General features: G+C 50.7%; 10 protein-coding genes, 2 long non-coding RNA genes, 1 other non-coding gene and 2 pseudogenes across 67 annotated transcripts; 8 read left to right on the top strand and 7 right to left on the bottom strand.

The window, feature by feature from the left end:
- The first annotated feature begins 6,737 nt into the window (after positions 1–6,737).
- LOC108350591 (glyceraldehyde-3-phosphate dehydrogenase pseudogene) lies at positions 6,738–7,780 on the top strand (annotated as a pseudogene).
- Positions 7,781–15,698: 7,918 nt separating this feature from the next.
- On the top strand, positions 15,699–42,846 carry Lrrc8a (leucine rich repeat containing 8 VRAC subunit A). Of its 7 annotated transcripts, none has more exons than XM_087652680.1 (5): positions 16,119–16,237; positions 19,063–19,171; positions 23,781–23,865; positions 34,240–36,404; positions 40,894–42,846. In XM_087652680.1, the coding sequence occupies exons 4-5, from the start codon at positions 34,248–34,250 to the stop codon at positions 41,167–41,169; spliced, it is 2,433 nt and encodes an 810-aa protein (XP_087508806.1). In that variant the 5' UTR covers positions 16,119–16,237; positions 19,063–19,171; positions 23,781–23,865; positions 34,240–34,247; the 3' UTR covers positions 41,170–42,846.
- On the bottom strand, positions 42,100–44,454 carry LOC120101891 (uncharacterized). The gene is made up of 2 exons (XR_015684224.1): positions 44,345–44,454; positions 42,100–43,306 (listed from the first exon to the last, which is right to left on the bottom strand). It is a non-coding gene; the product is annotated as an uncharacterized LOC120101891 (long non-coding RNA).
- A 1,326-nt stretch (positions 44,455–45,780) lies between these two features.
- On the top strand, positions 45,781–59,447 carry Phyhd1 (phytanoyl-CoA dioxygenase domain containing 1). 9 transcript variants are annotated; one of them, XM_087651310.1, is made up of 12 exons: positions 45,781–45,831; positions 46,073–46,151; positions 49,127–49,289; positions 52,486–52,561; positions 52,687–52,734; positions 54,620–54,675; positions 54,762–54,824; positions 55,211–55,232; positions 57,275–57,403; positions 57,499–57,615; positions 58,362–58,488; positions 59,057–59,446. In XM_087651310.1, exons 3-12 carry the CDS (start codon positions 49,266–49,268, stop codon positions 59,100–59,102), a joined length of 708 nt encoding a protein of 235 aa, XP_087507436.1. In that variant the 5' UTR covers positions 45,781–45,831; positions 46,073–46,151; positions 49,127–49,265; the 3' UTR covers positions 59,103–59,446.
- Positions 59,448–63,466: 4,019 nt separating this feature from the next.
- Dolk (dolichol kinase) lies at positions 63,467–65,505 on the bottom strand. Its single transcript, NM_001107826.1, has one exon. The coding sequence runs from the start codon at positions 65,243–65,245 to the stop codon at positions 63,635–63,637; it is 1,611 nt and encodes a 536-aa protein (NP_001101296.1). The 5' UTR covers positions 65,246–65,505; the 3' UTR covers positions 63,467–63,634.
- A 125-nt stretch (positions 65,506–65,630) lies between these two features.
- Positions 65,631–121,979, top strand: Nup188 (nucleoporin 188). 4 transcript variants are annotated; one of them, XM_087653536.1, is made up of 44 exons: positions 65,631–65,685; positions 75,919–75,973; positions 78,140–78,213; positions 80,948–81,032; positions 81,265–81,345; positions 81,914–81,958; positions 83,542–83,634; positions 83,761–83,880; positions 87,232–87,443; positions 88,874–88,988; positions 89,499–89,699; positions 91,951–92,040; positions 94,540–94,605; positions 95,925–96,044; positions 96,589–96,715; positions 100,713–100,865; positions 101,042–101,168; positions 101,356–101,443; positions 101,539–101,615; positions 102,393–102,507; positions 103,757–103,877; positions 103,983–104,049; positions 104,900–105,028; positions 105,854–105,993; positions 108,323–108,429; positions 109,459–109,665; positions 109,749–109,918; positions 110,975–111,044; positions 111,337–111,404; positions 111,850–112,045; positions 114,828–114,905; positions 115,139–115,224; positions 115,447–115,592; positions 115,829–116,010; positions 117,895–118,098; positions 118,224–118,316; positions 118,974–119,132; positions 119,378–119,515; positions 120,018–120,092; positions 120,175–120,414; positions 120,697–120,828; positions 121,023–121,096; positions 121,195–121,324; positions 121,437–121,977. In XM_087653536.1, the coding sequence occupies exons 1-44, from the start codon at positions 65,654–65,656 to the stop codon at positions 121,611–121,613; spliced, it is 5,265 nt and encodes a 1,754-aa protein (XP_087509662.1). In that variant the 5' UTR covers positions 65,631–65,653; the 3' UTR covers positions 121,614–121,977. The 4 variants fall into 4 exon arrangements, with proteins under 4 accessions (XP_087509662.1, NP_001414584.1, XP_087509663.1 ...); NM_001427655.1 differs by having other exon boundaries at positions 65,637–65,685; positions 117,898–118,098; positions 121,437–121,979; XM_087653537.1 differs by lacking the exon at positions 65,631–65,685 and adding an exon at positions 70,208–70,323.
- A 623-nt stretch (positions 121,980–122,602) lies between these two features.
- On the bottom strand, positions 122,603–137,456 carry Sh3glb2 (SH3 domain-containing GRB2-like endophilin B2). Of its 28 annotated transcripts, none has more exons than NR_172010.1 (13): positions 137,288–137,423; positions 133,355–133,496; positions 132,646–132,774; positions 128,324–128,503; positions 128,057–128,149; positions 126,960–126,971; positions 126,273–126,335; positions 124,823–124,846; positions 124,369–124,458; positions 124,111–124,211; positions 123,818–123,832; positions 123,458–123,698; positions 122,603–123,218 (listed from the first exon to the last, which is right to left on the bottom strand). NR_172010.1 is itself a non-coding variant. In XM_087652695.1 (13 exons), the coding sequence occupies exons 3-13, from the start codon at positions 132,686–132,688 to the stop codon at positions 123,111–123,113; spliced, it is 1,062 nt and encodes a 353-aa protein (XP_087508821.1). In that variant the 5' UTR covers positions 132,689–132,774; positions 133,377–133,496; positions 137,288–137,456; the 3' UTR covers positions 122,603–123,110. The 28 variants fall into 28 exon arrangements, 26 of the variants coding, with proteins under 26 accessions (XP_087508821.1, XP_087508811.1, XP_087508827.1 ...); XM_087652695.1 differs by lacking the exon at positions 126,960–126,971 and adding an exon at positions 125,220–125,369 and having other exon boundaries at positions 128,324–128,457; positions 133,377–133,496; positions 137,288–137,456; XM_087652685.1 differs by lacking the exon at positions 126,960–126,971 and adding an exon at positions 125,220–125,369 and having other exon boundaries at positions 128,324–128,457; positions 137,288–137,456.
- Positions 137,457–141,904: 4,448 nt separating this feature from the next.
- On the top strand, positions 141,905–164,555 carry Miga2 (mitoguardin 2). 5 transcript variants are annotated; one of them, XR_015682811.1, is made up of 17 exons: positions 141,905–142,086; positions 146,307–146,542; positions 148,233–148,443; positions 149,632–149,744; positions 150,361–150,478; positions 150,767–150,903; positions 155,587–155,704; positions 156,399–156,499; positions 157,169–157,284; positions 157,649–157,721; positions 157,851–157,937; positions 159,620–159,684; positions 160,534–160,632; positions 160,837–160,971; positions 161,996–162,049; positions 162,578–162,694; positions 162,910–164,554. XR_015682811.1 is itself a non-coding variant. In NM_001399326.1 (16 exons), exons 2-16 carry the CDS (start codon positions 146,447–146,449, stop codon positions 163,114–163,116), a joined length of 1,782 nt encoding a protein of 593 aa, NP_001386255.1. In that variant the 5' UTR covers positions 141,905–141,967; positions 146,307–146,446; the 3' UTR covers positions 163,117–164,555. The 5 variants fall into 5 exon arrangements, 3 of the variants coding, with proteins under 3 accessions (NP_001386255.1, XP_087507440.1, NP_001100036.1); XR_015682810.1 differs by having other exon boundaries at positions 141,905–141,967; NM_001399326.1 differs by lacking the exon at positions 159,620–159,684 and having other exon boundaries at positions 141,905–141,967; positions 162,910–164,555.
- Positions 164,556–168,611: 4,056 nt separating this feature from the next.
- Positions 168,612–168,905, bottom strand: Rpl38l5 (ribosomal protein L38 like 5; annotated as a pseudogene).
- A 2,768-nt stretch (positions 168,906–171,673) lies between these two features.
- Positions 171,674–179,986, top strand: Dolpp1 (dolichyldiphosphatase 1). 2 transcript variants are annotated; one of them, NM_001399346.2, is made up of 8 exons: positions 171,674–171,770; positions 174,829–174,929; positions 175,136–175,220; positions 175,315–175,414; positions 175,558–175,656; positions 176,286–176,414; positions 176,754–176,843; positions 178,589–179,986. In NM_001399346.2, the coding sequence occupies exons 1-8, from the start codon at positions 171,695–171,697 to the stop codon at positions 178,623–178,625; spliced, it is 717 nt and encodes a 238-aa protein (NP_001386275.1). In that variant the 5' UTR covers positions 171,674–171,694; the 3' UTR covers positions 178,626–179,986. The 2 variants fall into 2 exon arrangements, with proteins under 2 accessions (NP_001386275.1, NP_001100037.1); NM_001106567.3 differs by lacking the exon at positions 176,286–176,414 and having other exon boundaries at positions 178,589–179,985.
- LOC120102100 (U2 spliceosomal RNA) lies at positions 178,188–178,378 on the bottom strand. Its single transcript, XR_015685061.1, has one exon. It is a non-coding gene; the product is annotated as a U2 spliceosomal RNA (small nuclear RNA).
- Positions 179,987–181,356: 1,370 nt separating the features above from the next.
- Crat (carnitine O-acetyltransferase) lies at positions 181,357–194,952 on the bottom strand. 4 transcript variants are annotated; one of them, XM_087652708.1, is made up of 15 exons: positions 194,704–194,927; positions 193,122–193,258; positions 192,204–192,467; positions 189,371–189,489; positions 188,169–188,222; positions 187,527–187,692; positions 187,165–187,339; positions 186,411–186,589; positions 185,831–185,931; positions 184,629–184,748; positions 184,419–184,541; positions 184,188–184,323; positions 183,785–183,847; positions 182,864–183,001; positions 181,357–182,199 (listed from the first exon to the last, which is right to left on the bottom strand). In XM_087652708.1, the coding sequence occupies exons 2-15, from the start codon at positions 193,146–193,148 to the stop codon at positions 181,984–181,986; spliced, it is 1,881 nt and encodes a 626-aa protein (XP_087508834.1). In that variant the 5' UTR covers positions 193,149–193,258; positions 194,704–194,927; the 3' UTR covers positions 181,357–181,983. The 4 variants fall into 4 exon arrangements, with proteins under 4 accessions (XP_087508834.1, XP_087508836.1, XP_087508835.1 ...); XM_087652710.1 differs by having other exon boundaries at positions 192,892–193,258; XM_087652709.1 differs by having other exon boundaries at positions 194,575–194,720.
- A 477-nt stretch (positions 194,953–195,429) lies between these two features.
- Ptpa (protein phosphatase 2 phosphatase activator) lies at positions 195,430–225,951 on the top strand. 2 transcript variants are annotated; one of them, NM_001108577.2, is made up of 10 exons: positions 195,490–195,702; positions 204,323–204,420; positions 206,357–206,443; positions 211,014–211,139; positions 213,702–213,819; positions 215,245–215,344; positions 215,875–215,999; positions 217,346–217,446; positions 221,246–221,353; positions 224,577–225,951. In NM_001108577.2, the coding sequence occupies exons 1-10, from the start codon at positions 195,672–195,674 to the stop codon at positions 224,652–224,654; spliced, it is 972 nt and encodes a 323-aa protein (NP_001102047.1). In that variant the 5' UTR covers positions 195,490–195,671; the 3' UTR covers positions 224,655–225,951. The 2 variants fall into 2 exon arrangements, with proteins under 2 accessions (XP_087509093.1, NP_001102047.1); XM_087652967.1 differs by lacking the exon at positions 217,346–217,446 and having other exon boundaries at positions 195,430–195,702.
- A 23,769-nt stretch (positions 225,952–249,720) lies between these two features.
- Positions 249,721–251,312, bottom strand: Ier5l (immediate early response 5-like). The gene is given in 1 exon segment (NM_001025041.1): positions 249,721–251,312. A coding segment is annotated over 1 exon segment (1,230 nt). The 5' UTR covers positions 251,117–251,312; the 3' UTR covers positions 249,721–249,886.
- Positions 251,313–251,749: 437 nt separating this feature from the next.
- On the top strand, positions 251,750–259,808 carry LOC120101516 (uncharacterized). Of its 2 annotated transcripts, XR_015684225.1 has the most exons (4): positions 251,750–251,838; positions 253,275–253,533; positions 256,215–256,270; positions 259,603–259,808. It is a non-coding gene; the product is annotated as an uncharacterized LOC120101516 (long non-coding RNA). The 2 variants fall into 2 exon arrangements; XR_015684226.1 differs by lacking the exons at positions 251,750–251,838; positions 259,603–259,808 and adding an exon at positions 258,113–258,198 and having other exon boundaries at positions 253,446–253,533.
- The last annotated feature ends 18,688 nt before the right edge of the window (positions 259,809–278,496 follow it).

The following is a 278,496-nucleotide window of genomic DNA, read 5'->3' on the forward strand; positions in this document are numbered from 1 at the left end:
AGCACCGCAGTCTGAGAGGAGACAGACATCAGGAATAGAAAGAAGCTGAGGATTGAGCATTGTTAGGACAGAGAGAGCCTCGTGGTAGTCCAGAGAGGGTGCCCATGGATGCATGGACAGGGTTGCCAGAGGTACACTTCTGGAAGAGGGATACCAGAGGAGCGAGTGAGTCTGCAGCCTCATTTCCGGCTCTTCTCCCATCCCTCCCAAGTCTACAGTGGGATCTATACTCATCTCTGGGTGAGGTGCTGAACGGATTGTCTCCCGTGCAGTGTCTCACTAAGCATTTGCTCCCTCTGGAGAGTGTGCCCTTGATTTTAAGTGGAAGTCCTCGTATGGCCTGGTCCTCCCCTGATGCTCCTCCCTTGTCCCTTCTCTCCTCCCGGGATAGCATTCTCTGGATGGCACCTCTGCCTCCTGCCAGGAAACACACCCTCTGCTTCCTGCCTGAATCTCTCCCACCACTGTTCCTGCCCCAGGGACACTCACTCATGCCCACTTACTCCTCCAGAACCCTCCACTGGCCCCTTTCGGTCTGGGTGTAAGTTTGGATCCCTGGCAGGGTCTGGCTTCAAGACTGCAGAATTTGCCATAGGGGACTCCTCACGACAGCCAAGGTCTGTGGGGTAGGCATCATGCCCAGTAGTTTCTGTTGCCCTACAAAGGCTCAGACATCGTGTTCATTAGCACTGGTTGGATGCTGGTACCTCAGAGTCCCACACGGACCTGCTGAGAGCAGCTCTTGATGTCTTTCAGTGTCACAGCATCGATGGGGTTGAGGGAGATGTCAGGACTCTGGAGAGATGGCGGGGCAGCCTCAGCAGGGACAGCCAACATGCAGCTAGACAGCAGTCATCTAGGGGTAAGGGCTGCTCAGCCTCACTGAGGGAGCCAAGGCCCGTGCAGTGACAGATAATTCTCTGCTTGGAGACAGTTTTGTCTCCCTCCTCTCAGACCTAATTAGTCAGTGCGTGTTGCTGAAAGGGCAACTGTGGACACACTGTTAAACAGCCTCTGCTCCGGCTGGTCGGAAAGTTCTGGAAAGATAATTTTGTTGCTGTATTCTTTGTTCTTTCCCATTTTGTGAGACAGGCAGGGCCTCTCTGTGGAACTCGGGGTGGCCTGGATCCAGCCTCCCACTCAGCGTCTATGTGTGCTGCGATAGCAGGCACGGGCCATCTCACTGGCTTACGGTGTCTTCTTGTGCCGCAGGGCTTCTCGGAGCTTTGTATGCAGTAGCCTCAGTGTGGTGAGAGTGAGAAGAAGCTGGCGGGGCAGGAAGCCTCAAGAGCACTTGACGGTGTGCACATGTGGAGACTCGGGACCTTTGTTGCACTTGGAAAGGGGACCCAAGTCAGGAAGTGCACAATTTCAGCCTTGGTGTCTATTCAGACCTGGGTAGAGTCGCAGTGGCTACATTCTCAGTTACCAGCACCAGACTTCTCTGATATTCAGATTAAACATCTTTTTTTTTCCCAAAAAGATCTCTTAGGATGTCATATGTATTTGTTTATTTGTTTGTTTACTGAGCTGATCCTACCATGTAGCCCTGGCTGTCCTTGAACTCACAGAGATCCACTTGCTTCAGCCTCCCTGGGCTGGGATTAAAGCTTGTGCCAGCAAGCCTAGCACTTCCTCATCTTTCTAGAGCTTAAGCTCCCTTTAGTAGGTTTTGAGAATGCACTCCTTACAGTGCTTGCCTCAGTACCCAAACCCAAAGCTGACCTGTCCAGAGACCACCATGTAACCTTTACTACAAACCCATGACTCGATCTCGTGGCAATGGCCTTTGTCCCTGTTGACAAATGCACAAGGCTCAGAGAGTGCAACATGTGGCAAAGCCAGCTCCGACAGGTCAGACACACTGAGGAGGGGGATGGTGTTGGTGATTAATCCCTCAGCAGACTTTTCTCTGATGAAGCAAAACTTAATTCTCTGGGGCCATCGAAAAGGGGAGAAATGCACACTTTGTGAATGAATTAAGGCTCCAACACACTCCAACAACTTTATTTTTCCCCTTACAGCTTAGTATCCTAAATCCTTCAAGCAATATAAAAATTATAATGTGGTTACATTCTATTTTTTGTCAAGTTAATGATTACAGTAAGTATTCATAAAAAAGTACCCTGTTCCCAATACCCTTTCGTGAATACACGTTTTACATATTACAGGTGAAAAACAAATGATTCCCAAGAACCCACAAACATCAGCATCCAATCAGTGTCACAGAGTGGACGCAAGCCCTTTCTCAACCGCTTTCTCTTACTCGCAGGCTGCAATTTTTGGTTACAAAAGAAGGATTAATCGTTTTATTATTTATCTTAAAAAGTAATCCTATAGAAAAATCTTAAAAGTATCATAAATCTAAACTTTTATATATCTATAAAGTACAACCAGTCAGTTCGACTTTAAATACTCAGAGCACACACCTACCCATTAATGATTTTTTTTTTATTAAATCCTATCAGGAAACTGAGGGCAAAAATGAGTACAGGAAATTAATCATCACCTTGACCACCAGCCCCTCTTCAGCAAGAAAGCCATGTCAGCTAGTACTAGTCAGTCAAGCAGTCATTCTTCTTGTTCCTTGACCTCAAAAAATCTCTCCTTTAATTATCAAAATTGTGCCTTCCTGTCCCCAAGATTTTCCAGTCAAAGCCACTAGTAAAAACACCTTAACCTAACTTTACTAACAATCTACATCTCTGAGTTCTTCCTAAGGGTGGTTGGTGGCTGTTAGTAACAATTTACAGCTCTAGGTTCCTTCTGAGGGTAGTGGCTGAATCAATCTGCTCCAGAAGCAATACTTGTAAAAGACCAATCACTATTATGTCAATAACACTGCCCGGGGCTGGGGATTTAGCTCAGTGGTAGAGCGCTTACCTAGGAAGCACAAGGCCCTGGGTTCGGTCCCCAGCTCCGAAAAAAAAGAACCAAAAAACAAAACAAAACAAAAAACAAACAAACAAACAAACAAAAAAAAAAAACACTGCCCGGTGATGGGCTAGAGTGCCTTTAGAGGTTTCATACAACTCACAGATTGTGAGGGCCCTGGTGACGGAGGGCCAGAAGTTCTGTAAGAGCATGCGGTCCTCGGGCTGTACCTCTCCAAGGCACTCTGCTTCTGCTAACTGCTGGGCTCCATTCTGTGAGCTCTAAAGCTGGTTTGCTGTTCCTCTTGCAGGGCCCCCAATAACGTTGCAAACATCCCTACCTTCCCAGACTCCACCTCCCTCCTCAGTTTCCCACAACGGCAGGCAGGAGACTCTCCAGCCTGATCTCTGTGATCTTTGTACAGATTGTTATTTAGGGGCTTTTTCCTTTCCTTTCCTTTCCTTTCCTTTCCTTTCCTTTCCTTTCCTTTCCTTTCCTTTCCTTCTTTCTTTCTTTCTTTTGTTTTGTTTTGTTTTGTTTTGTTTTGTTTTGTTTGGGACAGGGTTTATTTGTGTAGCCCTGAGTGCCATAGAACTCAATTCATAGTCCAGATGCACCGGCATCCTGAGATTAAAGGTGTGCTCTAACACCACCCAAATACACAAGGAGGTGCATGCTTGTTACTGGCTTCTTTCTTTTTCTTTTTTTTTTCAAAGATTTACTTGTTTATTTTATGTTAGCACACTGTCGCTGTTTTCAGACTCACCAGAATAGGGCATTGGATCCCATTACAAATGGTTGTGAGCCACCATGTGGTTGCTGGGATTTGAACTCAGGACCTTTGGAAGAGCAGTCAGTGTTCTTAACAGCTGAGCCATCTCTCCAGCCTTCATATTGTTTAGATTCCTGGTATCAAAGGTAAAGACTTCTCTGACTTACTCTTCAGAGGTGGGATGGGGGAATAACCCTCTGTTGTGGGATGCTATCCTCCAAGGCACAACTTGGGGTGACATTCCTGAAATCAGAGCAGCTGTGGGCACCCACAGGAGTCCCTCACAAGATTAAATCTATATCCCAGGGCAGAAGTACGAAGGGTGATCAGACTTGCACCTAGGAGTTCGGGTACTCACTCCCATCTCTTCACCTACTTCATGTAGTCCTGCCTCAACTATTGTTATAGGGAAAATCTCTTCTGTACTGTATGGATGCAGCACCTGTCAATACAATGCTGATTGGCCAATAAGCTTAGGCAGGAAATAGAAGGTGGGACATCCAGTAGGCAGACTGAATTCTGGGATAGAGCAAGGCCAGTAGGATCCCAGGAACATGGTAGAGATCAGAAGCATGGGCGCTGAACAGAGGTAACCAGTCATGTGTTAGAACTTAGATAAGAATATATTGGATATTAAATTCTAATCTAATTGAAAAACAAAGTTCATGGTCTAGGTATGTGTAAATATTATTTGAGTCTCAATGTTGTTAGCCTAGGAGCCTGGGGCCAAGAAGGAAAACATGGCTTTTACAGGATGTGGAAAGTTAACTGAAGGGGCCAGCAGCCATCTTGTGCTGCAGGGGGTGGCTCATGATCCTGCTAGTGTCATGATCTGCCCTGCCCCCCCACTTTGTTCCAGGCCTGCCAGTCACTGACACAGAGAAGTGACTTGGCTGAAGGACATGCTGACCACACACCCTATTTTGTTCTGTCTGTTAGGAGTGTTCTCTATGAGGTTTGATAGTCTTAAGTGCTGGGGACAGCATACCATGACAGGGTATGCCAGGATGGAGACATCTCAGTAGCACATGGCAGCTCCTTGTAAAAAATAGTTATTCCCATTTTTTCCTAAACCTAGCCCTGGACAGCCCCTGTATAGATTTCATTTGTGCATGACTTTTTCAGTTGACCTTGGTTTGCATAATTACTCTATTATATCTGACTTTCCTACTTCTTTCTCCTTCTGCTCTGGTGATTCTATGAAACTAGATGTTCCTTGATGTAATGATTCTTAACAATTGGAAATTGAGGCATAGGGGCACAGCACAGCACAGCCCTAATGGCCCAGGTGCCTGCTGTGTGTTCTCGTCTTGGAAACAATGCAATAACTGCGCAATGGTAGCTCCAGTTTAAAGAAATTATTAGAAAATAAATTAGAGCCAATATTTGGACCCAAGAAAGGGAAAAGGTATTGAAGCTTTGAAATAAGTTTTGCACAACATTTGAGAGTGGTTCCTGGATCAGGAAGTAGAGAATGCATAACATTATATACTAGGAAAACTGTCAAAATACTCCAATTCTTAGAAGAGTCACTGTGTGCAATGCAAAGGAACAGAAGGCCAGCGGAACCACTGAGTTCAGGGTTAACCTGCTCTTTCTGGTCACTGCCTGGCAGCTTTGCCCATGTCATTTTTTTTCTTTTTTCTTTTTTTCGGAGCTGGGGACCGAACCCAGGGCCTTGTGCTTGCTAGGCAAGCACTCTACCACTGAGCTTAATCCCCAACCCCCATGTCATTTATCATTAGAGCTACACAGGAAAACGCAGGTAGCTGACCTCAGAGCTCTGAAATATAATAAGTCAAAAGTTAAAGTTTAATAATGGTAACTTTGCAATTAGTATTATTTTGGCCATAGGCCTGGGATGAGGGGAAGCTTGAAACTTTGGGGAACAACTGTAATTATTTTTTTTTAGATTTATTCATTTATTATATAAGTACACTGTAGCTGTCTTCAGACATACCAGAAGAGGGCATACGATCTCATGACAGATGGTTGTGAGCCACCGTGTGGTTGCTGGGAATTGAACTCAGGACCTCTGGAAGAACAGTCGGTGCTCTTAACCGCTGAGCCATCTCTCCAGCCCACAACTGTAATTCTTAATTCTTTGTGGGATGCAGTTATTCTTTTGAATTTGATTTGGCAGTGATTATACAATGTCTTTTACTTGCTTTTAGATTATTAATAAAAGACTGGGGCAAGAGAATGGCTAGGGAGCGAGTGGGAGAGCATTTGTGTGAGCATTGTGAGCACGTGTGAGCATGTGAGAGCATGTAAAGAGCAAGTGGAGAGTGAGTGGAGAGAGAATGTGAGGTGTGTATGAAGATTGTGTGTGTGAGTGAAAGTAGAGTGCGTGTGGTGTGTGTGAGATATGTGTGAGGTGTGTATGAAGAGTGAGAAGGAAAGGGGAATGAACAGAGATGTGTAGGAGTGTGGGAGTTCAAGAGAAGAAAAGCACAAAGGAGAAAAGCAGAGTGCACAATGCAGTGTGTGTGCAGCCTCAAGCTGTAGGCAAGCAAGTAAGAAAGAAAGAGAGGGAGAGCAGAGAGAGAACTTCTAGCCTTGAAATTGCCTGTCAGTTTGTACCCAAAGAGTGGTCTATGTATATTTATTATGTGCCTTCCAGATATTCTTGCTTCCAGTCGAGAGCTTCGATCCTGTGTTGACGCTGGACCCTGGCACTTAAGAAATTCCTCAAAGCTTTATGCAGGAGCCATCAAATCTAAGGTCAGTATGAAGTGTTATGTCTAAAATATCTTGAGTCAGAGCCGGCCACCAGGCAGCCCTTCCTGGACCTATGTATGAACTCACTGTGGTGTTTCTGGCTGACACTGAAGAATGTTACTAATAAGCCAAGAATATTGATATCGCAATGTTCTGAGACTCCTCCATTCATCCCCTTACCTTACAAAGGACCAATCCACTTAAAGCTTAGCTGATAATACTTTGCCTAGTAAGCCAACTGCTCCTCTCCTTGCCTTTTAAACTTTTGAACCTGATTCTACCCTGGGTCTAGAGAGATGGCTTAGTGGTTAAGAGCACTGACTGCAGCTCTCTGCTCCTCCCTCTTCCAGAGACAGCCGCATCTTCTCGTGCAGTGCTAGCCTGGTCTCATAGACAAGATGGTGAAGGTTGGTGTGAACGGATTTGGCCGTATTGGGCGCCTGGTTACCAGGGCTGCCTTCTGCTCTGCATCTGGCAAAGTGGAGATTGTTGCCATCAACGACCACTTCATTGACCTCAACTACATGGTCTACATTTTCCAGTATGACTCTACCCATGGCAAGTTCAACGGCACAGTCAAGGCTGAGAATGGGAAGCTCATTATCAACGGGAAGCCCATCACCATCTTCCAGGAGCGAGATCCTGCTAACATCAAATGGGGTGACGCTGGTGCTGAGTATGTCGTGGAGTCTGCTAGTGTCTTCACCACCATGGAGAAGGATGGGGCTCACCTGAAGGGTGGGGCCAAAAGGATCATCATCTCTGTCCCTTCAGCCGATGCCCCCATGTTTGTGATGGGTGTGAACCACGAGAAATATGACAACTCCCTCAAAATTGTCAGCAATGCATCCTGTACCACCAACTGCTTACCACCACCACCACCCCGGCCAAAGTCATCCATGACAACTTTGGCATCATGGAAGGGCTCATGACCACAGTCCATGCCATCACTGCCACTCAGAAGACTGTGGATGGCCCCTCTGGAAAGCTGTGGCGTGATGGCCCTGGGGCAGCCCAGAACATCATCCCTGCATCCACTGGTGCTGCCAAGGCTGTGGGCAAGGTCATCCCAGAGCTGAACGGGAAGCTCACTGGCATGGCCTTCCGTGTTCCTACCCCCAATGTATCCGTTGTGGATCTGACATGCCGCCTGGAGACACCCGCCAAGTATGATGACATCAAGAAGGTAGTGAAGCAGGCGTCTGAGGGCCCACCAAAGGGCATCCTGGGCTACACTGAGGACCAGGTTGTCTCCTGTGACTTCAACAGCAGCTCTCACTCTTCACCTTTGATGCTGGGGCTGGCATTGCTCTCAATGACAACTTTGTAAAATTCATTTCCTAGTATGACAATGAATACGGCTACAGCAACAGAGTGGTAAACCTCATGGCCTACATGGCCTCCAAGGAGTAAGAAACCCTGGACCACGCACCCCAGCCCAGCAAGGATACTGAGAGCAAGAGAGAGGCCCTCAGTTGCTGAGGAGTCCCCATCCCAACTCAGCCCCCAACACTGAGCATCTTCCTCACAATTCCATCCCAGACCCCATAATGACAGGAGGGGCCTAGGGAGCCCTCCCTTCTCTCTTGAATACCATCAATAAAGTTCACTGCACCCCCAAAAAAAAAAAAAAAAAAAAAGCACTGACTGCTCTCCCAGAGGTCCTGAGTTCAATTACCAGCAACCGCACGGTGGCTCACAACCATCTGTAATGAGATCTGATGCCCTCTTCTGGTGTGTCTGAAGACAGCTACAGTGTACTTATATATAATAAATAAATCTTAAAGAAAAAAAAAAGTCTACCCTGGGGGCTGGAGAGATGGCTCAGAGGTTAAGAGCAATGTCTGCTCTTCCAGAGTTCAATTCCCTGCAACCACATGGTGGCTCACAATAAGGTCTGGTGCCCTCTTCTGGCTTGCAGCAAACATGCAGGCAGAACACTGTATAATTAATAAATAAATAAATAAATAAATAAATAAATAAATCTTTTTTAAAAAGTCTACTCTGAGATCAGACCAGTACCACAATTAGGCTTCCGAGTCCCTTTTTCTGCCCTGAATGTTTAGTATTAAGGTGTGTGTTCAATAAAGTATTCTTGTGTAACTGAGATGCGTGCTTGCGTGGTTCCTGAACCCCAGCAGTTAGTCGTCTCAATAAAATCACGGGTTTACCACCATGCTAGAGTCGGGTGCAGCTTTCTTTGGTAGGTTGCTGCCCTTTTTTATTTGATGAAGAACCTTTCCCTAAGCGGGTGGGAAGGATGGCTCAGTGGTGAATAGCTTGCATTGCTCTTGTACTTGAGTTCAATTCCCAGCACCTATATCATGGCTCCTAACTCCGGCTCCTGTGCATCTGACACTGTTGGGCTCTACAGGCAACTATGCACACGTTACTCATGGATGCACAGACACAGGAACATAAATCGTAAGGTCTCCCAAGCTCTGAATTCCCAGCATTCAAGGGGCAGAGGCAGGCAGACACCTGAGTTCAGGGCCAGTCTGGTCTAGAGAGTGAGTTCCAGGACAGGAAGAGCTACCCAGAGAGACTGTCTCAAAAAAACAAAACAAAACAAAACAAACAAAAAAACCCAAAAGTCTTCCCATAAGAGTTACACATTACCTTCCACATCTACTCCCTCTGTGTACTGGCTTCACGAAAGTCAGGTGACCTTAGACCTGCCAACTCCTCCTCCCACGCTATGGCCAGAGCAGGCCCTGCCCAGGCCCTGAGCTGTCTGAAGCATTGACAGCCTAGAGGGAAGTGGGAAATGTCTGGCTGGTGGCACTGTCAGGCTCTCCTTTATAACAAGAGCAGCAGGGCAGCCCCGCCTGTGGGAATGTCCTGTTGATCTTGAGGAACTGTTCCCTGTTCTTGAGAGGGGAAGTCTGAGACAGCAAGCTGTCAGGAGATGAAGAGGAAGCAGTGAAAGCTGCCTGTGGGTAAAGGGAATTCTTCCTCCTTGGGACAGTTTCCAGTGTCACCATGTGCTGCCCTTAGGTTCCGCCTGGTGGTTGCCACAGGGACAGAAGCCAGTTGGGTGACAAGTGGGTGATTCCATGTACCTGAGTGTAACCCTTGGATTTTTTAATGTGTGGTGATGTGTTTTGCTGGCATGTGTGTCTATGTGAGAGTGTCAGATCCCCATCTGCCATCTCTCCAGTCCTTTGCCCCTGTTCTTTTGAAACGTTTCTGTCTTTAGTTTTGAGCCGAACTGGCAAGCATGGAGGTGTATCCTCCCCACCCTGGTGCACAGTGTTAGGTCACTCCACAGGCTCTACTAACTCATGTCTTTGCAGGTAGGCGGGGCTGCCTATAGGAATGGTCAGAACTGCACTGTGCACTCAGGTCCAGGGCCTGCCTTTGACTAGTAGGCAGTAAAGAATGCTTCTCCCTCTGAAGCTCTGCTGTCTGGAACCTTCCTCAGTGTACACCTCTAATCTACCCTTAGCCCAATCTTCAGGACCTGGGCAGAATATAGACAAAGTCTCTGTCAAAACAAGGCCAAGGTGGCCCCTCAGGTGCACTTGCCAGGGAAGTGGCAGTCAGTGGTTCTGGAAGCTTTCCGGTTTGTTGCGTTCCCCCTGCTTGTACACTAGGTGGCACTCACAACATCCCAGTGTGACACCAGCTCACATCTTCAAACTGGCTGCACCCCTTCCCTAGGCCAGTTCTAAAGACCCAAGGAGCATGTGGTCACTGTATCACAGCAACAGTCTGCAGACAGTAACACTTTCTATGTTGTTTTTGTGTTGTTGTGACTAAAATACCAAACAGAAACAATCTGAGGGAGGAAGTGTTTATTGTGGCTCAACATTTCAGTCCTTCCTACCAGGAAAAGCATAGTGGGATAGCAGGAACCTTGAGACAAGCATAGTTCACACTGTGACAGATGAGGAAGCAGAAGGGGTTGGTGGGGGGGTGTGATGACTAGATCCCAGAAATAAGAAATAATTTTCAAAGGTTCATCCCCAGGGACCTGATCTCCATGAGCTAGAACCCACCTCTTAAACTTACACAACAGTCAGCAGTAGTGGCATAGACTAATCCCAGCACTCAGAAGGGGAGGCAGAGACGGGAGGATCTGTGAGACCCTGTCTCAAAAATAAATAAACAAACAAAACAAACATCTTTTCGAACCCCCAAATGACCCCATCAATGGAGTCTGGGCCTGTGAGGAACATTTCAGACTCAAAGAGTAGCAGGCAGCAGGAATGCTGGCCTCCGCATAGGCCCTCTACCTGCTATCAGAATAGGAATGCCAGGGTATGCTATCATGCCAAGACCCGCCAGTGTGCAGAGAAACAGACAGGAGGAAATAGAGGGCAGGCCATGCAGGACAGAGCCAGAGAGAAACAAAGATGACAAGAGGTGACTTCATGGGCCAGCCCTTCATTGTATGCACAGGGAAGCCAGGCCTCAAGAAGGCTGGAATTGGAGCAGCCAGCATGACATCTGCAATCATGGCATCTGGTAGCAACTTAGAAATGGGCTCCTCCCACCCAAAACTCCAAACAAGAAACCGAACAGACTGCTCTGCAGTTTAAGGGCGCTGGTTCATTTCCCAGCACCTGAATGATGGCTCATCGTCTTCTGTAGCTTCAGTTCCAAGGGATCTGACACTCTCTGCTGGCTTCTAATGGGTATACATACATAAATTTGGGCAAACTATCCATATACACACAAAATAAATAAAATTAAAACAGTCAAGTTAACTGGAAGATAATTTACCACTAAATTGATGTAAGTTGATTTTTTGAGACAAGGTTTCTCTATGTAGTCCTGACTAGCCTGAACTCTTTACGTAGGCCATGCCTTGAACCCATAGCTATCCACCTGCATCACCTCCCAAGTGCTGGGATTATCCTACCAAGTGTTCAAGTGTGTAAGCCATTCACTAGTTTCACCTGTAGGAACTTACGGTCTAGGAATGTGTGTGTACAAAGGTGGCGTCATTTGTGAGAGGACACGAGGGAAGCTGGCTGGTAGTTGGTACTTCATTAGTAAGCTATGGCACATCTGGGAAACGGAATATGAACAGTCATTAAAGGAGGTGAGGGCTGCAGTGTGGCTCAGTGGTAGAACTTGGCGTGCCTGAGGACCTGGGCAGAATCCCCAGCGCCGAGAAGAGCGTACCCAGCACACACTGTTTAGCAAAATAATCAAGTCACACATTATGTGCAGCATGAATCCGTTCAGGATGGGTAACGATATATGTTGCAATGAATGTTAGCAAATTCCCTCAAGGCAACGCTTCTGTTTAGCAAGGTTTAAGAACCGAAGATCTAATCTACGGCTGGCAACTTTCTACTGTGTCTTTACCTAACGACTAGGCTCGGAGTCTAATGCAGTCTGCAGCCCACCTTTCAGGGTTTGCCCAAGGTGTCACCTCCTCCATGCAGCTTCCATAATTTACCCTTATCACTGGACTGTCCCCACAAAGGAATGACACGGACACTTTTTATTAATATGAAAGCTCAACCTTAGCTTGGACTTCCCAACCAGCTCATGACTTAAACTAATTTATACTAATCACGTTCTGCCGAGTGGCTCATTACCTCTCCTCAGTACAGGCACCTGCTGTTTCCTGTGTCCGGCTGGTGATGCTCCCTCACCTGATTCTTTCCCTGAGTTCCCACCTCTGCATCTCTCCCACTTTGCTCTTCAGCTCTTTTCCAAACCAATCAGAAGGTGATGGAGAAGAATGTTTACAAAACACTGAGACAGTTGGTGGTGCTTCATAAAAACACTACCAAAGTCTGCCAGTGCTCAACACCCTGCTGGCACAGAAATCAGCATTTGAATAACACGAAGACAACCTTTATACAGTGCACCAGAATTATCCCAATGGGAGGCTCTTCCTCTAACATCAATGTTCTATGTATAATAAGAACAATTATGAAAACTATCAGGTAAGAACTACATTCAGTGTGCAGTCCATCTGTATTTGGCAACCTTGGAGAAAGCATTCCTTTCTCTCTCCTATTTTGCTGACTCCAAAGTTCTGTGCATGATTTACTTTGTCATAACTTGCATTACCAACCTCAACATATCTTTTTAGACCCAAAAACATCTTTCAAAGTCCTAAATAACTTATACTCACATGTTGTCTTCAGCCATATTAGAGACCTGGGAAGGAGGATAAGTGTTACCTCAGTAAACAGGAAGTGCAGAGCAAGCGGCTTCCAAAACTATAGAAATGACAGAGACTGCTGGCCACCTGGATAGTCACCCATCACTTCTCTGTTCTGTCAGGGCATCCATCTTTAGCCTACAGGCTCAGAATATCTGACAGATGTTTCTGTGGAGCAGGAATTATGAAGGACTGGCCTACCTTGTCCTCGAAAAGCATGGCTGTCCATTTTCTGTTGCCTGATGGCCTATAGTTCGGACAGCATGCTGCCACGGTTAAGGCAAGAGCTTTGTCCTTTTGCCCAGTGGCTAGCTGTGCCACATTTGAAGCAAACTCCAATATGGGGGTTTCTCAATGCCCATCATCTTCTTTGAAGTAGAATGGGGGTGCTGCCAGGAGCAGACAAGTCTCTGTCATGAAAAGCCTTTTATTGCTATAAAAACATCTTAGATGCTATATTCTGTAGCTCTCTGAAGGTCGGAAGACCATCGGTCTACCTAAAGTATATCTGAGTAGGCAAATGTCGCTTGTGTCCAGCTATCTACTATCTGCCTAACTTTGAAAACATCTGTAGAAGGCTAAACCCAGCTTATTTTTGTAACTAACTAAACTAATACCTAGCAAGATGAAAGTTTGATTTACTAACAATTTGCATTGGTTAATTATCCTAAACAGATTGTAATAGTAGCTTTCAAAAGGACTAGCATGTCACATTATGTTTTTAAGTGAGCCCCATAGGTACAATACCTAAAACAAGAGTTGAAACATTATATACATATATGTATATGTTGTAGCAAAAATAACCCTAAGTTTGTATCAGTATACAAAACTCCATACCAATGTATAACATTTGAGACTCCCAGGCTGCTGTCCAGTCTAAAAGGAGATGCACTCACCCCCTTTCATCCCCTTATCTTCTTTCCCCTTTTCTTTTCATCTCTGTTCATTCCCTAACACTAGATACTGAGAAAGCAGGATAAATGGGAAAGAGAAAGAGATCCCTGAATGCCTTGACCATGAACAAAACCAACTTGTAAACCAACCTCTCTAAACAACAACATCCATAACCCACTGAATGACTGAAAAACCACCCACCCCACCTCTTGGGAATGAGGGTGTCACGTTTTCAAAATCGCTTCCTGCTGGCTGGGGGCAACAGCATCTTTTGGGACCCTAAGGAAGTTGGGATATTGGACAAGTCCTGGGAGAACTAGCTGTATCATGTTACCCAGTGTGGTGGTTTGTAAGTGCTTGGCCCAGGGAGTGGCACTATTAGGAGGTGTGGCCTTGTTGGAGGAAGTGTGTCACTATGGCTATGAGCTTTGAGAACCTTCTAGCTGCCTGGAAGCCAGTCTTCTCCTGTTTGCCTTTGGAACAAGATGTAGAACTCTCAGCTCCTCCAACACCATGCCTGCCTGGATGCTGCCATGCTCCTGCCTTGGTGATAATGGGCTGGGCCTCTGACCTATAAGCCAGCCTCAATTAGAGGTTGTTCTTCTAAGAATTGGTTGCCTTGGTCATGGTGTCTCCTCATAGCAATGGAAACCCTAACTAAGACAGCTAGTTTCTCTTGGATGGGAAAGTTCAGAGCTTAAATAAAGGCCCAGCTGAAACACTGTGTGAGGTGAGACTGAATTATCTTAGCTAGCTATTTTGAATTTGCTCTGTATGTAGATTTTTGGGGAAGCAACTAAAGGCAGTCTGAGGGTGCTTGTCTTGTCTTCATCCGTGTCTGGTCATTTTGCTCTGAAAACACACAAACTTTTAAAGGTATTATACACTTCTGCATTAATATGGATTGTGTAGTGTGCACAAATCAGTTAAAATGATTCTCCGCTTTTTGTTTGAGCAGGTACAAGGTATCAAACTTTCTAAGTCTGTTTGACTGTGTAACCCAGCTATAGTATAAATCTCCAACCATGCCATATGAAAGGACTCTGAAACCCTGTAGCCAACATACTGTTCAACTATGCATAAACATTCATGTCTCAGCCAGTCTCAGCTGTCCCTGTGTAGAGGAATTGGCATACAGGTCTCCTGTTTTTGCTCTTTTTCTTGGGATATCTTTTCTTGACAATCCATCATTTTTCTTTAGATGTTTCTCTTGCCCAGTAGTGTTTGGATTCCTCAGTTGGATGTTTTTCTTTTCCTGGGAAGATAAAAGCAAAAACCTGCCCTAACCTTAACTCTGGGTCCTTTCATTGACTAGCAGGATATATCTTTCCTAGGGCAAAATGCTTTTTGGCAACAGGAAAAAAAAACAAACCTGTATCTTTGAAAGCGAAATTATTATTACTAAAGTTTGAAACTAAATATACCTTAGTATGTGAATAAATATACTTATACCCCCTTTCTCTTTATAAATTTAAGATTAAGGGGCTGGAAAGACGGCTCAGTGGTTAAAAGCACTGACCGATTTGCCAGAGGTCCTGTCAGTGCAAAAGCGGGTGGAGGCAAGGATAATCTGTACAGCATGTGTATCTTATTAGTCAGGGGGTGCACACACCACTGATACCCAAATCCACAAAAACTCTGCTACTCATTGCTGTCCTCCCTGCCTTCCTTCTTTCGTTTAAGCTACTAGAAGTCGTCCCGTACTGGAGTACGTGGAACACTTTGTTTTAATGGCTGAACAATTTCCCAACCTAAGGATTACTGCAGTTAGCCTGGGAATTATGAGGACCCAAGAGGATCAACACAGATACAGAGCTAGCGGCTGAAGACCTGGAGGTGTGGTTCTGAAGATGTGGTTTTACTCTCAGCTCAGCTCAGAATTCACTGTTAATGTTAGGCTGGAGGTTTCGGGATAAAGAATCCCCCTCACTCACTCCGCTAACTCTCTTTCTCCAGCCAGAAGTCAGCGCTTGCAGAAGCCGGTGAACCCGACAAAGAGATTCCTGCGCTTACGAAAGCAGGTGCAAAACACTGGATAAAGAGGACACTTAGTTCCAAAGTGACCAGTGGACTCGGGCTCCCAAACTTAGGCAAAACTCCAAAATCTTATCAATCACAGCACTGCCTCTCTCCCTTCTGCTACAAAAAGTTCCTAACCCAGTCCAGTCGGTCGACTTCAAAGCCCTCCTAGTGTGAGACAGTAAACTCGCCCGGGAGCGACTAACCCCAAATAAACCTTTTAATTCAGTTCAACTGTATTTATTGCAGCGGCGGAGGAGGAGCCATTCAGTTAGCTCGGAATTATGCGGCTTTTCAGGGACAACCGTCGCAAGCCGGACATGTCGGAGCGCGAGTCCGCAGTCAGCAGAGCAGTTACGTTTGCGGGCACCTGTATCTTTGGGCAGCTAGTCAGCTAATGAGCAGCACTAAAGGTATGAGGACGCTGGCCCAATGGAGATCGAAACCCGGAGGTGAGCGCGTACTTGCGTCGGCTTGGGTCACTTCGCCGTTCTTCCCGGAGTACCGAGTGCCTTAGGTTGCAGGGATCCTCGTCCCTTTAAGAGGGCTGACCTCCGCTCCGTTACTTCCTTCCCGAAGTGTCTGGGCGCAGGCGCGAGGGAGGGAGTCGGGTGAAGCGGCCTCAAATTTTCCCCTTAACAGATATGGCGACGGCCAGGCTGCCGCGGTTGCGCCCAGCCGTGACGTCACTTCCGGGGCGGGGGAGGCAGAGTGGTGCAGTGAGGGACAAACAAAAGGAGGCGCCGGAGGAGCGCGGCGTCCCGCGGCCGGAGAGGGTGGTGGAGGGCCAGGGCTGCCTGCCCGGCGGCTGCGAGCGGCGAGCCCAGGTGAGTGGGTCGGGTGGGGGGTGAGACGCGCGCTGTCACCTCACGGAACCCACTCGGACGGGCGTTCCGCCCCCTCAAGTTCTAGGAGGCTCTCGCTGCCGGAGACGCCGGCCACCCTGGCCCTTCGCTCGGCTCCGCTCCGCCCTGCCTCCGGCGGGCGCCGGCCCCGGACTCCACCCTCTGGGCCGTGCAGCGGCGCGCGAGCCCCCTCCCGGGCACCCTGTTTTCCGCGCGCGCCTCTCACCCGAGTTTCCGCTGCTCTCCCCAGGCCGCTCTTGCCGCGCTGGTCCCGCAGATCCGCGCCCCTCTGCGCACGCGTCCCCTTCCCAGAGGTTCCACTCGGGGATTCTCTTGACAGCTCCCCCACCAGCTCTTTCTGTTCTTGACCCTGGGCTTCCCGGCGCCGGCTTCTTTCCTAGGACCACTCCCTCTTCCTGATCTTCCTGACTGTCCCCTGCTATGGGGACGGGAGCACAGGCTTTTGGGACCTCAGACTGGGCCTCCAGGAACGACCGACTCCTGATATGAAAGTCCGTTTGGTTCTGTCCCTGTTTTGTGCATCTCTTGGACAGGAGTGACAGATATAGAATGTTGTTGGTGAGCTGGAGGTCAGCATAGATGATCCCAAGCTGAAAGAACTGCAGAGAGCCTGGGATGACAGGGGGTGGGGGTTTGTTTTTTGAGACAGGGTCTCAACTATGCAGCCTTGACTGTCCTCGAACTCTCCATGTAAACCAGTCTGGCTGGCCTCGATCTCATGGAGATTCGCCTGTTTCCTGAGTGCTGGGTAAAGACGTGGACCTCTAACCTCTGTTTGAGACCTGAGTTCTTGAACCTGCCTTGGTAAGGTTTCCTCCCCTTCCTCTGGACTGGAATGAATCAAGATAGGCTGGTTCTGTTTGATGCAATTGCTGTCTTTTTTGGAAAGGACACATTGAGTTTATGTTAACCTTTTCCTGATGGGAACTGGGCTGAAATAGTGGTAGTTTTAGGACAGCAACACTTGTATGGCCTCCTGTTCCCCTGCCCCAACTAGGATAGCTTTAAGCATGAGGTGTGGAGGGGAGAGAGTGTGTGAGGACTGGGGACATTTGTGGGCTGAATTTTGGAGACAGAAATGAGTAGCCAGAGGCTACAAGGTCTTTTTCTACCTTGCAAGTGTGTCAGTGGTCCCTTTAAATCTGTCATCGGTGTTAGGCCCTCTGGAGCAGACACACTGGCAGACAGACAGTGCATGAAGAATAAGTAGGAGAGTGGGGGTGTATTCAGAGGCCCAGGGGTGGTGCCCGAGGGCTAGGCCACTCATACTGCTGTTTCCGTGATGAAGGTCAGTCTGTCCCTCAGCTGTCACAGGCAGCCAAGGACAGGTGAGCGGTGCTGGAGGTCAGCTTTCTGGAGCCTTCCTGGGGTCTGAAGCTCCACTTTGTTTTCGGGGTGGTGTACAGAAGTAGGGACTAGAGAAGCGTTTGGCCACACCTCCCACTCCCGGGACACTCGTTCTTCATGCTTAAGGCACATTTGCTAGGATGAAGTTTTCTAACAAATTTGAGTGGCCTCTGTGGAGGGCGTGGGCTTCTGAGGGTCATCCTAATGGGGCCAAACCCCAACTTGCTGCCTGAAACCAACCTGTTCGCAGCTCAGTGTCCTGAGACTGGATGAGTCCAGGTTTTTACACAGAGACATTGAGGCTCGGGCTAAGCAGCAGAGATGTCCCGATAGCTCAGGAGGAATGAATACAGACATTAAGTAAATACAGGCTGCAGGGTCCTGAAGCAGCCGAGCATCAAGGAGGGGGCTTGGGCTATTGAGCAGGCTATCCAGGGCACATGTCCTTCAAGAAGGGACTAGCAAGAGTCAGGGAGTCCAGAGTCCTACTTCAGCCATGGCTGTGAAGTGACAAGGGACTGTCCAGCCAGCATCAGCAGTGTTCCAGTCCTGTCTGAGACAGAGGGTGGGGCAGAGGTGGCCTCTGCACCCTCTTGACTCCAGGTACTTTGCTGCATGGTCACATAGAGCCTGCCTGTCTTGTCTTCCTGTGGCTTGGGGGACTGAGTTTGGCCTCCGTCTTTTACCAGAGCCTACATCTCCACAAGTATGACAGCTGCTTCCTAGTCCCTCAGAGACACCCCTACCCCAGGTCCTGTTTTCTGCTGCTTCCTTCCTAGTTAACTACTGTTATAATGCTCTAAGTCCCTCATAGCTGGGCCACACTCCCATCCAGGCTCCATATGATTGCTGTCTTCCAAGTCTGGAGTAGTGCTCACACTTCTCTCTCACTCAGCCCCTTGTCTTCGGTAAGCAGTGCAGAGCATGGTGCCTGTCGGTAGGTAGTGACCACTTGCTCTCTATGGAGAGTGTGTCTTTATTTTTCAATGAGAGCCCTTGTCTGGCCTGGCTCAGCCTTTGTCATTTCTCTCTGGCCATCTCCCACCTCCAGGACTATGACCAAGAGTAGCTTGCAACATCTTGCCCACCTCGTCTCCCCTGCTGGTGCTGTGCCTCCTGCCTGGAACCTCCTACTCACACCCAGCGGTCACCAGATACCTGTTCCTTTAAGAAACTGTACTAACACCTTTGGTCTGGCTCTAGGGCGGAGCCTGAGTCCCTAGCAGAGTCTTGCCTCCAGATTGAAAAGGCTGCCTTGGGGACTCTTAGAGAACCAGAATCTGTGGGGCAGGCACCCTTTTGGTAGCTCCTGTTGCTCCAGAGCCCCGTGGAGGCTCTGTTACTTATCTCCATGCTCTCTAAAAATATTCCATGAACGATATAAGTGTCTTTGAGAGCCACAAATGTGCCTGCTGACTGTAACTCTTGCTTTCTCATAGGGCAGCAGCAGCGTCCATGGAGCAAAAGGAATGTCAGGACCCTGTGCATCCAGACGGGGACCAGCCTCAGCACCAACAGCCAACACAAAGATAGCAGAGCCATCTCAGGGTAAGGCTCTCTCCAGACTTTCTGTACTGCCTCTCCCAGGCAGATGGCATGAGCACACCTCCATTTCCATGGTCCTTTGACCTGTTTAGGATCCAGGGCATCCGAGTGGTGCCTGCGCCCTCTGCTTTGGTGTTCTGGGTTCTGTTTCAGTAATGCAGGTTGAGCCCAGGGCCTCGTATGTGTTAGATAGACAAGCATTCTACCTTTAAGTTACTTCCCAAAACTAACTGTATATCTGAGGTTGGCCTTGGACTCCTGATCTTCCTGCTTCAGTCTCCCAGTCCTGGGATCATAGACACACACTACCATTCTCGGGTAATGCTGGGACCTCTTGCATTCCTTCAGGAAAAGCTGAGGCAGAGACAGAGGTTGGGGGACAGAGACAAGAACAGAGGACCAGACCCAGACAGTTATAGGAGCTAAGTTCAGTCCACAGCCCCGGCTTCCTTCCTGGGGCTTTAGCATGTTGCTTCAGCCTGGACATGGGCCAGCACTGGACAGAGACCACTGCTCAAGCTTTGGCAAATGATGCTGCGGTCCTTTCACAGCGTGTTCTGCAGCTCGCACAGCAGTGTCAGCAGGGCCAGCTCTAGGCAATACTTTCTGACACACTCTGCCTTCTTCACACAGTTCTCAAGACAGTTCTAAAGAGAGGGACATGTGACTGTCACCACCACCTCTCCTCCCTGCAGCTCTCATTGGTGTGGTTAGCTAGACATGCTGCCTGTGACACATTTCTCGAGGGGTGTTCCTTTGGTCACTGAAATTAGAGAACTCTGGCTGTCGTGGGACTCGTCAGAGCCTTGAGAATGTGCTCCTGAGCATGAGTGGAGCAGCCTTCACTCTTACTTGCTCACAGACGGATCTGTTGGAGATACGTTCCTATACTTTTATAATTTTCCTTTTCTTTGCTTTTTGAGGCAAGGTCTCTTATAGCTGGGGTGACGGCTATTCCTTTCAATATCTATGTAGCCCAGGCTGGCTACTCCTGGGATAGCCTCAAACAACAACAACGACAACAACAACAACAATTACTATGACAACTCCTACTACTTTTTCTATTCCTCCTCTTCATCCATCTTCTCTAGTTTTTTAGAAAGTCTTCATCTTTATCTTAATGTGGATTGGTGATTTGACTGCTTGTATATCTGTGTGAGGGTGTCAGATACCCTAGAACAGGAGTTATAGACAGACACTTGTGAACTGCTATGTGAGTCCTGGGAATTGAACTCAGGACCTCTGGAAGAGCAGACAGTGCTCTTAACCGCTGAGCCATCCCTCCAGCCGGTCTTCTTTAGTTTTATTTCTTTATGTGTATGAACAATGAGTGTTTTGCCTGCATGTGTGTCTGTGTACTATGGCTGTGCCTGGTATCCTTGAAGGTCAGAAGATAGCTTCAGATTCCCTTGAAGTGGAGTTAGAGACAGTTGTGAGCTGCTATGTGTGTGTTGAGACTTGAACCTGGGTCTTCTCCAAGAGCAATAAGTGTTTCTAACTCCTGAGCCATCTTTTCAGCCCTGGTGTCAAACCCTTGATCCTTTTACCTCAGCCTCTAGAGGGCTGGAAACATAATTGTACTTCTTCATATTGTTTAGATTTTAACATCAGAGACTGGGATAAATAGGAGATAGACAGGCGGACGGACGGACACACACACACACACACACACACACACACACACACACACACACCCTCCCTCTTTTCTCTGATGCCTGCTTCATAAAAGTCAGGTCCTTTTGGGGCCACTGGCTTCTAGCTCTCCTGCTTCTTGGAAGGGCAGCCAGGGTGCAGAGCTCTTTTCCAGGACAGATTCGGACAGACGCTGAGGCCGGCACACACAGGGTGCATTCCTGCTGCAGCTCCCCTGGAGGAGGTGGGAAATGCCGCGTGTGTGGTGTTCTCATACTTTTTTGTTTATGGGAACAAGGTCAGCAGTGACTGCCCTGCCCTGTGGGAGCTTCCTGTTGGTTGTTGAGGAACTCTGTCCCTGGGGAGAGGAGGCATGAGCTGCAGTCTGCCTTGCTGGTCAGTGGAGAGCAGGAAGCCAGAGGAAGTGCCTGTGTGAGATAGGTTCCTTCTCTGATTGTAAGCAGTCTAGGCCCATCATGCTGGCCTGAGGTGTGACCAGGGCCCAGATGCGGGTCAGGGAGAAGTGTAATATTTGAGTGGATTGCTATATGTGCCTGAGTCTGTCCTGTACAGACACTGGAGTCATAGGTTAGACCTGACTGTTGGTCCTTACAGTACCTCCAGGTCGGTTTTGTATTGGTGACAGAATTTCAGACAGAGATCGTATTGGTTGGAAGACAAGGAAAAGGGCTTTCCAGTTGTTTGAGTCTACAGAGCCACCGTCGGGCACAATTAAATATCAGCCGTTTTTAAAGATTTATTTATTTTATGTATGAGAGTACACTGTCACTATCTTCAGAGAAACCAGAAGAGAGGACATCGGATCCCATTACAGATGGTTGTGAGCCACCATGTGGTTGCTGGGAATTGAACTCAGGACCTCAGGAAGAGCAGCCAGTGAGTGCTCTTAACCATGGAGCCATCCCTTTAGCCCCATATCAGCATTTTTTACAAAATGGGTTCTCATACAGCCCAGGGTGGCCTTGAACTCCTTTTTTTTTTTTTTTTTGGTTCTTTTTTTCGGAGCTGGGGACCGAACCCAGGGCCTTGCGCTTCCTAGGCAAGCGCTCTACCACTGAGCTAAATCCCCAGCCCCGGCCTTGAACTCCTTTTGCTCCAGCTTCTACCCCCTAGTATTGGGCTTGCAGGTGTGTACGTCCATAGCCAGCATCGGCTGGGGTTTCGTAGTGAGGCACATCAAGCCTGGCAGCCAGAGTCAGCAGGGTGTTATCTGGCAGGGTGTGCGCCCTTTGCTCATCTCCTGGTGCCCACTTCACTGTGTGGCTCTCCTCAGCCCTCCCCACCGTCACTCCATTTCCTCCTCTGCCCTTCTTCGCGGTCTCCATGCTTCTTGGAGACGCAAGCTGGCCCCTGAGCAGCTGGCTCGAGCCCTCCTCCTCCCCCTCCTCCCAATGTCATGTCCTGTCCTCCATGAACATCCTTGGTGCTGAGAAGCCTGTTGTGTTACCGCATTTACTCCCACCCCAGCCGTGTACATGCTGTTCTTTTGCTGTCAGACAGACAGAGACCGAGGCTTAGAAGGTGTGGTCACTTGCCTCAGGTTGTAAGGAGCAGCACAACCCCAGGCCTGAGACTGGAGCAAGAGGCTTGGCAACCCATGCTCCATCCACTCTGCCCTCGTGGCTCTGTGCTAGCTCTTCCCTTTGAGGACACTTTCATAGAATGTGTAAAGTGGTTCCCACTGACCCTGGCCCCAGACTTGGAGTCAGTCCTGGAAGGCTGCACCTAGGAGTCTGCATGTGGCAGAAGCTCCCTATGTGGGCAGGGTAGTGGTCTACAGACCATCCTGGGGACACTGACCAGAAAGCCACTCTTAGCTCCAGCCAGCCTTTAGTGAATGAAGCCAGGAGGGAGTAGAGTGGAGCTTCTCCAGAACCAGGTTGGATTTTTTTGTTTGTCTATCTGTCTGTCTCTGTTTCTGTCTCTCTGTGTGTGACTGTTTGTCTATCTCTTTGTGGTGTGTGTGTGTGTGTGTGTGTGTGTGTGTGTGTGTGTGTGTATGGAGGGGGGGCTTTATCTTTTCCTGGAAGGCTGTGACCCCACTGCAGATGCTCTGGGCTCTCCTGGTAAGTTCTTTCTGTCTCTTGAGGGCTTGAAATCTCAAAATTAAATTGCTTGTAGCCTCACGCTCCCTCTAGAGTAAAAGTGACTGTAAAATTCCATGATTTTACATGCCACCCCACCTCAGAGGTGCATCTGCCAAACCTGTGCCCTCTCTGACAGTCAGCATAACCAATGTGTGCCCAGCAGCTCAGGTGGCATGGCAGAACCTGGCCCAGTGGTGGGCACCTTGCCTTCCCTAGCTGGCTCCTTGGGTTCAGATTTGGGGAATGGACAGACAGCTTGCTTATGGCTGGGTCCCCTTGCCTGTTTGTCCAGGCGAGCACCCAGTTCCTCTGGACCCACAGCCAGTGTGTCTGCAGCCTGTCCAGGGTGCTTACACCTGCATTTCTTAACCATGAGAAGACACAACATGTTCATAGCAGATCATGGCCAGTCTTCAAGACTGCTTTGTTCTCTGGGATGCAGACCCAAAGTTGGGCTCCAGTTTCCTTAACTCCTGAAATACTAGAGGCCCCTGAGTATGACTTGCTTACAAAGGCCCCATTTCTATTCATGCCTCGTCAAGAGGAGGCTCTACCTAAGAAGCTTCTCGAAAAAACTGTGGATTTAGCAAGACTGAGGAGTCTTGTTGTCTTAGGAACTGCTTGGCACAGTGGCAGGTCAGATCTAGGTCCATCTTGCCCCCAGGTCCTGTAACATCAAGTCACCTCACCGCTCTGGGCCTCAAGCTCTTCACATGAGAGAGGGATTTTCCGCACTGCTGTTCTGAGAGCAGCAGCAATGGTGCTGTGTGCTGCTTTGGAGTTGCAACAGGAGGAGTTTAGCAAGGCAGCCCAGGCAATATCTCAGACAACCCCTGATTAATAATGACTGTAACACATATTTTACTGCATAGAAATGACCCAAAAGCTGTTTGAGGACCACTTCATTCATCCCCTCTGCAACCTCCAGAAGAAACAAATGTTACAGTTACTTTACAGGTGAGATGGAATTCTCTTCCCAGTCACTTACTATTGAGGTTGGGAGCCGCTGAGCGGTTTGCCGTGATGTTGGAAGCTGAGGGACAAGAAGTGCTGTGCACATGGCAAGGGTAGTGGCAGGGTCTAAGCTTCAGCAGCTGAGCTGTATAGATTCCAGTGCCAGTGGGGTAGTCCAGGAGGTGGCCCGTGCTGTCACCTTTTACCAGAATGCAGCCACACCCCTATGGGTTTGTAGAGGACAGACCTGTTTGGGAAGCCCTGCCCTAGTGCCAAAGCGCTTCAGATACTTTAACCCTCCTGCCCCATCCGGCCTGCCATCTCCCCTAGGCTGTTTCCCAGGAGGTGAGGGAGTGCCCTCCTGGGCAGGGTAAGTCCCCAGCCCACAGTCTCCCACTCATTCCAGCTGGGTTTAGGGGTCTGGCCAGGATACGGGGCTGTGTACCACATGGTGATGAGACCTTCTCCCACCTCCTGGCCCAGTGTGTGAGGAAGCATCAGCCCTGGGGCAGATTCATAGGCCTGGGCCCTGGGGCACAGCCAGCTACTCAGGGTCTCACAGGGTCTCTAAGGACCAGCCCTTCCCCTCCCCAGGAGCATTTTAGAGGGACAGCCTCCTTCTGCCTACAGGGAAGTTGTCCCTTAGGTTCTGTTTGTGCTTGAACAAAGGGCTCTTTCGCTCTGTGTGTTTTGCAGCTCAGAGGACTGTAGCCCAGGTGTAGGAGCTGCCTGAGTCTCTGGGCGGGCTCTCTCTCTCTCTCTCTCTCTCTCTCTCTTTCTCTATCTGTCTCTCTCCCCCTCCCTCCCCCTGCCTGCCTCTCTCTCTCTCTCTCTTTCTCTATCTGTCTCTCTCCCCCTCCCTCCCCTTGCCCCCCCCCCCCCTCTCTCTCTCTCTCTCTCTCTCTCTCTCTCTCTCTCTCTCTCGCCTGCCCGCCCGCCCGCCCGCCCGCCCGCCCGCCTGCCTGCCTGCCTGTCTCTCTGTCTGTTTAGGAAGCATCAACAGGGGCTGGAGAGATGGCTCAGCGGTTAAGAGCACCGACTGCTCTTCCAGAGGTCCTGAGTTCAATTCCCAGCAACCACATGGTGGCTCACAACCATCTGTAATGGGATCCGATGCCCTCTTCTGGTGTATCTGAGGACAACTATAGTGTACTCATAAATATAATAAATAAATCTTTTTTAAAAAAGCATCAGCAGGAAATTAGGGGCAGCGCACACCGTGGTTCCAGCCGCTTGGGCAGCTCAGGCTGGAGGAGCATCCATCCCAGGGCTTTGGAGCCACCTGAGCAGCATAAACTCCTCTTGAGGAAAGGGAAGAGGTGTGAGGAGAGGGAGGAAAGGAGGAGGAGGGATGGGAAAGGGCGGTCCTAAAGATGGGACACAGTACCTGAGGACTGGCTCTGGTAGCCTTTCCTGAGTCCTGGAAGCAGGAAGGTACTCTACCCTCTGAGACAGAAGCAACAGAACTGTGGGAGGGTCTTTTAGGATGGCAGGTTCAGTTCTGGGACATGGTAGGTTTCAAACAGATATAGCACATCTTGTCCTCAGTTCTTACAGTGGCAGTCCCAACAGCCACGGTCCCACCTTACAGTTGAGATAGCAGAGGAGACATGACTGAATGGCATGTCCCTCTTCAAGCTCTTACTGCCTGGCTGTGTGTTGTCACTACAGGGTGGGGGAGCACAGGGCTGACCTTTCCTCACAGAGTAGCTTCTGGTCCTTGGTGGTTCAGTCAGACAAGGCTGAAGGCATCCTCTGACCTAATCTCGTGGAGTTTACGTGCTTTTCCATGCATGTAGTAATGAAGGGTTTTGTTTTGTTTTATTTTTTAAACTGATGGACTGTTTTCAAACAAGCACAGGTTTATGGTAGGTTGCCACAGCTCATGCGCTCAGTCTTAGGCTGTAGTGTGGTGGATCTCAGCCTTCCTACTGTTGTCGTCCTCTAACACAGCACCTCAGGTCGTGGTGACCCCAACCATAAAGTTACTTCGTTGCTGCTTCGTCACTGTGATTTTGCTACTGTTAGAATCGTAATGTAAATACCTGATATGTAGGACATCTGATATTTGACTCATGTGAAAAGGTCTTTCAATCTCAAAGGGGTCTGTGGAGCCTCGGGCTGAGGTCCCTGCTCTAGTGACATTTTTTCAGAAGGCAGGTGAGCAAGATGGGCCAGTGAAGGAAGGCACCACTGAGCCTGACACCTACATCCGTTCCTCAGTTGCTGCTCGGTGGAAGGAGAGAGCTGACTCCCTCCCTCAAGTTGTTCTCTGGCCCGCATTTGCACTGTGGTGTGTGTTCTTGCCTCTGCACAGGTGCACATGCACACATGAAGTAAAGGGAAGCCGTTCACTACGATAAGAAAGGTCGGGCAGCTCACTTCTGAGTCGTCTTCTAGCTGTAGAGAACTTTGCTTTTTTTTTTTTTTTTAAAACCTCTGTTCACTTGCCTTTCTCTCTCCCTCTTTTGTTTGTTTTTCAAGACAGGGTTTCTTTGTGTAGCCCTGACTATCCTGGAACTTAGTTTGTAGACCAGGCTGGCCTTAAACTCAGAGATCCACCTGACTCTGCCTCCCAAGTGCTAGGATCAAAGGCATGCTTCACCACACTTGCCTCTTGCCTTTCTCAAAAAAAAAATAAAATAAACATAAAAATTTAAAGGCTTAAAAAAAGTAGACTTGAAGGTGAGAAGGCAAAAACTCAAACAAGAGTGGGCTCAGACTCTGTCTTTCTTACCGTATGATCCACGTGTCACCTGGGATCCTCGTTCTCACTGTTTGGGCGCAGACTGGCACCTCAGGGCAGGGCAGCTGCACGGCACGGGTGGTGGTGGATGCCTTCCTCCTGGACAGTAGTCACCTCCTCTGTCTGAGAAAAGTTCATCTTGCTGGTGTCACCCTGCAGCAGTGGCCCTGTCCTGCTTTTGGGGATCATACCCCTCACCCTTGTCAGCAGCTTCCTATTTAGGCTGGGACATTATCTGGGTCACTGTATACAGATCTGTGAAGCGAGAGCATTCCTATTCAGAATTACAGCATCAGACGTGGGTTAAATGATGTGCTTGAGCCACTAGAATATTCCATGCTGGGGATGAACTTGAACTCATTGTCTCCTATTCTCCCTCTGCCACCTGTCTGCCTGCCACCTAGGAGGAGCAGTGGCTCTCTCTCTGGCTTGCTTATTTGACCCTTCTGTTCCCATGTGTGGCTTGTATAGAATGCAGTTCTGTGTGTCTGGGGGCGAGGCAGGATCTGGCAAGGATGGAGCTGTCCCGAGTTCACCAGTGGGATAGTGCTTTTGGGCAGAGAGTGCACAGGTTGGGAGGAGGGGGTGCTCACTCCATGGTAACCTGTACAGCAGCCACTGCTGCCTGCTGGACTGTCACAAGTGTGAGGACGGGAAAGAACCAGCCCCTGGGGGCGACTTTTGTACAGTGAAGTAGCTCAGGCACGTAGGAAAGTGTCAAGGTTGCATCAGCCCCACCCTCTCCTTCCACCATTTGAGTCCCAGTGATCCGACAGGACAGATGGCAGAGCCGACCAAAATCTGCAGACCTGGGAATGTCACATGTGACAGTGTTACCTCTGCAGCTCAAAACTGTGCTAGCCACATGTGTCACAAGTGTTATAGCAACAGATTCCAGGAAGTTAAAGAAGTTAAAGACCTGAAGCAAGAGGGGTGGAGAGATGGCTCAGCAGGTAAAAAGGCTGGCTGTTCTTGCAGAGAATTTAACTCCCAGCATGGTGGCTCAGAGTCATTTGTAGTGGGATCTGGTTCCCTCTCCTGAGCATGAAGGCGGAGCTCTCATACACAAGTAAAGAAATCTTAAAAACACTGAAGCAAAGCTTGGGAAGGCCCAGGCTGGGAGGTAGGTTGGTCAGCCAAGACACCCTCACCTAGGACACGTGAGGGTCAGTCTCAGTGCCAGAGAGAGAGACAAGCTTAACATGTCTGGCAGCGAGTCTCAGGGCAGAGGGTCATGGACTACACATACAAGAGCCTCTTCAAACATGGAGTTGCTGTCTTCCTCTCAAATTCCCCCAGCCTGCTGGATAAGAATGTCATCTCTGAAAGTCTTTCAAGAAAAGAGTCAACAGGAAAGAGGACTGCAGGGCCAGCAGCGAGGCGGCTCAGCAGGCACAGTTCTGTTGCCAAGGCTGGCCCGACTTCAGCAGCCACATCTACATGATAGGAGGGGAGACCAAAGCCTAGAGGTTGACCTCTGACCTCCACACATAACTCCTCTAAACAAGTGAGTGACTCAAGTAAGAATGAACTGTTCACTTGGAGTGAGAAGGAGTAGCGAGAGCAGGTGTCCTCTTGTTACCAGGGTCACACAGTTAGCAGACTTTGAATCTGTCCTTGTGTCAAGTGTTTTTGTTCACTGCACTTTTATTTGCTGTATAGTATTTCGTCCTCTGATCGTGTAACAAATATTTCATGTGTCTCCTGTCAGCAGGCACTTGGTTTTCTGATCCTTACGCCCACTGTGTGAACACTGCTGGGCTGTGTCTGTCCTGCAGTTTGAACAGGCACTGGCCTGCCTACCTTTGTTTTCTCAGCTCAGTCTGCTTGAGAAACTCATAGTCCACCTTTCCACACCCCAAACTACACAGGGCCCTGGGATGAGCCCCAAACAGTCTATTTTATACAGATTCATTCCCAGTCTTCCCTCTCCTCGGGCATCTCCTGTCCACTCATGAGCACCAGGAGAGATCTCCCACCATACTCCCTCCAGCTCTGGGACATAGTCTCTAGAGGACATCGATTCATCTTCACTGGAACAAATGGGCCCGGGGGACGTGGTACTTGCCTGGCACTCATGAGGCCCTGAGCTTGATCCCCAGTACTGGGTAAACTGAGTATAACGGTACCTGCCTGTTGTCCAGCACTGGAGAGGTGGAGGCAGGAGGATCAGGAGTTGAGGGTCATCCTCAGCTACATAGCAATTTGCAGGCCAACTTGGATTGTGTGAGACCCTTTCTTACAAAGAAAGGAAAAGCAGCGACTGCTGCGGCGTGGCAAGGCACAGCCTCTTCCGTCTTCCCTCAGCCTATTTCACACTCTCTCATACTTGCTCTCCATTTAGAGTCTCCAAAACCTTCCTGTCTTGGGACAGAGACCTGACCTGACCCATTTCCCTATTGCCTTCTGAACTTCAGTCTCAGGGACACCTAGTCTTGCACCTGGGTGCCAGCTGTCCCTCTCCTTTAAGGCTGTAATTTATTTTGCAACTCATACTCTATTTTTTTGGTGCTCAGAATGGAACCCAGGGGTTGGCCAAGTACTTGAGACATGACCATGGGCTCCATAAAAACTTGTATTTGGGGGCTGGGGATTTAGCTCAGTAGTAGAGCGCTTACCTAGGAAGCGCAAGGCCCTGGGTTTGGTCCCCAGCTCCGAAAAAAAGAACCAAAAAAAAACAAAAAAAACAAAAAAAAACTTGTATTTGTTTTTAAGATTGATTTATTTTTATTTTATGTGCATTGGTGTTTTGACTACATGTAGGTCTGTGTGAGGGTGTCATATCCCCTGGAACTGGAGTTACAGTCAGTTGTGAACTGTCCTGTGGGTGCTGGGAATTGAACCTGGCTCCTCTGGAAGAGCAGCCAGTGCTCTTAACCCTTGAGCCATCTCTCCAGTCCCTCCAACCAGTTTTCTAATCAAACGAAAGTGTATGTTGATTAGAAACCTAAGCTTCCACTTTAGGTCTCTGCTTCCTTCTCTCCTATGGGAACCTTGTTGTGGTGGGTATGGGGAGCACATCTCAGGGCCTCTGTTCTGGGCCAGCTTTCCTTGGCAGCACAGGAAGAACCTCTCCATTCCCAGTTTCCATTGCACTGGCCGTTTGTCCACCTACTGTTCGCTGGACCTGTCTATCTCTCAACCTTGTGTCTGGAGTCTCTCCTTCTGTTCACCTCCTCCATGACTGCGCCCACATACTTTCCTTTCAGTAGCAAGTCCTGGAAGGTTCACTACACCAGGTAGGGTGTCTGTTTTGTTCCCATCCCCTCTCCCATCTCCAGGCTCTGGCCTAGGACCTGGCACTATGTCAGGAAGGAGTCAGGGCTCTGAAAGGGAAAGCCACCTGCCTAGCTCACTCTCCTAGAGAGCAGCAGAGCTAGCCTGGCCCCAGTCTTTGCTCCTCTGCAGAGTTCAGGGCCTTGGTGCCACCATATTTTCAAGGTAGCCTGACTGTGTTAGGAAACTGAGGTAGTATCTCTCCCACTGCAGCAGCAAGAGGCATGATCAGGACAAGACCTGTCTGTGGTAATGAATGACAGTGGTCCCAGGGCCCAAGCCCTGTTGAATGATCCGGGGTGGGGTTCAAAGGAGGGGCAGAAGACTGGGGTCTGTCACTTGCCTTTCAGTCTGTGAACCATATTTTACACTACAGAGGCATAGGCACATTTGCTGCGGTCTCTGTTCCCTTCCAGACAGAAGCTAGACAGCCTGCAGGTCACTCCCTGAGAAAGACCCTACTCCCCTGTACCCTTCTCACCCTTCTGCTGCTCTTCCTTCACACTCGGGACGTCCAGGACACGGGCAGGTAGGTGTGCTCATTGGAATGGCTGGTGTGGATTGTGTGGGCTGCACTGTGCCTGGGTGTGCAGTCCGTCTTGAGCCTGTATGCCCATTTGTGAGATGGGCATGGGGGGTAGTACTGAGCCTTAGGGAAGAAGCACAGTGTATGCTTCACACTCTTAATCCCAGCTTTAGGAAACTAACGCAGGAGGATTGCTGAGTTGAGGCAAATCTGAATTGTATAGTGAAACCATGTCTCAAAAAAAAGTTTGTTTTCGTTTTGTTTTGTTTTTAACGAATAGACTCTGGAGAGGTGGCCTAGTGGTTAAGGCTCTTGCTCCTTTCCCAGACAATCAGAATTTAGTTCCCATATCAGGTGGCTTACAGGGCAGTGCTGTGTGATCCCAGAGAGACTTAGAATCATGAGGTCCATGGAGATGGGTAGACACTTCTGACTACAGATCAGAGTTTCTGTTGTGCAAGATGAAAAGGCTGTGCCGTAGATACAGGAGACACCTGAGCCACAGCTCTTCCTCACAGTGCTGGCCAGACACAGGAGTGGCACCATGGGTTCTTTTATGGTAGTTATCTCATATCTCAAAGTCAACCGAAGCCATGGGCAGCGCAGTAGATTCTGGACTGGGCCCCGTTCTCAGCCTCTTCTTGGAGAGCTGCTCCCTGTGTGGGTGCTCACTCCTCTTGTTCCCTGGGCTGTGGAGGGTACCGCACCTCACTACTCCCTGTAGCTCCAGTCCCTCCCTGAGGCAGGAAGTGGGAGGGGTCACCTGCTAGCTCTACCCAAGCCACATCCACCTGAAACCGCTGGCTTACCACACCCAGATCCACACCCATCCCTGCCCACTCCCACCCTGTCTCTTTCTGAGAACACCTGTGTTTATTACTCATGTGTGTCCTGGACTGCTGTGCTGAAGAAGCAGCTAGTCTCATGCCAGCTCTAACTGCAGAAGTAATATGCCTGCCAGGAGGTGTGGTCCTCTACACAAGTCACTCTCAGGCCCAGGTCTTCTCTGGGCTTCAGTCCTCTTCCCTCTCAGCTCTGGGATCAGCCCACACTCTGGTCCTAGGTGGGTACACTTTGGATGTGTTTATTACCCTCACAGAGGGTAATATAGCTCAGGGCTACATAGAACCCAGAATGTGCTTTGAGATGGGGGTGGGGCAGGTGGCTAGCATGAATGGATTGGAGTATCTCCTTCCTAAGGGAGCTAGTGGGTCTTGCTGCTTCACCGGCCTCAGAAATCAAAGGAAGTACTGTGAAATGGAAGTCACAGCCAGAGCTGATCCGTCTGTCTGTCTGTCCCAACCAGTCTCCTGGAGGAGTGGGACAGGATATCTCATTTCCTCAGGTCCTAAATCTTTACCCATCCCCTTCTCCAGCTTTCAGCTCCCTTGGATGGGGCCTTGGAGCAGGGAAAGATACCCTAAGCGGTTCCCTGCTGGAGGTCAGCTGTGTGATTCAGCCAGCCCTCCCCACCCCACCCCTGTGCCCCCTCTCAGGAGTGTGGGTGGTGTACAAAGCCAGCTGGTCATTAGGGGGCTGGGGCCTTCCTGTGGGATAGACACTCATCCTGGCCCAAGAATCCAGGCCTTGCCAGGAGAGCTGTCTTAGTGGCTCCTGGCCTGAGGTGACCTAAACAGTGGGAATCCAGGGATGGGGATCCTGAACACCTGAGATGGTCTCTTGAACACCACATGTATCAGGCACCTCCTGCGCATGGGACCCCAGGCAAGAGGAGGGCAAACCCCATAGAGCAAGCCCGAGCTTAGCCAGGAGGAGTGGGCCAATGTCTTACTTGGTAAGAGAGGACATTGGACAGGTGTTTTGCCTCCCTGCATCTCTGTTTTCCTGTCTGTGAAATAGGTTAAAGAAGACAGAGCAGAGAGAGTCCACTGGAGCCAGTGTGGGAGGAGCCTGCCCTGTGCTGTAGCTAGTGCCACTTGTGCTAAATCCGAAATGCCTCTAGCCTCACACAGGTGTGCTCAAGAGACTGTCTGGGAGCACTTGGCCTTTGTGGAGAGGATTACCATGAAGGACCTATTACTACTGCCATGATCAACATCAGTATGAAAATACAGTAGGCCCCTCCACAGGGTGTCCTGCTCCTCTGTGGAGAGAATGAGCCCTATCTGACACAATATTTAAAAATCGGTGTGAAGACTAGATTCTGATCAGGAACATGTGGTGCTAAGTAAAAACACAGTTTCACTTTTTAAAATGGGGTTGCTGATATAGCTTTTGTATAGCATGCAGGAAGTCTTAGGTTTGGTCCTTAGGGAGTAGACAGGATCAGAAGCTTAAGGTCATCACTGGCTATGTGTGGGGATGAGTCTGAGGCCAGCCTAACACTAGATAGGACCCTATGTCAGATGTTGAACCAGAAGTCATCGAGAACTCTGAGGGCAGCCAAGTTAGCGGGGCCATGGTTTTCCCTTTCATCTCATGCCTTTTCTAGTTTCCCAGATGCTCTCTAGCGAACTTCTGGTGCTAGACCCTTCCTATACCCCACTTGCTACAGTTTTGTAGAGCAGATTAAGCTTAGCCTCCTTGGCAGAATGTTCATGGATTCCAGGGACTGCCCTTAAACTCATGTTTGTGGCACAGGGCAAGTTCTTCCTAAAGCAGCTCCTGGTCCAGCATTTCTCACACTCAGCTGGCCACTGGAGCCACAGAAGCCACTGTTAGACCCAGATTCCCAGGCTCCCAGTGCAGCCAGATGAGCTCTCTGGGGAGGCTTACTGTTTACAGCTCCCTTCCCCACACCACAGATTATTCACAGGAAGTTACCCATAACCTCCTTCTTGTACCCCTAACCCCACGAGTCCCTCACTAGACCTGTCTGTCTTCATAGCCCTGTCTACACCTAAATGTGGAGATGGGGTTTAGTTTCTTTTGTTTTTGAGACAGGATCTCCCTATGTAGCCCTGGCTGGTCTAGAACTCTCTATGTAGGTCAGGCTGGCTTTAAGCACACAGAGATGTTCCTGCTTCTGCTGGGACTAAAGATGTGTGACACCACACCTGACTACATTTGTAGATTTTTAGACTTCACAATTTGTTTTATAAGAATGAGTTTTGGAGGACTGGAGGATAGATCAGCAGCTGAGAATGCTGGCTGGTCTTTCAGAGGACCTGGGTTCAGTTCCTAGCACTTACGTGGTGCTACAACCTTCTTTAACTCCAGTTCCATGGGAATCGGACTCCCTGCCTGGCCTCTGTGGGTAACAGATTTGTACGTGCATACAGCCGTACATGCTGGCCAAACACCCATATGTATAAAAAAGTAATTTAAAAAGTTGTTTTGCCATGCATGAGAGTGCATACCTCTAATCCCAGCACTTGGGAGCAGAGGCAGAAATGTCTTTGTAAATTCAAGGCCAGCCTGGTCTACAGAGTTCTGGGCCAGCCAGGGCTACATAGACTATCTCAAAAAAATGAACCAAACAAACAAAAAAGACTGAGTTCATGGTCTTCCTCACTGCAGAAATTCCTCCAGGTTACTGCTGTCGCTTCATGGAGCTGGTCCTTGGGCTATGGTTTGGGTAGGTTTCTGTTGTTGTTTGGTTTTGGTTTTGGTTTGTTTGTTTGTTTGTCAGATTCTCTGTGTAGTTCTGGCTGACCTTGAACTCACTCTGTATTCAGGCCAGGCTGGCCTAGAACTCAGAACCTGCCTCTGCCTCCCGAGTGCTGGGGTTAAAGGCATGTGCGTGTCACCACACCCGACTCGTAGGATGGAGTTTTGGATGGTGGTGGAATTTTTATATTCCCTCATCCTTGGGGTCCAGACTTGTGAAGCTGCCTTGTGGTAAACCCCTCTTCTGGGTCCCTTTCAGGTTAAACCATGATTCCGGTGACAGAGCTCCGCTACTTCGCGGACACGCAGCCAGCATACCGGATCCTGAAGCCGTGGTGGGATGTGTTCACTGACTACATCTCCATTGTCATGCTGATGATTGCTGTCTTTGGGGGGACACTGCAAGTCACCCAGGACAAGATGATCTGCCTACCTTGTAAGTGGGTCACCAAAGACTCCTGCAACGACTCCTTCCGGGGCTGGGGGGCCTCCAGCCCAGAGCCCACTTACCCCAACTCCACAGTCCTGCCTACTCCTGACACGGGCCCCACAGGTATCAAGTATGACCTAGATCGCCACCAGTACAACTACGTGGATGCCGTGTGTTACGAGAACCGCCTGCATTGGTTTGCCAAGTACTTCCCCTACCTCGTGCTCCTGCACACCCTCATCTTCCTGGCCTGCAGCAACTTCTGGTTCAAGTTCCCACGCACCAGCTCGAAGCTGGAGCACTTCGTGTCTATCCTGCTCAAGTGCTTTGATTCGCCATGGACCACACGGGCCCTGTCAGAGACAGTAGTGGAGGAGAGTGACCCCAAGCCAGCCTTCAGCAAGATGAATGGCTCCATGGACAAGAAGTCATCCACGGTCAGTGAGGATGTGGAGGCCACTGTGCCCATGCTGCAGCGGACCAAGTCACGGATTGAGCAGGGCATCGTGGACCGCTCCGAGACAGGTGTGCTGGACAAGAAGGAAGGGGAGCAGGCGAAGGCACTGTTTGAGAAGGTGAAGAAGTTCCGGACCCATGTGGAGGAGGGGGACATCGTGTACCGCCTCTACATGCGGCAGACCATCATCAAGGTGATCAAGTTCTTCCTCATCATCTGCTACACCGTGTACTATGTGCACAACATCAAGTTTGACGTGGACTGCACCGTGGACATCGAGAGCCTGACAGGCTACCGCACCTACCGCTGTGCCCACCCTCTGGCCACCCTCTTCAAGATCCTGGCGTCCTTCTACATCAGCCTGGTCATCTTCTACGGCCTCATCTGCATGTACACCCTGTGGTGGATGCTCCGGCGCTCCCTCAAGAAGTACTCGTTTGAGTCGATCCGAGAGGAGAGCAGCTACAGCGACATCCCAGACGTCAAGAATGACTTCGCCTTCATGTTGCACCTCATTGACCAGTATGACCCTCTCTACTCAAAGCGCTTCGCCGTCTTCCTGTCTGAGGTGAGTGAGAACAAGCTGCGTCAGCTGAACCTCAACAACGAGTGGACGCTGGACAAGCTGCGCCAGCGGCTCACCAAAAACGCCCAGGACAAGCTGGAGCTGCACCTCTTCATGCTGAGCGGCATCCCGGACACCGTGTTTGACCTGCTGGAGTTAGAGGTCCTGAAGCTGGAACTGATCCCCGACGTGACCATCCCGCCCAGCATCGCCCAGCTCACAGGCCTCAAGGAGCTCTGGCTGTACCACACGGCAGCCAAGATCGAGGCTCCCGCCCTGGCCTTCCTGCGAGAGAACCTGCGGGCGCTGCACATCAAGTTCACTGACATCAAGGAGATCCCACTGTGGATCTACAGCCTGAAGACACTGGAGGAGCTGCACTTGACAGGCAACCTGAGCGCAGAGAACAACCGCTACATCGTCATTGACGGACTGCGGGAGCTCAAACGCCTTAAGGTGCTGCGGCTCAAAAGCAACCTGAGCAAGCTGCCGCAGGTGGTCACGGACGTGGGCGTGCACCTGCAGAAGCTGTCCATCAACAATGAGGGCACCAAGCTCATCGTCCTCAACAGCCTCAAGAAGATGGTTAACCTGACAGAGCTGGAGCTGATCCGCTGCGACCTGGAGCGTATCCCTCACTCCATCTTTAGCCTCCACAACCTGCAGGAGATCGACCTGAAGGACAACAACCTCAAGACCATCGAGGAGATCATCAGCTTCCAGCATCTGCACCGCCTCACCTGCCTTAAGCTGTGGTACAACCACATCGCCTACATCCCCATCCAGATCGGCAACCTCACCAACCTTGAGCGCCTCTACCTGAACCGCAACAAAATCGAGAAAATTCCCACCCAGCTCTTCTACTGCCGCAAGCTGCGCTACCTGGACCTCAGCCACAACAACCTGACCTTGCTCCCCGCTGACATTGGCCTCTTGCAGAACCTCCAGAACCTGGCCGTCACAGCCAATAGGGTGAGTGGCTGCTCTGGTTGCTCAGAGGACTCATTTCTCAATACCATTGATGCTCTGGGTTCTAGAAGCTCCGTGTTCTAGAAACAACGAGGGTGCAGGAGTTAGACTCCTAGGCCTCATCGCAGGTTTGCTAAATCAGAATCTCAGGCTGAGAGTCTGTCCTTGTCAGAGAATATCAGTATTGTGCTGTAAAGGGATGGTGTGGCCTGTGTTTCAGGGATGTGCATAAGACAGGAATCCCAACACCAAGATTCTTTTGAAATGGGGTGGTGGGAGGTAGTTTTTACCTTGGAGTTTGTGGTATCTGTCTCCCAACAATATTTTTAGCCTAGAGACCAGCCTGTATGCCCCCAGCAGGAGAAACTCTGTGGGTGGCTTTGCTAGCTGAGGTGAAGCCAGATGGCCTCTGTAACTCCAACATTGCCCATGTCCCCGCTTCTCTGCATCAGAGTGGTGAAGAACAAAGTGTGGCTTAGGTAGGCTCACTCCACTGCTCTTCTGGAGAGGAAATTGAGGGCCAGAACTGAGAAAAGCAACGCCCTTGAAACTATAGGTGGCCCCTGTGCACCCAGCCGTGTGTGTGTGTGTGTGTGTGTGTGTGTGTGTGTGTGTGTGTGTGTGTGTGCGTGTGTGAGAGAGAGAGACAGACAGACAGACAGACAGACAGACAGACAGACACTGAGAGACAGAAATTGAGAGACTGACTGAGAGACTGGAGCCCCCACCAAGAGGTAATGGGCCAGTTAGACTGGATAAGGACAGAGCACTTGTGTGGCTTGTGGTCAGGGGAACCCAGGCTGCAGCAACTGAATGTCAGGCCCTGTCATCAAGGCCTACAGGATGTCTTCCAGTAAAAGGTGGGGAGCCTGAGGTTAGGGATCAGGAGACAGAGCTAGAGTGCCAATTCAGCCACCACCTCTGTGCCTCCATTAATCCAGTCCTTAAAGCAAGCTGGTGCTACTCACTCTTGAGTGGAGGTTGTGGTGGCCTTCAGCAGGTGGGACCTGCTACCGGCAGCTCTTTGTGCCAGCCTCAGGTGTGGAGGACAGTGTGTGTAGCTCAGGACTCACCTCTGTGTTCCACAGTAATGCTTTCTTTCTTTGTCCTGGGCGCCTTTAGTGTAGGCCAGCGTGGATCCTCCACGTCAGAGGGATGGGGGCAGTCTTTATTTGGCTTATTTGGCTTGGTTTATTGTACATATGAGAATGTCCAAGGACGATGGTCGACTCTGGTTGTTTCCACTAGAGTGGGGCCTCTGAGGAGGGGTCTTGGAGGTCCATGAAGAACAGTGTTTGGGAAGCACCGCCAGCCCAGTCCTGTCTTTAATGTGTGTGGGGGGAGTGTGCTAAGTAGTGCTGGAGGCTGGTTACCTCAGGGAGGTGGGATGAACTCTCTGTGCCACAGGTGCTAGGCTGGATTCAGGAAGCTGTGGGCTAGCTCTCAGCCTTGTCTTATCCTGTCCCTCACCCCCAGGTTCTCACACCAGACATGCCTGTTAGTGTCGTGCCTATTAGCTGAGGTCACCCGTTAGGGAAGGAGCTGGTGGAGGCATGTTGTCCTGTACTAGAGGAAGGGGACCCTCTGACACCCTGTTTAGCACATTGCTTAGTCACATCCTGTCTCCACCCCTACAAGCACCCAGATGTCTTTTATAGGGAAAAATATGCTTGGACCAATTACAGGCAGGCTGGGCCCTCGTGGGCTTGAGACTACAGTAGGGTGGGCAGTGAAGTGGGAGGCTTGAATTGGATAAGGCTGCTAGGGACAGAAATGACGATGAGTCTGCAGAGCCTGTGGGGAGAGTCATGGGTTAGTGGTTGGGGAGGAAGTGCGGGGCTCTCGGGTTTCTTACACCGTGAGCCAGGACCCAAGAGGAGGTGTAGGTCTTCAGAGGAATGAGCAGTTATGCATACTGTGTTAGGCTCTCAGTGAATTGGCCTGAAACTTTCAGTCAACATTACTGTGCTCCTGGATGAAGAGAGATCTTTGGTGTAACCATCCAGGAGAAGGGAGAGGGGGAGAGACAAGGATCTGTCATGAACTTGCAAGTGAAAAGTAAGGTTGGGTTGGAGTATATGACTCCTTGTGTGGAGGCTTCAGCGAAGGAACAGATGTGGATGGAGCTTGTGACTGGCCAGCAGCAAGGCTGGCGGAAGGGCAGATTGGGCTGTGTGAGCTCAGAGATGGCACTTCCCCAGATGGTTGGTCAGGAAGGTTGAGGAGGAGCCATGGAAGAGGTGCTTCCCAGAGCCTCCTAGAAGCGTTGTCCTTATTGAAGACCAGGTGGCCCTGAGGCCATTTCCATGATAATCATGGAGAGACAGCAGAGGTGAGTGAGGTTCAGGACGATGGGAAACAACTTTCATCCTTCAATGGACTAGGGACACTAGGGGCAAAGGATATATGTGGCCACATCAGGGAGCCAAATTACCAAACTACCTTCACTTTCTCCGAGGCCTAGGGAGTATTTGGTGGCAGAGTGATGGTGTGAGGTTCTGGGGAGAGGACTTTAAAGAAGGGACCTGTGGAGGTGTCGACTGACTGAGTGGACCTGACCCCACCAGTCACCGGCCAGAACCATTCCTACTACCCTTGACTTTATCATTATCATAGGATGGTGGCAGTGGGAGTGGGGCAGGGAGGCATTGTGGCTATTCTGGGAAGGCTGTGGTTCCTGGGTCCTGCAGGGCCCACTTCCCATGTACCCTTGCCTTTTACATCCCTGAACTGTAGACTCTGTAGCCACCTTGCCTACCTCTGACCCCTGGCCACAGCGGAGGAGACATCTCCGAGCAAGTGAGTTATACTCATGTTGAGGCAGGAGCCACACTCATTTCTCTGCTGAGAAAACTTAAGTTGCCCATTGGGAACCAGAACCTATGGAGTTCAGGTCCACCCTGAACAAAGGTTCTGACTTAGGAATGCTGGAGACGAGTATTTCTAGTCCAAGCTTTATGTTTCAAAAATGGGGAAACTGAGGCCCAGGAGGGCACGAGGCTTCCTTCCTGTTCGTGAACAGGGCATTGTATTCAATAGAATGAGAGTGCGGTTCCCATGTGAATAGCGGCAAGAAGCAAAGCTCGCATCCTCACCAAAATGGGCAGCAACGTCAGACGATGCGTGTCACCTCTCCATGGCAGGAGAATAGGGACAGTGGTGGGGTCCCGAGAGTGGGCATTGTGCAGCTCTATCCACTCCCTGTGATTTGCCCCTTCCTTATAGACACAGAGCATCACTACTGAACCAAGCTCAAATTGTGGCACCACCCCCTATCTGCTGAGCTTGAGTATGGGAAACACTCACAGAGCACTCACTGCTGGTTTTGAACACTGGATGGGTTAACAGTGTCTGTGCCGGGGCTAGACTCAGTGACTAGGAGGCTCTTCTAGAGGACGTGAGTTCAGTTCCCAACACCTATGTCAGGCAGCTCACAAGCACCTGTAACTGCAGTTCTAAGGAATCCCGCACCCTATTCTGACCTCCTCAGGCACCCTCACACAAGGGGCCAGGGCCAACGCACACACATGCACGCACACGCACACAGGGTCTGGAAAGCTGGCTTCAGTTCCCAGAGCTTGCTGTCCTGTTAAGGACTTGAGTTCAGTTCCAAGCCCTGACGGCAGCTCCCAGCCGTCTGTAGCGCCCTTTTTTGGCCGTTGTGGGTACTGGGCATTATTGTGGTGTGTAGACACAGGCAGGCACTCAGAACATAAGAGATAACTCTTCAGAGGCTGCATTGATGGCGGCGTGGTTGTGAGCACTTGTTGCAGAGAGCCTGAGCTTCCTTCCCAATATCCACATGACTACTTCAAACCATTCCTTAACTCCAGATCTGATGCCCTCTTCTGGCCTCCACTAGATATGCACATGGCTGCACATACATACTTGCGGGCAAGGACTCAGACACATAAAGTACATAAATCTGTTAAGACAGCAAAACAGGTCCCCAGCTCCAAAAAAAAAAAAAAGAAAAAAAAAAAAAGACAGCAAAACAAAAACTCCAAACAGTATCTGTGCTCAGCTGCACATGTATATGCAGCTTCCAAATTGGGGGGGCCCTGCACCCTAGCTAACCTTGTGACCTGATAATGAGGCAGGAGGAGTGCTCTAGCTGGGATTCTGGCTCCTAGCAGGGAACTCTCTCCAGTTTCCAGAAATTGCTGCCCCCCATTCAGAAGCTGCTGTTAAGCTAGACAGGAGGACCAAGAGCCTGGGCCTGGCCCTGGCCTCAGCGGTGGGTAGGGTAAGCATAGCCGCCAGGTCGATAGTCCTCTGAGGGCAGGTGCTAGGTAGAGTCCACAGCCCAGGACATGTTGTAGGACCATCCTGGAGGCGGTCATGGTGGCTTCCTGAAGAAAGTGATTGTGAGTGACTGTTGGACCTACAGGAAGGGTTGTCAGGATGCAGAGAACTGATGTGTGTGAGTGGGGAAGTCCAAAGGCCCTGTCCAGCCATGCACCTCATCCTAGCCCTTTGCTCCCTCCTGCAGATCGAGGCGCTCCCCCCGGAGCTCTTCCAGTGTCGGAAGCTGCGGGCTCTACACCTGGGCAACAATGTTCTGCAGTCACTGCCCTCGAGAGTGGGTGAGCTGACCAACCTGACGCAGATTGAGCTTCGGGGCAACCGGCTGGAGTGCCTGCCCGTGGAGCTGGGCGAGTGTCCCCTGCTCAAGCGCAGCGGCCTGGTGGTAGAGGAGGACTTGTTCAGCACACTGCCGCCTGAGGTGAAGGAACGGCTCTGGAGAGCTGACAAGGAGCAGGCCTGAGCACAGCCTGGAGGAGCAGCACAGAGCCGCAGCACACCCTCAGGCCAGCGGGCAGCCCAGCTCTCCCCAGACTGCTGGACAGCCAGCCGGGCCCAGCCAAACAGAGGCTGGGCCAGAGCAGAAAACGGGGACTGAGGGGCTGGCCCCTTTTCTCCTGCTGGGACATGTACACCCAGGGCAGGCACTTGCTGGAGACCAGCATCTCAGAATGCAGTGTTTGGACAATCAGGGTCTTCACGCTGGAGCCCTCTCTGCCTCAGTGCTGGGCTGAGCCAGCCCCCAAGCAAGGCCCAGGAACAGTAACCTAGATCTGGGTATTTATTTCCACTTCCCACCTTCTCCTTCCAGATAACTTACACATTCCCAAGAGGGTCGGGCTCTGTGGGCAGTGTTTAGCACCCTGGCAGTCACCTTTTTCTTTTTCGGGTGATACTGACAGAATCAAATCAAGTGCCCATCCGTCCAGACTTGGGCAGGGTTGGGTAGGGTGAGCCAGCCGCAGGACGGTTGCCGTATTGGCACTGGGCTAGGCTCTGGCAGCAAAGCGTGCGGGAGACCAGGCCTCCAGGTTGAAGGGTCAGGCCTGGGCTTGCCCCATCAGTTTTTGAAGCAATTTTAGATTTTTTTTTCTTTTTTTTAAGCAAGGGTTTTTTGGGGGGGAGGGAGTTGGTTGTTTTTTTAAGCTTTGAAATGATGGGTGAGGTATTTAAAAAAAAAAATTAAAAAAAAAAAGACACTAAAGGCCAGTGAGTTGAAGTCTCAGGTGGGTGGTATTTCCCCCTTGAGCAAAGCAGCAAGACATTGAACAAAATTTCCTCTCCCTGGGGTGTGGGCCAGGATGTCTTCCCAGTCTGTCCTGACCTTGGTCCAGAAGTGCTATTTGCTCTTCTCGTCTCCTGGGGCAGGCTTTTATTTTGTTTGCTTTTAAGGTTTTGTTTTTTTTTTCCTTTTTTTTTTTTTTTGGTGTCCTGTTATTTTTTTTCTCCTCCATGGGCCTTGGCAGGCACTCTTTTCATGGCTGTCAGCCAAAAGGAAGGCTCTGGAGCTGCCAAGAATGGGGGAGACTTGGGCTGGCTAATTCCCAGATGAACGGTGCTCCATCCCCCTCCCCACCCCCATAATGCCCCTCCACGCACAGTGTTAAGGAGCCCAGAGCAGCTGCTTCCCCCGTCCCCCCAACCCAGCCCCCAACTCTGTCCCCACATCAAGGATTTGCTCAATACCACCTCTCGCCTCTTCTGCTTACATTAGCTCTGTCACCATCTGGTCCATCGTGAAGAGCTGACATTTAGAGGTAGATTGGGCATGAGAGGTCACCACTGGGAGGGCAGGCTCCCCAGTTTTGGGGTTCCAGGACAGTTGTTACTGGGCGCCTGGTTTGCACACAGTACAGTTAGCATCTAGTGGTGGTAAGCCACTCTGCTTTAGATCAGTCACTAGGGTCCCCACCTAGAAGGGTCCTTGCCTTAGATCAATCCCACGGACACTAAGGCACGTTTAGCGTCTCTTGTCTTAATGATTGTGTCTGTCTCCGTCAATTTGTGTTTTCCGCGTCATGTCGTTGGATGTAACCCTTGGAAATACTGCACACTAGCCTCTGACAACCACGAAGCAATCCGTTACTCATGGGTCTGACTTGTAGACTCAGTTCAGATATCAAATAAATCTATAACACAATTGCCTTTGGAGGTCTCCATACCATACACAGAAGGGCTGTCCCTTCACTTCTCTGAGGTGTTTTGGTCCTGCTTGACTAGTTTGTTGAGGGACCACTGCTTGGGCTCTGCTCACTTCTCTGCCCGAGAACCTTGTACACCGTTGAGGCGGTTGCCTGAGGTGGTGAGCCAGACCAAGCACCTGTAAGTTCCAGGCAGGTTCCTGACCAGGGGTCTGTGGCCCACATATTCTGTTGTCCCAGGTGCCTGTTGTTTGAGCCCTCACAAGCTTTGACTGGTCAGTGCTAGAAGAGGAATCTGGAATGGGAGCCAGGAATTCTTGCTCCAGCCCAGTTGTCTTGTGCTTGAAGCTAGGCCCATCTCTTCCCTCTTGTGGCCTCTGTATCCCCATCTGTGCCTTGGGCGTCTCCACCCTGCTTTCAGAAGATGCTTGGGGTTCCTACACCCAAGGCTCCATGGTTCTGCAAAGGTAAGGCTGGCAGTCACCACAGGCAGGCCTCTATGGCTCCCAGCCCCTTCTAGGGTCAAGTGTAGAGGATCAGAGGGAGAACTGCCTTGTGACCTCAGCTCTACTGAGACTCTAGTTCCATTAATTTTTCGCTCCCCCCACCTCCCGTCTTTTTAATAATAATGGCACAGGCAGGCTTATTTAAAGGGGTTGTGGTTATGGAGTGTCTACTCTCCATCCCTGTAGTGTGTAGAATGCTGTATGGGTTGGGGAGGCCTTGCTAGGAATAGAGCCTGAGGCCTTGAACGTGTAGAACAAGCCGCCTGTCCTGCTGAGCTACACCCCCTAACTCCTGGGTGATCCTCAGGGGAGTGCTTCTTTAGGTTCACATGCACAGAAGCTGGGAGTTCAGGATCTAACAGCTGTACCCAGTGAGGATTCCATGCCACTTCTGAACATCACAGGAGTTGGGAACTTCAGGGCTACCCTGGCCTCAGGAAGGGTAATCCATTTGTTGGGGGTGGACCAAACACTTCCCACTATGCCCTACCTCCCTGAATTGTTGATTTCAATTAAGCTTCTAAACCAGGTGTACTCTTTTTTTTTTTTTTTTTTTTTTCCCCCGGAGCTGGGGACCGAACCCAGGGCCTTGCGCTTCCTAGGCAAGCGCTCTGCCACTGAGCTAAATCCCCAACCCCCCAGGTGTACTCTTGTCACGCCTGTAAGCTCCGAAGCCTGGAAGTTGAGTGGGGAAGATCGCCAGAGGCCAAAGCCAGTGTGGACTACACAGTTTCCCAGGCAGACCTACAGAGTAAGAGAGGGTCAGCAGGAGCCCCGTCAGTAGTCTCCCACTATCCTTCTGGACTACATGCCTATCAGGAGCCCTTCTATCAGAAGTATTTAGGTGAGGAAGAGGCCAAAATGTGACCAAAGAGGAGGCCTGAGCTCCACAGGCCCTGAGCCCTCAGACCTGAGTCATCTCTGCCCCTGTGGACTGCTTGCAGATAGGAGGCTGAACAGAAGGGCTTCAGTCAAGGAAAGACCCTCTTACCTCCAATCGGAGGAACTTCCAGTTCCGCTGCCCCTGCCCCACCCTGGAGTAGGAATGGAGTTGGGAGAGACTTTCAGGCTTCTGCCCCAGTCTGGAACTAGTTAGCTTCTGAGGAAAAAAAAAAAAAAAAGTGATGTGGAAACACCACCCACCCTCCCCCTGAGGCCAGCAGAATGAATAGAACAGAGGGCCCTTTGCCTCCCCACCCACCCAGGCCTTGCCACTCTACCTAAAACCACAGTGTGGGCCCAATCCCTACCTACAAAAGCAACTTAGAAAATTTGGAGAAATTGGAAAATAGTTTTAAAAACAAAATATTGGGGTTGGGGATTTAGCTCAGTGGTAGAGCGCTTGCCTAACAAGTGCAAGGCCCTGGGTTCGGTCCTCTGCTCCAGAAAAAAAAATATATTTCCACCCCCTCAGCCCCACCCTGCTAGCATTGGGTGACAGTTGAGAGGCACTTCCTAGATACTAGCCCCAGGCTGAGGTCCTTATCAGAGAATTACCTGCTGTTCACCCAGGCCTGTTAGCACCAGTTGCTGAGAAAGTAAGGGACCACCTGTCTGGCTGAGCCCCTCCCCCCACTTGTTGATGTCCCCAGGCCATCGCTGGCTCTGCAGTAGGGGCCCTGTATTCCTGGAAGTTGGTTGGGTGTCTGTTTTCGCTCAGTGGTTGCATCAGAAAGGACAAGTTCTGCATTCCCTTCCTTGTGACTTTCCGAGGTTCTGTCTCCAGGCCTTCTCCAGCCTGACCCGAGAGAATTTCCATCAGCCCTAGTGTCCAATGGGTACAGCCCTCACTGGCTTTCTTGAGGCCTGGACAGCCCAGACAAAGCAGTAACTCCCACTGTTGTGGCCCAGAAAACACTTGGTCAGGAGCCAAGGCTCTTGACAGGCAAGCAGTGTCCCCTCGCTTACTCCTGAGACACTCTGTCCCCTGGCTATTCAAAGCACCATTTCTGGGAAGGCCAGTGAACAGCTTTTCAGAGCTCATTGTCTATGTCCTCTGCAGAGCCAGCAGGTGGTTCTGACCACCCTGCCACCCCACTGTAGACACCGGTCATCGTGGGTCTAAGGCTAGAGAACAGGAACCATCTCTGTCTTCCCTCATTCTGAGGGCTTCTGTTCCCCAGGACCCCTCATCTACCTCCCCTTAGCACCTCTTTAGAGCCTTTCTCTCAGCATCTAGAGGGCTTCAGACCGAAAAATGAAGAAGCACTCAAAGTTCTCTTCCTCCGACCCTTTGGCCTTCGCCATCCAAAGCCACTCAGGGCCCAAGCCCTGCAATCCAACAGATTTCCCTCTTGGGTAAATTTAGATTCTGTGACTGGGGACTTTCTAGCCTTTTCCTTCCTCATACTATTGGTGACTCACACATTCTGGCAGCTTCCTGCCTGCCTCCCCACGCTAAACACATCCCTAGTACTGCTCAGGAGTGGATTTTAGAGAAAAACTTGAGGGATCAAGACAGCCTGTGAAGGGAAACAGGTAAAGGCTAATCCTGGATTAGCTGGAGGCTGGGCCAGGGCTGAGACTGGGCCCACCTCCAAGGTCAGAAATGAGGGAGGAGGAGCCAGGGGAGGGACGGGGCCCTGGGTGGAAGGCACAGACTGGATTTGTTTGGGAGGGTGGAGCAGCAGGGTTGATTATTTTCTAGGTGGGTAAGAGTTAAATCCTTTTGGACCTCAGTCACTGGTCTTTCTCCCCTCCTGAACTTTCTCCTCTCCAGCCCTGGAGCCATCGAGCTGAGACAGCAGAGTCCTGCAGCATTGCCCATGGCCTGCCTGAGTCCCTCACAACTCAAGAAGGTAGGGGCCTGTGTTTTGGAGGGTGCAGACCTCTAGTGACCCTTGAACTACCTCTGACATTTCACAGAGAGAAGGCTCCCTGGGTATAAACCCTAATTTCTGTAAACATAGCCTGAGAGGGCCAGGTCACAACGCTGCCCCCCACACCACCACCCCACGTCCTATACGGTGGGGATTGGGGGATAAGAGGTGGAGAAACCACAGTTCAGATTAACCAGTCCAGCCAGCCCCAGGGGCCTGTTGATGAAGGCCTGGATGGGGACAGGCCAAGAGATAGGTCAGTGCATTAGGAAAGTCTACCATATAGGGGTTGCACTACGCACACCTTGAAATAACCACCCACGATTTCATATGGCAGGACTGTTACTGTATTAGATCTAGCCTTAGGATCTTCCTTTCAAAGTCCCCCCTGGAGCTGTGGTTGTGGCTTAGCAGTTGAGTGCTTGCTGGAGGCTCTGAGAGTGATCCCAACATTCACGACACACACAAACACACTGCACATACACAAACACACACACTATACACCATACACACACAAACACATACTGTACATACACAAACATACACACTACACATCATACATACACACCAACACACATATTCACATACGTACACATACTACACAGCATATACACACACTATACAAACACACTGCACACACACTACTGTAATACACAAACACATATACACACTACATACCCCACACACACAACACATACACACAAACACACTGCACATATCACATTATACAAACATATACATACAAACAGACTACACACATACCAACATACATACACACACCACCAATATCACCACCATACACACATATATCATGCATATACACACACATACACAGAGACACTCACACCACACAAACGCCCCACGTCACACACACATCCTATACAAATGCACACACATGTACATACCACACAAATACATACCCGCTATACTCACATACAAACATGCATATGCACATACTACACACGCATATAAACACCATACACAGATACACATCACACAAACACACACATAGAGCCCCCACACACAAATGCACCCATGCACAGATACCACACAGACACACACCACCCAAACACACACACACACACACACACACGCACACACACACACTCTCACACAGACCTACTCTCTTCTGACACCTGCCACTCATGCCACAGTTCTCAAATCTGTCTGTGGCTAAATATGTCCTGGAAGTCAGTCTTTCTTTCTGTCTCACAGGCTATCCAGGGACAAAGCCCCAGCCAGTATTTTTCTGTATGGTTTTTGCTGAGCTTTTGTTCATTTTTGCAATTTTGGGAGTGGAGGGCCTCCCACGTGTTAACCCCGAGTGCTTGTTTGCTGCTGTTGGTTTGCTCTGTTTTGGATTTGTGAGAGATGGTCTTACTATGTATCCCTGTCTGGTCTAGAACTCAATCTAAAAAGCAGGCTGCCCTCCAACTCACAGAGCTCTGACCGCCTCTGCTTCCTACATGCTGAAGTTAAAGGTGTGGGTCGCCATGCCAGGCCACACTTAGAGCCTTGCTCTCTGCTCCCTGCTGTGGTGATTTTCTTTGACTTCAGTGCTGAGGACAGAAGCCAGGCCGTGTGTACATGCTAGGCAAGCAGTCTGCTTCTGAGAGCCGTCCTGGTGTGCTAGCCTTGGGATAAAAAGCTTTGGGGCGACATCAGAATAAGCCACCTGTGCTCACACCCCGTAGCCTCCCTCTCCCCGTCTAGCCAGGGGGATGCTGTGATGGGGACTTTCTAACCTTTCCTCCGCATGCTAGTGGTGACTCAGGCATCCTGCCTGCCCACACTAAATAACACAGTGGAAATAAATTTTCCAATGGATGGATTTAGGGTTTCAGGACGAGCATGAGCCCATCCAGCCTGCCTTCTGTCTGCTCCTCTGGCCCTCCCCTCACCCTGGGCTCCAGCCCTTCCCAATTTCTCACAGTCATCCAGCGCCTACAGGCTTTGTAAATCCTGTTCTGTCTTCAATGGCCTTCCCTATCTCTTTGCTTCCCAGTGTTCTGCACTTTCCTCTAAACCCACTTCCTCCAAGCTGCCCTTTGACCCTTCACTTCGTTAGATTCTTTGCTTTTCATTCTCAAAACCCTGCCCCTCTCTCCCTGTAAGTCAGCGTATTGTGGGACGGTATGTCTGCCTGATGATTAGTGACTTGTGGGTCTCCTTCACTGGGTTGTAAATTGTGTGAGGATGGCTTGCTTATAATTACACGTCCATCTATCTGCTAAAGCCATCTCATACTCTTCACACTTAGCCAGTGTCAGAATAGACAGGCATGGTGGCACGTGTCTCTAATGCCAGCATTCAGGAGGCTGAGGCAGGAAGATCTTGAGTTTGAGGCCTCCCTGTCTTCAAACAAATAAAAACAAAGCAAGGGGGTTAGACGGCTCGGTGGTTAAAAGCACTTTTTGTAAGCATGAAGGTCAGAGTTTGAGTCTCAGCACACACTTAACAAGCTGCCTACACCTCCAACCCCAGCTTCAGGATGGAGACAGGATGGCCAGGGCTCTCAGGCTACCAGTCTAGTGAAGAAAACCGTCCAGGTTCAAGGGGACCCCCTGCCTCAGAAATACAGTGCGGTAGCGGGGCACCTTATGTCCTCCCCTAATGCTCCTGGAGGCACATGCGCGCACACCAGGAGTTCAGACACCTGTTCTACACTCACATAGACACATTTACACATGAATGAACAAAAGGGCTGTGTTTCCGTATGTCGCAAACCCTATGGAGGTCAAGAGCAGAGACAACTGCTGCTTTCTCTTCTTCGCGAAGATCCAAGCAGCCGATGCTGACTTCTCCTCACTAAGCACCAGACACCTATGTCCAGGATGGGGGATGGGGGACGGAGTGGTGAGCAGGACACTTGATCTGGGTTCCGGTTTGTGGTCAAACATGGATGTAAGGAATGGGTGAGGGCAGAGCGAGCCTGAGTCTTGCTCCTGTTGCAGTTCCAGGAGGACGGGTTTCTGCTGTTGGAAGGATTCTTCACAGCAGACGAGTGTGTGGTCATGCAGCAGAGGATTGGTGAGATTGTGGCTGAGATGGACGTCCCTCTGCACTGCCGGACAGAATTTTCCACCCAGGAAGATGAGCAGCTTCAAACTCAGGCAGGTACCTGGGACGATGAGGACGGGCGTCCGGCTTTGGTGGGTGCTCAGTCTGGATGGGAGGACCCTAAGGCCGTAGACTTCTGATAAGGGATCAGACTTCAGTCATCTGCATGCCAGGTACCAGGCTAAAGAGCTGTGCTGTATCGTTCCTCACTATGAATTCATAAGATGGCTATTACTGTTCTCCCTTGGCAATGGGCAAAGCCGGGCTTTTCTCCGGGTAATATTGTGTGGCTCCAGCCACACAGTTTGTAACTGATAGAGACTTGAATCCACCTCTCTGATATCAAATAGTGCTGGTCATTGACCTGCTGTGGTTTCTCAAGTTCTCTGGTCACAAAGAACCCTCTGTGAGCCCTGTGATAGGCCGCTCTTGGGTGAGTCATCTCCCTGCCAGACTAGGGAGGTCAGTTGCTACCTCAGACTCAACACAGTTTGACAAGTTAGGTGGTTCTTCCAGAGTTCCCTTAACCCTTCTTAGCCTGAATTTTTAAGTGGCCCAGAGGGCTCGCCTTATACTGATGCCAAGGAGCGCCTGCCATCTGGTGGCCATAAATAGAATTGCAGCAGCCCGAAACTACTTTCTCCCAGAGAGGGGAGGATGGAGTCTTCAGAAGACACATAACAGAATAAGTATTTTTCCGACTAGCAGGACAGACACACTCTAAGGGGTGAGGGGGCTGGATCCTGTCCCTTTATCTAGCTACCTACCTAGAAGACTCTAACGCTCCGTTGACTGCAGAGGTAGGAATGATAAAAGAAGAAAGGGTGGTGTTGGAGAGATGGCTCAGTGGTTAAGCACTGGCTGTACTTCCAGAGGACCAGGGTTTAATTCCCAGCTCCCAGTTCCCACATGGACGCTCATAACTGTCTGTATTTCCAGTTCCAGAGGTTCAATACTCTCATACCGATATACATATGGGCAAAACACCAATACACAGAAAAGAATCACAGAAGCAGGCAGATCTCTGTGAGTTCTAGGCAGACTACTCTACAAAGCGAGTTCTAGGACAGCTAGGGCTGTTATACAGAGAAATTGTATAGCAAAAGACCAAAAACCAAAAAAAACAAATGAAGAGAAAGAAGAAAGACGAGGAGGAAGAGGAGGTGGTGGTGGTGTGGTTTAGGGTGCTGGGAATCGAACCTGGGTTCTTAGCAGAGCTCACTGGGCCATCTTCCTAGCCCTAAGAAGCAGTAACTGTGCATTGAAACTTTGTTCTTTCCCCCAGTGATTCAGCTGCAGTGCTGGGTGGAGTCAGGGAGCAGCACCTCCCTGGGAGAGACAACTAAGTTTTGTAATGTATGTGTTGCCAGAATTTTTCAGATAGAATGTTTGCTTGTTTGTTTTGAGACAGGGTCTTATTTTATAGCCTTGTCTGTCCTGGGACTTGCTGTGTAGCCTGGGTTGGCCTCAAGTGCACAGAGATCTGTTGGCCACAACTGTTCTGTCACCTTCAGCTCAGGACCATACACCACGTAAGATGCTCAACATATAAAATTGCACGACCCCTGCTAATGTAAGTCTCTTTCCTATGTTTAGGGTCAGGCAAAGCTGTTCAATTGGGCAAGTGTGACAATGACTTCTTGCTGTGGCAAAACCTGGCGATCAGAAGGAGATGGGTTTATTGTGCTCCCTGTTTCAGATGGTTCAGTCCATGGTCACTTGATTTGTTGCAGGATGCTTGATCACACTGTGAGCTCCAAGGTTGTGTTGCTTACTGGAAAAACCTATTTCTAGTTATGATGTGACTCAGCCCTTAGCACACAGTTTAACACGTCGCTAGCACATACCCTTAACCCCAAAAAATGAATGTAAAGTTTGTAGAAGGAAGCACCTATGTTTGAAAGTGATGTCTAATTGAGTGGCAGACAAAGGGATGACTCAGAGAAAGATTTGACAGACTAGGATATGCCCAACTCTCACAAGAACAGGCTACGTAGGAGAGAGCGGTACAGAGAGAGGAAGGAGGAGGCCGTTTTACTGGGAGAGTTTTACAGAGTCAGGGCAGATAGAACAGAACAAGCCAGAGAATGAGAAGGAGCCAGAAGATTAGAACAGATTGCTAAAGTTAGTATGAGGCCAAGCAGAGCACTTCAGTCAGAGGCCAAGAGAGGAGCCACCTTGGAGAGGAGTTTAAGCCAGCTGAGGTGAACCAGCCAGCCGGAGCTGAGAAAGAACAAGAAAGGGTGAGCTTAGAGGCTGAAAACATTCTAGGCCTAGATTGGATTGTATGGAGGCTGGAAGCTTCCAGGACTAGGCCTAGGTTAGCAGACATAGGGAGCAAACCTTTGAGATGACAGTTATTTCAGGTGAAGAAAAGTTATCTTTCATAGCTTCATGACCAGGGGCCTGTGGTGAGACAGACTTGTGACAGGGCGAGTGGTCTTGAAGCAGAGCTGCTCGCCTCACAGCAGCTGGGAAGCAGAGGAGGGGTCTGTGGCAAGATGAACCATTCCTTCAAAGCCTCACCCCAGTGGCCTACCGCCTCCAAGGCCCAGGCTCCCAAGAGTCCCCAGCCGTGAGCCCATCAATGGACGAACAGCCAAGTTAGTATCTCTCCCAGCCATGGTCACCACTGCTGGGGACCAAGCCTCCAGTACGTGAGCACTTTTGGGAGGACACTTCTGTGAATACACTGTAAGAATTGCCTGGATGTATTAAAGACGTTTTTTGATGGCCCAGACTGCTCACCAAACTCAGATGGGGACTTGAGTTCAATCCCCAAGACCCCATTTAAAAACATCTGGGGTGCACCCCTCTAGTCCTACTGCTTGGGGAAGTGGAGGCAGTGGATCCGTAAAGCTTGATGGCTGGCTAGCCTAGCCTACTTAGTGACTCTCGGGCCAGCGAGAGACCCTGCCTCAATGAAAACGGGGTAGATGGCTCTGGAAAAATGGCACCTGAGGTTGTCCCCTGCCCCATACCTGTACTATACAAAAGGCGTTTTTGATCTGTAAGATTTTCAGCTTAGGTAAACTTAATGTGCTCCAAGTTCCATGGTGAATTAAGGAGCGATGTCCAGGAAACCCTAGTTTGTGGCTTAAGGCACCTGGGGTTGGAGCTGACTGTCTGTACCTCAGTGGCCATGTCTGAGAAGCTCCCACAGGGCATCTGTAGTCCTGTGTGAGCAGGTAGCTCCTGAGTCCTGCTCTGTCCCTCAGCTCTTCTCTAGTCTCTCCTATGCTCCCTTCCATAGGGCAACACGGACTACTTCTTGAGCAGTGGTGACAAGATCAGATTCTTCTTTGAAAAAGACGTTTTTGATGAGAAAGGTTTGGAGGCATGACGGTTGGAGGGACTGGGTCAGGGTGGCTAAGTCCTGGGGCTGGGAGGCAGCTGAGACCTGAAGGAAGCTGGATTCCGGATCTTCTGCCTTTGTCTGTTTTCTGTACCACAGGAAATTTCTTGGTTCCTCCAGAGAAATCTATCAACAAAATTGGCCATGGTGAGCAGGGGCCTGGGAGTGCAAAAAGGAAAGTAGGACAGCTGAGGTGTGAAGAGTTTAGGAGACTTAAGACCAAACGCCACCATAAGATGGTGGTTAGCCAGGTGGTGGTGGCACTCAGGACACAGAGGCAGGCGGATCTCTGAGTTCAAGGCCAGCCTGGTCTATGGAGTTCCAGACAACTAGGGCCACATAGAGAAACCCTGTGTCAAAAAACAAAACAAAAAGATGATATTGGCCACATGGCCCTGCTCAACCTCAGCCCTCTGTATCCTTTCATGGTGGTCACTTGTCACGTCTGCCCCAGCTGAGAAAGGGATCCACTGTGTGGCTCCCAGGATGGGCAGCGCAGGCTATTCCACTGTGCACTGCCTGCTCCGGGATGATCCCTAGGCCTGGGGGTTCTTTAAGGGACACCTGATGTGACATCCCTGTCCTTGTTCTGAGCCCTCTAAATCAAGTAGCAAACTCTTACCTTTTGCTCAGGATGACACATTACAATGTATTTTTAGCCTTTTTTTTTTTTTTTAAGATTTACTTCTTTTAGGTATATGAATATACTGTAGCTGTCTGCAGACACACCAGGAGAGGGCGTCAGATCCCATTACAGACGGTTGTGAGCCACCATGTGGTTGCTGGGATTTGAACTCAGGACCTCTGGAAGAGCAGTCAGTGCTCTTGACCGCTGAGCCGTCTCCCCAGCTCCTGAGACTTTGTTTCTTTGTTTTTTAATTAAATATGTATTCTTCCTCCCTCCCTCCCTGCCCCCCTCTCACTCTGTGTGTGTGTGTGTGTGTGTGTGTGTGTACGAGAGAGAGAGAGAGAGAGAGAGAGAGAGAGAGAGAGAGAGAGAGAGAGAGAGAGGGTGCAGTTCCATATGAGTATGCCATGGAGAGTGTGTGGAGGACTGGGGACAACCTGTAGGGGACATTCTTTTTCTGTACTATGACCTTGGGTTGTCAGGCTTGGTGGCAGGTACATTACCCATTGAGCCATCTCACTGCCCTCTTTTTTGTTTTTCCTTTCTCTTTTTTCTTTTGACAAGGTTTCATTGTCTAATCCAGGCTGGCCTGGAACTCAACAAACCTCCTGCCTCAGCCTCCCTAGTGTGGGGACTATAGGTGTGCACCACAATACCTAGTCATCATTGTCATTTCAAAAATACACAGCTCAGGGTCATAGAGTACGTTGAACATTTTTTTTTTTTTGTAATAGCAATTGCAGATGCTTATAACGAAGTATGGCCTCAGGGTAGGATCTGGGCTACTGTCACACACTCCTTAGCCTACTGTGCCCTACAGCATCTCTGGGGACACAGCTGTTTTTCTCACCCCACTTTATAGAGAAGGAGGCTTTCAGGGAGGCCTTTCATCTGAGTTCTCACAGACCCAGAGACAGGTCCTTCTGACTCTGTCAGGTAGGGGGAGTTAGGGCTGGAATGGGTGTTCCCGGTGCCCAGAAGGTCCCAGATAAGGTCCCAGGCAGGCCCGAGAGATAGCTCAGTTGATGGAGTGTTCGTATGTCTGTATAGTATACTTGAAGCCCAGGGTCTAGTCCCTGGCATGGGATGAACCAGCCATGGTGCCCTGTGCCTTCAGTGGGGTTGGAGGCAGGAGGGTGGGAAGTTCAAGGTCATCTTCTAGTATACAGCAAGTCCAGGCCATCCTGGGCTACACCAGACCCTGTTTCAAAAGCATAATAAAACCATAAAGGAATAAGGCCCTGAATGAAGTAAGGTCAAGGTGTGTCTATGGCCCTTTGCTTAGCTATAAACAGAGTTTCAAATACGTGAGAATTCCAAAATGGGGCCTGACTTTAGTGTCCAAGATATAGGAGGGATACACAGGGTCTGAGGCTAGCCCATGAACCCATCTCTGACCCATAGCTCTGCATGCCCATGACCCTGTCTTCAGGAGCATCACACACTCTCCCAAGGTGCAGGTGAGTGGGAGCTGGAGGTAAGGGCGGGAAGGTGGGAGGAGCAGATACGAACCATCAGGCTGCTGCTGTGTGGTTTCATCTTCTAGGCTTTGGTCAGAAGTCTGGGCCTCCAGATACCAGTGGTGGTACAGAGCATGTATATCTTTAAGGTGAGCTCTGCAGCCTCCTCAGACTCAGTTTCCCCATTGGACTGTTCATTCAAAGCTTTCCATTATAATAGACTAGGAACTGCTGGAGTTGGTCAGGTTTCGGGGAGGGCATGTAAGGCTGGCCTCTGGCTAAGGTGCTTGGTGCTACACAGATCTCAGTTAAAACATGTTTAACAAAGGAAGGGGAGCCCAGTGCCCCTTGTTCTGCTCTTAGCTCTCAAGGGCCCCCTCAGGGCTACCTTCTCTAAGAAACTGTCTAAATCTCTTTGCAGCCCTCCTAGGCTGAGCACATAGTAGGTACTCAGTAGATGCGTGCTAGTGTAGGACTCAGATCAAGAGCTGTCTGCTCTTCTCCACTCTTACCAGGTTCTTTCTCTTTCTTGCAGCAACCTCACTTTGGCGGCGAAGGTGAGCTGAGATGGGGCTGCTGTGGGGGCCATCAAAGGCCTCAGGCTGGAGATGGGGCGCCACTGGCCATAGGGTGTTTGAAGGGAGAAAAGGCTCTTCCCTCAGGGTCTGTGGGATGGGCAAGAGCCTGGCCAGGGAGGAGCAGCCATCTTCCATCCCTTCCAGTAGACTGGGGAAGTGTCCCTAGAGCCCTTGGCACAGTGATCCTGATTTCAATGGCAAACTTAGCTGGCTGAAACCAGAACCCTCAGTCCTCCTCCCCGAGATATTTTTGTTTTCAGTTTTGTTCGAGACAGGTTTCTCTGAGGCCAGCCTGGTCTACAGAGTGAATTCCAGGACATCCAGGGCTACACAGAGTAATCTTGTCTTGAAAAAACAGAAAAGAAAAAAACAAAAACCAACCAACCCAACAGGAACAAACAAGCCAACGTTACTTCTTCCTGTGGTGGTCCACTCCTTTCACCCAACACTACAGCACTCAAGAGCCAGAGAGAGAGAGATTTTTAATAACACTGTTTCCCAAATCATTCAGCGTGTGATTTGATGAAGGGAAGAGTTTAGGGACTCCATGGTGGGTGGCGTTCTGCTCAGACACTTCTGCAGCTGTGGAAGACTAGCTCTGGCCCCATTCACATGCACCCCTTTGCTTTGTACAAGCTCAAGTCTGACTCCTTGTGACCAGTCTCTCATGGCCCTGTGCCTGCTCTGCCTAAATCCAGCGTCCAGATACCTTGGCCATTTTTTCCCCTCAGAGACTTTGAGGACCCCCTAATTGGCCACCCTCCTCAGGATAACAAAGTCCCTATGGCTGCTTAGAGTACATAGTTACCCCAGGGGGATGAAGGTGACACTTGTTCCTGTAGACTGAACTCCTCTCTAGGGCCATCTCCATCCCACCTGTGCCAGGCGTTATCCCAGGGGCTTTAAACAGTGGATGCAAATGGACAGGGGCTGTGTCTCCTGACAGTAAGAGAGGGTACTAGTGCCTGCGACAGCCTGTAATCCCAGCAGCTCAGAAGGACTGAGCCACTACCGTGGGCAACTTCCTCAGAAGACCCTGTCACAAAGCAAAACAGAAGGAGATGTAGTGACTTGGTCATTCATGGTTGGTGCCCTGCCCTGCTCATGTCTCCAGCATATGTATCCTGCTGGTGGTTCACATCTGCTTACCCCTGGCTAAGAACGGAAGCTTTACGAGTGCAGTGGTGGTGTAGGCATTTAATCCCACCACTCAGGAGACAGAGGCAGGAGGATTTCTGAGATCCGAGCAGACTGGTCTTTGGAGTGAGTTCCAGGGCAGCCAGAACCACACAGAGAAAGAAACCCTGTCTCAAAAAACTAAACAAGAATGGTGGCTTCCAAAAAAAAGAAAGAAAGAAAGAAAGAAAGAAAGAAAGAAAGAAAGAAAGAAAGAAAGACAAAAATAACAAAAAGACCAAGGGGCTGTGGATTTAGCTCAGTGATAGAGCATTTGCCTAGCAAGCGCCAAGTCCCTGGGTTCGGTCCTCAGCTCAAAAAAAAAAAAAAAAAAAAAAAGCGGCTTCCATGATGTGGCTGAGGTTAAACATAGCTACTCTTTTTTTTCTTTTATCATTACGAGGTTGGCCTTGTGCTGAGCAACTTTTAAAAAGATTTATATATTTTATGTACACACATGTTCTGTCTGCATGAACTTCTGCACACCAGAGGGGAGCATCAGATCCCATCACAGATGTTTGCGAGCCACCATGTGGTCTCTGGGAAGTGACCTCAGGACCTCTGAGCAGCCAGTGCCTGTACACATGAAGCCATCTCTCCCGCTGTCTGTCCTGTACTAGATCATTTTAGTAGGTCGTCCTAAGAGCCTCTAGCAGACCTTGGAAGCAGGTTAACCAGTCTACAGTTGAAGAAATGCTTAGAGTTTGTAGGCTAGGCAGTAGTGAGACTCTTAACTGGAGATGGATAGGCTAACCCTGGAAGGATTATGGAATGAGAACCTGGCCAGGATAAGGTGAGGCATGGCCAAAGGCCTTGTACCTTACTCCTGGGTGGGTCTCCTACAGTCTCCCCTCACCAGGACGCTACCTTCCTGTACACGGAGCCTCTAGGCCGAGTGCTGGGCCTGTGGATTGCAACGGAGGATGCCATGCTGGAGAACGGTTGCCTCTGGTTCATCCCTGGCTCCCACACCAGTGAGGACACTATTTATCCCTGCCCACCCCATCCCCAGGAAGAGGGACGTACAAAAAAAAAAAAAAGTGACTAAAGGCTCCGTGTTGGCCCACAGGTGGGGTGTCAAGAAGGATGATCCGAGCCCCTTCGGACTCTGGGCCTGGCACCAGCTTCCTCGGGTCGGAGCCAGCCTGGGATAACAACCTCTTTGTGCCTTTGCCAGTGAGGAGAGGTAGGTGAGGTGCAGAGCACAGGAAGGCAGGTGGCCATGGTTAGAGCTCTGTGTTTGCTCCACTCCCTGCATACAAAAGGCTCCCTGTGGTGCCTGCAGTCTGAGGGCCTTGAAATTGTAGAAAGGATGGTGGTGGCACTGGTATGGGGCTGGATCATAGTCAGCAAGCAGTGTGCTTCCAGCAGGCTCGTTAAGGTCAGACTAAAGTCCTTGACGGTCATTTCTTGAAGTAGATGATTGCCCCTCTGACTCTCAGAGGTCCCAGGCAATTAATGCAGGACTTTTGCAGGGAACGTGTGAGGTACGCACGTGCTCCATGTGTGGGCAGGTAATGCCTGGTTTTCCTTATGGCAAAGGGATACCAGATGCCAACTCTGTCTGGGGAAGGGGACCCCCCTCCACCCCTCATATGCCTGTGTGTAAATGGTTTCCTGTCTGCCTCTGCCTTCCAAGTGCTGGGATTGATTAAAGACTTGCACTGCCACACCCGGCCGGGGAAAGCCCTTTCATAAGGCTTCCCAAGGAGGGTCACAGTGGAGAAGACATGATGCTAGGGGACTGCTGTCTGTCTAACAGCTTGGCCTCAGACCTGGAGCACGTGTGATGACAGCCTGCGTTTCTAAGGATAGGAACGGACAAGTTCTCCCTTTGTGGAAGTAGGGCTGTATTCTTTATTCCCTTGGGAAGAAGACTGCTTGCTATGGGGTTGGTGGTGACTTGCTGGTGACAGTGTGGTATTCCCCAAGGGGGTCTGGTCCTGATCCACGGAGAAGTGGTGCACAAGAGTGAGCAGAACCTTTCCGACCACTCACGCCAGGCCTACACTTTCCACCTCATGGAGGCCGCCGGCACTGTCTGGAGCCCAGGGAACTGGTAGGTACCAGGGTTGGTGTGTGCTCCAGAGAACCTCTTCAGAAGACCCTTTAGGCTAGGCACAGTCGTCCCTTAACCCCCAAATTGTATTGACAGTTTTGGAGTTTAGGTTTCTTTAAAAAACACAGAAATATTATGGGAATATATTTTTCGTTTTAATCCCAGGTATGAGATATGTGGCTACTTCAGATTGTCCACAGCAGCTGACTATAATTTGCCCCGTGCTCTAGCAGGGGCATGATTTTGCCAGCATTAGATAGTTTCTGTGACTGTGTGACAGTTGGGACTCTGGGGACCTTTCAGAGAGTCTATAAATGCTAGGGCCACAAGAGGCAGGGTGAGTTGTTGGCCTTGGTTTGTTAAATAGTTGTTAAATAGAAACAATCATAAATTAGATCAAACTTGCCCCAAGGAACTTGATTTTCCTAACAGGCAGGAAGTAGTTTAATGATAATGTCACCTTTCCTTTTTCGCCATCTCGTGTTGGGGGTTAGGGTGGAAAAGGGTGGAAGAACGTTCTCACGAAATAGCCAAAGTCTAGCTGTAGCACCTGTTGCACTCTCTGCAGGCTTCAGCCCACGACTGAGCTGCCCTTCCCACCACTCTACATCTAAAGGCCCTGGCAGAGCAGGGCTGGTGAGGGTCCCCCACCCTCAGCCCCAATGCTACCAACACCAGGGCCTCTGGCTGCAACCAAGCGCGCATCTTCTTGTATGGCTTTCTTTCTGATGTTGTCTGTGACCTTGGTCCACCAGACAGGGAGCCAAGAAGCAGAAATGACTGAGCAGGAGCCCAAGCTCGGGGAGAGGAGGGACTTCCTCTAAAATTTTCTCTCTCTACACCTTCCTGTTCCAACCCAGCTTTCTGAAGTGTCCACTCGGCAGTGAAAGGATTCACTTGGGTTTTCTCTTGGATGGGTGTTTCTGTGTCAGGCACTGAATAAAGGCAACTTAAAATATGTATGTGTGTGGGTACTTTGAGCACGTGTTTGCACCACATGTGTGCACCACGTGTGTGCAGTGTCCGTGAAGGTCAGAAGAGGATCTTGCAGGTGGCTGTGAGCTGCCATGGGCCTGCTGGGAATTGGATACCTGTCGGCAGACGCAGCTGGTGTTCTTAGCTGCTGAGACCTCTGTGGCTCACAAAATGACTTTGAAACGTAGCTTCTCCATCCAGCCTTCTCTCACTGATAGCAGAAAGCCATCAAGGACATTCCAGCGTGCTTAGTGTGGAGACACATAACAATAGTGATGTTTAGTGGGAACTCACTGCACGGCTTTATCTCCGAGTTCTTACAAGGAGAGGGTCTCAGTGATGTGCATGCATCCAGGACTAGAGACCAGGAAAGGACAAGTGACCTCATTAGGTTACACAAATACCCAGTCCCCTCCAGGCCTGAGTGTCTAACCTCCAACCCTTTTTCCTCTTCAGGAACGTAGAAAGAACCCTGGCCTTAGGTCTTTCTGACTCTGGATCTCAGGCCAGGCCCTTCCTTCCCTCTCAGGCCTTGTCAGATCTATTTAATGAAGTCACTGAGGGCCTGCCGGTCACTCTTGACTTGGTGTACTTAGCAGCACCTTCCAGAACTACTAGATCCTGATACTGCCTAGTGGAGGACTGGCCAGATACTGCAAAAGGAGAGGAGTCAGCTGATTGGAATGTATTTTCTTGGCTTTGTTTTTTTTAAGCACAAGAGGCCTTGGGCCCCATGTCACATACCAACATCACACCTACACACACCAACATCACACCTACACACACACACACACACACATACACACACACACACTCACACACATTTTCTTTTTGTTTTTGGAGATAAGTGTATGTGTGTGTGTGTGTGTGTGTGTGTGTGTGTGTGTATCTTTGGCTGTCTTGGAACTCCCTCTGTAGACCATTAGGCCATCAGAGAGTCTATAAATGCTAAGACCACAAGAGGCAGGGTGAGTTGTTGGCTTCGAACTCACAGAGATCTACCTGCCTTTGCCTACTGAGCGCTGGGATCAAAGGTGTACGCCACCACTGCTTGGTCCACATACTTTACACTTCTTTTTTTTTTTTTTTTGGTTCTTTTTTTCGGAGCTGGGGACCGAACCGAGGGCCTTGCGCTTCCTAGGCAAGCGCTCTACCACTGAGCTAAATCCCCAACCCCACTTTACACTTCTTAAATTGGGAGACTTGAGGTTTTCCAGCTTTCTTCAGTAAGTGGACCATTGGCAAGGCCAGGCTTGCCTTCTTACCTGGTGACTGCTGGATGGCTCCCACCCTGTGTTTGGTGGGAGTGAAGATGCAGGACCTTGCACTCATCAAACGCTCAGTCATGGAGCTACAAGCAACTTCTGGTTGGTGTTTTGTTTTGTTTTGTTTTGTTTTATTCTATTTGGACAAGGTTCTATTGCTCAGATGGCTTGGAACTTGCAGTGTAGCCCAGTCTTGAACTCACAGATCTATCCACCTCTGCATGCCCAGTGCTGTGAGTAAGGAAGGAAAGGTAAAAGGTATATGCTTCTATATGTGGCTTGACTTTTTTTTTTTTTTTGAGACAGGGTTTCTCTATATAGTCATGGGTGTCCTGGAATTCATTCTGTATACAAGGTTGGCCTTGAACTCAAGAGATCCATCTGCCTCTCCCTCCCAAGTGCTGGGATTAAAGGCCTGGGCCAAGAACTCCTGCCTTAATTTCTTTCTTTCTTTCTTTCTTTCTTTCTTTCTTTCTTTCTTTTTTTTTTTTTAACAAAAAGCGATTTTAAGACATACCAGAAGAGGGCATCAGATCCTTTCACAGATGGTTGTGAGCCACCATGTGGTTGCTGGGACTTGAACTCAAGACCTCTGGAAGAGCAGTCAGTGCTCTTCACCGACGAGCTACCTCTCCTGTTCCTTTTTATGTGGATGAGTGTTTTGCTTGGACCACGTGTATGCCTGGTATCCAGAAGAGGGGGGTTAATCCATCACCCTGGAACTAGAGTTCTAAAAGGTTGTTAGCCACAAAGGTTTTATGAACTTTGTCTTAGCAGCTGAGCCATCTCTCTGGCCCTAACATGGGACAAGTGCTTTTAGCCAGTGAGCTGTTTTGGTAACACCTTAAAAAAACATTTTGAGCAGGGTGTTTTAGCACATGCCTTTGATCCTAGAAGGGAGGCAGAATAGGCAGGAATCTCTGAGTTCAAGGCCAGCCTACTAGCAACCTCAAGGCCAGTCAAAGTTATGTGAGAGCCTATCTCAAAAAAAAAAAAAAAAAAAAAAAAAAGAGAGAGAGAAAGAGACTTTTTTTTCCTTTTGAGATAACATTTCACATAGCCCAAACTGACCCTGAACTTAATACGTAGCTGAAGATAATTTTAAACTTGTGATCCTTCAGTGTCTCCTCCTGAATGCCAGGTTATAAACTCGCCTTCCTCCCTCCTTTTTCAGCGACTTGAGAGGCCCAGCACAGTTCTGTGTCCTCATTTGTTGAGTGTTGGGCAGCCATTTCTATAGCCCAGGTCTAGCCCTCTACCAGCTGTAAAGCCCAGCAGAGTGTTTTGCAAGACCAAGCAGGGAGTTGGTGGGCCACTTTCCCCAACATTGGACCACCTCCTTCCACACAGAGAGGGGAACTTGTGAAGATAGGGCTTGTTACTTTTCATTGGCCCCAGAGGAGCAGCCCAGTGCTCTGAGGGGAAGGGCTTGGCAGTGATTCCCAGAAGTAGACATTCCTGGCTTCTGACCTGTTCATACCTCCCCTGGCCTGTTCGGGGAAGGCCTTGGGAACCCTGCTGTTATCTTCTCACATGGGCAACTGTCCATTTTAGTCTTAGTCAATGTCTACCAAGTTCTTGCCTGGGTCCAGGCTCTGTGTGAACCCTAGGAGGAGACTCAGGCAAAGGACTAGACAGCCTGCACCCACACCTACAGTGGAACTGTTACAAATTCTCCAGGAAGTCCCCAGCCTCTGTGGATCTGGACTCTGTACCTGAAGAGATTAATACAGGTTTGGACAGGTCTGGATTGTAAGGACTGTTGGGTTCATCCTAGCTATTATTGCCTCCCTCCGGGTAGCAGAGGCAGGGTGGGGCCAGCTTTCTTCAGCCTTTTTTTTTTTTTTTTTCTTTTTCCTTTTTTCCGGAGCTGGGGACCGAACCCAGGGCCTTGCGTTTGCTAGGCAAGCGCTCTACCACTGAGCTAAATCCCCAACCCCTTCTTCAGCCTTTCTATGGACACAGACTGACCTATGGCCTCCTTTCCGTTCTCCTAGGCAAAGCAGGCGACACTTCATGCGTTTAGCTCTTTCCCTCTTGGGATTTTCCTCTGAGCGAAGCCAGGAGAGGAAAGGTCACTCTGGCTTCCAAGTACAAACTATCTTCCTTCTATCTTGGCTGAGATGGGATTATCCTTGGGTAATCCTGACACTTTCCCGTACTGACCCATCATGGGTGGGTCACAGTCTGAATAATTAAAATTATCATTAGCTTATGTGTGTGTGACATCTGCGAAGGTGTGCGAGAGCCAATATGCCCATGTGAATGTTGAAAGAAAAGTCTGTGGACTCAGTTCTCTCCTTTCACCTTTGTGGGGGTTCTAGGTATTAATCTCAGGTCCTCAGTCTTGTGTTGCAAGTATTTGTATCCACTGAGCCATCTCACTGTCACCCAGGCTGAATACTTTAGATACTTTACACAGCTCCTCTCGATAAAGACTTCCAGTATCCAGAGAGTCAGCCTGTCATTATTCCTATCTTAAAGACAGAACAATTGAGGCTTAGACTCTCTTAAGGCCATACAGTTAAGCTGTATGGCCAAGGATTCTGATCAGATTTATTTGACACAGAATACCCAAGCATTAAGCTTTCTGTTCTGCTGCCTCCAGGGTGTGCTCCAGCCATGCCCTACCCAGATTATAAAATGGGGGCTCTGCAGCACATTCAACTTCCCTGAATTGGTGTGTATGCCTTTAGCCTTTTTCTGTATTTTAAATATCAGCAACAATAAAACCAGGAAAGCTTTGCTTCTTTATTTTAAGTCTGAATCAACTTTCTGGCTTCATCTTCTGGGAGGAAGCTAAATCTGCCTTTCATCCCTTAGTTCTTGGTGTCCAAGCGGCTAGCTGCTGTGAGGACCATTCATTCTCCCAATTTCCGTTCCCCCATTACAGCTGCTATTCGGTACTAGGCCATCAGCAAAATCAGTAGGTAGAGGGGCAACAGGAGATTGTCTATCTGAGTTGTGTATGCTTCCAGAAGCGACACAGTGCTGATGGACCCCAAAATCCAAGCATAGCTGTAGTTCAGGTCTACTCCACTGTCAAAGATTAGGATCAGAGCCACAGAGATGATTTGTGCAAATATAGATGTCATAGTTCCCTCGAATGTTTTCTTAGTTCCAGGCCAGCGGATCTCCCCCATGGTGCTGCCAAATATGGAGGCCACAGTATCGCCCACACCCACAGCCAGGACCCCAGCATAGGGGACCAGGGCTCTTGCTCCTCCGAGGCTGCCCTTCTGTGCACAGGGTCTGGGGATCAGCCAAATGGGAAGAGACATGCCCAGAAGCAGGTAGATGTGCGTCAGGATGAGGGGCCCGCTGTCCCGTTCATCCAGGAAGAGGGACAGAAGGCTGCGCAGAGTGTGACCCAGGGGCTTGATTCTGAAATAGCGCACATACTCCAGGAAGATGAAGACGGCCAGACACACGGTGGCGGCCACATACAGCAGTGGCCGGTCAAAGATGATACCGGGGATGTAAGTGGCCACCACAATGAAGTGGAAATACTTTCTGGTAATGGTAGGAGCCTTGTGCTTCTTGGACTCAGAAGATGACCGCTTGGCATTCTGGTACAGCACCACCAGGCAGGCCATGGTGGCCAGCAAGGACCAATAGGCTAGGAGGTAGATGCGAGTTTCTGTGTAGAAGAGGAACTGAAGAAGCCAGAGCAGGGGGTTCCTACGAATGAGCCAGTGCAGCCAGGGCAGAACCACACCAAGGCCCAGCACACAGGTCATGAGGTGGAAGAAGATAGAAGAGGCCCAGGTGCCCGAATCCATGAAGACAAAGAGGGTGCTGAAAAAGACACCCATGAGCACCATCCCCACCACCACCACCAACAGGAAGAAGTCCACTGGGTCCCCCTGGCTTTCAGTCAGAGAGCGCTTGATGAGCTGGTTGAGGACGAAGCTAATGCCACCCAATACCAGCAGTGCCTCCCCAGGAGTGAAGCAGCGGGGCAGCAGGTACAGCAGGATCATGTTGAGATAAACGAATATTAGCAGGACTTCCAGGACCTCGATCACCTCGCCCACACTGAGCGAGTGCTTCATAATATAAATGATAATACCTCCGGCCAAACCCGAGATGGCACAAGTATTGGTGGGCACCGGGCGAGTAATGCCCAGTGCCAACACCGAGGAGAAGAGGGCCACTGCCATGCCAGTGGCTGCAACCACAATGCCGAAGCGCTCGAAGTATGGGTTCCCTGCAGTCAGGCAGCGCTCCTTCATGACCAGCCCAAGCAAAGGCATGACCATGGAGGCCGGTAGTAAGCCACTGTTCGCGGACATTCGGAACTGGAAAACAGCATTCCCCTGCTGGAGCAGCCGGTCCCACTTGTACTGGACGTAGAAGGCCTGCACTGCTAAGGCCACGGCGCACCAGGAGTATCGGTCCCACACTGCAGCGTGGATGCTCAGCACCACTGCGAACACCACTGCAGCCTCCGCCAGCACTGACCCGCTCAGCGCAAACCCAGACTCCGGGGCTTGGGGAGGGCACTGTCGGGTCATGTCTCTAGGCCTGGGTATCTTGGGAGAAGAAGCTTGGTGACTAGGGACGCCTTGGCTTCTGGAGCCCTCAACCCGCCAAGCTGAGGGGCAGCAATTTCACCCAGGCAGCGACCTTCTCCAGTTTCCAAAAGAGTGCTTCACCGCGGGCCACTCTGAGGCCTGGGAGCCGGCGCCCAGTCACCCTCCACCGCTTTCAACCTACGGTGTAGCAGATGTTTGCACTCTTCACCTCTTACAGGCTCCACTGCCACCGCCGCGGACTCGCCTCACACCAGGGCAGCGCCATCTTGACAGCCCCTTCCTAGCCACGCCCACCACCACGTGATTGAAAACCCAGGCCCCCGGTCTGGCGGCGCACGGTCACGTGGGTGCAGCGTATAGGGGCGGGGCTGGGACGCGCGCGCGAAGATGGCGGCTGCCGCCGGTGGGCCGTGTGTGAGGTACGGAGTGGGGCGCAGCGAGAGGGTGGGGGGTGGCCGTGAGGCGCGGGGTGGGAGCTGGGCCGGAGTTGGAAACGGGACCCAGCGGCAGTGACGGAGACGGGCCCGGGCTGGGTGGACGGACACTTGCCGGGGAGGCGGTTAGGTCCAAACCGTTCCCGCTCGCGGGGCTGAGGACACTTTTTGGAGCGGGCCGGCCGCTCTCCTTTCTTCGTGGTCCCTATGCCTCCTGTCTTCCCCATACACCCACGCTTCCTGCACTACGCTCCCTGTAGGCACTGCGGGATATTTCGGGGTCTTCTGGAAGATCCACCCCACCGCGATCCCTGCCTTGCTGTCCCTGTGCCCTGCACCGCCTCGGGTGTGCCTTGCCCACGCCGCGAGTTCTTCCCGCGAGCATCCTTAGTTCCCGCCTTCTTTTATTTTTGACTAATGCTGATATTGATTCAATCAGCAGGCATGCCTTCATCTTCCAAATGATTCCGGGTACTGTGCCAGGGTTCGGACACAAGATGAATTACCCCAAAACAAACATAGTTCTCACGGAGTTCGTTCGTTCTTTCTTTCTTTCTTTCTTTCTTTCTTTCTTTCTTTTCTTTCTTTCTTTCTTTCTTTTCCTTTCTCTTTCTTGTTTTTCTTTTTTGAGGTAAGATCTTTTGTATCACGTGCAGGCCTTGAGATCCCTGTTTTCTTTGCCTCCTTGGTGCGGAAATTACAGACATGGATTGCGAGAGCCCCACTTGCCTTTAAAGAGCGCTTACTAGCGCCAGACCCCGGGAAAGTGCCTTGCAGGCCTTATCTCATTCATTTCCCACAACTAGGAGACGCACCTCCTGTTACACAGGACTAAGAAGTCCAGTTCATACATAGTCAGTCCCCCTCGTCTGCCCCTCGTGATAATCCCCATGAGGATTCAGATCGAAGGCTCTAAAGCCTTAATCAGCCCTCTGTATGTATCCACGTTATAGATGAGAAGTGTCTTCACCTCTCCTCCTCCCCTAAAATGTAAACATTCCCTGTTGCCCGGAATTGACTCTGCTAGTTTTATTTGCTATTGTTCCCTGCTGAACCCTTAAACACCCAGACAAACATGTAAATATCACATTGCCTATCTCTCTCTACAGTAGCCTCTTCACCGTCCACGGGCAGCAATTTCTTTGGAGTTTTCTGTGGATAAAGTGTGATTCTTGTGGGGGCCAGTTTGGTTTTCTTCCCCCTGTTGTTTCATGCTAGGCCTTGTATCCACAGCTATGGAGAAATACTTGTATGAAAACTTTAAAAAATGAATTTTTTTTTTTCGGAGCTGGGGACCGAACCCAGGGCCTTGCGCTTGCTAGGCAAGCGCTCTACCACTGAGCTAAATCCCCAACCCCGAATTTTTCAAAAGGAAAGGAAAATTTTGACTTGCCAGCAGGCTTTTAGCTTTCTGTGGAACTTCAAACCTATCTTTGAGGGAGGGAGGACTTTAACTGAACCTAGGGTTTTTATTTTACTTTTGTTTTGAGGTCCTAGGGGTCAAACCCAGGGCCTCATGAATGCTAGGCAAGCACTCTAGTACTGAGTCACAACCTGAGGGCACCTAGCAGTAGGATTCTAGGTACTGCCTTGGTCTATTAACACAATGACTTTTAGCACTGAAAAGTATGTGTCTTAGCAGTTTGGAGTAGTGGGCTGTGTTTCAAAAGATCGAGATCTGGAGCAAGAAAACGTCCATCCTGGTTTTTGTACCTACTGCTTTATGACTGGTCTTAGAAGTCGCCTTGTCATTTCAAGCTCCTACTTCTCCAAATGGAAATCGTCTTAATCCTTGTGTGCAAGGTGTGTGCACACTTGTGCTTGTGGAGGCTGTCGGGTACTTTACTTGGTCCATCCTTATTTTACCAAGGCGGGGTCTCCCTCCCGATGAATGAATTTGGAGCTTGCTAATTCAGGGCGTTCTTTGGTCTTCTTATCAGATGCTTTATCCATTGAGCCATCTCTGTAGTCTTGTGTTGTTTAGAGGCGTATTGGAGCAACCATGAAACCTGATGATCTATGTAGCTGTGACCGGTCTGGCAGTGTGACATCCCCCCTGACCCCCCAGTCATTCTGTTGTTGCATTTGCAGGTGTGTGCAGAGAAGCCAGCACCAGTGGCACTGGAGTGACACTCAACCACACAGAATCCTGTGAAAGTCACTCAGAATGTGGCAGAAAGTTGGTTTGGACATTGGTATTTTGATGTCTCTTGGTGTTCTTCAGTTAATGTGTTCGTAGAGCCTGAGTAGTGCAAGGGTGTGAAAAAGTAAAGATATTTTTGGAAAGCTATTGCTGGACCTAGTGTGGTGGTGCACACATTAAATCCCATCAGGGCCGTGGTGGTGCCCACATTAAATCCTAGTAGAGGTAGGCTGATCTCTGAACTCTAGGCCAGTCAGAGCTACACAGTAAAACCCTGTCTCAAAAAAGTTAAAAGCTATTGCTACTGAGTTTAAGTCCTAGTTTACAAGAGAGCCTGTGCTTTCTGGAATCAGGTAGACAGTGGCTGTGTTTGTTTCTGTGTAGAATATAACTGTTTCTTAAAAAGACTGGATTGGGGCTGGAGAGATGGCTCAGTGGTTAAGAGCACTGACTGCTCTTCCAAAGGTCCTGAGTTCAATTCCCAGTAACCACATGGTGGCTCACAACTGTCTGTAATGGGATCTGATGCCCACTTCTGGTGTGTCTGAAGACAGCTACAGTCTACTTAAATATAATAAATAAGTAAATCTTTAAAAAATAATAAGAAAAAAGACTATGTTCATGAGAATAACTCAAGTAGCTCAGTGTTATTTTCCATCCAAAAGTCTTTAAAATGTTCTTTCTTGAACATTTTATTTATTATTTTCATGTCTGTGAGTACTTTGCCTGCATGTATGTCTGTGTATCACCTTTGTGTAGTGTCTTGGATCTGAAATCACAGAGGGTTGTAAGTCACCTTGTGATGCTGGAAATTGAACCTGGATTCTGTCTAAGAGCAGCCAATGCAGCCCCTTCCCCCCAAAGTTTCAACCAGATGGATGTCTCTAAGGAGAATAAGCAATGTCTGATGTGCTTTTATTTATTTTTAGATTTTATTTTATGTATATGTGTGTACACCAGCAAGAATTTATGTGCACCAGGTATGTTAGTGGCCACAGAAGCCAGAAGGTGTTGATCTTCTGGAACTGGAGTTACAGGCACTTGTGAACTGCTTGGTGTGGTTGCTGGGAACCAACCCCAGGTGCTCTCTAATAGCAGTCATCTCCCCCACTCCTCCCTCTCGCATTCTCTCTTTCTGTTTGTGCCATGGTGTGTGTGTGCAGGTCAGAGGACAGCCCCCAGAATTCTGTTTTCTCCTTCCATGGTTTTTGGTTTTTCGAGATTCAAGACAGGGGATCTCTGGGTGGCATTGGCTGTCCTGGAACTCACTCTGTAGACTGGGCTGGGCTTGAACTCAGAGACCCGCCTGGCTCTGTCTCCCCAGTACCTAAGTTAAATGTGTGTAGCACCACCTTCCAGACTCTCTTTTCATCTTAATGTGGCTTCAAGGATTGAATGCAGATCTCCAGGCTTGAGTAGCAACTATCAGCAAGTGTTTGTGCCCGTGAGCTACCTGGCTGGCCCTTTGCCTCTTAGAAATAAAGTTCTATGTTGTTTCCTAGAATTTTAGATTAGTGATCTGTATGTTTGTATATTTTTACATTTATGTATTTATTTATGTATTGTATGTATGTTGGTGTGTGTTTGCTAAGGAGTGCATGTGGAGGTCAGGAATACCTTGCCAGAATCTGTTTTTTTCTTCCACTGTGTGTGTGTGGAGGGGGAGTTGGTCCTGGGATTCAATTCTTTAGGCTTAGTGGTAAGTAACTAGGTAATCTTTACCCATTTATAGTCTATCGATGCATTAAAAAAACAAAAACAGGGGGCTGGGGATTTAGCTCAGTGGTAGAGCACTTACCTAGGAAGCACAAGGCCCTGGGTTCGGTCCCCAGCTCCGAAAAAAAAAGAACCAAAAAAAAAAAAAAAAAAAAAACAACAACAACAAAAAAAACAAACTTAGTATGTGTCTGTGTATGAGGGAGCATGAGTGCCGTGTCATAGCTGGTGAGCAGAAGACACATCCAAGTCAGTCCTTCTGCTCTACAGTCAGGCTGAACACGGCTTGCAAGGCTTGTGCAGCAAGAGCTACACCATCTTGCAGGCCCAGTCAGTATGTTTTTTAAAAAGTCACCTCTGAAGCTACACACTTGTCTTCAGTTTCTCTCCTGTCCACTTAGCTCAGATGTGGTGCACACTTAGTTCCCGGAGGATAAAGGTAGAAGCGGTTTCCCTCCTGAGCCTTTAGGCCGGCTGTGTGAGAACCAGCCTCATCTGTTGTGTCTGCGCACTCCCTCCCTCCCTTGCCTGTGGGACCGAGTCTTTCTTCTGGAGGCAGTTTCTAGTGCCTCTGATTCTGTCTTGTAGGTGTGTGTTCCTCTGGAGTCTGCATCGTTAGTATCAGCCCATAGTACTTCCTTTTTGCAGATTATGTAATGTGCTGTTGGGTGACAGACTTTTCCTGGGGAGATGCAACACATGCACCTCTACTCAGTATAGGAGGAGCCACAGAAGACCAAAGGGATGCATGCGCCAGTGCACAGGTGAGGGATTACTTACAAGGAGCAGGAATAATGCAGAATCCTCTTCAGAGCCAGGCGGGGTGGCTCACACCTTTAATTCTTGCACTCAGAAGGCAGGCAGATCTCTTGAGTTTAAGGTCAGCCTGGTCTACAAAGTAAATTGCAGGACAGCCAGGGCTACGTAGAGTAACCCTGTATCAATCGATCAAACAAGCAAACAGTTTGATACAGCAGCTGCATCAGCAGAGAGCCCATCTCATCATGGTGACAACTGAAGACTGTGGTGCTGGGGGTGTCTGCAGTTTGCAGGCCTTGCAGGGAGCTGCATAACTGGAGCAGCTCTTCTCTGGGCAGTGTGGCTGGTCAGGGTCCCTTCCCCAGCAACTGTCTACTCACCTTTATACTGTGGGCAGGGGCCCTCCCTGACAAGTGACCCCTTGTGATCATGGTCTCCTACTACGCCCTCCCTCTAGGTCTCCCTTGCCTCCTGGAGGGCATGTCGCACCCGAGGAACATTCTCTATGACAGAGCCTTCCCAGTTTGTAAGCAGCATCAAGTCTTAGACTAACTTATATCTTCATCATTCACAGACAAGTGCAGAGTGTAGGGCCCATTAACACCATTCAACAACGATTCTATTCTTTATAAATAAAGTACCCATTTTAGTCTCTTCCATCCTGCCTCAAGTGCTTTAACTTGTTTTTCTGTTCCAAGTAGATTAGATTCTGGATTAGAGTCTAGAAGGGACTTACACCATTGTCCTCTGACACACTTTTATTTAACTCATACTGTTCTTTTTTTTTTTTTAATTATTTATTTAATGTATATGAGTACACTGTAGCTGTCTTCAGACACACCAGAAGAGGGCACTGGATCCCATTACAGATGGTTGTGAGCCACCATGTGGTTGCTGGGAATTGAACTCATGACCTCTGAAAGAGCAGTCAGTGCTCTTAACCGCTGAGCCATCTCTCCAGCCCCCAGCTCATACTGTTTTTAAAATTTATTTTATTTGTGTGTGTGTGTGTGTGTGTGTGCGCGCGTGCGCGCGCGCGTGCGTTTGTGTGCGTGTGCGTGCCATAAGCACACATGTGAAGTCAGAGGACAGCCTGAAAGCTGCTTTGTCCCTCTCCTTTCACTGTGTAAGCCCCACAGTCCCCAGGTTCAGTGACAAGAGCCTTTACCCACTGAACCATTTCATGGGCCCTCAGCATGTAAAGGTACATCTATTCATGTGGCCTCTTGTATGTCTGCTGCTGTGTTAAGGTGATGGTTGGCCTCTAAGAACTGGAAGCTTCACTGCAATCCATATACTTACTAGGTTACAGGACAAGTTGTTTTTCTGACACAGGGTCTCATAGCCCAGGGCTAGCCTGTGTAATTGAGGCTGCCCTTAAATTCCTGATGATTCTGACTCCATCTCCCAGGGCTACAGGATTATAAGCTGGAGCCACTAAACCCAGTGCATGATGAATTCATTTTTTCTTTTTAAAAAAGATTTCTTACTAATTGTTTTTAAAGATTTATTTATTATATATAAGTACACTGTAGCTGTCTTCAGACACACCAGAAGAGAGCATCAGATCTCATTACAGACAGTTGTGAGCCACCATGTGGTTGCTGGGAATTGAACCTGAGTCTTCTGGAAGAGCATCCAGTGTGCTTAACCACTGGGCTGTCTTTCCAGCCCTGCTCATAACTTTTCTTTTTTTTTTTAATTTTTTTTTTTTAGATTTATTTATTTATTATATATAAGTACACTGTAGCTGTCTTCAGATACACCAGAAGAGGGCATCAGATCTCTTTACAGATGGTTGTGAGCCACCATGTGGTTGCTGGGAATTGAACTCATGACCTCTGGAAGAGCAGTCGGGTGCTCTTAACCGCTGAGCCATCTCTCCAGCCCAATAACTTTTCTAACTACATTTCCAGGTGATCCACTTAAGTCTTCCTTGGGCGTTACATGCAAGTGGCGCATAGATTTACATGAAAGCAAAGACCAGTACATGCCACTAAAAATAAAAATAAAGGTCACAAACACACACATAACACACAGAGACCCAAGGGAAAAACAGAATGCAACATTGTTTCATTTGTTTGGGAAAGGAAAGAGGAAAGAAAGTTTTATTGAACACTGGTTTTTTGAGAGCAACTCTAGCTCCCTGCCTCTCCCTCCCATGTGCTGGCCTCACAGGTGCGCCTGCCCAGCCAAAACATTTGATTACCTCAAAATGATCTTGATACGGTTTTTATAATTGAGAGTGTTTTGTTTTTCCTTTTCATGTTTGTTTTTTATTTTCTATTTAGCTTTACTTAAGGAATAATTATCAAAAATTAAACATACTTAGAACATACAACATGTTTTTATATTTCTGTATATGTGGAGCAAAATGATATATTCCATTGAGAAATGTTACCTCCTTTCTTCTCTCTTTGGTAGGCTCTCACTCTGTAGCCTAGACCAGCCTTGAACTTGAACTTGCCTCAGCTTGCTGATGTTGGTATTATAAACATTTGCTCTTGTGCTTAGCCTGAAAATTTTTTTAAAAGAATTATTTTATATATGTAAATATACTGTAGCTATCATCAGACACACCAGAAGAGGGCATCAGATCCCACTACAGATGGTTGTGAGCCACCATGTGGTTGCTGGGATTTGAACTCAGGACCTCTGGAGGAGCAGTCAGTGCTCTTAACCGCTGAGCCATTTCTCCAGCCTGAGGATTTTTTTTTAATTTATTTTAAAAATTTATAACTTTATGTGTATGTATGTGCCTGTGTATGCCAACATGATGGGTGTCCTCGGGGACCAGAGGGCAGTGTTAGATCTCGCAGGCAGTTGTGAGCTGTTTGACGTGGATGCTGGGAGCCTAGTGCAGGCTCTCAGGAAGAGCAGCAAGCACACTTAACGGTGGTGTCATCTCTCCAGCTCCACTTTCTTTCTTTTTTTTTTTTTTTAATTTTTTTTATTTATTTATTATGAGTACACTGTAGCTGTCTTCAGACACACCAGAAGAGGGCATCAGATCTCATTACAGATGGTTGTGAGCCACCAAGTGGTTGCTGGGATTTGAACTCAGGACCTCTGGAAGAGCAGTCAGTACTCTTAACCGCTGAGCCATCTCTCCAGCCCGCAGCTCCACTTTCTTCCCATTACATGCTCCTTGAATTTGTTCTGTAGCTGAGGATGACCTGGAACCCCCATATCCTGCCTCCACCTCCCCAGCACTGGGATCACAGGGATAGCGAGGGCCGTCTGGTCTGATTTACGTGGTCCTGGAGATGGAACCAGGGCTTGGGCTTGTTGAGCAAGCAACTCTGTCAGCCGAGCAGCAGTTCCTGCAACCGAGCATTAGACTTTTCCAACAGCACTAACCACAGCCTCGGGCATGCTAGATGCACAGCAATTGCCAGTTTAAAGAAGGTCCCCACGTTTACATTTGCTACATCCAGGCTTGTCAATTAAGTAAGCCTTGACAGCGGGTGTGAGCACTTGGAGAACACTGAACCTCTTTAGTGTCCTCGCCTCTATGTCATTATTGAGGCTGCTTTATTATCAGCATAAAGAGAAAATTTTGTTCCAATTACTGGATCTAGTCCCTCAGTTATTTTTGGACTGTGAATGTTATCCTGTTATCAGAAAAAGATGATATGTGGTCCAGTGCACTGGTGTGGGAGTTGGTAACTGTGGGTTTAATAGATGAAAGTTGTCTTTATAGATGCATTAACTGTCAGGAGAGACATAGTGTCTAGGAGTGTTTATGTCTCTGATGGGAAATCCCTGGTGGCAGCCGTGGTGTACATGGCTCTCACACTTTGTGTTTCAGTCTCTCTTACCATGACATTGGTTTATTGTACACACGAGTGGGGTATGTGTGCCATAATACAGGTGTGGAGCTCCGAGGATGATTCAAAAAGAGTCGGTCTCCCCTTCCATGTGGCTCCCAGGGATTAAACCAGGTTGTGAGGCTTGGTGCCCAGCAGCTTCACCCGCTGAGCCATCTCGCTGGCCCTTGTTTGTGGTTCAGTCTTTTTTTTTTTTTAATTTATTTATGTATTATGAGTACACTGTGGCTGTCTTCAGACACACCAGAAGAGGGCATCAGATCCCATTACAGATGGTTGTGAGCCACCATGTGGTTGCTGGGAATTGAACTCAGGACCTCTGGAAGAGCAGTCAGTGCTCTTAACCGCTGAGCCATCTCTCCAGCCCGAAGTTTTAGTCTTTTTTTTTTTTTTGGTTCTTTTTTTTTCGGAGCTGGGGACCGAACCCAGGGCCTTGAGCTTCCTAGGTAAGCGCTCTACCACTGAGCTAAATCCCCAAATCCCCAGGCCCCCTTTGTTTTAGTCTTAATGAGAAAAACTGTTTTCAGTTTTTTTCCTTTAAATTTTGTCTGTGGGGTGGATCTATGCATTGAATGTATGTTGACATGTATAGACACAGATGTATATGGAGGCCCTAGACAGATTGAAGCTTCTTCAACTGTGCTCCACTTTATTCACTGATGTAGAGTCCGAGACAGTCTACACACAGCAGTATGTCGTGTCTAGCTAGCCAACTTGTTCTAGGGATCCTTTCTTGTCTCTGCCATCTAAATGCTGGAATTAGTAGGTGTCTCTGTCTCTCTCTCTCTCTCTGTCTCTCTCTCTCACACACACACACACACACACACACACACACACACACACACACACACACACACACAGAGAACATTTACATTGGTGGTTCTGGGATCTGAAGTCCCATCCTTATGCTTGGCCGTGGGCGTTTTATCCACTGAGCCATCTTGTCAGCCCAGGTTTTTGTTGATTTATTTTTCATTTATTTGTATGTGTGAGCGATCTCACTGGCCCTTAGATTTTATTTTTGAGCCAGGAATCTGCTGTTCCCCAAGGACATTAAACTTGGTATTTGTTATATTGCTTGGACTTCTCTAACTCCCAAGTGCTGGGATGACACGTGTGAACCACCACACCTGGTTCTGTAGTGCTGGGATCAAACCTGCGGCCTTATGCATGCCTTGTACATGCTTCTTGCATGCCTTGTGCAATCCAGGTGAATACTTTACCAATGGAGCTGCATTTGCACCTCTGTGGAAACTTCTAAATTACAAGTATTTATTTATTTTGTGTGTGTGTGTGTGTGTGTGTGTGTGTGTGTGTGTGTGTATGTATGTATGTATGTATGTGTGTATGTATGAACAACTTGTGGAGTTCCTCTTCTTCCACCATATGGCTTCCTGGTACGGCAAGCCTTAGCAGCAAGCACAGTTTTAAGAGATGATATTCTCATATATCATATAGCTCAGGCTGGCCTTGAGCTCTGTGGGATTAGCTGTCTTTGTTTTTATATGCTGTGTGGCTTAAGCTAATATCTTATACTTTTAGACCACATACAATGATCCATTCTTGTATTCCCAGTACGTAGGCCGAGGCAGGAGGATCATTTTAAGTTTGAGACCATGGTGTACTAAGTAATTAATTTCAGCCCAGCTTGGGCTGTGGTATGAGATCTTGTATCAAAAACCTACTAATAATAAAAATCAAGAAACAATTTAAAAATCCTATGTTCTTATATTTGAAGAACAAAATTATGTCTGTGCTTTCTTTTTTCAGGAGCAGTAGAGAACTCTGGACGATTCTCCTCGGGAGGTCAGCTCTTAGAGAATTGGTGAGTTGCAGTGTCCTAGACTGATTTTTAGTAGTTTTCATAATTTTAATTACAAAAAACAAAATCAGAAAAACCCCAAATGGAGACTTGTGTTCTTGTGTAGCTACTGAAATTTTCTAGGTCACCCTTTGCTTGTGCCATGTGTTCTGTAAAGACAGTCATGCCAACACTGAGGCTGCCTGAGAACGTGCTGCAGAGAGCGTCTGCTGCTTGGGCTGAGAAAGGCTCTCAGGCCTCTTGTCTCACGCTTTCTGTTTGCCTTTAGTAGTTTTTACTACCATTCTCTAAGCTCTGGGAGGACTTCACTCCCAGCCTTGCCCAGGTTCTCTCAGATCCGAGGGTGAAAGACACACACACACACAACACACACTCACACACACACACACACACACACACAGACACAGAGAGAGAGACAAGACAGACAGACACACACATAGACATACACACTCACACACACACACACACACACACACACACACACACACACACAGACACACTCACACTAGCTTATTTTTTATATGCTTAGCTCAATGGCCAGGCCTTCCTTAGCTATAGAGCCCTTCTTTTCACTCCCAGCTCAGCACTCTAAATCTGCCCTCAGCTTAGTTGCGTTTCTAATCTCCCGCCTGCTTCCCCAGGCCCAGTTGGGGAAGTCCTGCCTATTCCACCCAGCTCACTGGCCACTAGCATCTTTATTGATTGACCAACTGGGGAACAGGATCTTCAGGGTTCACATGCAGATTTCCGATCGGAGCATCAGAACCACCCTCTACAGCCTTTAGCTTCCAAATCAGAGAGGCTCTGAGTTCTATATGATCAGAGAAGGATAACCATTCATGTCTGTCCTTCAGTTTCTTACCCTGTGAAGAGTGATCTGGTGACATTCACTTACTGTTCACCTTCTGTTATAAATAACACAGCCTTACACCTATCTTAGAACCTTATATGATATACCTTCAGCTGCTTCTAGAATGGATCCTTAGAGAAGGACATCTTAGAGAGTGTTGTGTGCTTAGTCCTCTAGTACAGCACATCTGGGCATGGTTCATATTGTAACCCCACTACCCCAGAGGCTGGAGTAGATCTCAGGGTTAGACCAGCTTAGACTACCTAGTAGTAGACCATCTCAAAAAGAAAAACAAAAAAACAAAGACCAAATGATTAGGACTAGGCAAATGTTTGTTTATTTTTACTTTATATATGTGAGTGTTTTGCCTGCCTGTATGTGTATACACCACATGCATGTCTGCTGTCAAGGAGGCCACAAGAGGGCATTTGATATCCTGGACTTCAGTCACAGACAGGTGTTGGCTGCCATGTAGGTAGTAGGAACTCTTCTGCAAGAGCACTCAGTGGCTGCCTTAATCTAGTTTATTACAATAAAGTGATTTTATTTTTATTTAATGGTTACTTGTTTTTATGCACATAGGTTTTGCCTGGGTGTGTATGTCTATGTGAGAGTGTTGGATTCCCTGGAACTGGAGTTACAGACAGCTGTGAGCTGCTGTGTGGTTGCTGGGAATTGAACCTTGGTCCTCTGGAAGAGCAGCTACCTCAGAACCACTGAGCCACCTCTCCAACCCCATGAAGTGATTATATTAAAAAAGCAAAACAAAACAGAACCACCCCCCCCCCCGACTTCTGGGGTGTATCCAGCATTTTAGAATGACAAACATGATCTGCTGTTTAGTAAACTAATGTAATCATTAGAAAGCCACTTTATAAATATTTCCATAAATGATACTGGGGTATTATCAAAGAAAGCATTACAAAATTCTGTATTTAGAATGCTTTACACCAGCGGTTCTCATCTTTCCTAATGCTGTGACCCTTAATAAAGTTCCTCATGTTATGGTAACCCCCAGCCATAAAGTTATTTTTGCTTGCTGCTGTTGTGAATTGTAATGCAAAAATGTGTATTTTCCAATGGTCTTAGGAGACCCCTGGGTCTTAGGATACCCCTGTGAAAGGATTGTTTGACCTCCCTAACGATTGAGACTATAAACTATATATAGTCTTTAAACTATAGTGGAAACGTTTCAAAAGGACACAAAGGAGTGTGTGTGTGTGTGTGTGTGTGTGTGTGTGTGTGTGTGTGTGTGTGTGTGCTGTGAGCTTGAAGTCTGACTTAGGTTGCATTTGTGTAATTGCCTTGTTCTTTTGCAGAACCAGATTGAGGCGGAACTGAACAAACACTGGCAGCGGTTGTTAGAGGGTCTTTCTTACTACAGACCTCCCAGGTATGGCACGTGTTCACGCCTGCTGGTGCTAGTCCTGTCCTCATCCCCCAGGACCCAGCATGGGTAAAACTGTCCTGCGTGCTTCTGCGGTTGCTCAACAGCAAGTGAGCAGTCGGGGTGCCTGTCGAAAGGGGGTTACTTCCCTCCACAGTAACCCAGTTGTCAGCCATCCTTCCCAGACAGTTTCTCTGGAGCACTGGCTCTCCTGGAACTCTCTCTGTAGAACAGGCTGGCTTGGGGATTTATTGAGTATTCAAGTACTATTTTTTTTCTTTTCTTTTCTTTTCTTTTTCTTTTTTTTTTTTTTTAAATTTGTGTCTCTTGTCACAGCCAGTCACAGCCAGAGGTCAAAGGTCATGAGCTTTCAGAAGCTGGCTCCCTCCTGTCACTGTGGGCCCAGGGACTCATGTGGGCCAGGCTTGTACAGCAGGCGCTCTTTACCCACCCACTAGTCAAGTACTGTTTGTAACATCTCCAGTTCACCACATTTTTGTTCTAAGTGCAGAGATAGAGCAAGCAGTGAAAAGGTTGCTGACAGCTGGTACTTGTGTGATGCTGCTTTTTCCAAACATTCTTCATGAGATAGTTAGGCAGGGGATTCGTATGGTAAGAAAGTCATCAGGAGGCTGGAGGTACTACTCAGTGGTTGAATGCGGTACACCAAGGCTCTCAAGTCAAACTCTAGCACCACGACAAAAAAAGTACGCTGTATCGTCATCACAGTCTTGTTAATTAATTGTTTTTATTTATTCTTTTCTCATATACTACCCCGACTGCAGTCCCCTCCTCCCCTCCCCTCTCAGTCCTTTCACCCCATTATCATACATCATTTCATCTTTCTTTGGTGAGAGTGCTTGAGATAGCTTCTCTGTGTAGCCTTGGCTGTCCTGGACCTCACTCTGTAGACCAGGCTGGCCTCAAACTCAGAGCCACTCTGCCTCCTGAATGCTGGGAGTAAAAGCATGCGCCACTACCTCCTCCTGGTGGCCCTTTGTGTGGCGGGTATTCTCCACTGGAGAAAGTAATGCAGTCACCCAAAGAGTACACACAAGTTCAAGTTCCAGGGGAACTGGTGCCCTCCTCCTGGAGGCCCTGGACACACATGCAGGCCACACACCTGAACGGTAATAATAAAAAGGCAGGGGAACTGATTGATTCCTGTGCGTTCTCACTGGGCACAGAACGCTGGGAGCTGCGCGTTCCAGCTGTTTCTCTGCCAGCCTCTTTCACACACTGTCCTCTTGGCGGGTAAAATCAAAATTCCTGAAACCTGCAATTTAGCAATTAGATTTCTATGTTTTTGTTTATTTTTTTAAAGATTTATTTATTTATTTATTTATTTATTTATTTATTTATTTAATGTATGTGAGTACACTGTTGCTGTCTTCAGACACACCAGAAGAGGGCATCAGATCCCATTACAGATGGTTGTGAGCCACCATGTGGTTGCTGGGAATTGAACTCAGGACCTCTGGAGGAGCAGTCAGTGCTCTTAACCGCTGAGCCATCTCTCCGGCCCAAATTCATATGTTAAATACTCAATCCACAATACATCCCCAGAATAAATTAACTGCCAATCAATAAAAATAGAAACCACCCACCTAGATAAGGTAAAATTGATCTGGACCACCTGAATCAGAATCATCTTTCTCCGTCGACTCCATCTTCATTTTCCTCTCCTTCCTAGCCTTTTCCCCGCCTGCCCTTCCTTCTCATCTAATGATAGACCACACCTTATCCTGGACCTGCCTTGCTGCACCGTGACATCATCCTACACACACCCATACACATGAAGAAAAAAGTTTAGAAAGTTTTAGGCAATAACATGGCATTAGAAGTCTGATAAAATGTTTGTTTGTTTGTTGAGACAGCTCTGTCTGACTTGTAACTACTATATAGATTAGGTTGGCCTTGAACTTAAAGATACCTGCCAGCATCTGTCTCTCAAGTGCTGGGAGTTAAAGGCTTATGGTTCTATGCGTTGACACCACGCCTCCATGCCTCCACACCTCTACACCTAGCTAAATGTTTTGTTTTTTTTTAAATAACTAAAATTAAACTCTAGACTGTATCGTCATTTAACGTTTTTTTGTCTTTTCGAGCTCTGGGGTTGAGCTGAAGAGCCTCTCAACGGGTGCTCTGCCAGCTGACCTACATCCCTAGCATCCCTAGGCCTGAGTGTCGTGCTCTCACATGCTGCATTCAGTTGTCATGTGTCCCTGTCTGGGCTCAGCTGTGACTGCGTCTCAGTTTCTTCCTTGCTTTCCTGACTTCGAGCAGGTTTAAGTAGAGTGACTGAGTATTTTATGGAATGTCTTCCACTTTGAAGTCTTTGTCACTGTGTACTTGGGGTCTGGGCTTTTCAGAGGCATCACTTCAGCCGGCATGTGCTAGACTTATGCAGCAAGCGGTGATGTTGCCCTTGGTCACTCTACTGAGGAGTTCCAGGACAAGGACACCTGACGTGGCCCTCTGGCCTCCACATATGCTCCCCTCCAACGTGATTAAAGATGCATCTACAAGTAACACTATTGTCACTAGGGTATAAGGCTCATAGCTGATTGTGTTACATAGGCATAGCCAGTTCTGTGTTACAAAGTTTACTATAGATGCGAATGCATATGTATTTTACGGGCACTAAAGGGAAAAAGAAGGCCAGTGCCATTGACTGTTTTTATTTTCTCCCCTTGGCGGTTGTTGTGAATGAGGAAATAACTTAGCGTTTTTCTCACAGTCCAAGCTCAGCTGAAAGAGTGAAGGCTAATAAAGATGTGGCGTCACCTCTGAAGGAGCTGGGCTTAAGAGTCAGCAAGTTCTTGGTGAGTAAGAATGAGCAGGGGTTGGGGACTTAGCTCAGTGGTAGAGTGCTTACCTAGGAAGCGCAAGGCCCTGGGTTCGGTCCCCAGCTCCGAAAAAAAGAACCAAAAAAAAAAAAAAGAATGAGCACAGGGTCAGCTTGTGCTGCTGCGGATGTCTGCAGCTTCACCGTTGATGACATTATACGAGCGCTAAGCATCACGGCTGTTGTTCACTTACCGTTTCTCGCTCTAGGGTCTGGACGAGGAGCAGAGCGTGCAGTTGCTGCAGTGTTACCTTCAGGAGGCCTACAGGGGTACTCGGGACTCACTGAAGGTTTGTGGCTCTGTCCAGCCCCCATTGGCCTTTCTCCCTTGTAGGGTTTGTGTCCTTGCTCTGTACATAAGCAATTAGAGATCTGTAGGTATTAGGAAAGATTTATTTATTTGGTTTTTTGAAACAGGATTTCTTTGTATAGCTCTGGTTGTCCAGGAACTACCTTTGTAGAACAGGCTGGCCTCAAAATCAGAGCTCTACCTGCCTCTCTCCAGTGCTGGGACTAAAGGGGTGCGACCCACTGCCCAGCTAGGCAGGGCTCTACAGCTGGGGAGACGCCCAGTGTGTGTTCACTCTTGCAGGGGTTGGAATGTCAAAGAATTACATGTAAGTGAGAGAGCTGAGAGAGCATCCAGCCTGCCCAGCGTCAATCTTTTGTAGAAAGAGACAGACCAGAGGAGAAGGGAAGGATTTGAGCGCCAGTTTGGATAGACTTGGCTTAAACATAAGGTAGAGATGTTTACAGAAACAAAGTAGAAGGGCAGTCATGAAGGGTGCGGTGCATCTTTTTCTCTGCCAGTTGAATTCCTCTTTAAGACAGTTTCTTGACTACTCTGTTTTCCTTCAGACAGTCCTGCAAGATGAGAGGCAGAGCCAGGCCTTAACCCTGAAGGTAAGCACTGATTGCTGGCTCATTCTCTGGTGGACACTTGTGTGGTAGCTTCCAGCTCGCAGGAACTCAGTGTTCAGAACACCTCACTATATAGATCTACCTCCCTGTGCTCCTCAGTACTGGGTAATAGGGGCATGTGAGACACATCCTATCTTGCCTCATTTTTCTAGGTCTTAGTTGAGGCTTCTTAACCCCAGGATCCAGCTGAGGAATTTTTCCCAGAGTGCCTTCTGCTGCTGGTGCCTAGAACTCATTTGGGGATGACTGTTCTCCAAGGCTCAGTTAGCTTGAGATTTTGTGCAGAGAGGGACAACTCAGGGATTCAAGGATGTCAAGCAAGCATCCCCCACTGAGTCCCCGTCTGTCTTCTTAGATTAGATGCAGCAGGATCGGTCTGTAGTCTGTTCTGCAGCCTTCTCACTTCAGGGCTGTCCCAGGGATTTGAATTCTGGAGTATTTCCTGTTGACACTCAATGCAGCTCAAGTCTGTTGCTTGAAACATGACCGAGCATGTGGTCCTGGTAGATGGATGTTTGTTTTATGTATTTGATATACCAGTTTGTATCTTCTGTATTATTTAGACCCTTTGAGAACTCATGCTAGAAAATTGTAGAAGGAAGTAGAAATTCTTCCTAGCCCATATAAAAGATACACAGTCAGGGTCTTTTATTTATAGCTGTGAGCCTAGACTGGGCGGGCTTGGAGCTACTCTAAGTTTCCCAGCTGTAATATTGCTGGTTTTCATGGCCATCTCCTCTCATGGTCGCCTCCTCCAGTCTCTGTGTCCTTCCTTCTTCTCTCCTGCCTCTACCTGCAACCTCAGCCACGTAAATGAAAACCTGTCTACTTCTACCTGTTGCCCAGTCATAGGCTTTAGTCCTCGCTTGACCAGTTAACCCGGGGAGCAAGGTTACATAGCATCACTTGGTGTTCATGATGATCTCCTCGTCGGGGGCGACCAGATCTTGGGGGCCAGAATTTAGCATTTGAATACAAGCAACATCATACCAACCCACTAGAGAGAAATTGGTTTTTGGAAATTTGTTTAGATTATTAAGTAATAATTCCTTCGGTCTTCCATGACTGTGGAGGATCTGATTCAGTGAGTTTGCATTCGTGAGGGCTGTTATTTGTAAGTTTCTGTCTGTGTTTAAAATTGTTATTGGCCTGGAGGTGGTTCAGAGGCCTCAGTTGGGTTCGTAAGACCCGTGGCAGCTGATGCCTTGCCTGCAGTTCTAGGGCACTCTTTGCCCTTCTTCCTCTGGCTGTGGTAGGCACCTGCATCATGTGGTACACACAAACAAACATAAAGAGAAGTGAATTTAAGATGTTTGTATCTCGTGTATACCTCCACAGCGGGCGTGTGGAGGGCAGAGAATGACGTGTGGCAGTTGGCTCTCCTTCCACCGTGTGGGCCTGGAGCTGGAGCTCGGGTTGTCGGGTTTGTTGACCTTTCCCACTGAGCCATCTTTCCTGCCTTCCACTCACAGTTTTGAAGGATCTGATCATCAGCAGTTATAAAGTTGAGTCTTCTTTTTGCAAGAGTGAGTGATTGATTTTGAAATTTTGTATTTTCACCCTAGATTGCAGATTACTATTACGAAGAAAGAACCTGCATTCTTCGCTGTGTCTTACACCTTCTGACATATTTCCAAGATGAGCGCCATCCCTACAGGGTGAGCCTGCTTGGTTTGCTTTTCCTCTATCCTGTGTCCTTCAGATTTGCATAATCTCATATCACTCATTCTCTAGAATGCTTACATTTTATTCTACACACGAGGTTCTGTGTTCTGGTTTTTAAGGCCGAATATGCTGACTGTGTTGACAAACTAGAGAAGGAGCTAGTTTTAAAGTACCGACAGCAGTTTGAGGAGCTGTATAGAACAGAAGCACCGACTTGGGAGACGCATGGCAACCTCATGGTATGTAGTCCTTGGGCTTATCTCTAGCTCAGCAGAGTAACGTGCCTTGTTCAGGGCACCCTGGTGGAGTTAGACACCTGAGCATATGTGTAGGAGTGGGTCAGAACAAAACTCTGACTAATGGTCCCTGGTTCTGAGCCTTTCCTTGGTCTGTTTTATCTTTTTTTCTTTCCTCATTTGTGTTAGGATTATAGGGTTAAAACCCACCCAACCTTCTTTGGTTTTTACTTTGTTTCCTAAAATACTCTCAGCAGTTAATGGCATTCTAAACCCACGATTCATCTGTTTGGTTGAGAAGTGCTGAGGGAGGCTGAATGAGCGTAGGATCTCTCTCTCTGTTCCACCCAGGCTGTCTGTGTCTGCCTCAAGGCATCCTCCTGCCTTGGCTGTGCACACTGGTTTCATTCCTTTGTGATTTTTTTGTATCATGTGTAATATTAGTCTGCTCCTTTCATTGTAAATGCCAGACTAATCACTGTATAGTCCTAGTGTCACTCTTGCTTTGGTTGCAGGCAGAACTTCATACAGGGTAGCTGCAAACTCCCTACATAGCCAAGGCGAGTCTTGAGTGCCTAATCTTTCTGTTCCCACCTCCCAAGTGCTGGGCCTACAGGCAGTGCCACCACACCAAGATACTTTCTTATTTTGAAATAATACATTAATGTTAAAAGATGTCTGTTCGGGGGCTCTATTCAGTGGTAGCAAACTTCCCAATATGGTTGAGCAGCAAAACAAACAGAAACTTCAACATAAACAAATGCTAATAATATGATATAAGGAAAGTACCCACGCCTGACTAATGTTACAGGTCTGAAATCCAAGATATTTAGCATAGCTAGAGTTTCTTGGACATGCCAGCATTTGAATGATGACACAGACTTCCTGATTTTATCATATCCTAGGCCTTAGCTTAGGCCACTACCCAGTTAGTTCACAACTGTGAGTGGGGAAGGTAATGAACCAAGAGACTAACAGTACCAAGGTCCAGCCAGTCCTCACCTTTCTGCCGGTACAAAATTGACAATTGAATAATATGAAGACAACCTTCACACAGTGTACAAAAGTCACCTCAACAATTTAGGAGACAGAGCCAGAACAATGTTAGTCCAAGGGCCAGTCTGGGCTAGAGATTTGAGTTTAAGGCCAACCTGAAGAACTGAACACGACCCCGTTTTAGTGGAAGAACACTTGTCTGCAGAGACATGAGGGCCCACCCCCATTTTTCCCAACACTGCCCCTCCAGAGGATGATAAAAACAGATCCGTGACAGACAGGTTGGAGAGTGGGCTCTGCAGGCAGTGGTAGTTACTGTTTCTTCCAGAGGGCCTGAGTCTTTACACTAAGCAGGGAGGCTCATACCATGGTAACTCCAGGTCCAAGGAGTCCCAACATTTCTTCTGACCTCCAAGGGCACTTACACATATGTGGGATATACACAAAGACACATATGCATAAATAAACATGTAAGACAACCAGAACCATTTACAATGCAATGCATCGAATTATACTGTCTCCTTAGGGAACTTATAGTAAAGCATAAAATGGTAATGAAAACAGAGGGTCCCGAAAAAGAAGCCTAACAGAGCCTAAAGTCAAATGCACAGAACCTGAAGGTACTGCAGAGAGCCGTGACTGAATGGGAAGACACACCAGACACACCACCAGACACCACCACCAGACACACCACCAGACACCACCACAATCCTTTGTTTTTGACACAGCCTCTCTGTAGCCCTGGCTGTCCTGGAACTCACTGTATAGACCAGACTGGCCTTATCTCAGAGATTCTACCTCTGCCTCTTACATCCTCACATTCTTGAGTGTAGAGATTCAGCACCATTAAGGGGTGACTTGATTTGATAGCTGTTAACTCCAAAATTTCATCTTCCCAGAAAAAAAAAATACTTTTGTGTTTTAACCTGTCTGTTGTTTTGAGAATCACCATGTTCATGTAACTTTTTTTTAAAGATTTATTTATTATATATAACTACACTGTCGCTGTCTTCAGACACACCAGAAGAGGGCATCGGATCCCATTACAGATGGTTGTGAGCCACCATGTGGTCGCTGGGAATTGAACTCAGGACCTCTGGAAGAGCAGTCAATGCTCTTAACCGCTAAGCCCATTCTTTTTTCTAAAAACTAAGTTGAAAAAAAGAAGAAAGAAATGAGTAAGTGTGGAATTTAGAAGCATCTAGACATTGGTTTTGGCTCAGTGCTTGCCTTTGAAAACATGAGGCCTTAGGTTCAATGGCTGTTCTGCCTCTACCCATCCCGACCCCCAACAACAACACAAAAAGATGAGGCTTAGTGTTTAATTTTCAGAAATTATATAAAAATAATAGAAATTATAGAAAAATCTTTTTACAAAAACAAGGTGTGTTAGTTTGTGGATGTGGATCTGGTGTGTGTATATATAGAGTCCATACAGTTTCCAAAGCACGCATACATAGGTCAGAGGAAATATTGCAGGAGCTGGTTCTTTCCTAACCGTCCTGTGAGTGCTGGGGGTTGAGCTCAGGTCATTAAATGTGGCAGCAAGTACCCTTACCCTCTGAACTGTCTTGTCAGTTTCTGATAAAGGGTCTTACTCTGTAGTAAGTAAATTACTCTGTAAATGAAGAACAGGACAGTTCTTCTGTCCTGTCTTACGTCTATTTAATTAGATAGAGGTAACTAGCTAAATACTAGCCAGTCTGCCTAATGCTTCTTTCAAAAGAGGTGGAGACTACACTGCTGGAAGGGTGTCGTCCTTGAGATACTGTTAAACAAAAAGGGAAGTGGCCAAGTAATTAGTAATTAGTATAAATGTTATTTTGTTTAGAGGAAGAACATAGGCTGAATCAGAATCAGTTATTGCATTTGGCACATTGCTGGAAAGAGACTGGAATCCAAAATGGTTGCTTTGTACAGAAGTGTAGGTGACTCGGCAATAGAAATAACAGAGACATTGTTTCTTTTTGGTTCTTTTTTTCAGAGCTGGGGACTGAACCCAGGGCCTTGTGCTTCCTAGGCAAGCGCTCTACCACTGAGCTAAATCCCCAACCGAGACATTGTTTCTTTATTCATAAGAGACACCATTCTGTACTTTGTGTATTGTTAAAACCTTATTATTGATATGTTATCCAATAGAAAGAACACTCTGGGGGCTGGATGTCATGATACACTTTCTAACCCCAGCACTTGAGAGGTGGTGAATGTAGGATCCCTGAGTTTGAGGTCAGCCTTGTCTACATAGCTGGCTCTAAGCTAGGGAGTGCTTCTTAGTGAGAGCCTCTGTATTAAAAAGATTAAGTTAATTTGTATTGTAGTCTAACTGATATCTTTCCCATTTTCTCTCTGGTGGTGCAGACTGAGCGTCAGGTGTCTCGGTGGTTTGTTCAGTGCCTCCGGGAACAGTCCATGCTACTAGAAATTATTTTCCTCTATTATGCATACTTCGAGATGGCACCTAGTGACCTACTGGTACTTACCAAGATGTTCAAGGAGCAAGGGTTTGGTAGTAGGCAGACCAATAGACACCTTGTGGATGAAACCATGGATCCCTTTGTAGATCGCATTGGGTAAGTCTGAATGATTGTGGTTATGAAATGTGTACAGTGTTTAGTCCTCTGGTGTTGGAGCAGAGAGGGAAGATGTACTATTCCCTTAGTGTGTGGGGAGGTAGCTGTGTGTGTTGGCATGTCCTGTTCATTTGGGAAGTATAGTCTGGAATTAAGGGGACTTGTTCTCTCAAAACTGTCCTGTTCTTATCATTATTTCTACTTTTGTGTATGAGTGTTTTGCTTTCGTGTGTGTGTGTGTGTGTGTGTGTGTGTGTGTGTGTACATGTGTACTATTTGTGTACCCGTGTGTGTGTGTGTGTGTGTGTGTGTGTGTGTACATGTGTACTATTTGTGTACCCGTTGGCTTTAGAGGACAGGAAATGGCATTGAGTCCCCTGTATGGCCTCCTGTGTGTGGGGAACTGAACTGGATCCACTGCAAGAGTAGCGAATGCTCTTCGCCGCTTAGTCATCTCTTTAGCCCCACAGACATTCTGCCTCTTCTTTGTTTTTCAAGACAGGGTTTCTCTGTGTAGCCCTGGCTATCCTGAAACTCACTCTGTACACCAGGCTGGCCTGGAACTGAAAAGCCTGCCTCTGCCTCCCAAGTGCTGAGATTAACGATGTCTCCTCAACTGCCCAGCAAAGACGTTCTGTCATAGTCTAGGAGGTCAGTCCACTCATCCCTTCAACAAAGAGTACTTGGTGAGCTGCTAGAACAGGCTCAGTGCAGGGACCACGATGACACTGAAGAGTGGGAGGTTTGGTCTCTGCTGTTTGAAGTCCTTGTCTAGATTCTTTTAATGTATTTTTTTCTGTACTGATGGCTATGGATATATCCACATGTTGAGGCCTTCTATACTGTGAGGAAAGAAAGGCATTTGAGGAATGAAAGCTGGTCAGTTGTAAGTAATGGCTATAGACACTTTCAGTGTTAGTTCCGAGTCGTCTTGAGTGATACACACGGCCACAGGCCAGTGTCAAGTACTTGCAACTGAGGTGCACTAGAAACAAGAACATAAAATACATTCCAAGGTTGGAGATTCAGCTCTGGTGGAGTACGTGCTGCTTGTCACACACGGGCCCTGGGTTTGGTCCTCAGCACCACAAAACCAAACCCTTTTGTCTTTAAAAGCACAGCAGGGGCTGGGTGATGGAGGCACACACCTTTAATCCCAGCATGGGAAGGCAGAGGCAGAGGCAGGAGGATCTTTATGAGTTTGATGCCAGCCTGGTCTACAGAGTAAGTTTCAGGACAGCCAGGGCTGCACAGAGAAACCCTGTCTTGAAAAACAAAAACCAAAACCAACCCAGGCGCAGTGGGAGCAAAGAGTGTGAGAATGCTCCTCAGTAACCGTTGATGGCGAGTACATTGTAGCTGCCGTCAGTTTCAGCACAGCTCAGAACAGCGTGACGGAGACGATGGATGGTGTGGGTTTCCCTCTCCAGGTACTTCAGTGCCCTTATCCTGGTGGAAGGCATGGATATTGAATCCTTGCACAAGTACGCGCTGGACGACAGGAGAGAGCTGCACCAGTTTGCCCAGGATGGGCTTATCTGCCAGGTGAACTTGCAGAGCCCTTCCCTTTTTGGGATGATTTTTAACCTCTGAACTACCCTGATGCACAGAATTTTTAGTGAGGTCTGGGAGAAGTCAGTTATTTGTGCAGAGATGATCACTGAAGCTGATAGGAAGCCGACTCACTAGCACGGGTGGCCTGAGGACAAAGCCTTTGGGGTTATGGGCATTCGTGGGTTTTATAAATAAAAAGAGGGGGGTGATGAATAATGATTAGAAAGACAGAAAGGGAGAGGTCATGGAATGTTCAAGAAGGATCAGGCTGATAACAGCTCTAAAGTCTTAATGTGTATTTTATAGTTTTAAACTAAGATCATATAAAGTCAGAGAAAATTGTGGGCAACTGTTAAGAGTGGTTGGGTTTCCTAGCAGGGGGTGGGCGGAAGGTGCGGACAGTGTTGTGGAGGAGCCAGGGTCTTGAGGTGATAGGCTCGCTTGAACATGCTGACGTGCCTTTACCTCTCATAGACTGAAGTATTTTCTCCCCTCCCTTAGGATATGGATCGTATAATGTTGACCCTGGGAGACATTCCACACCATGCCCCTGTGCTTTTGGCCTGGGCTCTCCTCCGTCACACACTGAACCCAGAAGAGACCAGCAGTGTGGTCAGGAAGATAGGGGGCACGGCCATCCAGCTGAATGTGTTTCAGTACTTGACTCGACTGCTCCGGTCACTTGCCAGCGGTGGGAATGATGTAAGGCTTCATTTGTTGGGAGTTGAACATGAGAAGGTCAGGCCCTGGAGAACAATGAGACCTGAGGTAGTGACTTGGCTCATTGTGGTTTTTATTCTTTATTGAGGTAGGATCTTTGTCTGTAGCCCTAGCCAGCCTTGAACTCTTGGTCCTCCTGCCCTAGCCTCTGAAGGGGTGGAAGCACAGACATGTGCCACTCTGCCAGCTTTGTGATGATGTCACTGGCCTTGTAAGATGGTCAGACAGCAGTCTTAGCACCCCGAAGTGATATCTTACTTGTCGAGGGAATACCAGCTAACGTACACCTTAGAAAGCTGAGACCCAGGAAGAGGTCCTTTGCCACAAACAGCAATACTTGGTAAGTGGTAAACAGAGTCTGAATGATAAGTCTGAGCACGTGGTTCTCAGCCTTTGGGGGTCGGATGACCCTTTCATAGGGGTCACAATCAGAAAAAAGTAATTTACATTACAATTCATAACAGTAGCCAAATTACAGTTATGGAGCAGCAACGAAATAGTGTGTGTGATTGAGGTCAGCACAGCATAAGGCACTGTGTTAAAGGATTGCAGCGTCAGGAAGCTTGAGAACACTGCTCTACAGGGACTTTCAAATAGCTTCTCAGATTTATTACTTTATAATCTGTTAGAGACAAAAAAGCAAATTCTTGAGATTTCCTTAGGAATACTGGCTGCAATATTACAATTTTAGAAGTCATTGAATTTTGGACATCTGACTGAGAACTCGTTCACCTGTAGCAGTAAGTGGGAAACTCTTCTGAGTCTCTGCTTGAGGCTCAGATGGACTTTGCTGGTTGATTTAGTTAGCTCATGGTGATGTACCAGGGCCAGTCTCAGCGGTCAGATGTTTACCTCACATCATTGGGGTCTGAGAATTAATCTTCTGTGCCACCCCCCCCCCCCAAAAAAAAAAAAAAAAACCCAGGGAGAGGAGGAAGAGAAGTAGAAAAGGTAGGTTTGGCATTGGAATCTTTGGTTTCCCCTACTGAGTAGAAGACTGTGCTCCTAGAAAAGCCTGCTCAGATGTTTGTAACCTCACTCCTGTCACAGTCACCTTCATGGTGGCCGGAATGTAGAGCTGGGAATGTCCTGCACGATCTAGAAGTAAACTATGGCACAGCAGGCAGCAGGCGTTGCTCACTGTTTAGAAATCAGTGACTTTGTATCTCAGGAGACAGAACCAGGCAGATCTCTGAGTTCAAGGCCAGCCTGGTCTACAGAGCAAGTTCCAGGACAGCCAGGGCTACACAGAGAAAACCTGTCTAGAAAAGAAAATAAAAGGAGGAGGAAGAGGAAGAAGAAAAAGAAAAAGAAATCCACTATGAAACCCTGAGAAAATATGGAAGAGGGCTGTGTATACAACTTGGTTATATACAGCATCCCCTAGCATACATGAGGCCTGGGTTTGATTCCCAGGTCCCAGCAAACCCTTTCCATGCCCATGAAAACCAGTTGGAGAATCCTGATGCATATTACTAACTAAAGAAGTAAATTTGAAGGGGCCACATAGTGTGTCGTTCCACCAGTGTGACATTCTTGGGACTGTCAAAAGGGGCTGCTGCCAAGGCTGAGCTGGGAGGAGGGTGAGTCTGTCAAACGGGGCTTCTGGGGCAGTGAGGAGCTTTCTCTGATGTCAGCCTAAAGCTGCCAAGAGCTGCTCTTTGGGTCTGGGGATTAAGCTCAGTAGCAGAACATGAGCCTAGCCATTTGTCATGAGACCTGGGGTTCAAACCCCAGTACCACAGGAAGTTTTACAAAGAACTTAGTCTTAAAACAGAAACCTCAGCTGATAGGTAGGCACCTCTCTGAGCTGCAGGCTGATGACTATTGGTGTCTCATTTGGATTCGCTTATAGAGGCTCTAGGGCGTATCCAGTGTCTTGGCTGGATGTGGTCTTTTTTCATTTTCTTTTCTTTTTTGTTTGTTTCTTTGTTGTTGTTTTGAGATAATTTCTCTCTGTAGCCCTGGCTCCCAAGTTCTGGGGTTAAGGGTGTGCATCACATGGCCCGGCTCCGGTTTTCTTTTTATCCACAAAAACTTGGTCATTTTGAGATTAGTTCCTTTGGTTTTAGTCCTGGGTTGTAATGTTTGTTAGTCCTTCCTTCTAATCTTGCAACTAAATTAGGAGAGTTTGGGATTCCTTCGGTTGGTTCTCAAGGGCTCTAACTATGGTGGCTGAGTCTTGCAGAGTCCTGTTGTTCAGACTTAGCCACTTGTTGTCTTGTCATTCCAGTGCACCACGAGTACCGCCTGCATGTGTGTCTACGGTCTTCTCTCCTTTGCTCTCACCTCACTGGAGCTGCACACACTGGGCAACCAGCAGGTCAGTACACGGCTGTCCTAGCACTGTCAGGCTACCCCTCAGTTACAGTCCAGTCACCACACCACCCTCAGAATTGCTTCTTGCTATTTCTATTCTACTTATTTATTTCTTTGTTTATAGTTTTTAAAGACAAGGTTTCTCTGTGTAGTCTAGGCTGTTATGGAACTCGATTTGTAGACAGGTTAGCCTAGAACTCAAAGGTCTTCTTTCTGCCTCTCCCTCTGCCTCCTGAGTGCTGGGATTAAAGGCGTACACTACCACTGTCTGGCTTTATCATTTGTAATGATCAGTGTTTTATAAATTGATGAAAATGAGATTGTTGTCAATTGAAGGACTCAGTTTTTCTGCCCTGTCCTTTGAAGCATAGAAAGGGTTAAAGCCCAGGTAAAATGTTAAGGCCCGGGGTTGGGGATTTAGCTTAGTGGTAGAGCACTTGCCTAGCAAGCTCAAGGCCCTGGGTTCGGTCCCCAGCTCCAGAAAAAAAAGAAAAAAAAAAAAAAAAACCAAACAAAATGTTAAGGCCCAGGTAACAGTTCCTGGCTGGCCTGCCATTTTATGCTGCTACTAATATTATAGGGACCCTTTCCCATATTGGAAACCAATCACATCAGTTAAATACTGCTTTATGTAGTTACCCATAATAAGCTTGGACCCAAACCAACCACCCAGTAGCACTTCTGTACGAGTGTATAGGCTTTGGTATTTACCTTTATAAGCCGCCCCTGGGATGGACCCCAAAATAAGAGAGACACCTGGATCAATGTAGAATAAGGCTTCCATTTTGAGTAGGGATTGAGTAAAGTTTAAGTTCCCAAAACCTCCCTGGGAACTTACATCCTATTTAGCAGATGGAGACATGTGCATGGGTGACTGACATCCTGGTTGGCAAGCTAAGACATGAATGTCAGGCAAGGCAAGTCCCATCCTGCTTGACAAGGCATGAATGTTAGACAAGGCAGCAGTTGACTACCCCAACCAATGGGAGCAGGGTAAGTATACAGCAAAGGCATGTTCCTAAGGAAGTCCCCTAATCCTAAATCTTGATTGGTAGAATAACTGGACACAGATGATTATGAGTCTCAGTCTTAAAAGCTTTGTAGAATCTTTTTTTTTTACATCTGTAATTTTGTTTTAATATTTATCCATTTATTATATATAAGTACACTATAGCTGTTCAGACACACCAGAAGAGGGCATCAGATCTCATTACAGATGGTTGTAAGCTACCATGTGGTTGCTGGGATTTGAACTCAGGACCTTTGGAAGAGCAGTCAGTGCTCTTAACCACTGAGCCATCTCTCCAGCCCAGCTTTGTAGAATCTTAACTCACTGTCATGGTTCAGATGGGAGCCCTGATTGGTCAGTACTGCTCAATAAACTAGCCGTGTCTGAGACTGGTGTTTATGTGGTTTGTCAGGTGACTGCTGTGACAAAACTATCCACTGCATAATCCTGCACTCCAACAGAAAATTAGAAAATGGTAAAGTTCTTGTGACTTCAGCTTTGACCTTATCCTTTGACATTGATCGGGAAGACCTGATGCTTTGGTAGAAAATGTTCAACTAGTTGTGGTGCATACCTTCGATCCTAGAACAGGAGACAGAGGCAGGAGGATCTCTGTGAGTTCAAGGCAGCCTGTCTACTGACAGCCAGGGCTTCATACTGAGACTCTGCCTTTAAGAAATGAAATAAAGGAAGAAAATGTCCTAGGGCTGGAGAGATGGCTCAGCACTTGCTCTTAGGGGACTTGAGTTTGGTTTCCAGAATCCACGTGATAGTTCCCAACTGCCTATACCCCTACCTCCATGGAACCTGATGCCCTCTTTTGCCGTCCACGGGCTTATGCATGCATACTTGTGATACTGAGTGAGTGAGGTTTCACTCAGTACTCCTTAAGTGACTGGCAGATGTCAAATGTGTTAAGCTAAGTGCTAAGGACACAGTAAGTTAGAAAGATACTGTTTCCGACTTAAGTGCTTAGGTGTAAGCATAATAATGGCACCATCTTTTTTGTGTGAGAGGTTGTGTCAAAACACAGTATTACCGACTTTCATCATTTCTATCCTACAGATCTGCATTTTCAGATCAAGAAGTTGAATTTGGTGGCCTAGCTTTGTGGTGCACGTCTTTATTCCCAGCACTCAGGAAGCAGAGGCAGGCGCATCTCTGAGTTCGAGGCCAGCCTAGTCTACATAATGTGTTCCAGGCCAGCCAGGGTTACACAGAGAAACTCTGTCTTGGGGGGGGGGGGGGGAGAAGGTGACTTTGTGGATCTGTGTGCAGAGAAGAAATGCGTGCCTCAGCTTCTCAAGCAGTACTAGAACCATAGGCTTGCAGCAACATGCCAGAACTTCAAACTAGGCAGCATTTGCCATGACTAAGCCAGAACTCTTGACATGCTGTGTGACATGTTCACTGGTGTCCTTGTGGTAATGGAATACCATACAAAAGATAAAGTCGTTCATGCCAGAAAGACAAACCATTTCCTTCTCTCCACAGGATGTAATTGACACAGCATGTGAAGTCCTGGCAGACCCTTCTCTTCCAGAGCTTTTCTGGGGAACAGTAAGTATGTCAGGGGGACTTGTGCTGTAGCATTCTCTATAGCAGTGTTTCTCACCCTTCCTAGTGCTGCGACCTTTAGAGTACAGTGCCTCATGATGGGGTGAGCCCACATGAAATTATTCCATTACTACTTCACAACTCTAATGTGGCTGCTGGTTTGAATCATAATGTGAATTCTGTGTTTTCTAATGGACTCCTGTGAAAGAGTTGTTCGACCTCCACAGAGGTGATGACCCCAAGTTGAGAACTGCTTGCTCTAGAGTAAAGAGAATGATCAAACATTTCTGAGAAATTTTTAGAGTTAACATTTAACAGTCCAGGGCCCAGCTGGTCAGCACTTTCGTTGTAATGTGCTTCCAACTCCCTCTGGAGATGCTGCTGTTTTCTGCAGAAGCCTTGCAGACCACTGAGAAACGCTGTTATAAGATACTTTAAGGAGCTGGAGAGATGGCTCAGCAGTTAAGAGCATTGACTGCTCTTCCAGAGGTCCTGAGTTCAAATCCCAGCAACCACATGGTGGCTCACAACCATCTGTAATGGGATCTGATGCCCTCTTCTGGTGTGTCTGAAGGCAGCTACAGTGTGCTCACATATATAAAATTAAAAAAATAAATCTTTTTTAAAAAAGATATTTTAGATTGGACAGTACTTGTGTGTGCTGGCTAAGTGTCGGTGTGATTTTGGAGTAGTTCTCAACTTTAATAGAAGCGTTTAATGGAAGAAATTATACTGCTTGCCTATACAAAGGGTGTACAGGAGGAGGGCACTGGCTAGACAGGCAGTATATCATTTTTCAGTGGAATGTGAACATCTTAAATTATTAAGAAACTGTTATTTATCTCTATATAAAGGAAAACTGTATTTCTAGGTTTTCTTTTAAATGTATGAACTTTTAAAAAATATTTCTTTTAATGGACGGTGGTGGTGGACACCTTTAATCCTAGCACTTTGGAGGCAGAGGCAGGCAGATCTGAGTTTGAGGACAGCCTGGTCTACAGAGTAAGTTCCAGGACAGCCAGGGCTACACAGAGAAACTCTGACTCAAAAGAAGAAAGGAAAGAAAAAAGAAAAATACTATTTATCTTTATTTTCATTTTATGGGTATAATAATATATCTGTGCACATGTGCATACAGTGCCCAGTGCCCGTGGAGGCCAGACAAGGATGTTGGATACTGGAGTTGGGAGTTGCAGACAGTTGTGAGCTGCTGGGCGGGAGTGGGGTCCTCTGAAGCTCAGTCAGTTTTCTTCCTGCTGAGCCTGTTTTTGAGGATTTCTGAGCACTTAGGAAAAGGGATGACTTTGTCCTTTCTCCTTTAGGAGCCAACCTCTGGTCTTGGGATCATTCTGGACAGTGTGTGTGGGATGTTTCCCCATCTCCTTTCCCCACTTCTACAATTGCTCCGAGCCCTCGTGTCAGGGAAGTCCACTGCCAAAAAGGTGAGTGGTTTGGTCAGATTCCTAAAGCGTAGTGGGAGCGCTGGCTGAGGTGTCACTGGCACTCCTGTGTGCATCTGCATTGCCAGGGTGGAGTAGTCTGAGGTGAGTGAAAGATGCCAGTTGGCTGGTGTCCCCTCAGTTCTGTATGGGCACATTAAGATCATTCTGCTAGGTACCTGTGCTGTGAGACTAAGTGCTGCCTGGTACCTGCTTAGAGGGGAACAAGTTACACTCTGAGGGTGTGCTGGTGGTTAGTGCAAGGCCCTGGGTTTGATTGGCGTGGGTGGTAGGTGAGAGAAAGGAGAGGCAAGCAGAGAGAGCCAAGTCTGTGTGCAGAGTAAGGGGAACTTGGTTTAGGTGTGGAATGGTGAAGCCTAACTGAGAAGAGCAGAGGGCAGTTTTAAGAAGAGCCTTCTTTAAGAAGAGTCTGGGAGGAGGTTAGTAGACGGGCACAGACAGCTTACTGACTTAAAGAGCAAATGTAGAGCCCTTTGTATACCCCGTGAGTGAAGCTATGACTAGGTTTCTTTCTGGGTGTTGGCAGGTGTACAGTTTCCTAGATAAAATGTCTTTCTACAATGAACTTCATAAGCACAAGCCCCATGACGTGCTCTCTCACGAGGATGGAACGCTGTGGCGGAGGCAAACGCCCAAACTCCTGTACCCTCTAGGTAAGACGTGCTCTGCACACCCCTGTTTCAGGGGACAGTTGGCCCTGATGCTGGCTGCATTCTCTCACAGGAGTGCCCATGAGGCCCTTCCCCGTCTTCTCACTCCCTGTTGGTTCACTGAGTGCTGAGCGCCCCAACTCTGTGCTCGCTCGCCCCTCCTTCCTGGCTTCTTCGCCTTTTCTTCTTTTTTCTCTTTGCTGTTTGTTTGCTCTTTGTTTTCAGGGCTTCTTATCTTGCTAGTAGTCCACGCCGGCTCACAGTACATGATTTCCCTACTGCATTCTGAGCTTCTGCCTTTCTTTTTCTAATCACTGTTTTTGCATCACTGGTTTCTCTTGCTCTGTTTATTGTTGCTGTGCTGTAACGAGGTCAGCAGGACAGGTCTGCGTCACACAATGGGTGAAGGATCTGGTGTCTCCCTTCCACAGAATCCCTCTAAGTCATACTTGACACTTACAGACTGCATCGGGGGCCTCTTGCTAATCGTCCCAGTGTTCCTGTTGCTGTGATGTGCAGCGCAGCCAGAGCAGCCCGGGGAGGAAAGGGGTGTTTTCCTCTGCAGCTCCGTGTTACAGTTCGTCATCAGAGGAAGTCAGAATAGGAGCTGAAGCAGACCGTGGGGGCACTGCTTACTACAGTGGGCTGGGACTTCACCATTAGTCCAGAAACTGCCCCACAGACTTACCTGCAGGCCAGTCTGGAGGGGATATTTTCTCAGTTGGATTCTTGCTACTGACTCTAGCTTGTATCACGCTACCATGTTGGTAGCAAGCGCACTGATTCGGGACGCTATCTGAGCACCTTCTCTTGCTCCAGGGCAGCACTCAGGGCTCGGTTTCTGAAGAAAAGCCCTGCTGAGGATGTGGGGACAGTTCATGACTCTGGAGAGGTGTGTGTGTGTGTGTGTGTGTGTGTGTGTGTGTGTGTGTGTGTGTGTGTGTGTGTGTGTGTGTGTGTGTGGTGTGTGTGTCTCTGTGTATGTGGTGTGTGTGTGTGTGTGGTGTGTGTGTGTCTCTGTATGTGGTGTATGTGTGTGGTGTGTGTGTGTGGTGTGTGTGTCTGTGTGTGTGTGGTGTGTGTGTCTGTGTGTGTGTGGTGTGTGTGTGTGTGTGTGTGGTGTGTGTGTGGTGTGTATCTGTGTGTGTGTGTGTGTGTGTGTCTGTGTGGTGTGTGTGTGTGTGTGTGTGTGTGTGTGTGTGTGTGTGTGTGTTAGCCAGAGGCTGGCTTTGTGTTTATCCTGACTTGATGCTGACTTGATAACTTTTCACCCCTTAAACACTGCAGGTTTTGGTGATTTGCCTTTTAAAGGTTTCCCCCACAGAATCTAAGCAGTATGATATAGAATCGCTCCCGGATTGTATGGTTCTTTTCAGCACTCTACAGTTTAAGCCTTCTAGAGCTACAAACCAATACATCCTAGCCAATTTTGACTAGTTTAGTAATACAAAATATCAGCACACAGAAGAAAACAAAACCTGTCTTTTGTTATGCATATAATTCAAATAGCAAACTAAAAGAAAAACAGTTTTGCTGCTTTCTGTGTGTACATGTTGATATTAATGAAATATTCCTATATCATGTTTAGTTTTAGCATTTCAATTTGATTTAAACCTTTGTTTTGAAGGGGTTGTTTGTTTGTGTATGTGTTTTTTGGTTGTGAGCCTAGCCTTTAACGGCTGAGCCATCTCTCCAGCCCTGTGTATGTGTTTTTTGAGACAGTGTCTGTCAGCATAGCCCTAGCTATTCTGGAACTTACTCTGTAGACCAGGCTGTCCTCAAACTCAGAAATCCTACGCCCCGAGTGCCAGAAACGAAAGGTTTGAGCCACAGTGCGCTGCTCGGCGAGAGTCTATACAAGTCCTTGTAGAAATCACAAATGGAATAATGCGCTTTCTTCTGATACTGTCAGACTTCTACAAGCGTACTGGCAGCTCCACCATGTGGAGAGACTTGGGCATTGTTTGCTAAGTAATGTCAGAGTGAAAGTTAGTGAAAATCCAGTGGTGTTTCACTGACCTCTTACACAAGTGATTGTGCAGCCCGTGAACTGATGTGTAATGTGGGTCTGGAGGGTCAGGATGGCACCAAAGCACTCCAAAGGAGGTGGGTCTCATTCGTCATCATCATGCGGCATTTGGCATCATGTTTTATAATGTGACTTAAAAGTCAGAATTAAAAGTTAATAGGCTCAAAGAAGTAGAAAATAGTTCTTCTAATGTTTTGGGTTAAGATTTGACATTGGGCCGACTGTGGTAGAGACAGAAACAGGCAGATTGCTGTGAGGATGAGACCAACCTGGTCTACACAGCAAGTTCTGGGACAGCCAGGATTAAATATTGAGACCGTGTCTCAAAAGGAAAAAGACTGGATTAGCAAACTGCATGAAAACAATCACCATTGTAGTCTCTACCTGCTCGGCAGTGGGACTTCTGTGAGCCATCGTTGACTTGGTACATGGCTTACTCTGCTTTGTTCGCTAGGTTCTTCCACCCTGTCTCAGTGGAGTAATAATCCTCTTTATACACAGAGTGCATGGTCCAGAGTGCAGCTATGGCGAGAACAGCTTGTACAGCAATGTACAACAGGCTCAGATTTGGAAAGACTCAGCAACATTTTGCCAGCTTAGTTATTGCTTTTCGAATATTCCATGAAACTCAGCCACAATGGTGCTCCTAGGAGCTGCCTTAAAATGTTTAAAGATCAACGGGCTCTGCAAACCTTCCTGGCACAGTAGAGATGACTGATGGCTAAGCATACGTGCTGCTATTCCAGAGGACACCTCAGTACCACATAGAGAGGCTGATAAGCAGTTGTCTTGGTGACTTTTCTTGGTTGTGTCTCCTACAAGGACCAGCAGTGGGCTCCCTCTTCCTTCTCATCCTCTCCTACTGTTCTCGTTGGCATTGGGCCATTGTGAATAACACTGCGCTGGACATAGGAACTCTTAGGTCCTAGGGTTTCATTCTCAGTGAACACAGTCCTCGTAAAGGGATGGCAGGTGAAAAGGACTGTATAAAGTGGAAGCTTCCGAATAGCTGTTTGGGAGATAAATGAACGAGTGCTGTATGTGTAGAGAGGACTGCTGCTCCATTTAAAAGAGAAGGTTTTATCGTGGAGCATGGCTTGTTGGTATTTGTATTAGTCACAAAGCACAAGTATTCTTTTTGTTTTGAGACTAGTCTTACTTTGTAGCCCAAAATAGATTCTGCCTCCCAAGTAAACACTGGGATTAAATGAGAGGCAGCCCTACAGCAGGTAGTTCTATGAATAACACAAGAAATTTGATGTTAAGTGTACTGAAACCAGGCTGGGTGGCACACAGTTGTAGAATTCAGCTACCTGAAAGATTTGAGGCTGAAGGATCACTTGAGCCTATGAGTTCAACACCAGCCTGAGCAGGACTGTGAGATCTTGTCTACCAGCTACCTAACTAAGACCGTTTAGTGTGTGTGCTTATACTGGATTATGTTTATGGAGGTTACAGGACAACTTTTTGGAATTGGTTCTCTCCTTCCATCATGCGAGGTCCCAGGTGTCTGAGTTGGGTCATTATGCTTGGCAGCAAGTGTCTTTATCTGGTGGCCCTGATTTTTTGTTTGTTTTGTTTTGTTTTTAATTTGGGGCAAGTCAGGTGTGGTGGTACACACCTTCCTTCAACCCCAGTACTTGAGAGGCAGAGGCAGGCAAGTCTTTGTGAGTTAGAGGCCAGCCTGGTCTACACAGTGACACCCTCTCTAGAGAAAAAGAAAAAACAAAAGAGAAAATTTTGGGGTCAAGATCTCAATTCCCAGGGTGGGTTTAAACTCCTTGTGTTCCTCCGCTTCAGCCTCGGAAGTTTGAGGTTTCTGGTGTGCGTATGCTAGCGCAATTAGCATTTTTAACATAGAAGTCTCGGCGAGATGTCTGCTGAGCAGTCCTGTCTGTGTATTGGGTAGTGCTGTCTGCCAGACCCTCCTCCCGGATGTGTACTAGGGTTACAGGCATTTCTCTTCCCTAGGGGGTCAGACCAACCTTCGAATTCCTCAGGGCACTGTGGGCCAAGTCATGCTGGATGATAGGGCTTACCTTGTACGCTGGGAATACTCCTACAGTAGCTGGACCCTCTTCACCTGCGAGATTGAAATGCTACTCCACGTTGTCTCCACAGCAGGTAAGGGGCTCTTAGAGAGCAAGTGATAGGAAGAGTGGGTGTGCTTGCAGGAATGGAGGCAGAGACCCAAGTTGAAGGTAAAATTGGAAGCCATCTAGCCTGGGGTCTGAACACGCACACAGTTATCTTTTTATAGACTGGTGTGCTGAGAGGTCACAGGCTGTCTGTCCCCACAGATGTGATCCAGCATTGCCAGCGGGTCAAGCCCATCATTGATTTGGTTCACAAGGTCATCAGCACAGACCTGTCCATAGCAGACTGCCTGCTGCCCATCACATCCCGCATCTACATGCTGCTGCAGCGGTGAGTCCGTGGTTGGGAGCTTGCAGCACTGACTGTTGCTTTCCTGGAGCCTGGCCCTGAGCTCCGTGGGAGTCTTGTGGCCGTGATTCACCAGCCAAGGGCTTTCCTGTTCCTCAGAGCAGTGTGGTGAGCACTGGAGACTCCTGTTACTTCTCTCCCTGGGCTCAGCGCTTTGTTCTCTAAGCAGGTTGACGACGGTGATCTCCCCTCCGGTAAACGTCATTGCTTCTTGTGTCAACTGCTTAACTGTCTTGGCTGCTCGAAATCCAGCAAAGGTGAGATGAGAAGTCTTTGTAGCAGCTAAGAGATTCTCATGTGGTGTGAACATCTGGAAGGATGTAGACACTGAATTCTTCTTTTTCCTTCTCAGGTCTGGACTGATCTTCGTCACACAGGTTTTTTGCCATTTGTGGCCCACCCTGTCTCCAACATGACTCAGATGATTAGGTGAGCCAGGTCCTGAGTGGGTAGACCATACTGCAACGAATTGTTCCTGGTCGTGTCCAGTCTGCCTTTATTCATTTTAAAGAGCCTTCTGTCTTCTCGGGCCTGAGGGTCATTGGGGATAAGATGAAGAAGGGGCACAGCCCTGCTCTCCTCCGGGTACACTGGTGTTTCACGGGGTTTTATTTTGTTTCCCAGATAGGGTTTCACTAAATATGTAGCCCTGGCTGGCCTGGAACTTGCTATGTAGACCAGGCTAGCCTTGAATTCATAGAGATCTGCCTGCTTCTATCTTCTGAGTACTGGCTGGTTCACAATTTTTAACCTTTTGAGGGATAGAATGGGACTTTTCTCATGTAGCTGCAGCTACGTGTGTGGGCATTTACCTTCCAGCTAAGAGCGCAGGGGTGTTAGATCCAGAGACGTGGTGTCCTAGTGTCAGACAGTCAGTGTGCTTCTCCTCAATCTGAGGGTACGTGAGCTAGGCTGGTTGCTGAAACACAGGCTCCATCTCACTACCTCAGCCTATTCTGCTTCCATGACAGGTGTTTCCTCATGGCTCATTTGATTTCCACTCTAAACCTCTTAGACTTATACCTCAGTAAAGCATAATGGTACATTTCATTCCCTGGCTATAGAACTGCCTGCGTTTGGTTATTTCCCTTTGAGGAGGTGTTTGTGCTGAAGCCGTCTAGCAATAACAGGAGTGCCCTGTAGTCGGTTTCTTCAAACCTTGACCATTGCTCACGCTGTTATCCCTCTGCCTCTGTCTGTCCCTAGTGCGGAGGGGATGAACGCTGGAGGGTATGGCAGCCTTCTGATGAACAGTGAGCAGCCCCAGGGCGAGTATGGGGTCACCGTTGCCTTTCTGCGCCTGGTCACCACTCTTGTCAAGGTACCATCTGATGCGATAATTCTGGAGCAGCTCCCTGTTACCTGCTACTGTCATCACCTTATGCGGGGCATCTGTTCTGAGCCATGGCTTCTGGGTGTTGAGAGCGGCCAGTGTGTTCCTTGGTGCCTGCTTAATGGTAGGAGCTTGTTTAGTCGTCAGAAGGTTTGCAGTGAGAGTTGAGAACTCTGTGGCTCCTGCGGTGCCTGTTAAGCTATGAAACCATCATCCATGCGCACTTTATGCCCAGCCCCAGCATGTGGCTGCATGTACCCTCCATGGTCTGGTTTCAGTGCTTACCCCACAGGAGGCACCTGCTGCTCAGTCTTCTCAGCTCCTCCTTAAGCAGATTGTAGCCAGGAGCTGATAATGGCTCGGGACTCTGAAAACTAGAGTATAGTTAGAACAAGAATTGGGAATTGGAGAGAAGTAGGGACACTTGAAGTTCATTACTGACTACTTGAACTTCTTTGACCTTGGGCAGTTCTGAATTTCTGAGAGCATCTGTGACATGGGAATGTATTCAGTCACTCCCTGACTGACGGGGTTCAGAGGCTCACACGTGGAAAGAGCTCTGCAGCCAGCCTGGGGTCCCAAGACTAATCGAAGCTTCTCAGGAGCCCAACACAAAAAGAGCAGGTTTACAGTCTGTGTGGGCTGTAGAGTAAGGTGAGGCCTGGAGACTGTAGTTCTTTCTTAGAGACCGGGGTTTAATATAAACGTTACTACACACACAGCACTCAGCACCTTGCACATATCCTTCCAGTAGAAATAAGTGAAGGCTTAGAGAGAAATCATTGAGTCAAAGTGGGAGTCGGTTTAAGATAGAGAAATTGGAATTAGTCAGCACTGTCTTAATAGAGAGAGCTTGGGGCATCAGTGCTCTCCTCCCACGCCCCATGGTAGTAGAACGTCAAGTATGGGTGACAGTCATTGTCGGTAAGCAGCTTTCTTTGTTGTCGGCAGTCCTGTGTCTGGTGAATAGGGAACGTCTGTCCTGTCAGATTAAGTTTCCTTGTGCTCTTCCATGTCAGCACCTTTGGTGACATGGTCACCTCACCTTCTTGGCTGTTTTCTTCATTCACCACATGGTTCAGTTGAAGTAGGAATTTCTGATGTCTGCTTCTATTCTTGGTTAAAGTGTTCCTGGTTCTCCTTTGGACCTGTCTATGCTTTTGAGGTTAAATCTTGAGTAATAAAGGATGCCTCCTTACGTGGCCAAGGCCCTCACAGCACGCTCTCCCTCCCATAGGGACAGCTCGGTAGTACCCAGAGCCAAGGCCTGGTGCCCTGCGTGATGTTCGTGTTGAAGGAGGTGCTTCCCAGCTATCACAAATGGCGCTACAGCTCTCACGGCGTGCGGGAGCTCATAGGTAAGGACAGCACACACCCCAGAAGGTCTGCTCCCTGGAGGCCTTCCCCTCTCTTCTTTGAGGCAGGTCATTAACACATCATCACATGTCTTTTCTGGAGTCTAGGTTGCCTGATTCTGGAGCTGATTCATGCAATACTGAACCTGTGCCAAGAGACAGAGCTGCATAGCAGGTGATGGCGGATTGTGGGGCTCAGCAGGGGAAACACTATACTGGTTGTTTCTACCCAACATGTCACCTTAGTTGAATCCTGTCTTAACTAGAATGTTTACTGTTGTGCTAAAACACCATGTCTGAAACAGCTTAGTGAGGAAAAGGTCTACTACATTCCAGTCTGTCACTGAGGAGAGTCAGGGTAGGAACCCGGAGGCAGGAGCTGAAGAAACACTGCTTACTGGCTTGCTTGGCTTTCTTTCCTGTATACCCCAGTGCCACCTGCCCTGGGATGATCCCACCCACAACAGGCCGGGCCCTCCTACACTAAGGAATAACCCCTGGGCCAATGGCGGGGCGGGTGTTTCTCGGTTGAAGTTCCCTCTTCCCAAAGGACTAACCTTTGTCAAGTTGACAAAAATTAACTAACACAAACCCAAATCTCATTCATCTCTGCTTACGGTCACTGGCCACTGGCTCAGTGTCCTTCTTCCTTCTGGACAGAAAAGGACAGATGAAGGCGCATGTCTATACACATCAATTGTTGGGGTAGTTATGAAAGATGCTGCCTGTCTGTCAGAAAGGCTGTGTAGTGCAGTGTGCCACCGCCTCAGAGGTGCCTCTTAGCGAGTCACTGCAGGTTCTAGACTGTTCTACTTTATGCACTCGCGGCACTGAAACTTATCTGTATATTCGTCGTTTTAACATTTCTGTATATTGCATGAATGGGTTAATCCTGGATTATTTAAGCAACTGTTTCATCCATTAGTGTTCAGAGTACCTTCCTTTCAGGCAGCTGGCGGGGCACCTGGGGCAGTGCTCTACTCTCTGCTTAGGAGCTCCTAGTGACTGAGACCCCTCTTTTCCAGCCACACGCCCAGCCTGCCTTCCCTCTGCATCTGCAGCCTGGCTTATACCGAGGCTGGACAGACTGTCATCAGCATCATGGGAATTGGTGTGGACACCATAGACATGGTGATGGCTGCTCAGCCCCGCAGGTAGGGCCCCCTCTGTGCCTGCCTCGTTGACCTTCAGACCCATCTTAGCCTAACGTGTAGTCGCTTTGTTTGTTTTCTCATTCCCTTTTCTCCCTCCAACTCCTTCCACACCCTCCCCTGTACACCTTCAAATTGATGTGTTGTTAAACACACAAATGCCTACACACATAACCTGCCCAGTGTGTGCTCATAAATGTATAAATACAGTCAGCTTCGTACATTTGGTGTTGCCTATATGTCTATGATTTCAGGGCTGAGCCATTTGTGTTAGATAATAAACTGGCGGCTGATCTCTGGGAAAGACTAGTTCTCCTGCTGTCTGCCTTCCTTACTTACCTGCAGTCCTTTGTTTAAGCTGGCCCACTTGAGCTTCCCTGTCTTTAGCAAGTCTATTGGTATAGTAATCCCTTCAGGGCTTGTGGAGGCCGCCAAGCTGATGGGGTACCCTGGGGGGTGTTTCCTTTCTCTTTTTGTAAAGACAATCTCATAATAGCTTTCCTGGTCCTTGCAGTTTTGTTTTGTTTTGTTTTAATAACTTTGCGGCAAGATGGTGGTGGCAGGCCTTTAATCCCAGAATTTAGGAAACAGGTAGGTGAGTCTCTGAGTTTGAAGCCAGCCTGGTCCAGAGCAGCCATGGCTACACAGAGAAACCCTGTCTCCAAACACGAAAACAAAAAACTGTGGTATTTCCTAGCTAGTGGCTGCTGCATAGCCTCTTCCCTCTCCTAGTCTGAATGGGGCTCCTACTGCAGTCTGGCTCGTGAGAGCACACCCTGACTGAGACCGTCTTATCGGAACTAACTGTGATCTCCATTTGGCACCTAGTGATGGGCCAGAAGGTCAGGGCCAGGGCCAACTGCTGATCAAGACAGTGAAGCTGGCGTTCTCTGTCACCAACAATGTTATTCGGCTGAAGCCTCCTTCTAATGTGGTGTCCCCCCTGGAACAGGCTCTCACACAGCATGGTATGTGTTTCTCTTCCTTGGGCACATGTCTGCCCATAAAGGTGTATTTAATGCTCTATGCTTACACATCAGAAATGATTTCAGCTCGTTTCTCTAGACTTGGTAACAAGGGGACCCCTTCCTATTTTATTCTGAACTCCTTCTAATGACAGTGATACTTAAGGAGGGAGACTGGGGTCATATTTCCTTGGTTCAAATTTAGGTGTTGCTCAGCTGTGTGAGAACCTCAGGCATATTTAGGGTTGGTCTCAGATTTCTCATCCAGAATGATGTAGAAGTATATGGCTCTGACCCTAGTGTCCATGGGAGACTGAGGCAGGGGAATAAACTCAGCCAGGGCTGCCTAACACATAGAGTGACTACAGTGTGAGACGTTTCTTACCTGCAGGGTGCGGGTAATGGTTCTCACTATCCCGACACGGTGATGACAAAAGTGTAGAGAGCTGACAGCCGATTGACTGTGTGCAGAGGACATAGGGCCTGGCTCATGCCCACATGAGAAGGGCCAGGGCCACCTGCTGGTGAAGACAGCAAAACTGGAGTTCTCTGTCACCAGTCCATGATAAGCCAGTCTGTATGGCAAGATCTCTCAAAACACAGACAACCCTGAAAATACAAGCACAAAAGCCCTTCAAAGCACATGGCTCACATCACAGCGAGGCTTTTATATCATGTCAAAATCACTTATGACTTGTTTTTTTCATTTGCTATGCCAGGGTCTGAACCCAGGGCTTTGTGCGTGTTAGCAGGTGCTCTAGTACTAAGTCACTGCTCTGGCACCAGTTATGGCCAGGCTGGCCTTAGATTGATTGTACAGCCAAGGATGCCCTGGGACTCCTTTTTTCTCCTGTGTTTCAATTTGTTACATATGTCATGTTTGTGTTCATCATGTCTGGGTGTCAGCTCTTTCTTTCCATTATGAGGGTTCTGGGAGTTGAACTATGGTCATCAGGTTTAGCAGCAAGCACCTTAACCCACTGTGCCTTCTCAGTGACCCCTGCCCTTCGGTTTTTAGTCTTCCTTTCTTTACCTCCAAAGTGCTGAGATTACAAGCGTGCACTACTATGTCCAGCCAAAGGGTTTTGTGTTTTCTGAATGTGTGTGTATAGAGTGTGTGGTGTGTGTGTGTGTGTGTGTGTGTGTGTGTGTGTGTGTGTGTAGAATGTATGTGTGTAGAGAGTGAGCCCGCGCGTGTGTGTGTGTGTGTAGAGTGTGTGTGTGTGTGTAAAGAGTGAGCGTGTGTGTGTGTGTAGAATGTGTGTGTGTAGAGAGTGAGTGTGTGTGTGTGTGTGTAGAGAGTGAGCATGTGTGTGTAGAGAGTGAGCGTGTGTGTATGTGTGTGTGTAGAATGTGTGTGTATAGAGTGTGTGGTGTGTGTGTGTATAGAGTGTGTGGTGTGTGTGTGTGTGTGGAATGTGCGTGTGTAGAGAGTGAGCATGTGTGTGTGTAGAATGTGTATGTGTAGAGAGTGAGCATGTGTGTGTAGAGTGTGTGTGTGTGTGTGAGTGTGTGTAGAATGTGTGTGTGTGTGTAGAATGTGCGTGTGTAGAGAGTGAGCGTGTGTGTGTGTGTGTGTGAGCGTGTGTGTGTGTGTGTGTAGAGAGTGAGCATGTGTGTGTAGAGAGTGAGCGTGTGTGTATGTGTGTGTGTAGAATGTGTGTGTATAGAGTGTGTGGTATGTGTGTATAGAGTGTGTGGTGTGTGTGTGTGTGGAATGTGCGTGTGTAGAGAGTGAGCATGTGTGTGTAGAATGTGTATGTGTAGAGAGTGAGCATGTGTGTGTAGAGTGTGTGTGTGTGTATAGAGTGAGCGTGTGTGTGTGTGAGTGTGTGTGTAGAATGTGTGTGTGTGTGTGTAGAATGTGTGTGTGTGTGTAGAATGTGCGTGTGTAGAGAGTGAGCGTGTGTGTGTGTGTGTGTGTGTGTGTGTGTGTGTGTGTGTGTAGAGTGTGTGGTGTGTGTGCACGCGCCCGAAGGTGGAGGTCAGACTGTGGGACTTGGCTCTCTCCCACCAGCATGTGGGTTTGGAGGATTGACTCAGCCTTTACCGCTGGACAGTCTCACCATCTCCTGCTGACGGGTTCTTTTACTTTTTTTTTTTTTTTTTTTTAATTTCAGTACAGTGCCTTTTATAACCTATTTATTAAACATTTCTTTTAAAACATATCTTTGCATTAATGCAATGTATTGACCTGTTTATCCCCACATCCTGGTTATCTCTTTGCTGCTGAGAACAGGACTGAGCTGGCCACCTGAGCTTAGTCCGCCCAGTGGATGGTGTTTGGGAAGAACTGTAATGGGTTCCTGGCTCTCTGTTTGCTTTCCTTTAGGTGCCCATGGGAACAACCTTATTGCTGTCCTAGCCAAGTACATCTACCACAGACATGACCCAGCTTTGCCACGCCTGGCCATCCAGCTGCTGAAACGTTTGGCCACGGTAGGCTCCAGGTCGCTAGCTAGAGTTGGGAGGCATAAGCTTCCCTGCTGCTCTCCAGCTCTTGCCCACTGAGTGTCATTTCCTACTCCTGCGTACGTGTTTGCATGGGGTGTGCACCAAGTCTAGAGATGTGGGATCCCCAAACTAGAGGTCCAGGAGGTTGCGAGCTGCCTGACGCACCTGCTAGGGGTCAGACGCACTCGTCTGTAAGAGCAGCGCTGCTCTCATCGCTGAGTCGGCTCTCCATGGCAATTTTTCTTCTTAGACTTACTGATTTTATGTGTGTGTGTCTGCGTGTGTATGTAAGTACACACACTACCTGTGTGCCTGTGCCCAGAGAATTGGGGACAAGGAATTGGATCCCATGGAACTGCAGTTACAGATGGTATAAGCTACCGTGTGGGTGCTGGGAACCAACTCTGACTTCTATACAAGAGCAGGTTGGGGTTTTGAGACAGTCTCACATCCATGCTAGCCTGAAACTCATAGAGATCTGCCTGCCTCTGCCTCCTGACTCTGGAATCAAAGGTGTGCGCCACCATGTCTGGCTGAGAGCAAGTATTAACAAACACTGTGCCGTCTCTCCAGCCCCTGCACCTTTTACTCTTAACATCAAATTTTATATCCTTCCATCAGTCTAAAAGAAAGGTATCTCCTCATTTTTTACTTAATTCAGACTTGAGAAACATTTAGCGTGTGCGTCTGCATGCACATGGGTTCCAAAGGCAGGTCAGCAGTGGGTGTCTTCCTCGGTCGTGCCGTAAGACGGTCGCATCGAGTCTGGGGCTTGTCAGTTGGCTGCACTGGCTCATCAGCACCCACAGTCCTCTGGCTTCTGCCTCTGCAGTACTAGGATTACCGGTCCGTCTAGCCCAGCTCTTACACAGTCCTAAGGATCGGGACTCGTCTTCATGCTTGTACGGCAAGCACGTCACTGGTGTCTCTCCAGCACTTACTGCCTTCTTCGTCTCTTTCTTCTGTAAATTCTTTCGGACCTAGAACCTCAAACCTGTGTGTCCTGGTCTCCAGGTAGCCCCAATGTCAGTGTATGCTTGCCTGGGCAGTGACGCAGCTGCCATCCGTGATGCCTTCCTGACCCGCCTTCAGAGCAAGATTGAGGACATGCGCATCAAAGTCATGATCCTGGAGTTCCTTACAGTGGCTGTGGAGACCCAGCCAGGCCTCATCGAGCTGTTTCTGAATCTGGAGGTGAAGGACGGCAGCAGTGGCTCCAAGGTCAGCCTGCACTTTGTTAAAGCTGGGTGAGGGCTTTTTGGCAGCACTGTCCTGGAACTTGAACGCCCCCTGTCCTGCTGTAGGAATTCAGCCTTGGCGTGTGGAGTTGTCTCCATGTGGTGCTGGAGCTGATCGACTCCCAGCAGCAGGATCGATACTGGTGCCCACCTCTGCTGCACCGTGCAGCCATCGCCTTCCTTCACGCCCTGTGGCAGGACCGTAGGGACAGTGCCATGCTCGTCCTCAGAACCAAGTATGTCCCCTTGGGTGCTAGCTGATGCATGAGCTTGCCTGATCTTGTCTATAAAATGAAGTAGGTTTCTTGTGAGTTCACCAGATTATGCATGGAATACTTACTTAGCACACAGTTCAGTACCAGGGTCTCTTAGATGTCTTTTTCTTTCTTTTATTCTTTTTATTCATTTATTTGCTTTTTGGGTACAGGGTCACAAGTAGGATTGGGTGACCTGGAGCATGCTATGTAGACCTGCAGCCCTCTGCTTCCCACTTGCAGAGATTAAAGGTTTTGATCACCACACCTGGCTAGGGTTTTTGTGTTTTGCTTTTTTAAAGTTATTTTTATTTTATATTCATTGGTGTTTTACCTGTATGTACGTCTGTGTGTGGGCATCAGATCCCCTGGAACTGGAGTTACAGACAGATGTGAAGTAACTAACATGTGGTTGCTGGGGAATTGAACTCAGGACCTCTGGAAGAGCAGTCCGTGCTCTTAACCGCTGAGCCATCTCTCCAGCTCTTGTTTTCATTTTTTAAATAGTTAAAAAACAAAGGGTAGTTTTGTGGTTGTTTCGTTTTGTTTTTTAGGTTTTTCTGTGGGTTGTAAGCACATGTCACAGAGCTAAGTGTGGACATAGGACAACATGTCTGGCTTCTATGATGTGGGTCCTGGGAACTGAACTCAGATCATCAGTGTTGGCGGTTGTCTCTTGCACTCTTATTTTATTCTCTCTTTTTTGTTGTTTGTTTGTTTGGTTGGTTGGTTGGTTGGTTTGGTTTTGGGTTTTTTGAGGTGGTTTCTCTGTGTAGCCCTGGCTGTCCTGGAACTCACTCTGTAGAGTGGGCTGGCCTCTGCCTCTTCCTCTCACGTGCTGGGATGAAAGACTTGTGCAGCTACTGCCTGGCTCCCAATTGCACTTGTTAAGTGGAAGATGCAGTTTTATTTATGGACTTTTTATGTTTACATAAGAATAATTGATTTATGAGAAACATTTTAGGTTTGGGATATTAAAGCATGAAAAAATACCAGCATGGGGGACCAGAGGCATCTCAACACGTGTTTTTATCCTAGACCCAGGTTTTGGGAGAATTTAACGAGTCCGCTGTTTGGAACTCTCTCTCCTCCTTCAGAGACATCTGAGGTGAGCTCTGTGGAGGGCAGGGCAGAGGCATTAAGGAAAGGACCCTGCCTCAGGTTACAGCAGCCCCATCTGCAGAGCAGTGCTTGCCTCCTGTCCTCTGGGAAACAGACGGACATGGCTGCTCTGTTGCTCTAGCAACTCCACACTGGACACGGCGCCCTGTCCAGTGGCCTCTGCCTTTCGCTTCCCAGGAAGCAGAGTTTAATGTTTTCTGAGCGTTAGGCCCTTTCTGGCACCAGGTGGGTGTGGAGGTTTGTTACATGTGATTGGTGTGTTTTCCCTCCCTCCACAGCCCAGCATCCTGGAAACCTGTGCCCTCATCATGAAGATAATATGTTTGGAGATCTACTATGTAGTTAAGTGAGTCCGTCCCCCTTCCGGGGGTGTTGTTGTTGTTGTTATTTAGTACTAGGGCTCAAACTCTGGGCATTTTCATGCTGAGCAAGTGCTTCACCAATGAGCCATGTCCCTAGCCCCCTCCCATGGGATTTTAACCAAAGATGGGGGGGTGGGAGATGGTGGGGACCTATCACAGAATGCGTGGTCGGTAAGCAGGGCACACAAGAGGATGGTCAGGCCCATTTATGGAGGGTCAGTGTCCTGACCAGGGCACTGGTGGCATTTATGCTGTCAGAAGAGTTGTGCAGTAGGTTTTGGGTTGCTGGGATTTGATGGAGTTAGAGGCTTTTCTGAAAAGGCCTCAGTTTCGCTCGTTCCTTGGGACCTGACCCTAGAGCTGGCTGCCATGTGCCCATCTCAGCTCCATGCACTTCTGAACCCTGACTCTGGTTTGTATGTTGTATAGGGGTTCATTGGACCAGTCATTAAAAGATACACTCAAGAAGTTTTCCAGTGAGAAACGCTTTGCCTACTGGTCGGGGTACGTCAAGTCTCTGGCAGTTTACATGGCTGAGACAGAGGGCAACAGCTGCACGTCCTTGCTAGAGTATCAGATGCTGGTGTCCGCCTGGAGGACGCTTCTCATCGTTGCTACCAGTCACGTAAGCCTCCCAGCCTCCTGGCTCTGCTTTAGTGGGAAGCGGTGATCTGCTGAGCTGCCTAGCTCGTGCAGCTCCTAGGATAGTAAACCAGAGTTCGTCCCTGAAATGCAGACACTGTACGCCAAGAGATGAGGATGGGCAGGCTTGGGGACAGGACACAGAAGCAGTTCCAAACCCGTCAGATAGCCTGAAGGATAGGTCTAGGGAGCACCTTTGCCCCTGGGGCTGTGCCTTCTGGATGCTGTAGATGTCTGTGATTCATCTGAGGCTGCAGCTGCGGTAGGCCCAGATCTCTTAGAGTGCTGTGTTTTTCCGTTGGTTCTAGGAAAAGGACGAAGGCCATTGTCTCTTCACTGTATAGTGAGTCTTAAAATTTTTTACTTATTATTAGTGTATGCACATGTGTGGAGGTCGGAAACAGATTTGGGGGTCAGTCCCACCTTTATGTGAACCCCGGCCATCAGGCTTATGCAGCAAGTGCCTTCCTTACCAGTGAGCATAGAGAGAAAGCTGGTGTTTGGGAAGAGTTTGCACCATTCTTGGCATCTTTCGGTTTGGCACTGTTTGTTTTGCTATAGCACGTGGTGTTGAACTGTTCTTCCTCAAGGCATCTGGACCTTATCTTACTTAATTACAATTGGACCTTGGCATGGGTCTCCTCATTCCAAAAACCTTGCCCATCTGTCTGACTTGTTCTCCAGCATGCAGTCTGCCTTTAGACCCCTGAGCCTGCAGACCACTGCAAGGCTTGCCTGTCTGATAGGGGAATGTCCATGTTGCTGCCTTTCGAATACAACAGTAGCCTGGGGCGGTGCACAGCCTTAATCCCAGTACTCGCTGTGCAGGCAGGTGAATCTCGAAAGTTCCAGGCTAGCCTGGTCTACAGAGTGAGTTCCAGGACAGCTAGAGCTACACAGTGAGCCCCTTCTCTAGGGGAAGAAAAGGAGTTCAAGCAAACAGCAGTTCTTAAGTTGTACCTCTGTTCTCTGCCTTCTGGAAACTGACCTGATGAACCTTAATTCCCTCCCTCCCTCCCTCCCTCCCTCCCTCCCTCCCTCCCTCCCTCCCTTCCTCCCTCCCTCCCTCCCTGCCATGACTACTAAAATATTTGTTCCATACCTGCAGGCACCAGAGATATTATAGCTGGACTTTGGCTGCTTCTCCTCCCCTTTTCTTCTACCCTTCCAACCCTGTAACACTAGATAGGAGAGAGGAAAGGATAGACAGGAAAGAGATCCCTGAATAAAAAGTCAGGGGTCAGACAGGAGGCAGCATTATCATTAGACTACTTCCTGCTGATTAGAGGCATACAAGTTCCTAGGGGCAAGTTTGATCTTTGCCGTAGAATATCTGATTTCTTCTTGTTGTTTCTTCTTTACACACGACTACCCAACAACCCACCTATGGGACTGTAGCATTTATATGCCCTCTGAAAAGTCCCCAGGATTCCCAGTGTCCCACACAACTGCAGAAACTATCTGCAGTTGTCAAACCTTAACCCTGCCAGACTACAAGGCAAATCGTAGTCAGGGGCTGTGGACTCTCTGAAGTACCCCCATATTCCACACCTGGGAGTAAAACAAAAGCACATTCTTAAACATTTCTGTTTGTTTAAAGAAATCAAAACTCCAGAACTATCGCTACAGGATAAGCAGTAGTAGGCAGGGAAGCCTGGTCACATGGTGAGGACAGCAGGAGAAAGATGGCCCACCTGCAGAATCAGCTAACTCTGCTCCTAGAGCCTCACAGAGACTCAGCTCCCTGCTTGGGATCTTTTTCCTGGTGCCTCAGTTGCCTTTCCAGTCTTGATAGGAGAGTTTCTAATTAGTCTTAAAGCAACTTGTTATGCTGTGCTAATTGATATGCCTGGGAGGGAGGCCTGCTCTTTTTTTAATGGAAATGGAGAAGAAGGGGGGAGGAGGACTCAGAGGAGTTGGGGGGAGGGGCTTTTGTTGTGACGTAATGTATGAAAGCATGGGGGGGAGGGGTGCTGAGCGATGGTGGTACATGCCTTTAATCCTGGCACTCCAGTGGCAGAGGCAGGTGGATCTTTGAGTTTGAGACCAGCCTAGTCTACAAAGTCAGTTACTGGACCACCAGGGCTACATAGAGACACTATATGTTAAGAAGGAAAGAGAGATGAGGACTTAGTTATAAATTTACAGATGAAAATGTAACATGAGATTGTACTACTTGTGTAAGAGTAGTCATGGTGGCCTCTGAAGTAATGCCCCAGACACATAAGTATGTGAAGCAGCCTCAAGCAGAGAGCCTGTCAGGCAAGAAGTCTAGGCAGATGAAGTTGCAGGTGTCAAGTGCAGGAGGAGAAAGCTCTCGGTACGTACAGAAACCATTGAAGAGCCACTTGTAGTTGGCACATGCTAACGGGGCAGCTGAGGCACAGAGGAACATGAGTTAGGGACCGGCGACATAACTTGGTGAGACCAGTTTCAAACAACCCAAGAGAGGGAGGTTGTGGGGAGGGCTGCACTACAGTGAGCACTGGTGGGGCTGCAGGTCAGAAGGCAGGTGACCTTCCTGAGCCTTGGGAAGCCTGTGAAGAGTGCCGAGCCTGTACAGGGAGGATGTTTGTAATTCTGCCGAGGAGGCCAGTGTGGGCTTGATTCTGAGCAGACGTCAGGGGAGCCAAAAATCTGCAAGGCTTGAAGCGTCATTCTCATCAGGGCCCTGATGACATTCCAATTGGAAATGGCCTCATGAAGGCCTTCATTTCTTGGCTCCTAAAGTCTGTCCCTGAACATAATCATCCCACCCATTGCAGGCAGACATCATGAACTTGACTGACGTGGCAGTGCGGCGCCAGCTTTTTCTTGATGTGCTTGACGGGACCAAAGCATTAGTAAGTATCCCTGAGAGTCTCCCTTCCCCTGAGGTCACAGAGCGAGCTCACGGTCCGGCAGTCGGTCAGGGCTCAAATGGCCTGGGAGGTAGTGAGGAGGTGCCCAGCACCTTGCACTTGTGAGAGGCCAGCGTTAGGCAAGGAGGGCACGGGGCAAAGATACTCTGTATCTTTGCAGCGATGTCTGCTTCTAAGCAGCCAGACTCCTGACTCTCTGCTGTTCCTCTCTTCAGCTCCTTGTGGCAACATCAGTGAACTGCCTCCGGCTGGGCTCCATGATGTGCACTCTGCTGCTCATCCTCCTGCGGCAGTGGAAGAGGTGAGTGCACCCCGAGAGGTGACCTGAGGCTCCATCTGCCCCAGCACTGCCTGCCCACCCTTTCTGACAACCCTTCCTTTCCAGGAGGGGACAAGGGGGCTTGTATACTTTACAGGGAATGGAGCAACTCAGCAGACAAGCCTGCAGTGAGGGAAACTGCTTGTGGCTTCTGAGGGGCAGGGGACAGTGAGTGAGGCATGCTCCTCTGCCTTGTTCTTTCAGAGAGCTGGGTGCTGTGGATAAAATCCTTGGGCCCTTGACAGAGGTCCTGGAAGGGGTGCTCCAGGCAGACCAGCAGCTCATGGAGAAGACCAAGGCCAAGGTGTTCTCTGCATTCATCACAGTGTTACAGATGAAGGAGCTTCGAGGTGAGCACCAGCGCCTAACACGGGCCACACGCACTTGCTGTGAGACTTGAGATTTCAGTGTTGGGATTTCTACCCCAGGATACTTTCTTTCCCACCATCCCTTCCCCTCCCAGTAGTGTGGCGCCCTTCCTCTTGGTACACAACTGCCTTTCCAGCCCCTGCCTAGGAAGAAAGCCTTGGTGTGCGGTCAGAATGGCCTTCCTTGTGTGCCAGCACCCTTCCCGTCTGTTCTGCAGTAAGCGAAATCCCCCAGTACTCCCAGCTGGTGCTGAATGTCTGCGAGACCCTCCAGGAAGAGGTGATTGCACTCTTTGACCAGACCCGCCACAGCCTGGCATCAGGCAGTGCTGCCGAAGACAAAGACAGCATGGAAACAGATGACTGCCCTCGGCCCCGGCACAAGGACCAGCGTGACGGGGTGAGGGAAGGTGGGAACCTGAGGAACCCAGAGCCCCGGGGGCTCAGGGCTTTGAGGGAAGCACTTGGAGAGGCGTGGCTTCCAGCCATGTCAGCATTATCAGGCAGGCATCGTGGGCCAGGGAGATTGGACCACGAAGAGTGTGAGCGGTTTCAGGTCAGCATCTTCTGTGTAAGCCCCGGCTGGTGTGAGCAAAGTAAAGTGAGGGCGGGGTGGGCTGCTTTAGAGGGCAGACACAGGCTCCTTAACCTCAGGACTCAGGAAGAGGTAACGGATACAGTGTGGAACAGTCTTTCCTTTGGTGGGGGCAGGACTGAAGAAGGTTTCTCCATAACAGCCCTGGCTTCCTGGGACTTGCTTTATGGGCCAGGCTGACCTACAACCTACAGAGGTCTGTTGCCCTTTGTCCTCTTGCCTCTGTCTTCTCCGCCCAATAGCCGGGATTAAAGGCACACTCGACCACGCCTGCCTAGAACCATGGTTTTAAGCTGGGTATCACGACCGCTAGGTTATTTGGTCACTACCAGCTTTTTTTTTTTTTTTTTTTTTTTTTTTTTGAGGTAGAGTCCTACTTTGTAGCCCAGGCTAGCCTCTTAACTTCCTGCCTCAGCCTCCTGAGTGCTAGAGTTACAGGTGTGTACACTAGTTCTCAAGAGAATTTCAGGTATGTTTTACATGGGGTGAAAGCAGGTACTATTAGAGGGAAACAGGAAGTGTGCTGATGCTGGGGAGTCTTAGTGCCTTGGTATGGGCAGTAGTCACAACTAAGTGTGTGTTATTCTTGAAGTAGAGTCTCTCCTGAGCCAGGCGCTCATGGTTCTCAGGCAGACTAAAACCTAGGAAGTCTACTGAGTGTTGGCATGCATCAAAGCTGGAGAACTCCTGCCTTGTTATGTGGCTACTAGTACCAAACTCCAGTCCTTAGGCATGGATAGCATGTACTAACATGTGTTTTGTCTGCATATGTGTTAGTGTACACACACGCACACACACACATGCATGCACACACACGCACGCGCACAGTACATGCTCTGGAACTGGAGTTAGATAGTTATATGTCACGGGGAGTTCTGTTCTGGTTCTATTTGCTGATCAGAGCTCCACCCCTAGCTGTGTTACTATTGCCAACTGTGGCTCCTGAGGAAAGGGGCCGTTTCTTTAAGGGTGTGACCCCTGCTCAGTGGACTGTGCTCCAGGGTCCAGCAACACAATGGACTCACTGTGTTTCTTGCTGGTAGTTTTTTTGTTTTGTTTTGGACAGGGTCTGACTATGTAGCCTTGGCTGGTCTGGGCCACACTTTTGTAGACCAGGTTGGCCCCAAACAGAAATCTGACTGCCTCTTCCTCCCCGAGCTGAGATTAAGGCGTGTACTAACATTCCAAGATTAAGAAAGTAAGTCAGGTGGGTAGAGAGGTGGAGGTGGGTCTGAGAGAAGTTGGTGGGATAAATATAACCAAAATGAATATGAAATTCTCAAATAATAAATTATTTTTAAAATTAGCATGTAACAGGCTATGGTGACACACACCTTTAATCCCAGCATTCAGGAGGTGAGTTTGAGGCAGGCCTTGTCTACAGAGTGAGTTCTGGACAGTGAGGAGTACACACAGAAATCTTGTCTCTGACACACAAACAAGCAGAGGGGTATAAAACGCTGGTGTTTGAATAGAGCCTAAGGTTGCAGATGGAGGCCCCTCCGACTGCCAGTGTAGAGTGGGGTGGACTTGCCATGCCTGCCTGAAGAGATGGCACAGCTGCACAGACAAGAAGCCCAGTGGCCCAGTCACACTCCTGAGAGGAGCCCTGGAGGCCAGGCCCAGCACTCTCCCCTCCCCTCCCGCTACTGCCTTTCCACCTTTCCCAGTCGTTGCCCTGACTACCAGCAGGTATGTGTCCTGGGACTGCATCTGGCAAAGGAGCTCTGTGAGGTGGATGAGGATGGGGACTCGTGGCTGCAGGTGACCCGAAGGCTCCCCATTCTGCCCACGCTGCTCACCACCCTGGAGGTGAGCCTCCGCATGAAGCAGAACCTGCATTTTACTGAGGCTGCGCTGCACCTGCTCCTCACCCTGGCTCGCACCCAGCAGGTAGGAGGCTGCCTCGGGTGGGAAGACTCTGCTGGTGCTCGGTGGTCCCCATGGTTTGATTCCGATCTCTTCCTGTCCTTGGCAAACCTTCCCGGGCTCCATCTAATGATGGGTTTTTCTGCTAGGGAGCCACAGCAGTGGCTGGAGCTGGCATCACGCAGAGCATCTGCTTGCCCCTCTTGAGTGTATACCAGCTGAGCAGCAATGGCACAGGACAGGTGAGTTCGTGCCCAGGCTCTGGCCCCCTGTAGCTCTCAGGTGACAGGTGCCCACCTTGCTGTTCTTCCTGTTTCATCCCAGTTCCCTGGTGGCATGGGGCTTCCTGCCCTTGACTCATGGCTAATGAGAGGAATGTAGCTGCCAGAAAGCCCCTGAGTATGTGCTTAGCGTGGGTCTGGCTCCAGTCTGATCCAAACAACATCAGTGCCACCAGGGCCAGGCTATTAGCCTGGACGCTGTCATCCCCTCAGAAGGCAGTTTGTACTTGCATCCATCATGTCTTCTCTTCCCCAAGCCTGAGGGCCGGCAGCAGGTGTGTCTTAGTGTGAACCATCGCACAGCACCTCTTATTGGACACGCCATGCCTGTTAAGTCTTCATCTAGCTGAACCTCTCTCAATTTAGCAGGAACATGTAGAGGGCCAGAGGAGGGCAGGGGTATGGCCAGTGGACAGTCTGACTAATGGCGGACTGGGTTTGGAACCTGGTGCTCTTGCTGAGTCTGGTAGCCTTGCCCCTCCTAGCTCTCGTCATACCTAGTGGCAAGTGTCCACTCGAAGAGACTTTTCTTTCCAGCAACTGGGCCACAAAGAGGCTCTGCTGCTCTGAGTGCGTTCCTGTCGCAGCCATCCTGAGTCTTTGTGCCATTTGCCATAGACACCCAGCACCTCTCGAAAGTCCCTGGATGCCCCGTCCTGGCCAGGAGTTTACCGCCTCTCCATGTCCTTGATGGAGCGGTTGCTCAAGACTCTACGCTACAATTTCCTGACTGAGGCCCTAGACTTTGTGGGTGTCCATCAGGAGCGGACCTTGCAGGTGAGGGGCTGCCTACCTCACAGAAAGTGGTACTCAAAGCCATTGCAGGTGGCTGTGGGACTTGGGCTATCGATTCCCTTATTTTTGAGGTATCTCAAGAAATCTGCCTTGAGTCACCTGACCAAGGGGAAGCCTTCATTGTAATGCCAGCCCCTAAGCATGTGTGGGCCCAGGCCCTAATCTTTATAGGTAGGTGGACATGGTGTGCAGGTCCCTGAGCATTCTCTGCTGTCCTGTCCTCACAGTGTCTCAATGCCGTGAGGACAGTACAGAGTCTAGCCTGCCTGGAGGAGGCAGATCACACTGTGGGCTTCATCCTACAACTGTCCCACTTCAGGAAGGAGTGGCACTTCCACCTGCCTCAGCTCATGCGTGATGTTCAGGTGGGCCTCGCACACGGCTTCTTAGAGGGTGTGGGCAGATGAGGGGCAGGGAGTCAGTGGACATCCTCAGGGAACTGTAGGCTGTCTCTGAACGTGGGCTTCTTGCTTGGGGCTGCTTACTTAGGTTAGATCTTCCTCCATAGTGAAGTGAGACTGGACGAGAACTTGGGCTCAATGAGGTAGACTTAGGTTCAGAACCCTCAGGAGAAGGCCTGAAGCTGGAGGAGCCCACAGGCTTTAGGGCTGTGGCCATGGCTATTGTCTCTATGACATTGGCCAGTCCCATCACCTCTGTCCCTTCTTCAGTGTGGAAACAGTAGTGATCCCCACCTGACTGATGTCTGAGGACTGTCATATGCCAGCAGTGCAGGGAAGCACTCCAGGCCTGAGCCCTGCTGGTTAGAGCATCAGTCAATGAGAGGGGAGACGTGCTGGCATCGCAGGGGGACATGTGTTCATAGGGTGGCCTCCATGAGTTTTTTCTGTCCCTCCTGTGTCCCAGGTGAACCTGGGTTACTTGTGCCAGGCCTGCACTTCCCTCCTACACAGTCGCAAGATGCTGCAGCACTACCTACAGGTAAAAGGCCCCCAGCTGTCACCACTGCCAGCACCGCCCTTGGTCTCCCACGACTTAACCTTCATTTCTTGACTCTTCTCAGAACAAAAATGGCGATGGCCTCCCTTCGGCTGTCACTCCCCGAGTTCATCGGCCATCCACCACCACCACCGTTCTGGCTACCCCATCTGGCTGCTCCTCCAAGCAGCCTATTGCTGACACTGAGGCCTCAGAACAGCGAGCCTTACACACAGTCCAGTATGGCCTTCTCAAGATTCTCAGCAGGACCCTGGCAGCCCTGCGCCACTTCACTCCGGATGTCTGCCAGATCCTGCTGGACCAGGTATTGGTTGCCACCTCAAAACAAATGCTTTGGTTTCCACAACCAGCCTTGAACCTGGGCTTTGCAGTCTACTATGCTGTGCCTTGGAGAGCCCCCGGCAAGTTCCAGAGTGCTGTTTTTTTTTTTGTTTTTGTTTTTAATTAATTAATTTATTTATTTATTTATTTTTGGTTCTTTTTTTTCGGAGCTGGGGACCGAACCCAGGGCCTTGCGCTTCCTAGGCAAGTGCTCTACCACTGAGCTAAATCCCCAACCCCAAGAGTGCTGTTTTTTGTCTTCCAGTCCCTGGATCTTGCTGAGTACAACTTTCTATTTGCCCTGAGTTTCACCACTCCCACTTTTGACTCTGAAGTAGCCCCCTCCTTCGGAACCCTCTTGGCCACAGTGAATGTGGCCCTCAACATGCTTGGAGAGGTAAGCTGGTGAGGTAGGCCCCACACAACTTTCCACTTGTTTTGGAACTACGGAACACATCCAGCCTCTGGAGCCTAGGCCTCTTCCTTCAGGGGCACGCTGGAGTTCCCATGAGTACCAGGGGATAACTGGTATACAAGTTCTCTAACTGGTCACTCTTACTGCCAACTTGATTCTTATATTGCTTCCTCTAGCTGGACAAGAAAAAGGAATCCCTCACCCAGGCGGTGGGCCTCAGCACACAAGCAGAAGGGACCCGGACATTAAAGTAAGGCCGAGTGTTGAGGCCTGGGCAGTGTGGGCTGTGGTTCTTCCGTCTGTGGCTCCGCCATGTTTGTCCAACATTACCCATACCTGCCGCTCCAGGTCCCTCCTGATGTTCACCATGGAGAACTGCTTCTATCTGCTCATCTCCCAAGCAGTACGCTACCTCAGGGACCCGGCTGTGCACCCCCGGGACAAGCAGCGGATGAAGCAGGAGCTGAGCTCAGAGCTGGTATGGATGTAGGGCTGGCCAGCGGGGAAGGCTGTGTGGATGCCACCTGTCTTGTCATTTGGGGTCAGCAACAGTGGCCCGGGATCTCATTAATCTGATGCTTTTCTTGCAGAGCACATTGCTTTCCAGCCTCTCACGTTACTTCAGAAGGGGAGCCCCCAGCTCCCCTGCTGCTGGAGTCCTGCCCTCACCACAGGGCAAAGCCACCTCTCTATCCAAAGCTAGCCCAGAGTCTCAGGAGCCTCTGATCCAACTTGTGCAAGCCTTTGTCCGGCACGTGCAGAGATAGGGCAAAGGAGGGCTGTCTACTTGCTGCTCCCTCCCAGCCTGCACTGCAGCCTGGGCAGAGGCTGCTGCCACTGAGCAAGCCACTCCCTTCGTCCTCCTCACGCCCGCCCGCTGACATTATTTTTATATAGCTGAAGAGGTCAACAGCACGGGCAGAGGACAAAGGGTCTGGGTGCTCAGACTGACAGCACCCTAAGGTGGCCCCGTCCTCTGAGCGTTCCCGTGGCACTTAACCAGCCAGGGAGGCCCAGGGTGCCGCAGCACAGGAGAGACCTGTGTGAGTGAGGGTTTTCCATGATCTATTCTTGCAGTTTTTTTGATAATACTGTGGTCTATTTATACAAATATTAAAAGTGCTGTTTATAGACTGGGCCTTTAGAGTCTGTTGTGCGACGACTTTCAGAAGCCCCAGATGTTGGGGATAAGGGGTGGCTGGAGATGGCAGGATTCCTGTTGATGGCTGACTTACCAGTACCTGCCCATCTAGTCCTGAGCAGACTCTCAGGACAGGCACACAAGAGAGACTAGGTCTGTCAGTGTATACAGGTCTTCCCACCGTGAAGCCCCAGCATGCCCACTGGGACCACCTAAAATAAAGCATGCCCACACGGGATGCTCCAAAAGCAGGCTGTGTGGGGCTCCCTGCCTGCCACTTGCAAACTGTAGTATCTTGAAGAGGTAGATGACCTCTTGTCCCTCACAGCTTCGGGCCGAGCCCGTAAGTGTTGGGTACTGAAGTTTCCTTGCTCCCTGACAGGCAAGCCATTATAGTCCCATGGATCCAGGTTTAGGGACAGATGTTTTCTTCAGGCACAGAGTGTTGTGTAACTGCATGTGTGAGACACTGGGGCGCCATGAGGACTTCCTCTGCTCTGCTGTTGGGGTGGCTAGTGCCATGGCTCCACACAACCTTTCTAAGAGACCAATGAAGTCTCACGTCCATCACTCTCAGGGCGGCCGCTGGACTCTGATCCTGACAAGAGCCCAGGCTATTTGCACACAAAGGAGGGTTTATTTGCCAGAGAGCAAGCAGACAGGCAGAAGAATGTCAGCTAGAAACTGAGGGGACGCTGGCTGTGGCCACTGCACCCAGCCAGAGCCCTGAGGGGAGTGGGGAGGCAGCACTTGGTGCTGCTGCTCTGGCTGACCCTTCTGGTCTCCTGCCACACTGTCCCAGCCCTGCCTGTTTGCTGCTGAACCCTCAACTTCCTCAGATGGAAGGCAGATGTTTCTCTCATGCCAAGAGCACATCCCCAGCATATCCTGGGCCCGTGGTGGTGTCAAATGTTGTGACCCGCGGCCTCAAGGGAGCTGGGAAGCCTGGGGTGTGCAGGGTTGCAGGTCAGAAGCAGGGCTAGCAGAGGGGCCTGGAGCCATTCTGTCTTGTGGGGTCCTTAATAGCTGAGTGACGGGCACAGCCAGAAGGGGTTAGGTCCCTTATCCTAAGCAGCTCTGTCACCAGCAGACAACTAAGTGGCAGAGCCTGGGAAGGGGCTGCTTAACTGAGAAGTTCCAGGTAGGTGACAGGAACCTTGCCCTTCTTGTTGCCTCTCTCACCAATGAGCCAGTCGGGGTCCATGCCCGGCAGGCTGTAGACAGTGATGAGCTGTTGGGAGAGAAGACACTTAGGCCATCGATGACTAAGCTGGGCAATGCTGCTACCTCCCTGTGAGAGCTGTCACTCAGGGCTGTACTGGGCCATGGAGGTTAGGGACTGCTTCTTCAGACCGGTAGTCACTTTCCCCGACTCCCACAGCTCCTCCCCAGGGTCCAGGGCCTCCACGAGAATGACCAGAGTTGTGCAGGTCTGTCCAGCTCATCTGCCCCTCAGGACCTTATACCAACCTCGTCAGCCAGCAGGGCCAGCTCACTGCTGTCAGCTGCCTCATAGTCGTAGAGCACCCGGGCCTTTCGAGTCCCGCTGGCTGGTGGAGCCACCTCCTCCAGGCACAGTGCTGCCTCTTCTGGAGGGGCCAAGCCAGCCCCAGTAGGTACCACAGGCATGGTGGCCGCAGTGGTGGTGGGTGAGGTGCTGCTCAGGGGTGGGGAGGCAGGCTCTGTAGTGCCCACGAAGGTGCCTGGAAATCTAGAGATAAGGGTGTCTCAGCAGCCAGTGCTAACCTGTGAGCCCCACATGCTCTACAAGACAGACCAGAGACACTGGCCCATTTCACACACAAGGAGGCCCAACCCTCAATAACTTACATGGCACCCTGGGAGCTGGCAGCACAAGGGGAAAAACAGAATAAAGGAAGCTGAGATAGTCCCACCTGCTTGTCCCTGCCCACCTCCCACCGCTGCATTAGCCCCTGGGGTCTCTGGTCCCTGAGGGCTCACCACACGAGGCACCCAGGTGGGGTTCTAGGCAGAGCCTCCAGTTCAACCTCGTGTATCAGTGGGGTTTCTGAGCTCAGAAGAGAAGGCCCTTGGCCAGAAGCATTGGGCCACTCACTGGGTCTGGGAGCTAGGGGGCCTCAGAGACCTGGGTCCAGCCACACCTGCCTAGCTGTTTCTGCAGATCCAGCATGTGGCGGTAGCACTGTGCATAGTAGGTGGTCTGAGACTTGACGAACTCATGGAGGCAGCGAAGGTGGTTCACCTGGAAGGAAGTTCTCCATTTAACCTCTGGCCTTAGCAGAGCCTGTCCCCATCTGTGCTCTGACAGACCATGCTTCAGACACCACTGGCTGGGGATGGGATGCCCGGTCTGGGCTGGCTCTGTGGCCTCTGCAGCAGGACTCGAATGTAGGACTCACATGGGCACTGCTGATCCCCTCCAGCAGGAGACGAGTAACTTCTGCCTGCCGGTCAAACTCGGTCTGGGCCGCTCGAAGCTCCTGCTCAGCCTGCGGGGGAAACAATATCACCGTCCTCCAGGAACAGAGGCCTGGCTCTAAACGCCTGGCTTTGCACCTACAGCTGACACCCAGGGATGTCAGAGCCCTTTTGGAAGCTGTGGCTAGGTGCAGTGACAAACCCTCCCAACCTGACAGGGTAGAGTCTATCAGGAGATGCTGCTATGGGAACTAACGTTCTGTGGGACAATCATTTCCCAGAGGGGGGTTTAGTGTCCCCGACCAGGACCCCAGAGAGTGTGAGGCACAATCAATCGAAAGCGAAAGACTCCCCATCTACAGCAGCAGTCATGTCTGGGTCCCTCCCTGTCCTTGTCTTAGCACTTATCCCCAAGTCCCCTAAGACCCAACTCACCTTGTCTACCTCATCGTTCCAAAGCTGTGGGGACCAGAACAGCACGGGCAGCAGGGAAGGCAAAGTGGGCACTGGTCAGTGGAGGAGCAGTGACAGCCGAACGCCAGAGCCCGTGCCTGCCCCAGCTCCCAGGGACCCAACCTCCGCCCACCTTCCTGCACAACCCAGCCCAGCCGCAGGAGCTGAGGCTGGAACAACGTTTGGTGTAGGGGTAGGCAGGGGGTACACATCCCACTCAGCATGCTGCATGCAGGGCCAGCCGACTGGAAGTCTTGCTTCTATTTTCCTACAGCCACCCCCAACTCTAAGTGGGTCTTAGAGACCAAATGTCCCCACCCCACCCTGACTCCTGCTCGGAGGCAGGACAGGACAAGTGACCCTGGGCCAGTCACTGAACCTTTCTGTCCTCCGGCAGGGAAAGGCAGCCTCGGGCCAGAGTCACACTGGGGGTCAGTGGCAAAAGAAAAAAACAGGGCAGCCTCCACCCTCCGGGATGTTTCTCCTTCCACTCGGCCCAGGGAGGGGAGCGGGAAGTGTCATCCAGAGTCTAGGGAAGAGAAGCCCCCCTCCCCCCACCATGACTTAGGAGACCCAATTTATGGTCACGTGTGGAAATCTGGCCTAGGGCAACACTCTGACACATGAACTGCTGACCTGGGCCAGCAGAATGCACAGCCCACAGTGGGGGACACCACTGTTAGGTGCCACGTTGGAGGGCTATATAGCGGGCCTGAGCATTGACATCTCAAAGACAGTTGCCAGCCATGGAATGACAGCACAAATCATACAGTAGCATGCTCAGAACAGGAGCAGAGGGCGGATGGCCTGTGCAGGAGTTTCACCCAGGGCACAGGGAGAGAGATGTGGGGCTGGCCTAGCCCCAACAGTCCGTATACACCGACTCACACCAGGCTACTGTGCCAGCCTAGCCTGCCTACCTCCGTCCTGCCTCCAACCTGCTTTCCAGTAGCTTCCCAGGCCATCTAGCTTGCAACCTACCACGGTGCTAAGGCAACCAACCAGTTGTCTAGGAATCCGAGACAGGACGCCAGATGCAGGCGGCCTCCTCTTACCCCAAGGGTCCCTCAGACCCACCAGGAGGCTTGAGTGGTATACCTTTGTGGGAGAAAGCATGGGATGGAAAGTCCCTCAGCTTCCCTAGAGGTGGTACTGTGTGCTGTCCTAAGGACATGAAGGGGTTCTCTACAGCTGGCCAAAGAATCTTCTACCTTGCCTAGGGAGAAGCCAGCTCAGCCTGCCTGCTGGATCAAACTGGGCCACATGGAGTTGTTTCCCTGAGCTGCCCCTCAGCCTCTCGGGATAACCTGCAACATGAGCAGGCCCTTTGCCTCACCTGCTGTCTTCCAGGCCTGAGCTGGCAGAGCCAATGGCAGGAGCTGTGGGCCAAGGAGGCCAGGGTGGGGCAAGGCATGATGGAAGGGTTGCTTACCGCGGAGGCGCTGGCCGAGAGAATGTAATTACGAGGTCTAGTCTCCTGAAAGTCAGGCACCGTCTGGCGGGGAACAGAGTTCATGGGGGAGAGGGGTCACCCTGGGCCAGGACCAATGTTGAGGCCTGGAGGTGGCCCCAGGGTCTCCTATAAGGAGATGCAAGGAACCCTGGCCCCTGGGACAAGAAGAAAGACAGACACAACACAGACCCTCTGCCCACTCCAGCCCGATGGAGATGAGACAGGCTTAGGGGTCCAGTGGGTCGGAACTGAAGACTCAATGGGCAGATGTGTGAGGAGCCCAAGTAACCCACAGGCTAGGCCTGCCCTTCTTCCAGGTCTTTGGCACACAAGGAGTCCCAACAGATCCACGGCCCTCCCCACCATGGCTTCCTCCAGCTCAGAACTTCACCACATTGTTTGTGGCTCCTCCACCAGGGCCAGATCCCTCCCCACAAGAGTGGATAGATGGATGCATGGATGGACAGAGTGACAGGCAGGCTTTTAACGTTTGCAAGAAGCTGCCTCCCAGGCCAATGCCTGCATCCCCACAAACCAGAGGCTCTGCATGGAGGTCAGCCAATTGCAAAAGCCTGAAGGCATGCCCTGGGCTGGCCGCAGCACCTGGGCCCTCGGGCAGGGTGAGCGAACCGGAAGCAGCACAGCACATGGGGCTGGTATACTCACATCTCCCTCACACTGAGCCAAGTTACCCAAAGCAGGACGGAAAGGAACAAAAACAGAGAGTTAGTAAGTCCACAGCAGGGAAGCAGGTGCAGCCGGACCGGCGTAAGGCGGCTATAGAACTAGAAAGACACAGGCCACCCTGAGGAGCCCAGGGTGAGCAGGCCCTAGGACACTGCTCATACCTCACATGACTCACAGGCCCAAGGCCTTCTGGACCCAAAGGGGGAAAGCGGTTACCCTGCAGTGACTAAGGAAAGGCAGAAGTGACAGGGATTGTGGCTGTTGTGCACAGGTGATTGACAAGAATCACAGGTCATTCTCTTTGCATAGGGACCGTGCACACCGGTAGCCTGGGACCCAGCTATGGCTCTCACCAGAGGCAGTGCAGCCCCGGAGAGCACACTGACCAAGCTGTGGGGCCCAGCAGGCTCCCTGGTCTAGCTCTCCCTTTAATTGAGAGGCTGAGAAGCAGAATCTCCCTAACATACCGTAGGCCTAGGGATTTCCTTCTCAGGACCTGTGGTGGCTGTTAGGTCCCTTACACCCTTGAGCGGTCTGCATAGCAAGACAATGCTCAGCACTTACGGCCTAGCTCAATAAATCAGTTTAGCCTGTCCCATCCTGCTTGAGCAGGCTGGGTGTGAAACAGGAGCAGGACGGCCCAGGCCCTGCTCCTTAAACAGTCCCTGCATGGGCTCTGGGGTCTGGCCAGCTCTAGTGCTCTCCGCAGCCTAACCATGGGGCACTTTGTACCCATGTTCAAGCAGCAGGTGGACAGTTAGTAAGTGAGCCATATCCGGGCAGGGCCAGGCTGAGCATCCACGGAGGCAGGAAAGGCAAGCGAGCATTCCATCCTAGTTCTTAGAGGCCAGCAGGGTACCCAGCCCAGGTACAGGCACTGTGAGTCTGCCCACCTCATACATTCTGTCCTGGAGCCACCAGGGTTCCCTGGGGTGGGGACAGACACCATGACCTGACCAGTCAGCACAGTCTAGCCCCAGCCAAGGAGGAAGAGCATGCCAAACACCAGGTCCCCACGGACCCCATCCCTGGACTCCCCAACAGCCTGGGAGCAAGGAGGGGACAGGGGCACTTACCGTGGCTTTGGCTTCTGCCGCCTTGGCCTTCTTTAGCCGGGCTTTGCAGGCATCCAAGTCAAGGCGCCGGTTCTGCAGAAGCCGCCTCTCCTTCTGCAGGGGCAACAGGGACAGTGGGATGGGGCCAGACCCCTGGCAAACTGAGACCCAGAAATGGACAGTCATTCTTGGTCACTCAGTTTGCAGGAGCCACCTCTAAGGAGGTCTGGGTTCCCTGCCTGGGATGAAAACCTACAGAGTTCAGAGGAGTGACCCCAGACTCCTCACCGAAATCGTTTTCCAGTCCCCTTCCAGGAAGTTGCGCAAGGGTGTGAGGAAGCTGAGGGAGGCAGTGTGAATGAAATCCCGTTCTGCGGCTCCCAGACGCTTTTCAGCTTCTGACACCTTCATCAGTGTCTTCCCTGGGAAGAGAGTCATAGGGTGAGGAGGGGCAGAGCACAAGCCACTCTGCCCCCAACAGTTGCCAATCTGAGACAGGCAGACCTGCTGGACGTCTAACATGAAGAGAATGGTCAGGGGCTGCTGGCTGGGGCGTGGCTGGGGTGGAGCCTTGCCTAGAAGGCAGGGCATGAGGCCTGGTGTCTAAGGGCAAACAGAAGACCGGGGAGTTCCGGAATGAGAAAAAGGAGTTCGAGTATCCCCCAAAAGTCACACTAACTGAACACAGCTATCAAAGATATCAACCCGGAGACCTGTCTGGTGGGAAGAGAGCCACCCCTGCCAGAACTGAACACAATCCAGAAAGGTCTGAGGCATCTTGGATGCCTCTCGGCAAGCACACTTGTGGTATGTCTGAGGCAGGCTGGAAAGCACTCCAGCCACTTCCCACCACCAGCTGCATGGGAAGCCTCACCCCTACGAGGCAAAAGCTAGCTGTAAACTGCTCAACCTTTAGACGAGTGAGTTTCCCAATTCACACACGCTCACTTCCCGGGAAAGTCTCAGGGGAGGAAGACGTTTAAGAACAACCTCTGATCAATACTGGCTGACCACTAACATGTACTGACCCAAGAATGGCTCCCTTGCCTTGAAACGAGGAGCAGGCTGGGAGTGGTGGGCAGGCCTCTAATCTCATCAACTTCAAGGCTGAGGCTGCATGACCCAGAGTTAGAGGCCATTCTGGGCAAATCAGTAAGGTTCTGTCTCCAAGGGGGTAGAGGGCGGGGGAAGACTTTTGTAAATCTAACACACCAATAATTACATTAAATGAACTGATAAGGACGCCAATAAAAAGGAAATGACTATCAAAATGGATATTTAAAAAAAAAAAACAGGGGGGGTTGGGGATTTAGCTCAGTGGTAGAGCGCTTGCCTAGCAAGCGCAAGGCCCTTGGTTCAGTCCCCAGCTCTGAAAAGAAAAACAAAAAACAAAAAACAAAAAAAACAACAAAAAAAACAGGGGCTGGAGAAATGGCCCAGTGGTCCTCCCTGAGTTCTTATATTTTTGGTTGTGAGCCTAGCCTTTAACGGCTGAGCCATCTCTCCAGCCCCCTCCCTGAGTTCAAATCCCAGCAACCACATGGTGGCTCACAACCATCTGTAATGGGATCTGATGCCCTCTGCTGGTGTGTCTGAAGACAGCTACAGTGTGTGTATATATATATATATATATATATATATATACACACACATATATATATGTATGTATATGTATATGTATATATATGTATATGTATACATACATATATATGTATATATATAAAATAAATTTAAAAAAGATTTATTAAAAACTAAACATTATCTATACTGAACATTATTGGTTAGAGCCACACGTGGGATTTTGTGATATAAACAGATGGAGAAGAACAGAAAAGGATACTACACAATGGTGGCAGGCACTAGAAAGCTAAGTAGCCAAACGGGTGTCAGACAAAATGGACCTCAGGCAGAGCTGAACTGGAGGCAAGGAGAGCGTTCCCACCTCAGTTTTTGAGATGGATGCTTTCCACACTCAGTCTCCCGAGGGGTGAGAACACAGGCTTATCCCGTGCTAGCTACAGTGGTGGTTCATGGGGATCATGGCGGGGGTGTCACTCAGTGAACTCAGACTTGAACTCAGATCCCCAGCACCTACATGCCACTCAGTGCAATGGCATGCATCTACAACCTCACGACAGACGGCAGCGGAGACAGGAGGCTGGCTACCAAGAGCAACAGAAGGAATGAGCTACAGGCTAAGCGAGAGAGTGGCGGAGGAAGACACGCACATCTGACTTCTGGCCTCCACAAGCACGCACACGCACACGCACAGCAACCCGCCAGGAAGGCAAGGGTAAGGACCTCACAGGCCACACCTCACACCCACAAACCGTATGAGAAAAGTCAGCGCAGCAAACAGCTGGAAAGGCCCGTTCTTTCTCAATAACCACGTGAGGCCATCAGCAAGAGCACACCGTCAGCGGCCAACTTTCCTGAACAATGATTTACCCAGTAACACGTAATGTAGACACAGACCAATCCCCTCATGGGTCATATGCCAAGCCAGAGGTTCTCAACTTGTGGGCTGAGCCCCAGGGTCGAAGGACCCCTTCACAGGGGTCACCTAAGACCATGAGAGAACACGGGATTTACATTGGGATCATAGCGGTGGCACAACTACAGTTATGAAGTAACTTTACGGTTAGGGGTCAGCACAACATTCAAAACTATATTAAAGGGTCTTGGTGTTAGGAAGGTTGGGAATCAGCTCCCAGCTAAACCACCATCCCAAGAGCACACAGTGACAGAACCATGGCTCCAGCCGCATATGTGGCAGAGGATGGCCTTGTTAGGCATCAAAGGGAGGAGAGGCCCTTGGTCCTGTCAAAGCTTGATGCCCCAGTGTAGGGGAATGCCAGGGAAGTGGGTGGGTGGGGGAACACTTTCGTAGAAGCAGGGGGAGACAGCGGGTTTCTAGAGGAGAAATCGGGATAGGGAATAACATTTGAAATGTAAATTTAAAAAAGGAAGGTTGAGAATCACGGGTGTAGCCCATGAAAAAAGTCCAGAGTTTTAAACTCTAGACTGAAGATCAACGCCATTTCTCAAAAGGTTAGGAGACGAGCTGAAACAATGGAAGACAGACAAAAACATGGTATTGGTAGCCTGAGCTGGGAACCAGGATGGACTACCTACTGGGAGACTTTTGGATGAGGGACATCCAAAAGGTTGAGATGTTTGTACAGCTCTAAATTCTTCACTGGCGTGTGTGCGTGCGTGTGTGTGTGTGTGTGTGTGTGTGTGTGTGTGTAGTACATTTTATGGTATATAAGGTATAGTTGAGGGCTGGAGAGACAGCTCAGCAGTTAAGAGCACTGACTGCTCTTCCAGAGGTCTTGAGTTAAATTCCCAGCAACCACATGGTGGCTCACGACCATCTGTAATGGGATCCGATGCTCTCTTCTGTGTGTCTGAAGATAGCTATAGTGTACTCATATACATTAAATAAATTATATATTAAAAAGTTATAAGGAATAGTTGAATAAAATTCAGAAATGAAGGAGGAGAGACAGCATGACTCATTGTGACTCATATCCTCTAGATAACAGCAAACGAATTATGAGCTGAAGCCAGGGTCACTGGCTGCTCCTGCACAGGACCAGGGTACAGGTTCCAGCACTCATGTTGGCAAGTTCACACAGCTTGGAACTGACTCCCTCTTCTAGCCTCCCTGGGCACCAGGCACACCAGTGGTGTAGGCAGAACGCACACGCACAGAAGAATAAATCCTCTTCTTAAAAGTTAGGTTGCAAGCACGCTCCAGTGGCACGATCGGTTAGCGCGCGGTACTTATAAAAGTTAGGTCGCAGGGTACAGAAGGTCCTATCGAAAAGCCCTTGTCAGGCCTGGGGAGCTGCTCTGCCAGGTAGGTGCACTGTGCACAGCATGAGGACCTGAGTCGATTCCCAGAACACACGGATGGCAGGTACAGTGACATGTGATTGGAATCTCAGTGTCCCACAAGTAGGGACAAGGTGGATCCAGAGGCTTGCTGGCCGGACAGCCGTAGTCTAACCAGAGAGTAAACACCAAGTCTTAGTGGGAGGGAAGATGCCCAAGGTTGGACCTCTGGCCTTTACATGCATGCATATACAAGCACCTACGTGCATACACACGACCTAGGGCTGGCTGGGCTGCAGCTCAGGGGTAAAGTGCTTGCCAAGATCCACAGGACCTGGGATTCCAATTCTAGCACCACAGAAACAACACACATACATACATACAACATACACACATACATACAACACACACACACTGGATCCCACACATGCACATGCACACGCACCACACACACGCACTCACCACACATACCACACCTCACACATAAATCTAAACTAGTTAAGGTAGGATCCATTCTTTCTCTTCTACACCCACGGAAGATCTTACATTTAATAAACTCAGGTTATCTACAGAATTGTAAACAGCAGAAAGTTGGCCTGACGGCTGCCACCCTCAATCAAAGCCCTGTGGAGCTCTGGGATTTAAGGTCAGCCCTAAATAGCAAAACCCAGTCCAAAGTAAAAAGGATGAGAGGGGAAGGAGGGAGGTGGAACTTCAAAAGTCAGAGACAGTGCCCCACAATCTGGCTCCTGGCTCTGAGGTCTGCTCACCATAGGGAGTGTTGGGGCCCAGTTCGCTGGCTGCCTCTGCCATGTACTGAGCCAGCAGCTCCCCATTGGTGACTCTTGAGGGCACCTTTCTGTCCAGCTTCTCATACAGGAACTCCTCCACTCGAGCACCTGTAGGGAGACAGCAGCCTAAACCACAGGGCTCTCTGGTCTAAGCCAAAGACGAAGATGAAGCCAGGGAGAAAGCACACCCTGGGTACCACCCCCATCCCCAGCATCCATCCTGAACATGTCCAGACCCTTACATCCCCATCCACCCTGGGAGACCCAGATGGACGCCAAGGTCCAAAATAACAGCTTGAAGCGTCACAGCACCGAAGTCAGCACCTCCATGTCTCCCCATTTGAACAGGATTTACAGTGTGTAACACACATCTGAACAGCACCCTGTCCTTGGTCCACAGGACTCTCTGGACACTTAGGGACACTGCAGGTTTACAGGTGACATACAGGTTGCCTTCATCCTCTAGTTTGTCTGTATGACTTTGGTCAAGTCCTTTCCCGCCTCGGCCCGGAGCCCGGGCTCGCACTTGTAGTTTGCATGCATCTTTCCCCATGGGTCCTTCATTTTAGCCTTTCAGCCCCTCTTGCCAGCCTGGCCTTCCCTCTGGTCCAGAGAGCATCCCGGAGCCCTGTGCCTGTGGTCCTGAGCCTGACGGGTGCCCACCTGCCTCTACCCCACACCCACTCACTGGGATTGGGCTGCAGCAGCACCTCAGTCTGCCTCAGGATCCGCTCCGTCCAGTTCTTGGTGCTGTCTGCCCGAGCTAGGAGGTTTTCAAAGTGGGCATCAAGTTCAGTCTTCTCAGCTTGGCCAAACTTCTCTTCTGTGAACTGGAGAGGAAGTAGAAGAGAAGTCCTGGGGTCAAAACCCTTCACGACTCACCCTGGGTCTTGGTTGCCTTTTTCTAGGGTGAGGGGATGGGTAAGTCAGGATTGAGGCTCTTGGAAACCACATAGCATCCCTGGCCCTCTCTCCACAAAAGCATGTATGCTCCCAGTGAGGGCGAGCCCTGAGGAAATGGCCACGGGGCTGAGGGAGAGAACTTGGTACAATTCTTCAGGGAACAGGTGGGGCCCAGAGCAAGGGTCTGTGTCACTGTGGGACTCCACAGACAGCTAGGGACTTTGGGGAAGAGGGGCTAGGACAGAGACCAAAAAGAATCTAGGTTCTAGGTTAAGAGACCCTATTCATGCCTTGGTTCTACTTCTTGAACTGGGTGGCACTGAGAAAGGGCTTTGTCTCCAGTTTCCCCTTAAAACAGATAGTAAAAAAATCCTTCTCACAGACTCTAGAAGGTAAGACAGAAAGATGTGGGTTAGACATGAGGGGGCCGGCAGTTGAGCCTGTGCCCAGTGTGAATGCACAAGGCTGCCGCTGGGGAGCTGATGGCACGCAGTGTGTGTAGGGAGGGAGCGTGGGGAGGGAGGCTAGCCAAATGTTTGGCCTCTGGGTGTGGCAAACAAACAGAGAACATGGCCAGCCCACCAGAGCCAGCTGCTGAGTGTACCCAGGACCTGGCAGGTCACATGGGTCCTCCATCAGAGCTGGCTGCAGCCATGTGGGCCACCTAGGAAGAATCAGAAACTGGTGCAAGTCCTGGCCATCTAATGTAGAAAAGCCAGGAACAGAAATGCTTTTTTCGGGGTTGGGGATTTAGCTCAGCGGTAGAGCGCTTGCCTAGCGAGCACAAGGCCCTGGGTTCGGTCCCCAGCTCCGGAAAAAAAAAAAAAAAAGAAAAAAAAAAAAAGAAATGCTTTTTTCCAGACAGGTGGCTTGTCCCAGGTCACCGTCCAGCAGCAAAAGGTAAAATCTGCTACAGGTGTAAGAGAAGGACTGTGTTGTACAGCCCGGGACACCCTCTGCAGTATCCGGGTCAAGTTTCCCATTATACAGATATAACCACTGAGGCCAAGAGAAGGGCAGTACTGCAGTCAGGGTCTAGGGGGCAGGAGGCTCTTCAGAGCCATGGCCTGTGATGAATCATCCAGAGGCCAGCCAAGGAGCCACCAGGTCTCTCGACAGTCATCAATTATGTAGCAGGCCTTGGGCTGTTCCCTGCTCTAAGACCTCCTCCCTCAGCTCCCTGTGCAGCTCAGCCTCTCCCTATCTTCACAGTTCCTCCCCTTGTCCATGTGGTTCTAACTCTACAGGGGTCCAAACCATAGCAGGTCCCCAGGTCCCAGCCCTCCCAGCCCTCTAGAGGCTGCTGTTAGTCTCACTTTCCAGCTGAGGAAAAGCCCCAGAGAGGCAGCAGCTTCTCCCTGGAAAGTGGCAAACACCCACCTCACAGAATATCCAGCCAGCAAATAGTATGGGCTTAATTAACAGTTTTCTTTTTGGAAACACTGGGGATGGAACCTGGGGCCTCAAATTTCCAAGAGCAGAAGACTCCTGCTGGGCCACAACCAGCCCAGGGGTACTGTTAGTGTCATCACTATAAAGTCTCCCAGAGGCATCACTGGGGGGTCGAGGGGGCTGCCAGATGTACAAATTCCCATGCCTCCTGGGCTTTCCTGAGCCCCGGGCTTCCACCGTCACCCACTGCTACCAGCTCACCATTGCTACTTGGACGAGGACGAAGCTTGAGATCCTCAGCGGGGTGGCTCCCCGCACACACCCACAGGCATGGAATTCATACTACTCTGTGCTGTGCGGTAGGCTTCCCTGCCTCCCAGCTCTGAGGAGGCCCCTTAGCCACTGGCACCTGCTTCCCAGATTCAGGCTGAGGTTTCAGACACAACTCTGGGGCCCTTTGTGAGGAGTCCACCCTGAAAATCACTCTCGAAGATGAGATTTTTGTCCTTAGGTTTCAAGTTGGGGAGGCCTTGCTCCCTTTTGGATTCGTGAGGTGGATCTCTTGAAACTGTCGCTGGTCCACACAGGGGATGTGTGCTTGCATGTCTTGGTGCCTGGCTCCAGGACACTTGTCCACAGGAGCTGTCACGCCCTAGTAATAAAGAACACCTCTATCTTTCCTGATGTCTCCCATGGCAGACACCACACTGGGTCACACTACAGGTGCCTGCCGCCTCTGCTACGTGGTTCCTTCTCTTCAAAGGGGAAGGGGATGATGCCTGGAACAGTCCGAGGCAGTTTCCAGCAAGATGGCATCAGCAGGAGGGTGGGTGTGTGGAGCACAGAAAGCCTCTATTTATAACACTCCCAGCTCCCTCCTCCACCCCAGCCTGGGCCCTGGCTGCAGCTCAAGTGTGACCCGTGTGCCAGCCTCCATCAGGCCGAGAGAGGCTGGAAGCCCTATGCCAGCACCGCCTGTGAGCCCTGTCTGTGGGCCTGGCCAGGTCAGATGGCAGGACCCAACAGTGGCAGGAAACCAGCAGATCAGGTTCTTCCCAGATGTGTGAGATAGTGTGGTTGCCATGCCAACACTGGGACAGGCTTTTCCCTCTTGCAAGAGACAGAGGCTCTGAGATCCTGGCATCCTCTCTAGTGCTGGGGTTGCCCACCAGGCTTGGAACTGGGAACAGAAATGGCAATCCTCACTGGGACACTAAGTCTCCTGGGAACCCTGTGCTTTCTAGTAAACATGACCACATGGGCCTCTGAGGGGAGGGGACTGTGCCCAGCAGGTCAGCAAGGGCAACATACAGAACTTATTCCTGGGGTACTGAGATGGCTTAGCCCAGGGATGCAGAAATCCCAGGGATCCCACACCAACCCTTGGAGCAAACAAGGCCTCCAACCTCAGCCTCACACCTGCCTTACACAAGGGCAGGGTAAGGCTAAGGTGACTTGTCCAAGGTTACACGCTGCACAGGTGCATTTAACCTCAGTGGCTGCATTTGCAGTCAACCTGGGAAAGAAAGCCATTCATCCCATTTCTCAGAGCGAGAAACAGAGGCCCTCAGGTAAAGCTCTCCTGCCCCCCAAGGTCATGAGAAGCATTAACATCCACATCCTGACTCCAGCAATTCACTGAGACATTAATTGGCCTCAGTTTCTCTTTCTTATACCAAATGTTTAGGACTTGCTCCAATATCAGCATTATGGGCCTGGACAGAACCCAAAGAGGGCACCCTGCCAGATCCTAGCCTTCTGACATCCTTTAGGCCTGGAAGTAAAAGGAAACAGGCCTCCCGCAGAGCAGAAAGGAAATAACTCCTGGCTTCCGGCCTTAATATCCAAGCGTGTGAAAGGGACAGGATGGAAGGAACCATAGCACCAACCTGCCCATTGCACGGGTATGGAAACTGAGGCCCGCAAAAGGTATTGAGATAATTTTTGTGTGGCCCTCAGCCTCCCAGCCTGGCCTGGGGCGGGGGCGGGAAGGAAGGGAAACTAGTGCAGGGAGGTACCAACCACCCAATGGTCATTCATCTCCCGGGCTGTGCAGGCACCAGGAGAGTGGGCAAAACCTGTCAGTGCAAACGGGCACTGCCAGGCGCCCAGGCACCGGAGCCCAAGCCTCCATGGGTCTCGGGCCATCAGGGAGGTGCAACTGACCTCGCTGGGAGCTCCCCTGGGCAGCTCAGGGACAGGGGAGCAGGGGCCGGAGCTAGCCCCAGCGCGCACAGCCGCTGCTGCAGGGAAGGGGCTCCTGCTGCAGGGTGCCCGGGCGCGCTCCACATCCGGGGACCGTGCGCGGCGTCGCGCCAGGCCTCACCTGCACTGCCCGAGTGAAGAAGATGCCCGCGTCCGACGCCAGCTTCTTCATATTGAAGTCCATGGCGCGCCCGTACGCAGGGCCGCCGCGCCGGCCCCAGTGTAGCCGGCAGCCCCCCGCCCCGCCTCGCGCTCCCTGCCCGCACCCCGCCCACCTGCTGCCTGCGCCCGCCCTCTGCGCGCGCGCGTCAGCAGACTAGCCCAGCGCGGGGCGGGGCCAGGAGGGGCGGGGCCAGGAGGGGCGGGGCCAGACGAGGCCACGCAGGGCGGAGCGGCGCTCTGCTGGGAGCGCTGCTGTCCCCTGCCGGCCGCTGGACACAGCAGCTCTAATGAACATTTTACTAAAAGTTTCCATGCTCCCTCCAGGTCTCTGCAGACGCACCTTAACAATATATTATTGATTACCTTGGTAATTCTTTGTGCAAATTTTTGGGTTTTTTTAAAGATATTTATTTACTTTATGTATATGAGTACACTGTAGCTGTCTTCAGACACACCAGAAGAGGGCATCGGATCCCATTACAGATGGTTGCGAGCCACCATATGGTTGCTGGGAATTGAACTCAGGACCTCTGGAAGAGCAGTGCGTGCTCTTAACCTCTGAGCCATCTCTCCAGCCCAATTTTTGGTTTTTTTAAAATACTTTGGAATATATTTGGTTTGAAACAGGGTCTTTCTAGGCCCCTCCTGGCTTAGGACTCCAAATATAAACCAGGCTGGCATCCAGTTGACAGAAACTTCTGCTGGGATTAAAGGTGTGTGCCACATCTATCCGTTTTTGTTTTGCTTCCTGTTTTATTTTTTTTCCTTTGTGTGGCTGTATGTTTGTGTTTGTCTGTGTGTACGCTTGCTTATACATGAGCCCTGGGTGTTGCCCTGGCGGTGGCATTCCACTCAGGTTTCTGCCTCCCATTACACCATAGGAAACCAATGCTTCTGGAATTTACATGACTTCTTTTATTTGGGCTCTCAAGGCTGTGCAGTTATGAAGCCATCCTCCCAAACCTGTTTTTGCTCTTAAATTTCATTTTATGTCTTATTTGTGTGTGCACGCACATGCGTGTGCTCGAGTGCAAGGACCTGCGTGTGAGATGGGGGACACGAGAAAGCCATAGCACATATGTGGAGGTCAGAGAACAACTTTCTTTTTTTTTTTTTTCGGAGCTGGGGACCGAAACCAGGGCCTTGTGCTTGCTAGGCAAGCGCTCTACCACTGAGCTAAATCCCCAACCCCGTAGAGAACAACTTTCTAGTGTCAGTTCCCTCTTCTACTTTTATGTGAGTTCTGTAGTCCTGAGGATCAAACTCAGGGCAAGCTCTATTACCGGCTGAGCCATTGTTTGTTAATTTTTAAAAATGTATTGATGTGTAAGGGCGTTTTGCTTGCATATACTATGGACTCTGTGTGTGTTGCCCACAGACACCAGAAGAGAGTGTTGGATCCCCTGGGACTGGCGCTACAGAGGCTTGTGAGCCACCATCTGAGTGTTGGGAACAGAACCCAGGACCTCTGAAAGAGCAGCTAGTGCCCTTGACTGCTGAACCGTCTCCCCAGACCCTCCCTCCCTTTAAGATTTATTTCTTTTTTTTTTTATTTGCGTATATGTGAACATATGCCAGGAGTTTATAGGCACCGGTGGAGGCCAAGGGAGGGTATCAGATCTCGTGGAGCTGGAATTAAAGGCAGCTGTGAGAAGCCTCACATGGAGGCTGGGAACCAAACTCTGGTTCTATAGAACAGTGTATGGTCTTAACCTCTGACCCACTTCCCCTGCCTGCTCTGCTGTTGTTGTTGTTGTTTATTTGTTTGGGTTTTCGGAGTTGTTGTTTTTGTTTTTGCTGCAAGGTCTCATGCAGCCCTGGCTGCTCTCAGACTTAATATACAGTTGATGGCTGTGGTTTTCCATCTCCCTGTCGGGATTACAGGCAGCCGTCACTTCCCCTAGCTGTACACTGTATGCATGCAGCCGGCACGGAGTGAGAACTGGGTGTGTGTTAACTCGGGGAATAATGAAATCAAGCTCATTTCTTATACCCCCTTCATCTCTGGACCTTGACCTGGGATGAGAACATTCCCTGTCTACTTCCTTAGCAGTTCTAAACCATGGGAAATCTGATTAGTCCTTGTCACCCTGCCGCTGTGCCACAGAGCAGTACTATCAGCCGGCTGTCTTCTCTGCCCATCCCTGTGTCCTCTTGTCCCCCTGCCACTCTCTTTCCCTTTCCATCAGTTTCTCTCTCTCTCTCTTTTTTTAAGGTTTATTTATTCATTTATTATATATAAGTCCACTGTAGCTGTCTTCAGATGCACCAGAAGAGGGCATCGGATCTCTTTACGGATGGTTGTGAGCCACCATGTGGTTGCTGGGAATTGAAATCAAGACCTCTGGAAGAGCAGTCAGTGCTCTTAACCGCTGAGCCATCTCTCCAGCCCCCATCAGTTTCTCTTAATTTGAACTTTGTCTCTGGTCCAGTAAGACCTTCTCTCAATTCCCCATCGTTTTCCTCTCTGGGACTCTGCTTCTGTAAACCTACCTGTTTCTTCTGCCCTTGACCTTGGTGACACTGTAGGGTAACTGACCTAAGGACAGGCCCTACTACTGTCTCCTCATCTGGCTGAGAGGACGGACGACAGAGAGCTCACAGGTAGGGAGAGACTTCTCCAGCCAAGCATGGAGCCTCTCAGTCTAAGTTGGTGTTTCTGCCAGGTGGAGAAATCGGGCTGCTCTAGGACTTGGGCATGCCCTGACCTGGAGTCCAGTTCCTCACAGTCCCTGAAGGCAGGAGGATGCCCTGGACATGCTCCTATCCCCTGTGACTTAGGAAATAGGATTTGGTGTCTGACTCTATATGTTCTTACCCCTGCTTCGAAGCTTCATCTTTTAAAGAGATATTTACGGGGCTAGGGATTTAGCTCAGTGGTAGAGCGCTTACCTAGGAAGCGCAAGGCCCTGGGTTCGGTCCCCAGCTCTGGAAAAAAAAAAATAAAGAGATATTTACTTTTCTTAATTTTTTTTAAAGATTTATTTATTTATTATATATAAGTACACTGTAGCTGTCTTCAGACACACCAGAAGAGGGCATCGGATCTCTTTACAGATGGTTGTGAGCCACCATGTGGTTGCTGGGAATTGAACTCAGGACCTCCGGAAGAGCAGTCGGGTGCTCTTAACCGCTGAGCCATCTCTCCAGCCCACTTTTCTTAATTTTTAATTATTATGTTATGTGTATGGGTGTTTTACCTGCGTGTGTGTCTGTGCACCATGTGTGCAGTGCCTGACTTGTCCAGAATTGGGTATCAGATCCTGTGTTACAGCCACTGTGAGCTGTCTGACTCGGGTGCTCGGAATCAAACCGATGTCTTTTGAAAAAAATAGCAAGCACTTTGCTTTTGAACTACTGAGCCATCTCTCCAACCCTTCAGAATTTGTTTCTTTCTCCTCTTCCTAGGGATCAGTAACTAGAGGCTGGAGAGATGGCTCAGGTGGTAAGCCCAGCATATTCTTTCAGAGAACTAGGGTTCGATTCCCAGCACCCACATAATACCACACAAACACTTCTAACTCCAGTTCCGGGGATCAGATCCCCTCTTCTGGCCTACAGAGGCACTGCATGCACCTTTAACCAAAAAAGTTCACTTTGGCCTTTAAATTTTCCCCCCTGATATTCAAACAATCATTATTTAATACAGAGAACTTGGATGTAGCTGGGCAGTTTCACATGTTTGTAATTCCAGCACTTTAGGAGATTGGAGGCAGGAAAATTAAGGCGCTGTGGTAACACAAGCCTTTAATCCCAGCAGAGGCAGGTGTTCCAGGACAGCCTGGGTACACACACACACACACACACACACACACACACACACACACACACACACACACACCATCTCGAAAATAAGAAAACATAATAAAAGTAAAATACAAAAACGAACAAAAAAATTCAACCAACCCAACCAAAAAACAAACAAACAAACAAAACCTGTCGGTCTCCAAAGCACAGATCCTTTAGGAACCCTGTCTGGGAAAAAACAAAAAACAAAAACCAAGAAACCAAATCAAACCATGAATAAAAAGGGTTGTAGGGTTGGGGATTTAGCTCAGTGGTAGAGCGCTTGCCTAGCAAGCGCAAGGCCCTGGGTTCGGTTCTCAGCTCCAAAAAATAAATAAATAAATAAAATAAAATAAAATAAAAATAAAAAGGGTTGTAGATGTGCGTGTACGTGCGTGCGTACCTGCCTATTGGTGTGTGTGTGTAGCGCAGGACAGTTTGGTAATCAGATGTGACGTCCCAGTGACAACAAGCAGGACCAGTGTGCTTTAGTGACCTCCTACACAGCTGCCTCCCAGAAAGCCCCAGGCACCCACTAACTCGACCGCCTTTTTTGAGTGTCCGTGTGTCTGTCTAATCTAGTGACCAATCGGAAGAGAGAAGAGGACACTTCCACACTGCAACCACACTTAGGGGGCGGGTCTGAAAGCGGGAGAGGCGGGGTCTGCGTGGTCACGTAGTTCATCCCATTGGCCAAGAGCCACGGCGAAGCTGAGCAATCTGGGGACCCTCATTGGTCAGAGCTGTGTCGGCCGGACCGAGGCCACGCCTCCCTCACGCTCCCAGCGGCCTGGTTTGGTTGTGTTGCCGCCTGGAAAGGAGACGCTGCCCTTCCCCAGCGATGGGATCCCGGGTGAGTGACGGCCACTGCGCGGGCGAGCAGCGCAGCAGGGCTAGGAGCGAGGCTTGCAGAGCATGGAACCCGGCCCTCGTAGGGGTCCGCAACCCAGCCGGTCCGTGAAAGTGTCCAAGGTGGGATGAGTGAATCCCCCTGGACCAGGCGGCACGAGAGGATTCATGGCTCCGGGGGTGGAACGAGAAGGGAGCTGGGTCAAAGAAGAGACTCCCGGGCCTGGAACGCTGAAGGCATCTAAGCAGGGTCTCTGGTACTGGTACTCCCCAGCCTGGAAGGAGCAGGTGTGCCGGCTGTGGGCAGCGCTGTATGTGGACTGCCGTCAAGGATGTCCTAAGGAGGTCGGGGCCAAAGAGGAAGGTCCCTGAATAGGCTCCGCGAGGAGCAGATACTGAAGCTTGGAATATTGCTGACGTTCACTGTGGGGTTGCCCAATGCCAGGCTGCGTGGGATCCCACAGAGATGTTCTGGGATGGGAAAAACAGGACATGAGGCAAAGGGTGGTGTAGGGCTGTCTGGTTCTGGGAACACAACTAGGTCAAGGTGGGACGAAGAGAATGCTTAGGCCAATTAGTAGGGTTGTCTTGCACAAGAGTGGAGGGCCTGGATTGGAAGGCTGAGATATCAGGCCTAAGGTGCCAGGGTGGAGGAGCATACAACCTCCCTGCTCAAGAATGTGGAGCAGAATTAGTGGTCAGCATTAGAATCGAGAGACAGGTAGGATATGGTGTTGAGCTTGACCCTTCCTTTCTGTGAAGTGACCTTTCTCTTGGGCACAGACAAGACTAACTGGACTCACCTGCGAACAGAAGATAGGCCTCCACCCGCACCTCCTCCTGCCTGGGTCCTAGATTAGACTCTGCCCTCTAATTCCATGTGGTCTTCACAGATGTTCAAGGCCCCCAGGTTTGATACAAGCAAGCAGCAGGCAATGGCTAGGGTGCTCCAGCACAGCCTCTGTGGGTGCCTCGTCTCTTAAAGCCCCTGTATTCATATCCTTGTGGTAAATGATGTTTACCTTGAGGGCTCCGAGAAGGACTCCACTCAGAGTCCTCACAGAGAGCTAGTGCGCTGGCCTGTTGAAATGCACGGGAAAGTATAGCTCCTGCTATCTGATGTCCTTGCCTTTCGCTCGAGGCCCTGCCAGGCCAGAGGCTTACAAGAGGATATGCATACCACAGTCCACTTCACAACCTCTAGGCAAAAATCTCTCCTGCCCTTGACCTTGTGGCAATTTCTTTAGCCCTTGAACCTCACTCTGCTTGCCAGCCTCTTGCCCTCCCCCTCCCCCCACAGACTTAGGACCAGCCTGGTAGGGCTGTGTGCCTTTCTCCACTTACCAACGATAATCTGTTTCTTGTTCATCTCTTGTGCTGGCCTAGTGACTTTTGGCCACCATCCCAGAGAGACTAGGTCTGTCCTGGCCTGTGTGTTCCTTCCTCCGAAGATCCCAGAAAGCCTCCTTGAACTTGAACAAGACCCCTGCAGGGTCTTGGGGTCTCAGTTACATGTGATCAAACCTCTGATCTGGCCTTAGGTCTTGGGGGGTCTTGGGCTATCTTCTCCCTCTGTGCCTCTGTCTGCTTCTGCTGTGTTAAACAGAGTCCAGTAGACCTTGAAGTACCCTCTCTTCACCCATTAGCAACCAAGTTATTTTGGACTCCGGGCTTAGGCTGGACAAAATTCAGTTTCTTTATGAGAAGGTGGAGAAAGGCAGGGAGAAACAAATGCCCATGTAGCTGTCCTGGTTCGTAGCAATAAACTCAACACTTGAGACAAAAAGCAAGAGAAGTATCTAGAATTCAAGGCCAGCATGTGCTACAGTATGTGACTCTGCCTCAAAAAGAAATATAAGTCAAAACAAAGAACAAAAAAGCCACCACCACAAGATCAGCATAGACATTTAGGCCACAGGAAGTGAAGCACTCCAGGCTTCACTTCACTGTGAAGAGGATGTCATGGCTCTCAGTCTGGAGCCTGAGATCTTTATTTAGAAAACAGCCAGTGTTTTTAAAAAGCCGGAGAAAGTGCAGAGGGCTCTGAGTTAGAGGGTGACCTATTTCTCTCCAGTCTCGGGGTTCTTTCTGCAGCTAACGGGCCATGCATGCCTCCCTCTGCTCCCAGGTTTATAGAGGCGTCTGTGAGACATCTGGCGGCTTGCCTGCCTGTGGGGGCAGAGGGCTGGGGCCTGGTATTCCTGATGCTTCTGTTCATTCAGCCACTGGAGGGACTGTGTCCCATGCCGCCCCCACACCCCACTGCTACATGCTAGACAAGTGCTTTGAAAAATTTTGAGACAGGGTCTGCCTAAATTGCTCTGTCATTCTTTGAGCTTCTTATCCTCCAGCCCCAGTGTCCTGAGCAGCTGGGATCACAAGCCTGAAGTGCCCTAAGGTGCCCAACCTCTGAGGACACTCTTGTTTCTATCTCTGTGTGCTGACACCTGCACCTTTCTCTAAGAAATCCCCGTGGATAAGCGTCTTGCATGTGTGTATGTGTCCATTTATTGTGTGTGCCCGGTGCCTTCACAGCTCGGAAGAGGGCATCAGATCCCTTTCAGCTGGAGTTACCCACACTTGCAAGCCAGCATTTGGGTGCTAGGGATTGAATCTGGGCCTTCTGGAAGAATAGCCAGTGCTTTTCACTGCCGGGCCAACTCTTTAAGGCCCAAAGTTTTAAGTATTTTATGTGTGTGGACGATTTGTCTACATGTCTGTCTGTACACTATATCTGTGTCCGGTGACCATGGAGGCTAGACCAGAAGACAGCAACGAATTCCCTGGAACCAGAATCGCATGGTTGCGAGCCACCGTGTGACAGTAGGAATCAAATGTGGGTCTTCTGGGAGAGCATCTGTTTATCTTAACCACCCAGCAAACCCCTGCAGTCCTGACCTTTTAAAACAGTTTTTTACTGGAAAGATGGCTCAGCGTTTAAGCATGCTTGCTTCCGTTCCCGAGGACCTGAGTTCGGTCCTCAACACCTGCATCAAGTAGTTTACAACTTACGACACAGATCCTTAAAGAGAAATTACATAGGAGGGCCGGAGAGATGGCTCAGCAGTTAAGAGCACCGACTGCTCTTCCAGAGGTCCTGAGTTCAAATCCCAGCAACCACATGGTGGCTCACAGCCGTATGTAGTGGTATCCAGTGCCCTCTTCTGGTGTGTCTTACAGTGTACTTATATATAATAAATAAATAAATCTTTAAGAAAGGAAAAGAAATAAACACGTATATGAAGGTGATCTATTGAAAACCCTAGATAAGGGGATAGACAGAATGTCAACTGGCCATCTCTGGTCACAAAATTAAGCTTTGAGAATATGGATTTAGGGGCTGGAGAGATGGCTTAGTTGTTAAGAGCACTGACTGCTCTTCCAGAGGTTCTGAGTTCAAATCTCAGCAACCACATGGTGGCTCACAGCCATCTGTAATGAGATCTGATGCCCTCTTCTGGTGTGTCTGGAGAATATGGATTTGGTTGCTAATTGAGGTTTGGCCAAAGGGAACCCCAGTCACTCATGCTGTTACCAAGACTGTATTCCGTTCTCCACAAACTGATGGCAAGGCCTCATTGCTGAAGACATCACCTACCCAACTCAGCATGGAGAAGTTGAGCTGGGGCCTTCACGCCTACATTCTAGCATCTAAAAAGTTCATAACTTCCTGTAATGCCAGGTGCAGGGTATCCCAAGCCGCCTTCTGACCTCTGCAAGCATCTGAACGTATGGCGTATACACATACATAAGTAAAGTGTATTATTTGTGTATATGCGTGCAGGAGCACCTGCCACAGGCACATGTGGAAGCCAGAGAACGGCTTTTGGGGGTCAGTTCTCTCCTTCCATATCTAGTTTCATTTCTGTTGCTGTGATAAAACACCTCAGTAAAAGCAACTTAGGAGAGGAGGGTTTTATTTTGTCTCACAGTCCCAAGTGACAGTCCATCATTATGAGGAAGTCACAATGACATGAGCTGATCTCATGACAGCCGTTCATGTTACATTTAGTCAGGAGGCAGAGAGCAAAGAACGCGTGTATGCTTTTACACAGTACATGGACCTAGCCTAGGGAATGGTGCCACCTACTGTGGATGGACCTTCTCACCTTTATTAACAGTTCATTCCTCGTGGACACCCTCAGAGTCCCATCACATTCAACCTTGGATCCTGGGGAACTCGGTTGTCAGGCTTGCTCAGCAGGTTCTTTTATGTGCTTAGCTAACTCACTGCCCCAAAGCTTGTTAGCAGGACTGGGTATCGGATGTAGGGAGGTGAGCGCTCTACCACTCAGACTCTGCATGTACCTTACGGTGTCTCTCTTGGTCATCTGTCTTGTCAGCTTTGTGGAATGACCTGTTATGTGTGCCCCTGTCCTGCTGGGGAGTGGATGGTGCCCAGGACCCAGCCAGAGACCAGCTGAAGACGTTCTCCTCGGAAGCTCTCACCCCAGGAGGTCCCGTCCCGGGTGCTGGGCCTACCATGGCATTCCGTAGGACTGAGGGTATGTCCATGATCCAGGCTCTGGCCATGACTGTGGCTGAGATACCAGTGTTCCTGTACACGACTTTTGGTCAGGTAAGATGGGTGTGGGCCTTTCTAGGGGTCCTCAGTGCCTTAAGAGAGCTGAGTCCTCCTCAAGGCTATGTGGCTTAAGTAGTTTCTTATTATGTTATTGTAATTCCATGTGTCTTAGCTAGTTTCTCATTGCTGTGTTGAAAGACCAAAGCAATTTAAGGGAGAAGGGGTTATTTGGGCTCACGGTTCGAGTGCTTTACAGTCCGTTGTGTGGAAGACCAGCAGACGCAGGGAGCTGGCTGGTCGCACAGCTCCTGTACTCAGGAAATGGTGGCAGACAGACACCAGTACTTAGCTTGTTTTCGCCTTTTTATACAGGGCGTCTTGCCCTGCCCAGCAGGGCTCCCCTCCACAAGTAAGATAATCTTCCCACCAAATGACTTGAGATATCCCTCAGAGTCTTCGAGGCTAGTATTATGATAGGGAATTCTTCACAGGTGTGTCAGGAGACTTGCCTCTTAGGAGACGCTAGTTCGGTCAGGTAACAGTCAACACTAACTATCCGTATGTATATCTGGTATCTTTTCTCTGAGTAAGTCAGGATTACATTAAAAATTGGGGCCCTAAACCCAGTGTTTACCCAAAGGCTAGGTGACCCCTTGACTTTAGTTGTCTCTAACTCCCCTGGCACCCCTGAAGCTCTTTTTTGTGGGACAGAGTTCCACCTGGGCCAGCAGCAGAGGGTGGCCAGGATGGGCCTATTTGGATGAATGGTCTCGGGTAGTGAATGTCATTGGGAAATGCAGTCATCAGGGTTTGAGGTGTGTATCTGTTGTTGTAAAAATATAAAAAATAAAAAAAGCATAAGGTTGTCTTTTATCCTGCTAGGTCTGGCACCGAGGTGCCCCAAGATATCTGCTGGATATCTTGCCAGAAGCACACATTCCAGTTCCTTGGCAGCCCAGACTAACTGCCCCACACTCTATTACACTTAAATCTACACATGAAAGAACACACAACACAATAACCTTTGACCCAATTGGTAAGATATAATTGCCCACCTAAACATACAAAGCCCAGTACCATCCATCCCTTAAGAACATTAATATCAACCTGTAAATACACAGAGCGGAATCTTAACATCACCTGCCATGGCCTCTCTCCCTCTCCCTCCTGTCTCTTCCCTTTTTTGTTCCAGTCTCCTCCTCTTCCTTTAAACTCTTCTCCTGCCCATCCATCTATCTCATCCAATGACAGGCTATCCTGTCATTGGATGTCTATCCTGTACCTGCCCCTCACCTGTATTTTACAAATTCAGTGGGGAGAAGGTTCTGGTGAAGTCACCTGAGTCCTGAGTATGTGACTAGGCAACTGTCCTTGGGGCAGTGGAATTAGCATCAAAATACAGAGAACTCCAGGATAAACCACAACTTGTATCGGTCACTGCCTGCACACATCTCAACTGATGTGACCCTCACGCTCCTCATTCAGCTGGAATTCTGACAGGTGACACAGGTTAAGCCCTGGTGCTGCACACAGGCAAAGAACAGTGGCCAGCATTTTGGCTCTCACTGGACCTTAGGACACATCTCTTGTGCTCTCTTTATATTTCTGACTCACATTTCAGAGAAGGTGACTTGATTTACTTCAGTGCCCCTTGCCACCCCTTGGGTCAGCAGGGGAATACTGTGGCCACACCCAGAGCTTCCCTTTGGGCGACATAACCAGACCACTTATCTCTTCCCTCCAGTCTGCGTTCTCCCAACTGCGGTTGACCCCAGGCCTGAGAAAGGTTCTTTTTGCCACGGCCCTCGGGACTGTGGCCTTGGCCCTGGCTGCCCACCAGCTGAAAAGGCGCCGTCGGAAGAAGAAACAGGTGGGCCCCGAGATGGGAAGTGAGCAGCTGGGCACCTTCCCCATGCCCATCCTCATGGCCCGCAAGGTCCCTTCGGTGAAGAAAGGTAGGTGTGTGGTTGGGGAGCCTCTGACGTTTGTCACATCTTAGCACTGTTCACTGTGGGTCTCAGGCTTGTGCCTTCCCACCTCATAGCCAAGTTACCTCAGTAGAGTTGACCGCAGAACCATTCCTGGAGACAATGGGCTCAGGTGTGGTGGGTGACATTGGTCCCGGTGGCTATATCACTGTAGAAAATTTCCCTGTGCTCAGGAATAAAGACATGAACCCAATGGTATTTCTCCATTCTCCTCTAGGGGGTAGAAAAGGGATTTGCATGTGGTAAGGGTCACCTTTTTACTGTTTCCAGAACTTTGAGACAGGGCCATCGTAGAACCAAGCCACTGCGGGAAAACTTTATAAATAATTTATCTCAGAGTTGGCGTGTGAGCAAAGGTGTGTGGATGTGCCGTAGGGTACTTTTGGAGGGAGGTCAGAGGACAACTTAAATACGTAAGTTCTCTCCTTCCTCCACATGTGGGTTCCGGGGTCAAACGGAGGCCGGGGCTCATCTTGCCAGCCCTAGAAAACTCCTTCCCTGGGAGTCAGTTGTTTGCTACAGGTTGGTGTTACATTGCTCTCCTTCAAGGCGAAGCATTCTCATAGGTTCCCAACTGGGGAAAAACAAGTTTCTTTGGAAAATCAGTTTTCAAAGCGAGGTGTGATCGTCGCCTGTAGCCCTAGCGCCTGGGAACACGAGGCAGATGTAGAACTTACGGCCAGGAGAATGAGGCTTAAGGGTTTGTTGATCTGTTTATCTATTGTACGTACCATGCTGTGGTGTACATGAGGTGCTCGGAGGACCTCTCTGATTCACTCCGAGTTGGGTGTCTCCTTCCATCAAGGACTGAGCTCAGGCCTTTCGGCCTGGTAGCAAGTACCCTTACCTGCTGAGGCATCTGGAAAAGAGAATTCTTTATCAGACACTCAATCAAGCACACAGGCAAACTGAGTAAGAGGTAGGGAGGTGACCCGCCTTGCTCTCAGCTTATCCTGGCATTTGGGGCCTTCCTGTGGGCCTGGCCCTGTTTTAAGTCAGCAGGCCAAGGAAGAGCCTTAGTCCTCTGCTAAGTATACTCACCCAGAGGGATCCACTGATGTCCTGGCTTAGGTCAGGACACACTTCCAGAAAGAGAAGGCTGGGGAGGGCAGTTCAGTGGGAGGATGCAGGTGAGACCCACCCTTCTCCTCACAGGCTGCTCCAGCCGGAGGGTTCAGAGCCCCAGCAGCAAGAGCAACGACACTCTGAGTGGTATCTCCTCCATAGAGCCCAGCAAGCACTCAGGCTCCTCCCACAGCCTGGCCTCGGTAAGGAACCAGGGAAGGATATGGGTGGAGGCAGGTGCCACCAGGTCACTCTTGGTCTTTGCCCTAAGGAGGCAGAGTGGGCTGTTAGGGAGATGGGAGGTAACCCCTTCATCCCTTCACACCCTCACTGGTGAATTCCGCCTCCGGATCCTGTTGATGATGGTTGGAGGCACCAGTTGGAGTTGGGCGGGTAGGTGCCAAAGAGAGGGAGTTATCAGGGTGAGCTCTGTCTCCATGGAGCCCAGCTTGGGTTCACTGACTCACGGTGAATCTGTCACTCCGCTCCAGCTCTGTGGTGATGGACGCCCTTACTCTTGAGTCTCCTCTGGAAAGGTGGAGGCTATCTTATAATCGAGAGGTCCTGAAACAAGGTGGCAGCTGTCTGGGCAGGGGCTGGGCCCAGGGACTTTTCACACACGGCCTTGGGTGTTGACCTCTGTTTCTTCCTACTGTGGCAGTCTCTGTCTCTGTGGAGCATCGTCAAGCTGCTCTGAGGATGTGGTGCTGGCCTAGCTCCCTTGGGAGGGCCTGTGGCCTGTGCTCAGGCAGTCAGGGTGGGCTCAGAGGGGACCCACAGAGAGCCTCACTCTTTCTTATCTGTGTACTTGGTCCCTAGATGGTAATGGTCAATTCATCCAGCCCTACAGCTGCGTGCTCAGGCTCATGGGAAACCAGAGGGATGGAGGAGTCTGTGCCCACCATGGATGGCAGTGCTGAGAGCCTCTATGTGCAAGGTTGGCTGGGAGACTAGCCCAGGGGCCTCGGGGTAGGGTAGCTGGCAGGGAGGAATGGGCAAGGCAGGTCACTGCTTGAGTTACTGGCCCGCCCCAGATCCCCGTCAATACTTAGAAGACCCGTCCTTCTTGGGTAAAAGCACACAGACAAGCCCGGAAGAAGGCAAGACCTAGCGGTAAAGTCCTGCCTAGCTCTGAGCCTGCCATGGTCCTCTGCCTCCCTGCTATGTTCATCCCCTTAGGGTAAGCCTGTGGGACCTGAGCCTTCCTCCTCTCCCGTGTTCTCAGGCATGGAGCTGTTTGAGGAAGCCCTGCAGAAATGGGAGCAGGCACTGAGTGTGGGTCAGAGAGGGGACGGAGGCAGCACCCCCACACCAGGTGACAGCCTCCAGAACCCAGACACCTCATCTGAAGCACTGTCAGAGGTAGGTGGTGTTCCCCGGTCACTGCCCGGGTAATGTGCTTGATGCTGTGACATTGGCGGTAGCTTGGTGAGCAAGGTTTGCTAAACAGACCCTTCTCAGCTCTGTTCAGGGGGTGGGAGATGTAGGTGATGGTGGGTGGGGGTGTTAGTGCAGGACTATAGATGCAGAGGAGATGGGCCTCTGTCCCTAGTTGGCTGGACTCTGGGACCTTTGAGTTTTGTTTATGTTTTTGGGGGGAGAACACCACTCACGTTTTTTTGTAATTTCATAATCTTATTTATTTGTAAGATTTTTTTTTTATGTGTTTCCCTACATGTATGTCTGTATACCGTGCTGGTGCCCACAGAGTCCACTAGAGGGTGTTGGATCCCCTATAACTGGAGTTACAGGTGTGAGCCACCAAATGGGTGCTGGGAACCAAACCTGGGTTCTCGGGAAAAACAGCAAGTGCTTAAAGGCGAGCCATCTCTCCAGCCATCCCCTCTCTGTTATTTTTGAGATGTGGTCTTTCTGGGCTGCTCTGGCTGTCCTGGAACATGCTCTGTAGACCCCGCTGGCCTCAAGCTCGTAGAGATCCCTTGCCTCTGCCACCCAAGTGCTGGGATTAAAGGTACAGTGTCATCATGTCCGTCCACTTTTAGCTCATGTAGTCTACAGTTACCCATAAAGAGTTCTGGAGGGAAAGGTGGAGAGGCTTTCGATGGGTCCCTTTCTCTTCTGTTTGTTTAAAATAAAAAGATGGGGTTGGGGATTTAGCTCCGTGGTAGAGCGCTTGCCTAGCAAGTGCAAGGCCCTGGGTTCGGTCCCCAGCTCCGGAAAAAAAAAAGAAAGAATGAAAGAAAGAAAGGAAGGGAGGGAGGGAGGGAGGGAGGGAGGGAGGGAGGGAGGGAGGGAGGAAGGAAGGAAGAAAGAAAGAAAGAAAGAAAGAAAGAAAGAAAGAAAGAAAGAGAAAGAAAGAGAGACAGACTAAAATAAAAAGACAGGGGGCTGGAGAGATGGCTCAGCGGTTTAGAGCACTGACTGCTCTTCCAGAGGTCCTGAGTTCAATTCCCAGCAACCACATGGTGGCTCACAACCATCTGTAATGGGATCCAGTGCTCTCTTCTGGTGTGTCTAAAAAAATATGAAAATACATAAATCAAAATATTAAACTGAGAACTTTGCATGGGCCAAGCACATAGCCGTGTGTGCGTAGGACAGGGTACCATTGGGAGTCGCAGCTTGCTTGGAGCTTTCAATGTAGACCAGGCTGCCGTCAGACTCACAGAGAGTATGTCCGCCTTTGCCTCCCAAGCTGTGTGCCATCGCAACCAGTTATACTACTTTTTATTTTTACTCTAGGTCTGACTGAGTAGCCCTGGTTGGCCTAGAACTGGTTGGACAGGCTAAGCTCAAGCTGGCAGAGACCCTCCTCTGCCTCCCAAGGCTGGGGTTAAGGGCATGTACCACTGTATCTGGTTTGTCAGGCCTTTAAATTTTTTAAAGTTCTGTTTATCTGTTTGTGATGTGTATCTGTATATGGCGCCACAGTGGGCTTGTGGAGGTCAGAGGACAACCCTATAGGAATCAATTCTATTTTTCTGGGGGTTAAACTCAAATTGTCAGCCTTGGTGGCAAGTGCTTTTACTTGCCGAGATATCTCTCTGGGTCATTGTCTTAGGGTTTTACTGCGGGGAGCAGTCACCATGACCAAGGCAATTCTCATAAGGACAACATTTAATTGGGGCTGGCTTACAGGTTCAGAGGTTCAGTTCATTATCATCAAGGCAGGAGAATGGCAGTGTCCAGGCAGGCATGGTGCAGGAGGAGCTGAGAGTTCTACGTCTTCACCTGAAGGCCGCTAGCAGAATACTGGCTTCCAGGGAGCTACGTGAGGGGCTTAAGCCCAGGCCCACAGTGACACACCTACTCCAACAAGGCTACACCTAATAGTGCCACTCACTCCCTGGGCCAGGCACTTGCAGACCAGGACAGTGATCCTTTTTGTTGTTAGTTTAGATTTATTTCTTTGACTTTAAGTGTCCGTATTTTGCCTATGTGTGTGCAGGTGCACCACATGTGTGCCCGGTATCAACGGGGTCAGACAAGGGAGCTCGACTGAAACAGGTGACAGATGGTGGGGAGCAGTCCCCCTGGGCTGCTGCCGTCCGCTCACATTCCCCACGTTTCCTTACCTCCTCCCCAGCCTCCTTCTCTGCTTTCATTGCCTTCCTGTGCTGATCCTGCCAGGCTTGTCAGCTGCTGCCCTCCTGTGTGTTGTTTTGTGGGGAGCCACATGTGGTGAACTTGTGGAGGTGACAGACAACTTGCAGGAGTTGCTCCATCCTGTCCTGTGGGCCCTGGGACTTGAACTCAGGCTTGTTGGCAAACACCTTTATCTGCAGAGCCATGTTGCAGGCCCTAACTGTGTATTTCCTTTGGAGGAATGTCTTCCGATTGTCCCGTCTTAGCCCCCTTCTCCCCCCCCCCCCACCCCCCGTATGTGGGATTGCACACAGGCCGTTTAGTCTCATGGTGGTGATGTTGAATGGTGTTGTTTTGTTCTGAGACAGGGTCTCTACGTAGTCCTGACTGCTGTCCTAGAGCTCACTATGTAGACCAGGCTGGCCTCGAACTCACAGAGATTCTCCTGCCTCTGCCTCCCTAAAGGCTTGGAGTTTCCTTTCTCATTCTTCCTGGCATCCGTTGGAACACACAGAGGACGATTTTAAGTTCCGGGTTGGAGGTGAAGCTTAGCTGCTGCTGGCTTTTCAGGCACTAGGAATATGCCAGCAGCGGGAGGTACGGGCAGGAGGACCGGAAGTTTAAGGGTACAGCCAGGCAGAGTGGCGCACCCCTTCAATCCCAGCACTGGGAGGCAGAGGTAGATGGATCCCTGAGGTGGAGGCCAGCCTGATCTATAGAGTGAGTTCCAGGACAGCCAGGGCTACACAGAGAGACTTTGTGCCAAAAGGTAAAAGAAAGCAAAAGTTTTAAGGTCTCAAACTGAATTATTAAATTCTGAAGCTCACTGCATCTGCTTTTCTTGAGTTGGTCAAGCTTCTGCGTTAAGTCCCTGTGGTCTTAACCACTCACAGCTACTTCCCAGAGTGCTGACAGACATAGTCAGGGCTGCCAGTCAGGCAGGATCCAGCAGAGTGGCCGTGACCCAGAGTCCTGAGGTCTGGCCCAGGTCTCCGTCCTGCCATATTTTAGCTAGATGCCCTGGGACACTTCACTACCTTGAATTTTCTCTGTGGAATGTCCTGTCCCAGAGAGAAGCCTTGAGGCTGAACAGGAGGCTCAGGCTAGGGCCTCAGTGAAGGCTGCCTCTCCCCTCTTCTGGCCCTTTCTCAGGCTTAATTGCCCTTACCTGTCTCCTCCCTGGGCTCTGGTTACTTCAGCAACGGGCTCTAGTCTAGTTACCCCCACCTCCATGGAGAGAGTAGTTAGGCTCTCTTGCCTCACCCTGGGACCCAAACCCAAGAGCCCCAGGCCCGAGAGAGCACCACCCAACATCCCATGCTGGGCCTGGAGGTCGAGTCACACCGAGGTCACGGGGCTGTGCGGCACACCAGCTCCTCCCCTCCATCTCTGACTGAGGCCTGTGCTTCCTTTCGTGTACTCTCCTGCTACCCAGACCTTTACCTTCCCAGGACAGCCTGACCTCTGCTGTCCAGCTTGTCACCTGAAGCCTTGACACTCAGGAGGTGGAATTGCCCTTGCTTGGTAACACCCAGTAACGGTTACTACCATTTGCACCTGAGTCCCGAAAACCCTCTTCACAAGGTGAAGCTTTTCAGTCCCTTCTATAGAGAAGGCTTGGAGGAAGGGCTCACCCAGGTACACAGGGTTTGCCCTGGGGGCTTCAGGGAAAGTCTTGAGTCACTCAGAGCCACAGTATTTCTAGAAAATATGTTCAGGCAGCAAACACCACCAACAAAGAAAGCAAGAGGAGGCCTGGAGTGTGCTTGCCTAGTACACGGGAAGCGCCGAGTTCAGTCTTCAGCGCTGTGGAAGACCTGCCGAACACCTGTAATCCCACGATTGGGACGTGGAGGCAGGAGAATCAGGAGTTCAAGGTCATCTTTGGTGACATAGTGGGTTTGAGGACAGCCCAGGTTCTATCTCAGGGTAGCAGAAGCAAGAAAAAAATAGATGAGATCAACTTTATTATTGTTTATTATTATTATTATTATTATTATTGTATTTTATCTTTTTTTTTTTCTTCTTTTTTTTTTTGTCTTTGTTTTTCAGGGTTTCTCTGTGTAGCCCTGGCTGTCCTAGAACTCCTTCTGTAGACCAGGCTGGCTTCAAACTCAGAGATCCTCCTGCCTCTGCCTGGGATTAAGGCCTGCACCACTTCCACCCAGCCTCTTTTCCTTTATCACACAGCAGGGTCTTGCTGTGTAGTGCTGGCTGCTTGGAACCCACCACTCACTGCATGTCCCACATTGGCCTCAAACCTGAGATTTTCCCCTAGGACTCCCAGGTTGTGTGCCACGACGCCCTTCCTGCTGAGATACTGTGCATGTGTTTCCGGCACCGAGCTGTGTGTACTCACAGCACATGTGGCCAGTGCCTCCTGCAGTGCACACGTCTAGAGTTCTTCTTTTGGACCCAGAGCTGGCTCCATTTCCTTGGGGCCCTACCTGACTGGGAAGCTTGACAGCTCTAGGTTGATGGTCATTGTTTTTGTCATAGCCAGAGTCACAACGAAGGGAGTTTGCTGAGAAGCTGGAGTCCCTGTTGCACCGGGCCTACCATTTGCAGGAAGAGTTCGGATCCACCCTCCCCTCTGACAACATGCTGCTGGACCTTGGTGAGCAGGGCTGAAGTGCCAGGAACAGAGGTCGGGGAATGTCCAGAGAACCAGGGCACGGTTCCCCAGTGTAGCAAGCAAATTGAAGTTTGAATAAATAGGGAAACTGAGGTTTTCCCTTAAAAATGGCAGGCAGACTGAAGCAAGATGAGGCCTGGAGTCCATAGTTAGTGTGCTTTGCCCCGGCCTCTTGGGAACACCTTTGGGCTCAGTGCCTACATCTCCTGGACAGTCCTGCAGGCCTTAGGGTTCCCATGGCAGTACCCAGAGGCAGGCCGCGTGGACCTCAGTTCTCTTGCCACTCGGTAGAAGTACAGAAGTGTGAGCCACCGAGAGGGAACTCACTTACTCGGTCTGTTGTCCAGTGTCCTCTTCACGCCTGCCACGTCTAGCCTTTCCCAGCGTGCACTGTGTGAACAAGTGGGGTCCAGAGAGGGCTGGCTAGTGCTACAGGCCATATCCTCCCTGGCTTCTTGGCATTGGCCTCAGTGTGACTTTGCCTACTGAGTATCCTGTTCCCTTGGGTCTTCCTCTACGACAGAGGTCGGTCGGTAGGGCCACCATTAAGTCTGTGGCATGCATTTATTGATTTACTTGACTCACCTTTCTGAAATGTCCTGGGATGTCCAGCTCCCTCAGCTCTAGAGCCTGCAGATGTCGGGGAGGGTCTCAGGCCAGTCTTACTCCCTTTCAGAGAGGACCCTAATGCTGCCCCTGACTGAGGGCTCATTGTGTCTGCGAGCTGATGATGAGGACAGCCTGACCTCAGAAGACTCCTTTTTCTCAGCCACTGAGGTAAATAGGTTAGGAGACCAAGTTGGGTTAGGCCAGGCCCTCTGGGCCAGGACTAGGTTGTGGGGGAAATAAGGTTATTTTCTTTTTTTTTTTTTTTTTTTTTTTTGTTGTTCTTTTTTTTTGGAGCTGGGGACCGAACCCAGGGCCTTGCGCTTCCTAGGTAAGCGCTCTACCACTGAGCTAAATCCCCAGCCCCATAAGGTTATTTTCTTATGTAGGAATGAAGGCCTACTTCCCAGATACTCTGAAGTTCCCAGGTCAGGGAGGCCTGAGGACCCAGGGCTTATAGATCTGCATGGTCAAGCAGAGCAATCCCCCATATCCCTAGGGCTCTAAACTATACCCACCTCTGACCTCTCTAATCCATTTAGTCCTTTGGTTAGCATTAGTCTGCCACCAGGCTGGGACAGGGGGCACGATGTCTGTGCTTGGGACAGGAAGATGGGAACATGCATCCAACCGATACTCCCTTTGAGAAGAGATCCTAGAGCTAGAAGAATTGAGGCCTAGGGCTGGACATGAACCTAGGCCTCCTGTCTCATGGGGCCAGTGTGCTTCTGGTATCTTCAAGATGGACCAAAGGCAGGCCCCTAGGGTGGTCCCCATTGCTGGGCCCAGGGCTGTGGCCCCCATAGGGTGATGCTCACAGCCTCCTTGGCCCTTTCCCAGCTCTTTGAGTCCCTGCAGATCGGAGAGTACCCGCTTCCTCTCTCCAGGCCCGCTGCTGCCTACGAGGAGGCTCTGCAGCTGGTGAAGGAGGGGAAAGTACCTTGTCGAACACTCAGGTGAGAGCGCGTGGGGCTGCGGGTGGGCTCTGGCCCCGGGGAGGAGGGCCAGAGGTGCACAGTGACGGTGGATGTGACCAAAGGAGGCTGAGGTCAGCCCAGGTACCATAGCCATGACTGCCACCTGTACCCAGGTCCAGAGGGAGCACTGTGGCCCCAGAGAACAGCCAGCCAGCCTCCCTCCGCCTTTGGCTGGGGGGAGATCGAAGGATAGAGGGAGGCTAGCATGAGCCTGAAGTCACACTGCTAGGATGAGGCAGGGCCAGGTTCCACCCTTGTCCTCTCCTTCTCACCAAAGGCACTGGGTCTTTGCCAGAGGTGTGACACTGGCAGGTGGTGTGACACTGTCTATCCTTTTCCTCAGGACAGAGCTGCTAGGCTGCTACAGTGACCAAGATTTCCTGGCCAAGCTGCATTGTGTACGGCAGGCCTTTGAGGTGGATATGGTGCAAGAGCCACTGGGGGAGGGTGCTGGGCCTGCCCCATATGGGGCCACCCTGTGCCCAGCCATGACTGCCCTCTCCACTGGCTCTGGGAGGCTACCACTCTCCCCTTTCTTTCTTCAGGGGCTTCTAGAAGAAAGGAACAACCAGGTGTTCTTCGGGGAGGTCGGCCGGCAGATGGTGACAGGCCTAATGACCAAGGCTGAGAAGGTAGCTGGGGTGGGCCTGTTGTTTCAGATTTCCCTCCAGAACCTTATTTCAGGCTGGGTTTTTGTTTTGTTTTGTTTTGAATGTTGACTGGGTCTTTAACACAAAAATCTTGGGCCTGTGAGGCAGCTCAGTGGATAAAACCACTCATTCTAAAGACTGGTGACCTGAATTAGATCCCCCAGACTCATGGTGAAAAGAGAGATGGAGGCCTGCAGAGCACCTCCATAGCAGTGTGGTAGAGATGTGTCCACGGTCGTGTTGTGCTGGCCAACACAGTGATAATTCAGACAGTGCCTGGGCTGCGAAGATGGCTCAGCTTGTCAGGTGCTGTCTGCATCAGTGTGAGGACCCGAGTTTAGAACCCGTGTATGAAGGCGCTGTGTGTGCTAGAGTTTGTTGCACTCCTAATGCCGCGGAGGAAATGCCAGATCCATGGCCTGTCAGTCCGACGGGTGAGCCCAGCCCCAGTGAGAGACCCTGTCTGAGGAATGTCTTCTGAATTTCTCTCTGGCCTGCACACACGTACAAACACTTTAAAACCAAGTGCAGGAGTCCTGGCATCTTCCTATAGCCATGGGGTGCTGGAAAGGGGTTGTGGGTCCCCCCACTCCTGTTCCAACGTGGAAAACTAGAGACACGAACTCTTTCTTACTTGGTGATTCCAACAGCACAGCTTTGTAAAACTGGCCAGGAGTGAACGCAAGCCACAAGCTAAGTGGTGGTGGGGTATCCCTAACCCCAGCACTCGGGGAGGCAGGCAGACTGTGAGGTCAGGGCCAGCCTGATCTACACAGCGTTTGAGGACAGCCAGAGCTACACAGAGAAACCCTGTCTTGAAAAACAAAACCAACAAGTACAAGCTGCAGAGGGGTCCCCTGTGTCTGTCCACAGCCAACCCTCGCTGGAGTCCCAAGTGTCCTGCTCCGTGGACTCTGACCATGGTGTCTTGTCCACCTCACAACCTGTGCTGTGTCCGCAGCTTGCAGTCCCTGCTCAGTGGTGTCACAGGGTAGCGCAGCCACCTTCCCTCCCCAGCTTGGTACTTAAGGCAAAGTGCTCCATCTTGGGGACAGGCTGTGGTGTGTCCTGTCTCCTGGTGGGCGTCTGGGACCTCTGAGGATCTGTCTCAGGCCCCGGCAGGTGGATGTTCTGTGGGAGCTTCACCTTAGGTCCTTGTTGGCAACGTAAGAGTTTGTCCTCATGTCTTGGCTCATACTGGGTTTTTATAATCCTGACCTTTGTCACTGTTCATTGCTCCCTGGCTCTTTGTGTGTGGAAGAGGTTGCATAAGTTGTTTTTTTGTTTTTAAAGATTTTATTTATTATATATGAGTACACTGTAGCTGTCTTCAGACGCACCAGAAGAGGGCATCAGATCGCATGGTTGTGAGCCACCATGTGGTTGGTGGGAATTGAACTCAGGACCTCTGGAAGAGCAGTCAGTGCTCTTAACTGCTGAGCCATCTCTCCAGCTGCTGCATAAGGTTTCATATCTATCGCCCACTCGTGCTTTTGTTACTGCATTAGAACAAGTCTCTTGAAAGGTCTTGTGTAACCCAGGCCAGCTGTGTGGCTGAGATGACCTTGACATCTGAACCTCCTGAATCTGCCTCCCGAGGGATGGGATGAAAAGCTCGTGTAGCCATGACCAGCTTCTTTACTGTCCTTGTCGTCCTCACCCAGCAGTGATTGATGGCCATGATGCCAGGAGTGTCAGCCCTGTCAAGTGCTGCTTTCACCTTTGCCAGGTGACTGCCTAGTTCCCCAGCGTGAGCTCCAGGCACTCCTTCACGTCCCTGCAGCCACTGCAGTCTGTTTCTCTCCTCGGCCCCCCAGGGACAAGGGGGTAATTGAAGGGAGGTGGCCTGGCCATGCCGAGCAGGTCTCTGCTGCCCTGTCCCAGTCAGCGTTCAGCTCTGTTGTTTTACAAAGTGCAAGAGGCCCACGGGCAGCTGCTGAGCCCCATGACAGTGGCACTCATGTAGCAATGTCTGGGTTCCCTGGGTAGATCCCCGAAGACCTTGGCCAGGTAGCAGATGTGCAGGGTCTGCGGTTGTAGCATCAGGGCCATTTTGTAACCATGCAGCCTTTAGGCTCGCCTTGTGTGGCCTGTGTCAGTCAGACTCCATGTTAGGCAAGCTCATGCGACTGAACCCTCCCTCTCCCCTGCCCCTGCCCCTGCCCCTGCCCCTGCCCGAGTTTCCTCCATTGCTTCTGAAGTGCTTATGTGCCAGGAGCCAGTGGTAGGCAGGTGTGCAGTCAGCTCCTCCCAGTCTCACTCATTGAAACTACACCTTTTCCTGGGCATCGCCAAGGAGAGAGCATGTAGTAGGGCGGTGCCTGGCTCCCACAAGGCGATAGGTGTGCAGTCATGAGCCAAACTGAGACATAGCTGGGTGCCCTGGTGCAGAATTTGCCCCAGACACACCCTGGTTCTCTGGAACGTTCGAGCAAAAGACACCTCCTTGCTGCCTCTTTGGGGCAAAGCCCCAGCCCTGCTTGGCACATTCTTATTCACAGCCCAGCCTGCCTGTGAATCTTATCCAACTGGGTCACAGGGCTTCTCCCACAACCAGAACTGGCTGTGCTTCTCACAGAGTCCCAAGGGCTTCCTGGAGAGCTACGAGGAGATGTTGAACTACGCCCTGCGGCCTGAGACCTGGGCTACCACCCGGTTGGAGCTGGAGGGCAGAGGGGTGAGTCTGCTCGTGCTGGGCTCCTGGCTTCTTCAGAGCTCAGATGATGATGTCGGGAGCTTGCGCCCAGCTTTGCATCGGTGCTAAGCAGCTGAGATGGCGCATCACTGCGCTGAGCCTGGCTTCCAGCCATTTCCCCAGGTGTCGCACACAGGCCCCCATTGGCCTCGGCACGGTAGCTCTAATGCCCCCTCTTCTCTAAAGGTGGCATGCATGAGCTTCTTCGACATCGTGTTGGACTTCATCCTCATGGATGCCTTTGAGGACCTAGAGAACCCTCCATCTTCGGTGCTTGCTGTCCTGCGGAACCGTTGGCTGTCTGATAGCTTCAAGGAAACAGTGGGTGCCCATCCCTTTCCCATGTGTGTGTGCCCTGTGACCTTCGGCACTGTCCTCTCAGTGTCCTCTTATGTATTCCCAGAGTTCATTTATCAGTCCCTGCCCACTGAGATGTGGGCTGTCTCCAGGCACTCAGGCACTCCCTGCTGCCCAGTTCCTGCAGTGCGCACATTTCCCTCTGTGTTGTCCTCACAAGAGGCAGAGCCCCCACTCTGGATGGGCACTAAGTACTTTCATTTTAATGCATCCCATTAAGTTAAAATAGAGGAGAACCTCCGCCCACTCACCCCCAACAATGACAACAAAACCCAAGGCTACCAGTAATATGGTGGTTCTGCTGCCCATGACTCTTCTCCAACAAGGCCATTTATAGATGCTCATGGTGGCTCCTGCAACCACCGGGTGAGGGGTTGGGGTGCTGTGTCATGACCATTTTACAGAGGAGGAAACAGGCTTGGGAAGCTTCCACATCTAAATGAAGTTCTAAAGCAGTAAGAGTTAGAGCCTGGTTTCAAGAATAGGTGTGTATAGGGCCAAGGAGGGCTTGCAGTACAGTGCTCACTGCTCATTAGGACCCGGGCTTGGCTCCTAATGCTTACATAGTTCACAGACACCTGTGAGTCCAGCTCCAGGGGATTCGGTGTCCGTCTCCTGTCGGCTCCTGCAGACATGCAGTGCACAAACTCATACAGCGCACACATATGTAAAGTAAAGAAGTAGGCATCTGGCCTGGTGGTGGTGGTGGTGCACACTGTTAGTCTCAGCACTCCGGTGACAGAGGCAGGCAGAGCTCTCTGAATTCAAGGCCAGCCTGGTCTACAGAGTGAGTTTCAGGACAGCCAGGGCTACACAGAGAAACCCTGTCTTGAAAAACAAACAAAACAAACAAACAATTAGGCATCTGTTGCCAGATATGGGGTAAAGAAAAAGCACAGTTAGGTGTGGGTGGGTTGTGGGCAGAGCTCATCCTGGGCCAAGGCTGGGGCTCTGGGTTATCCTTGATGGGGTCTTACCTGTGTTTTAGGCCCTGGCCACCGCGTGCTGGTCTGTCCTGAAAGCCAAGAGGAGGCTTCTGATGGTGAGTGAGTGGCGAGGCTTCTTAGGACTGAGTCGCCAGAACTCCCTTAGCCATTTGGACTGAATGGGAGAGGGGCTAGGTGCAGCAAAGCATCAAGGTCCCCATATCCCACACTGCACCCCACTTGGCCAGGTGTCCCAGGGATCCTCAGGGAGGAGCAACCATCATGTCCCAGGACTCAGCAGAGGATGCACACCCTGGGAGAGGGGGAAGGAGGGCAGTGGCCACAGCAGTCAGGTAGCAGGCAGAGCTCTTCTCCTTCCCAGTAGGCCACTGGTACCTGCACCATGGATGGAGTAGCTGGCAGCCATTACTCCCTATGGCTGCCAGGCTCGACTGCTATGACCAGTTGGCTCTGCCCATAAGGCCTGCGAGGGGCAGCTCTCAGAGCAGTCTTCTAGCCCTTTCTGTAGAAGTGAGAGATCAGGGCTGTACAAGCCCACCCCTTGCTCTAGCCAGGACTTAGTGACCTTTGGGTAAGCCCTGCTCCCCAGCCCAGCCTGCTCCTCAGCCCTGCCCTCCCCACAGGTGCCTGATGGCTTCATCTCTCATTTCTACTCCGTATCGGAGCATGTTAGCCCTGTGCTGGCCTTTGGCTTCCTCGGACCCAAGCCCCAGCTCTCAGAAGTCTGTGCTTTCTTCAAGGTATATGGCCAGCACTCCTGCTTTCCTGCTACTACAGACACCAGAAGAGGGGTGGGGGCCTGGGCTGTTCTAGGTGAACCCTAGAGGAGGAGCCCCAGGAAGGCAGTTGCCTAAGGCTGGGAGAATGGGCTGGGGCTTGGTCACTGAGAAAGAGACTTTGTAGAATGTAGAAAATGTCCCAGGACCCAGTTCCAACACCAATCTCCTACCCCCAGCACCAGATTGTGCAATACCTGAGGGACATGTTCGACCTGGACAACGTGCGCTACACTTCTGTGCCAGCCCTAGCAGAAGACATCCTACAGTTGTCCCGGCGCCGCAGCGAGATTCTGTTGGGCTACCTGGGGGCACCAGTGGCTAGTAGCACCGGGCTGAATGGGCCACTGCCTCGAGAGAATGGGCCCCTGGATGAGCTGCAATAGTAGGGTGCGGGCTGGAGGAGAGAGGTGGCTGGGCCTCAGTCACAAGGGTGATTGCTGGGAGAGAGAAAGCTGCCCCTCCCTTCCTTTGGAGTGGCATCCAAGGGCCAGGGTGGCCAAGGGCCATTGCCCCTGAGCTTGCTCCACTTCCTCATCTGGGAATCCCAACACCCAGAGGACAGATTTCCATGAAGAGGAACCACTAGGAGCACTGGATAGCAGCTGCCCTTGGGGTTCCCTGAGCAGTAGAGGCAGGCCAGAGTCAGCAGCAGGGTCTGACCAAGGGCAAGCAGCAAGACAGAAAGGTGGTGGAGAATGGCTTTGAGCATGGACCACAGAGCCCTCATCTCCTCTGCCGCTGGCGGAGGGCAAGGAGGTGATAGGTAAGGGATAGAGCGCACAGGGCTATGTGGTGACCGGCACAGGGTTCTGCAATAGGAGCCATGTATAGCTACACAATTCCCAGCACCTGGGCTTCCGGCCAGGATGAAAGCCACATCTGGGCCATCCAGAGCGGGGCTCGCCCCATGTGTGCTCATGTCTGAGCAGGGACTCGTCCTTCACAAACCCAGGACGCTGTCCTCATATTCCCACGCCCTGCCAAAGACTCAAGTTTCCCCACCTCTGCCACCACCAAAGAGGGAGGAGGAGGCAGGGCTGGCCCTTCCCATGCCCTGGTGAGCCTGAAGCTCCTTCCTGGGCAGTGCTAGACTCCAGCTGAGGACTCCAGCCCGAGCTCACACAGGCCCATCTCCTGTGTTGCCATCTGCTGCTCCAAAGTGAGGACCTAGGAACCATGGCAGGGTGGGCAGAGGTCACACAGCAGGGCAGTTCCTCCCCATCACCCCACCCCACCCCACCCCCGACAAGCTGGACTCAGCACTTTGCCTTCAACTCCATGCACATGTGTTTTGGGGCAGCTGCCACCCAGGGTCCTGCAGCAGCCCTTGGCATTTGTCACGGAGGCTGCAGGGGTTCTGGCGGCCTTCCTTTTGCCTGAGCTGGGAAGCTTTTATTTATTGCCTTAATACTTTATTTGGCTGTTCCGTCCCTCCCAGTTGTGGCATGCAGGAGAAAAGACTCCTGGTCTGCAGTGGAGCACTGGCTCCTGGAACAAAGTTCCTCTCCCTGGAAGGGACAAGGGCTCCCTGGGGTCAGCAGGATGCACTGAAGAGAGGGTAGCCATGGCTCTGGGTCCTCTCTGAGGCCTGCGCTCAAAAGGGAGCAGCCCTCACGCACTGTCCTCACATTCCATTCTTTTGCACTTACCTTGAGCTGTGAATGTAACCTTGGGCCAAGGCCCACTCTGATTTGCTCCTGAACCATACAGCTGTGGCATTTTTATTTTGTCCTGTTTGTGTGTCCATGCCCCACCCTCTACACTCAACCAGCAATAGAGTGTGAGAGCAAGGCCTGTGAATCAGATAAAGGATCGAAGTGACTCTTCTGTGTCTTGCTGGGGTAGAGGTGGGGGACGGTGCTGAGCCAAAGGCTGGAGACCTGCGCTTTGCAGTGGGTAGAGGCCCCAGGAGGAACGGGTCAGGAGCAGCCTGCGTCTTCACGGGCATCTGCCTTAGGGCTACTGCTGCTGTGATGAAACACTGTGACCAATGGTAGCGTGGGCAGGAAAGGATTTATTTCACAGTTCCACATCACAGTTCATCATCAAAAGAAGTGAGGGCAGGAGTCTGGAAGTAGGAGCTGATGAAGAAGCTATGGGCAGAAGCTGTATACTGGCTTGCTCCCTGTGGCCATGAAGGCCAGGTAGTTGCTAAATCATAGTCTGGGCCAAGTGAGAGATCCTGCCTTAAAACATGAATGGAGAGTAGTTAAGAAAGACATCCAGCATTGACCTTTGTAGAAAGTATGAGTATATAGGTCTGGGGTTTCTTTTTCTTTCAATGTAGCCCTGAATGTCCAGGTTCTTGTATGTAGACCAGGGTGATCTTGAACCCACAGAGTTCTACTTGGCTCTGCATCCTAGTGCTGGGATTAAAGTCTTGAGTCACTGCATTCAGCCTACCACAATCCTTATTCTAGTGTAAAGTGTATCTGTGGCAGAGCACTTACCCAGCATTGACAAAGCCCAAGTTCAGTTCCCCAGCACCACACTGTTCAAAATCAAAACAAGCAGCAAAACCAATACCTTTAGTTGGCAGTTAACGTTCTGCCATATTTGTTTTATATGTTTGCAGAGTATTTAGAGCAAGCCTCAGGTGTGAACCTCTTTCATAAGCACTTCAGCAAGCAGATCTCTAGTGCAGCTTTCTGGTGCGTGGACCCACATCCAAGCTGCACATAAAATGGCAGCTTTGTCCTGTGTGCACAGGAATTCCCACAGGACTTAACTCCAATCCTTCTGGAAAATGATGTGGGCATGGCGACACAGTTTGTCATCTTGGGAAGGGAGATAGGCATGAAGAGCCAAACAGCAGAGCCATTTCTGGTTATAGGGTTAGAGAGTTCAAGCCCAGCATGAACTTCACGAGACCCTGTCTCAAAAAACAAAGGGACAGGCCAAGTGGCACACACTTGAACAGTCCTATCTCTACTAAGTCATCTCTACCTCTACTAAGGAGGTAGAGATGGGGACAGGGCCATCTTGGCTACTATATAATCCTAGGCTAGTCAGTCTGGCTACATGAGACTCTTTCTCAAGATGGAGAAACACAGGACAGAGAAGGTGGCTCCATTGGTAAGTCTGCCTGGCGTGCAGGGAGCCTGGGTTCAGTCTTTGTGGCACCATCTAAACTAGGTATGGTGGTACACACCTGTGAAGGCAGCGCTGGAGAGGTGGAAGCAGGAGCAGGACAAGACGGTCTTTAGAGCTCCATAGCAAGTATGAGGCAAGCTGGGGCACCTCAGACGTTAAACAGGAAGGAGAAAGGGTGTGTGCTTGAGCCCTCTTCACCAACTTGGCAGGTGTAAGGAATGGCGGATGTCACTCCAGTGCTGGGAAATAGGCTTCAAACAAGACAAGTGGTGTGTCTTAGCAGCCTTGGTGAGGTGTACTATGTGCCCCATAAATTCATTCCGTAAGGGTTTTGAGTAATGTGCCAGCTACAATATACTTCTAGACCATTTCTCTCTTTCTTTAGGGCTCTCCAAGCCGCTGCCAGCTTTCTCCCCTTCTTACATTTTCGGGCCCTTTTCTGTGAATTGGGTCCTATGCGGTCTTTGAGTCAGTGCTCATTCTACTAGAAAAATGGGAGAGTAGTTCATTTGCACCTCAGCACCAATCCAGGTCTTACCTGCCAGCTGAGCCACACCCACTTCCCTGATTTTGTTGGGTTTTAATTTTTTTTGAAGTATGTGTCTGTCTGTCTGTCTGTCTGAGGGTTACTATGACTATGATGAAACCACCATGACCACAGCAACTTGGGAAGGAAAGGGTTTATTTGGCTTATACGTCATTGTTCATCATTGAAAGAAGTCAGAACAGGAACTTAAGCAGGGCAGGAACCTGGAGGCAGAAGTTATGGAGGGTGCTGCCAACTGGCTTTGCTCCCCATGACCTGCTCAGTCTGCTTCCTTACAGAACCTAGGTCCACCAGCCCAAGGATGGCACCACCCACAATGGGCTGTGCCCTCCCCTATCAATCGCTAATTAAGAAACTGCCTTACAGGCTTGCCTATAGCCCAATTTTATGGAGGCATTTTCTTTCTTTTTTTTTTTTTTTTTTTTTTTTGGTTCTTTTTTTCGGAGCTGGGGACCGAACCCAGGGCCTTGCGCTTCCTAGGTAAGCGCTCTACCACTGAGCTAAATCCCCAGCCCCTTGGAGGCATTTTCTTAACTGAGGTTTCCTCTGGAAGAGCAGTGCATACTCATAACCCCAAAGCCATCTCTCCAGGCCCTGGTTTTGGTTTTTTGAGACAGAGTCTTGCTGTGTGCTTCTTACCGGTCTTGAATTTACCATGCCTTTCCTCCTGTATATCACCACACACAGCAGTCTTTGTCATCTCTGGAACCCTGGAATTACACAACCACCAGGGAATAGAAATTCCTCGAGGGCCAGGGCAGCACCCAGGCCGATTGCATTCTCTCTTCATTGGGGGGGGGGTGTGTGTGTGCAGAGGATGGTGTGTGTGTGTGTGTGGGTGGGTTCTTAATGTCCTGTCACTGTTGAGGGCAGCCACCTCTTAGGAGGCAAGGACACAGAAGATGTTTTCCTCTGCTGTCTTTGTGCACAAACTAGTGTGGTGGGGTGCATGCTCAGAGTCAAACTCCAACTCTCCCCTGATACTGCCCAGAGAAATCTGATGCCCTCTTCTGGTCTCCACAGGCACCGCATCCACATTGTACATATGCATACAGGCAAAACACCACACACATAAAATAAGAATGAACAAAACAAGTGTTGTCTCCTAGGAGTACTGTGATGGCACAAGGGACTAAAGAGGAACATCCTAAGGGATAGTCAGGACATCATATCACACCGATCTAACTCTACTCTGAGGAAGGATAGAGAGCCTCTCATCCACACAGCTGGTCTCACCATGTCGCCTCTGCCATGTCGGGGACCCTGCAATGTCTCCTGGGTGCACCTCCATCAGCAACACACTCAGGTACACTGAAAGATGTACCCAGGGTTTTACTTGGTCTCTCTTGACCCACGTGGGAACAGTAACTCAGCCTATACCTGAAATAGCTGCTCCTGGTCCCAAGGAGTCAAATGGGAATTAAAGCAGAAGTTCATACCACTGGGCATTCACAGCAAGGTTGGCTATAGGCTGCAGCATGGACAGCTCCCACAGTCAGTGCCAAGCATGAGAAACTGCATGTACATTACAGCAAGGGCAAACCCAGACACCTGATAGACGGCTTTAGGTGTCACCTAGGGTGACTGCTCAGGCCCATCAGTTGTTCCTTATCAGGGATTCTGACATAAGAATGCCTAACTTCTGAAACACACTGATCTATATCCATAAATATGACTTCTGGAACTTTTTTTTTTTTTTGGTTCTTTTTTTTTCAGAGCTGGGGACCGAACCCAGGGCCTTGCGCTTCCTAGGCAAGCGCTCTACCACTGAGCTAAATCCCCAACCCCATGGAACTTTCTATAAGAATGTCATATATAAACATATAATAAATGACTTTGAACTCTAGATCTTTTTGCCTCAGCTTCCCAAACACACATATTCATTCATTCATTCATTCATTCATTCTCTCTCTCTTTCTCTCCTCTCTCCTCTCTCTCTCTCTCTCTCTCACACACACACACAGACACACACACACACACTCACTTTGGTTTTTAGTTTTCTTTTTCCTTCTATTTTTGAGGCAGATTCTCAGGTATGCTAGACTAGCCAAGACCTCACTATGTGACCTGAGGACTACCTTGAACTTCTGATCTTCCTGCCTTTCCCAGGTTCTGGAATTATAGGCATGTTCCACACACACACACACACACACACACACACACACACACACACACACACACCTTTTTAAACCTGGAATTCCATTGTCTCCCAGATGCTACAATTTTAGGGTGTCCACTCAGCTAAATGTTGGTTTTTTGGTTTTTTTTTTTTTTTTTTTACTTTTCAGGGTTTTTAATAGTCACATGCAGAGGTCCGGTTCATTTCAGCTCCTTCACTGCCAAACCTGGGGGCAGGGACTGCTTCATCTTCTTCTCATTGTCTGTGATAACCAGGGTGTAGAGGTACCTGCTACAGTGGACCTTGAACTTTACATTACCCTTGTTTTTCTTGATCTTGACAGATGTGGCATCCTTCTGCCGGGCTGTGAGTAGAAAGTCCTTGATTTCCTCAATTTTCCGAGGCATGGCGACAGGCACTCGGCTCTGGTGTCAGCACCCGTGCTCCCCAAACCCAATCCGGCTATGGATTGCTTCGGATTTTAAATGTTTTATATAATTAAAAAATAGCAGACTGGAGAGATGGCTCAGTGGTTAAGAGCACCAATTGCTTTTCCAGAGGTCCTGAGTTCAAATTCCAGCAACCACATGGTGGCTCACAACCACCTGTAATGGGATCTGATTCCCTCTTCTGATGTGTCTGAAGACAGCTACAGTGTACTCATATAAATAATAAATAAATCTTAAAAAGATAGCAAAGACAAGTGGGTGTGGCAATCCACATCTTTAGTCTTAGCACTTGGGAGGCAGAGGCAGCCAGATTTCAGTAAGTTCCAGATCAGCCTGCAAAACGTCTACATAATGAGTCCCAGGCCAGCCAAAGTTACACAGTGAGACCCTGCCTCAAACAAAAAACAAACAAAAATAAATGATTCCTACATTACTTACTTATCCTCAGAGCTTTCCCTATCCTCACCACCAGCTGGCTATTCATTCCCTCAGGGCCCGGGTGGCCCAACCCCACCCACTCCCCCTAGCATCCTGGAATTCTTTTTTTTTTTTAAGATTTTATTTATTATATATAAGTACACTGTCTCTGTCTTCAGACACACCAGAAGAGGACAGAGGACATCAGATCCCATTACAGGTGGTTGTGAGCCATCATATGGTTGCTGGGATTTGAACTCAGGACCTCTGGAAGAGCAGTTCGTGCTTTTTTTTTTTTTTTTTTTTTTTTTGTTCTTTTTTTTCGGAGCTGGGGACTGAACCCAGGGCCTTGCGCTTCCTAGGCAAGCGCTCTACCACTGAGCTAAATCCCCAACCCCAAAGTTCGTGCTCTTAACCACTGAGCCATCTCTCCAGCCCGCATCCTGGAATTGTTGTATCCAGCCATGCTGGGCCACCAGAAGTCCAGCTCTTCTCCCAGCTGGAGATTCACCCCAGTAACTCCCACACATTTTCAGCTCTCCATCTTGTCACTTCCTCAGGGATGCTCTCCCGCTGTGTGTCAGGGACTCTGAGGAAGGGCAGGGCAGCCTGATCTTCCCTGGGCGCCATCTCAGAGAACTATTCTAGGATGCTCATGACCACTTTTCACACTTCTTTCTTTCAGAGGCTAATAATGACATTGCCTGAGAGGGAGCTAAGGGCAGGTGACCAGGAGGTGAGGCTGGCTGGCCTAGACAAGTTCAGGCTGGCTGGGGAGATGGAAGAGAAGCTGAGCCCAGCTGGGGGCAGGGGGCTTCCTGACCCACAGCTGAATTCTGAGTCCCCAGCATGTCCCCAGCCTACTTCTGCAGGCTGCCAGACTAAGCCACTCTAGCCAGTGACTTCAGAACATAGAATATGGAGGTCAAAGCTCCAACCCAGACCTACTGGGTCCCCGCCAGGCCCCAGGCAGATCCGGGATCAGGACCTCCTTTTTTTTTTTTTTTTGTTCTTTTTTTTTCGGAGCTGGGGACCGAACCCAGGGCCTTGCGCTTCCTAGGTAAGCGCTCTACCACTGAGCTAAATCCCCAGCCCCCCCCCCCTTTTTTTTTTAAACTGCACATGCTCTGGTGCTTAGTGAGGTCAGAGAACCTTTGCATGCTGGCAAAGACAGACAAGGAAAGAATTACAATCCAGTGTAGCCAGAGATGAGGTAGGCAAAGGAGGTGCAGTTGTGGAAGACCACTGGAGCTGTCCTACCCACTTTCATCCAACTCACAGATTCCCCTGCTTCTGGGAGGCCCTTGTCTTAGTCTTGAGAACCTGAAGGCATGAACTGACACATAAGCCAGACTAGGCCAGGCAAATGGGGCAGGAGTGTGTGTGCCCATTCCTAGCAGCGGAATTAGAGGAATTAGAATCTGGCCTAGACTGTAAGTAGGTCTGTCTGGAGAGCGCGGGTTCAGACAAGGGACGTGGGTAGGAGGTGTGGCTGTTTCCTCAAGAATGTTTTGGGAAAAAAAGAAGGGCAGACGGAATATTTGGACTACACTGAAAACGCTCTCAAGTGGCCTCACTACGTAGTGTAATTGACAAAACTGTAGCATTCCATCTAAGATACCTAAAACATGTGCTACATCCCAGAAATTAGGACCAATAATCTTTTAACAAAAAGGGTCCTTTGCGGAACTGCACCTCTTATCTGTCGGTAAAGGGCAGAAAAAAATTGCTCTAGGTCTTTGACCTCAGTTTACATTTATGGATGGGAAGCCAGAACCTGCAGGACGAGGCAGAACCTGCAGGACGAGGCAAAATGATGCTAAGGCAAGCCTGGGTTTCATAGTGAGGTACAACGTTTTGTTTTCAAAATGGGTCGGTTGAGACCCGGTGGTGCTGAGGATCCCTCTCCACTGCGCTCTGGGTTCTCAGGAGCCTTAACTCTGGACGCAGGTGCTAGCCGAACCAAAGCTCCCACCAAAGTACAACACGCCCCCCGAGATAGCGCCTGATTGGCTCGCCCTTCCCACACTCCGAGCCAAGCTTACCTTTTGATTGGCTGTTCAGCTCTCTGTCGTGCGCCGGAGCCATCCATTCTCTTGATTGGCTAGACAACTACCTGAGCTCGCACAGGATTGGGCATTGGCAAAGCTGAAGAGGGTCCTCGCTCTCTGATTCGCCGCACGGGCCAGCCTCACGGCCTGCACACTGAATGGCTGCGCCACTACCTGCAATCGGCCTCGGATTGGGTGCGTGGCGTCTACCCGGCGTGATAGGTCAGGACCACCGCCCCCCTTGTTCCCCATTGGCTGCTGGGCGAAGCCCGGTCTCCGGGTAAGATGGCAGCGGACGGACAGTGCTCGCTCCCCGCTTCATGGCGGCCAGTGACCCTCACCCACGTCGAATACCCTGCAGGTAAGAGCTTGCCCCGGCTCCGAGGACGTTCTCCCGGAGCGGGCGTCTCAGCTTCGGGCGTTCGTGGCCGCGCGGGCCGTCTTAGGGGCGCCGTGGAACCGCGGTGGGAACTGTCAAACAGCGAGCCTTGGAGGGGCTCGGCCGGCGCGCGCGCCGCGCAGGCGCAGTGAAGCGGCGATGAGCTGGGAGAAATTGTGAGCAGCTCGCTCGTACGCTCTGCGGCTGCGCGGCCGAGTCGCTCTCTGGGGTCCCGGGGTACTGGTGGGCTGTCCTGGGCCGGGGGTCGGCTAGCGCGGGCGAGGATGTGGGCCTGGACTTTGTCCCTTGTGCCCCGCCCTCCCCCGAACCAGAGAGGCCGCTCTCCTGCTCGGGCGTGCAGGGAGTGCCAATTTCCTTCACTGTGCTGCGGGCTGCTCGCTGGAGAAAGCTCCCAGTTGCAGGGAGTGTGCAAGCCCAGGCCAGGTTTGGGAGAATTTGCGGCGCCACGCCCTGAGCAGCGCGGCAGAGGCCAGCCGCCAAGGGGGCATGCAGCCCCCGGGAGCTTGACTTGTAAGAGCTTCCATCTGACACGCCTCTGGGAGTGCCCGCCTCTCTGGTGGGAAGGTCCATTAGCCACGGTTCTGAAGTTCCGGCTCGGGGCTCCGTAAAGTGGATTGGAGCTTAGGCCTTGGGGTGAGACGTTTCCGGGCTCCAGGGTAGGCACCACCCCTCCAGTCACTTCATCTTAAGTGGCTCCAAGTACAGTGTCTCCTTTCTGTTAATGGTGTGTGACTCAAATGACCACAGGCCTGAGAGGTGCTGGGCACAGAGCCTGGCCCACAGTAGACACCCAGTAAATACCTATAGTTGGTCTCTAGTTTGCCAGCACCCTCCCTGGATAAATGCTCGTTGCCGAGCAGCCAGGGGCCCCTTGCTGGCCTCTGGTTGTCCAGGGAAGGGCCTGTTCTCCTGGGTAGAGACCTCAGAGCTTGAGTCTGCTGAGAACACAGGGCCACAGGCCAGGAGAACTTTGGCTCTGAGTGTTCTGGGTTATACTTAAGGTGTGGCAGTCCTGCCCAGGGTTGGGCCCTATCAAAGTGCCTGTTCACTATCCATCCACTTACCCATCCATCCATCCATCCATCCATCCATCCATCCATCCATCCATCGATTCTGCATTCCCTTAGCATCTCCCAATTGCTAGGCCCTGGGCTAGCTTGGGGTTTGGAGTGATGAAGTCCCTGTACTCTTGCTCTGTGGAAACTCTGCTCCAGAGGAGGGAAACCAGGCCTGGAAAAGGGAAGAGACTTGACTTTCCCTCCCTGGCTTCAGAGTAGCTTCTTGGAGGGCTCGTGGTGAGAATGTCCCTGCACCTATGAACACCATGACACAGGACCTGGTTGAGCCTGAGGACATGTCAAGGTACCCCCTCTAAGCTCCTCCCTCATGTCACTCACTACACTGAACATGCTTCTTCCTGTGGCGTGTCATACATTACTACAGTCAGACAGTAGGGTACCCTTGTGGGACCTAAAGTACAGAGGGCAAAGAGAGGTCCCACACAGCTACTTACACTAACCAGTGGGTCACAAACCGTGTCCCAGTCACACAGCTCCATTAGTCAGGCTCAGAGTTTTAGGCCTGTGGGCTCTCATCCGTGTGATTTGTAACTGGCTCTTAGCTTTTGTTCTTTGAGTTCACCTAGGCAGCATCCTAGGTGGGGGAAGCCACGTGTGCATGGGTCTAGAAGTAGGACAGCACAGTGTGTTCAGGGAGCTAGAGTAATGTCCCTGCAACTGGAGCAGAGGGTGGGAGAGAAGTGGGCCAGGTCTGCACAGAACCTGGTAAGCAGGGCTTAAGGAAACATCCCAAGGGCAGGGGAGATGTGTGTATTAAAAAGGGCCGAGGCCAGAGTCCCTGGCCTCAGAAAAACCTGAGGGTCTTGCATGCTATAAGACAACCTGAGGAACTGGTCAGAGGTTCAGGGACCCTCGATGTGCACTGGCCTCTTAGCCTAGAAGTTATCAGTTGAGCTGTGACAGAGTCAGGATCTCAGAGATGGGAAGACTTGGCTCAGAGAAGGGCGGGAACTCACGCAGAGTTCCTTAGAGGGATGTGGGCGTATCAGAGCCAAGGTTTCTGACCAACTCTAGGTCAGTCTTTCCTGGTAGGGCCAGATGAGGTATATGTGACTCTGTCCTTTAAGGTCTGGCCTCTGCTTCCTGCCCTCTGTGGGTATATGCCTGTTTGTGTAGAACCAGACTGCTGGTGTGGACCATTTCCCATACTGGGTTCACCCAGCCTCTGTGATCGGCACTGTAAGTGGTCTGTGTGCCAGAGACTTTTGCCAGACCTTTTACACCGCTGCTGTATGGTTCTGGGGAAGATGTGCCCACAGGACAGAAGGGGAGGTTGAGGGAGGCAGACTTGCCTAAGTCCCTGCAAGCTGCTGCAGCTGCTACAGGGAGGGGTGACAGCACCAGCTTCAGAGAGCTTCTTCGTCTGCCACCTTGTTCCACTGGCAAGCGTGGCCTTTGGACAGGGCCTCTCCTGTCCAAAGACATGACTCTAATCTTGCTTCGGCCTCTCAGAGAGGCCAGTGGTCCTCACTGCCTCCCTCCAGCTCTGATAGGAGAGGCTTTGAGAAACTGCTAACTGTTGTGGGCGGCCACTTTCAGATGGCTCCGCTGGAGTCTCCAGTGTGTCTCTGAATCTGGTGTCTGGAAGAGCACAGGTGTCTCTGGAGGCCCCTGCCCCATGGGGGCAGCCCAGACACATGCCAGATCGGACCTTGGGGTTCAGGTTCTCCCTCTGGCAGAGTGATGGGTATAATATCTTAACCAGGCCAGACACTTGCCTCCATCCAGGTGCCATGTCTCTCTGATCGTGTGACTTGAACAAGTCACGTAGCCATGCTGAGACTTCCTTCCTTCTGTAGAATGGGGGCAAAGAGACAACTTCTTGGAATTCATGGTGTATAGATCCCTTACAACTGTAGGGGGGGAATTGGGATGTCTATGGCTGACCCTGGGCTCTGGGACCTCCCCTTTTGTCTCATGCTATTCCTCTGTCCCCACAGGTGATCTGTCTGGCCACCTCCTGGCCTACCTGAGCCTCAGCCCTATTTTTGTCATTGTTGGTTTTGTGACCCTCATCATATTCAAGCGGGAGCTACACACGGTGAGCTTGGCCCCATCCTCCGTCCGTTGATCAGAACCATCTTTTGGTCTACAGTGCCTTCCCCTGCAAAGCCTGTAGGGGTCCCCTGGCTGGGTCCAGGTCCTTCACTTGTTGGTCTGGGCTGTCCATTGAGAGGCTGCCCTCTCAGGGACAGGGTGGCCAGCAGGTGTGCTGAGGCCCAGCTAAATGCACATCTTTCCCAGCAGATTTCATTCCTCGGGGGACTGGCACTGAATGAGGGTGTCAACTGGCTGATCAAACACGTCATCCAGGAGCCTCGGCCCTGTGGAGGTAGGGCTGAGACTTTGAGGACCCAGGGCTTCACGTTGGACATTGTGAGGAAGCCTGTATCTTCCCATGATGCCCTGTTCTTTTTCTCCCCCAGGCCCACACACAGCAGTGGGCACTAAATACGGGATGCCCTCCAGCCATTCCCAGTTCATGTGGTTCTTCTCTGTCTATTCCTTCCTTTTCTTGTATTTAAGGTGAGAACCCCACCCACACCCTGCCGGGTAGCCATGCCCTGCTGGGGACTGCCTCACTAAGGCTTTTGAATGGGACCTGGGGCTGTTGGGAGGCCTGGACTCAGGTTGTAAGCTGAGGCTGTCTGATGCGCCTCTTTTCCCAGAATGCACCAAACAAATAACGCCAGGTTCCTGGACTTGCTGTGGAGGCATGTGCTGTCTCTAGGGCTCCTCACCGCGGCCTTTCTAGTCTCCTATAGCAGGTATGGAGGGAGGAGGAGCCCCACCCTGCAACCTGCCTACCTGGGGTCCTATTAGGTCTCAGTCTCTTTTGAATAGTCTCTGCGAATCTGGGCCCAGACACTCGATGTAGGTTTTGACTGGGAAAAGAACACAGTCTCTAATTTTAACAGACAGGGCTCCAGCTGCCCTTTCCAGTGTAGCAGAGAAGCAGTGATCTTTTTTTTTTTTTTTTTTGGTTCTTTTTTTTTTTTTTTTTTTTTTTTCCCGGAGCTGGGGACCGAACCCAGGGCCTTGCGCTTCCTAGGTAAGCGCTCTACCACTGAGCTAAATCCCCAGCCCCGAGAAGCAGTGATCTTAACAGTAGTGTCATGCATTAGCCATTTGTCCCCAGCTTTCTGGGGGTGGGGTGTGGAGTGGAGTGGGAGCTATGCGGACAAGTTCCGGTTTAAGAGCTGGACAGAAAGGAGCAGGTGTGGAGATGGACTTGTTTCTGCAACCCTGCTGCCATCTGGACTTGCCCACTCTATCTGTGTTGTCTTCACACCTATACCCAGGCTCCTGAGGAACCTGTTAGAAACATTAGGCGTGGGGTATTGTGTAGGCCTTACCTGGTTGGTTCTCATGAATCTCCTTTCTGGCTTTGTCCCAGGGTCTACCTGCTGTACCACACCTGGAGCCAGGTGTTTTATGGGGGTGTTGCTGGAGGCCTCATGGCCATCGCCTGGTTCGTCATCACCCAGGAGATCCTCACCCCGTTGTTCCCCAGGATAGCAGCCTGGTAACCACCTCCCCTTCATAGCCTGTGTCCCACCCTCCTCAGTTACATCTGTGAAGAGTATTGTATCCTGGATGGCCCAGTGTCTGGGCCTCTAGTGGCACAAGGCTTAGAACCCACCCTCCTGGCTACACTCCTCCTCCACCAGGGGCTTACGGGTTTCTCAGGTTCGGCAACCAGAGTGCCAGTCCTTGCCTCAGCACTTAGAGACTTAGAGGGCGGCCAGAGTCTTGTGGAGCTGTGGACAAAGCTGTCGTGGCTCCAGGACTGTTGGGACATCTGGCTTGGTGGCCTGCTCACACCCTCACTGTGGCCCTGGCTTTTGGGTCTCTGTCTCTCCAGGCCCATCTCCGAGTTTTTCCTCATCCGGGACACAAGCCTCATTCCCAATGTGCTCTGGTTTGAGTACACAGTAACCAGGGCAGAAGCCAGGTGAGTTAAGGGGACAGCAGTCATCACTGCTCATCCCTACCCCTGTTTGGAAGGCTCCTCAGAAGCTAGACACTTGCTTCTGTTTCTGACATTGATATATGCTATGCACCCATTTTTCAGGTAGGTAAGCTGAGGCTCAGAGAGAAGGAAGTTGCTTGAGCTCCATCTGTTAGTGGGTGAGGGGTCAGGTAGGAAACTGCTGGCCCAGTGTGTCTGTCTGCTTTTACCTCTAAAGCCCAAGTCCAGAGAGCTGGACCTCGGGCAGAGAGTCGGGTTCCTCAGAGCTGATTAGCTCTCTGTTAGGTGGGTAAGCTGAGGCACACTGAGCTGGAGGCCAGCTTGAAGCTGACTACAAGTTGGGGCAAAGCTCACGCTCTTAACTTTCCCCCAGTCTGGGATGGAGTAATTCAGGGCTGGGACAGGGGAGCTGAAGCAGGCCAGGGACCAGAGGGAGCCTGGGAGATTTTCCAAGAGGGTACTAGGAGCCATTGGGAAGGGCAGAGTGGGGTAGGTGTCCAGCAGCTAAGCAATGTGCTAGTTAGTACACCAAGGTCCACATTATCCTAACAAGCTTAAGGGTAAAGCCTGGATCCATGAGGAATTATGGGGGTTAGGGCAGGGCAATCCCATTAGTAGCAGAAAGGCCCCAGATGCCTCAGGCTCAGCTCTCCACCTGGCTGACAGAGTGGCCAGCACGGACTCGCCCTGCTCAGCCAGCTGCCACCTGCCTGCCTTCTCTCCTGGCACCTGTTCCTTGTCAGGCTGTGTGCAGAGGCTGACACAGAGTGAGACAGTCACGCTCCCACCCTCCTAGTGTTCAAAGCAGCAGGGATCCATGAGGAAGGAAGGGTCAGCCACACGATCCCTGTTAGGGAGGGAAGCTCAGAGGCTTAGAGAGGAACAGGATCCCAGAGTAGAGCAGGATATCGACAGCCTCCCAGGAGGAAGCTGACCTGAGTTGTACCAAGGAGCAGGCCTTTGCAGCAGGGCTGACAGAGAGGCGTCTGAGAAGAGGAAGGGCAGGGGAGCAGGTTGGGACCTGTGGGCCATGCTAGCTTTCTAGTTCTCCCGGTACCCCACACAAGCGCTGTTCTCCCTGAGCCTCAGTCAGCCCTGCAGAGGACAGCAGAGCTTCCTCTGCTTCTGTGCTGGGAGCCTCTTCAGTGCACCTTGCGGCCCCTTGCAGGAAAAGCATGCCACCTTTCTGTAGCTGCTTTGGTGGCAGCAGAAGAGCAGAGGAACCTTCTTGGGCTGACTTATCTGTAAAGGACAATTAGTCAGGCCCAGCCAAGGGCCACTGGCCTTTCTTTTTTTTTTTTTTTTTTTTTTTTTTTAAGTCCCCCGAAGGGGTGCACCGTTCCTGGAGGTACTGCAATACCAGGTCGATGCGTGGAGTGGACGGAGCAAGCTCCTATTCCAACTCCTAGTTCCAAAAATCCATTTAATATATTGTCCTCGGATAGAGGACGTATCAGATATTAAACTGATAAGAACAGATACTACACTTGATCTTAGCCAAAAGGCCGAGAAGGGATGCCACTGGCCTTTCTTGTCTTGTCCCAGCCCTGTCCTGCCATTCCCTGGCTGTCATCATACAGCCTGTGACAGGAGCTCTGATTGGCCTGGCTCTGGCCCCGGGTGGCTATGGTTTGGTGCTAAGGCTAAGCAGGGAGAGAGGACACAGTGGGACTGACTGGCCACTCAATACCAGACATCCCCAGATCTAATCCAGCCCTATTTTGCAGGAACAGACAACGCAAACTGGGGACAAAACTGCAGTGACTGGTGGATGTGACTGGGTAAAGCCTCCGAATCTGGCCTGCACCATGCCTTGCAGGATGGACAGAAAGATGAATGAGGGGTGAAGCAGAGACCTCTGCAGACCCGAGTCACCAAGTGGAGCCTTTTTTTTTCCTTATTTTAATTTTAATGGACACGGTGGACCAAAGTGCTGAGTCAGGTCCTCAGCCAGGACCCTGGGAGGACCTGCTGTGTGTGGGTCACATGGCCGGAGCCCCTCTCTGCTGCTGCCAGCTCCTGACTGGGTGGAAAGTGCTCTTGGCATGGGCCTCAGCGTGTGGGCAGAGCACGGTAGAGTGCTTGCACCTCTGGTCCTGAGATCAGGACTCCAGGTAGTGGAGTGCGCACTATTTATTCTCTTGGGATTGTAGAGTTCATGCTGGAGAGGCTGCTCTGCAGGGGCTGCCCTGTGTACAAAGGGCCCAGGTTAGCTCCCAGACCCTGTGCTCTGAGCCTGCGGCAGGACAGCCTGCCTCCTGCTGGGCCTGAGCCGGGCCTGGGGCCCAGGAGTGAGGCAACCCCTGCTGTCCCTGCCACCATTGCCATTCCAGAACCCTGTCAGTGTTTCCTTGTCTGGGTAAGGCCCAGAGCCAGCACCCGTCCGTCCGTCCGTCCGTCCGTCCGTCGGCTGGGCTGCTGGCTTATGTTCTTCCCTGTATCAACCCGACATCATAAGGGCTTTCTCTGGTCCTCTCTCCCTTCCTGACAAAGGAGCCTGCACATTCGGGTGAGCACACCCAAGCGTTTACAGCTCCTTTTGTCTGGCCATCTGGTAGCAGTCTGTCTTCATCCCCACTTGAACAAAAGAGAAGAACCAGGAGCTGGGATGGATGCTGGCGGTGTGGCAGTGCAGACGCCCTCCCCCCATCGCCTGCCCCATGTGCTCTGGATTTGTCCCTGTATTGGCCTGCCCTGGAGGCTGGAAACCAGTGCAGGTTCACCCTGGAGTCTGCCTTGGTGTGGGTTCTCAGATTCCCAGCTTCGGGGAGTCCCTTTTAAGGGCCTCTCTCCAAGTTGTCCTGCCACAGCTGTGGAGATGCTTCCAGAACTGAAGCAGCCCTGGGGAGCTGTTTGAACCCTCCCTGTTTCTCTGTGGAGGGCCCTAACCTGCTGCTGAAGCACACATTTTTGGTGCTTTCCTTTGTGTTTGTTAAAGGCCGTGTCCAAGCCCCTCAGATGCCAGGGCCAGGGCTGGTTTCTAGGGAGGTAGGTCAGTCACATCCCCTCCCCTTCCCCTAGGATTATTTTTTACTTTCTGCCTGAGACAAGCCAAGTGTGAGGTGGTTTAAGAAAACAAATGAAATTGTTTACTATTGTTTTAAAATAAAATCTGAAACTCCGGAGGCTGAGTACACATTACTTGAGCTCCTGAAAGGAGGCTGGAACAGCTGGGGCACACATGGCCCTCAGGGACAAGGACGTGGTTAAGACCATGAAGTCACAGCATTTCCAGGATATTTAGTCCCCTCTAGCCCCCAAAGTGAGGGTTTGAATGGCCCTGACATCTGTCACAGGCCTGTCAGCCTCTGTGCCTACACCACAGATGTCTGCTCTGTGCTCCTGTCAGAAGCCCTCCCTGCCTGACTACCTCTGGCCAGGTTTTCCTTCACACAATAGTCCTGGGGACGAGGGAGCATCTGCCCTTCGAAAAGTGTCCATCCAACTCCACTTGCAGCGTCTGCCTCAGGAGAACTACCTGCCACCAAGCTGGTGGCCAGAAGCCTTAGAGCACTGAGTGAGCACAGGCTGGCCTGAGGCAGGTCGTTCGTTTCCTTTGCTGGCAAGGCAGGTTATGCAGAGGTGCAGAGCCACACCCTGTGGGTGAGGGTGTATGGGAGAAATCCCCGGATGCGGATGCAGTTGGATGGAGGAAGACAATTACTTCTCGTAGTGACCCCAGCAGAATGTATTTTAGACTTCAAATTGTTAGTTTGTTACAGTGGAGTCCAGCGCTTCTCTGCAGCCTAGTCAGAACTGGGACACACCCCTAGGGAAATCTGGTTACCCTGCTAACACCCTGGTTAGGCAGTTCCTTTCTGTATACTGCTGCCCTAGGACAGCTGAGGGGTGTGGTGTGAGCCTGGGTGGGCTGAGCTTCAGAATCTCAGACCTCCCCTGCCTTACGGATGACTCATGTACCCTTGGGAGTCTGCCATTTGGTAGCAGTGGCATTAGCTTCTCTGAGGTGGTTTCATCATATGGAAACTGGTACATGTTGCAGGCCCTGCAGATCCATCAGGTCATGAAGCACTTCCTTCACGGGTGTGCCAGCCTCCCAGCCCCACATTCCAAGCACATATGTACCCAGGACTTCCACAGGACATGTAACCTCTAACAGGTGTCAGGGCTGGGGACTCTCCCACCCACTCCTGTCAGCATTTGCTTGTACTGACGCAGTCTCTACCCACTACCCATCCTGTTGAGTTCAGTGCAGGGCAGCTGCACCGGCTTTGGGCTGGTGAGTGAGTGCCACACCAGATCCATAGCATTCCACTAACCATGGGACTTGGCCCAAACCAGGATAGGTAGGCGGCCATTAGGGTTTGGTGACATCCTTGGCTCAGCACCTCAGTTCTCATAGCTCTGAGCCTAAGGATGTTTCTCTGGGAGCTTGCTGGCCCACTGCCTGCTTGGATACCAGCTCCCTGAACACAGGCAGGGAGACGAATGGCAAGGCCAGGCATCTGCCCTACTTGCCCTCAGCTGAATCAACTTCACCAGCACTCTTCCCTTTATTGATCGCCTGGCAGAATCACATTATGCAACCATGACTGCAGCAAGAACCACACTGAATGGAAGCAGGAAGTCTGGGGCTCAAGAGTCACCAGAGAGTGGCAGCTGGGAGATGGCACCTCGAGGTGCAGGGTGGAGGCTAGGCCTCAGGTGTCCCTTAACCCTTACTATGGAGAGGCTGAGGCCCCTCATCGATAGATAGTCCTCTGACTCCTGGTCCCTGGGTATTTCCTCATGAAGACAGATTCTGGCTTGGCTGTGGAGATGAAAGAGACTGGCCAGGGCGGAGGAAAGGGACTCTTCACAGCTCCTGCTGAGGAGGGGTGGGCTGGACGGGTTCCCTTCCCCATGATTCACATCGATGGATGATATGCTGGGGACCCGGGCCTTAGTCTTGTTCAGCCTCTGGGCTCAGCCCTATACATACTACAGCAGGTGCTGAGGACAAGGCCTGGAAGGCACTTGGCTTGGACCTCGGGGCCCTGCTAGAGAATGCTTATCTGGCTCAGTCAGCCTGGAGGGCACGGGAGCCAAGGGAGTGCGAGCCATGGCAGGAGTCCATTCCAAAGTGGGCTTGGCTGTGGAACGGGCAGGCCTGGGCCTGGGTTCAGAGCTTGGCCCTGGGGTGGTTCTGGAGTAAGGTGCGCATGTCCAGCAGAGCTTTCTCCAAGTAGTGAGCCATGCGGGCAGCGTTGGTCTCAGCACAGCTGTTGTAGGCTGACACGGAAAAGTTGATATGGGCCTCCATGGGATTGTAGCAGATGCCGTAACCGTCTGGGACCACAGGTCCGAAGGACATGACACAGTCTGTCTTGGCAGGGACCTGGGGACAGCAGGATCTAAGCTTTCATACCCAGGCCTATGGTAGCCCTCTTGCCTCTCTGCATCTACTCCTCTCCTGTGCTCTTTTCTCCACAGGGTGAGCCTTCCTTCACGTTCCTGGAGGGAGCAGTGGTGTTCCCAAGGCTATGCCTGTCTCCTTGCCTGTGCTCCATAAATACTGAGCTTCCTGGGACTGTGGCTTGTCTCAGCTGTGTGTCAGCACCCAGCATGCCAGCTGGTACTTATAGTAGTCAGTTACAGCTGGCCAATGAGTGAATGGAACATTCTCTCTCTCTTAAGAGGCCTACGCCTCCCACCCTTGTTACTACAGTGTCCCTACCCCGAGCTCCTGCTAGGGAACCCAGTTGTTTTGGCATTGAGCCTCTGCTGACATGTGTGGACCACATCACCGATAAGGTCCAGCTGCCAGTGGGCTGTAAAGATTATATTTTATGTGTGTGTATGCCTGAGTGTAGGTGTGTGTGTGCCCACAGAGGCCAGCAGAGGACACCATATCCCCAGGAATTGAGGTTACAGGTAGTTGTGGGTGCTGGGAACTGAACCTTGGTCCTTTAGAAGAACAGCAAGTTATCTTAGCTGTCTCCCCAGCCCCTGCCAATGGGTCTGTTCACCACCATTCTGGGACACCTGGGCCAGTGGCCTACCTGGCTGGTAGAAAGGTTGAAGTGCATGGCAATGGCGTAGGAGGTATCCATGAAGATGTCAGGCATGCTCACCAGGTCCTCGATGGCCTGTAGCTTCAGACCCAGCAAGTGCCGGTCAAAGGCCTCCCCTCGGATGGCCTGTGGGTGGGAGAACTGTCAAAGGCAGGTGCTGCAGGGTCCCAGGGCATCCCTGCCCTCCTCGGGAACCTGTGACAGTGCTGACCCTTCCAGACGCTGGTCTCTTAGAACCATGAGACCAGGTGTCCGGGCAGGACTGTCCTCACCTCCCAGATGGGGAAACCCTGGGTTACAGAGGGCAGACCTCTGCCCAGGGAGGCAGGACAGTGCAGGATTAAAACACAGGGAAGAGGGGTTGGGGATTTAGCTCAGCGGTAGAGCGCTTGTTTAGCGAGCGCAAGGCCCTGGGTTCGGTCCCCAGCTCCGGAAAAAAAAAAGAAAAAAAAAAAAAAAAACACAGGGAAGAGCTGGAGAGTGCATGTGACACGATCAGTGCCTATGTGTGCCATGTAACTAGGGCAGGGCTTATACACGCTATGTCTATACATGTATTTAACAGGTAGGACTGTCTGCATGCTGTGTGACATGGGCAATGTGCACCCCATATGACAGGCATGGCCACACACTGATGACCACACCACCACCTCCCTGGCTTAGCCTCAACTGCTGGAGAACAGGAGAGGAGACAGTGTTGGGCCCCTAGAGAGAGTAGGAAACACAAGATCCAAGAGCCTGTGCTCATTGTGATCATGGAACTTGGACCAAGGCGGTTACGAAGATGGCCCTAGTTTTACCAACTTTCAAATGGGGTTATTAATTTAAAATAGATTTGCAGTTCTTTGAAGGAGGGACAGGAAGACGGACACACAGGTAATGGACAGTAAGGGAGCAGGGCTCACTCACGCGGTCGGTGTAGGCTCGGTGGGCCTGCACAGCCTTTCGAAGCAGCTCCACCCTCTGCTGCTCCTGGGGATGGGTGGGGACAGAGGAAGTTAAAGCCCTGTCCTTCCTCTCCCTCTCCCACCTCAGCAGCTTGCTCTGTGTTCAGCACCACAGCAAGCACTGAATTGCCATCTCCTCATTCTCTGGAGCCCAACACCCGCAGTGGCTGTGGACAGAGGCTGGCATCTCTTAGGGATGCATGGTTTTGCCTCAGTGGTCAGAAAGCTCAGAACTAAATTCATGGCTCCATCTTCTGTTAAGCTCCCTCTGCCCACTGGAGCTGAAATAACCATAGAGGTGCAGTCCATTTGCAGAGAGAGTGAACAGGAGAGAAAGGACATGGCCCTCGCTCCAGACCTCTCACCGGCACTTTGGGGTCATCCATGCCTTTGACAAAGGCCAGCGAGTCTGTGGAGGCGGAGCGGATGGTGTCAGTGCGGCCCAGGTGAAACATGCGCAGAGAGGCGCTTTCATACGTGGCACACGCCTGCCCATAGATCCTGGGTGGGAGGAGGATCTCAGTATGTCCCGTTGCCGCAGGGTTGCCTGTACCTCCCCTCCCCTCTCTGGGGGCAGGTGATCAGGCAGGGCACACCTGTAGTATGCCAGCTGCAGGGCTATCTGGATGAAGGCATCAGGGCTTAGCTTCTGGGACTTGGGGAAGTCCTTTCCAAAGTGATGGAAAACCAGCATCATGATGTCCAGGTCCTGGATCATGCTGGAGATGCGGGAGGCATGGGTGAGAAACAGGTACCTGGAAGCCTCATGGCTGGTCTTCCCCTAACCAGGCCCAGCCTGCACTCACATGCTGATGTTCTGTTTGGCCTTCTCTATGTCATTCTTGATCTCAGGTGTGATGTTGAACCGCAGCTTCTTGGGCATAGGCAGGGGTACCATAGGGGACCGCACAAGTTCAGGCTTCTTTCTGCATGGGACAGGGAGGCTCATGGCTCATGCCGGTGTCATTGAAGCCCGAGTGTGTCCCTGAGACTGAGGTGGGAAGAGGAGTCCCACCTCAGGGGTTCCAAGATTGTGGGTGCACTCTAGCTTTCAAGGTCAGATGGACGCCAGGTATAGTGGTGCACACCTGCAGTCCTGCCCCTTAGAGGAGCAGAGGCAGGTGAATTCTGAGTTTGAGGCCAGCCTAGATCAGTTAGGGAATTGTAGGCCATCAAGCCATAGTGAGACTCTGTTTAAAAACAAAAAGAAGAGGCCAGAGGGAAACAGCCCTGGTCAAAGCCACAAAGCTGGGAAGGTAGGGCTAGAGGCAGATTTCAAAACGCCACAGCTCTGCAGCTTCCTGCGGCTCAGCAGTGCTGGCTGCTCTGCTCCTCCACAGGTCCTGGTGGGCAGGGACACAGCAGACAAAGCAGCCATATACACAAAATGTGGAAACAAGGGGTTGGGGATTTAGCTCAGTGGTAGAGCGCATGCCTAGGAAGCGCAAGGCCCTGGGTTCGGTCCCCAGCTCCGAAAAAAAGACCCAAAAAAAAAAAAAATGTGGAAACAAACCTTTAAAAAAAAACCTTCTGGGCTGGAGAGATGGCTCAGTGGTTAAGAGCACCGACTGCTCTTCCCAAGGTCCTGAGTTCAAATCCCAGCAACCACATGGTGGCTCACAACCATCTGAAACGAGTCTGATGCCCTCTTCTGGTGTGTCTGAAGATAGCGACAGTGTAATCATAATATATAATAAATAAATAAAATATTTAAAAAAAAAAAAAAAACCTTCTAAACCAGGAGGTGGTGCGCACACCTTTAATCCCAGCACTCAGAAGGCAGAGGCAGGCAGATTTGAGTCTGAGGTCAGCCTGGTCTACAGAGTGAGTTCCAAGACAGCCAGGGCTACACAGAGAAACCCTGTCTTTAAAAAAAAAAAAAATCAAAAATAGACAGACAGACACATTGACTCTGTTCTTCAAATGACAATAACATTTCTCTACAAGTCTGTCACCAGCATGCCACCTGCCACTAGGAACTGGGAAGTGAGGCTGGAAGCATACTCACGTATACTCCATGACATGGTCCACAAGAGCGACAATGGGGGGCCCTTCTGCAGCTGCATGTTCATAAACCATCCCACAGGAGCCATCTTCTGCCACAATAAACTGTGGACGAGAAAGGACCCCTCCTGTCAGCCCCAGATTCTTGCAGGAGCTCCCTGACCCACTGCTCTCCATGTGGGCGGGTCTCCTAGGAAGGGCCCCTGAGGCCCTAGGAAGGGTCTCCAGGCTGTGCGCAGATCCACACGAGCACTCTGCTCACATATCTGGGAGCAGAGCCTCAGAGGCTCACCCCAGCAGTTTGCCCCTGTATAGAGCACATAGGAAAAGTCATACCCAGACTGCACCACACTGACCCCAGACAGTGTCTGACATGCTAAAGGGCTCTGCTGAGGGTGTCAGTGGAAGCAGGCCTGGTAATGACAGGCTGGTGGCCTGGTAATTACAGCAGCATCCAGCCTCCTTGCTTCCTGCCTGCTTTATAAGCAGGAGGCTGGGGACGCTGGGCCTAAGGAAAGGGCAGGAAGTTCAAAGCGTCAGTGAGCCAAGCTTTGGGGCCATGGCCCTGCTAGGTCCTCACTTGCCTGCAGTGTCTTGTCGAACCAGCGGTTGCCACTGTTGAACTTGCTGCCACCACCATGAAGCATCTGGCCGGCTACGTGGCTGCGGTAGACATCATCTGAGACTCTGGGCACTTGCTTGTCCAGGCACACAGTGAAGATGCTCTTCTGGATGGAGTTCACCGACTCCCGGTTTACTTTGTCTGTAGGAGTTGGGGTAAGCGTAGGGAACTTCAGAGCCTATTGTCTGCTGCCCTGGGCTCTTCTTGCCTCATGCCCCTCTGGAGACGGGGACGTCCCCACCTTTGGGGCCTTCAGGGCATGCGCAGAATTGTGGATGCACAGTTAGAGCTTGCCTTCAACAAATCCCTACACGGATGCCCCGTACCACAAAGGGCAGGGCCCAGCATCTGGCACACTACAGACATAGAAAAGCAGAAGTCCAAGAGTCACATGGAGAGCTGGCATGGCAGTCCAAGATCCAAAACCAGCAACCAGACTCTGACGATGTGCATGGCCAGCATGGGGTTTGATGGGATTGGTTCTGGGAGCAGAGAGTATGGAAAAAGGTACCTCAGCCAAAACACTTGTCTAAATCCAACTTGATACTTCACAGGGAGAAACTGGCTTTGTCAACCTGAGCCTTGGTTTTCTCATCTATAAAATGGGCCATTATACCTGCTCCAAATTGAGAGGGTCTGATGAAAACGTTGAGTGCCCCAGCTCAGGATGGGACCTGTGTGGCATGTAAGGAAGTCAAAGAAAGCCCTGGAAGTACCTTTAATGAGGCTGCTGTAGGCCTTGGCCCAGCTGTTCCGGTGGTTGGAGGTTAGGATGCCAACAGGCTCCTTGTTGGATTGCAGTGAGGAGTTCCAGATTTTCTCAAGCTGCACAAAGATCTGATCTGAGGTGAGTGGTGTCCCATCACTGTGGTACACATCCAGCTCGAAGAACTGTGATGCCAGACAGGGAAGAGAGGGGCTGAATGATCTCAGGCAGGGATGACTACCAGCTTCTCCTGACCTTGGCAATGGAAATCACAACCAGCACAGCCTGGGCCAGGGAGGAGCTGGAGTTGGGCTGGGAGGGGAGGGTGTAGGGCTGGGGCCAGGGCCCCTCAGACAGGGCAGTGGTGCCCACCTGGTAGTTATGCACCACGGTTATATGTGTGGGTGGTTTCTTTGACTTTAAGAAGTTCACCACTGAGTCCTGCTTGAGGCCAGGCACACGGCAAGAAGACAGGATCTGATAATACTGGTTCATGCACAGTGGCTGTCCTCCCAGGAACTCAACTGGCAGCGTCTCGCTGTGGGAGGACACAGGAAGGGGCTACTGGGCAGGTGAATGGGGAAGAAGCCAAGGTAGACAGACACCTGCTAGTCCTGCTTGGATCAGCACGGCAGGGGTTGAAGGTGAAAGTACAGGTATTGAGGCCTTGGAGTCCTGCGTATGAGTCACTCACAAACTGCCTTTGTCCCTCATCTGGGCTTGTTAGTCACAGGCAACTGTGATCCACTTTGGCTGGGATGACAAGGTCACCAGGAAAAGTCCCAGGAACTGGAGCAGAGGACTGGAGCAGAGGTAGGGCTGCTCACCAGAGAGTGAGGTCCTCACTCTCAGGGATCACTGTCCTCAACCCCTCCCAAAGCTGGGCCAACAGGAAGTAAGAATGACATGGGCCTGCAGAGTGTCTGCAATGACACTCTGGGTGCTCAGGGCTAGCACCAGGGTATTAGGCAGGCATAGGCAAGGGTGGTATTCAGGTCGGGTAGGGCTGCTCACTTGTCAATCATGGACTTGAAATCCAATACACCCTCGATGAGTTTGGCAGCAAACCTGGAGGACGAAACAGAGATCTGAAGCCATGTGGACACCCACTGGAGGACCCTGGGACAGGGATGCCTGCTAAGTGTGGAAGGATCGGCCAAGGGTCGGACCTGTACAATCACTACTCCCTCTCAGAGGACGCCTAAGGAGCTCAGAGTGGACCCGCAGCATGAGACCCTTTGAATTGCTCTTTGTCTGAAGTGGGGAATGCCGCTGGCCGGAGGGGCCTGAAAGGACCGGGTGTCGCTCAGCAGTGGCGTACTATGGCAGGATGAGAGGCCAGTGGCGACTGAGTCCCACCATGGGCTGGGGGGCAGCCTGAGGTACCCCTTATGTGGAGGTCCATTACCTTGGTGAAATAGTTAAGGGGACCAAGTATCCCTGCTGCTCCTCCCTTTCTCTTTCTGAGTCTTCGTGTCCCCATGACACTGGTGGCAATCTCTTCCTCCCTGGGTTATTCAGGGTTTCCTGGCTCAAACCAACTATCTCCCAATGTCTGAGGCCATCCCCATCCCAGTATAGAAGATATGTAAAATGAAGGTATTTTATCCTGTATGTGGGAGAACCCAGGCTGAGTCCCATCTGTAAACAGGAGGCCCTGGTCCCTTTATTATCTGTGTGTGTGGAGCACAGGATCTACTGCACGCTGGACAATCACTCGACCACTGAGCCACACTTCCTTCCCCCTCCTGGTTCCTCTCTGTTCTTGCCCTGGTCTCTTTAAGAGAAGCTGGTGCCACTAATGAGTGGCAGGTTCCTGGGCAGGAGATGCCTGCTGCTAGTATTTTTATCTCTGGTAGGACTGGAACAGGGGCCAGGGCAGGTGACATGGCTGAATGTGGAAAAGGGGACTGTGTATAAAGGTCACTGTGTGGCCAGCTGAGGAGAGTGGGAGGGACTCAGGGCACGGTTGGCGGGTGAATGATTACAGCGCCCTGGCACTAGAAGCCTGTCCTCTTAAATTGAGTTGTGACCATGGGAGATGGTTCCCTCACTGCTCTGAGCCTCGGTTTCCCCATCTATAAGATGAGGCTGTTGGTGGGGTAAAAGCACAGGGCCAAGGCCTTTCCAGTTTCCTAGGGTACAGACTTGAAGGTTCTGGAAACACACAGAGCCCTGCCCACAGGCACAGCCTTGTGCCTGTCTCAGACACTCACCGGAGCTGACCCTGTAGATCCATGAAGTCCTGCTTGGGCAGCAGCACTCCTGGACTGGAGTAGATGACCACAGGCTGGCGGAACTGGAGATAGGCTGTCTTGAGCCACCACTCGGACAGCTGGACAAGGACCAGAGTAGAACTGATCAGGAGGTGCACCTCGGGTCCTCTTCCTCCCCAGGACCAAGGAGATCCTCTGGCCTCTCTGCAGGACAGACTCCCAGCAAATGCTGAGGTTCACGGTCCCCTTCCCTACCTCCTTTACCATCATCTTCCCCTGAGCTTGTGCAATCAGCACTGCTAAGAGAAGAAGCTGGGAAAAACAACTGAAAGCAAACTTGGCAAGGGAATAAGCCAGTGAGCAGCTTTCCTCTAGTCCCTTCTGTGTGCCAGTGAGGCTTGGACCCAGGACTCCACACACACGCTAACTAGCACACATTCCGTTTGAGCTATAGCCTTACTTTATCTTACAACTGTCCTGTCACCAGTACATGAAATGCATCCCTAGATATGTAGATAAAACAGCAAGTGGGTTTCCAACCATTTCCATCTCCAGCTAGAAATTACCCAGGGAGCCAGCAGCCTGCCTCAGGACCACCCAGTGGGTCTGGTGCTCCTCACCAGCCTTTGGCTAGGAGGACACTGGCTTTCATCTCAAAATCAGGGCAAGTCTAAGGGGGTAATTTACTGTGATGGTGAGAACAGGGGGTAGGTCCTTTCCTGTCCCATGGATGGGGTTTCTTGGGATCAGCCATAGGCAGAGTGCGACTGGTGCCCCTGCAGCCTGAGTGCTCTTTACCACTCCCAGTAAGTAGGTATTTGTCTCTAATTTCCACCTATCCCCCTTGGTTTTTTATTTTATTTTTATTGGTCTCACTATGTATCCTTGGCTGGCCTAGAGCTTTGCAGAGTAGGCTAGCCTCACAGAGATCTGCACACTTATCTCCCATGTGCTAGACATGTACCACCATGCTATACCTTATCTCTTATAGGTTCCTAAACCTCAAGACCTAGGCCTCCCAATGTGCCCCACGCCCATCCCAACCAGCAGCAGAATGGCACTACATAACATACAGTGGCTAGCCTGTGGCATCAGGCCACTCACCCAGGGCCTTGGTAAGAGAGAAGGGAGGGTGACTTGCCACAGGCTGGGTAAACAAGTGACTGCCATCTGCTGACTCATAGCCAAGGACTGGACCCCTGAGGCAAGCAGGCCTTCCTGTACATCTTAGGGTCTTCCTGCAAGCTCTTGTGAGGATGTGGGCTTTGGTCTACCTCTCTAGGCCTTAGCTTCTTCAGTGGTAGGAAGCAGACAGACAAGGGCTCCCTCTCATCCAGGGGCCTTCACACCTGCAGGAACTGCAGGCTACAGTTTAGACAAGCGGAGAAGGCACCCCCTGGCAGAGGCAGCAATGCTTCAAGGGCCCTGTGATGGCCCCAACTCTAGTCAGAGCCTTTGGCTCCAAAGATTCCTTGACTCAATGAAAGCTACTAGACCTCAGAATCTCTAAGGTCCTTTTAACGCCAGCATTCTGATTTCAACAGACAAAGGCCCTGACACACTAAGGCTCGGCAAATGCTTGTCCCTAACAACTCCCACCTCCCTCCCACTTCCACATGTGGATCCAGACTCCAGAGCCCCGCAGCCCAGGGTACTTCCTGTTTTCTGCTGCGGCTGGCCCCGATGCGCTGCTCCACTCCTGCGAAGACTGCATCTACAGACCCTACCAGCTCAGACGGACAACATTTGAAAAAGAAAAACCTCACTCATGCTACATGCACAGGCCACTCCCCCTTTTTGATAATGATCTTAGACTGTATAAATCAGCATACTTATTCACCCAGCGACTATGCTGTGTTAGATCGCCATCCCCTGGAGATGACTTAGGGTCCCTGGGAACAGGTATTTAGGCGAGACCAAGATGCTGAACTCCCTAAGGGACTTGAACTTCTGTAGCTCTTGGCATATGTGGGGCCACAGATACTGAGGGTGACTGTTTTCACCCAGCTGTCCCCTACAGCCAGCTTCTTCCTAGAGCTTCATATTGGTGATCCTCTTCCTCCCAGTTTATTTTAAAAGGGGACTTCCCACCCTCAGGCCCACTATATTAGCAAGTGCCACTGACTGTCTTCCAAACAACCTTGGACCTCATGACTCTGTCTCCTTGTGCCAGGCCCAGGGCACGACACTCCCTGCTAGGTGAAGGCCTCAGCCTCTTCACTGCCCTGGCTCCTGCCCTTGCTTCCTCCCCAGCAGCTTGGGCTCTTTTTTTGTTTTGGCGCAATCTTTGTGTATAATGTAAATATAGAAATGTGTACCTTGTACCAGTGTAGATGTGTCTAATCGGTTAAATTGAACTAATTTAACCAATTTGACATAGGATCATGTACAGCAACCTCAGGTTGACACAAATTCCCTGCCTCAGGCTGTTCCAACAAGCTCAAGTCTCCATCTCTTCCTCTGCCTGCCTGCCCGCCCTGCTCTGAACACACTGCAGCCCAGGCTCCATCCCGAAGCGAGCCACATTGCTGCTCCATTCCCTCCCGCCCTCCCTCGGACAGACACTGCCACCCATTATCTCTGCCTCTTTTCCCCTCAGCCCTGAAGAACCCAGAGTCTCACACATGCTAGGGAAATGCTCTACCACAGAGCCATCATCCCAGCCAGTAGGACCTTTTCCAAACTCTCCAGTAATTCCTCTGCTGAACATGACTCCACGAGTTGATGTGCAATCCTGTTTAACGCCCTTCTCCCTGCATGCCCCTAGCTCTAGGGGTGCTCTGGAGGACCCATGGCCCCCAGGCAACTGCCAAGACGCTGCCATCTCACTTACCCAGTTCTCCATTTTCTTGGCCCTGCGCTCCAATCCCTTCTGCAGGCGTTCCCCTACACCCCCTGAGGTCTGAAACTCGTCCACCAGTTGCTTGGTGTGAGCCCATTCTTCCTCACTCACGATGGGCTGCAGTGCCTTGAGGTAATGGTCCAGGGATTGCTGAAGTGGAGGCACAGGCAGCCGTGGCAGTGCATCCTGGTGGGCCTTAAATCGACCAGACACCTTCATCAAGGAGGAGGGCTTGAGGAGGCCCAGGGGTTTCACCTGCGGGATGCAGAGCAGCCTACTCATTCTCTCAGACTGAGCACAGCTCTTTCCAAACTATAGTCCCAGGCTCTTATATGCCATCCCCTCTGGGGCAACGACAGCTTTATGGGTGGTGCCTGCCCTGGATGCCCAGCCCTCAAGATGTAGGAGTCCCGCCTCTCAGGGGCCTAGAGGTACAGGAAGGCTAGGAAAGAGTTGGGGTGGGATAAATGACATTATTGGGGTGACAGAGGCAAGGGGGCCTCCCACCTGTCAGGATGCACAAGACCCATCATCCTTGCCCTGGGCAGATAAATCAGCCAGCAGAGGTGGCAGCTGGCTCTCTAAGCCGAAGCCCCCAACTTCCCAACCCCTACTTCCCACTTGAGAAATAGGAGGGAAGTGGAAACAGGCGAGCAGGGTGGGGGACGGGGGACAGCACCTCTGGAGAGGCTGCAGCCTCTGTGCTTTCTCTTCACTGTGGGGCGATGGTAAGGGGTGTGGGCAGTGCTGTAGCAAGAGAGCTGAGTGGCCTGGCATGGAGGATGAGGGTAGCAGAGAGAGAGACGGGGGAAGAAGTCCAGGAGACTCTGGAAGTGAAAGAAAGCAAGACAAGAAGGGCCCAGGCTGCTGGCACAGTGGCAGGCAAGCGGCAGAAGCGCCATTCCATACCTTCTCTCTCTGCTGCTCGTCCTCCATGGCAGGACTGAGGATGTGAGCCCTGTCTGTCTGCCTGGGCTGGATCTCTAAGCCTAACTGTGCTACCAATTGGACGAGCAGAAACTAGCAAGAGCAGCCACCTGCCTGGACTGGAAAGAGAAGACAAGATTCACAATTCAGGCGTGAAGGAGTTGTGAGGCTGTAGCCACTAACATAGTAGCATCTGAGGCTGGAGCAGTGGTAGCCGCTGGGCTGCAGATGCTGCCCCACCTCTCCCTGGCCTCCAGAGAGGAGGAGCAGGGCAGGTAAGTGGGCTGGAAGTGGGCACGGAAGTAAGAGGAAACCTGGAACTTCTTCTTTTCTTCTTTGGATGGGCCCAGCGCCAGGGAGGCAAGCCAAGAGGTATTAAAAAATCCACCTGTCAAAATCTTCATAGATCTTTTTGAAGTGGGAAAGCTTGGCTTGAGGGTGGAAAGAGTCTGGCTGCTAACCTGTGGCCCTGAAATTAGTCCTGCTTAGGAATGGTGCAAGGCAGATGCCAGGAAATGGTTACTAGTGGACAACGATTGCCACAAACCTGCCTATCTGTTTCCCTTCAGACCTAGGGACCTTTGGTGGGTTTTGTTTTTTGTTTTTTGTTTTTTTTTTTTTTTTGTTTTTTGTTTTTTTTTAATGAGTTCTGGATCACTCAGGTTGGGATCAAAAGTGGGGGAGATATGAGGGCCAGCAGTACTTCTGTACGTTTGGTATGAATAATAACCCAAAGGACCCACTTGATCTGTGGGTTGGGCTAAATTTGATTAGCAGAGCCATGGGATTTGATTGTCTCCTTGCTTCAGTCTCCCTAGTTATGCCAGTATGGTGGTCCCAGGGGATGATGTAAAAGCAGTCTGTTGGATAGGGTGCAGCTTTTGAGCAGGGCGAGAAGGGTCTCAGGTGCTACTAGGACTCCAAGAAGAATCTCAGTCTTAGCTACTAACCCAGGGTCTGACGGGGCAGTACAGTTCACAGCCGTACAGAACTTGAGTCAGAGAGGACAAGAGCTCACCATTAGGATGGCGGGCGGCATTAGCTAAGGATGCCAAGCTGCTGCCTGCCGGCTGCTGCCTGCCGCCTCCTGCCACCTCCTGCCTCTTCGGGCCTGCTTTAGAGATTTTTCAGTACTAGTCTCCACCTGAGGTCCTCTTAGCCGTACGCAATGGGAGAGGGTGAGCATCTGATGAACTCAAAGAGACTGAACAACTGGGTAGGCTTGGAAAGTGGCTCTAGTCTGGGCAGAAGCAACAGCCTAGGGCTGAACTATCTTTAGCCGGTAGCCCCCGACAGGTGTCTGAGTCCGAATAACGGAGAGCATGAAGGAGAAGGGGAGTGTAAAGGTTTGCAAAAGACTTGAACCTAGGTTTCTCAGTCTTCTGGGTCATTGACACTGAGTGCCAGGGGTCTTGAGTTCGATCCCACCCCTTACCTGGTCTCCTCTGCCCACCTTGCAGATTGCACCCTATCAGCCGGTGTAGGGGTTCTCTTGACCGCTGCTACCCTGCTGCCCGAGGCCCGCCCGTCTTATCCCGTCCAGGGCCCTTCTGGGCGTACTCACCACGGTTCTGGCAGCAAAAGCTAACATTGTCCCAATCTGTTTGCGGACACTGGGTCCGCTCCGCCCCTCACGCTGGGTAAACTCTGCGCCACTGCTGGGGTGCTGGGGTCAGTGGGTTCGCGGTTAGGGCTCTAGGTTCAAGGTCGCCGAGTCACTGCCGTTAGCCAGTAGAGGCGGCCCCGCGGCCACCGGGCCCGGCGGGCTGCCGGTCAGGCAGGACTCACGGGGCGGAGCTTTGATGGGTCGCAGTCTCCAGCCGCTAGCCGCGAGCCGGGGGCGGACCCAAGCCTGGGCGAAGTCACAGAGGGAGGGGCCTGTGGAGATGGACCTCCAGCTCAGCGGTTAGCAACCAGGCACTGTGCTTCCGTCACGGGGTCACAACGGTAGCCACTGCCCAGCTCGCGCTCTCCGCCTCCAAAAGCTACCTAAGCTGTCGAGGCGGGCGCGTGTGTCCAAGTCTGACCGGTGTCCTTGAACGTCATTCTTAGAATGGCAGGAGAACACAACTATGTTGATTACTTGGGTTGAACCATGCACAAAGATGACAGGTGGCCTTGCTCCACAAAAATACTGCTGCCATACCTATTCATCACCCCTTCCAAAGCAAGCAAAAACAACCCAACGCCCCCGCATAACCCAACGAACGCCCCGCACAAATATGGCTGCCAGATCTGCAGTTGGCTTGCGGACGGCAGCCGTTAGTGCGCATGCTCTCTGGCGCCCCGCACCAAAATGGCCGCTGCCTCTGTCGGTGCGGCCGCCGCGAGACGACAGTTGGTGGGCATGCTCCCTGAGTGCCTCGCTCCGGCATGGCTGCCGCTTTCACAGGAGTGTCTGTAATTCTCGGCTTCCGGTCGTAGCGGGCCAGCGCTCATTTCCCTGCTGGAAGCTGGGTAGAGCCGGGGAGAGGTGTGGGGTGAACTGTGAGAGAGAACCGCGAGCATCCGCTCCGGCTCCTGAAGGAGAAGATGGCCGAGGGCGAGCGGCAGCCGCCGCCAGGTAGGGCGGTTGGAGGGCCGGGGCGTGCGGGGTAGGAAAGGGGTGTGGCTCTGGGAGTCTGAGGAGATGGAGGGACCGAGGAGGTGAAGCTGACGGCCTGGGGGGTGGGAGTTGAAGGGCCAGAGCCCTGGGCTGCAGGCGGGTGGCGGGGAAGGCGACCGGTCTCGGGGAGCCCGGGGCTTATCCGGGGGCCGGGCGGGCAGAGCGGTGGGGAGGTGCAGAGCGCCTTCAGGTAAAAAGCTCTTGACCTGGTGGCAGGGTTGCCTGGGGTCGGGGCGAGTGGGATCCAGGAGGCTGGGTTCTTTATGAGACTCTGCTCGGGTGGACCTGGGTCTCGCTCGGACGCCAGCCTCCTCCATGTCCTGCCCACCCTGCATCTCTTTCCTTCCCTCCCTCCCTTCCCCGGGGCCTCTGTCCTGCAGGCTTGGCTCCGAGGGTTTCGGTATCTGCAGAGTTAATTGAGAGAAACTATCCGGGGTGTCTAAACCACTAATTTAAAAAGGCAGTCTGTGCAAGATGAGAGGGTTGGTGGCATCATCGTTTAACTTTTGTTTACACCGCGGCCTCATTGTAGTCCATCTTAAGTATCTAGGGCAGACATACAGGCCAGATGCTCCAGTAGAGACCCCCTTTTCTGGAGGAGAAGAAAGCTGTTTGCTGACTCCGTGTAGTTAAGAAGGACCTGACCAGCGGCTCATACTTTGAAAGTGTTTGACGATTATTCCACCACACTTCCTATTTTGTGTAACATCTCAAGAGGGAGAAAATTTGAAAATCAAAAGAGGCACCTTTTCCGTGCACCCCAAAAATGGATGAGCACAGTGGAATTCAAAACCAGACATTTATTTTAAATTATACAAAACCTCTATGAATGTGTCTTAATCAATTTTAGTGTTGGCATCAAGAGATAGTAGCTATCAGGCAGTCAGACTCCTTTTGAAATGAATGAGTGTCTCCGAAGATCAGTAGGGAAGGGAAGTTGGGGACCAGAACCCAGTACTGGAGGGGGAAAAAAATCCTCAGGGTGGTTGTGGACATTTTTGAGTTACACAGACTATATGGCAAGTCACCACATGTGTCCTTTAGTAGACTGAATTTGAGGAGAGTGTTGCTCAGTAAGGGTGCTTGCTGCCAAGCCTGGCAACCCGAGTTTGGTCCCGGGAACACACAAAGCGGAAGGCTAGAACTGACTTGAATGTTGTCCTCTGACCTCCACACACATACCGTGGCTCATCCATACGTGTGACACACACACACACACACACACACACACACACACACACACACACACAGATGTAGTTTTAAAATAATTTAAAGTGAGGTTATCAAACTTTCCTCCTGGAGTTGTGGTTTGTGGGCGTTTGGCTGTGAGCAGTGTTTGGGTGTGGTGAATACTCACCGATGCAAACACTCACATCCACGTGTGAGGCGATAATCCAGCACACTCTTGGGGGTTGTGGGTGGGTTTTTTTTTTTTTTTTTTTTTTTTTGAGACAGGTATCACTGTGTATCTCCAAATCCCTGGCACTTTCTCCTGTCATCCCCAGACAGGCTCTCTTCTCTGCACTCTCCACATATCCAGAACTTGTCTAGGACTAGAACTCATTGTGTAGACCAGACTGGCCCGGAAATGCCCCTGCCTCTGCCTTTTGAGCGCTGGGCTGGAGCCTGCACTACTGCATCCAGCTTGTGCTTTGGACACAAGGTCCCTGGACCAGGCTAAAAGTCATCTTAATAGCCAAGGTTGACTTTGTACCGGTCCTCCTATCTCCCCTTCTAAGAGCTGGGGTTACAAGTGTGGGCCACCATGCTTAGCTGTTTTGTTTCGAGGCAGGGTCTCACTGTGTGCCAAGGGCTGGCTAAAATGGGGGTCCTTCTGCCTCCACCCACTGAGCGCGGGGGTTGTAGTGATGTGCTTGCTACCTGAGCTACTGCTCATCACTAACTACTGGGTACTTTGGGTGTTTTCATGGGACGGTTATAAAACCCTTGGTGTTCTGATCTTACCTGTCAATGCAGGTCCCTTGTCAGAGGCACCCTGAGACTGGAGAGGCTGTGAGTGTGCTCCTCTTATAGCCTCGACTCTGAAGGCTTTATCCTTTGTTTGTTTTTGATTTGGGTTTGTGTATTTTTGCTGACTGCCTTTCTTTAGTGACTTACTCTTTTGCCTCACAGTGACTTACTGTTTTGGGGGGATGTAGCCAGGCCCGGAGGCCTTCTCTGTGAAATAGTGTCTGAAGGGCAGTTTCTTGCAGGAAAGAGGTCTTGTACAGGAGGACTGATCCCAGTGATCCATCCAGTAGGCTGATTGGTTTGTGGGTTGGTTATTTGGGATGGGGAGGATGTTTCCCATAAAATGTGTCCCTATAAACTGTGGTGAGCTCACGAGGCTGGCTTCAAAGGTTTTTATTTAGCTTCCTACTTCAAGTAGCAATTTACTTTTTCGAAGGGCTTGGATGGGGCTGTGGGAAAAGGTGTTTGTGGGGTGGGGGTGGGGTTGCTGGACTCCACCTGCAGAACCTTTCCTCTTCCCTGCGCCCCATCCCCCATCCCTGTCCTTTAGTTTTGGGTTCTACCAAGGCCAGGAAGTTTATCTTGCTCTTCTCTCATTTTCTAGCTTTCCTCAGGTCTTCAAATGCCCTGGATTTCTCCACGCAGGCTGCCACATGCAGAGCCGCTGCAGGCCCCTGTGACTTTTCTGCTCGCCGTGCTGACTAGGCCTTAGAGGAGGGCAGCAGGGCAGGGTGTTTTTACCAGAGTGGGATTATACTAAAAACTGTATAGTATACAGATACTATACTGTATAGTATACAGATGTCCTTCCTATGCCTGTGATACAGATATTTATTTCTTTTAAAATCTATGAAGGGGGAGGGACTGGAGAAACTGCTCAGCGTTGACTACTCTTTCAGAGGTCCTGAGTTCAGGGGTTGGGGATTTAGCTCAGTGGTAGAGCGCTTGCCTAGGAAGCGCAAGGCCCTGGGTTCGGTCCCCAGCTCCGGAAAAAACAAAAAACAAAACAAACAAAAAACAACAACAACAAAAAAAAAGAGGGGCTGGAGAGATGGCTCAGCAGTTAAGAGCACCCGACTGCTCTTCCAGAGGTCATGAGTTCAATTCCCAGCAACCACATGGTGGCTCACAACCATCTGTAAGGAGATCCGATGCCCTCTTCTGGTGTATCTGAAGACAGCTACAGTGTACTTATATATATAATAAATAAAATAAATCTTTAAAAAAAAAAATAAAAAAAGAAAAAAAAGAAAAAAAAAGAGGTCCTGAGTTCAAATCCCAGCAATCACATGGTGGCTCAGGCCCATCTGTAATGGGATCTGATGCCCTCTCCTGGTGTGTCTGAAGACAGCTACAGTGTATTCATATACATAAAATAAATAAACAACCTTTAAAAAAAAAAGCAAGGAGTCCCCCCAACACACACACACACACACACACACACACACACACACACACACACACACACAATGGTGGCACATAATTTTAATCCCAGCACTTGAGAGGCAGAGGCAAGTGGATCTCTGTGAGTTGAAGGTCAGCCTGGTTTACAAGAATGAGTTTCAGGACAGCCAGGACCACATACTGAAACCCTGTCTTGGGGGGAAAAACTGTGAAGAAGTTGGCTGGTAGCTTGTTCCTGTAATCCTAGCACTCAACAAGGCAGAAACACAAGCATTGCCATGCGTTTCAGGCTGGTCTGGGCAACATAGTGGATTCCAGGTCAGCCTGTTTGAAACCCTCTCTTAAAAACACAAAAACAGGCACTGGAGAGATGGCCCAGAGGTTCAGATTCCGGCTACTCTTTCAGAGGGCCTGGGTTCTGTTTTAATTTGGATCCCTCTCACCTAGTTAGCTGTGTGTTCTTGGGAACTCTGCAACCATGGATTCTACCAAGTGTGGACCAAAATGCAGGTTCTTTTCTTACCATTACTTCAGTGATATGTTATGAAAACTACTTTTGTGGCATTATACTGGGTATTAAGCATTATATAATCTTAACATACAGAGGAGATGATGTGGAGGCCACACTGGAATAGGACACAGTTTATACATGGGACCCGAGCAGAGCATCTGAGGATCCTGATGCTCACGCTAAAGGAGCTGGAGCAGACCTCCCACTCTACCAAGTGCTGACCTTGCATTTGAGGTCTCGAAGCTCTGTGGTCACCATTTTGATATACCACTTTGTCATTTTTCATCCAGTTTAAAACATTATTTGTCTTGTGATTTGTTTCTTGGTCCAGTGGTGATTTAGTGATGTGCTGCATAATTTCAACACATGTAGACTTTCTTTCTACATAGCTTTTTCCCTATCATGCACTCCCAATCCCCCCATTTCTGCCCCTCCCATCTCCCGTGCCCCTCCCAAAAGAAAGAAAGTCCAGTTCATATACTCACTGGAGCACGACCAAACTTGTAGTGGCCAGGGAAGGGGAAGCCATCAACATTCTTTTTTTTTTTTTTTTTTATTTATTATATATAAGTACACTGTAGCTGTCTTCAGATACACCAGAAGAGGGCATCGGATCTCTTTACAGATGGTTGTGAGCCACCATGTGGTTGCTGGGAATTGAACTCATGACCTCTGGAAGAGCAGTCGGGTGCTCTTAACCGCTGAGCCATCTCTCCAGCCCCATCAACATTCTTTTAAGCCTTTAAACATTTGTGGGAGGGCTTGTGTTTCAGGGAAAATGAAACACACAGTTCACCTTTAACAACAATATTAAAATACATACATAGAGTAAGTAAAAAACAAAAACAAAAGCCAAACACAACAAAAGCCACCAGAATTAGCAAGTTGATGTGCGAGGCTCCAGTTCCTTCCCTTCTCTGTTCCCAGCATTGTGTGGTAGCTCACGACTGTCTGTAACCAGTTTCTCCTGAGTATCTGTGTAACTAGTTTCTCCTGAGTATCTGTCTAACTAGTTTCTCCTGAGTATCTGTCTAACTAGTTTCTCCTGAGTATCTGTCTAATTAGTTTCTCCTGAGTATCTGTCTAACTAGTTTCTCCTGAGTATATGTCTAACTAGTTTCTCCTGAGTATATGTGTAACTAGTTTCTCCTGAGTATATGTCTAACTAGTTTCTCCTGAGTATCTGTCTAACTAGTTTCTCCTGAGTATATGTGTAACTAGTTTCTCCTGAGTATATGTGTAACTAGTTTCTCCTGAGTATATGTGTAACTAGTTTCTCCTGAGTATATGTCTAACTAGTTTCTCCCGAGTATATGTGTAACTAGTTTCTCCTGAGTATATGTGTAACTAGTTTCTCCTGAGTATCTGTGTAACTAGTTTCTCCTGAGTATCTGTGTAACTAGTTTCTCCTGAGTATCTGTGTAACTAGTTTCTCCTGAGTATGTGTGTAACTAGTTTCTCCTGAGTATATGTCTAACTAGTTTCTCCCAAGTATATGTGTAACTAGTTTCTCCCGAGTATATGTGTAGCTAGTTTCTCCTGAGTATATGTGTAACTAGTTTCTCCTGAGTATATGTCTAACTAGTTTCTCCCGAGTATATGTGTAACTAGTTTCTCCTGAGTATGTGTGTAACTAGTTTCTCCTGAGTATCTGTCTAACTAGTTTCTCCTGAGTATGTGTGTAACTAGTTTCTCCTGAGTATCTGTGTAACTAGTTTCTCCTGAGTATGTGTGTAACTAGTTTCTCCCGAGTATATGTCTAACTAGTTTCTCCTGAGTATGTGTGTAACTAGTTTCTCCTGAGTATCTGTGTAACTAGTTTCTCCTGAGTATGTGTGTAACTAGTTTCTCCTGAGTATGTGTGTAACTAGTTTCTCCCGAGTATGTGTGTAACTAGTTTCTCCCGAGTATATGTGTAACTAGTTTCTCCTGAGTATGTGTGTAACTAGTTTCTCCTGAGTATGTGTGTAACTAGTTTCTCCTGAGTATATGTCTAACTAGTTTCTCCTGAGTATCTGTGTAACTAGTTTCTCCTGAGTATATGTCTAACTAGTTTCTCCTGAGTATATGTCTAACTAGTTTCTCCTGAGTATATGCCTAACTAGTTTCTCCTGAGTATATGTGGGTAAAACCTCATACACATAAAAATAGGTCTTTAATAATAACAAAACCAAACACAAAAAGAATCTGGGTTAGGCACGGCTTTAATCCCAGCATTAGGGAGGCAGAAGCAAATGAATCTCTGAGTTCAAGACTAGCCTTGTCTATAGAGCAGAGTTCAAGGACAGCCAGGACTACACTGAGAAACTCTGTGTGTGTGTTGTATATATGTGTATACCAGGAAATGGGGGCGGGGACGGGGAACAACAACCAACAAAGAAGACTTGTACTGGAGAGATGGCTCAGCGGATTAGGGGCTTCTGCAGACGACCTGTCGGATGCTTGGGAACAGGTTGTGTGGCTGACTGCGTTTGTGACTCTAGCTCCAGGGGCTCTAGTGCCTTTGGTCTCCTGACATGCATATAGCCATACACAGAGGCACAGACAGAATACACATGCCTAGACACATAAATAACATACATTAATATGACATGCATATAGCCATACACAGAGGCATACATAGAATACACATGCCTAGACACATAAATAACATACATTAATATGGCATGCATATAGCCATACACAGAGGCACACATAGAATACACATGCCTAGACACATAAATAACATACATCAATATGATTGATATACTAATTTTTTAAATTTTTGGTTTTTTTGAATCAGTATTTCTCTGTGTAGCCCTGGCTGGCCTCGAACTCAAAAAGATCCACCTGCCTCTGCCTCTTAAGTGCTGAGACTAAAGGTGTGCACCTCCACTGCCTGGGAATAAAATATCTTTTAAAAATTAAGATAATAAGAGTCCGATGGACCGTGACTGAGGAGACAAACCATGCAGGAAACAGTCTTAAATCGCAATCTGGGGGTGGGTCTGCGTACTTTAAGCGTTTAATTTACTGACGGAGTGTCTAAAGAAAAAAGAAAAAAAATTAAGATAATAAAAGCAAAATTGAAAAAGCAGAAAAATAGTCACAGGGCTTTCCATTACCTGGGTGCATCCCCAGGTCCTGTGACCTTACAGTTCATACCTGGGTACATCCCCAGGTCCTGTGACCTTACAGTTCATATCTGGGTACATCCCAGGTCCTGTGACCTTACAGTTCATATTTGGGGTGTTTCTAATCTTTTCTATGCAGCAAAGGACCTTGGGGGTATTTTTGTTTCTCTGACCACACCTGTAGGGCAAAATGCTCATTGAGTCCCATGGCCACTGTTTGCAGTTTTTTTTTTTTTTTTTTTTTTGGTTCTTTTTTTCGGAGCTGGGGACCGAACCCAGGGCCTTGTGCTTCCTAGGTAAGCGCTCTACCACTGAGCTAAATCCCCAGCCCCTGCAGTTTTTACCTGAAGAAGAAGAGTGGCGCTGCTCCACAGTGGCCTGAGCAGGTGGCACCTCCGAATGTCCCAGGAGAGCCCTGCCTCCCTCCTCACATTAGTGCCACACAGTTTTGATCTTCTAACCTTACCTGGAAAAAGACCTCAAGTAATTTATGATTTCCTTTTGATTATTTGGTTATGTTGATGATTTTTTCCGCTGTTAGTTGCAGTTTGTACTTTTTAATTTTTTCTGTGGAGGTATAAAGGCCAACATTTCTTTCTTTTTTTCTTTTTTTTTTTAAAGACAGACTCAGGCTACCTTAGAACTTACTATGTAGCCCAGCCCGACCTCCAAGTTGGAGATATCCTCCTGCCTCAGCCTCTCAAATCTTGAGACTACAGGCAAGTGCGTGGATGATAGGTGTATGCCACAGTGCCTGCTTGGCTTTGACTTTTAACGCATGTTGTCCAGTTAGGAGTGGCTGTTAGAAAAGTTGCCAGTCACTGTGTGTATGTGCTTGCGCTTCTATTCGTGCCAGGATATGTGCAGCAGAGGCTGGAGATCAGTTCTGGATGTTGTCCTCGTGCTTTTTTGAGGCAGGGTCTCTTACTGAACCAGGAACATACGCTCTAGCTGGGCTTGCTGACTGGTGTGCTCCATGGGTGCCCCCGAGTGCCTCCCCAGTGCTGCAGCTGTGTGTGTGCCTGTGCCCAGCTCTTTCGTGTATGTGGGGATCTAAGCTCAGGTTCTCGTTCTTTGTGACAAGCACTTTACCAACTGAGTCACCTCCCTGGTCTGCTCGGCCTTTTCACTCCTCAATGAAAGTCTGGAAGCTGGGAGGTTTGGCTAGATTTTTCTTGAACTCAAAGACTGGAGTCTTGCTTAAAAATGAGCGCGCCAGAGCCAGCCGTAGAGGTACACACCTTTAATCCCAGCACTCAGGAGGCAGTGGCAGCAGATCCCTTGAGTTCAAGGCCATCTTGGGCTACAGAGTGAGTTCTAGGGCAGCTAGGGCTGCACAGAAACCTTGTCTGGCGGGTGAGGGGGTGTGAAAGAGAGAGCTGGGTATGGTGTCCCACTCCTTGATCCCAGCACTTGAGAGGTAGAGACAAGCAGAATTCTGAGTTTGAGGCCAGCCTCGTCTACATCAGAGTTTTAGGCCAGCCAGGGCTACATAGAGGGACCCTACCTCCAAAAAAACAGGGAGGACCTAGAGGCAGGGATTAATTACCTCTTTGTTTTTTTCGTTTTCTTCATCAAGATTCTTCAGAAGAGACCCCTTCAGCTACTCCGACCTTCATCATTCCAAAAAAGGAGATCCACACAGTCCCAGATATGGGCAAATGGAAGCGCTCTCAGGTATGGTGGTGCCTGCACCTGGGTGGTCAGACGGTGGAGAGATGAGAGGATGCCAGCGTCCCCCTCCCTCCCAGGCGGTGCACAGAGTTGCACATCAGGAAGGTTTGGCTGCCATCCCACTCTGGTTAACTCTTTCATTGCTCCTTTGATGTTATACTGGACTCACAGGAGTCTGCTAATTCTTGCTTACAAGATCCCACAGGTGTTAAGAGCCAGTGCAACAGAGGGAGAAAGACTCGCTTGTGGACACCTCGGTCGGAACATGGCCACACTAATAATAGCTAGAAATTGAGATCTAGTGTCCTGGGAGCGGCCCGGCTTTCCCTGCTGCTCAGCCTAGATGGTGGGCAGAAGATGACGACGACTTAGGCTTACAGTCCAGAACTGAGGAAAAAAAGAAAGACCACTTGGGGGGTTGGGGATTTAGCTCAGTGGTAGAGCGCTTGCCTAGGAAGCGCAAGGCCCTGGGTTCGGTCCCCAGCTCCGAAAAAAAGAACCAAAAAAAAAAAAAAAAGAAAGACCACTTGGAATTCTCAGGAAGGGATTTGGGCCCAGCTCCATTCAGGCACTAACTCTAGATCTGCAGCTGCCACAGAGAATGTCAATTGCACAGACAGCAGGCACGAGGACTTGTGCGACAGATTATCCATGCCACAGCCATGTGCCTTACTCCATCGAATAGGAAGAGTCACAGGAACCTGTCCCTCTTTCACAAGCCTGCCCTCTGACATTTGCAGATGGCTATCTTGTCCTTTCCTGACTAGTCACCAGGTTAAGCACCTTAGTCTCTCTGACTGCTCAAAGGCCATATGGATGGAGCCCTTTCGCCATCTCTGTTGCACTGTCTGAAGTTTCTCAGTTTCAGCACTGTTGACATTTGGGGTAGGAGTCTTGTAGGGAGCAGTCCTCTACCCACTGAGTGTCACCAGGCACTATCTACACATCCCTAGCTGAGGTGTTCTTACCTGGATCTCGCTATTTGGCTGTGACGCACCTTTTACATTCCATGGCAAACACCAGCTCTGCTCTGGACAAGGGCCGGGGCCTGGCCTGGGTGGGAGGGCTGAGGGCCCCAGTGTAGACTCACCGCCTCTAGATGCCAAGTGTCTGTTTTCCTGGCTCATTATGGGCATCCCAGCACCCACAGACTGAGGAGGAAGACAATGAAGACGTAAGATAGAGTGCAGGCACTTGCTCTCAAAACTGCTTCCTTGGGGCCTGTGTCTTTTTTTTTTTGGAGCTGGGGACCGAACCTAGGGCCTTGCGCTTCCTAGGCAAGGGCTCTACCACTGAGCTAAATCCCCAACCCCGGGGCCTGTGTCTTAGTGGGTTTTCCCTCCCCGTGTTAGGGTAACCTGCAACCCAGCAGGCAGAAAGTACAGTTGGCCAGTGGCACTGGCGGGCGAGCTAAGTGGCCCGTCGGGCTGTGGGCAGGAAGAAGCTCCTGCTGGAAGCAGACTGATCTGTAGCTACCCTCCTGTCCTGGGACCTAGCTGGATGATGGTCTGGAGAAGGGAGTGTTCCTTGAACTCCTGCTGGTACTGTCTGGGTACTAGTCAGACATTCGGCTACTCAGCTGTAGAAGTAGGCTAGCAGGGTCCTAGCTCTATGTCTCGTAAAACCCTGGTCGTGGAAAACCATGGGCAGATTACCTCCTCCCTTGGTGTCCTGGTCTCTGTGTAGGTAAAGTGGTGACAGTACGGTCCCATGGGACTGTCCTAAGAAACTGCCAGCAGCCACTGTGAGCACTCAGAATCTAGGCTGCAGGTTGGGGTGGTGTGATTCCTGCATTGCTGGCTTCGTTGACGGGAAGGATGAGTGCATTTGGTACTCCATGTCTGCCTCTGTACTAGGTTGGGAGCAGGAGCTGGGGAGCTTGGGCGGACCTAGAGCAGATGAGATCTGACACCCTCCTCCTCCTCTCTGTTTGTTCTAGGCATATGCTGACTACATCGGCTTTATCCTAACCCTGAATGAAGGTGTGAAAGGGAAGAAGCTAACCTTCGACTACAAAGTCTCTGAGGTAGGCACAAGCAGGGAGCCTGCTGCAGAGCCAAGCAGGCTGAGCACAGCAGGCGGGTGCAGGCACTGCCCCAGGATAGTGCAGTTAGCATTCACGGCCCACAGATCTAATGTTTTAAACCTATGAATAAAGTAATATTTATAACTGAAATCCAGACAAATATGCAGGTTTATGACCTGTATTTTTTCTAATTGGTATTTTTATTAAACTTGGGATTAAAGATGACAAAGAGGCTGGAGATGTGGCTCAGTGGCCAGGCGCTTCCTTAGCACACACAGCCCTGGGTTCCACGAAGCACAGGAGGTAGGTGAGTCTGTGGAGAGAGGACTAGGAGGAGCATGTAAGGCACCAGTGTGGCACATCAGCACAGACTTGGCATGCATTGGGCCCTGAGTTCAAACCCCAGCACCACAACTGCCCAGGGCAACCCAGTAACAGTGTACAGCACACTTCCTGTCTGTTGTCATAACTGGCATATCCTATTGAGAGAGGCCTCATTGTTTAAACTGTCCTGACATTGCAGCTGCATCTCTGGACCTCCACCGAGATCTGCAGACCCTGTTTCCTCGCGCTTCACTCCTAGTGGAAAGGCTGCGCAGATAGCACAGGCAGGCTCTTGCTCTGGGTTGCTCCTGTGTAACAGCTGTTCTGGTTATGTTAGACAGCCGTGATTACGGTGTAGTCTTCCAGTCTGCTTGCTGTTCCAATGCCGTCTCCCAGAACTAGGTCCCAGGCCTCCTGTGGCCTCTTGGGTTCATGTCCCAGTTGGCCCAGGGCCACCCTGAGCCTCTTATCTCTTGGCACTTTGGCTCTCTGCCCTCTGGGAGCAGCTGGGCTGTTGGGTAAGACCCTGGCCTAGTTTCTTCATTTGTTCAGGCTGAGCTCACCCTTTTTATCCTCATACCAGGTCCCCAGTACAGCCACTTCTTGGCCTGTTGGCTCCTGGGCGACATAGTCTGGTTCTTTATACAAGATGGGGAGAGACAGCTGTCCCTTGAGAGCAAGCCCACAAGTGACTCCTTGGGTTGGCTCTTGTTGGGCTGTGGCTTTGGGCGTCGACTGGCTGAGCTCAGCAGTGCCCAGTGTGCTGGAGACATTGGGGGGCCCATTACGGAGAATTCCATAGTTATCTGCAAGCACTGGACTGCCAATCCCTCTGGGATTCCGTGCTCCCAAGGCTCCTTGGGAGCCTTACTAACCGGGGGTTGCTTTGGCTGCAGGGCTATTCTTTTGGGAGGGTCATGCCATGGTTTAGGCTGAGAGGGTTTCTAGCACGGCACCTCCCAGGTGAGTGGCTTTGTCCTTTGTGTGTGTGTTGGGATAGAATCCAGTACTTTGCACATAAGGCAAGAGCTCTACCACCAAACCACATCCCCACCTCCCGTTCTATTCCTTGGGACTATGTCCTTCCCCACCCTCTTTCTTTCTTTTTTTTTTTTTTTTAGGTCTTGATATAGCCCTGGCTGTCCTGGAATTCACTGTGTAGACTAAGCTGGCCTCAAACTTGGTATCTTCCTGTCTCTGCCTTCCAAGTACTGGGATCACCACACCCAGCTTTTCTTCCTGTCCTTGTGGTAGAGTGGCTGGCTCCTCAGGTGTGTGCTGTGAGGTGCGGAGGCACTGGGCTCCCAGATACAGGGCTTTAGCACGCACCGAATGCCTCTGCTGCTGTTAGCTCTGTCAGGAGGTTCACTCAGCTCTAAGTTTTCATCAGGTGTTGTTGCTTCAGCTGGGCCCTCCTGAGCCGGGTGCGTCTCTATGCCTGCCTCGCTGTGTACATAGCCATAGTCAGTTTGGTGTCCAGGAGTCTCCCTTATTGGCTGGGGCAGCAGAAGGATCCAGTCTTAGCATGTGGCCATAGATGTACAGGCTTTCTTTGTACCACTTGTCACAGCTGCCAGAGTTCCTGCGTTCTCTCAGTAGAGCGCAGATGAGTCAAGAGAGAGAGAAGGGCTCTAGACCAGTGTCTTCCGTATAGCTTGAAACAGAGCGAACCAGAGTCAGGTACAGTTTATCTAGACCCATGAGGACAGGTTGTTCTTTAGATTATGCTCGTGCTAGTACTAAGGAGGTAGGTTTTTTCTGTTTTTTGTTTGTTTTTTTTTTTTTTCTTTTTTTTTTTTTTAAAGAAAGAGTGATAGGCCTGGAGAGATGGCTCAGTGGTTAAGAGCACTGACTGCTCTTCCAGAGGTCCTGAGTTCAATTCCCAGCAACCACATGGTGGCTCACAACCATCTGTAACGAGATCTGATGCCCTCTTCTGGTGTGTCTGAAGACAGCTTCAGTGTACTCAGTACATAAATAAATAAATCTGAGAGAGAGGGAGGGAAGGAAGAAGGAAGAGAGGGAGAGAGGGAGAGAGGGAGATTGGGAGGGAGGGAGGGGGGAAAGGCAGGCATTTTGTTTGTTTATTGAGACAGGATCTCTGTAGTCTTTTCTGGCCTGACCTTACTCTGTGGACCAGGCTGGCCTTGAACTCACACAGGAGGCCTGCCGCCTGAGTGCTGGAAGGAAAGGCATTTGTTACCACACCTTATTTTTTTTTTTTCTTCACCTCTTTGTTTTTAACGTACTGAGGGTGCAGAATGACAAGTTGGTTAGTGTAATTTTAGAGAAGATTTTAGTGGTCCATGAAGTTTAAGGGGCACCTATAGGGATGGAACGAGCGGGCACACATTACTCTTCATGCCTTGGGGTAGAGTAGGGTGGTTCCAATCCCCTGAGTTCAGAAGGAGGAGTTATGGGTCTTAATTACTCATTGGCCCAGCTGAGCCAGCTGCTGGCTCCAGGCTTCTCCTGGCCTCAATTTACACCCCTTATCCCTTGTTGGGGCCACAAGCAGAGATCTCCAGGGAGCCTGGGGCTTTCTGGAGCTAAGGTGTTCCAGCCTTCTGTACGCAGAGTTGCTATGTGAAATCAGTTGTGGCTGTGCTTAGCAGCTGTTCTGAGTGACCTGGAACTCACAAAGCCTGGCTGGGCAGCACTTGCTCAAGATAGCTTACACCACGCCAGGTACTGCCTGAGCCTGCAGGCACCTTGCTCCTTCCAGACCACAAGTATAGGTGAAGGCGGAGTAGGAGGGCAGCACTCAGGGCCATTCTGAGTCCCTGCAGCCGCAGACCCTGGCCAGCAGTTCACTGCAGATAGAGAGATACTGCAGGTCCCAAATATTGCAGCGTTTTCCAGGTCCCGTGTGAGGTTTAATAATAAGGACGAAGAGACATCTGTATAGTAGGCTGTTGGTCTGTTTGCTGGGGCAGTCTCTCAGCAGGACTCTAACTTAACCCAACCTCTCTCCCATTGCATCTCTCCATGTGGCTCTCACCTCCCTGACCTGTTCCCATTCTTCCTCTTCTGTGGTCAGCCTGTGTTTTTCTGTCAGCCCCAACTCCATCGCACAGCTCTTTTCATTATGCAAAGAGCCGCACTCCCTACTCAAGCCATGTAACCTTCCTCCAGGCAGCCTGCCTTGCTTCTGTGGGCTGGTGATCCTGTTAACCTGGTATGGGCTAAATTAACCTTTGAGAACCAAGGAACATACTTTTCTAAGAGCCAGTAAATACAGTATTTGTGGGTGACCCCAACCCCACATGTGAGTGCAAGGGTCTGTATCTACCTACAGGGTTCAGGGCTGCATTAAGTACTTGTCTTTTTGCTGTGATCAGGACTTGACAGGAAGCAGCTTAGGAGGGGTTTACTCTGGCAGTTCATGGTGGTGGGGAAGGCAGGCTGACAACAAGGGTGTGAGGCTCCAGGTCGGGAAGCAGAGGATGAAAGCTGGCGCTCAGCTCGCTCCCTCCTTTTCCCCTTCCCACTCAGCCTGGGATGCAGCACACGCAGTTAAACCTCAGACACACAGAGCAGCAGTGAAGACTGTCTGACTTAGTGTTTCTAACCGCTGTGACAAAGTGTCATAACCAAAACCGACTGTGGAGAGGAAGTGTACTTCAACTGACAACTAGCTCTTAGGTCACAGTTTATCACTGAGGGAAGTCGGGTCAGGAATTTAAGCAGAGGCCATGGAAAAAATGCCACTCACTGGCTTGCTCACCCTGTTTTTTGTAGAACCCAGGACCACCTGTCCAGGGTTAGCACCGCCCACAGTAAATTGGGCCCTTCCATATCAACCAAGAAAATGTAGCACAGGCTTGCCCATAGGCTGGTCTGCTGGGGTGTTTTCTCAGTTAAGGTTCCCCCTTCTGATAAGATTTTAGCTGCATTAAGTTGACATAAAACTGGCCAGCAAAGAGCGGAAGCACCACGCTGCATTTTTATCTTTTCCGTTCATGTGAGTTGTTCAGTGAAGGTCTTCAGTCATAGCTGATTTAGCAAAGTTGGGGCTGTTGCTTGTGCCTGTCTGTCTAGTAGGCCGGCTGAAGAATCAGCCGGAACTACCCATGACACGTGCTTGTTAGCCAACTGTTCCCTGGTCCTCCTTCATATTCTGGACAGTCAGCAACGAAGGGGGAAAGCTAGGAGAGCTGCCAGCCTAGGGGACTTCCTTCTGTAGGGCCTTCCAGTAGGGCCACTAGTCATTGTGGTATGTGGTTCCTCTGTCACACCTTCACAGGCCATTGAGAAGCTGGTGGCACTTCTTGATACGCTGGATAGGTGGATTGATGAAACCCCGCCAGTGGACCAGCCTTCCCGATTTGGGAACAAAGCCTACAGGACCTGGTATGCCAAACTCGATCAGGTGAGCCTGAATGGCGGGGCCAGCGGGGAACTACCATGGTCCCAGATGGGGCAAGGTCTGTGTTCAGAGCAGGCCTGTCTAGCTTCCAAGCATAAAAGCAGGATTTGTCAGAATGGCAGTTTTATTTACCTGAATCACAAAATCACCCTCCCTCAGCCAGTCTCCTGGGAACAACAGGTATCCTGTGTGAGTCGCTCATTAAGTCATTTTATTAGCAGCAGATTGGAAATTACTCAGGCCCCATCATTAGAGGGCAAGTTAACTGTACTGGACCTCCTATCTGAGTACTATGCAACTATGAAAAGGATATGAAGTGGCTGGAGAGATGGCTCAGTGGTTAAGAGCACTGACTGCTCTTCCAGAGGTCCTGAGTTCAATTCCCAGCAACCACATGGTGGGTCACAACCATCTGTAATGGGATCTGATGTCCTCTTCCGGTGTGTCTGAAGACAGCGACAGTGTACGCATATCTAGTGTGTCTGAGGACAACTACGGTGTATTCATATATACAATAAATACATACAATGAAGAATTCGTTAAAAAAAAGAGTAAGAGTAAGGAAGCCAGAGGCAGTGGTGGTGATGGAAAGGCCTTTAGTCCCAGCACAGGGGAAGCAGAGGCAGGCTGTGAGTTTGAGGCCAGTCTGATCTACAGATTGAGTTCCAGACAGCCAGGGCTACACAGAGCAATTGACTCAGAGAAAACAAGCAAACAAAAATGAAAAAGAATAAGGAAAACCCGGGCGTGGTGGCACACACTCTTGGTCTCCATATGTGGGTGGCAAAAGCACGCCGATCCCTGTGAGTTTGAGGCCAGTCTGACCTATAGCAAGTTTACATCAGCCAGGGCTGTATACTAACAAACCAAACCAATCAAACAACAACAAAAACAGTGTAACTTGAGAAATGACTCTAACACTTAAGAGTCCCAGTTCTCCTTAAAAATCTAAATCTTAGCTGGGCTCCTATAAAACAAAAAAAATTATATACTCTTACTTCAAAACCAAGGAGGTTCAAGGTAGAGTTATGATCATATCAAAGCAGAGCCAAAATTCAACAGTGCAAAAATCTCAGCTTGTAACGTGTGGGACTCACCCATGGTCTTCTAGGCTCCAAAGGGCTGTGCGGCCTGCTTCTTGCTCTGCCATCTGCAGCGTACACAGCTTGTCTTGTAGGCTCAGGTTGACCTACAAGAAAACCACTGCTGTCCTGTAGTTTCTACCCCAACAAAGGCTGTCCTGTCACTAATAGCCCCCATAGCTCGGCCTTCCTTCAGGGACTGTGACCTTACCACTCAGTGTTAATCCTCAGCTCCTCTCCTCCACGACTCTCCATGGGCCTTACACACTGCCAAGTTGAGCTACAGCCTGAGATGCAGTCCTGCCCTCCAGGACCACAGCTTCTGTCTACTGACCAGAGCTCACTGACAGAGCTCACTGTGAGCACACTGTCACTGTCTTCAGACACACCGGAAGAGGGCATCGGATCCCATTACAGATGGTTTCGAGCCACCATGTGGTTGCTGGGATTTGAACTCAGGACCTCTGGAAGGGCAGTCAGTGCTCTTAACCACTGAGCCATCTCTCCAGTTCCCTGCATTTGCTTTATAATGGGTTTCTCCATAAAGTGCTGTCCTGTGCCGCCCCCTCCCCCCAACCTGTGCGTTTGAGGGCTGTGGAGAGGGGGCACTGTGAGACTCTGCCCCTGAGGTTTTAGTCTTGTGAAGAAGTTGCCCCTTCAGAGCATCTGGTAAATACAACTCCAGGTCTTTGTGGAGAGTAGCAGTACTCACGGGGCCAGGCAAGGCCTTGTGGTGGCAGTATGTCTAGCCCCGGTTAGAGAGGTGCTACTTCCTGATCTGTCTCCGTGAGCACACCACTGTCCAGGAGCAGCCTCCGCACGGCTGCTCTCTGGTGGAACATGGCCGCCTTGGAGTTTCAGAAGATAGAGGGAAGCTCCCAATATGCAGGAAAGCTGCAGCCATCTGGTGGGTCTGTGTCTGTAGTGCACCGAACACCCAAGCAAGCTGCAGAATGTTCTAGCTCTCTGGCAGGGCCCTTCAAACTTGGGGAAATGGATATCCTCCAGCCTCTCCTGATTACTGTCCCACACATTGATTTTATGTGCACGCTTTGACTTTCATATCTGTAGGCTCCTTTACCTGACCTTACATTGGTCGGGTTCATCGAGCTGTTGCTCGGGGTGTCCTTCTCTTTGGTGTGTAGCATTCTGCTGCAGAGACACGTACGCTGCATTTATTCTGCTATCTGGGGACATTCTAGCTGAGCCTTTATGTTTCAGCTAGGATAAAGCAGACTACAGCTTACTGCCCTTGGAGTGGATCCCCCAACTGTGGGGATAATAGGCCGACATCTCATAACCTCTGTAGGCCTTTGGGAGAGTTGAACTCTTGTCTTGCTCCCAGAGTCACCCCAGGTATCCCCTTTTCTCTGGCCACTCAGAACTGGTAAGCAAGCAAGTCTCGATGCCTGGACCCCAGGCAGATGCTTCCCAATGGTGCCTGCTCTAATGCTGCCACACTGTGTGTCTCATATGTTATCAGGAAGCAGAAAACTTGGTGGCTACAGTGATCCCCACCAACCTGGCTGCTGCTGTGCCTGAAGTGGCAGTTTACCTGAAGGAGGCTGTGGGGAACTCCACACGCATTGACTATGGCACAGGTATCTGCTGCTGAGGGGCTCTGGGTGGTTGGGGGCCTTGCTGCTTTCTTCATGTTGCCTGACCTGCTTTCATTGTCCTCCACAGTCTTGGGGGCCTCTGAGTAACCAACAGTTTGTCATGCCTCTGGGGAGTGTGTGTGTGTGTGTGTGTGTGTGTGTGTGTGTGTGTGTGTGTGTGTGTGTAGCAGGACCAGTGTGGGTTTCAGCAGTGTTGGGAGGGTAGTGACTGCTGGCTCTATCTTACTCCAGCAGAGGGTGCGTGGTGTGTGTGTGTGTGTGTGTGTGTGTGTGTGTGTGTGTGGTGTGTGGTGTGTGTGGTGTGTGTGTGTGTGTGTGTGTGTGTGTGTGTGTGTGTGTGTGTGTGTGTGTGTGTGTGTGTAGCAGGATTGGTGTGGACGGGATGGGTTTCAGTGTTGCGAGGGATAGTGACTGCTGGCTCTTACTCCAGCAGAGGGTGCTATAGCCACAGGCATGGCACCTGCTGATTTCTGTTCCGGGTGAAGAGGCTTCTGCTTAGGCGCCTCATCATCTGGAGATAGTTTATTGAGCACTTACTAAAGGCAGCTGCCTAGAGAAGAGAGTTTGATAGCTCACTGTCCCCCTCACATCTCTTGTCTCTCAGCCATTTTCTTTGTCTGATGATCTTTGGCCCTGTCATTCATTTTAGCCAAGCTGTTGCACGCCCCTTAAAGAGAAGTGTTCTCTAGGTTGGGATAGCCTCTACAGCTCAGGGGACCCTTGTTGTGATAAGGGTTTCCTTTCCTTCTTTCCCTAAAGTGGGCATTTGAGAGATGTGCTATCTCCCACTTGGTTGGGAAGGAAAGCCAGAGGAAGCCTGGTGTTAGAGCAGGCCCTGGGGAAGGCGTCCCTGGAGCCAGAGCCTTGGAGAACTTTGTCCTCAGTTCCCATGGCTGTTCACATCCCTCTGGCCACAGCTTCCTTTCCTGCCCTCTGCTGTGGGCACACTGATTATTATTACCTTGGGCCTTTGTACACTGTTGCCTCTGGCTAAAATGATTTCCTACTGTCCTTTTTGCTGGCCATCTCCCATTCCTCTTTCATTTCAAACATTATTTCCTTAGGGGAAAACCTTGAACTCTGAAATTAGGGTCCCCCTAGGTTGTGCCTCAGTTACCCATCTGTCTCCCCAATAGCTAACCTCAAAGCAGTAACTGTAATGCAATGTCTGTGGTCTCCGGCAAACCGTGAGCTCTGTGAGGCAAGGACTCATCTGTTCTGGGACCCAGCATGGAAAGTGTCTGCTCACATAGTAGATGCTCAGTAAACTGGGCCTGCAAAGTAAGATGCAGGTGCCAGCGCTCGTGGCTGCTGAAAGGCCCAGGATCTACCTCAGTCTGTGCCTTCCTGCTCAAAGGAGTTGGGGGACTTCTAGAAGACGTCACCTTGGGCCATTTTCTTCCCCAGGGCATGAGGCTGCCTTTGCTGCTTTCCTCTGTTGTCTCTGCAAGATTGGTGTACTCCGGGTGGACGACCAGGTGGCTATTGTCTTCAAGGTGTTTGATAGGTGAGAGTCACCTAGGAGGGGAGAGAGGGCATGTAGTACCTGGTGTTGACCACGTGGAGGCACTGTTCTGAGGCTGATTTTCACAACCTTATCCCATAGAAGAGGAAATAGGTGTCTGTGACGTCACTAAAGGCAGGAGGCACGCTTCTGTGCAGCGCAAGTGTGCAGGGACCTGTGTGAGCTGCGCAGCCCCTGGGGCACACTGCTGTCCTGGTGTTGGCACGCCTCCGGCTCTGCAGGTGACCCATGTGCACAGCTTCTGATTTCTGACACCGGGGACCTCACCCACTTTGCAGTGGTACCTGAGATTAGAGAAGGGGACTCCTGCCTAGGGTATTACAAGTTGCCAGTTAATAACACTAAGCCTGGTTTCCACGTGGTGTTTTGTCCCTCTCGTTGACAGAAGGCATCTGAGGGAGAGGAAAAAGTCCATTGGCTCACTTAGCAGCACCATTCTCCGTCCCTGTCATGTGCTGAAGAATGCCATTTCTTACCTTTCTCTCTCCTTCCTTCCCGCCCCTCCTGCACAGGTATCTTGAGGTTATGCGGAAGTTGCAGAAGACATACAGGATGGAGCCTGCGGGCAGCCAGGGCGTGTGGGGTCTGGATGACTTCCAGTTCCTGCCCTTCATCTGGGGCAGCTCCCAGCTCATAGGTACTCACCTCTCTGCCCTGTACCCCATGGGTGCAGCTGTGTTCCCCAGGTCCTTCCTGCTCCCTTCCTCATGCCCAGGACACACAACAGCAGCTTGTAGAGCAGGACATTAGACCAGCTTAGACCGGCTGTTGATGGAGCTTGTTTGCCGTCGACTTAAGCTTTGAGCCAGTGTGGCCAGCTAGAGCAAGTGGTGGTGGAAGTCCACCGAGATAGTGGGAAGTGACGTGGACAGGAGCCAGGGCCGTGTGCCTGCTGCCTCCTGCAGCCCTGTGGGGTTTCCCTTGGAAATGTGAGGCTCTTTTGATTGGTGATGATCGATGTCATCCATAGTTAGGACGGAACTCTGCGGGTGCAGGCGAGTCGCTGCCAAGTGCGCTTCCTGTGCTGCTCAGGTCTGCTCTGCCACGCTCCTTACTGTGAAAAGGGTTACCCAGGCCTGGGCAGGTCTTGGGATCCGCCACTGGGCGGCGTTACTGATCTCCTTAGTTCTGTGGAGAATGGACTGCTACTAAGTAGTGCTCACAGATACCTAATGGCTGACAGCTTGCCATGCTAGGCACTTTGACCACAGCCTTCTCAGAGACTCCACGAGGATAGCATACCTAGTGTAGCCCCAGCATCTGGCAGGATGTGTGTGTGTGTGTGTGTGTGTGTGTGTGTGTGTGTGTGTGCGCACGCGTGTACGCGTATATGTGCGCGCGCATGATTTCAGTCTTGCTGTGTAGGTGTAGAGTCCGAGCCTGGAAGGCTGGAGGCATCCATGTCATCCATCCATTCAGTTTGCTAGGGCACAGTCCCACGTCACCTGGGTGTAGCTTCAGTTGCCTCATTGCACGAGCACTGTGGAGCCTGCTTCTGATACCATGACTGACACAGCGAAGGTGTAGTTAGCTCCACTAGGGCTACTCTCTCCCTGGCCGTCCTGGAGCTCACCTATCTCTGCATGCTGGGAGTAAAGGTATATACACCACAGCCAGCGGGTGGCCTCTAAGATGGGTCCACACTCTCTAATGGAGCTTGCAGCAGAGGCTGGTGCTGACAACTAGGAACAGAATTGTTGTCATGGTGAAGAGGATGTCTGTCACCTCTGCTGATTGGTGGCACATCAGGTTTGTGTGCACCAGTGTCACCATGGGTGCACGCATCGTGGCTAGCTGTGTACAGTGAGTGCCTTGCTGGTGATGTGGTTTCTCAGTCCCATTATGATGTGTGCACTAAGCAGAGGCTCTACCATAGCTCTCCCCTAGTACACCATCGCAGTGGTTGTAAAATGTCCGAGGTGGGCACCTTGTGCTCAGGCTGGGTCATAGCTGTTCTGAAGCCCAGGCCTCTGCTTTTCCCAGACCACCCCCACCTGGAGCCCAGACATTTTGTGGACGAGAAGGCGGTGAGCGAAAACCACAAGGACTACATGTTCCTCCAGTGCATCCTGTTCATCACCGAGGTGAGAGCCACACCAGCCTCTGTTAGGCACCTCAGCGGCTGGGCTCCTTTGCCCAGCTGCCGCCTTCTCCCAGAACCAGGAGGACCCTTTCTTTGTTACGTTTGAGTTGGATCCTCACTCTGCTGCCCAAACTGGCCTTAAATTCATGATAGTCTTCCCGCTTCAGCCTCATGACTGGGGTTAGAAATAAGCCACCACACTCGGCTCCCATGGGCTGATGAGTTAAGTTGTAGTTGTCAGCTAGACTTGGTGGCCTCGAAGCAGACTTAAAGGGTGCCATGCATTGTATTAGGGGTGCAGTGAGTCTCTAGAGCCCTGTGTTTATGGACTCAGGTTGAAATCCTGAGAGGAGCGGAAGTGCTGGGAGTAGTTTGTCTCTGCCTCGGTGGTGTTTAAGAGATGACAACAAGCGGCCTGTGGAGGCGGTCACTGGGCCCTCACCACCTGGCACATTCCCTGACTGGAAGCTCTTGTCTCACTGAGGCAGGATTCTCCACAGTATGGTCTCAAGGTGGCCCAGGGACTGAAAATCCATGGCTTTGGGCCCACACCAGCTTTCTCTCTCAGAATCTTCTCAAGGGCCCACAGTCTCAGGGCCTTGCTTCTAGGAAGTATTAGAACCTTTGGTTCGCTCTACCTGTACCTCTCAAGTCAGTCTCACCCATCCCAAGTTTACACAGTCCTGTCTTCTCTTTCCACGCCCCTATATGTTTGCCCTGTGGATTACACGTGGTCTCCTGCTCATGAACACCACTCTCTTGGCTCCCTGTTCTGAGCTTCTGAGCAGGGAAAAGCCTGGTTAGCAGCCTTGACTCTAGGTTCCTTCTGGTCAGCATTTGCCTCAGGGTTGTGCCAAGCTCCAGGGGCCAGAGGGGAATGACACATTTTTTCCAAGTCAGCAAATGGAGCCAGGACTGACGGCTGGCCAGCCACTACTTGGTTCTTAGAGATGTGCTGCCTTCAGCAGTGTGGCAGCTCAAGGTCAGAAGGACTGGGGGCAGCCTGGCTCACTGCTGTGAAAGACAGCTCTACAGGACTTCATCGTGCAGTGAGGGGATGGGGAGGCTCTAGGGTGAGAGGGCAGGACTGGGTGGGAAGGAGCTGCAGATTGTGCAGCGCTTGCTGCTTGAGGCAGAAGCCTAAGCTGTTACTGCTTCCTCTGGCGGCTGGCCAAGCCCCTGCGCCCCTGTCAGTGATTCCAACAAGGAGGCTAGCGCGGCTGGGCCTCAGAGACTAGTGATCGATCCTGTGCTCAGATTTAGTGTGCATGTGTCTGTTTCCTGCTGGTATAAAACCCCAAAAGCTTTCCCCAAAGTTTGGGCTGGAGGACCCCAAGGAAGGTAGCCCAAATAACCACAAGGAGGCGCTAAAGTGCGCTGAGCTCAGGTGGCTTTCAGTGACGGAGGTAGGAAGAGGGAGAGGCAGCTTTCTGGCTGTTGTGCACCTTCTCTGCAAGGCTTGCTTTTCTCTTGGTTCCAGGCTCTGGGGTCAGTCAAGCTCTGGGTGGTTGCTAGGCACTGTGGGAGCAAGGGCGGTCTGCCTGCTTGGGTTGGGCAGTTGTAGCAGCTCTGCCGCTGCTGTTCACAGATAGATAGCTAGACAGACAGAGATATGGATACAGATATATAGATATTTCCCCCCACCCCTGCACGTCATGAAGTTGGCAGTTTTTATTTATAACCCCCATCAGTTAAGTGAGTGGCTTTACCCAGACCCCAGGTCTCAAGCCTACAGTATGCTCGGACTTTTGGTCAGGGAGACCTGCAGTCTTTACTGGTCACACAAAACCCAAGGAAGTTGGGAAGGAAACCACTTCTCTTTGCTGGGTCTTGTGTCAGGACTGCTTTGATAGCCCTGGGCATGACAAGGGAGGAAACCCACCATACAGGGCTACTGCTGCTTTCAGAAATGTAGCCCTGGCGCCTTTAAGAGCCCAGGGCAGGCAGGAAAAGAATTTCAGTTTCAATCTGGCTTCTAAATTTGGAGTTTTGGGAAGGGAGGGATCAGATTTCAGCTGGAAGGGAAGGAGCTGACAGGAAGGCGCTGTGCTGAGCCTCCCCCACCCCGCCCATCCCCCTCAGTTACTGACAGAGGAACCATTTACAAAAGGCCGATTCTCTGGGGAGTGGAGAGGCAGGAACGCAGCGTCTGTGAGTAATTTCCTGCTCAATATGGCTGCTCTGACTCACACGATTCCCCTGGGGTCACTGCGGGACTGCAGTTGCTTGCTTGTTCTCGCTCTTTCTCTTCTCCCTTTGTGGCTAGAATGAACTGATTTTTTTTTTTTTTTTTGTCTTCTCACCCCCAATTTCTTTTTCTCCCTCATTTTTTTTTTCTTTCTCTGAGTTGCAGAACCTCCTTCTGAAGGACTTAGGAGTCCTGAGGCCCTGAAGGCCTTGAGGGTGCGGTGGCCTCTCAGGGGACATACTGGGCCTGCCTCTAGCTCTGCTGTCTGCCAGACAGCCCTTTCTGAGTATCCCTTGCTAGTGAGTGAGGCTGGTCCCCAGGCAGGCTGGTCCCCAGGCAGGCTGGCCCCCCAGGCAGGCTGGTCCCCAGGCAGGATCTTAGCATCCTTTATCTGTTCCAGGGCCCTTGCAGAGCCAGCCCTGGAGCACCTGCTGTGCGACAGAGCCCCTGGTAATTGGCTCAGGGGTCCAGCCTGCAGTGTGCAGACTCAGGGTTGGAAGTAGAGAGACAGAGGGCGGAGTCTTTGGGAGGGTTGTGATAGATCTGGGGAAGCCGAGGGCACTGTAAGTTTTGGTGCCTGTGGTCAAGGAAAGACTCCACAGGTGCCTGGGAGGGAGCAGGGCAGGCTTTGGAAACCTGCCCTCAGCACTGGGGCGGGGCCTCTGAGACAGGCTCTCATTGGTGATTTTTGCTAGGGAAGGGAGGTGCTATGGAAAGATGGCAGCATTTCTAATTTAAATCTAGAAACTGCCCTTCCCAGAACTGGAGGCCTGTGGGAGTGGGACCACCAAGTAAGGCTACAGCAGTAGAGTGGCCTGTGATGTCCTCCTGTGAGGAGAGTCTGGCTTATCCTGTCTCCTCCCGGAGCCTGCCCCACCTCACCCACCCACCTTCTCAGTCGCCAAGGTCCAAGGCTCTGCTTCCTTGGCAGACTCCCTGGGCTTGTCGGTCTTTCTCTGTAGTGCGGGGCTGCCTGGGACCTGGGCAGGGAGTGAGGAGGACGCACTGAGCTAATAAACACCAGTGCACTGGCCCTGAGCTCTCAGTGGCAGGCAGAATGTACTCAGGACAAAGGCTTCCTTCCCTGTCCCCGGGCTGTGCCTCTGATGCCCTAGGAACAGCATTGGACTGTGACAGTGCTTCTCTGCCTTCCTGCAGTCAGGGTTTGAGGAAGAACTGCACTGGTGGACTGTCCATGTGCCTGCTCCTCTTGTTGCTGTGGCCCTTCTGCCCTACTCTTGACCTTGCTAAACAAACACTCCTCCTGTACTGATGTGGAGTCTCCCACAGCCCCTTCCTGTCCTCTTGACAGGTACAGAGGGGGAAGGGAGCCTGCCTGCTGTCTGGATAGGAACACATTCTACCCTCTCAGGGTGGACATATTGTTTTCCTAGGTTGCTAAATTTGATAGGAACAAAGCCTCTGTTTTGTCTGTGTGAAAGAGAGGAGTGGGTGACAGAGGTTATATTTTTTCAGCAAGCCTTGGGGGCCAAGCCCGTGTGTGTGTGTGTGTGTGTGTGTGTGTGTGTGTGTGTGTATCTCCATAGTGCAAGAGAGCAGAGGTAGAACCTAGGTGGCCTCTGCCTCTCTAGTTCCTGGACTTCTTTTCCAGATGAAGACCGGCCCCTTTGCAGAGCACTCCAACCAGCTGTGGAACATCAGTGCTGTCCCGTCCTGGTCTAAAGTGAACCAGGGCCTCATTCGCATGTATAAGGCGGAGGTGAGTGGGGTCTGCCCTGCCTGCCCCTGATGCCCCCGACGCCCCTGATGCCCCTTGGTCCTGGGGGTGAGCTCAGGACCTCCAATTCTTCATCACATTGTTTTGCTCTGGCTCTTGGGCCAGCTGTCTGAAACTTGGGAACCTCAACCTGATGGATGGGCAGTTACAAGGCACTGGGCAGAGGCCCAGCTCATTTCTTCATAGCTTAGGGATTGAAACAACCTGTGCTGCTGGAGAAGTTAGGGGCTCTCTTTGTACCTGTCAAGTGGCCAGAGGCCTCTCAAGGCTCTGATGACTTCAGTGTCTCCCAAAGTGACTAGGACATCAATCCCTTGGGTGGGTTTGATCCTAGTGAGCTACCCTATTGTAGAGGGTGCCTGGGAAGGGTGGGACAGGAGAACTTGCTGGTACTCTTTAATGAGCACTTCAGGAATGTGGGAGGGTGGGTCTTCTCTGTGTCTAGGTCCAGCGTACAACCCTGCTTCTGGGAAGGACCTTGGGCTGGGGAGCTCCCCTGCTGAAAGGCACCTGCCTCCTATATCTTCCACGAGAGGGAGAGAGCATCCTTCCACCTGTCTGCCTGGCCCCTCCACTATCTGGAGCTCCTTGACTTTGACTCTCTTGTGCACTGCCTCTTGGGCCTTGAGGTCCAACTGTGTCTCCCACCTCATCCCCACCCCAGTACTCGTGCTGACAACCTCACTGGAGCAGCCCATCTCTGATTCTTGACCGTGATCCCATCTCTCATGAGAGGACTCTCCTTCACAGAGCTCAGAGCTTATCCCATCCATTACCAGAGGCAGGACAATGAGGAAAGGCAAGCTGGATTTGGTAGTAAAATGTTTCCCACCGGCTTGGCACCCTTGGATTTGGTTTTGAAGGAGTTAATGATCTGCCAGGTTTGGGCCTGGCCAGCATTTTCTGTTCTCTCCTGGATCCTCTTCCTCTAGACTTCACATCCTGTGTTTAGGCTTCAGCCCACATACCTCTCTCATCTCGGAGGTCACTCCTAGAGCTGCCCAGACCTCTTCCTGCCCTCCGGGCCAGCTCCAGCACCCCAGCTGGCTGGCTGGCACTATCCAGGTCCTGTCTCCACAGCCTTACTGCTACTGCTGGAAGTGTCCTCATGGAGGGTACACAGCACCCCCACCCCCATATCAAAGGCAGCTGCCTTCTCGCTCTTAGAATCCTAGCCTGGTGTGTCTCCAAACCTGTATTGATTCAGCCTCCTAAGAGGAAGGCCAGCACCTGTCTCCCTTTCAGAGGAGGAGTTCTGCAGGCCGAGGGAGGGAGGAGCATACAAGGTACAAGATGGGGTACAACACACAGACCTAAACCTTAGGTCCTAAGGCGTTGCTAGGGAGCCCTGCAGTTATTGACTGAAAGGATGTGTGACTAAAGACAAGGCACTTCACCCGGGCATGCAGCAAGTGGGAGCCACCCGCCCTGGGCCAGGGTGGATTTGTGGGTAATTCTGCAACACGCTGACAGGCACGCGCTTCTTGAGGTTTTGTAGCACGCAGTTCTTTTTTCGTTTTTTTGTTTTCAGAGACAGGGTTTCTCTGTGTAGCCTATGCTGGCCTTGAACTCAGAGATCCGCCTGCTTCTGCCTCCCAAGTGCTGGGATTAAAAGGTTTGCGTCACCACCTCCAGGCAGTATGCGCAGTTCTTACTGGTGCTCTTAATCTCTAGTCCCTGAGAACAGCCCACATACACTAAGGATGCACTAAGAGGGCCCCGGAAAGGACCTACTTTTTCAGTCCAGTTCTCCATCCACTGGGATGACCCCTGAGCTGTCAACAGGGGTCTGGTCAGACCTGGCATTAGGCAGCCTCAGGATATGCAATTACCTGTCAAGTTCCCTGACCTGGTCTTTTGAAGAGAAGTATCAGGGGCTTGCTGGGCCTTGTGTGATGGAGATCTTTCGATAAGGAAGGTTGTCCCCACTACACCTAGACTCATTTCCTCGAACTACCCAGCCTGGGCCAAGAGGGTGGGTCAGGAGGTGCCAGGTTTCTAAAGCCCAGGGCCAGTTGCGGGGCTTCATTGCTGGAAGACAAGCCCTCCTAGATGCTTCTGCTGCCCTGGAGCCTTGGACTTTCTCCACCCCTGCAGCTTCTTACCAATTTAGCTCCTGCTTGTCCTGTGGGCCCTTCCCCCAGTGCCTTTCTGGCTTTTCCTCTGTGAGAGCCTGAGGCAGATTGACCTTTGACCCTTTCTGGAATTCCAGGCCCTGGGGGTGGCTCCCAAACTCCCACCACTTCCTGATGACTTCAGCACCGAGGCAGCTGCCTTGCCTCAGGCCTGGACATGCTGCTCCTCCCCTGGGACAGACTGCACCTTCTTCTCCCGGAGCCACTTTCTTTGCCTGGCCTGGCTCTATACTTGAGTTCAGTCTTCCTCTCTCTGTCCTACTTGCTCCTACATGTGCCCCTCCCACTTCTGAAGCTGCTCTCTGGGGTGAGGGAAGGTGAGCCCATCAGGTTTTTGTTTTGACCACAGCTAGAGCCAGCTCCTCACCCCTGAGGTTGTAAGTCTTGTTCCCAACAACCTACAGGTCCCAAGCACACCCAGGCTGCTTAGGAGGCCAGGCCAGCCTGGCAGATTCCCATCCTGACTGGAGCTACTGCCTGGGAGACAGAGCAAGCCAGTAACAGGCAAAGATAGAGGCTGTGGGCCTGGGCTCAGGCTGGTAGGGCTGTGAAATGGACTCAGGGAGTCCCCCCATTCCTTTGCCTGCCATCAGTGCTATTGCTATAACATGACAGGGACTGCTGCCAAGGTAGGGCAGGGGTGTCAGCCCACTCCTGCTGTCTCACTCTGAAGAGCCAGGATGCCCTTTGAGGGCAAGGACCCAAAGGCTACAGAAAGTAGGCCCTAGCCTCTTCTAAGTTGTGTTCAGATGTCATCATACCATTAGGGTAAGGATTGGGGTGGGGGTTGTGGGAGGGATCTTGGCCATTTCTTATGGCTTGCTTCCCTTCCGGGTCAAGTGATGTCTCTTGGCTGCCTGTCTTGGCTTCTACTGTGCCTTTGAGTGGGAGGTGGAGACAAGTGAACAAGACCACCTTCCTCACAGACCAGGGGCTGCTCTGACTAGGTGCTCTTGAGTACTGGCACATTCCCATAGAGGTGGCCTCAGTAAGACACCCCATGTTTGTCTGGGTCCCTGGGGATGCGAGAGGCAAGAAAGGCCTCACACCCTGGTTCCCTCCTTTCTTAGTGCCTGGAGAAGTTCCCTGTGATCCAGCACTTCAAGTTCGGGAGCCTGCTGCCCATCCATCCGGTCACATCAGGCTAGGACAGGCTGAACCACCAGAGCCACCCTGGCCAGGTTCCTGTGCCCTCTCTGACCCAGCACCCCTCCCACCCACCTTCTGTTCTTTCTGTTTGATGAGATGGGTGCTAAGCAGGGTCTGAGTTGGGGGAATTAACCAGAGTATGGCCAGTTTTTGACTGTCCATCTGGTGGACAAGCAAGAAGAGAGGGACTTGGACATGGTCCCAGGCCCTGCCGTCCCTGTGTTCCTGCTTCCTTTCCCTCCTGCCCAGGCCTATTTGGAGGAGACAAGGACATCCTGCTCTTCCCACTGCTTCCCCCTCCCCCTCCCATGATATGACGTCTCCCTCACTAAGAGCGGGGTGGGGGTGGGGGGCTCACCTCTGGAGACCGGCTGGTGGGTTTCCCACTAGCCATGTTCCACTAGGTGTCTGCTTTGAGGCTGGAGGGTGAGGCTGGGGTGGGGAGATGATTGTGTAGTGACCATGGATGATAAGGCTTCCCAAGGTCCCATCCTAGGCCCTGGGGAGCTGATTGTATCCTCATGCTGGCTTGGTTGGTTCCCTGGCCCTTGGCTTTGCTAGGTTCCTGACTGCTAATACCCTTTCCTGGGGGTAGCCTAGCTGTGGGCGCTGCCCTGGCTCCTGGGAGAGCCCACTACTTGGTGAGATCTGACTTGCCAGAGCCATCAAGCAGGGAGAGGTGGAGACTCAGGGAGGCAGTAGGACGGCTGTGTGTGGAGAGCCCACTTTCCTCCAGTCTTGGACCTCCTGAGTCTGCTGCCTCCCACCTACCTGCTTTGAGTGGTCTTAAAGTTCCCCTGAGGCCCTTGGCTTGCTGCTCTGCTTCCTCAGGTCCGTTTGTGGCTTATGTGGGAGGGCAAAGAAGGCAGCAGCCCTCTGTCCTGCTTCCCTTTGTGAGATGAGATAAGTGCTGGCATAAACTCAGAATGGGTAGACTGCTAAGGGGGCTGCCACAGTCGCCAGTTCTCTCCCGGCGAGTGGCTGAGCTGGGACCTGCAGGCTTCCCTGTTCCACTTGGGCCTGCCCTGCTGCACTGCCCATCCTGCCTGTGCCCACCTAGCTTTTGAGGAGTGGACACTGAGAAGCACAACCCAGGGGCTTGGCCAGGGATTAACTATGATCTGGGCAGAGCAGGGACTGAAGTTATCAGAGTCATGACAGTTTACCAAAAAAGGACCAGGGCCAGCCTTCCTTCCAGGGCCAGGCCACTGCCTTCCTGGCTCCCTTCCCTGTTCCTGCATCCCCAGCCCTGCGCCTTCCTTGCTGTTTGGATTAAAGCCTCTGTTTTACACCTGTCCCCTGTGTGAGACATCTTTCCTGACCCGTCTGAGTGACTGTTCCCCGGCAGGTCTCCTCCTTACCAGTTGACTTTCTGGGGATGTGACAGTGACTAAAGCAAACAGAAGGGTTCACATCCTGGCCATCCCCCTGCTCATTCCTAGCAGCAAGGTTGTGGGTAGGTTTCTGAGCTACTCTGAACCTCATCTAGAAAGTGGGTACAGTCATAAGTAGCACTGGTGACCCTGAGTCTAGGCCTGGTTCAGAATACATGCTGTGTTGTCACTGTGACGCATGTGTACCTGTGTGTCCTAGGGCCTGGCACGTGCTAAGAAGGCACCAGATGCCAGCCTTCTACCACTGCTCTGGACTCCAGCCTAAAGATGAGGCTGGCATTGGAACTTGCATCTGCAGTTGTTAGACGTAGCCATCTTTGTCCTTAGCCCGCCTTCTGGTCTGTAGTGGTAGGACTGAGTACAGCTGTCAGTGGCACTTGCTAGGCACCAGGCAATCCTGAGAGGAGGAGCGGAGGAGCCTTTCTGCTGGTCCTGGAGGCTTTGCACAGAGGCAGAAAGAGGAGCCGCAGCTCAGTCACTTTGCTCTTCCTCTGGACAGCCTTGGTTGCCCAAAGCCGTGTCTCCAGTGTCCAACACACTTGAATTCAGACCCAAGGTCAGCTGCTTACAATGGAGGAAACCCATGACGGCTGACCTCACTGGTCTGAGCTCCAGTTTCTTAATCTGAAAAACAGGTATAATGGTGTACCGTGGTCTACCACAGTGGACCTCAGCCTTTCTAATGCTCTTGTCCTTGCTGGTCATAAAGTTATTTCTGTTGCTTCTTCATAACTGCAATTTTGTTGTTATGAATTGTAATGTAAATATTTGCTTTCCTGTGTTCTTAGGTGACCCTGTAAGAGTGTCCTTTAGCCCCCATAGGGTTGTGACCCCAGATTGAGAGGCTTGTTGTTTCATAGGCAGTAGCTGTGTATTTGTGACCACAGCATACTGGAAAATTACAGTATCTAGTGGATGGTAATTAAGACATTAGTGGGGAGAGCTGCTTTTTGAGTTACACATAGGTATGTCCAAAGTTTTGAAATTATATCGTAGGGGTTTTACGCTGTGAAGAGACACCATGACCACAGCAACTCTTATAAAGGAGAATTTAATTGGTGCTGGCTTTCAGGTTCAAAGGGTTCATGCGTTGTCTTCCCAGTCGGAAGCATGGCAGCATGCATGCAGACAAGGATGAATTCTGTATCTGCATCAGCAGGCAGCAGGGAGACAGACACTGGGCCTGACCTCAAAGCTCACCCCACTGATACATCTCCCATGTGCCTGTGGGGGCCGTTTTCAGGCAGACCTCCGTACTGTGACTCAGGGTTATGTACAGCTAATACCCAAGAGCTGTGCAGCCCTGTGTAAAAAACGTCTTGGTCTGGACACCTGCACTTAGGTGTACACTCACAGCTGTGTGCGTACATATGATACATAAGGGCTGGGGGGTGACTAAAGTGGTGGCTCAGTGGTAGAGAGCACCGGCTGCTCCTCTAGAGGACCCAGGTTCAATTCCCTGTATATACATGGCAACTTCAGCCTCAGGTTTGACTCCCTGCACCTACATGGGCTCACAACCATTTGGAACTCCAGTTCCAGGGGATCTGATAACCTCTTTGGCCTCCCATGTGCAGTGCATGCATGTCACACACAAACATACATGTACACGAAGCATTCATACACATAACTTTTCAGATAAGAATAGGGGCCAGAAAGATAGGTCAATGATTAAAGGCACTTGCTAATCTTTTTTTTTTTTTAATTTATTTTATTTTATGTATATAAGTACTCTGTCACTGTCTTCAGACACACCAGAAGAGGGCATCAGATCCCATTACAGATGGATGTGAGCCACCATGTGGTTGCTGGGAATTGAACTCAGGTCGTCTGGAAGAACAGTCAGTGCTCTTAACTGCTGAGCCATCTCTCCAGCCCCAGCACTTGCTAATCTTACAGAGGACCTGTGCTTAGTTCCTAGCATCTACATGGTGGCTTACAAATTTCTTGAGTTTCAGGGTGATCCAGTGCCCTCTTCTGGCCTCCAAAGATACTGCACACGTGTGTTTACATGCAGAAAAAGCACAAACTTGTTTTTTGAGACAGGGTGTTTAGTACTGGCTGGCCTCAAACTCACAGAGATTTGCTTGCCTCTGTCTGCTGAGTGCTGGGATTAAATTGCCCAGCTAATAAAAACAGACCTTGAGGGCTGGAGAGATGGCTCAGAGGTTAAGAGCACTGTCTGCTCTTCCAGAGGTCCTGAGTTCAGTTCCCAGCACCCACATGGTGGCTCACAGCCATCTGTAATGGGATCTGACGCCCTCTTCTGACCTGCACATGGACATGCAGGTGGAACGCTGTATACATAATAAATAAATCTTAAGAAAAAAAAAAGCCTTGAAAATAAAATCTTGGTGCATGGGTGGGTGGGGGTAGTTCATTCAAGACAGGGTTTCTCTGTGCAGCCCTGTCTGTCCTGAGCTCACTCTATAGAGCAGGTTGGCCTCAAACTCAGAGATCCCCCTGCCTCTGCCCGCTGAGTGCTGGGAATAAAGGTGTGTGCCGCCACCACACGGCAGAACTTTAAATCTCATTTTAAAATATTTATTGAGACTGTCTCATGTATCCCAGGCTGCCTTGGATTTGATAAGTAGCTGAGGAAAACCTTGAACCCTTGGTCATCCCATGCCTGGCCTCTCAGTGCCGGAATCAGGGGCAAGCAGCACCTTACCCAGTTGTGATGGTGCAGGAGACAGAACGGATTTCTGGGCATGCTGGGAAGCACCTGCCCACTGAGCCACCACGCTCCCGTTGGAAGTGGCCTGGTGCTTTTATGTTTACATTTGAATGTGCATGAGTAGATAGATACCTTGAAGGGAATGGAGGAGGTAAGTGTCCAGGGGAGGTGATGTAACCATGGTGTTGCTATAGGCTCCAGGGATTTGGGGGTTGGGTTTTAGTTTGAAGTCCTGGGGTGAGGTGAGTGAGTATCCTGTTTGGGAGTCAATACAATAGCTGTGCTGGCCCAAGGATGGGGGTCGGTGAGAAGTAGTCCAGTTGGATGAGTGAAGGAAGTTCTTGGCTTGCATAGCTTGCCTGCTCCTGGTGGGAGGAGAAGGGAGTGCCCCAGGGTGCTGTATCCCTTCTAAAGGAGTGGGGAGGAGGTGCTGGCTCCCTGCTCCAACACTAGGTAAAGTGATCAGGGCACAGTTGGTATAGAGATGAGGTGTAGCCAGCAGACCCTTGCCGAGTGTGAGGAGTGCTTGAGGGGGGGGGGGGCTCTGGTGGCAGAGCTCTGGCCTTCACCCTTGCTGAGAACTGCTTCCCTGCAGCAAAGGCCAGTGCTGGGGGTGGGGACGTGGGGACTGGGAACAGGAAGGTGAGATTGCTGTGGAGCTGCCTGGCCCTGGGCATTAACCTCACAACTCAGTGTCTGAGTTTCCTGAATCCGGTTAGTCTAGCCCAGCGCTTTCAGAGGAAGGAGTGTGCGTTGAAGTGGTGTGTACTCATGCTGCTCTGAACCCCACAACCTGTCTGCCTGAAGGACAGAAGAACCTTTCAGTGGGTGAGGCTGGAGGCCAGGAGGTTTTTGAGCGTGGGCCATGTTGCTTTCTGCATCTAAAAAAGATGGTGATTAGGTGATGCTGGAGGGCAGAGGAGAGGGAGTCAGTCCTTCAGCCCTTTCCAAGTAGCTAGCGGGTCCTCGTCCTGTCCTACAAGAGGGTACTGACCAGTGGATTGTACCAGGCTTGTGAGGTGGGGTTATCGGCTGCTTTGTACAAGGGTAGTTGAGGGTCTGTGGGGCAGTGGGAGCCCTGCGGACATGAGCAGATGGGAGGTACGGCTGTACCTTGGCGATGGATAAGAGGATTCACACTGCCAGTCCTTGCTTGACCCATGAAGGATGCCTGCTATGCTGACACATGGGTCCAAGGGAGCTCCCGGTGGATGGGCATTCTCTGTCCTCCATCCTGAGCCACATGGACCTTGAGAACAAGCCGGATTGTGCAGCTTGTCTTCGAAGGTCTGTATGTGTTGGCCTGGCTGCCCCAGGGAGGTGAGAAGAAAGAGCCCATTCTTAGGAGAGGGCACTGCTGGGAAACAAAGCTTGGGCCTTGGTTGCTCCCAACATGGGTTGTGTGTTTTGTTTCGGTTTTATGTGACAGACAGGGTATCTCTGTGTAGTCCTGTCTGTCCTCACACTACACCAGGCTGGCCTCAAACTCACAGAGATCCTCCTGCCTCTGCCTCTGGAGTGCTGGGATTAAAGTCGTGTGCCATCACTGCTCCTTCTTGTTTTTCGTGGATCTGCCCAGTTTCAAGCTCTTCATAAGTTGAGAGTGTTTCCTGCTTCTGGAAACTGACCAGCGGGGAACAAGATGGAGCAGGCAGCTGTGGAAGGAGGTGGCTAGCTGCCGGGGAAGCTGGGCTCCCAGGCTCTCTAGGTGGCGGAGAGCTGAGGCCTCACAAGGACCACAGGCCATGGCGGCAAAGCATGCAGGTAGGAGGACCGTGAAGCTGTGAGTCATGCTCGGGGGCACCCATAGCACTGTGTAATTCACTTTGACTCCCTACAGAACAACAGTTTCTGGTAGGCAAACAACAGGAAGTAGGGCATTGACCAGAGAACCTGTCACGCAGCAGTACCCTCTCAGCGTAAACCAGTAACTGGGAAGCGAGACAGGGGGCGATGAAAGAGATGTAGTGGGCCCCTCTGTGGGTTTGTATGAACATCTGAGGAACCTATTAGAGTGGGGACACTCCCTGGCATCTGGATAGGTGCTGGCCTGGAAGCTAGTATCATTTAGTGTCTTGGCACAGGTACCCTGTGCAAGCTAGGAAGGTCTGGGCTGCTGGGGAGAGGTGGAGAGATTAGGTGGTGAAGAAGTGGAAAGGGTTCATTGAACCTGGGTCCCATCATCTTTGGGAGGAAAGAGTAGACTCTGAGGAAAGGCATTGCTTAGCAGGGGGTGCTGAGTTTGAGGTGCTACTGGGCATGTTGGATGTGGCTGGTCAGAGACTGGCAGGGCCTCTTATCCCTCCTAGGAGAGGGAGAGCCAGGCCACAGGGTCTCTGGCTTCTTGCCCTCCATCCTGTTCTCCAAATTTTAACCATACTGACTGCTCTGGTCCTCTTTCGTCTACTGATCAATTGAACCTTTTGCCCCCACTGGGGAGCCCCCTGGTTCTTTGGAGCTCACCTCAGGCCTCAGTTGATTGCAAGGCCTCATGTAGCCTTCTAAACCAAGCCACTCCTCCACTCTACACACCGGGTGCCCTGATCTGTGGGGGCCGTGCTGCCTGTCCCACTGAAGCTACAGCAGCTTTCTGAGCAGAGGAGAGGCAGTGACAGGCTTGACCCAGGGCTGATTAGTGCTGCAGATGCAGCTTTACTTGTGGAACTGATGGATACCCTTTTTCTCAGGGCCCATCACTGCCCCTCGGGGGGCAAGGATCTTGTGCTGTTCCCCAGTGTCCCTAGGAGTGTGCCTTATACTACAGGTGCTTGGGTTATACCTGGGAATGGCCAGGTTAAAGTCAGGGTCCTTCCTGTGCATGTTTAGTAAGATTCAGGAAAGGGAGGCCAAGCCAGTGGCCAGAGCCGGAGATGGGGAGCCTCAGACAACACAGTTCCGAGAGCCCTGAAGCGGAAGTGCTGTGGGCTACAGGGAAAAGGAGGACCCCAGTGCGCCTGCAGCCCGTGACTAACAGGATGCATGGAGGCCTGAGTTCCTCTACTGGCTCAGTGTGGGCAGAGCCCTGTGCTCCCAGCTCTTTGCAGGAGCTGGGAAGCAGCAGTGAAGCAGGCAGACAAGGCCCACCCTTTACTCTCATGATTTGTCCTAAGCAAAACCTGGAAATACCCTGGTGTTGAACAGTTAGGGCTTGTTAGAGGCTGCTGGGGCAGTCACAGTGGCTGCCGGTGATGTTCTTTTGGTAACAGGCTTGTGACCTCTTAAGTAGAGAAGCAGCTAAGGAGACCAAGAAACACGCATTCCCTTTTAGCCTTTGTCTCTGTCCACTGTGGACGTAGGTGTTGGCGTGCTCACTCTGCCCGTGGTCTGAGGGTTTGGGAAATCTGACCGCTTTCCTGCCCTTAAGTATAGTTATGAGAATGATGAGCTACTGACCCGCAGAGAGAGGGATTGCAGGCCTTCCAGTTGGCTCTCCCTGTTGTTTGTGTTTTTGAGACCAAATCTCACTGTATTCCTATTCCCTAGCTTGCCCAGGACTTCCTCTGTAGACTAGGCTGGCTTCAAACTCAGTGATTCATCTGCCTCTGCCTTCTGAGTGCTGACACTGTCATGAGCTTCCAGACTAAGCTCCTTTCTTTTTAATGAAGTTTGAAGTCTGTCTGTCTACAATGCCTGCATATTACTTTGGTACTGAGACAGATGGATGGGAAAGCTCTCCTAAAGAGTCCTGAGGAGTGACAGGCTTTTCTTTGTCAGGGACAGACGGCTCCCCGGTGTGTGTCTGAAGACTCCTTGCCCTGCTCCCCACCCCCACCCCACCCTGGGGCCCAGCCTGGCTTTCCTGAGTCTTCTGATAGGTTAGATGCAGCTTCAGTCTTCAAGGTGAGGGAGGGCTCTTGCCTGCAGATGACCTGGTACGGGAAGTATGGGTAGAAGCCAGGCCAAGATGGCTACTTTATCCAACACTGATTCTGTGGAGGGTCTAGCCTCATCCAGTATTCTCTGCCCCAGAGCCAATGAGGATAACCCCCAGCAGCTCTTTGGTAAGGAAGAGGCTCTGACACAGATGGCTGTGGCTCTGAGCAGCCCACATAGAAGCTGGACTTGTAGCTGAAAAGCCAGAGGCCATGCTCCATTCAGTGCTGTCTCTTCAGGCAGCAGCACCCTCTCCAGCAGGACGGGCCCTCTGCTGATCCCAGAGAGCCCTCTGGGTCTGGGTGTAGACAAACCTGTTGCTCTCATGACTTGCTTGAGAATGAGTTGGGGTTTTTTAAAAAGGGACACTGGAATCCCAGCACTCGGGAAAGAAGCAGGCAGATCTCTGGGAGTTTTATGCCAGCCTGGTCTACATAGAGTTCAGGCTAGCCAGGACTATGTTGTAAGACCCTGTCCAAAAAAGGGGGGGTGAGGGTGTGGGTGGGTGGGGGCTGAACTGAAATAAAAATCACCCAAACCAAAGGCAGGGTATATCTGGCTTGTTCTCAGGTTACCAGAGCCTAGACCCAGGTGGCTCTGGCTACTCAGGCTGGGCTTGCTCTTAATGTAAACAAGGGAATTTTGGATCCTGGAGCTAGCTCATGGGCTGGCTGCTGTGTGACCTAGAGCCATCTTAGTCACTCAGAGCCTTAGTTTTCTTATGAGTGGGTGGGTAAGCACGCACAGCCTTGTGGGTCTCATCTCTCCAGGCCTGCAGTGAGCATTTGGGGAGCCACGCAGAGGGCTAAGAACAGAGTCAGTGCTCGTTCTTGAGGGAGGGCACAGATTGCAAGCATACTTCCTTAATTTGAGGATGCTTTCTGGGGACATGGGGACATGTTTGAGAGCTGTGGGTACTACAGGACTAGGTGGAAGGTCTCCCTGTGGACAGGGTCCTAATGAAGATCTCATGGGAAGTCTCTGGCTGACTAGTAGATTGCAGGCCTACCATCCTTATTGGGCTAGGCTGACTGGTGGCTTCTTCCTGATGAACAGGCCCTGTCTGGAGCAGCTCCTGACCTGTGCAAACACTCTGGGAGCTGCCTAATTTTGGTCTCTGGGGAAGACAGGTTCTCTGTGTCCCAGCCTTCCCTAGAACTCAGGGCAACTTTCCTACCTACCCTTGAGGGACTACAGTCCTGAGCCATCAAACCTACTCCCCCGGGCACTTGTCAGGAGCTGGTGTGGTTCCTGAGCTGAGCCTGCACATCAGATGTGGGGCTAAGTGCTCAGAAGAGACCAAGGCAGCTGGCTCGTCTGCAGCTGCCAAGTACTGGCCTGACCTGGGGGTCAACAGCCCCCTTCTCTGCTTTAGAAACCATGGTCCTGGCGGAGAGACACCAGAGGAGACAAGCCTCCCAGGAGGCAGGTGTGGGGCTGCAGAGACAACAGCGGCAAGATCGCAGCGATGGCTGTGAGAAATCTTAGATTTATTATATATGAGTACACTGTAGCTGTCTTCAGACACACCAGAAGAGGGCAGTAGATCCCATTACAGATGGTTGTGAGCCACCATGTGTTTGCTGGGAATTGAACCCAGGACCTCTGGAGGAGCAGGCAGTGCTCCAACCTGGTGAGTGACGAATCTTGCTGACAGTGAGATGTGCTTCTGCGCCCTCATGTGATTCCCACAACAAGCAAAGGAAGTGTCATCACATCTGAGGGTGACGGAGTTGGCACTGGGAACACCAGTGACTGCTGTGTTGTGGTGAGGCCTGGCTGAGCTGTGCAATAAATACACTTCTAGATGTCTCTGCATCGGCTGCGTCAGCTAGCAAACCTCAATCCAGGTATCTATTTCTTCCACCCCAGAAATGCAGCCCCTGAGCAGGCCCTACTTGCTTTTTCTCCAAATTATAAACCAGATCTGTCTGCCTCTCTCTCACCTGCACCACGGTCAGCTCAGCCCCCATTGCTGGCTACCCACTGTTCTGCTAGCCTGACCCAGTTCTGACTTTCACAGCCTGGGCTGCAGGAGGGACGGATGGCCTCTCAGGCCCCTTAAGTCTTTTCAACATAGATGATCTTTTCAGTTTACAGCTGAACATGAGGGGAGTCAAGGGTAGACTGAGGTTTGTCACTCTGCAGACCCTTCTCTCTGGGCATAAAAGCCTCTTTCCTAGAGAACCCATTAAAAGGGGCAAAGACAGGGCTCATCAGGCTCCTAGACTTAGGTCTGGTCATTTGCCCGGATCTGCCAGTCAGCAGGACCTGGCTTCCCACCTACTGTGTGGTTGGTGCAGGGATAAAAATTTGACCCAGACTGTACCATTGAGTGTCATTGCGTGTCCCCTCTGCCAGGGATCCTGAGCTGGGGACTTGCTGGGGATACAAGGGCTGGGTTGGGGTATGATATGTGGAGATCTCTGTCAAAACTTGTTATGCTGGCTTTTTTCTTGTTAAGGCATTTATTGTGGGTGAGGAAACACATGTAACAGACACCCAGAGAAAAAGACTTTCTGTAAAGCAGAGGGGGACTCAGAAAGCAGAAACATCCTTATGGTGTTTTAAATGGTCTGTTCAATGTCATTTTAAATAAGGAAAAAAGGAAGGTGAGTATTCTGTGTACTGCTTACCGTCTATTACGTACACCAGCTTCATACGCCCAGGTCACTCGAATGTTCACATGGAATCACAGAAATGGTGCAGTTTGTCTTTTGAACTTGCACTAAGGCTGACAAAACAGACAAACAGCAGCCAGCCTACAGAAAGAGGAGAGCGCCCAGGCTGATGTCCTCAGCCCCAGAACCTCCTTTTCCTACACATACCCACCAGCTTACCACAGAAAAGTCCTGCTGCGGGTCTCAGGCCCGAGGGGAGTGGGAGGCTCATGCCACGCTTGACACAGCCTGGCTGGCCACCAGATTGCCCATGTGTGGCTGCTTCAGAACAGTGACCAGTGCCAAACAAATGCATTTGTGATAGGGTCTTATGTGCTCAGGCCGACCTCAAACTTACAATGTCGCCGAGAATGGCAGTCGAGCTCCAAGCCTTACTCCAAGCTTACTTCACCTCCTGAGGTCTAGGATCCAATGTCTGCCCACCAAACCTGTTTTTGTGAGGTGTTGGGGGCAGACCCAGGGGATAAACTGGCTGAGCAGCTTCTCCAACTGTCCTAGACTTCATTAATAAAACTCGGAACAATGGTTTGTAGACGTAGCCACAGAGCGTTGACCTGTGAGTGACTGCAACTGTTCTGCTGCTGGCACGTGAGCCGGGGATCGCACGTGTCCAGCTGAGACACCGACGGACCTCACCTCCCTGCTGAGGAGCTGGTTTGCCAAACTGCCTGTGCCAGACCACAGGGAGCCAGCTACCCACTCCTACCTACCTAACCTTCCTTCCTACCTTCCCTTTTTTTTTTGAGGTTTGTTTACATATGTAGCCTAAGCTGTCCAGAAACACATGATCCTCCTGCCTCAGCCTCCTGAGTGCTCAGGCTGTACATGCCTGGCTCTGGGTTTCTTTCCTAACTTGAGCCCACTTTTCACAGCTCCACTTGTCCTGTGCATCAGCCCTCTTAGGCCGGGTTTCCCTCTCATTGAGGTTCTCCCCAGGCTGCCTGCCCAGTCAGTGGAGGGACTGGTGCGTGTCTAGGTGTGACTCCACAAGGTACTTGAGATTTACAGACAGGAACGGGGCAGTGAGTACTCTGTGATCTTTGCAGCACAGGACTTGTTCCCTCCGAGGCAGGGGGAGTGCTGTGAATTCAAGCACAGCCTGGGGTATGTGACAAAACCCTATCTCAAAAATAAAGAGCTTGAAAAAAAAATAAAGAGCTTGGGGGTGTGTGTGTGTGTGTGTGGTACAGATCAGAGCTTGAGTGTGCTGGCCGCTCTTCCACAGGTCTAAGTTCAGCTCCCAGCACTAGCGGGGCAGTTCAAAGGCTAACTCCAGTTCCAGAGGATCTGACACCCTCTTCTGGCTGAAGCCCACACTGCATTCACATGCAACGCAAACACACCAGAGCTAAAGAGAAACCCAGAGAAAAGGCTCTTGCCTATCAAGCTGAGGCCCTGGGCTCATTAACCTTCAATTCAGCCCAGGGAACTCACCAGAAGATGCAGGGTTAGGGGTGGGAAGCTACACAGAGATATGGGAGTGGGAGGCCTGGATAGGGAATAAAGAGGAGCAGCCATTTTATTTTTATTTTATTTTATTTTGTTTTATTTTATTTTGAGACAAGCTCTCTCTATAGTCCTGGCTATCCTGGGACTCATTCTGTAGACCAGGCTGCCCTTAAACTCAGAGAGCTGCCTGCCTCTGCCTCCTGAGTGCTGGAATTAAAGGCATGGTCCACCGTAACATTTTTTTTCTTACATTATATTCTGGTCACACTTTTCCCCTCAACTCCTTCCAGTTGCTCCCAACTCCAGCCTGCTCATCCGCATCCCCATCACAAAAAAGAAAAAAGACAAACTAACCCAGGACACAGGGAAAAAAAACCCTGTCTCAAAAAATCAAAAAAACAAACATCTTGGGGTTGGGGATTTAGCTCAGTGGTAGAGCGATTGCTTAGGAAGCGCAAGGCCCTGGGTTCGGTCCCCAGCTCCGAAAAAAAGAACCAAAAAAAAAAAAAAAAAAAAACCCAAACATCTTTATTTTTTTTTTTTCCGGAGCTGGGGACCGAACCCAGGGCCTTGTGCTTGCTAGGCAAGCGCTCTACCACTGAGCTAAATCCCCAACAACAAGCATCTTTAATCAAAGCACTAAGAAGCAGTGAAATTTCTGTGAGTTCAGGGCCAGCCTGGTCTATACAGCCAGTTTTCAGACTGCCAAGGCTACACAGAGAAACCCCGTCTCAACAAAACAAAAACCACCACCACCAAAACTCCCCAAAAGAAACAAAACAAACAGGGTTGGGGATTTAGCTCAGTGGTAGAGCACTTGCCTAGCAAGCACGAGGCCCTGGGTTTGGTCCCCAGCTTTGAAAAAAAGAAAAAAAAAAAAAAAACAAAACCAAGAAACTAACACACAACCAAAACCACACACATACAAAAATATACAAGCACAAAGACTAGCACACAACATTTAAAATGCCCATACAAAACAAAACAAAAAAAAAAGTGTACAGAAATCAGGTTGAGTTATTTTGTGTTGGCCAGCTCTTCCTGGGGCTGTGTTAATATAAATGGTGAGCATTGGAGAAAACTATTTTCCTTTGTAAGCCGGTCTCAGTTGCCGCTAGTTTTTGGGTAGGGATGGGATCATGTCCACTTCCCCTTGTCAGAACCGGGGCCCCATCTGCCTTGAACCTGGGTAGGCCTGTTCATGCTTCCCCACTGAATTCCTACGGACATCAGTCCTGTGGTGTCTGGAGGACACTTCTTAGAGTCACCTCCTCCCTCTGGCTCTAACAGTTTTTCTGCCTCCTCTTCTATCTTGCTCTCTAAGCCCAGCCGGGAAGGCCAGGAGCTCCAGAACCTTTCACTCTGCATGTTAAGCAGTTGTGGGTCTCTGTTGGTTCCTGTCTACTGCAAGAAGAAACCTCTCCGAGGACTGAATGCTGCACTGACCTGTGGGTACCGCAGCATTAGCTTTCCTGTTTTATTTTTAACTAGAATATTTGGCTTTTCCCTAGACCCTTCCCTAGACCTCCAGTCTTAGGTCCTTGGTTACCCAAGCCAACTGCTTCCTCTTTAACACCCTGTTCAGCCAGGCAGCAATTACACATCTTGACAGAAATTTAAGGATTCGTGTGTGTGTGTGTGTGTGTGTGTGTGTGTGTGTGTGTGTGTGTGTGTGTGTGTGTACACGTGCATACCTGCACATTCACACTGGGGGATCCCCCTGGATCTGAAGTTACAGGCCCTTAAGCTAGGCCTAGGAACTGAACTCAGGTTCTCTGATGCAACTATACATCTTTTGACCTCTGAGCTACCTTTCTCGCTGCCTTATAAATTTTTTTAGACCTTAGAAAAATTTTGTTTGGTGTATATTTATGAGCACATGCCTTCCAGGGACTGTATGTGGAGGTCAGAAAATTTGCAGGGGTCAGGCCACTCTCCCTGATCTCTAGATCCTGGGGATTGAACTCAGGAATGTCTGAGCCATCTCAGCTCTGAAATCCAACCTACCTCTCCCTGGCTGTCCTAGAACTCACTATGTAGATCAGGCTAGCCTCAGACTCACAGATATCAAACCACTACTACCTCTCAAATGCAGGAATTAAAGGTGTGCACCACTATACATGGTTGAAATTTTCTTTTTGTTTGTTTTGTTCTGTTTATTTTGAAACAGGGTTTTTCTGTGTTGCCCTGGCTATCCTGGAATTTACTCTGTAGACCAGGCTGGCCTCAAACTCAGAGATCTGTTTGCCTCTGTCTCCTGAGTGCTGGGATTAGAGGTTTGTGCTTGAAATTTCTTTTGTAAAGACAGAATAAAAACTGGAGAGGTGGGGGCTGGAGAGATGGCTCAGTGGTTAAGAGCACTGACTGCTCTTCCAGAGGTTCAATTCCTAGCAACCACATGGTGGCTCACAACCATCTGTAATGGGCTCTGATGCCCTCTTCTGGTGTTCCTGAAGAGAGTGACAGTGTATTCACATACATAAAATAAATTAATTTAAAAAAAAAAAAGCCGGAGGAATGCTGCAGTAGTTAAGGGTGTGTGCTGATCCTACTACAGATGACCCTGGTTCAGCTCTTAGCATCCACACTGGGGAGGCTCAGAATTGCCAACACCAGGGGATCTGGTCTCTGTGGGCACTGCACTTATGTGCACAACACAGACCCTGCCCTCACCCTCCAAAACAAAACAGCTCAGCTTCTCAAATGTCCCAGGCTAGCTAGCTTCAAGCTTGTTATGTACAGCTGGTGATGACCTTGAACTTCTGACCCTCCTATCTCCAGCTTCCAAGTTCTGGAATTTCCGGTGCATCACCACATCTGGTTTGCGCAGTACTGGGGATCAAACGAGGGTCCTGTAGGTGCTAAGCAAGCACACTAACGGCTAAGCTACATCTCCTGTTCCGGAGACACTGTTAACTGTTAGCACAAACCAGCCCCAGACGTCCCTAGGTCTATTGATGGGTGTAGCCTTTTTATCTTCTTTACAGTCTGAAGATTTTATCATTTGTATTGTTGGGGTCACAGGGTTTTCAATTTGAATACCCACCTTTAACCTTTTTAAAAACGTGTGTGCTGGCTGCACAGATGGCTCAGAGGTTAAGAACACTGGCTGCTCTTCCAGAGGTCCTGAGTTCAATTCCCAGGAACCACATAGTAACACACCATCTGTAATGGGATCTGATGCCCTCTTCTGTCATGCAGGCATACATGCAAATAGAGCACTCCTATGTATAAATAAATAAATCCTTAAAAACAAACAAACAAAAAAAACAAAAAACAAACAAAAAAACAAGGAGCGTCTACCAGGCCAGGTGTGGTGGTGCATACCTGCAATTCTAGGAGGTAGAGGCAGAAAGATCAAGCCTGGGTTACATAGTGAGACATTCCCTCCGCCCAAATCAAACAACAAATAAAAGCAAAACCATCAGGCAAACCTGACAGCAAAAACACGATCTGCAAGAACAGCAAACCAGTCCATGAGTCTCTTTGGGCAGGCAGGAAGGCAGGGACAGGGACCTCCTGGAAAGGCTTCTGTTTCTCAATCCTCAGTTTTTAACAGGGCAGCCTCAGGAGAAAGACATAGTTTTTCATGAGAGTGACAACCCAAGAAGAGATGGCCACCCAGTAGTCTCTGGCTGGGCACCCCATTGTGTGTAAGACACTGTGCTGGGCAGGACTCACTGCAACCCGGTTTTGTGGAAGAAGGACAGGACACTGGGAAGGTAAATCAGTTCTTGCCATCTACTATAAACAGAGCTCGGTGGGTCCCCAGTGTGGTTCAAGGCTCACAGGGAGCCACCTGCCTGGATTTGGGGCCGGCATTCCAGAGGGGGTGGCCAGTCTGTCATCAGCCATTGAACCTATTTGAATGTGGTTTTCACCAGCAGGAATCCAGCACACAGCCAGGGCCTCCCCCAACCCCCACTAAGGGTCGCTGACATAGGGGTGTCAGGCTCAGTCCAACAGGAAAAGCAACAGACAAGATTTCTGTGGAGCCCCAGGCTGCCAGGTACAACCAGGAAAACTGGTTGGGGCAACTGCCCAGACCACTGGCTTCCTCACTCATTCCCAACCCCTCCCACTGCCCAGGGGAAGAAAAGAGTCTCCTGTAACTAAGAATTGCTCCTATTCCTAACTGCTACCTAGATGCCAGGCACTGCTGGGTCCCTACAGGTCCGTGCTGTGTAAGGGAACCAAGCTCAGAACCAATGGTTCCCCCACCACTGGAGGTGGGCAGAGCTGAGGCTTGAGCCTACCTGTGATGGATTCTCCCCCCACATCCCAGTAAGAGTTTTCATTCCCTGAACTGGGCTTCCACAGTTGATGGTTGACACCTCCAGCAAGACCCATCCCTGACATACGGGCTCCACCTGCCACTCCTGCCCACGTGGCAGCGCCACTCTGAAGGCCATCTTTTCCCTCTCTGTCAGCCCTGCCATGCATACCCTTCCACCATCTGCTGGTGAGATAGAGATCCTAGTGCTCACCACAAACTCTGCATCTCTAGCCCCAGTCCTCTGGGATAGGCAGAAGCACAAGACTAGTTCTGACCAATGACTAGGAGTGGAGGTGAGGCAGTTGCTGTCAGACTGGGGTGTACAGAGCCTACGCAGGGCTCTGCTTTGATTTTCTGCCACTGTGGCTGTGGCAGTGTTGAGGCAGAGGCAATTGAAACACGGAGTCACTACGAGAAATGTCTGATTTAGCTGGACTTTGCATAGTCAACAAATAAACCTTGAGCATATCTGGATAACTGGTCTGGTAAAGTTGTGACAATCTGAGTTTGGTCTCCCGGATGCACATGGTGGAGGGAGAGTTCCTGCTTCCTCAAGTTGTCCTGTGATCTCTGCATGCGTGTCACAGCATGTGCACCCCTATGCATACATACACATAAGTGCATAAATAAAACAATCAAGAATAACGCTGTCCTTGTCGGATCTCTCTGGTTGGGGATTAATTATTAATTGTCTGTCCAGCTCTGGCTGATCCGCTGCTGGGTTTAGGGTTCAGACATTTTCTTAGATCACCAAACATTGTGACCTACGCCTCCGAACAACCCAAAGCTCTAATTTCACCTCACTGTAGCACTTGCTTAACAGTTTGTTGACCTCTTGTCCTCAGTTTCCTCCACTAGACTCCAGGTTCTCTGAGGCAGAGCCCTCAACTGTCTGCCTCCTGCCTGGTTCCTAGTCCAGTGCCTGGCAAGAAACACTCGAATGGCTGACTTTTCATTACTGAGTGCTATACCCAGCTGCCCACGCTCCGGGCGAGGTGTCTTTGTGATGTGCAGTGGCTGCCCATGTGTTTCTAACTCTCACTGCATTTGTGTGATCTGAAAGTTGGAAGCTGTAGTTAGTTTTTCTGACTTCTGAAGCATCAGAGTCAAAGCTTCCCGGGACCTTTCTCCTCCCTCCATAGCTTTACAGACGAGGCGACATGGATCAGTTAGGGAAGGGATGTGGTCCCTCCTAAGTGCCATGGTAGATGACACCTGGTCTATAGCTCCTCCTCCACAGCTTAGTGGCTTCCTCACAGCTCCCCGCCATGTTGGGGGAAAACCCCTCTCCCCAACACCTGCCTCAGTGCACAGAGTAACAGCACCCCTGGCAGCCGGGAATAGGATGGGGCTCAGAGGTGACACAGGAGGGTCTCTCCCGGGGCTGGGGAGATCACTCCATTAGGAAAGTGCCTGCTATGAACAGGACCTGATTTCGGATCCCAACACTCATATAAGTTTTAGGTCCCCAGCCTTTCAGGTAGAGTGGGGCAGACAGTAGATTTCTGCAGCTTAGTGACAAGTCAGCCTTATCAGTGGATGAGGCCAGCTCCAGGGACCCTGTCTCTGGAAATCTGGTGAAGAATAGTTGATGAAGACAGTGCCAACCTCAGGCTGCCACATGGGCATATGCATACATATACCACACGGACACACGGGTCTTCTGCAGGAGGCTCCATAATGTCACCAACAAGATAAGCTTGTAGGTTTGTTTTACAGTACCAGGCACACATGGTATAGGCAAAAGACTCATGCACAAAAATGTTTTGCTTTATTTGTGTGTGTGTGTGTGTCTGTGTGTCTGTGTGTCTGTGTGTCTGTGTGTCTGTGTGTCTGTGTGTATGCACCATGTATGTTCAGTGCCAGTGAGGTCCAGAAGATAGCAGATTCTCTGGGACTGAAGTTAAAATGGTTATGAGTCACCACCTGCGTGATGGGAACCAAACCCAGGTCTTCTGTAAGAGCAATACGTGTTCTTAACTGCTAAGCCATCTCTCCAGCTCCAAGAAATATTTTTTTAAATGCAGGTTTTTAAAAAATATTTATTTGTTACACTGGAGCTGTCTTCAGACACACCAGAAGAGGGCATCAGGACCCCTGGGAGAACAGTCAGTGCTCTTAACCACTGAGCCATCTCTCCAGCCCAAGAAATAATTTTTGTTTAATTTTTTTGGAGACAGGGTCTCACTGTGTAGCCATGGTTATCCTGAGAACTTTCTTGATAGACCAAAGTGGACTCTAACAAAGATTCTATTGCCTCCGCCTCCCAAGTGTTGAAATTAAAGGCTTCTATGTCGGGCTAGAAATTGTGTGTGTGTGTGTGTGTGTGTGTGTGTGTGTGTGCGCTCGCGCACGTGTGTATTTTAAGACAGGGTTTCTCTGTGTAGTCTTGTCTGTCCTGGAACCCAGAGATCTGTGTGCCTCTGCCTCCCAAGGGCTGGGATTAAAGGTGTGCACCATCATTGCCTGGCCAGAAATAAATGTTTTAGGTGTTTTGTTTTGATTTTTAGATTATCAACTTATTTTATGTATATGCATATGCTGTCACTGTCTTCAGACACACCAGAAGAGGGCATCAGATCTCATTACAGATGGTTGTGAGCCACCATGTGGTTGCTGGGAATTGAACTCAGGACCTCTGGAAGAGCAGTCAGTGCTCTTTTTTTTTTTTTAACGTTTTTTTTTTTTTTCCGGAGCTGGGGACCCGAACCCAGGGCCTTGCGCTTCCTAGGTAAGCGCTCTACCACTGAGCTAAATCCCCAGCCCCGCAGTCAGTGCTCTTAACCACCAAGCCATCTCTCCAGCTCCCCATCATCTTTATATTTTGAAATAAATGTTTTAAATGGTTTCCTCCCACCCGGGATAGGGTTTCAGATAGGTTGGCCTGGTGCCTGCTGTGTAGACCAAGCTGGCCTCCCGAGTGTAGGAATTAAGTCGTGTGCCACTCTGCTAGACTCCACTGTTTATTTTGTTTCTCTAATTGTGTGAGTACATGCATGCATGTGCACTGTGTGCACGCCTCCCACACACAAAGGCATCAGATCTCCGAGAACTGGAGGCAAAGATTATTTGTGACTCATCATAGTGGGAACCCAACCCAGGTCCTCTGCAAGAGTAGCAAATGCTTCGAACTGAGGAGCCGTCCCTCCAGCCATTTGTTTATTTTCAGAGCCAGTGATCAAACCCAGGGCCTTGTGCACGCTCCTCCAACCACGACACCCTTGACACGGACTTGTATTCTTGTCTCATATTTCACTCAACAGTAACAGAGGGCTGGGCAGAGGAGAAGAGGAGAGCTTGTCACTGGAGTCTTGCAGAGCACCCGGGAGGCCCCAGGTTCCATCCCCAGCACCAGAAAACCAAAAGGAAAAAGCAGTGCTCAGAGGCTGGGCTTCTCAACAGTGCTTGCCCCAGCAGACTGGACGGGACATGCCTGTAGCCTTTTTCTCTACTGGCTGCTCGGTTACATTAATGACAGTGCCTGCTGCCCTACAGTGTTCATTTTTTCCCTTCTAAATATAAAACATGCTTATTGTAGAAATTCAGGGACTACCGAGATGTGTACCTGAAGATGCATAGAATCAAGGTCATCTGTGGCCTCCCTGCCTACTGTGGTCTCAACTCTTAAGGACCTATTCAGCCTTGCTTATCCGAACAGGTGACTAGATCATACTGCCTGTGTTGCAGATGTCCCTGGGCCCCTCCCGGAGGCCATGTTGGCCTTGCAGGGTCCCTCTTCTTTTTGAGCTGCTGACTGACATCCTTGGCTACCTGTCAAAGCCCTTTTCACTTCTATCTAGTCCTCAAGGACCTACATGAGCTTCCTTGCATGTAATGTCCTTGCCCCCAGTCCCCTGGGAGTGACCCCTATGGGCCTCTTGCCCTGGGGCCTACTAGGAGAACCCAGACCCTGACTTGGGTGTGCCATTTTCTTTCCTTTGGTCATTCCTGAGTGGCAAATCAGGAAGGTACAGGATGGTCCCATGCCCAAGATCAGGTCGTCTTCTCCAGACCTGTGTTGGCCATACCTTGTCACCCAGGTCCCCAAGTGGCCCTGCACAGGCCTCAAGTTTTACCAAATCCATCAGAAAATCCCTCCTCAGCCCCAAGTGCTGCACCCCAGCCCCCAGCCCCCCTGTCTCTGGAGGCAGCTTCTACACCACACTTACCAGGTGACACCCTTTTCTGAGAAAAGACTTTTCTGCTCATGAGCTTCCAGTGACAGCCGTCAACTACTGTCAGGCTTGGCCACAGCTTTCAGAACCCAACAGTCTTTCCCTGGAATTTTTTGAGTTAGCAAAGAAGGTGGTGCCTTTCAGGTAGCAAATCTGTGAGCTGGGAGGCCAGAACTGCCTTGTCTGCAGCAGGAAGCTGGTCTACCTTAAGAGTAGGGAGCCTCAGGACACTGAGAGAGCATTTTGGAAATCCCTTGACTGTATCCAGCTGTGCCTGAAACCAGTGGCATCCCTGGCCACTGCAGGGTTCCCATTCCCACAATTCCCATTGCCCAAGCTGTCACTTACCCAAAGTCTTAAAGGACACAGGAACAGGGGAGTCCTGCGTTGTGTAAATCACAAACTCTCTGTCTTCTCTGCCTTTGTCCTGTCCCCCGCAGAAGAAAGCACTGAATGTGTGCTTCTAAGCTGCCAGCTTGGACATGTTAGAGGCTGTAGCCTAGTATGCGTTCAATTGTGAATTCTCAATCCAGCCACATCCAGATCAACTGCCAGCTCCAGTCATGAAGCTACAAATCCCTCCCCACCAGACTGGGAACTCCAACAGGTAGAGGATGGCTACCAAATGCTGTGACCTTGGACGTATGCTCGTATGCTCGCATTTCCAAAAGGGTATACAGGGGTCCGAGGGAGGCTGGGAAGTTGAAATTAGTAATCCGCAGAGGCATTTCCTGTTCCGGCTATTTATCTGCTTTGGTGATTTTGAGAGAGCTTTCCTGGGGCTAAGCAACCAGCACACACTTTGTAGATGTGCGTCCAGCGGACAGAGACAGTAAGACACAGCACTTGCTGTGCATCCTGCTTCCCTGCACAGTGGCCCTCCCGGGAGTTTAGAGCATCCCCGGCCCCACTCTTCTCTGGAAGGCAGCTCAAAGCTCTGTGAGGATCTATAGCCGTCATCCTGGCATCTAGCTCCAAGCACAGCTAGAGACAGGCTTAGCCCTTCCCCAGCATGAGCGGCAGTCTGCCTTGGGATGTATGTTTTATGTTGGGGGAGATTCGATTAGCTGGGGATGGCCAGGGGCTGAGCCTCTGTTCTCTGGATGGCGCCTTTTGCCAACCATGCGGCGCCCTCAGTCTCTTCTAGTTCCCCTTCAACCTTGGTCTTGCTGGAGGGGACCTGAGGGCTCCACACCAGTGACCCCATGCCTAGGATTCTCATGGCTAAACAGCACCACCTTTCCCCCCAGTGTTTCTGTGGTGTTACGCCTGTGGCGCATCAGTCTCTCCCGGGGAGTTCCGGGCTGCCACGTTGTATGCTGCACAGGAAGCTCCAGGGGCTGTGAGTGGGGTGAGGAGAGGAGGAGCTTGCAGATTCACGTGTCCGAAGCAGTTGGAGGGCGGGTGTGGCTCTCAATATGGTGCCTGGCCTTAGCTTAGTATCAGGGCTCTGTGGCCGGCCGTTGTTGTTTGGTATTTCAGGGGGGGATGTCTGTGTCCCCTGTAGAGCAGGTCCTTAACCCTTTGTATCATTGCTCGAGGTACTGGGGCCCTGAAAGCATAAGTGGAGCTGGGGTTCCTCTCTTGTTCGGCTCCCTGAGATCTACCCCAACTCCCAATTTCACTAGATCCCAGTACCCAATACGTCCTGAGATAAAGCTCAGAAAACCTGCAGGGAGGAGAGAACCTAGTGTGTAGTCTTGCTAGTCTCAGAGCTTTTATTTCGCACCCAAACACCCCCACACAGGTCTTCGCCACACGGGTCCCAGGGATAGATGCGAAGGTCCCAAGCCCCTCAAGGGGAGTCTCGCCGTACCCAGCTCCACGCTCCCAACAAAGGCGTCCCATCATGTGCCCTCCTCCACGCGGACCTGGAGTGGGAGAGCTCTGGGCTCAGGGTCCCTGCTCAGACCAGGGCTGGGTGGGCACGCGACGCTAGGTCGCGGGTGCATGTGGAGCCTCCCCCAGCAGCCCGGCCGCCCCCGACTGCGCCTCGCCCACTCCCATCCGCACATGCTGCAGCGCCTTTCAATTGGCGCTAGGGGGAGCCGTGGCAACTGGCTTGGATTGACTCAAAACTGCAACCAACAGCTATTTCCTTGGACTTGCAGAGGGAAATGGGGAGGGGGGAAAAGATGTACCCTCTCCTTAGCTCGTCTCTTCCCGTGGGAGACCGAGAGCAGTCCTGGGGTGTGTGGGTGAGGTGAAGGTGTCTTTTCTCCCGGTAACTCACACCTCCAGAGCATTCCTGTTACCCAACCTGGATCGCGGACCTTCGCGACCTCCCCGCCCCCGCATTTTGGAGTGTCCCCAAGAACTTCCCCACGCGCGACAGCGAGATCCAGAGCCGAGCAGCCCCCCTGAGAGTGAATAGCATCCGCCTCTCGTCTAGGCTTGGGGCGCTGGGCGACAGCGCCTCCTCTCGCCCAGCGAGGCTTATGGGGTGGGGCGGCGTGAGTCGCCTGGCCGGTGGCTGGGAGCTTTTGCGCACAGAAGGGGAGCACGGGGGCGAGCCAGTGAGAGCGAGAGATCTTTAGGGAGGCAGCCAGAGACGAGAGACATTGCGAGAGATGCTACCCCCAAACAGCAAAGGCTGCCGTTTTATCTCATCCCTACCGCCCTCCACGCCTCCCCGGTTCTTTCCTATCCCCTTAGCAAGGCTGGAACCACCCGTGTGCCCTGGGGCCGGAGCCGCGGCTCCAGATGTGAATTTGGATCCAGTGGGAAGAACCAGAGCTTCCTTCGGTGCCTTGGCACATTCTCCCACTCTGAGGTCATTCCGTAGGTGGTCAGAGGGGAGCGCGCGCCTGGAGCCTTCCTGCTCCATCCACAGAAGAGGGAGGAGAGGCGGGCGGGAGGGAGCAGAAAAGGAGAGGGGAGGAGCGCGAGGAGGGAGGGAGACGCCGTCAGCACACCACCAAGTGGCACTGAGCAGTGATAACAAACTCAACTTTAAAAAAAAAGAAAAGAAAGAAAGAAAAGAAAGAAAAAGGAAAGGAAAAAACTTCCCAAGTTGCTTGCTTGAGACGTGCGGTCGGAGGAGCGGGGCAGGGAGTGTGGGTGGCCCAGAAGTCTCCCTGCTGCAGAGACTAGGAGCCAACTAGGCCCTTGCAACCCTGGTGCTGTAGGGAAATATGTTGGAGGCTGCTTCAGCTTTCTGCTGGAAACCCCGGGGCAGCAGGTTCCCAAGCGGGCAAGACCCGCTGGTGAGGAGGGTGTAGGGAGTAGACCTGTAGCACCAGCCTCCATCCCCAGAAAACACACACACACACACACACACACACACACACACACACACACACACACACACACACACACACACACAGAGCCCACTCCCAACCCTGGCCCTGCGGATGTGGAGGCAGATCCGGCCCTGGAAAGCTGGAGTTTGCTTGTGTGCGTGTGCGTGTGTCTGTGTTTAGGTTTTCGCACCTCTAGGCTCATGTAAAAGTAAAGAACCACCATACACTCTACAATCGACTTTTTATTAAGATTATAAATTTAAACAAATAACCCGAACAGTTTTACCCGGTGAGATACAATTCAGTATGCACAAAACCACAGGAGGAAAAAGGGCCGGGAAGGCAAGGTTGGCAACTTGTTTTGGAGTCCCTGGGGTGTTGATGGCAGAGACCCAGAGGGGGGCACTAGGCAAACCTCACCTTCTCACAACAAAAGGCTTTTAAATTAAACAAAATCTATCGAGCTGAGGACGCAGACAGGGTTCTCACAGGCTGGAACAATGCTGGTTTCATGAGATGGGACCAAAGGCTGAAGCACGACAAGGTAACTTAGAAGCGCGCACAAACACGACAGCTGACCAGGAGCTAAGCGAAAAGTCTCCAGCGCAGTCGGCGGTCCGGGCCCCTCCCTCTCCCGGGGATCCAGGTGAAGGAATCGACTTCCTTTTTTGTTTTGTGAGGACCGCAGTGCTGGGCATGATGGGAGATGTAGTTCGCCCTGCTCGCCCTCCACCCCTTTCCCAACTGTGCTAAGAGTGTCAGAGTGCCCCCCCTAACCCCCGCCCGAGTCCGCGAGGCGGGTGGAGGAGGACCGAGCCAGAGGGGCGGGGAGAGGAGGGGTTCTAGACGCCCAACCCGGCAAGAAAAGAAAAAAAAGTTGAAGTGTTTTCATTTCTGCCTTCTCATTTTGAGAACTTTGGAGGCCGCCCCCAGAGAGGAAATGTGACCGAAACGTCCCTTTTGGAGATAGAGTTTGCCTTTGTTTTTTTGCTCAGGGTTTCACAAGACCCGTTCCTCACCCCAGAGAGGCACTCAGGAGAGCGGAACGTCGGGCTTCCCGGCTCTGACAACTGATTAGAATCGGCGTCCTGGGCCCCGCGCCCTCCTGCGTTGCACCCCCGGGCACCCAGCCTCGCCCCCGGCGGCCCGGCACCTCCTCCGGGCAGCAGCCCTGCCTCACGTGGCAGGCTCCTCGCTAAACACCACTGCAATCAGTACAATAAAAAGGGGGGAAAAGAGTAAGATAAACACAAAGCATACTTAAATAGGCTTTTTCTCTGCAAAAATAAAGTCCAAGATTTTTAGATTTTTTTTTATTTTACAATTTATAAAACATCAGCCTCTGCTCGCCCCCAGCTCAACCCCGAGTGGCCGGGACCCGCTCGCTCCCTATCACCCCTTGGCCGAGTCTTTGTCTGGCCCCAGCCCCGCGGGGCCCAGGGTCCCCATGCCCTCGGGGGGTCCCTAGAAGGCGACAATGGCTCGAGTCCAGGCGCCGAGGCTGGCGAGCGCCTGCTTGGCGCACAGCTGCCCGTTGAGCGGCGGCGGCTGCTCCGAGGAGTCCGGCTGTCGGCTCACCAGCCCCGAGAAGCCCGAGCCAAAGATGGAGATCAAGTTTGAGATGTTGGACGCGTCCGGGGACGAGTCCGGGCAGAAGTCCTCGAAGCGGGCGCGCTTACAGGGGGCGAACGGCGTGCCCCCGGGGGGCTCGGCTCCCAGGTCGCCCGCATCCTCCTCCTCGTCGTCCTCTTCCTCCTGGCCAGGGTAATACTTGCGCTTGCAACCAGCGGCGGACGCCAGACCCGGTCCCGGAGCGCCCTGGCCACAGCAGGGGCAGTGGGCGGAGGCGCAGCAGTCCTGGTGCAAGTAGCCGTTTTCTACCGTGGTCACCACGTGAGTGTCCAGGTCCAGCACAGTGGTCTGGCTGCTGCAGTGTACGCCGAAGTCCGAGGGGGCCGGGTACGCGCCCCGGTAGAAGCCAGGGGATGAGGAAGGGGCTGGAGAGGCAGGCGGAGAGGAGGCAGCGACGGTCGGAGGAGCAGCCCCCGGAGGCGCCGAGGGCGCAGAGCAGGCGGCCGGGACGCGAGGGTCCCGCGGGCAGAGCGCGGCGGGCGCGGGCGGCGGCAGCGGCGCAGGACCGGGCTGCAGCGGCTCCAAGTGCTGCCCGCGGTGGGGCGCGCCGTGCGGCGGCTGGAGCGCAGCGCACCCGGGCAGCTCCGAGAGCGCCCCCGCGCAGCCCGCGGGCGCCCCGGCCACCGCCACCGGCGCCGCCGCCGTGCAGCCCCTGGGCGCCGGGTGCTGGTGTTGGTGCAGCTGCTGCTGGAGGTGCAGCTGGTGGAGCTGGTGGAGCTGGTGCAGCTGGTGCCGGGCGACCGGCTCGCGCGCCTCCGCGTCCCCGCCGCCACCAAGTTGGAGCGGGCCGAAGTCGGCCGCGCTGGCCGGCATTCCGGGCGCCGCGTAAGCGAGGTGCTGGTGCTGGTGGTGGGGCGGCTGCTGTTGCTGCTGCTGCTGCTGCTGCTGGCGCCGGTAGAGCTCGGCGTAGCGCTCGCTCAGGTAGAGCTGGCGCGCGTTGCGGAGCACGTAGGACACCAGGAGGTTCTTGTGCAGCTTGATGCCGCCGCGCTGGGTCCGGGAGCTGTGGATCTTGCGCAGGGAGATGCTGATCAGGCTCTGGGCGTCCAGGGCGCACTCCATGCTCCCGCGGAGACGCGGGCGGCGGAGCAACCGCCTCTGGTGCTGCGAATGCTGCTGCTTGCGTGTGTCTCCAGTTGGTCGCCCGGGCGCGCCGGGCACAGGGAACCGAGCCCGGGTCGGCGGGTCGGCGACACTCCGAGAGAAGTCGCCACCATGCGTTGCACGCCACCCGCAGGCTCACGCTCCCCAGACGGCGCCAAAGCAATGAGCCTCGGCCGGCCCCGGCCCCAACTATTTAGCTGGGCAGCAGCGCCCCGCCCCACTGTAGATTAGCCAATAGAAGCGTGCAGAGCCTTCCGACTGACAGCCGCTGCCCGCCCCGGGGCCACTTGGCTAGCCAATCAGACCAAGGCGGTTCCTTTGTGCTATTCAAATAACGAACGGACCCCGGGCCTCCAACGCCGCCGCTGCCTCGAATGTTCTCCTGGGGCCGCGGCACCTCGTGGGACTCGGAGCCTCCGAGGTCGTGGCTCTCAGTTTTGGGTCGCCTCTTTGGAGCCGCGTGGAAACTCGTAGCTACCCTGGACCTGGCTGCTGCGAGCTGGGGGTCGGCTCACCTGAGCGCAGCGAAGATGGCTCCGCCCCCTTCCGCATGGTTGGGCCTCACCTGCCGCAGGTGCGCGCGGTTCCCCGTTTCGGGCCACGCGGCGCCTCCTCTTTTCCACCTGCCACGGCCGGGGGTAACCTGGGCGAGCTGAGTCTTCTTCCGAGAAAGGCTGGTGGTGAGGGGGCGCACCTGGGATCTAGGGTATCTTCTTGGAAGAGAGAGTTTGGGGCTTGATTACCTGATTAGTCCAGGGGCCTCTGGGAATTGTCAAGGAAAGGCCTCCCCTCTGTTTGACTCAAAATCCAGTGAATTTTGATCTCTAGTAGAGAAGCTTTGTGATCGTGAGCCTACCCAGGTTGCGGTGGGGGGTGGGGGGGTGGGGTATTGGGCCATGAACCCGCCTCAAGCTTCCTCTCCCTTAGGGTGACCTCTTCTTTCCCAACTTAATATCAATGACAGTAGAAGCCCTTACTAAGTGCCTAGCTTGGACCTGTCACCTGAATTCCTCTCTCAAGGTTCTTGGAGCCCAGGCTTGAGACCCGCTTGAGTGGAGCAACCTGTTATGATTTGGTCGCAATCCTGAGCCCCAGGAGTACCCAGGCCACGGTCTTTTCGATTTTTATGTCCTTATTCTGAGTTATCTACCAACCAATTGGACACAGACATTAGAAAAAGAGAAGATATCTAGGAGTCTCTTTTTGCATTGAGAAGCTTAAAGAGAGTAAGGGGTGTGGAGCGGGGTGGGGTGGGGGATGATACAAGATGCCAGCCAGAAGCTGCATCCACAGTGTTCAAAGTTCCTTTTGGTACCTAAGTCAGAAAATTGGCCCAGGAAGAGTCCAGGACTGGGCCCTTGTGGGGCAAGCAGCATCCACAGAGATGACTGATGGCAAATCAAAGGCTCTTCTGAAACTTTTTGTCTTTGGACCCTCTCAGCACTTCTGTCCCATGGCTGCTGTCTTAAGGAAAAGAACTCATGAATTGTTTAAGTTTTGGCAAGTGTCAAAAGCAGGGAACAGTTTGCTCAGGTTTTCAGATGAGGAAGCTTGGACACTAGCTCTAAAGAGACTTTGTCGGAGATCACAGGCTCCAGGCACAGTGCTCTCTGCTCCATCTGGGAAGTTGTAACTGTTACAACAGCTCTCCTCACCCTGTTTCAGAGAGGCCAGGGATACACTGTGGGGCTGGGGGTGGGGGTGGGGGTGGGCGCTCAGAACAAGCAGGCTTGACTGGCATCCTTTTGGCGGTGGGGCGGTGGGGATATACCCTCATGAATCCTGGGGGTATAAAGCCATACCTCTGCCTACCTCCTGAATATTTACCTCAGAAGTGTACAGGTTCAGGAAGGGAGTGGGATGCTCCCACAGCTGGGAGGACTGAGCTGGAACCCAAGGAGTCTGTGGCTCACAATGTGCGCTGTCCTTTCCCAGTATTTACTGAAGAAACTTGAGACTTGAGAGAGTTGGTGGCATGATTTGAACCCAGTTCTATAGGTGCCTGGAAATATGTCAGTGGGGTCAAGTGCACTTACTCTGGCCCATCTCCCGATGAATGATTTAATGCCCCTGACCCATCCATCTGTATATTGTTTCTTTGTTTGTTTTTGCCAAGTGCCCAGGACCAGGATTCTCCAGAGCTCCTGGGGAGGCAGGTATCACTCTTGGTTCCTTGCATTCATGGTCACTCTTAGCACTGTGACACAGAAGATGGCTCCAGGGACCAGCCTGGGAATGAGAGTGGGTTCAGGCCCCTCTCTTGGGCTTGGTACCCACCCATCCCTTCCCCAGCCACCACTATAAAGTACAAATGATGAAGTCTCACACTCTGAGGCAGTTGAAGCCACCACTGAGCCGCACCCCCAGGCACCAAGGTGAGTTTTGAACTAACTCAAAATGTGTGTGTGAGCGCTAGGGGTGGGATGGGGTGAGGGGTGGAGATAGGCAAAGTTCTGCCACTTTGGGAGGCCTGCGTGGCCCCCTTGGGGGGTCTTCTCTGCTGCCTGTTCTCAGTCTTCCTTCTCAAGGATGGATGATGTGTGGGCTCTGGGGTCAGCAAGCTGAGAAGTTGTTTGGCTTAATAAAACCCCTTGATCTTTTCTGAGGTAGCTCTGGGCAGGGGAGTTGCTGCAGATGTTTCAAAAAACCTCCCACTAAAGGAGGCAAAAGCACAGCTGAACTCTGTGTGTGTGTGTGTGTGTGTGTGTGTGTGTGTGTGTGTCCTAGGGTAGGCATGGCTGTGACTAGGGGTGACACTCAGTAAGGATTTTTTTTTCTTTTTTCTTTTTTTCGGAGCTGGGGACCGAACCCAGGGCCTTGTGCTTGCTAGGCAAGCGCTCTATCACTGAGCTAAATCCCCAGCCCAAGGATTTATAAATATGGATAGAGTGGGGTCAGTTGCGTGCAGACCTCTGCTTGGGCACACAATGGTTTGGCAGAGTGCTACAGAGACCATTCAAGACTATGAGTGTATTCATGTGCATGTGTGTGTATGTGTGTGCGTGTGTGTATGTGTGTGCCTGCATGTGTGTGCATATGTGTGTGTATGTGCGCGTGTGTGTGTGTGTACATGTGTGTCTGCATGTGTGTGTATGTGCATGTGTGCGTGTGCGTGTGTGTATGTGTGTGCCTGCGTGTGTGTGTGTGTGTGTGCCTGTGCGCACACGCGTGCACGCCCGCATGCATGTATTCCTGTGAGTGAGCAGGGCCCTCAGCAGTCACCTTGTGGAGGGGAACAGTGCACAAGATAAGGTTTCTAGAGATCACCTGAGTAAGGTTGGGGCATTCACCTTTCTTTCTTGAGTTGGGGAGATTACATCTGGTCTGAGCCACCATTCCCTAAAGGAAGTTAATTAATGCCTCAATATTTACCAAGTGTCTGCTGGGATGGCGGCTCAGAGCAGGGCAAGGATCACTGGGGCTGTGGGTTCCAGTCAAACCCCAAGCGATGCCAGCCCCACGTGGGTCAGTGCCCTTATGCCTTGTGAGCACATAGAAGGTGCAGACACCAGACCTCAGGGCATCTAGGAAGGTACTTAGCCAGTGATGGGATTTAACCATTTAACCTACGGGGCTTTGGAATGGTTTCCAGGAGATGCCTTGGTGAAAAGCGTCTTGGGGGCAGGGGGTGGGGAGGGACGTTTTGGGTTTGTTTAGTGCTCACTCTCCAGGGAGAAGCTTTTGGGATCTTTGCCTGGAGGCCATGGAAATGTATGGAAGAACAAGACCTAGTTGTCCCCTGCAGGGGAGGAAGTAGATGGCATCTCACTGAGCAGACCCCCGGGAAGGCCCAGGAAGCTCCTTGTGATAAAACCAGGACCTTAAGAGGGAGAGATGCTTTCCAGCAGAGGTTAGGAAGGGGCCTGATTTTACAGTAGGTGATCAATAAACATCTGTAAGATTACAGTGAGTGTAATGTGTAGAAGCTATAACGATTAAGGTCAAGCACCCTTTCTCCCCATTTCCAGACTGGTAAACTGAGGTCCAGAGAGGGGTTGGGGCGTGTTCTGAGCATTGGCCTAGATGCCCCTTCAACACCAGCCTATCTCCCTGTGCTCCAGCCTCTCTCTGAGGCTGTGGTTTCATATGTGACTTGCTCTACAGGCCTGGGCCTCATGTGACAGCTGGGCATGGCGCTGCTAGAGCCTGAGTTCAAGAGAGTGGCGCTTCTTAGATGCAGGGGTTCGTAGCTGTACCCCAGGAAGGCATCATGCAGTCAGGAGTGTTGGGGAGCAGGCTTGGGGTCTTGCAGCCAGGATAGCAGCTGTTCTTAGCCTTAAAGGACTAGGTAGACTTTAAGAACCCAACAGTGTCTGTTGGTGTTCACAGTGCCTCACATGGTCCTAGCTAGTGGTACAGTCCCAGGAAGACAATGAGGCCTGGCTTCAATGACCTCAAGGCCCTTTACCTCTTACTCTCACCAGGTCAGATCTGAAGCCAGCACCAGCCTTAAGGTGGGGCCTCTTAAAATCCACAGAGGCCCAGAGTATGTGCCTTTCTGAGGTCATGCAGCAAGGAGGAGAGGTGGCGGGATCTGGAGGAGATGGGTAAAGGGGATACGGTCCCCACCATTCTCACTCACTGGCCCTGCAGGTGACTCCAGACTTGGGGACAGAATGTATGGTGTTGCTATTATCTCTTGTATCTTGGGTTTCTGAACACGTGGGCTAGCTGGGTGTACACTTGTTTATTCTCTCACTCAGGCTGCAGGCTAGCCTACTTGCAGGCACTGACTAGGCTATAGGAAGAACACACAGCAGATCTCACTACCTGGAGTCCAATTTGAAGTATCCTTTTCATCCCCTGACCAATCCAATTGATTGCTAAGTCTGCCTGGAGCTCTGGGTGAGAAGGAATTTGGTATGTGCCCCAGTTGATTAGTGATGTCTGCCAAGGGCTCAGCAGGAGCCTTCAAGACCAGTTTGCTAGGCAATTTGGATACCTAGGGGTTCCAACAATTGAGTACAGGTTGTGGGTCCAGCATCAAAGGGCAGGGAAGCTGGAAGGAGGGGAAGGCAGAGCTGGGAAGGAGTGACAGCTCTTTCTTCTTTCTCAGATTCCCGACAGACACTGTACCCAGTGCAGGCTGGTCAAGCCTTGTTGACCTGTTAGGTGAGTTGGGGGCATGGTGTGGACAGCAGCAGCCAAACCCTCCTGTCTGGGAGTTGTTCGTAGTACAGACCTTTGTCCCTGCACAGCTCTGCTGGGAGCTTCTAAGGCTCTAAACTGGACTTGGAATTTGATTTTTGTTTGGGTGGTGGAAGCTGCTGAGGAGAATAACATCTGATCCTGGTCCCCACACCTTAAAGGCAATAACCCTGATCCCACTGTGTCGGCGCTGGCTTTGGCATGAGCTAGTCAAAGCAATTGAATGTAGTGGGCAGTGTTGCAGACCCACTTGAGAGCCAAGTAGACTGAGGCTCAAGGAAGCAGGGTCCCAAGCCTGGTATGGTGGCACCTGCCTGTCATCCCAGCACCTGGGGTGCAAGAGAGGGGCTTGGACTACAGGATGATCTCAAGGCCAACATCAGTAGAGACCAAATTAAACCAAATGACAGAGTGACTCTGGGTGTGGTGACTCCTGACTGTAATCCTAGTACCTGGGAGGCCAGCCTGTGCTACATAATTTGTACCAGGCCAAATGGGATGGCATAGCAGGACCTTGGTCCAAAAAGCAGGAGTAGCCCAGGTAATGGTGGCCCCACCCCTCTAGTCCCAGCTCTAGGGAAGCAGAGTCAGGAAGATTTCAGTTGTTTTAGAAACCTTGTCTCTAAAAACAAACAACAAAAAGGGAGTAGGGAAACAATGGATGGACAGACTGTGGTAGGGAAACAGATGGAAGGACGGACTGTGGTAGGGAAATGGGTGGGTGGACGGACTGTAGAAGAGAAGTAGACAGAGGGACAGACCCTGACATGGCTTTCCAAGTAAAGCACTTGTCGACCCAGTTCAGAACTCACCCAGAGGTGGAAGGAGAGAACAGTCCACAGGGCTGTCCTCTGTGCTCCACATGTGGACCTGACCAACTTCTCTCTTAGCCGGGAAGAGGTGGCCTTCACCCCCCTGCCCTACCACCTTGCCCATACCCATTGGTTCCTTCCTGTCAATTAAGTGCCTACTGTGTACTGAACTCTGGGTCAGCTCCCAGAGCCGTGGGAGCCCTGCTGTCAGGAACCATCCTCACATTTACTTCCGATGGAGCACAGAAGGAGTAAGCGGGCAGAGAAGTGCGCTGGAAAAGCTGAGTATGGTGCCCAGTGCCTGCGAGTTGGACTTGAGGGTGGGGGATGAGCAAGAGGCTAGAGAGTGAGAGACCAGCCTGGGTTACACAGCTAGTCTCTGTCACGGGCAAGCAAGCAAGACTACCTTGAAGAATAAAGGAAACAAGGTAGGCTGGAGGGAAATGACAGTGCCCAACCTCTCAGGCCACAGGGCAGAGGGTCAGGTCCCCTTCACTGGTCTGCGATACCCCTACCATTGTTCAGGGCCTGAAGCCGAGGCTCTCCTCCATCACTGCTGCCCCAAACTGGTGAATTTTTAATGCTGGTCACAGAACAAAGAAGAGTTTTTGTTTTGAGAGCACTCCTCTGTGTGTGTGTGTGTGTGTGTGTGTGTGTGTGTGTGTGTGTGTGTGTGTATGCATGCACGTGTGTGTGAGCATATGTGTGCACATGTGTGTTTACACCTGCATGTGTGAAGGGAGTGAGCACCATGGATCCCAGTGACACTGTTTCTAACTCCTTTGTCCTTAATTCATCTGTCAACCCCCTTTCCAATCTCAATTAAAAGGCAAAAGCAAAGCCCGAGGTACAGGCAGGAATCCCAGTTACTCCAAAGGTGGAACCAGAGGGTCGGAAGTTCAAGGCCAGCCTGAGCTACCAAAAGAGTTTAAGGCACGTGTGGGCAACTTGGTAAGACCCTGTTTTAAAACAGGTTTGCTTTTTCTTTTTAAAGGTGTGGGGCAGGTTGCCTCGCATGCGCCAAGCCCTGAGTTCAGTCCACGCTACTACAAAAACAGAACAAAGTTAAAACAGGGAATGGACCTGGGAATGTGGCTCGATGGGAGGAGCGCAGTTGCCCAGCACCTCATGAACCAGGCACCGCGGCCCACCTGCCGTCCCAGCGCTGGGGAGCTGGAGAGAGATGAAGGTGGTTCTCAGCTACATAACGATTCCTAAGCCAGCCAGGGCTACCTGAGCCTTTGTGTCAAAGCAAAACAAACAAAAACCAAGGGCTCTCTTTTCACTTCTGGTGCTGGGTGAAGGCACCAAGAGCTCCCACATCCACATCTTCATGGATCCTGCCTGGCTTTGGGATTCACGCACTGTGGCCATGCAGATGGGGCACTGAGACAGAAATTGGGGTGTCATCCTCCCTCTAACGGTGGGGATTCCGGTTCTGCTGACTCCCATGACCTGCTGAGTCTTTGTCTCTGGTCTCCCCTCACCCAGGTGTGTTTCTCAAAGCTGCCATTCTGCCTCAAGCAGAGTATAGAAGTGTGGCTCTCACCTGTGACCTCAGAGGGCCTGAGAAGGGGGAAGAGACAGGGAGACATATATAAGACTGAAGAACAGGGCTTCTTTCCCCAGACCTGACTGTGGAGTGTGGCCTTGTGCCTGCTGTGGTGGCTCTTGTGTCCTCCTCTTAGCATATTTGGTGAAGCATCAGTGCATGTCACCAAGTTCTCCACATGAGTAGTTCATAGGACCCCTCAGGGACCTGGCTGAAGTACTTTTACTGTCACACCCACTTCACAGGCAGGGTGGGCTTGTTTGACGCCAGAATAGACCCTTCTTAGTCCTGACCTCTATGGAGACATTTGTCGGGTGTAGGTGGCCTCTGGGATGCCGCCAACCCCGAGAGCTTGGGTTCATGAGTATGGTGTGAACTGGCAGATCCTCCACCCGGCTCTGGCTCATCTCAACCTGATTTCGTGGTATCTAGTGCCCTGCCTTCATGCCTGCCCCTCTAGGGACAGCTGCGATGGCCCAGCCTGGAGCCTCAACCCCTCTGTTCTTCTCTGCTGGGGTCTGCCTTCAGTTCCCAGTTTTCCAGCCCTCTCTCCTTCGTAAGAAGGAGGGGGTGATTTTACCTTCGAAGGGCACTCATGAGCCGGACTCAGGCAGCAACAGTGACCTAGCGGCAGAGTTTCACTCTATAGACATGTGTTTTCATTTCAGCCACGTCTAATGTGGGCCAGACCACTGTCCTCCAGGCCCCGAGCTCCTGTGGCCCAGCAGTCCTGACATCCAAGGTTTAGCTGTAGACCACCCCCACCCCACCCTGCCCCTCCTCTGTGTGTGTGTGTGTGTGTGTGTGTGTGTGTGTGTGTGTGTGTGTGTGTGTGTGTGTGTGTGTGTAGTACAGTCAGGATGGTTTTCTGGTAGGACTTATTTTATTATTTACTTATGTATCTGTTCGAATGATTACCATGCGTGTTTTAGGTGCCTGCAGAGGCCAGGAGAAGGCGTCGGGCCCCCTGAAGTTACAGGTGTTTGTGAAGGCTTAGCTGGGTGCCAAGAACTGAACTTGGGTCGTCTGTAATAAGAGCAAGTGCCCTTTCCCTGAGCCATCTCTCCAGCTGTTTTTTTCGTGTAATAAATACTTTTATAAATGTATTTATAAATAAAATACATTTTATTTTTGAGAATTTCATGCATTATACAATGTAGCTTTTTATCATATTTACCCCCACCAATCCCCTCAACCTCCCCCATGTTTACTCCACTTCCAATTTCATGTCTTCTAGAAAATAATAACTCTACCCACTGAGTCCACTGCACTGTCCATACACCCGCGGGTATGGAGCCATCTACTGGGGCATGTCCAACCTTTCAGAAGCTGCACCCTTAAAGGAAAATAACTCTCCTCCCCCAGCGGTGAACAGCAATCATGAACTCATCACCCATGGGTGGGGAGGAGTGGCCCTCCCCTGTGTTAACTGGATTTTGCACAGGTCTTGTTCAGACAACCACAGCTGAGCTGTGGGAGCATGTTCAGGTGACAGTATTTCACTCCAGAGCCCCCAGTCTCTGGCTCTTAACATTTTTCCAATTCTTCATGAGCTTTTGTGTGTGTGTGTTTGTTTGTGTGTGTGTGTGTGTTTGTTTGTGTGTGTGTGTGTGTGTGTGTGTGTGTGTGTGTGTGTGTGTGTATGTATGTGTTAGGGAGTTTTAAGATGAAGTTGTATTAGTAGTCCAGAGAAGAGTCACATGGTATCATCTAGCTGCAAGGGAGGCTGGATGTGTGTGTAGTTCTTAGAAGCTAAAGGAACAAAGGACCTAGTTCAGCGTTTTTCTTTGTTGCCCTGGTTTGTCCTGAAACTTCCCTCTAGGGACCAGGCTGGCCCTATGTGCTCTGATTAGTCATTCAATTGCCTCGCCTGGCCATAGGAAATAGTTTTTAATCAATAGGTACCATATGGTTGATTTATTGATTGATTGTTCCACGAATGGAGGGATGGGTGAGCCATTGGTCCACTGATTTTTGCTGAGTTCTCACCCCTATTCCAGATTCCCAAGGACATAAGAAAGAGGGACAGATGGGGTTGGGGATTTAGCTCAGTGGTAGAGCGCTTGCCTAGGAAGCGCAAGGCCCTGGGTTCGATCCCCAGCTCAAAAAAAAAAAAAAAAGAAAGAAAGAAAGAAAGAGGGGCAGATGAAGCTTCTCCAAGGTACGACAGCCAGGGTTAGAAGCCACGTGAGCACAACACGGTTTCTGCCCTGTTACATCACGAGCATGTCATTTATTCTAACGTCTGTAAACATGTATGAAAACATGTCTTCCATCAGTGACACCTTGGGTCTGAGACAGGCTGGTATGTTCCCCCTTGGACAGTTAGCAGGGCAGGCAGATGCCGTGACATGTCTACACCTTTAAGAGCAAGTTCCACTTCAGGCTGTTAGGGAAGTCCATTCAGAAAAGGGATGGGGGCGGATCTTTGCTGACATGTGAGTAACACTGGGCAGGGAACCCATGCTGACTCTCACAACGAGCACTGATGTCATCCTTCATACCCATTTTATAGACGAGGAGACACAATTCAATAATTCCCTCATGGGAAGGGTTTGCATTCCAGCCCAGGAATTGGATTGCCCCATACCCTACAATAACATGTGGCCTCCCCTCCACAACCACCACCACCACCCGCCCCACGTATGTGGTCATTGGCTCACTTTCCAGTTGAGATGGAGGTGTCTGAGGCACCCTTGTGCTGTTCGACTGATGATATTAGAAAGTGCAAGGCTGGGGTTAGAACCCGATGCCAAGGACTCCAGTCTCCGGCTGCCTCAAAGATGAGCTGGTGTGGAACGTCTATTGCAAGCCCGGCCTCCTTGGGTTCTGGTTGAATGCACACCCCTGTGAGTTTTTGGCCAGATAGGTTCTAGTGCCCACAAAGCTAATCAACAAGGGAGATGATCTAACTCACTGTAGCAGGTTTGCATGCAGTACCACAGGATCGGGGGCAGAGGGTGACTAGGAAAGAGACACGGTCCTCATTGCAAACATGAATAGATGGGTCATCCAGTAAAGCGTTCGCTGTACAGGCATCGGGATCCTGGCATAAGTTCAGAACCCTGGCAGGCATCCATTGGGAGGGCAGGAGAAGTGCACGTGAGTGACCCCGGTGCAGAGAGGTGGATTCCCTAGGGCTCTCGGCCAGTCAAGACTGATGAGTCCAGATTCAAGAGAGACTCTGCCTTGATCTACAAGGTGGACAGCCAGTGAGAAAGATTCCCTATATTGTCTTGTGCCTCCAGCACTCATGTGCACTTACATACGCACACACACGCACGGGTATATATGGCACAGGGCATCTTCTGAGCTCTCAGGTAACCATGTGACCTCATGAGGGCATCACCCAGCCCGTGTCCAGAAGGCAGAGTTCCACAGCCCTCCTCCCTGTCCTCCGGGTCTTACTACTTTGATGTTCTTTCTCCTGCAATGTCCCCCGAGTCTTGGAGGGGATGAAATAGATGTCCCATTTCTTAAATCTTGAAGAGGGTGATTTAGCCATCCTGCTAATGCTGAGTATTTGAAATCGTTTATGCTCAGCCCTGAGACTCTGTAGTAATCAATGCCCTTTGCAAACGGAAGCTTCTCTGACCAAGGCTGTGATGTACGGATACAGACAGTAATAATCGGAAGCAGCCCTGACACTGTGTCCAGTTAGCCAAGCAACAGTCATAGTTCTCCCCCTAGGGCCTCTGAGCACCCTGGTCAATTCCTACAGAAAAGGGGGTGGTTACCCCTGCCACAGCCATGCCACTGTTATATCAGGGGCACATCTTGCCTAGCAGGTTGGTGCTGTATTTCTCAAGGCTCAAGGCCAAACAACTGCTGATGACTTTTCTCCCCCGGAATCCTGTATTAACAGCTTTGAGTGTCGACTTCGGACCTCTGGGCCAGCAGGCTGAGTAGTTGGGATTAGAAACATGTCCCCTGGCTGGGCAAGACTTTGACAGCTTCAAGTAGCTGCAGATACTCTGTTCACAGTCAGTGTAACCACTCCGACTCAGTCCCAGATTGGTCTGTTACTGTGTCCTGTACAATACAAAGGACTGAAAACTCCCGTGCACTTATTTGAAGAGCATCTCCTGCAGGCTTAGCCCCTCCTGGGTGTGTTTCTGCTGGTGACTTTGGGCTTCTGTGAAAAGCTAGCCCTTGTTATAACAAGCACGAGTGGATCCCACACACAGGGCTCCAAAAGGAGCAAGCACAACATTGGTATTTGACTCCAGTTGACATTGTTTGGGTGGGGGTGAGGGTGAGTTTGGGATTTGTTCATTTTTGCCTTTTCTTCTTTTTCGAGAATTTTTTTTAATGTTTATAGGTGTTTTGTCTACACTGTATGCCCATCTGTGCACCATCTATATGCCTGTGGAGACCAGAAAGGGGTATCGGATCCCTCAGGACCGGAGTTCAGACAATTGTGAGCTGCCACGTGGGTGCTGGGATCTGAACCCAGGTCCTCCGGGTTCTCAACCACTGAGCCATTTTTTCAGCCTGAAACTTTGCATTTTAGAAGTGATCTGGGGGATACTGAGCCTTACTGGTCAGGAGGAATGGTTGGGCAATGACGTCGTCTTCTGGCTACGGTACGGTCTCCAGACCTTTCCTGGTCACTGTGGAGATGAAATCCATTGTTACAGTTCAGTGGGATGGTGGTTAAGGACTCCTGAGTGGGTTCAAGCCCTGCCAGCATCGGTGGGATAATAGGCCACACCTAAATGAACACCACAGTCTTCCCTTTCCACAGTCACACCTGGGTGTGAAGCTACGTTCTCCCTTTTTCCACAAAAGCAAACAGTACAGAGGTTGAGTCTCAGCTTCCTAACCGCCTATTTTCAGAGGTGGGTGGGTGTGTGTGTGTGTGTGTGTGTGTGTGTGTGTGTGTGTGTGTGTGTGTGTGTTGGGGGAGTCCTGGGAAGGACCCACTGGGAGAGACACATAGGCTAGAGAAAGAGGGAGGAAGAGAGAGGGAAGAAGAGAGGGAGGGAGCACTTTGCCCTCAGTTGCTCCCAGCCCTCCCTACCTCCCATTTCTTGGCTCTCGGCATCTCTGTCACATCTAGAGTCACATGTAATGTGTTAAGGGAAAGCCGCCTTCATCGTCTCCCATTTGGGAGAGCACAGCCTTCCTGGGGGCTTACATCAGGACGTCAGTCCCACTCCCACTACTGTTGATGTTCCCCTGCCGATGCCACATCCTCCAGGGAGCCTCCCCAGTGTCCCCACTAGAACCATTCTTTGCTCTGCCCGTGGCCCAACACAGTGCCCTCTTCCCAAACATTCCTGGCCCCATACTTGCCTCTGTCCACTCTTCAAGACTTTGTCCCCAATGCTCAGTGATGGGACAATGGTTGTGGTCTGGGTGCCTACTTTCCTCGTAGGAGGAAGGCTTGGCCTGGCACTGCTTTTGCATTTTCCCTGGGACTTGGGGGACAATGACTTCACTTCCTAAGGGTCTCCCCATAGCTAGAAAGATAGCCCCAGATCTGTATGTAGTTCTGCAGGGGCCCAGCCTGTGCTAGGCTTAGCTCTCTGTACCTCAGCTTCCTTGGTGATTACACAGTGGCCTGTTTCTAGAATGGCTTGCAGATCCAGAAAGATGGCTGGTGACATTGATTACAGTTCATATATTATTGTGTGTGTATCTACTACATGTTCTGGGACCTGAACTCAGATTGTTAGGCTCATGCTGCAAGCCCTTACCCACTGAACCATCTTGCTGACCCTTCCCACCATGTGTGTGTGTGTGGGGGATATGCATGTTGGAATATGTGTGGGTGCACATGTGTGTGCATATTTGTGCATTGCGTGTGGAGGCCCAGTGTTAACATCAGAGGCCTTCCCTGACTGCTGTCGTTGTGGTAGAATCTTTGCAGTGACCCCACTGCTCAAGGGCTGTCTAGTCTAACTGGCCAGCCTGCTCCAGGATCCTTGTCTCTGCATACACATCTGGCATTTTTATGGGTAGGAAGGACTTGAACTCCACTCTTCACTCTTGCACAACAAGTGCTTTGACCACAGCTTCTCCCCATCCTCCTGACAAGTGACTTGTGGCCCTGGGGAAGCTGAACCAGAGCCAGCCCTTTCCAAACCCTCCCCCTGCCTGTTGGGAACAGCTTTTTCCTCACTGAGTTCCTTTTCCCACCCCTCTCCCAAAAACCACCAATTCCCACTCAGTAAAGGAAACTGAGGCCCAGGGAGGAAAAGGAACTTGCTTGGGGCCACACAGTATGGCCCTGCAGGGAGCCCGGCATCCTAGGTTTCCAGCCAGCACACAGCACTTCCCTTTCTGGGCAGTCGGCTGCTCAGGTCCCAGAGCCCCAGAACTGACTCATGCAGCTGTCCCTTGCCCGGTGTTTAGAAGACAGCTGTCCTGGCTGATGTGCTTCCGAGCATCGGAAGGTCCCCAAGATGGCCTGATGATGACTCAGGGCTTGCAGTTTGCTACAAGTCACACTAAACCAACCACTATGGCTTCCACTGGAAGTACAGAGCCTTGCAGGAGAGAGGCAGAGTGAGGCAGCCTCCCCAGGAGCCCTCTGGCTTCTCCAGCACACAGCTCTCATTCTCAGCACCAAGTGGCTGCTTCACCTCTGCCAGACAGAAAAACTGGGGAAGCAGGGAAGGGAAAAGGACCCTTTGCAGGAGAGTTGTTTTTTGTTTTTTTTCTTTCTTTCTGTTTTTTTTCTTTTTAATCAGAAAAACATTGGCTGTCTGGACATTCGCAACAGTGATTTCATCTCTTGGTCAGAATTTCATCAGGAGACCCGCTTAGCTGCAAAGGAGTCTGGGAAGTGAATATTTTTATCTGGGGAAGGAAGTTGGAGAAAGAATGACAACTCAGTGGCAAGCCAGTGTCCTGCCTCTGTGTCAGTGGTCTTGGCCACTTGCCTTAGGGTCTTCTATCTGCCATCTAAGTGGGAAGTCGCCAGTCAGTGCCTTTTGGTTTTGTAATGGCTTGGAAACAGCATCTGTGCACAGCACAGGCCTGGGATGCCCAGACTGCTCAGTCACTGGGGACTTGGGAGGTGTCTCTAAGTCTTAGCATTCCCAGGTTCTTAGAACCCAGAGAGCTTCTGGCAGCGTACACAGGACTGACAGCAGTAGCTGGTCTGGGCTTAGGTGACTGACTAGGTCCTCCTTAGGGGGTCACAAGGCCCTTTCTCTCCTGTAGAGGTTCACAGACGCACACAGTCCCTCTGTGCATTTCCAGTCCTTGGTAGTAACTACAGAGACCGATGCTTCCTTGCTAAGGGCCTGGCCACTCTCCAGGGCCCTGTGCATTCTGTCCGTGGCCTGGCAGCCCTGGGGACAGTTGGTCTGACCCAAAGTCAACAGGCAAACACTGCATCACTCGCCTAAGGTCCTGGAGGTTTCCAGGGGCAGATTCAGGTCTTGAAACCTTGCTTATCCATTTCCATAATAACGATCACAGATAGCACTTTTCCTTTACAGTTAGTGGTCACTCACTCACCGGGCTTTTGGCTGTGCAGAAACCTCGAGAATATCGGAGGCACAGAAGCAGACTGCCTGGAGAGAGGGCAGGAATTGGTAGCAGGTAGCATGTGTACCCAGCATATTTAGCAGGCAGAAGACTTCAGCCTGCCTCAGGTCTGGCAGCATCGGTGATGTCAGAGGGTCCCTGATGCCTCTGGTGCTTGAAGCCAGCCTGGCCTAGTACAGGCTACTGTCAGAGCAATCTGCCTTTTTTTTTTTTTTTTGGTTCTTTTTTTTCAGAGCTGGGGACCAAACCCAGGGCCTTGCGCTTCCTAGGCAAGCGCTCTACCACTGAGCTAAATCCCCAACCCCGCAATCTGCCTTCTTGCATGCATGCGTGCGTGCACGTCTGTGTGTGTGTGTGTGTGTGTGTGTGTAACAGAGCTCGGCCAACACTGTCACAGTGGGTCAGCTCTGTCACAGTGACTCAAGACACCTTGGGGATGGCTCCTGGGGTCAATTGCCTTCCCTGGCCAGGAGCCCATGTTTGTGAAGTACTGTGAAGAAAGAACCTCTGTGGAATGGGAGCTTCAGTGCACCCAGGGAGAGGAGGAGAGAGGATAGAGCTGGGGGAAGAGGCAAAACCTGATTGACAAGTAGCCAATGAGACTGCTCTGAGCTAGGCCTGTTATCTCTTCTCTGCTGGGGGAAGTTTTCTCCAGGGGGACACACGTCCCAGATTGGTTGGATTTGTAGCAGGGGCTTGGGGATAAGACAGGAGGGAAGGATGATCCTCCCTTTTAGACTGACTTTAGTTTTGTTTTGAGACAAGAGTCTCACCAAATACTTCTGCCTGGCCTGGAAGTCGCTATACAGACCAGCTTCCCTCAAACTTGCAGAGACCTGCCTTTCTCAGCTTCCAGAGTTCTGGGAATAAAAGTGTGTGCCACTATGCCTGGCTAGACAGATACTTGTGTGTGTGTGCGTGCACATGTGCGTGTGCATACATGTTCATGTGTGTGCAGGTATACATGGCAGAGGTCTATGTTGGCTATTCCTGTTACCACCTTATTTTGCATGTTTAAATTTTAAATGTTTATTTTTATTTACATTAGTATAAGTACAAATGACATGTGTGAGAACATGGGTACACGTGTGCCATGTTACATGTATTGTGGTCAGCAGGCAGCTTTCAGGGGTCTGTTCTCCCCTTCCAGTGTGGCTTCTGGGAATCAAAGTCACTTGTACTTGTTGAGCCATCTTGCTGGCCCAACCTTCTGTTTTGAGGTAGGATCTCTGACCTTGGCGGTCATCTGCTCACCTTGGCAGACTGTCCAGTGAGCCCCAGGGATCCACTTGTCTCTACCCTGTGAGTGCTGGGCTATAGACACACACCAGCATTCCCAGCTTGTTATGCAGGTGCTGGGAATCCGCCTCAGGCCCTCGTGCTTGCAGGACATGAACCTTACCAGATCCAAACCAAAGATCTTCCAGGTTGGGGAAATGGACCATTGTGGTCATTCATTCATTTGTCAGCATATCTGTGGTGCCAAGCACTGTCTGTGGAACATGTAGCAAGAAGACGGCTCTTGCTCTCTCAAGGTCTAACCTGGAGGCGAGTAGCAAACAGCAGAGGAAGCTCTTAGCCACCCAATAGGTGTGTGTGGCGAGGTGCAGGACAGGCTCCTAGAATCAGGGTGCTCCCATAGCTGTCGCTGCCTGGACTCCAGAACGTGGAATGAGAGGGCCATTCTCCCGAGAGGGGTTTCCAGCTTTCAAGCAGGGGGAGCATGGTAGCATGATTCTTAGAGAATGACATTGACCCGTCCACAAAGTACTTCACTCAGCAAACCTCTGTTGAGTACCTACTATGTGTCCTAGGCTAGGGCTCTAGAGACAGAATCCAAGCAAGGACTCTCATCCTCTGTGCAGCCCACATCTGGTGCAAAACAAAAATGAGGGATGTGTGGGGGAAGGGCCAGGGGAATCATCAGAGAAGCTGTGAGGGTAAGCAGGGGTATGGGGGTGTGGGTCACAGGGGCTCTGCACATTGTGCACAAGGACAGCCGGCCTTTCTGAAGATGAGGAGTTGAAGCTGAGACCCAAAAGAGAAGGAGCTACAGACAGTGCAGAGACCCTGGGACAGGAGTGAATCCAGGGTGACCCAAGGGTAGTAATAGGGTGCAAGTTCATAGTATCCGCCCACTCGCTCCTGAAGGGATGTGATTGCTAGCACTGGGCATTGCAGATCACCAAGAAACTACTACAGGGTCTTAAACAAGCAAGAGAACTTGCCTTAGTCAGCAATGAGCCTGGAGCGGGTTGTCGACAGTGGGATGGCCTGTGAAGGTTGCCAGGCACCCGGGCTCTGTCTTCCCATCTCAGTGTCTTCAAGTATGGAGGTCTCACCCCTTCCTGTTGGCTACCTCCCAAGTCAATGTAGTTAGTCCTCCTCCTGCCTCTTACGTCTGCGTCTAGGCAAGAACAAAGATGCCAAGGGCCTCTTCTTTGCCAGACTCCATCTCTTTACTAAAAGTGGGTGTTGCTCCCCAGAGACTTTGATTTGTCTCACTGAAAGTGGGTCCCATGCTCACCACAATCTACAGAAGATCTTAGAGACTCAGTCTCTAAAGCAGAGGGAGGAAGGAGGGAAGGAAAGAAGGAAAGAAGGAAAGAAGGAAGGAAGGCAGAGAAGGAGGGAGGGTGGGCAGGCTCAGGAAGACTTTGTTGCACAGCGTTAGTTAATCGTGGGTTCATAAGGCTTCTTGGAGAGAAGGCACTGGTGAAGTCAAGGGTCAGAAAGGCAAGGACTGGGCAAGGATATGGCTATAAAAATGGACTCCCGGGAGGGGCATAGTGACACTTGCACGGCCTTTACATTGGTGTTACAGGGCCATGTGTAGATTCGTGCTAAAGTGTCTACTTTTTAAATCAAATACCTATGTATGACACATTGCTCAGGAGGACCTTGTCCATGGGTACCTCAGGAACAAACCAGGAGCGTCCTCAGGGCTCTAGTAACCTTGACTACCTGGAGAAGGCCCCTCAGCCTCAGCTGACACCCGGCAACGGCCCACAGAGGCTCCTGGCAGTTCCATGCACTGTACCTGGACGTGAACGGAAAGCGACTCAGGCAGACGGCTCCTGCCTGCAAAGCCCACTCGTGTCTATTGCGTTCAGGGTTTGGTCCAAACTGCACATAAGGGAGATCTATAAGGCTCTGTGGAGCTTCCAGATGGGGAGGGCAACTAGGAGTGGGGAGGGTGGCCACCTGAACATGACTATATCCTGGCAGGCCTAACGCCACCCACACTGTACCCAGGACGAGGCTGAATGTCCAGCCTGTGCTAGCCCATACATCTGCTTGGCTGAGGTCCATGTTCTTGGAGATGAAATGACAGTCTTGGAGGTCCTATGTAGCAAACTCCTTTTTCTCCATGTGATCACCAGCCCCCAGCTGTGCGTTCGCAGTGACTTAGGACATTAGGCGTGAGTTGTGTTTGCCCCCACACGTTCTCCTTACTAGGCACTGTGTGCAGGGTTGGGTGGAAGGGTTTTGAGTAATATCTGCCCTCTGGACCTGCCTCCTTGGACCAATTTTCTCTGATACCTTGTGTAATTTTGCCCTCCACGCCTGACAAACACACACACACACACACACACACACACACACATACACACGTACAGTTTTGAGACAGTCTGGCTGAGTTGTTAAAGCCACTAGCTTTAACCTGTGACTTTCTGAGTTCTAGGATTCCACGCCTGTACTCTGCTATGGTTTGGAATGCCTTTCCATGACCACCAGGTTTATGATTTTGAAGGGATTTGTTGATTTTTTTTTCTTTTTTTTCGGAGCTGGGGACTGATTTTTTTTTTTTAAAGTAATGGCGTACGTATGAATTTGTGTGCACCAGGTAACTGCGAGAAGCACTGTACCTGGCGGGGGCAAGAAGGACGCCTCGGATCCCCTGGAGCTGGAGCTGGCACTGCAGGCTGTGAACTGCTGTGTGGAAAAGCAGCAAGTGCTCCTAACCATGGAGCTGTCGCTGCAGCCCCCTCTCACCTTTAGTTTTTGAGACAGCCTCTCGCAGGACCTGAAGCTCATCTGTGGGAAAGCCTGTTGGCCACTGAGCTTCAGGGATCCTCAGTCTCCGCCTCCTCCCTTCCGGTGTTACCTGACCACCTTCCGGTGTTACCTGACCACGATGGCGCTTCTATATTTATCTCTTTACAATGGGGAGGGGAGGGAACACGTGTGGAGGTCAGAAGACACTTAGGGGAGTCCCTTCTCTCTTCCTACCACGTGGACTGACCCAGGGATCACACTCTGGCCATCAGGCTTGGTGACAAATGCTTTCACCATGAATCCTGGGGACCCACGCTCAGGTCAAGCTCAGGGCTGCTTGACTGGGACATCATCAGCCTGCAGTCCTCTCAGCACCAGTTGGGACCCTGCCTCTCAATTCCACACGTTCACAGTGTCATCCCCATCCCTGGCACTGTTGGGAGGCTCTGGGACCTTGAGGAGGTGGACCTCGTGGAAGGAAGGCAAGGCCGAGGGGGGCACCCATGCAGGGGTTGTGGGGCTCTGGACCCTCTTCTTCCTCTTCTGTTGCTCCCTGCCTCTTGCAAGGCATTTAGTAAGGATTTCCACCAGGGCTATAGAAACTTGGATCAAAACCAGCCAAATTTAGGGAGAGGGCCAGCAACATTGTTTAAGGCCCAGGAACTCACAGAAAGGGAGGGGAGGACCATTCCAGGAAGTTAACTTCAATTTTCACATGTGGTACCATGGCATGTGTGCCTACACACATGCACACAGCACACCACACACATATGCACATACCACCACACACTATACATACACTACACATACACTATACTTACATATCACACACTATACATATACCACATACATAACACACACTATACATACACCACACACATGCCCATACCACCACACATACTATACATAGTGTGTATACACATACACCAAACTTATATTCCACACACTATACATATACCACATACATACATCACACACACTATACACCACACACACACCACACTTACATACCACACACACTATACATATACCACATACATACATCACACACACACACCCCACACTTACATACCACACATACTATACATATACCACATACATGCACACTACACACACACCACACACATTATATACACATCACTCTACATATATACACTATACACACACAAATGTACACCACACACACACACGGTATGCACATACCACCACACACACACACACACACGACATGCACACACCAACATACACACACCACACTTAAATACCACACACACTATACATATTAGGCACACACGTACACATTATATATATACAAAACATATACTATACACACAAATCACACTACATATATACACTATTACACACATAAACACACACTACATATACCACATTCATACTGCACACAGTATACATAGGAAACACTACCTAACACCACACACACTATACATACACACCACACATACATCACACACACACACACATACACACATATAGAGCTGGCAAGATGGCTCAGCAGGCAAGGGTGTTTGCCTGACCATCTGAGTTCCATCTCTGGACCCCCATGGTGGAAGAAGAAAACTCTGTCAAGTTGTCTTCTGACCTCCATGAGTTAGGTCATCTGTCTACTCCAGGTCTATCTTGGCTGGCAGAATGGCCACCTTCACCTTCTGTATAACCTCGCTACTTCCCTTTGCACCCATACAATAAGGAAGTGTGGCAGGTTAGTTGTCCCCAGCAACTGTGTGTGTGTAGCAAAGAAAAGATGGTGACTTTCCTCCTCTTTCTAGGGATCAGCACCTGGCCTGGCCCCAGTGCTGCTTCTCACTGTCCCTGGGAACTATTCTGAGAGAGGCTTCCTAGTGAAGGGCTTTGGCCACATAGAGCAGCCCTAGAACCCAGGCTGCGCCCCTGGGAAAACTACAGTCCCCAGAAGTCCACGAGGGTGCAGAGCGCAGCTACTCGGGAGTTGTAGTTCTATGCTACTGGGGGTGGGCGTGGCCGGGGTGCACGTGGCCGGGGCTTTCGCTGAGCGGTCACGTCCCCGGGAATCGGTCTCCTGGAATGCTCACCTCCACAGTCTCTTAAGAATTGACTTTGATGACCTGGGTATCCTGGGCAACTCCGCAGAGTCTAGTACTCCGGGTTTGGAACTGCGGTCCCTTTAAGGGGCGAGGCCGAGAGTGTCCCACCCTTGACTGCTCCACCTTAGGGCGTGTCCCACATGGTGTTTTGAAACCCTCGTCTCTTTGAGACTTTTCTCAAGTCCTGGAATCCCCAACACTGGTTGCCACCTGTGCATCTGGCCCTTTGGAGCACAGAGCTTGAGATGGGGCTGGCAGAGGTCTAGGTGACCCTAGTAGAACAGAGAGGTGGCCGGGCCTGCCTGAGTCTGAGTACATCAGGCATCCAGCCTGGGCTGGGTGGGTGAGGTCAGGAGCAGGGGGGAGACTCTCGGAGCTTTGGGGGAAGCAGAAGATTCTTGCCAGTTGGAGAGGAGAGAGGACTGGGAAGGGCCAGTAAGCTGCAAGCTGACTCAGGGTAAGGGAGGCTGTGTTGACTGCGATGTAGGGTAGGGGGTCCCCTTTGACAGGGGGAAAGAGGGCACCTGAATCTAGCTTGTCATCGGGCTTCATAGCCTGGTTTGTGACAGGGGCAGGCACCTCCCAGGGCAAGGTTGCTGCCACCCTTCGCTTGTCTACAGAACCCAGGTAGGGATGAGGAGGTGGTCTCAGCATTTTTGCCCCTTGCCAGGGAAACGGAGACCCTTATGAATTTCTGCTGAGTGAGACTCTCAGGGAGACTCTCCCAGATATATCCCAGCTGCAGGAACGTTACATGAAAAGTTAGGGGAGGGTCATTCTCCAGCCCTCCCTTACCCCCCCAGATGTGGCAGAGACAGAGGCAGTCGTGCTTGGGCCTCGTGCCTGGGCAAATCTTCCACACTCTGACTCTGCCTGAAACTTAGGCTTTCTCTCTGTCTCCTCCCGCCCAGGGGTTCTCACCTTCTGGCTTTTCCTTTGCTTTTCAAGACAGGGCTTCACTGTGTAGCCCTGGATGTCCTGGAATTCACTATGTAGACCAGGGTGGCCCAGAACTCAAAGAATTTCCTGCCTCCTCTTCCCAAGTGCTGGGAATAAAGGTGTGCACCACCGTACCTGACTCATTTCTATTTTAAAGACTTTATTTTTATTAAAAATAGTGTGTGTGTGTGTCCATGTGAGTGTAAGTCTCTTCAGAGTCCAGAAGTGGGAGTCAGATCCCTTAGAGGGCATTCATGTTAAGAGCTGTCCAATGTGGGTGCTGGGAACCAAACTGGGGTTCACCGAAAGAGCTTCAAGAGCTCTGAGCCACCTCTGCCTCCCACTTTCCAAAAGCCTGGCAGAGATAGAGTCGTCCTAGGTCCTGCGTCTGCCCTGGTAAGTGGACCACCATGTTAGTGCGAACTTGTTCACCAGATGAGAGGCCTGGCCCCCATTATGGTTTATCTGTGATTAATTTAAAAAATGGTGAACACAGAGTAATGGCCCTTTCATCAGCACACGGGTCACACTGTAGCAAGATGGCATGTCGCTTCTGCATGAAGATGCTGAATCTCACTGAGGGCGGTGGTTAGAGAGGCCTCTATCCCACCCAACAGGGACAGAGAGCAGGGCTGAGGCCCAGGGGCCAGTGACGATAATGCTAGGATCTGTTTGTTCAATTCTCTCCCCAACTGGTGCCAGCTCCTGAGGACCTGGTGCCACCCTCTTCTTTGGTTTCAGAGCTGATGTTCTAGAAACCAAACGACTGCCCAGATGCTGGCTCCTCCGGCAGATCAGTCCTAGCTGGTGAGATGCAGACTTTTGCCCCTGACCTCATACAAGGAGCCCCAGGAGAGGCAGAAACAGACATTGGCAGTGTTCTGTGCCTAGAGCTGAAGTACGTTCCTGTCCCAGGTCCCAGTCAGACTCCAAGTGCATGACATTGACAGAGTCCTTTCTCTGACCCCCCATCCTTGTTGGTGACCTAGGGCTGCCACAGCCTCAACTACAGACCGCATGTGCCACTGCTCCCTGTAAGATAGGTGGCAGGCTGTACCACCCTTCCTTTCGGAGTGGAGGCTACTCAGGGTGCTGTCTGTGCTGTGACTTGGGGTACAGGACAATGGGTAGACTTTCTCCTCAGGAGAAGGAATGTCAGGGGCATGCGGCCAGTATGGGTGGACAGGCCCTTGGTCCTCTGCTCAGCTGTTGCTCCTCTTGGAGCCCATTTGACCCCAGGGCAGTCAGAGGCCCTGCAGGCCTGGCTCCATGGGATGTGTCCTTCTCGTTTCCTCTTTAGAGAAGGACCCCTGGAAAGTTTCTGTCTAGTTTTCCCCTCGGGCCGAAGCAGTAGGGCTGCTGTCCTCCAGACCTGGCTTGTTGACCCATCAGTTAGACCAATGCCCTCCTGTGTCCCCCAGGCTCCTGGATCCTGAGGCCCCTTCTTCCCTTAGGAATGAATCGGACAACCTCGCTGTCTTCCTGGATCCAGCCTTGCCTGAGGCAGTCTGTCGATTTCCAATTGGGACAGCTTAGATTTGGGTTTCTATGTGACTGACACAGAGACCATCTAAACATGGCTCTGTGGTGGCTGCCATATGCAAACTGGCTCCGGTCCTCACAGGAAAGGCAAAGGTGAGCTTGGCAATTGGGACTTAAGTGGCTGTGTGGGGACAGGGAAAGCAGGTGGTCTTTGTGTAGGCGTTGACCTTGCCTACACAAAGGGGGGGTGGATTTTAAGGCACAGGCAGGATTTTTTGGATTTGTGGATCAGGGAAAGGGCCCTTATGAGCAAAAAGAATAAGCCAGGCAGTCAGTGGTAGCACATGAGTCTCGGGGCCAGTGGAGGAGAGACTGGAGTGGAGGTGTGAAAGTATTCAGGCACCCACCAGTCACATACAAACTGTCAGCGTGTCACATGTGGATCAGAAGTGTCCCCCAAAGAAAAGTTCCTGTGTTGGAGGCTTAGTCCCCAACTCAGCAGTGTTTAGAGATGGGGTCCTTGAGGGATATTTGGATCATGAAGTCTGACATCACTAAAGGACTAACCTGTCCATGAGATCCTTGGCTTTGTGGGATACTTGGAATGGGGGAAACATGAGGAGGTGGGGCCTTGTTTGAGGAAATGGGTCATTGCAGGTGTGTTGGCTACTTCTAAATCAACTTGACACAAGTAATTTTTGACTCTTAGTTGAGAAAATACCTCCATAAGACTTGCCTGTAGGCAATATTCGTGATTAAAGATGTGGAAGGGAATAATTGAAGGGCTCAGTCCACTGTAGGCCAGGCCACCCCTGGGTGTAATAAGAAAGCAGACTGAGCAAGTCAGGAACAAGCCAGTGAGCAGCATCCCTCTATGGCCTCTGCTTCTGTACCTGCCCTGACTTCCCTCCATGGTGAACTGTAATGTAGAACTGTGAGCTAAAATAAATCCTTCCCTCGCCAAGTTGCATGGGTCACACTGTTTTTATCTCAGCAGTAGAAACCTAACTAAGAAAATTGGGTTGGTCCATGGCATGTCTGTGGGGGATTGTCTTTTGTTTTGTTTTGTTCTTTTGAGACAGAGTCTCTCTACAGAGCCCTGGCTGTTTTGGATAACACGCTGGCCTTGAACTCACAGAGATCCACCTGCCTCTACGTCCCAAGTGCTGGGATTAAAGGTATGTATCACCATCCTGGCCTAGGATTGTTTGTTATTAAATAAATTGATCTGGGAAGACTCATCCCACTGTGGGCAGCACCATTCCCTAGACAGAGGGTCCTGAACTCTGAAAGGAGAGAGATCGAGCAAGGCTTAAATTAAGGCAAGCAAGCAAGCACCCATTTCTCTGTGCTCTGAACTATGGATGTGATGTAACCAAATGTCCAAATGTTTGAAGCTGGCTTTTTGTGGGAACACTTTACCACAGCAAAGGAAAGGAAGCTAGAACAATCTGGGCTTCTTTCAGAGAGGCCAGCGGCTGAGCTGCTTCTTATCTGGATCCACTTCTGTGTGAATGGCTGCAGTATGGAGATAGCCTAGTGCTACTGCCCCTCCACCTACTCACTGGAATATTCCAGAAAGGATCACCTGTCTGGACACCAGGCAATACTATACGCCTGGGTGATCCTTTTCTGATCATCTTGCTGTTCTTCCAGAAGGGGAGGAAGCTGAGGTTCCCAGGCAACGTGTGATGTGAACTCTGGTTACAAATCTCAGAAGGCCCTGCTGGAAAGAGCTGGAACCATGGTGTTTCTGGGGCCACTCCCACAGTCTGGGAGACAGAAGGGCCAGCACTGAACTGCAGCTGGCGTGAGGCAACAGACAAGGCCTTCTCAGAGTCCTGCCTTTCCCTGGGCACGGCTTTGCTTTTGTCTCCATCTTGATAGCCTCTTCAGTGGGCTTGGCACCCTCTCCATCTACCCAGCACCTTGTGAGGAGCCTGAAGCCTCCCTAATTCTTGGGTGTGGACTCGGCTGAGGTCCCCTGCCCCTGTCCTTCAGAAGCAGGGCCTCCAATGGCCAGATGGCCCAGTGGGTAAATGTACTGATGAGGAGTGGCCGCTTGTCCTATCACCTCCACATGTGCACTGTGGCTGGTGTGAGCCCCCAAAACAAATGCACTGATTAGAAAACAATTCTTGTTTGTTTGTTTGTTTGTTTGTTTGGCGTGTACAGGTGCACAAGTGCAGATGTTCACCTTGTGGCCAGGGTGATTCATTGAGCCCAGAGCTCACTGATTAGCTAGACTGCTGGCCAGAAGCCCAGGGTTCCTTCTGCCTCCACCTCCTCGTATGCACCATGCCCTGTTCTTCATGTGTGTGCTGGGGACCCAAGCTCTGGTCCTCATACTTTTGTGTGGACCCTCTACTGTCTGTGCGGACCCCCCAGCCCAGGAGTTACATTTGTTCCCTCAATGTAGCATTTTTTTCTCTCCTAAGCTCTGTTCTGGATATACATTTCCTTGAGATATAGTTGATACACAGCAGATTCCAAGTGTCTGCTTTAATAATTAACTGACCTTTTTTTTTATTTAATTTTTTTTCAGGCAGGGTTTTTCTGTGTATCCTTTGCTGGAATTTACTCTGTAGACCAGGCTGGCTTTGAACTCAGAGATCTGCCTGCCTCTGCCTCCTGAGTGTTGACATTAAAGGGGAGTGTCACCGGGGCCCAGCAATGATCTGATTAGTTAATTGAGCACCTATTATGTGCCTGTTGTGTATTTTGTGATCCGTGGGAAAAGCAGCTTTGATGTCAAGTGGCCAGGTGAGAACCTCAGTGTTGGTCACCCTGGGCAACTGTTAGACTTTGAGCTACTCGTGTCCCTGTGGGGGGCTCCAGGTTCCTAAGTGTGACCTCCTGTGGGTATGTGAGACTTATTAGTGAGACCTCTTTCCTCCTTCATGCTTAGAAACAGTTTTGCTATGTCGCTCCAGCTGGTTTTGATCTCCGCACAGTGTCTACAGCTTCACTCCTGAGTACTGGAATGACAGACATGTGCTAATGTCCAGCTCCACCGTGGGCTGTGAACCCAGACTCCTGAGGTCTGCCTGCAGTGACTCCTGTGGAGCCGGCAGACCTTGTCCCTGCCCCACTGCATTGTGAGTCTGGTGGCATCGTAACTCAGAACACTCATGGTCAGGATGAAGGACAGGCTCAACTTCTGCCACATGCCCCCAGGTAGCTGATGGGTCCCAAGGAGAGACTCCTGAGCTGGCCTGCTCAAGGAGTCTGGAGTTAGGACTGCATCTCACAACAGCACAGTGCCATGTCAGGTGGTGGCAGATTCTTTGAAGAAGAGAGCGGCAAGCCATGGATCGGTGGGGCTGTTCCACAGCATAAGTAGAATCCTGACTACGCCACATAGAGACCAATGCTCGTCACATAAGCTTGTCCGAGTGTTTAAAATGAACATCTGACACCCAGACCAGCCTGGGGTATGAGTTATAGGATAGAGATGCCTCTTCACTGAAACCCCAAAGCCCTTCCTTCCCTGCCATCCAGGGCCTGCTCAATCCCTACTTGGCTTCCTCTGAAGTTCTAGAACCTTCCCCATGGTGAATACGGCTCTCATTGGCCCAGTACAGAGAACACTCTCAAGTGTGACTAGACATTTTTAAAAAAATTTTTCGGGGTTGGGGATTTAGCTCAGTGGTAGAGCGCTTGCCTAGGAAGCGCAAGGCCCTGGGTTCGGTCCCCAGCTCCAAAAAGAAGAACCAAAAGAAAATTTTTTTTTCATTCTGACATGTGTGTAGTGTATGTATGTGTTTCCATGTGTGTGGGTACCTGTGTGTGTACATGCACGCTCACACACATGCATGCATG

The sequence above is a fragment of the Rattus norvegicus genome, chromosome 3, assembly GCF_021556685.1.
Source record: "Rattus norvegicus strain SHRSP/BbbUtx chromosome 3, alternate assembly SHRSP_T2T, whole genome shotgun sequence".
Classification (NCBI taxonomy): Eukaryota; Metazoa; Chordata; class Mammalia; order Rodentia; family Muridae; genus Rattus; species Rattus norvegicus.

Coding starts and splice junctions, on each gene's coding strand:
- Lrrc8a (XM_087652679.1), top strand. CDS start 34,248: ATGATTCCGGTGACAGAGCTCCGCTACTTCGCGGACACGCAGCCAGCA. Junction 36,405..40,893: donor TGGCCGTCACAGCCAATAGG/GTGAGTGGCTGC, acceptor TCCCTCCTGCAG/ATCGAGGCGCTCCCCCCGGA.
- Phyhd1 (XM_087651306.1), top strand. CDS start 46,119: ATGGCCTGCCTGAGTCCCTCACAACTCAAGAAG. Junction 46,152..49,126: donor GTCCCTCACAACTCAAGAAG/GTAGGGGCCTGT, acceptor CTCCTGTTGCAG/TTCCAGGAGGACGGGTTTCT. Junction 54,676..54,761: donor CACACTCTCCCAAGGTGCAG/GTGAGTGGGAGC, acceptor TTCATCTTCTAG/GCTTTGGTCAGAAGTCTGGG.
- Dolk (NM_001107826.1), bottom strand. CDS start 65,245: ATGACCCGACAGTGCCCTCCCCAAGCCCCGGAGTCTGGGTTTGCGCTG.
- Nup188 (XM_087653536.1), top strand. CDS start 65,654: ATGGCGGCTGCCGCCGGTGGGCCGTGTGTGAG. Junction 75,974..78,139: donor GGTCAGCTCTTAGAGAATTG/GTGAGTTGCAGT, acceptor GTTCTTTTGCAG/AACCAGATTGAGGCGGAACT. Junction 87,444..88,873: donor CCCTTTGTAGATCGCATTGG/GTAAGTCTGAAT, acceptor TTCCCTCTCCAG/GTACTTCAGTGCCCTTATCC.
- Sh3glb2 (XM_087652684.1), bottom strand. CDS start 137,350: ATGGACTTCAATATGAAGAAGCTGGCGTCGGACGCGGGCATCTTCTTC. Junction 124,847..125,219: donor CCCTGCCGGAGGACAGAAAG/GTTCAGTGACTG, acceptor TGGTCCCCACAG/CTTTGGAACGATGAGGTAGA. Junction 124,459..124,822: donor GGAACGATGAGGTAGACAAG/GTGAGTTGGGTC, acceptor TTTCCCCCGCAG/GCTGAGCAGGAGCTTCGAGC.
- Miga2 (NM_001399326.1), top strand. CDS start 146,447: ATGGCATTCCGTAGGACTGAGGGTATGTCCATGATCCAGGCTCTGGCC. Junction 148,444..149,631: donor GGTCCCTTCGGTGAAGAAAG/GTAGGTGTGTGG, acceptor TTCTCCTCACAG/GCTGCTCCAGCCGGAGGGTT. Junction 150,479..150,766: donor TGAGAGCCTCTATGTGCAAG/GTTGGCTGGGAG, acceptor CCGTGTTCTCAG/GCATGGAGCTGTTTGAGGAA.
- Dolpp1 (NM_001399346.2), top strand. CDS start 171,695: ATGGCAGCGGACGGACAGTGCTCGCTCCCCGCTTCATGGCGGCCAGTG. Junction 171,771..174,828: donor CCACGTCGAATACCCTGCAG/GTAAGAGCTTGC, acceptor CTGTCCCCACAG/GTGATCTGTCTGGCCACCTC. Junction 175,221..175,314: donor GGAGCCTCGGCCCTGTGGAG/GTAGGGCTGAGA, acceptor TTTCTCCCCCAG/GCCCACACACAGCAGTGGGC.
- Crat (NM_001004085.2), bottom strand. CDS start 194,730: ATGTTAGCTTTTGCTGCCAGAACCGTG. Junction 188,223..189,370: donor GATCTACAGGGTCAGCTCCG/GTGAGTGTCTGA, acceptor TTCGTCCTCCAG/GTTTGCTGCCAAACTCATCG. Junction 186,590..187,164: donor CTACAGCAGCCTCATTAAAG/GTACTTCCAGGG, acceptor CAACTCCTACAG/ACAAAGTAAACCGGGAGTCG.
- Ptpa (NM_001108577.2), top strand. CDS start 195,672: ATGGCCGAGGGCGAGCGGCAGCCGCCGCCAG. Junction 195,703..204,322: donor CGAGCGGCAGCCGCCGCCAG/GTAGGGCGGTTG, acceptor TTCTTCATCAAG/ATTCTTCAGAAGAGACCCCT. Junction 204,421..206,356: donor GCAAATGGAAGCGCTCTCAG/GTATGGTGGTGC, acceptor TGTTTGTTCTAG/GCATATGCTGACTACATCGG.